Here is a 201942-nt window from a genome sequence, read left to right on the forward strand (position 1 = left end):
CGCACTTCTGCAAAGTGAAAATACACTCCCAGTGGGCGGCGACAATGCCTTTGCACGGCTGCTAAAACCTGCTAGCGAGCGAACAACTCGGAATGACCACCTATGTCTCATCAATGACCGTACCACAGATATGGTGGTCTAGGCTCGCAGGTCTCCGTGGCTGTGTCAATGGTCAGCAGATGCCGATTCCAAGAAAGGTGTGGAGACTCTTCCTTTTACAGGGGATACCTTGTTTGGGGAAGAACTGATCAAGTGGACAACTGGTTCACCGGTGGGGCTCTCCGCAGATAGACTTGATAGCTTCTCGTCTCAACAAGAAGCTCCGTCGCTAATCTTCCACAACGAGGGATCCGCAGGCTGCAGCAGTGGACGCGCTGACGCGACGTGGAATTACCAGTTTGTATACCCGTTTCCTCCAATCCCTCTCATTCCCAGAGTTCTAAAAAATTCTCATTTCCCTTGATTGGCCTCGACGGGCCTGGTATGCAGACTTCCTGACCATGTCTCTGGGGGAACCATGGCTTCTGCCGCTTCTCAAGGACCTTCTTCAACAAGTACCGTGCGTTTATCCAGACTTACTGCAGCTACGTTTGGCGGCTTGGAAGTTGAGAGGGAGAGTCTAGCCAGAAAAAGTCTCCCATCCAAGGTTATTTCCACTATGGTCCAGGCCAGAAAAGTGGTCAAGTCAAAACATTACCACCGTATCTGGAAGAAATGGGTTTCTTGGTGTGAGGGTAGAAAATATTCGTCTGCGGAGTTTCGATTTGCCCGTTTTCTGCTCTTCCTGCAAGCAGGCGTGGATATGGGACTAAGGTTGGGCTCCATCAAGGTCCAGGTTTCGGCTCTCTTGATCTTCTTCCAGAAACAACTAGCGGTACTGCCGGAAGTACAAACATTCCTGATGGGTGTTTTTCACATTCAGCCACCTTTTGTCCCTCCCACGGCTCCGTGGGATCTCAATGTGGTCTTGACCTTTCTCCAGTCGGACTGGTTTGAACCCTTGCAAAGGGTGGAATTGAAATATCTAACTTGGAAGACTGCCATGTTGCTGAAATTAGCCTCTGCAAGACGTGTATCAGAATTGGGGGCCTTATCCTGCAAGAGCCTGTATTTGATATTTCACTAGAATAGGGCGGAACTCATGACTCGCCCACAGTTTTTGACGAAAGTGGTGTCGGCTTTTCACGTAAAATTTTCACGTAAATCAGCCAATAGTGGTTCCGGTAATGTCTGACACATTAGTTGCTCTAAAGTCCTTGGATGTTGTTCGGGCTTTGAGGATTTACGTCAAGCGGACTGCTCGTCACAGGAAGTCTGACTCACTTTTTGTCCTTTATGACTCTACAAAAATTGATTATCCTCCTTCTAAGCAGTCAACTGCTCGTTGGCTCAGGTTGACTATTCAACAAGCCTATTCTCCGGCAGCACTGCCGCTGCCGAGTTCTATCCAGGCCCACTCCACAAGGTCGGTGGGTTCTTCCTGGGCGGCTTCCTGGGCGTCTCGGCCTTACAATTGTGCTGTTCAGCTATTTGGTCTGGCTCGAAAACGTTCGTAAAGTTCTATAGGTTCGACACCTTGGCCAGAGATGACTTTCAGGCAGTTTTGCAGGGGTCTCAGCACTCTCCCCCATCCGTTCTGGGGGCTTAGGGACTTCCCCATGGTACTAATGTCATCCCAGGATCCACTAGGACAGCAGTGGCCAACCCGCGGCTCTCAAGCCGCATGCGGCTCTTTCATCCTCCGCATGCGGCTCGAGCTGCTCGCGGCCACCGCTGCCCGACACACAGCAACTTCTAAGGCTTAGAAGTTGCTGTGTGTTATCTAAGGTCTCTCCGGCATGTGAGGACAGGGGAGGAGAGCGCAGCGCGCTCCTCTCCTGCCCCTCTGACTCCTGCGGTGGTGTCTATCTTCAATTTGGTGCCGGCCCATGAGCCAATCAGAGCTCGCGGCCCGGCAGCTAAGCTTCTGATTGGCTGCCAGACCGCGAGCTCCGATTGTCTCACGGGCCGGTGCTAAATTGAAGATAGACACCTCCGCCAGAGTCAGAGGAACACGAGAGGTGTGCGCTGTGCTCTCCTCCCCTCCCAGCAGCAGCACGGTGAGCAGTACTTGGGGGGAGCCACTGTGGGGGCATGTGTATCTGACACTGTGGAGGGGGGTATATGTATCTGGCACTGTGGAGGAACCCATTATTTGGTATTTTTATATATACTGTATGTGGCATTATATGTATGTGGCACTGTACTGGGCCATTATATGTATGTGGCACTGTACTGGGGAATTATATATATGTGGCACTGTACTGGGGAATTATATATATGTGGCACTGTACTGGGGCATTATATGTATGTGGCATGTACAACATGACTAAAAACGGGGTTATGACACAAGGTCATACTCCTACAAATGTCATAAAAGGTGTGTGCACAAAAATGGGGTGTGGCTTTGTGAAAAATAGGCCACGCAACCATTTTTGTGCGCGCGCATGATAGTGGCTTTTGCCCTTTACTACGGATTCTTTCTGGCTCTTTGACTGACTAGTTGTCCACCCCTGCACTAGGACGTTACAAAAACAGGAATTTAATACCTACCGGTAATTCCTTTTCTCGTAGTCCGTAGTGGATACTGGGCGCCCGCCCGGTGCTTCGTGTTCCTGCTGGTTGTTCTTGGTTAGGCCTGCTGTTGCTGTCCCATGTTTGGGTAGCGTTGCTATCTATTACGGTTGTGTGTTGGTTCGTTGCCTCACCGCTTTTGTTGTATTTCCTTCTCTCATGGTATGTCCGTCTCCTCTGGCACAGTTTTCCTAGACCGAGTCTGGTGGAGGGGAATAGAGGGGAGCAGCCAGCACACACAAATAATTTCTTAAAGTGCCAGGCTCCAATGGACACGATCTATACCCCATGGTACTAATATCATCCCATCTATCCACTACTGACTACGAGAAAAGGAATCACCGGTAGGTATTATATTTCTATTATCTGTACCAGTAACCAATTCTGCCAATAACCACCTGTTACATTACCACTACTAGAGAGGACGTCCCGGGACAGAGAAAGTGTGCTGCAATAATCTATATATGTATGACCCCAATACAGGTGAGAAACAGACAGGTAGAGGGTGTGCTGGAATAATCTATATATGTATGACCCCAATACAGGTGAGATATAGACAGGTAGAGGGTGTGCTGGCATAATCTATATATGTATGACCCCAATACAGGTGAGATACAGACAGGTAGAGGGTGTGCTGGAATAATTTATATATGTATGACCCCAATACAGGTGAGATACAGACAGGTAGAGGGTGTGCTGCAATAATCTATATATGTATGACCCCAATATAGGTGAGATATAGACAGGTAGAGGGTGTGCTGGAATAATCTATTTATGTATGACCCCAATACAGGTGAGATATAGACAGGTAGAGGGTGTGCTGGCATAATCTATATATGTATGACCCCAATACAGGTGAGATATAGACAGGTAGAGGGTGTGCTGGAATAATCTATTTATGTATGACCCCAATACAGGTGAGATACACACAGGTAGAGGGTGTGCTGCAATAATCTATATATGTATGACCCCAATACAGGTGAGATACAGACAGGTAGAGGGTGTGCTGGCATAATCTATATATGTATGACCCCAAAACAGGTGAGATACAGACAGGTAGAGGGTGTGCTGCAATAATCTATATATGTATGACCCCAATACAGGTGAGATATAGACAGGTAGAGGGTGTGCTGGCATAATCTATATATGTATGACCCCAATACAGGTGAGATACAGACAGGTAGAGGGTGTGCTGGCATAATCTATATATGTATGACCCCAATACAGGTGAGCTACAGACAGGTAGAGGGTGTGCTGGAATAATCTATATATGTATGACCCCAATACAGGTGAGAAACAGACAGGTAGAGGGTGTGCTGGCATAATCTATATATGTATGACCCCAATACAGGTGAGATACAGACAGGTAGAGGGTGTGCTGGCATAATCTATATATGTATGACCCCAATACAGGTGAGATATAGACAGGTAGAGGGTGTGCTGGAATAATCTATATATGTATGACCCCAATACAGGTGAGATACAGACAGGTAGAGGGTGTGCTGGAATAATCTATATATGTATGACCCCAATACAGGTGAGAAATAGACAGGTAGAGGGTGTGCTGGAATAATCTATTTATGTATGACCCCAATACAGGTGAGATACAGACAGGTAGAGGGTGTGCTGGAATAATCTATATATGTATGACCCCAATACAGGTGAGATATAGACAGGTAGAGGGTGTGCTGGAATAATCTATTTATGTATGACCCCAATACAGGTGAGATACAGACAGGTAGAGGGTGTGCTGCAATAATCTATATATGTATGACCCCAATACAGGTGAGAAACAGACAGGTAGAGGGTGCGCTGGAATAATCTATATATGTATGACCCCAATACAGGTGAGAAACAGACAGGTAGAGGGTGTGCTGCAATAATCTATATATGTATGACCACAATACTGGTGAGATATAGACAGGTAGAGGGTGTGCTGGCATAATCTATATATGTATGACCCCAATACAGGTGAGATACAGACAGGTAGAGGGTGTGCTGGCATAATCTATATATGTATGACCCCAATACAGGTGAGCTACAGACAGGTAGAGGGTGTGCTGGAATAATCTATATATGTATGACCCCAATACAGGTGAGATACAGACAGGTAGAGGGTGTGCTGCAATAATCTATATATGTATGACCCCAATACAGGTGAGAAACAGACAGGTAGAGGGTGTGCTGGCATAATCTATATATGTATGACCCCAATACAGGTGAGAAACAGACAGGTAGAGGGTGTGCTGCAATAATCTATATATGTATGACCACAATACAGGTGAGATATAGACAGGTAGAGGGTGTGCTGGCATAATCTATATATGTATGACCCCAATACAGGTGAGATACAGACAGGTAGAGGGTGTGCTGGCATAATCTATATATGTATGACCCCAATACAGGTGAGATATAGACAGGTAGAGGGTGTGCTGGCATAATCTATATATGTATGACCCCAATACAGGTGAGATACAGACAGGTAGAGGGTGTGCTGGCATAATCTATATATGTATGACCCCAATACAGGTAAAATATAGACAGGTAGAGGGTGTGCTGGAATAATCTATATATGTATGACCCCAATACAGGTGAGATACAGACAGGTAGAGGGTGTGCTGCAATAATCTATATATGTATGACCCCAATACAGGTGAGATATAGACAGGTAGAGGGTGTGCTGGAATAATCTATTTATGTATGACCCCAATACAGGTGAGATACAGACAGGTAGAGGGTGTGCTGGAATAATCTATGTATGTATGACCCCAATACAAGTGAGATATAGACAGGTAGAGGGTGTGCTGGAATAATCTATTTATGTATGACCCCAATACAGGTGAGATACACACAGGTAGAGGGTGTGCTGCAATAATCTATATATGTATGACCCCAATACAGGTGAGAAACAGACAGGTAGAGGGTGTGCTGGAATAATCTATATATGTATGACCCCAATACAGGTGAGATATAGACAGGTAGAGGGTGTGCTGGCATAATCTATATATGTATGACCCCAATACAGGTGAGATACACACAGGTAGAGGGTGTGCTGCAATAATCTATATATGTATGACCCCAATACAGGTGAGATATAGACAGGTAGAGGGTGTGCTGGAATAATCTATTTATGTATGACCCCAATACAGGTGAGATATAGACAGCTAGAGGGTGTGCTGGCATAATCTATATATGTATGACCCCAATACAGGTGAGATATAGACAGGTAGAGGGTGTGCTGGAATAATCTATTTATGTATGACCCCAATACAGGTGAGATACAGACAGGTAGAGGGTGTGCTGCAATAATCTATATATGTATGACCCCAATACAGGTGAGATACACACAGGTAGAGGGTGCGCTGGAATAATCTATATATGTATGACCCCGATACAGGTGATATACAGACAGGTAGAGGGTGTGCTGCAATAATCTATATATGTATGACCCCAATACAGGTGAGATAGAGACAGGTAGAGGGTGTGCTGGCATAATCTATATATGTATGACCCCGATACAGGTGAGATAGAGGACGGATACACACAGGTAGAGGGTGTGCTGCAATAATCTATATATGTATGACCCCAATACAGGTGAGATAGAGACAGGTAGAGGGTGTGCTGGAATAATCTATATATGTATAACCCCAATACAGGTGAGCTACAGACAGGTAGAGGGTGTGCTGGCATAATCTATATATGTATGACCCCAATACAGGTGAGCTACAGACAGGTAGAGGGTGTGCTGGCATAATCTATATATGTATGACCCCAATACAGGTGAGCTACAGACAGGTAGAGGGTGTGCTGGAATAATCTATATATGTATGACCACAATACAGGTGAGATACACACAGGTAGAGGGTGTGCTGGCATAATCTATATATGTATGACCCCAATACAGGTGAGATACACACAGGTAGAGGGTGTGCTGGAATAATCTATATATGTATGACCCCAATACAGGTGAGATACAGACAGGTAGAGGGTGTGCTGGAATAATCTATATATGTATGACCCCAACACAGGTGAGATATAGACAGGTAGAGGGTGTGCTGGAATAATCTATTTATGTATGACCCCAATACAGGTGAGATACAGACAGGTAGAAGGTGTGCTGGAATAATCTATATATGTATGACCCCAATACAGGTGAGATACAGACAGGTAGAGGGTGTGCTGGAATGATCTATATATGTATGACCCCAATACAGGTGAGATACACACAGGTAGAGGGTGTGCTGGAATAATCTATATATGTAAGACCACAATACAGGTGAGATACACACAGGTAGAGGGTGTGCTGGCATAATCTATATATGTATGACCCCAATACAGGTGAGATACACACAGGTAGAGGGTGTGCTGGAATAATCTATATATGTATGACCCCAATACAGGTGAGAATCAGACAGCTAGAGGGTGTGCTGGAATAATCTATATATGTATGACCCCAATACAGGTGAGATACAGACAGGTAGAGGGTGTGCTGGAATAATCAATATATGTATGACCCCAATACAGGTGAGCTACAGACAGGTAGAGGGTGTGCTGGCATAATCTATATATGTATGACCCCAATACAGGTGAGCTACAGACAGGTAGAGGGTGTGCTGGCATAATCTATATATGTATGACCCCAATACAGGTGAGCTACAGACAGGTAGAGGGTGTGCTGGAATAATCTATATATGTATGACCACAATACAGGTGAGATACACACAGGTAGAGGGTGTGCTGGCATAATCTATATATGTATGACCCCAATACAGGTGAGATACACACAGGTAGAGGGTGTGCTGGAATAATCTATATATGTATGACCCCAATACAGGTGAGATATAGACAGGTAGAGGGTGTGCTGGCATAATCTATATATGTATGACCCCAATACAGGTGAGATACACACAGGTAGAGGGTGTGCTGCAATAATCTATATATGTATGACCCCAATACAGGTGAGATATAGACAGGTAGAGGGTGTGCTGGAATAATCTATTTATGTATGACCCCAATACAGGTGAGATATAGACAGCTAGAGGGTGTGCTGGCATAATCTATATATGTATGACCCCAATACAGGTGAGATATAGACAGGTAGAGGGTGTGCTGGAATAATCTATTTATGTATGACCCCAATACAGGTGAGATACAGACAGGTAGAGGGTGTGCTGCAATAATCTATATATGTATGACCCCAATACAGGTGAGATACACACAGGTAGAGGGTGCGCTGGAATAATCTATATATGTATGACCCCGATACAGGTGATATACAGACAGGTAGAGGGTGTGCTGCAATAATCTATATATGTATGACCCCAATACAGGTGAGATAGAGACAGGTAGAGGGTGTGCTGGCATAATCTATATATGTATGACCCCGATACAGGTGAGATAGAGGACGGATACACACAGGTAGAGGGTGTGCTGCAATAATCTATATATGTATGACCCCAATACAGGTGAGATAGAGACAGGTAGAGGGTGTGCTGGAATAATCTATATATGTATAACCCCAATACAGGTGAGATACAGACAGGTAGAGGGTGTGCTGGAATAATCTATATATGTATGACCCCAATACAGGTGAGATATAGACAGGTAGAGGGTGTGCTGGAATAATCTATTTATGTATGACCCCAATACAGGTGAGATACAGACAGGTAGAAGGTGTGCTGGAATAATCTATATATGTATGACCCCAATACAGGTGAGATACAGACAGGTAGAGGGTGTGCTGGAATGATCTATATATGTATGACCCCAATACAGGTGAGATACACACAGGTAGAGGGTGTGCTGGAATAATCTATATATGTATGACCACAATACAGGTGAGATACACACAGGTAGAGGGTGTGCTGGCATAATCTATATATGTATGACCCCAATACAGGTGAGATACACACAGGTAGAGGGTGTGCTGGAATAATCTATATATGTATGACCCCAATACAGGTGAGATACAGACAGGTAGAGGGTGTGCTGGAATAATCAATATATGTATGACCCCAATACAGGTGAGATACAGACAGGTAGAGGGTGTGCTGGAATAATCAATATATGTATGACCCCAATACAGGTGAGCTACAGACAGGTAGAGGGTGTGCTGGCATAATCTATATATGTATGACCCCAATACAGGTGAGCTACAGACAGGTAGAGGGTGTGCTGGCATAATCTATATATGTATGACCCCAATACAGGTGAGCTACAGACAGGTAGAGGGTGTGCTGGAATAATCTATATATGTATGACCACAATACAGGTGAGATACACACAGGTAGAGGGTGTGCTGGCATAATCTATATATGTATGACCCCAATACAGGTGAGATACACACAGGTAGAGGGTGTGCTGGAATAATCTATATATGTATGACCCCAATACAGGTGAGATACAGACAGCTAGAGGGTGTGCTGGAATAATCTATATATGTATGACCCCAATACAGGTGAGATACAGACAGGTAGAGGGTGTGCTGGAATAATCTATATATGTATGACCCCAATACAGGTGAGCTACAGACAGGTAGAGGGTGTGCTGGCATAATCTATATATGTATGACCCCAATACAGGTGAGATACACACAGGTAGAGGGTGTGCTGGAATAATCTATATATGTATGACCCCAATACAGGTGAGCTACAGACAGGTAGAGGGTGTGCTGGCATAATCTATATATGTATGACCCCGATACAGGTGATATACAGACAGGCAGAGGGTGTGCTGGAATAATCTATATATGTATGACCCCAATACAGGTGAGCTACAGACAGGTAGAGGGTGTGCTGCAATAATCTATTTATGTATGACCCCAATACAGGTGAGATATAGACAGGTAGAGGGTGTGCTGCAATAATCTATATATGTATGACCCCAATACAGGTGAGATAGAGGACGGATACACACAGGTAGAGGGTGTGCTGCAATAATCTATATATGTATGACCCCAATACAGGTGAGATACACACAGGTAGAGGGTGTGCTGGAATAATCTATTTATGTATGACCCCAATACAGGTGAGATACAGACAGGTAGAAGGTGTGCTGGAATAATCTATATATGTATGACCCCAATACAGGTGAGATACAGACAGGTAGAGGGTGTGCTGGAATAATCTATATATGTATGACCCCAATACAGGTGAGATATAGACAGGTAGAGGGTGTGCTGGAATAATCTATTTATGTATGACCCCAATACAGGTGAGATATAGACAGGTAGAGGGTGTGCTGGAATAATCTATTTATGTATGACCCCAATACAGGTGAGATAGAGGACGGATACACACAGGTAGAGGGTGTGCTGCTATAATCTATATATGTATGACCCCAATACAGGTGAGATATAGACAGGTAGAGGGTGTGCTGGAATAATCTATTTATGTATGACCCCAATACAGGTGAGATATAGACAGGTAGAGGGTGTGCTGGAATAATCTATATATGTATGACCCCAATACAGGTGAGATACAGACAGGTAGAGGGTGTGCTGGAATAATCTATATATGTATGACCCCAATACAGGTGAGATACACACAGGTAGAGGGTGTGCTGGAATAATCTATATATGTATGACCACAATACAGGTGAGATACAGACAGGTAGAGGGTGTGCTGCAATAAGCTATATATGTATGACCCCAATACAGGTGAGCTACAGACAGGTAGAGGGTGTGCTGGAATAATCTATATATGTATGACCCCAATACAGGTGAGATACAGACAGGTAGAAGGTGTGCTGGAATAATCTATATATGTATGACCCCAATACAGGTGAGATACAGACAGGTAGAGGGTGTGCTGGAATGATCTATATATGTATGACCCCAATACAGGTGAGATACACACAGGTAGAGGGTGTGCTGGAATAATCTATATATGTAAGACCACAATACAGGTGAGATACACACAGGTAGAGGGTGTGCTGGCATAATCTATATATGTATGACCCCAATACAGGTGAGATACACACAGGTAGAGGGTGTGCTGGAATAATCTATATATGTATGACCCCAATACAGGTGAGAATCAGACAGCTAGAGGGTGTGCTGGAATAATCTATATATGTATGACCCCAATACAGGTGAGATACAGACAGGTAGAGGGTGTGCTGGAATAATCAATATATGTATGACCCCAATACAGGTGAGCTACAGACAGGTAGAGGGTGTGCTGGCATAATCTATATATGTATGACCCCAATACAGGTGAGCTACAGACAGGTAGAGGGTGTGCTGGCATAATCTATATATGTATGACCCCAATACAGGTGAGCTACAGACAGGTAGAGGGTGTGCTGGAATAATCTATATATGTATGACCACAATACAGGTGAGATACACACAGGTAGAGGGTGTGCTGGCATAATCTATATATGTATGACCCCAATACAGGTGAGATACACACAGGTAGAGGGTGTGCTGGAATAATCTATATATGTATGACCCCAATACAGGTGAGATATAGACAGGTAGAGGGTGTGCTGGCATAATCTATATATGTATGACCCCAATACAGGTGAGATACACACAGGTAGAGGGTGTGCTGCAATAATCTATATATGTATGACCCCAATACAGGTGAGATATAGACAGGTAGAGGGTGTGCTGGAATAATCTATTTATGTATGACCCCAATACAGGTGAGATATAGACAGCTAGAGGGTGTGCTGGCATAATCTATATATGTATGACCCCAATACAGGTGAGATATAGACAGGTAGAGGGTGTGCTGGAATAATCTATTTATGTATGACCCCAATACAGGTGAGATACAGACAGGTAGAGGGTGTGCTGCAATAATCTATATATGTATGACCCCAATACAGGTGAGATACACACAGGTAGAGGGTGCGCTGGAATAATCTATATATGTATGACCCCGATACAGGTGATATACAGACAGGTAGAGGGTGTGCTGCAATAATCTATATATGTATGACCCCAATACAGGTGAGATAGAGACAGGTAGAGGGTGTGCTGGCATAATCTATATATGTATGACCCCGATACAGGTGAGATAGAGGACGGATACACACAGGTAGAGGGTGTGCTGCAATAATCTATATATGTATGACCCCAATACAGGTGAGATAGAGACAGGTAGAGGGTGTGCTGGAATAATCTATATATGTATAACCCCAATACAGGTGAGATACAGACAGGTAGAGGGTGTGCTGGAATAATCTATATATGTATGACCCCAATACAGGTGAGATATAGACAGGTAGAGGGTGTGCTGGAATAATCTATTTATGTATGACCCCAATACAGGTGAGATACAGACAGGTAGAAGGTGTGCTGGAATAATCTATATATGTATGACCCCAATACAGGTGAGATACAGACAGGTAGAGGGTGTGCTGGAATGATCTATATATGTATGACCCCAATACAGGTGAGATACACACAGGTAGAGGGTGTGCTGGAATAATCTATATATGTATGACCACAATACAGGTGAGATACACACAGGTAGAGGGTGTGCTGGCATAATCTATATATGTATGACCCCAATACAGGTGAGATACACACAGGTAGAGGGTGTGCTGGAATAATCTATATATGTATGACCCCAATACAGGTGAGATACAGACAGGTAGAGGGTGTGCTGGAATAATCAATATATGTATGACCCCAATACAGGTGAGATACAGACAGGTAGAGGGTGTGCTGGAATAATCAATATATGTATGACCCCAATACAGGTGAGCTACAGACAGGTAGAGGGTGTGCTGGCATAATCTATATATGTATGACCCCAATACAGGTGAGCTACAGACAGGTAGAGGGTGTGCTGGCATAATCTATATATGTATGACCCCAATACAGGTGAGCTACAGACAGGTAGAGGGTGTGCTGGAATAATCTATATATGTATGACCACAATACAGGTGAGATACACACAGGTAGAGGGTGTGCTGGCATAATCTATATATGTATGACCCCAATACAGGTGAGATACACACAGGTAGAGGGTGTGCTGGAATAATCTATATATGTATGACCCCAATACAGGTGAGATACAGACAGCTAGAGGGTGTGCTGGAATAATCTATATATGTATGACCCCAATACAGGTGAGATACAGACAGGTAGAGGGTGTGCTGGAATAATCTATATATGTATGACCCCAATACAGGTGAGCTACAGACAGGTAGAGGGTGTGCTGGCATAATCTATATATGTATGACCCCAATACAGGTGAGATACACACAGGTAGAGGGTGTGCTGGAATAATCTATATATGTATGACCCCAATACAGGTGAGCTACAGACAGGTAGAGGGTGTGCTGGCATAATCTATATATGTATGACCCCGATACAGGTGATATACAGACAGGCAGAGGGTGTGCTGGAATAATCTATATATGTATGACCCCAATACAGGTGAGCTACAGACAGGTAGAGGGTGTGCTGCAATAATCTATTTATGTATGACCCCAATACAGGTGAGATATAGACAGGTAGAGGGTGTGCTGCAATAATCTATATATGTATGACCCCAATACAGGTGAGATAGAGGACGGATACACACAGGTAGAGGGTGTGCTGCAATAATCTATATATGTATGACCCCAATACAGGTGAGATACACACAGGTAGAGGGTGTGCTGGAATAATCTATTTATGTATGACCCCAATACAGGTGAGATACAGACAGGTAGAAGGTGTGCTGGAATAATCTATATATGTATGACCCCAATACAGGTGAGATACAGACAGGTAGAGGGTGTGCTGGAATAATCTATATATGTATGACCCCAATACAGGTGAGATATAGACAGGTAGAGGGTGTGCTGGAATAATCTATTTATGTATGACCCCAATACAGGTGAGATATAGACAGGTAGAGGGTGTGCTGGAATAATCTATTTATGTATGACCCCAATACAGGTGAGATAGAGGACGGATACACACAGGTAGAGGGTGTGCTGCTATAATCTATATATGTATGACCCCAATACAGGTGAGATATAGACAGGTAGAGGGTGTGCTGGAATAATCTATTTATGTATGACCCCAATACAGGTGAGCTACAGACAGGTAGAGGGTGTGCTGGCATAATCTATATATGTATGACCCCAATACAGGTGAGATACACACAGGTAGAGGGTGTGCTGGAATAATCTATATATGTATGACCCCAATACAGGTGAGCTACAGACAGGTAGAGGGTGTGCTGGCATAATCTATATATGTATGACCCCGATACAGGTGATATACAGACAGGCAGAGGGTGTGCTGGAATAATCTATATATGTATGACCCCAATACAGGTGAGCTACAGACAGGTAGAGGGTGTGCTGCAATAATCTATTTATGTATGACCCCAATACAGGTGAGATAGAGACAGGTAGAGGGTGTGCTGGAATAATCTATTTATGTATGACCCCAATACAGGTGAGATAGAGGACGGATACACACAGGTAGAGGGTGTGCTGCAATAATCTATATATGTATGACCCCAATACAGGTGAGATATAGACAGGTAGAGGGTGTGCTGGAATAATCTATTTATGTATGACCCCAATACAGGTGAGATACAGACAGGTAGAGGGTGTGCTGGAATAATCTATATATGTATGACCCCAATACAGGTGAGATACAGACTGGTAGAGGGTGTGCTGGAATAAGCTATATATGTATGACCCCAATACAGGTGAGCTACAGACAGGTAGAGGGTGTGCTGGAATAATCTATATATGTATGACCCCAATACAGGTGAGCTACAGACAGGTAGAGGGTGTGCTGGAATAATCTATATATGTATGACCCCAATACAGGTGAGATACACACAGGTAGAGGGTGTGCTGGCATAATCTATATATGTATGACCCCAATACAGGTGAGATACACACAGGTAGAGGGTGTGCTGGAATAATCTATATATGTATGACCCCAATACAGGTGAGATACAGACAGCTAGAGGGTGTGCTGGAATAATCTATATATGTATGACCCCAATACAGGTGAGATACAGACAGGTAGAGGGTGTGCTGGAATAATCTATATATGTATGACCCCAATACAGGTGAGCTACAGACAGGTAGAGGGTGTGCTGGCATAATCTATATATGTATGACCCCAATACAGGTGAGCTACAAACAGGTAGAGGGTGTGCTGGAATAATCTACATATGTATGACCACAATACAGGTGAGATACACACAGGTAGAGGGTGTGCTGGCATAATCTATATATGTATGACCCCAATACAGGTGAGATACACACAGGTAGAGGGTGTGCTGGAATAAATAAGATTTTACTTACCGATAAATCTATTTCTCGGAGTCCGTAGTGGATGCTGGGGTTCCTGAAAGGACCATGGGGAATAGCGGCTCCGCGGGAGACAGGGCACAAAAAGTAAAGCTTTTCCAGATCAGGTGGTGTGCACTGGCTCCTCCCCCTATGACCCTCCTCCAGACTCCAGTTAGGTACTGTGCCCGGACGAGCGTACACAATAAGGGAGGATTTTGAATCCCGGGTAAGACTCATACCAGCCACACCAATCACACCGTACAACTTGTGATCTAAACCCAGTTAACAGTATGATAACAGCGGAGCCTCTGAAAGATGGCTTCCTTCAACAATAACCCGAATTTGTTAACAATAACTATGTACAATTATTGCAGATACTCCGCACTTGGGATGGGCGCCCAGCATCCACTACGGACTCCGAGAAATAGATTTATCGGTAAGTAAAATCTTATTTTCTCTATCGTCCTAGTGGATGCTGGGGTTCCTGAAAGGACCATGGGGATTATACCAAAGCTCCCAAACGGGCGGGAGAGTGCGGATGACTCTGCAGCACCGAATGAGAGAACTCCAGGTCCTCCTTAGCCAGAGTATCAAATTTGTAAAATTTTACAAACGTGTTCTCCCCTGACCACGTAGCTGCTCGGCAAAGTTGTAATGCCGAGACCCCTCGGGCAGCCGCCCAAGATGAGCCCACCTTCCTTGTGGAGTGGGCCTTTACAGATTTAAGCTGTGGCAGGCCTGCCACAGAATGTGCAAGTTGGATTGTGCTACAGATCCAACGAGCAATCGTCTGCTTAGACGCAGGAGCACCCATCTTGTTGGGTGCATACAATATAAACAACGAGTCAGATTTTCTGACTCCAGCTGTCCTTGCAATATATATTTTTAATGCTCTGACAACGTCCAGTAACTTGGAGTCCTCCAAGTCACTTGTAGCCGCAGGCACTACAATAGGCTGGTTCAGATGAAATGCTGACACCACCTTAGGGAGAAAATGCGGACGAGTCCGCAGTTCTGCCCTGTCCGAATGGAAAATCAGATATGGGCTTTTGTAAGATAAAGCTGCCAGTTCTGACACTCTCCTGGCCGAAGCCAGGGCTAGAAGCATGGTCACTTTCCATGTGAGATATTTCAAATCCACCTTTTTTAGTGGTTCAAACCAATGAGATTTTAGAAAGTCCAAAACCACATTGAGATCCCACGGTGCCACTGGAGGCACCACAGGAGGCTGTATATGCAGCACTCCCTTAACAAAGGTCTGGACTTCAGGGACTGAAGCCAATTCTTTTTGAAAGAAAATCGACAGGGCCGAAATTTGAACCTTAATAGATCCCAATTTGAGACCCATAGACAATCCTGATTGCAGGAAATGTAGGAATCGACCCAGTTGAAATTCCTCCGTCGGAGCACTCCGATCTTCGCACCACGCCACATATTTTCGCCAAATTCGGTGATAATGTTGCACGGTTACTTCCTTCCTTGCTTTAATCAAAGTAGGAATGACTTCTTCCGGCATGCCTTTTTCCTTTAGGATCCGGCGTTCAACCGCCATGCCGTCAAACGCAGCCGCGGTAAGTCTTGAAACAGACAGGGACCCTGCTGAAGCAAGTCCCTCCTTAGAGGTAGAGGCCACGGATCTTCCGTGATCATCTCTTGAAGTTCCGGGTACCAAGTCCTTCTTGGCCAATCCGGAACCACTAGTATCGTTCTTACGCCTCTTTGCCGTATAATTCTCAATACTTTTGGTATGAGAGGCAGAGGAGGAAACACATACACCGACTGGTACACCCAAGGCGTTACCAGCGCGTCCACAGCTATTGCCTGCGGATCTCTTGACCTGGCGCAATACCTGTCCAGTTTTTTGTTGAGGCGAGACGCCATCATGTCCACCATTGGTCTTTCCCAACGGGTTACCAGCATGTGGAAGACTTCTGGATGAAGTCCCCACTCTCCCGGGTGAAGATCGTGTCTGCTGAGGAAGTCTGCTTCCCAGTTGTCCACTCCCGGGATGAACACTGCTGACAGTGCTATCACATGATTCTCTGCCCAGCGAAGAATCCTTGCAGCTTCTGCCATTGCACTCCTGCTTCTTGTGCCGCCCTGTCTGTTCACATGGGCGACTGCCGTGATGTTGTCCGACTGGATCAACACCGGTTTTCCCTGAAGCAGAGGTTCTGCCTGGCTTAGAGCATTGTAGATTGCTCTTAGTTCCAGAATGTTTATGTGAAGAGACGTTTCCAGGCTCGTCCATACTCCCTGGAAGTTTCTTCCTTGTGTGACTGCTCCCCAGCCTCTCAGGCTGGCGTCCGTGGTCACCAGGATCCAATCCTGTATGCCGAATCTGTGGCCCTCCAATAGATGAGCACTCTGCAACCACCACAGAAGAGACACCCTTGTCCTTGGAGACAGGGTTATCCGCAGGTGCATCTGAAGATGCGACCCTGACCATTTGTCCAACAGATCCCTTTGGAAAATTCTTGCGTGGAATCTGCCGAATGGAATTGCTTCGTAAGAAGCCACCATTTTTCCCAGGACTCTTGTGCATTGATGTACAGACACCTTTCCTGGTTTTAGGAGGTTCCTGACAAGCTCGGATAACTCCTTGGCTTTTTCCTCCGGGAGAAAAACCTTTTTCTGAACCGTGTCCAGAATCATCCCTAGGAACAGCAGACGAGTTGTCGGCATTAACTGGGATTTTGGAATATTCAGAATCCACCCGTGCTGTTTTAGCACTTCTTGAGACAGTGCTAATCCCATCTCTAGCTGTTCTCTGGACCTTGCTCTTATTAGGAGATCGTCCAAGTATGGGATAATTAATATGCCTTTTCTTCGAAGAAGAATCATCATCTCGGCCATTACCTTTGTAAAGACCCGAGGTGCCGTGGACAATCCGAACGGCAGCGTCTGAAACTGATAGTGACAGTTTTGTACAACGAACCTGAGGTACCCCTGGTGTGAGGGGTAAATTGGAACGTGGAGATACGCATCCTTGATGTCCAAGGATACCATAAAATCCCCCTCTTCCAGGTTCGCTATCACTGCTCTGAGTGACTCCATTTTGAACTTGAACTTCTTTATGTACAGGTTCAAGGACTTCAGATTTAGAATAGGCCTTACCGAGCCATCCGGCTTCGGCACCACAAAAAGAGTGGAATAATACCCCTTCCCTTGTTGTAGAAGAGGTACCTTGACTATCACCTGCTGAGAGTACAGCTTGTGAATGGCTTCCAAAACCGTCTCCCTTTCGGAGGGGGACGTTGGTAAAGCAGACTTCAGGAAACGGCGAGGTGGATCTGTCTCTAATTCCAACCTGTACCCCTGAGATATTATCTGCAGGATCCAGGGATCTACTTGCGAGTGAGCCCACTGCGCGCTGTAATTTTTGAGACGACCGCCCACCGTCCCCGAGTCCGCTTGAGAAGCCCCAGCGTCATGCTGAGGCTTTTGTAGAAGCCGGGGAGGGCTTCTGTTCCTGGGAAGGAGCTGCCTGTTGCTGTCTCTTCCCTCGACCTCTGCCTCGTGGCAGATATGAATAGCCCTTTGCTCTCTTATTTTTAAAGGAACGAAAGGGCTGCGGTTGAAAAGTCGGTGCCTTTTTCTGTTGGGGAGTGACTTGAGGTAGAAAGGTGGATTTCCCGGCTGTAGCCGTGGCCACCAAATCTGATAGACCGACTCCAAATAACTCCTCCCCTTTATACGGCAAAACTTCCATATGCCGTTTTGAATCCGCATCGCCTGTCCACTGTCGCGTCCATAAAGCTCTTCTGGCCGAAATGGACATAGCACTTACCCGTGATGCCAGTGTGCAGATATCCCTCTGTGCATCACGCATATAAAGAAATGCATCCTTTATTTGTTCTAACGACAGTAAAATATTGTCCCTGTCCAGGGTATCAATATTTTCAATCAGGGACTCTGACCAAACTACCCCAGCACTGCACATCCAGGCAGTCGCTATAGCTGGTCGTAGTATAACACCTGCATGTGTGTATATACTTTTTTGGATATTTTCCATCCTCCTATCTGATGGATCTTTAAGTGCGGCCGTCTCAGGAGAGGGTAACGCCACTTGTTTAGATAAGCGTGTTAGCGCCTTGTCCACCCTAGGAGATGTTTCCCAGCGCTCCCTAACCTCTGGCGGGAAAGGGTATAATGCCAATAATTTCTTTGAAATTATCAGCTTTTTATCAGGAGCAACCCACGCTTCATCACACACCTCATTTAGTTCTTCTGATTCAGGAAAAACTATAGGTAGTTTTTTCACACCCCACATAATACCCTGTTTAGTGGTACCTGTAGTATCAGCTAAATGTAACGCCTCCTTCATTGCCAAAATCATATAACGTGTGGCCCTACTGGAAAATACGGTTGATTCGTCACCGTCACCACTGGAGTCAGTGCCTGTGTCTGGGTCTGTGTCGACCGACTGAGGCAAAGGGCGTTTTACAGCCCCTGACGGTGTTTGAGTCGCCTGGACAGGCACTAATTGATTGTCCGGCCGTCTCATGTCGTCAAACGACTGCTTTAGCGTGTTGACACTATCCCGTAGTTCCATAAATAAAGGCATCCATTCTGGTGTCGACTCCCTAGGGGGTGACATCCTCATATTTGGCAATTGCTCCGCCTCCACACCAATATCGTCCTCATACATGTCGACACACACGTACCGACACACAGCAGACACACAGGGAATGCTCCTAACGAAGACAGGACCCACTAGCCCTTTGGGGAGACAGAGGGAGAGTTTGCCAGCACACACCAAAAGCGCTATATATAACAGGGATAGCCTTATAATAAGTGCTCCCTTATAGCTGCTTTATATATATAAAAATATCGCCATAAATTTGCCCCCCCTCTCTGTTTTACCCTGTTTCTGTAGTGCAGTGCAGGGGAGAGACCTGGGAGCCGTCCTGACCAGCGGAGCTGTGAGAGGAAATGGCGCCGTGTGCTGAGGAGATAGGCCCCGCCCCTTTTTTGGCGGGCTCGTCTCCCGCTATTTAGTGAATCCAGGCAGGGGTTAAATATCTCCATATAGCCTCTGGGGGCTATATGTGAGGTATTTTTAGCCTTTATATAGGTTACATTTGCCTCCCAGGGCGCCCCCCCCCAGCGCCCTGCACCCTCAGTGACTGCGTGTGAAGTGTGCTGAGAGGAAAATGGCGCACAGCTGCAGTGCTGTGCGCAACCTTTAGAAGACTGCAGGAGTCTTCAGCCGCCGATTTTGGACCTCTTCTGACTTCAGCATCTGCAAGGGGGCCGGCGGCGCGGCTCCGGTGACCATCCAGGCTGTACCTGTGATCGTCCCTCTGGAGCTGATGTCCAGTAGCCAAGAAGCCAATCCATCCTGCACGCAGGTGAGTTCACTTCTTCTCCCCTCAGTCCCTCGTTGCAGTGATCCTGTTGCCAGCAGGACTCACTGTAAAATAAAAAACCTAAGCTAAACTTTTTCTAAGCAGCTCTTTAGGAGAGCCACCTAGATTGCACCCTTCTCGGCCGGGCACAAAAATCTAACTGGAGTCTGGAGGAGGGTCATAGGGGGAGGAGCCAGTGCACACCACCTGATCTGGAAAAGCTTTACTTTTTGTGCCCTGTCTCCTGCGGAGCCGCTATTCCCCATGGTCCTTTCAGGAACCCCAGCATCCACTAGGACGATAGAGAAATATATATATGTATGACCCCAATACAGGTGAGATACAGACAGCTAGAGGGTGTGCTGGAATAATCTATATATGTATGACCCCAATACAGGTGAGATACAGACAGGTAGAAGGTGTGCTGGAATAATCTATATATGTATGACCCCAATACAGGTGAGATACAGACAGGTAGAGGGTGTGCTGGAATAATCTATATATGTATGACCCCAATACAGGTGAGATACACACAGGTAGAGGGTGTGCTGGAATAATCTATATATGTATGACCACAATACAGGTGAGATACAGACAGGTAGAGGGTGTGCTGCAATAATCTATATATGTATGACTACAATACAGGTGAGATTCAGACTGGTAGAGGGTGTGCTGGAATAATCTATATATGTATGACCCCAATACAGGTGAGCTACAAACAGGTAGAGGGTGTGCTGGAATAATCTACATATGTATGACCACAATACAGGTGAGATACACACAGGTAGAGGGTGTGCTGGAATAATCTATATATGTATGACCCCAATACAGATGAGCTACAGACAGGTAGAGGGTGTGCTGGCATAATCTATATATGTATGACCCCAATACAGGTGAGCTACAAACAGGTAGAGGGTGTGCTGGAATAATCTACATATGTATGACCACAATACAGGTGAGATACACACAGGTAGAGGGTGTGCTGGCATAATCTATATATGTATGACCCCAATACAGGTGAGATACACACAGGTAGAGGGTGTGCTGGAATAATATATATATGTATGACCCCAATACAGGTGAGATACAGACAGCTAGAGGGTGTGCTGGAATAATCTATATATGTATGACCCCAATACAGGTGAGATACAGACAGGTAGAGGGTGTGCTGGAATAATCTATATATGTATGACCCCAATACAGGTGAGATACACACAGGTAGAGGGTGTGCTGGCATAATCTATATATGTATGACCCCAATACAGGTGAGCTACAGACAGGTAGAGGGTGTGCTGGCATAATCTATATATGTATGACCCCAATACAGGTGAGATACACACAGGTAGAGGGTGTGCTGGAATAATCTATATATGTATGACCCCAATACAGGTGAGCTACAGACAGGTAGAGGGTGTGCTGGCATAATCTATATATGTATGACCCCAATACAGGTGAGATAGAGGACGGATACAGACAGGTAGAGGGTGTGCTGGAATAATCTATATATGTATGACCCCAATACAGGTGAGATACAGACAGGTAGAGGGTGTGCTGCAATAATCTATATATTACTTACCCCAACAGAGGTGAGATAGAGGATTGACGCAGACAGGTAGAGCGTTTGCTGGAGGAGAGACCTTTCAGCCTACAAGAAGAGACAACTGGTCACTGTGGTTCAATCACTGCCACCACCCGGTACACCCTGGAGCGGACACCTACCTGCACTGACTGGTTCCTGTGAGCTAGTGTAAACTCCGCCATGTACAAATGGAATGGAACCTGCAAAACAACATGTCAATTACATGTATGTACATGTGAGAGACTGAAATTATGAATTCAGAATTACATTACCTGACAAAGAAACGCGGACATCACTGTCCTGTGCGGCAACAGCGTAGCCACAACCTGCGAGACACAAAACATACACGTCACTGGCTAATTACACCCCCCCGCAGAGACACCCATTCCCACGCCCCATCAGTGTCATATAGGACTCATGTGTTACTGAGGATTATTATACACTAATAGCGCAGCCACAACCTGCGAGACACACAGCGTATACGTCACTGACTACTTACACCCCCCCGCAGAGACACCCATTCCCACGCCCCATCAGTGTCATATAGGACTCATGTGTTACTGAGGATTATTATACACTAATAGCGCAGCCACAACCTGCGAGACACACAGCGTATACGTCACTACTTACACCCCCCCGCAGAGACACCCATTCCCACGCCCCATCAGTGTCATATAGGACTCATGTGTTACTGAGGATTATTATACACTAATAGCGCAGCCACAACCTGCGAGACACACAGCGTATACGTCACTGGCTACTTACACCCCCCCGCAGAGACACCCATTCCCACGCCCCATCAGTGTCATATAGGACTCATGTGTTACTGAGGATTATTATACACTAATAGCGCAGCCACAACCTGCGAGACACACAGCGTATACGTCACTGGCTACTTACACCCCCCCGCAGAGACACCCATTCCCACGCCCCATCAGTGTCATATAGGGCTCATGTGTTACTGAGGATTATTATACACTAATAGCGCAGCCACAACCTGCGACACACAGCGTATACGTCACTACTTACACCCCCCCGCAGAGACACCCATTCCCACGCCCCATCAGTGTCATATAGGACTCATGTGTTACTGAGGATTATTATACACTAATAGCGCAGCCACAACCTGCGACACACAGCGTATACGTCACTGACTACTTACACCCCCCCGCAGAGACACCCATTCCCACGCCCCATCAGTGTCATATAGGGCTCATGTGTTACTGAGGATTATTATACACTAATAGCGCAGCCACAACCTGCGACACACAGCGTATACGTCACTGACTACTTACACCCCCCCGCAGAGACACCCATTCCCACGCCCCATCAGTGTCATATAGGACTCATGTGTTACTGAGGATTATTATACACTAATAGCGCAGCCACAACCTGCGAGACACACAGCGTATACGTCACTGACTACTTACACCCCCCCGCAGAGACACCCATTCCCACGCCCCATCAGTGTCATATAGGACTCATGTGTTACTGAGGATTATTATACACTAATAGCGCAGCCACAACCTGCGAGACACACAGCGTATACGTCACTGGCTACTTACACCCCCCCCGCAGAGACACCCATTCCCACGCCCCATCAGTGTCATATAGGGCTCATGTGTTACTGAGGATTATTATACACTAATAGCGCAGCCACAACCTGCGAGACACACAGCATATACGTCACTGACTACTTACACCCCCCCGCAGAGACACCCATTCCCACGCCCCATCAGTGTCATATAGGGCTCATGTGTTACTGAGGATTATTATACACTAATAGCGCAGCCACAACCTGCGAGACACACAGCGTATACGTCACTGACTACTTACACCCCCCCGCAGAGACACCCATTCCCACGCCCCATCAGTGTCATATAGGGCTCATGTGTTACTGAGGATTATTATACACTAATAGCGCAGCCACAACCTGCGAGACACACAGCGTATACGTCACTGACTACTTACACCCCCCCGCAGAGACACCCATTCCCACGCCCCATCAGTGTCATATAGGACTCATGTGTTACTGAGGATTATTATACACTAATAGCGCAGCCACAACCTGCGAGACACACAGCGTATACGTCACTGACTACTTACACCCCCCCGCAGAGACACCCATTCCCACGCCCCATCAGTGTCATATAGGGCTCATGTGTTACTGAGGATTATTATACACTAATAGCGCAGCCACAACCTGCGAGACACACAGCGTATACGTCACTGACTACTTACACCCCCCCGCAGAGACACCCATTCCCACGCCCCATCAGTGTCATATAGGACTCATGTGTTACTGAGGATTATTATACACTAATAGCGCAGCCACAACCTGCGAGACACACAGCGTATACGTCACTACTTACACCCCCCCGCAGAGACACCCATTCCCACACCCCATCAGTGTCATATAGGGCTCATGTGTTACTGAGGATTATTATACACTAATAGCGCAGCCACAACCTGCGAGACACAGCGTATACGTCACTACTTACACCCCCCCGCAGAGACACCCATTCCCACGCCCCATCAGTGTCATATAGGGCTCATGTGTTACTGAGGATTATTATACACTAATAGCGCAGCCACAACCTGCGAGACACAGCGTATACGTCACTACTTACACCCCCCCGCAGAGACACCCATTCCCACGCCCCATCAGTGTCATATAGGGCTCATGTGTTACTGAGGATTATTATACACTAATAGCGCAGCCACAACCTGCGAGACACACAGCGTATACGTCACTGACTACTTACACCCCCCCGCAGAGACACCCATTCCCACGCCCCATCAGTGTCATATAGGGCTCATGTGTTACTGAGGATTATTACACACTAATAGCGCAGCCACAACCTGCGAGACACACAGCGTATACGTCACTGACTACTTACACCCCCCCGCAGAGACACCCATTCCCACGCCCCATCAGTGTCATATAGGACTCATGTGTTACTGAGGATTATTATACACTAATAGCGCAGCCACAACCTGCGAGACACACAGCGTATACGTCACTGGCTACTTACACCCCCCCGCAGAGACACCCATTCCCACGCCCCATCAGTGTCATATAGGACTCATGTGTTACTGAGGATTATTATACACTAATAGCGCAGCCACAACCTGCGAGACACACAGCGTATACGTCACTGGCTCCTTACACCCCCCCGCAGAGACACCCATTCCCACGCCCCATCAGTGTCATATAGGACTCATGTGTTACTGAGGATTATTATACACTAATAGCGCAGCCACAACCTGCGAGACACACAGCGTATACGTCACTGACTACTTACACCCCCCCGCAGAGACACCCATTCCCACGCCCCATCAGTGTCATATAGGACTCATGTGTTACTGAGGATTATTACACACTAATAGCGCAGCCACAACCTGCGAGACACACAGCGTATACGTCACTGACTACTTACACCCCCCCGCAGAGACACCCATTCCCACGCCCCATCAGTGTCATATAGGACTCATGTGTTACTGAGGATTATTATACACTAATAGCGCAGCCACAACCTGCGAGACACACAGCGTATACGTCACTGACTACTTACACCCCCCCCGCAGAGACACCCATTCCCACGCCCCATCAGTGTCATATAGGACTCATGTGTTACTGAGGATTATTATACACTAATAGCGCAGCCACAACCTGCGAGACACAGCGTATACGTCACTGACTACTTACACCCCCCCGCAGAGACACCCATTCCCACGCCCCATCAGTGTCATATAGGGCTCATGTGTTACTGAGGATTATTATACACTAATAGCGCAGCCACAACCTGCGAGACACACAGCGTATACGTCACTGACTACTTACACCCCCCCGCAGAGACACCCATTCCCACGCCCCATCAGTGTCATATAGGGCTCATGTGTTACTGAGGATTATTATACACTAATAGCGCAGCCACAACCTGCGAGACACACAGCGTATACGTCACTGACTACTTACACCCCCCCGCAGAGACACCCATTCCCACGCCCCATCAGTGTCATATAGGACTCATGTGTTACTGAGGATTATTATACACTAATAGCGCAGCCACAACCTGCGAGACACACAGCGTATACGTCACTGACTACTTACACCCCCCCGCAGAGACACCCATTCCCACGCCCCATCAGTGTCATATAGGACTCATGTGTTACTGAGGATTATTATACACTAATAGCGCAGCCACAACCTGCGAGACACACAGCGTATACGTCACTGGCTACTTACACCCCCCCGCAGAGACACCCATTCCCACGCCCCATCAGTGTCATATAGGGCTCATGTGTTACTGAGGATTATTACACACTAATAGCGCAGCCACAACCTGCGAGACACACAGCGTATACGTCACTGACTACTTACACCCCCCCGCAGAGACACCCATTCCCACGCCCCATCAGTGTCATATAGGGCTCATGTGTTACTGAGGATTATTATACACTAATAGCGCAGCCACAACCTGCGACACACAGCGTATACGTCACTACTTACACCCCCCCGCAGAGACACCCATTCCCACGCCCCATCAGTGTCATATAGGACTCATGTGTTACTGAGGATTATTATACACTAATAGCGCAGCCACAACCTGCGACACACAGCGTATACGTCACTGACTACTTACACCCCCCCGCAGAGACACCCATTCCCACGCCCCATCAGTGTCATATAGGGCTCATGTGTTACTGAGGATTATTATACACTAATAGCGCAGCCACAACCTGCGACACACAGCGTATACGTCACTGACTACTTACACCCCCCCGCAGAGACACCCATTCCCACGCCCCATCAGTGTCATATAGGACTCATGTGTTACTGAGGATTATTATACACTAATAGCGCAGCCACAACCTGCGAGACACACAGCGTATACGTCACTGACTACTTACACCCCCCCGCAGAGACACCCATTCCCACGCCCCATCAGTGTCATATAGGGCTCATGTGTTACTGAGGATTATTACACACTAATAGCGCAGCCACAACCGGCGAGACACACAGCGTATACGTCACTGGCTACTTACACCCCCCCGCAGAGACACCCATTCCCACGCCCCATCAGTGTCATATAGGGCTCATGTGTTACTGAGGATTATTACACACTAATAGCGCAGCCACAACCTGCGAGACACACAGCGTATACGTCACTGGCTACTTACACCCCCCCGCAGAGACACCCATTCCCACGCCCCATCAGTGTCATATAGGACTCATGTGTTACTGAGGATTATTATACACTAATAGCGCAGCCACAACCTGCGAGACACACAGCGTATACGTCACTGACTACTTACACCCCCCCGCAGAGACACCCATTCCCACGCCCCATCAGTGTCATATAGGACTCATGTGTTACTGAGGATTATTATACACTAATAGCGCAGCCACAACCTGCGAGACACACAGCGTATACGTCACTGACTACTTACACCCCCCCGCAGAGACACCCATTCCCACGCCCCATCAGTGTCATATAGGACTCATGTGTTACTGAGGATTATACACTAATAGCGCAGCCACAACCTGCGAGACACACAGCGTATACGTCACTGACTACTTACACCCCCCCGCAGAGACACCCATTCCCACGCCCCATCAGTGTCATATAGGACTCATGTGTTACTGAGGATTATTATACACTAATAGCGCAGCCACAACCTGCGAGACACACAGCGTATACGTCACTACTTACACCCCCCCCGCAGAGACACCCATTCCCACGCCCCATCAGTGTCATATAGGACTCATGTGTTACTGAGGATTATTACACACTAATAGCGCAGCCACAACCTGCGAGACACACAGCGTATACGTCACTGACTACTTACACCCCCCCGCAGAGACACCCATTCCCACGCCCCATCAGTGTCATATAGGGCTCATGTGTTACTGAGGATTATTATACACTAATAGCGCAGCCACAACCTGCGAGACACACAGCGTATACGTCACTGACTACTTACACCCCCCCGCAGAGACACCCATTCCCACGCCCCATCAGTGTCATATACGACTCATGTGTTACTGAGGATTATTATACACTAATAGCGCAGCCACAACCTGCGAGACACACAGCATATACGTCACTACTTACACCCCCCCGCAGAGACACCCATTCCCACGCCCCATCAGTGTCATATAGGACTCATGTGCTACTGAGGATTATTATACACTAATAGCGCAGCCACAACCTGCGAGACACACAGCGTATACGTCACTGACTACTTACACCCCCCCGCAGAGACACCCATTCCCACGCCCCATCAGTGTCATATAGGACTCATGTGTTACTGAGGATTATTATACACTAATAGCGCAGCCACAACCTGCGAGACACACAGCGTATACGTCACTGACTACTTACACCCCCCCGCAGAGACACCCATTCCCACGCCCCATCAGTGTCATATAGGACTCATGTGTTACTGAGGATTATTATACACTAATAGCGCAGCCACAACCTGCGACACACAGCGTATACGTCACTGGCTACTTACACCCCCCCGCAGAGACACCCATTCCCACGCCCCATCAGTGTCATATAGGGCTCATGTGTTACTGAGGATTATTATACACTAATAGCGCAGCCACAACCTGCGAGACACACAGCGTATACGTCACTGACTACTTACACCCCCCCGCAGAGACACCCATTCCCACGCCCCATCAGTGTCATATAGGACTCATGTGTTACTGAGGATTATTATACACTAATAGCGCAGCCACAACCTGCGAGACACACAGCGTATACGTAACTGGCTACTTATACCCCCCCGCAGAGACACCCATTCCCACGCCCCATCAGTGTCATATAGGACTCATGTGTTACTGAGGATTATTACACACTAATAGCGCAGCCACAACCTGCGAGACACACAGCGTATACGTCACTACTTACACCCCCCCGCAGAGACACCCATTCCCACGCCCCATCAGTGTCATATAGGACTCATGTGTTACTGAGGATTATTATACACTAATAGCGCAGCCACAACCTGCGAGACACACAGCGTATACGTCACTGACTACTTACACCCCCCCCGCAGAGACACCCATTCCCACGCCCCATCAGTGTCATATAGGACTCATGTGTTACTGAGGATTATTATACACTAATAGCGCAGCCACAACCTGCGAGACACACAGCGTATACGTCACTGGCTACTTACACCCCCCCGCAGAGACACCCATTCCCACGCCCCATCAGTGTCATATAGGACTCATGTGTTACTGAGGATTATTATACACTAATAGCGCAGCCACAACCTGCGAGACACACAGCGTATACGTCACTGACTACTTACACCCCCCCGCAGAGACACCCATTCCCACGCCCCATCAGTGTCATATAGGACTCATGTGTTACTGAGGATTATTATACACTAATAGCGCAGCCACAACCTGCGAGACACACAGCGTATACGTCACTGACTACTTACACCCCCCCGCAGAGACACCCATTCCCACGCCCCATCAGTGTCATATAGGACTCATGTGTTACTGAGGATTATTATACACTAATAGCGCAGCCACAACCTGCGAGACACACAGCGTATACGTCACTGACTACTTACACCCCCCCGCAGAGACACCCATTCCCACGCCCCATCAGTGTCATATAGGGCTCATGTGTTACTGAGGATTATTATACACTAATAGCGCAGCCACAACCTGCGAGACACACAGCGTATACGTCACTGACTACTTACACCCCCCCGCAGAGACACCCATTCCCACGCCCCATCAGTGTCATATAGGGCTCATGTGTTACTGAGGATTATTATACACTAATAGCGCAGCCACAACCTGCGAGACACACAGCGTATACGTCACTACTTACACCCCCCCGCAGAGACACCCATTCCCACGCCCCATCAGTGTCATATAGGGCTCATGTGTTACTGAGGATTATTACACACTAATAGCGCAGCCACAACCTGCGAGACACACAGCGTATACGTCACTGACTACTTACACCCCCCCGCAGAGACACCCATTCCCACGCCCCATCAGTGTCATATAGGGCTCATGTGTTACTGAGGATTATTACACACTAATAGCGCAGCCACAACCTGCGAGACACAGCGTATACGTCACTGACTACTTACACCCCCCCGCAGAGACACCCATTCCCACGGCCCATCAGTGTCATATAGGACTCATGTGTTACTGAGGATTATTACACACTAATAGCGCAGCCACAACCTGCGAGACACAGCGTATACGTCACTGACTACTTACACCCCCCCGCAGAGACACCCATTCCCACGCCCCATCAGTGTCATATAGGACTCATGTGTTACTGAGGATTATTATACACTAATAGCGCAGCCACAACCTGCGAGACACACAGCGTATACGTCACTGGCTACTTACACCCCCCCGCAGAGACACCCATTCCCACGCCCCATCAGTGTCATATAGGGCTCATGTGTTACTGAGGATTATTATACACTAATAGCGCAGCCACAACCTGCGAGACACACAGCGTATACGTCACTACTTACACCCCCCCGCAGAGACACCCATTCCCACGCCCCATCAGTGTCATATAGGACTCATGTGTTACTGAGGATTATTACACACTAATAGCGCAGCCACAACCTGCGAGACACAGCGTATACGTCACTGACTACTTACACCCCCCCGCAGAGACACCCATTCCCACGCCCCATCAGTGTCATATAGGACTCATGTGTTACTGAGGATTATTACACACTAATAGCGCAGCCACAACCTGCGAGACACAGCGTATACGTCACTGACTACTTACACCCCCCCGCAGAGACACCCATTCCCACGCCCCATCAGTGTCATATAGGGCTCATGTGTTACTGAGGATTATTATACACTAATAGCGCAGCCACAACCTGCGAGACACACAGCGTATACGTCACTGGCTACTTACACCCCCCCGCAGAGACACCCATTCCCACGCCCCATCAGTGTCATATAGGACTCATGTGTTACTGAGGATTATTATACACTAATAGCGCAGCCACAACCTGCGAGACACAGCGTATACGTCACTGACTACTTACACCCCCCCGCAGAGACACCCATTCCCACGCCCCATCAGTGTCATATAGGGCTCATGTGTTACTGAGGATTATTATACACTAATAGCGCAGCCACAACCTGCGAGACACACAGCGTATACGTCACTGGCTACTTACACCCCCCCGCAGAGACACCCATTCCCACGCCCCATCAGTGTCATATAGGGCTCATGTGTTACTGAGGATTATTATACACTAATAGCGCAGCCACAACCTGCGAGACACACAGCGTATACGTCACTGGCTACTTACACCCCCCCGCAGAGACACCCATTCCCACGCCCCATCAGTGTCATATAGGACTCATGTGTTACTGAGGATTATTATACACTAATAGCGCAGCCACAACCTGCGAGACACACAGCGTATACGTCACTGACTACTTACACCCCCCCGCAGAGACACCCATTCCCACGCCCCATCAGTGTCATATAGGACTCATGTGTTACTGAGGATTATTATACACTAATAGCGCAGCCACAACCTGCGAGACACACAGCGTATACGTCACTGGCTACTTACACCCCCCCGCAGAGACACCCATTCCCACGCCCCATCAGTGTCATATAGGGCTCATGTGTTACTGAGGATTATTATACACTAATAGCGCAGCCACAACCTGCGAGACACAGCGTATACGTCACTGACTACTTACACCCCCCCGCAGAGACACCCATTCCCACGCCCCATCAGTGTCATATAGGGCTCATGTGTTACTGAGGATTATTATACACTAATAGCGCAGCCACAACCTGCGAGACACACAGCGTATACGTCACTGACTACTTACACCCCCCCGCAGAGACACCCATTCCCACGCCCCATCAGTGTCATGTAGGACTCATGTGTTACTGAGGATTATTATACACTAATAGCGCAGCCACAACCTGCGAGACACACAGCGTATACGTCACTGGCTACTTACACCCCCCCGCAGAGACACCCATTCCCACGCCCCATCAGTGTCATATAGGGCTCATGTGTTACTGAGGATTATTATACACTAATAGCGCAGCCACAACCTGCGAGACACACAGCGTATACGTCACTGGCTACTTACACCCCCCCGCAGAGACACCCATTCCCACGCCCCATCAGTGTCATATAGGGCTCATGTGTTACTGAGGATTATTATACACTAATAGCGCAGCCACAACCTGCGAGACACACAGCGTATACGTCACTGGCTACTTACACCCCCCCGCAGAGACACCCATTCCCACGCCCCATCAGTGTCATATAGGACTCATGTGTTACTGAGGATTATTATACACTAATAGCGCAGCCACAACCTGCGAGACACACAGCGTATACGTCACTGACTACTTACACCCCCCCGCAGAGACACCCATTCCCACGCCCCATCAGTGTCATATAGGACTCATGTGTTACTGAGGATTATTATACACTAATAGCGCAGCCACAACCTGCGAGACACACAGCGTATACGTCACTGGCTACTTACACCCCCCCGCAGAGACACCCATTCCCACGCCCCATCAGTGTCATATAGGGCTCATGTGTTACTGAGGATTATTATACACTAATAGCGCAGCCACAACCTGCGAGACACAGCGTATACGTCACTGACTACTTACACCCCCCCGCAGAGACACCCATTCCCACGCCCCATCAGTGTCATATAGGGCTCATGTGTTACTGAGGATTATTATACACTAATAGCGCAGCCACAACCTGCGAGACACACAGCGTATACGTCACTGACTACTTACACCCCCCCGCAGAGACACCCATTCCCACGCCCCATCAGTGTCATATAGGACTCATGTGTTACTGAGGATTATTATACACTAATAGCGCAGCCACAACCTGCGAGACACACAGCGTATACGTCACTGGCTACTTACACCCCCCCGCAGAGACACCCATTCCCACGCCCCATCAGTGTCATATAGGGCTCATGTGTTACTGAGGATTATTATACACTAATAGCGCAGCCACAACCTGCGAGACACAGCGTATACGTCACTGACTACTTACACCCCCCCGCAGAGACACCCATTCCCACGCCCCATCAGTGTCATATAGGACTCATGTGTTACTGAGGATTATTATACACTAATAGCGCAGCCACAACCTGCGAGACACACAGCGTATACGTCACTGACTACTTACACCCCCCCGCAGAGACACCCATTCCCACGCCCCATCAGTGTCATATAGGACTCATGTGTTACTGAGGATTATACACTAATAGCGCAGCCACAACCTGCGAGACACACAGCGTATACGTCACTGACTACTTACACCCCCCCGCAGAGACACCCATTCCCACGCCCCATCAGTGTCATATAGGACTCATGTGTTACTGAGGATTATTATACACTAATAGCGCAGCCACAACCTGCGAGACACACAGCGTATACGTCACTACTTACACCCCCCCGCAGAGACACCCATTCCCACGCCCCATCAGTGTCATATAGGGCTCATGTGTTACTGAGGATTATTATACACTAATAGCGCAGCCACAACCTGCGAGACACACAGCGTATACGTCACTGACTACTTACACCCCCCCGCAGAGACACCCATTCCCACGCCCCATCAGTGTCATATACGACTCATGTGTTACTGAGGATTATTATACACTAATAGCGCAGCCACAACCTGCGAGACACACAGCATATACGTCACTACTTACACCCCCCCGCAGAGACACCCATTCCCACGCCCCATCAGTGTCATATAGGACTCATGTGTTACTGAGGATTATTATACACTAATAGCGCAGCCACAACCTGCGAGACACACAGCGTATACGTCACTGACTACTTACACCCCCCCGCAGAGACACCCATTCCCACGCCCCATCAGTGTCATATAGGACTCATGTGTTACTGAGGATTATTATACACTAATAGCGCAGCCACAACCTGCGAGACACACAGCGTATACGTCACTGACTACTTACACCCCCCCGCAGAGACACCCATTCCCACGCCCCATCAGTGTCATATAGGACTCATGTGTTACTGAGGATTATTATACACTAATAGCGCAGCCACAACCTGCGACACACAGCGTATACGTCACTGGCTACTTACACCCCCCCGCAGAGACACCCATTCCCACGCCCCATCAGTGTCATATAGGGCTCATGTGTTACTGAGGATTATTATACACTAATAGCGCAGCCACAACCTGCGAGACACACAGCGTATACGTCACTGACTACTTACACCCCCCCGCAGAGACACCCATTCCCACGCCCCATCAGTGTCATATAGGACTCATGTGTTACTGAGGATTATTATACACTAATAGCGCAGCCACAACCTGCGAGACACACAGCGTATACGTAACTGGCTACTTATACCCCCCCGCAGAGACACCCATTCCCACGCCCCATCAGTGTCATATAGGACTCATGTGTTACTGAGGATTATTACACACTAATAGCGCAGCCACAACCTGCGAGACACACAGCGTATACGTCACTACTTACACCCCCCCGCAGAGACACCCATTCCCACGCCCCATCAGTGTCATATAGGACTCATGTGTTACTGAGGATTATTATACACTAATAGCGCAGCCACAACCTGCGAGACACACAGCGTATACGTCACTGACTACTTACACCCCCCCGCAGAGACACCCATTCCCACGCCCCATCAGTGTCATATAGGACTCATGTGTTACTGAGGATTATTATACACTAATAGCGCAGCCACAACCTGCGAGACACACAGCGTATACGTCACTGGCTACTTACACCCCCCCGCAGAGACACCCATTCCCACGCCCCATCAGTGTCATATAGGACTCATGTGTTACTGAGGATTATTATACACTAATAGCGCAGCCACAACCTGCGAGACACACAGCGTATACGTCACTGACTACTTACACCCCCCCGCAGAGACACCCATTCCCACGCCCCATCAGTGTCATATAGGACTCATGTGTTACTGAGGATTATTATACACTAATAGCGCAGCCACAACCTGCGAGACACACAGCGTATACGTCACTGACTACTTACACCCCCCCGCAGAGACACCCATTCCCACGCCCCATCAGTGTCATATAGGACTCATGTGTTACTGAGGATTATTATACACTAATAGCGCAGCCACAACCTGCGAGACACACAGCGTATACGTCACTGACTACTTACACCCCCCCGCAGAGACACCCATTCCCACGCCCCATCAGTGTCATATAGGGCTCATGTGTTACTGAGGATTATTATACACTAATAGCGCAGCCACAACCTGCGAGACACACAGCGTATACGTCACTGACTACTTACACCCCCCCGCAGAGACACCCATTCCCACGCCCCATCAGTGTCATATAGGGCTCATGTGTTACTGAGGATTATTACACACTAATAGCGCAGCCACAACCTGCGAGACACACAGCGTATACGTCACTGACTACTTACACCCCCCCGCAGAGACACCCATTCCCACGCCCCATCAGTGTCATATAGGGCTCATGTGTTACTGAGGATTATTACACACTAATAGCGCAGCCACAACCTGCGAGACACAGCGTATACGTCACTGACTACTTACACCCCCCCGCAGAGACACCCATTCCCACGGCCCATCAGTGTCATATAGGACTCATGTGTTACTGAGGATTATTACACACTAATAGCGCAGCCACAACCTGCGAGACACAGCGTATACGTCACTGACTACTTACACCCCCCCGCAGAGACACCCATTCCCACGCCCCATCAGTGTCATATAGGACTCATGTGTTACTGAGGATTATTATACACTAATAGCGCAGCCACAACCTGCGAGACACACAGCGTATACGTCACTGGCTACTTACACCCCCCCGCAGAGACACCCATTCCCACGCCCCATCAGTGTCATATAGGGCTCATGTGTTACTGAGGATTATTATACACTAATAGCGCAGCCACAACCTGCGAGACACACAGCGTATACGTCACTACTTACACCCCCCCGCAGAGACACCCATTCCCACGCCCCATCAGTGTCATATAGGACTCATGTGTTACTGAGGATTATTACACACTAATAGCGCAGCCACAACCTGCGAGACACAGCGTATACGTCACTGACTACTTACACCCCCCCGCAGAGACACCCATTCCCACGCCCCATCAGTGTCATATAGGACTCATGTGTTACTGAGGATTATTACACACTAATAGCGCAGCCACAACCTGCGAGACACAGCGTATACGTCACTGACTACTTACACCCCCCCGCAGAGACACCCATTCCCACGCCCCATCAGTGTCATATAGGGCTCATGTGTTACTGAGGATTATTATACACTAATAGCGCAGCCACAACCTGCGAGACACACAGCGTATACGTCACTGGCTACTTACACCCCCCCGCAGAGACACCCATTCCCACGCCCCATCAGTGTCATATAGGACTCATGTGTTACTGAGGATTATTATACACTAATAGCGCAGCCACAACCTGCGAGACACACAGCGTATACGTCACTGGCTACTTACACCCCCCCGCAGAGACACCCATTCCCACGCCCCATCAGTGTCATATAGGGCTCATGTGTTACTGAGGATTATTATACACTAATAGCGCAGCCACAACCTGCGAGACACAGCGTATACGTCACTGACTACTTACACCCCCCCGCAGAGACACCCATTCCCACGCCCCATCAGTGTCATATAGGGCTCATGTGTTACTGAGGATTATTATACACTAATAGCGCAGCCGCAACCTGCGAGACACACAGCGTATACGTCACTGGCTACTTACACCCCCCCGCAGAGACACCCATTCCCACGCCCCATCAGTGTCATATAGGGCTCATGTGTTACTGAGGATTATTATACACTAATAGCGCAGCCACAACCTGCGAGACACACAGTGTATACGTCACTGGCTACTTACACCCCCCCGCAGAGACACCCATTCCCACGCCCCATCAGTGTCATATAGGACTCATGTGTTACTGAGGATTATTATACACTAATAGCGCAGCCACAACCTGCGAGACACACAGCGTATACGTCACTGACTACTTACACCCCCCCGCAGAGACACCCATTCCCACGCCCCATCAGTGTCATATAGGACTCATGTGTTACTGAGGATTATTATACACTAATAGCGCAGCCACAACCTGCGAGACACACAGCGTATACGTCACTGGCTACTTACACCCCCCCGCAGAGACACCCATTCCCACGCCCCATCAGTGTCATATAGGGCTCATGTGTTACTGAGGATTATTATACACTAATAGCGCAGCCACAACCTGCGAGACACAGCGTATACGTCACTGACTACTTACACCCCCCCGCAGAGACACCCATTCCCACGCCCCATCAGTGTCATATAGGGCTCATGTGTTACTGAGGATTATTATACACTAATAGCGCAGCCACAACCTGAGACACACAGCGTATACGTCACTGGCTACTTACACCCCCCCGCAGAGACACCCATTCCCACACCCCATCAGTGTCATATAGGACTCATGTGTTACTGAGGATTATTATACACTAATAGCGCAGCCACAACCTGCGAGACACACAGCGTATACGTCACTACTTACACCCCCCCGCAGAGACACCCATTCCCACGCCCCATCAGTGTCATATAGGACTCATGTGTTACTGAGGATTATTATACACTAATAGCGCAGCCACGACCTGCGAGACACACAGCGTATACGTCACTGGCTACTTACACCCCCCCGCAGAGACACCCATTCCCACGCCCCATCAGTGTCATATAGGACTCATGTGTTACTGAGGATTATTATACACTAATAGCGCAGCCACAACCTGCGAGACACACAGCATATACGTCACTGACTACTTACACCCCCCCGCAGAGACACCCATTCCCACGCCCCATCAGTGTCATATAGGGCTCATGTGTTACTGAGGATTATTATACACTAATAGCGCAGCCACAACCTGCGAGACACACAGCGTATACGTCACTGGCTACTTACACCCCCCCGCAGAGACACCCATTCCCACGCCCCATCAGTGTCATATAGGGCTCATGTGTTACTGAGGATTATTATACACTAATAGCGCAGCCACAACCTGCGAGACACACAGCGTATACGTCACTGGCTACTTACACCCCCCCGCAGAGACACCCATTCCCACGCCCCATCAGTGTCATATAGGACTCATGTGTTACTGAGGATTATACACTAATAGCGCAGCCACAACCTGCGAGACACACAGCGTATACGTCACTGACTACTTACACCCCCTTGCAGAGACACCCATTCCCACGCCCCATCAGTGTCATATAGGACTCATGTGTTACTGTGGATTATTATACACTAATAGCGCAGCCACAACCTGCGAGACACACAGCGTATACGTCACTACTTACACCCCCCCGCAGAGACACCCATTCCCACGCCCCATCAGTGTCATATAGGACTCATGTGTTACTGAGGATTATACACTAATAGCGCAGCCACAACCTGCGAGACACACAGCGTATACGTCACTGGCTACTTACACCCCCCCGCAGAGACACCCATTCCCACGCCCCATCAGTGTCATATAGGGCTCATGTGTTACTGAGGATTATTATACACTAATAGCGCAGCCACAACCTGCGAGACACAGCGTATACGTCACTGACTACTTACACCCCCCCGCAGAGACACCCATTCCCACGCCCCATCAGTGTCATATAGGGCTCATGTGTTACTGAGGATTATTATACACTAATAGCGCAGCCACAACCTGCGAGACACACAGCGTATACGTCACTGACTACTTACACCCCCCCGCAGAGACACCCATTCCCACGCCCCATCAGTGTCATATAGGACTCATGTGTTACGGAGGATTATTATACACTAATAGCGCAGCCACAACCTGCGAGACACACAGCGTATACGTCACTGACTACTTACACCCCCCCGCAGAGACACCCATTCCCACGCCCCATCAGTGTCATATAGGACTCATGTGTTACTGAGTATTATTATACACTAATAGCGCAGCCACAACCTGCGAGACACACAGCGTATACGTCACTGGCTACTTACACCCCCCCGCAGAGACACCCATTCCCACGCCCCATCAGTGTCATATAGGGCTCATGTGTTACTGAGGATTATTATACACTAATAGCGCAGCCACAACCTGCGAGACACACAGCGTATACGTCACTACTTACACCCCCCCGCAGAGACACCCATTCCCACGCCCCATCAGTGTCATATAGGGCTCATGTGTTACTGAGGATTATTATACACTAATAGCGCAGCCACAACCTGCGAGACACACAGCGTATACGTCACTGACTACTTACACCCCCCCGCAGAGACACCCATTCCCACGCCCCATCAGTGTCATATAGGGCTCATGTGTTACTGAGGATTATTATACACTAATAGCGCAGCCACAACCTGCGAGACACAGCGTATACGTCACTGACTACTTACACCCCCCCGCAGAGACACCCATTCCCACGCCCCATCAGTGTCATATAGGACTCATGTGTTACTGAGGATTATTATACACTAATAGCGCAGCCACGACCTGCGAGACACACAGCGTATACGTCACTGGCTACTTACACCCCCCCGCAGAGACACCCATTCCCACGCCCCATCAGTGTCATATAGGGCTCATGTGTTACTGAGGATTATTATACACTAATAGCGCAGCCACAACCTGCGAGACACACAGCGTATACGTCACTACTTACACCCCCCCGCAGAGACACCCATTCCCACGCCCCATCAGTGTCATATAGGGCTCATGTGTTACTGAGGATTATTATATACTAATAGCGCAGCCACAACCTGCGAGACACACAGCGTATACGTCACTGGCTACTTACACCCCCCCGCAGAGACACCCATTCCCACGCCCCATCAGTGTCATATAGGGCTCATGTGTTACTGAGGATTATTATACACTAATAGCGCAGCCACAACCTGCGAGACACACAGCGTATACGTCACTGGCTACTTACACCCCCCCGCAGAGACACCCATTCCCACGCCCCATCAGTGTCATATAGGGCTCATGTGTTACTGAGGATTATTATACACTAATAGCGCAGCCACAACCTGCGAGACACACAGCGTATCCGTCACTGGCTACTTACACCCCCCCGCAGAGACACCCATTCCCACGCCCCATCAGTGTCATATAGGGCTCATGTGTTACTGAGGATTATTATACACTAATAGCGCAGCCACAACCTGCGAGACACACAGCGTATACGTCACTGACTACTTACACCCCCCCGCAGAGACACCCATTCCCACGCCCCATCAGTGTCATATAGGGCTCATGTGTTACTGAGGATTATTATACACTAATAGCGCAGCCACAACCTGCGAGACACACAGCGTATACGTCACTGACTACTTACACCCCCCCGCAGAGACACCCATTCCCACGCCCCATCAGTGTCATATAGGACTCATGTGTTACTGAGGATTATTATACACTAATAGCGCAGCCACAACCTGCGAGACACACAGCGTATACGTCACTGGCTACTTACACCCCCCCGCAGAGACACCCATTCCCACGCCCCATCAGTGTCATATAGGACTCATGTGTTACTGAGGATTATTATACACTAATAGCGCAGCCACAACCTGCGAGACACACAGCGTATACGTCACTGACTACTTACACCCCCCCGCAGAGACACCCATTCCCACGCCCCATCAGTGTCATATAGGGCTCATGTGTTACTGAGGATTATTATACACTAATAGCGCAGCCACAACCTGCGAGACACACAGCGTATACGTCACTGACTACTTACACCCCCCCGCAGAGACACCCATTCCCACGCCCCATCAGTGTCATATAGGGCTTATGTGTTACTGAGGATTATTATACACTAATAGCGCAACCACAACCTGCGAGACACACAGCGTATACGTCACTGGCTACTTACACCCCCCCGCAGAGACACCCATTCCCACGCCCCATCAGTGTCATATAGGCCTCATGTGTTACTGAGGATTATTATACACTAATAGCGCAGCCACAACCTGCGAGACACACAGCGTATACGTCACTGGCTACTTACACCCCCCCGCAGAGACACCCATTCCCACGCCCCATCAGTGTCATATAGGACTCATGTGTTACTGAGGATTATTACACACTAATAGCGCAGCCACAACCTGCGAGACACACAGCGTATACGTCACTGACTACTTACACCCCCCCGCAGAGACACCCATTCCCACGCCCCATCAGTGTCATATAGGACTCATGTGTTACTGAGGATTATTATACACTAATAGCGCAGCCACAACCTGCGAGACACACAGCGTATACGTCACTGACTACTTACACCCCCCCGCAGAGACACCCATTCCCACGCCCCATCAGTGTCATATAGGACTCATGTGTTACTGAGGATTATTATACACTAATAGCGCAGCCACGACCTGCGAGACACACAGCGTATACGTCACTGGCTACTTACACCCCCCCGCAGAGACACCAATTCCCACGCCCCATCAGTGTCATATAGGACTCATGTGTTACTGAGGATTATTATACACTAATAGCGCAGCCACAACCTGCGAGACACACAGCGTATACGTCACTACTTACACCCCCCCGCAGAGACACCCATTCCCACGCCCCATCAGTGTCATATAGGGCTCATGTGTTACTGAGGATTATTACACACTAATAGCGCAGCCACAACCTGCGAGACACACAGCGTATACGTCACTACTTACACCCCCCCCCGCAGAGACACCCATTCCCACGCCCCATCAGTGTCATATAGGACTCATGTGTTACTGAGGATTATTATACACTAATAGCGCAGCCACAACCTGCGAGACACACAGCGTATACGTCACTACTTACACCCCCCCGCAGAGACACCCATTCCCACGCCCCATCAGTGTCATATAGGACTCATGTGTTACTGAGGATTATTATACACTAATAGCGCAGCCACAACCTGCGAGACACACAGCGTATACGTCACTGGCTACTTACACCCCCCCGCAGAGACACCCATTCCCACGCCCCATCAGTGTCATATAGGACTCATGTGTTACTGAGGATTATTATACACTAATAGCGCAGCCACAACCTGCGAGACACACAGCGTATACGTCACTGGCTACTTACACCCCCCCGCAGAGACACCCATTCCCACGCCCCATCAGTGTCATATAGGGCTCATGTGTTACTGAGGATTATTATACACTAATAGCGCAGCCACAACCTGCGAGACACACAGCGTATACGTCACTACTTACACCCCCCCGCAGAGACACCCATTCCCACGCCCCATCAGTGTCATATAGGGCTCATGTGTTACTGAGGATTATTATACACTAATAGCGCAGCCACAACCTGCGAGACACACAGCGTATACGTCACTGACTACTTACACCCCCCCGCAGAGACACCCATTCCCACGCCCCATCAGTGTCATATAGGGCTCATGTGTTACTGAGGATTATTATACACTAATAGCGCAGCCACAACCTGCGAGACACACAGCGTATACGTCACTGACTACTTACACCCCCCCGTAGAGACACCCATTCCCACGCCCCATCAGTGTCATATAGGACTCATGTGTTACTGAGGATTATTATACACTAATAGCGCAGCCACAACCTGCGAGACACACAGCGTATACGTCACTGACTACTTACACCCCCCCGCAGAGACACCCATTCCCACGCCCCATCAGTGTCATATAGGACTCATGTGTTACTGAGGATTATTATACACTAATAGCGCAGCCACAACCTGCGAGACACACAGCGTATACGTCACTGACTACTTACACCCCCCCGCAGAGACACCCATTCCCACGCCCCATCAGTGTCATATAGGGCTCATGTGTTACTGAGGATTATTATACACTAATAGCGCAGCCATAACCTGCGAGACACACAGCGTATACGTCACTGACTACTTACACCCCCCCGCAGAGACACCCATTCCCACGCCCCATCAGTGTCATATAGGACTCATGTGTTACTGAGGATTATTATACACTAATAGCGCAGCCACGACCTGCGAGACACACAGCGTATACGTCACTGGCTACTTACACCCCCCCGCAGAGACACCAATTCCCACGCCCCATCAGTGTCATATAGGACTCATGTGTTACTGAGGATTATTATACACTAATAGCGCAGCCACAACCTGCGAGACACACAGCGTATACGTCACTACTTACACCCCCCCGCAGAGACACCCATTCCCACGCCCCATCAGTGTCATATAGGGCTCGTGTGTTACTGAGGATTATTATACACTAATAGCGCAGCCACAACCTGCGAGACACACAGCGTATACGTCACTGACTACTTACACCCCCCCGCAGAGACACCCATTCCCTCGCCCCATCAGTGTCATATAGGGCTCATGTGTTACTGAGGATTATTATACACTAATAGCGCAACCACAACCTGCGAGACACACAGCGTATACGTCACTGACTACTTACACCCCCCCGCAGAGACACCCATTCCCACGCCCCATCAGTGTCATATAGGGCTCATGTGTTACTGAGGATTATTATACACTAATAGCGCAGCCACAACCTGCGAGACACACAGCGTATACGTCACTGACTACTTACACCCCCCCGCAGAGACACCCATTCCCACGCCCCATCAGTGTCATATAGGACTCATGTGTTACTGAGGATTATTATACACTAATAGCGCAGCCACAACCTGCGAGACACACAGCGTATACGTCACTGGCTACTTACACCCCCCCGCAGAGACACCCATTCCCACGCCCCATCAGTGTCATATAGGGCTCATGTGTTACTGAGGATTATTATACACTAATAGCGCAGCCACAACCTGCGAGACACACAGCGTATACGTCACTACTTACACCCCCCCGCAGAGACACCCATTCCCACGCCCCATCAGTGTCATATAGGGCTCATGTGTTACTGAGGATTATTATACACTAATAGCGCAGCCACAACCTGCGAGACACACAGCGTATACGTCACTGGCTACTTACACCCCCCCCGCAGAGACACCCATTCCCACGCCCCATCAGTGTCATATAGGACTCATGTGTTACTGAGGATTATTATACACTAATAGCGCAGCCACAACCTGCGAGACACACAGCGTATACGTCACTGACTACTTACACCCCCCCGCAGAGACACCCATTCCCACGCCCCATCAGTGTCATATAGGGCTCATGTGTTACTGAGGATTATTATACACTAATAGCGCAGCCACAACCTGCGAGACACACAGCGTATACGTCACTGACTACTTACACCCCCCCGCAGAGACACCCATTCCCACGCCCCATCAGTGTCATATAGGGCTCATGTGTTACTGAGGATTATTATACACTAATAGCGCAGCCACAACCTGCGAGACACACAGCGTATACGTCACTGGCTACTTACACCCCCCCGCAGAGACACCCATTCCCACGCCCCATCAGTGTCATATAGGGCTCATGTGTTACTGAGGATTATTATACACTAATAGCGCAGCCACAACCTGCGAGACACACAGCGTATACGTCACTGGCTACTTACACCCCCCCGCAGAGACACCCATTCCCACGCCCCATCAGTGTCATATAGGACTCATGTGTTACTGAGGATTATTACACACTAATAGCGCAGCCACAACCTGCGAGACACACAGCGTATACGTCACTGGCTACTTACACCCCCCCCGCAGAGACACCCATTCCCACGCCCCATCAGTGTCATATAGGGCTCATGTGTTACTGAGGATTATACACTAATAGCGCAGCCACGACCTGCGAGACACACAGCGTATACGTCACTGACTACTTACACCCCCCCGCAGAGACACCCATTCCCACGCCCCATCAGTGTCATATAGGACTCATGTGTTACTGAGGATTATTATACACTAATAGCGCAGCCACAACCTGCGAGACACACAGCGTATACGTCACTGACTACTTACACCCCCCCGCAGAGACACCCATTCCCACGCCCCATCAGTGTCATATAGAACTCATGTGTTACTGAGGATTATTATACACTAATAGCGCAGCCACGACCTGCGAGACACACAGCGTATACGTCACTGGCTACTTACACCCCCCCGCAGAGACACCAATTCCCACGCCCCATCAGTGTCATATAGGACTCATGTGTTACTGAGGATTATTATACACTAATAGCGCAGCCACAACCTGCGAGACACACAGCGTATACGTCACTACTTACACCCCCCCGCAGAGACACCCATTCCCACGCCCCATCAGTGTCATATAGGGCTCATGTGTTACTGAGGATTATTACACACTAATAGCGCAGCCACAACCTGCGAGACACACAGCGTATACGTCACTACTTACACCCCCCCGCAGAGACACCCATTCCCACGCCCCATCAGTGTCATATAGGACTCATGTGTTACTGAGGATTATTATACACTAATAGCGCAGCCACAACCTGCGAGACACACAGCGTATACGTCACTGACTACTTACACCCCCCCGCAGAGACACCCATTCCCACGCCCCATCAGTGTCATATAGGACTCATGTGTTACTGAGGATTATTATACACTAATAGCGCAGCCACAACCTGCGAGACACACAGCGTATACGTCACTGGCTACTTACACCCCCCCGCAGAGACACCCATTCCCACGCCCCATCAGTGTCATATAGGGCTCATGTGTTACTGAGGATTATTATACACTAATAGCGCAGCCACAACCTGCGAGACACACAGCGTATACGTCACTACTTACACCCCCCCGCAGAGACACCCATTCCCACGCCCCATCAGTGTCATATAGGGCTCATGTGTTACTGAGGATTATTATACACTAATAGCGCAGCCACAACCTGCGAGACACACAGCGTATACGTCACTGACTACTTACACCCCCCCGCAGAGACACCCATTCCCACGCCCCATCAGTGTCATATAGGGCTCATGTGTTACTGAGGATTATTATACACTAATAGCGCAGCCACAACCTGCGAGACACACAGCGTAAACGTCACTGACTACTTACACCCCCCCGTAGAGACACCCATTCCCACGCCCCATCAGTGTCATATAGGACTCATGTGTTACTGAGGATTATTATACACTAATAGCGCAGCCACAACCTGCGAGACACACAGCGTATACGTCACTGACTACTTACACCCCCCCGCAGAGACACCCATTCCCACGCCCCATCAGTGTCATATAGGACTCATGTGTTACTGAGGATTATTATACACTAATAGCGCAGCCACAACCTGCGAGACACACAGCGTATACGTCACTGACTACTTACACCCCCCCGCAGAGACACCCATTCCCACGCCCCATCAGTGTCATATAGGGCTCATGTGTTACTGAGGATTATTATACACTAATAGCGCAGCCATAACCTGCGAGACACACAGCGTATACGTCACTGACTACTTACACCCCCCCGCAGAGACACCCATTCCCACGCCCCATCAGTGTCATATAGGACTCATGTGTTACTGAGGATTATTATACACTAATAGCGCAGCCACGACCTGCGAGACACACAGCGTATACGTCACTGGCTACTTACACCCCCCCGCAGAGACACCAATTCCCACGCCCCATCAGTGTCATATAGGACTCATGTGTTACTGAGGATTATTATACACTAATAGCGCAGCCACAACCTGCGAGACACACAGCGTATACGTCACTACTTACACCCCCCCGCAGAGACACCCATTCCCACGCCCCATCAGTGTCATATAGGGCTCATGTGTTACTGAGGATTATTATACACTAATAGCGCAGCCACAACCTGCGAGACACACAGCGTATACGTCACTGACTACTTACAACCCCCCGCAGAGACACCCATTCCCTCGCCCCATCAGTGTCATATAGGGCTCATGTGTTACTGAGGATTATTATACACTAATAGCGCAACCACAACCTGCGAGACACACAGCGTATACGTCACTGACTACTTACACCCCCCCGCAGAGACACCCATTCCCACGCCCCATCAGTGTCATATAGGACTCATGTGTTACTGAGGATTATTATACACTAATAGCGCAGCCACAACCTGCGAGACACACAGCGTATAACGTCACTGACTACTTACACCCCCCCGCAGAGACACCCATTCCCACGCCCCATCAGTGTCATATAGGACTCATGTGTTACTGAGGATTATTATACACTAATAGCGCAGCCACAACCTGCGAGACACACAGCGTATACGTCACTGACTACTTACACCCCCCCGCAGAGACACCCATTCCCACGCCCCATCAGTGTCATATAGGACTCATGTGTTACTGAGGATTATTATACACTAATAGCGCAGCCACAACCTGCGAGACACACTGCGTATACGTCACTGGCTACTTACACCCCCCCGCAGAGACACCCATTCCCACGCCCCATCAGTGTCATATAGGACTCATGTGTTACTGAGGATTATTATACACTAATAGCGCAGCCACAACCTGCGAGACACACAGCGTATACGTCACTGGCTACTTACACCCCCCCCGCAGAGACACCCATTCCCTCGCCCCATCAGTGTCATATAGGACTCATGTGTTACTGAGGATTATTATACACTAATAGCGCAGCCACAACCTGCGAGACACACAGCGTATACGTCACTGGCTACTTACACCCCCCCGCAGAGACACCCATTCCCTCGCCCCATCAGTGTCATATAGGACTCATGTGTTACTGAGGATTATTATACACTAATAGCGCAGCCACAACCTGCGAGACACACAGCGTATACGTCACTACTTACACCCCCCCGCAGAGACACCCATTCCCACGCCCCATCAGTGTCATATAGGGCTCATGTGTTACTGAGGATTATTATACACTAATAGCGCAGCCACAACCTGCGAGACACACAGCGTATACGTCACTACTTACACCCCCCCGCAGAGACACCCATTCCCACGCCCCATCAGTGTCATATAGGGTTCATGTGTTACTGAGGATTATTATACACTAATAGCGCAGCCACAACCTGCGAGACACACAGCGTATACGTCACTGGCTACTTACACCCCCCCGCAGAGACACCCATTCCCACGCCCCATCAGTGTCATATAGGGCTCATGTGTTACTGAGGATTATTATACACTAATAGCGCAGCCACAACCTGCGAGACACACAGCGTATACGTCACTGACTACTTACACCCCCCCGCAGAGACACCCATTCCCACGCCCCATCAGTGTCATATAGGACTCATGTGTTACTGAGGATTATTATACACTAATAGCGCAGCCACAACCTGCGAGACACACAGCGTATACGTCACTGACTACTTACACCCCCCCGCAGAGACACCCATTCCCACGCCCCATCAGTGTCATATAGGGCTCATGTGTTACTGAGGATTATTATACACTAATAGCGCAGCCACAACCTGCGAGACACACAGCGTATACGTCACTACTTACACCCCCCCGCAGAGACACCCATTCCCACGCCCCATCAGTGTCATATAGGGCTCATGTGTTACTGAGGATTATTATACACTAATAGCGCAGCCACAACCTGCGAGACACACAGCGTATACGTCACTGACTACTTACACCCCCCCGCAGAGACACCCATTCCCACGCCCCATCAGTGTCATATAGGACTCATGTGTTACTGAGGATTATTATACACTAATAGCGCAGCCACAACCTGCGAGACACACAGCGTATACGTCACTGACTACTTACACCCCCCCGCAGAGACACCCATTCCCACGCCCCATCAGTGTCATATAGGACTCATGTGTTACTGAGGATTATTATACACTAATAGCGCAGCCACAACCTGCGAGACACACAGCGTATACGTCACTACTTACACCCCCCCGCAGAGACACCCATTCCCACGCCCCATCAGTGTCATATAGGACTCATGTGTTACTGAGGATTATTATACACTAATAGCGCAGCCACAACCTGCGAGACACACAGCGTATACGTCACTGGCTACTTACACCCCCCCGCAGAGACACCCATTCCCACGCCCCATCAGTGTCATATAGGACTCATGTGTTACTGAGGATTATTATACACTAATAGCGCAGCCACAACCTGCGAGACACACAGCGTATACGTCACTGACTACTTATACCCCCCCGCAGAGACACCCATTCCCACGCCCCATCAGTGTCATATAGGACTCATGTGTTACTGAGGATTATTATACACTAATAGCGCAGCCACAACCTGCGAGACACACAGCGTATACGTCACTGACTACTTACACCCCCCCGCAGAGACACCCATTCCCACGCCCCATCAGTGTCATATAGGACTCATGTGTTACTGAGGATTATTATACACTAATAGCGCAGCCACAACCTGCGAGACACACAGCGTATACGTCACTACTTACACCCCCCCGCAGAGACACCCATTCCCACGCCCCATCAGTGTCATATAGGGCTCATGTGTTACTGAGGATTATTATACACTAATAGCGCAGCCACAACCTGCGAGACACACAGCGTATACGTCACTGACTACTTACACCCCCCCGCAGAGACACCCATTCCCACGCCCCATCAGTGTCATATACGACTCATGTGTTACTGAGGATTATTATACACTAATAGCGCAGCCACAACCTGCGAGACACACAGCGTATACGTCACTGACTACTTACACCCCCCCGCAGAGACACCCATTCCCACGCCCCATCAGTGTCATATAGGGCTCATGTGTTACTGAGGATTATTATACACTAATAGCGCAGCCACAACCTGCGAGACACACAGCGTATACGTCACTGACTACTTACACCCCCCCGCAGAGACACCCATTCCCACGCCCCATCAGTGTCATATAGGGCTCATGTGTTACTGAGGATTATTATACACTAATAGCGCAGCCACAACCTGCGAGACACACAGCGTATACGTCACTACTTACACCCCCCCGCAGAGACACCCATTCCCACGCCCCATCAGTGTCATATAGGGCTCATGTGTTACTGAGGATTATTATACACTAATAGCGCAGCCACAACCTGCGAGACACACAGCGTATACGTCACTGGCTACTTACACCCTCCCGCAGAGACACCCATTCCCACGCCCCATCAGTGTCATATAGGGCTCATGTGTTACTGAGGATTATTATACACTAATAGCGCAGCCACAACCTGCGAGACACACAGCGTATACGTCACTGGCTACTTACACCCCCCCGCAGAGACACCCATTCCCACGCCCCATCAGTGTCATATAGGACTCATGTGTTACTGAGGATTATTATACACTAATAGCGCAGCCACAACCTGCGAGACACACAGCGTATACGTCACTGACTACTTACACCCCCCCGCAGAGACACCCATTCCCACGCCCCATCAGTGTCATATAGGGCTCATGTGTTACTGAGGATTATTATACACTAATAGCGCAGCCACAACCTGCGAGACACACAGCGTATACGTCACTGACTACTTACACCCCCCCGCAGAGACACCCATTCCCACGCCCCATCAGTGTCATATAGGACTCATGTGTTACTGAGGATTATTATACACTAATAGCGCAGCCACAACCTGCGAGACACACAGCGTATACGTCACTGACTACTTACACCCCCCCGCAGAGACACCCATTCCCACGCCCCATCAGTGTCATATAGGGCTCATGTGTTACTGAGGATTATTATACACTAATAGCGCAGCCACAACCTGCGAGACACACAGCGTATACGTCACTACTTACACCCCCCCGCAGAGACACCCATTCCCACGCCCCATCAGTGTCATATAGGACTCATGTGTTACTGAGGATTATTATACACTAATAGCGCAGCCACAACCTGCGAGACACACAGCGTATACGTCACTGGCTACTTACACCCCCCCGCAGAGACACCCATTCCCACGCCCCATCAGTGTCATATAGGGCTCATGTGTTACTGAGGATTATTATACACTAATAGCGCAGCCACAACCTGCGAGACACACAGCGTATACGTCACTACTTACACCCCCCCGCAGAGACACCCATTCCCACGCCCCATCAGTGTCATATAGGACTCATGTGTTACTGAGGATTATTATACACTAATAGCGCAGCCACAACCTGCGAGACACACAGCGTATACGTCACTACTTACACCCCCCCGCAGAGACACCCATTCCCACGCCCCATCAGTGTCATATAGGACTCATGTGTTACTGAGGATTATTATACACTAATAGCGCAGCCACAACCTGCGAGACACACAGCGTATACGTCACTGGCTACTTACACCCCCCCGCAGAGACACCCATTCCCACGCCCCATCAGTGTCATATAGGGCTCATGTGTTACTGAGGATTATTATACACTAATAGCGCAGCCACAACCTGCGAGACACACAGCGTATACGTCACTACTTACACCCCCCCGCAGAGACACCCATTCCCACGCCCCATCAGTGTCATATAGGACTCATGTGTTACTGAGGATTATTATACACTAATAGCGCAGCCACAACCTGCGAGACACACAGCGTATACGTCACTACTTACACCCCCCCGCAGAGACACCCATTCCCACGCCCCATCAGTGTCATATAGGACTCATGTGTTACTGAGGATTATTATACACTAATAGCGCAGCCACAACCTGCGAGACACACAGCGTATACGTCACTGGCTACTTACACCCCCCCGCAGAGACACCCATTCCCACGCCCCATCAGTGTCATATAGGGCTCATGTGTTACTGAGGATTATTATACACTAATAGCGCAGCCACAACCTGCGAGACACACAGCGTATACGTCACTGGCTACTTACACCCCCCCGCAGAGACACCCATTCCCACGCCCCATCAGTGTCATATAGGACTCATGTGTTACTGAGGATTATTATACACTAATAGCGCAGCCACAACCTGCGAGACACACAGCGTATACGTCACTGGCTACTTACACCCCCCCGCAGAGACACCCATTCCCACGCCCCATCAGTGTCATATACGACTCATGTGTTACTGAGGATTATTATACACTAATAGCGCAGCCACAACCTGCGAGACACACAGCGTATACGTCACTGACTACTTACACCCCCCCGCAGAGACACCCATTCCCACGCCCCATCAGTGTCATATAGGGCTCATGTGTTACTGAGGATTATTATACACTAATAGCGCAGCCACAACCTGCGAGACACACAGCGTATACGTCACTACTTACACCCCCCCGCAGAGACACCCATTCCCACGCCCCATCAGTGTCATATAGGACTCATGTGTTACTGAGGATTATTATACACTAATAGCGCAGCCACAACCTGCGAGACACACAGCGTATACGTCACTGGCTACTTACACCCCCCCGCAGAGACACCCATTCCCACGCCCCATCAGTGTCATATAGGGCTCATGTGTTACTGAGGATTATTATACACTAATAGCGCAGCCACAACCTGCGAGACACACAGCGTATACGTCACTACTTACACCCCCCCGCAGAGACACCCATTCCCACGCCCCATCAGTGTCATATAGGACTCATGTGTTACTGAGGATTATTACACACTAATAGCGCAGCCACAACCTGCGAGACACACAGCGTATACGTCACTGACTACTTACACCCCCCCGCAGAGACACCCATTCCCACGCCCCATCAGTGTCATATAGGACTCATGTGTTACTGAGGATTATACACTAATAGCGCAGCCACAACCTGCGAGACACACAGCGTATACGTCACTGACTACTTACACCCCCCCGCAGAGACACCCATTCCCACGCCCCATCAGTGTCATATAGGACTCATGTGTTACTGAGGATTATTATACACTAATAGCGCAGCCACAACCTGCGAGACACACAGCGTATACGTCACTACTTACACCCCCCCGCAGAGACACCCATTCCCACGCCCCATCAGTGTCATATAGGGCTCATGTGTTACTGAGGATTATTATACACTAATAGCGCAGCCACAACCTGCGAGACACAGCGTATACGTCACTACTTACACCCCCCCGCAGAGACACCCATTCCCACGCCCCATCAGTGTCATATAGGACTCATGTGTTACTGAGGATTATTATACACTAATAGCGCAGCCACAACCTGCGAGACACACAGCGTATACGTCACTGGCTACTTACACCCCCCCGCAGAGACACCCATTCCCACGCCCCATCAGTGTCATATAGAGCTCATGTGTTACTGAGGATTATTATACACTAATAGCGCAGCCACAACCTGCGAGACACACAGCGTATACGTCACTGACTACTTACACCCCCCCGCAGAGACACCCATTCCCACGCCCCATCAGTGTCATATAGGGCTCATGTGTTACTGAGGATTATTACACACTAATAGCGCAGCCACAACCTGCGAGACACACAGCGTATACGTCACTGACTACTTACACCCCCCCGCAGAGACACCCATTCCCACGCCCCATCAGTGTCATATAGGGCTCATGTGTTACTGAGGATTATTATACACTAATAGCGCAGCCACAACCTGCGAGACACACAGCGTATACGTCACTGACTACTTACACCCCCCCGCAGAGACACCCATTCCCACGCCCCATCAGTGTCATATAGGGCTCATGTGTTACTGAGGATTATACACTAATAGCGCAGCCACAACCGGCGAGACACACAGCGTATACGTCACTGACTACTTACACCCCCCCGCAGAGACACCCATTCCCACGCCCCATCAGTGTCATATAGGGCTCATGTGTTACTGAGGATTATTATACACTAATAGCGCAGCCACAACCTGCGACACACAGCGTATACGTCACTGACTACTTACACCCCCCCGCAGAGACACCCATTCCCACGCCCCATCAGTGTCATATAGGACTCATGTGTTACTGAGGATTATTATACACTAATAGCGCAGCCACAACCTGCGAGACACACAGCGTATACGTCACTGACTACTTACACCCCCCCGCAGAGACACCCATTCCCACGCCCCATCAGTGTCATATAGGACTCATGTGTTACTGAGGATTATTATACACTAATAGCGCAGCCACAACCTGCGAGACACACAGCGTATACGTCACTGGCTACTTACACCCCCCCGCAGAGACACCCATTCCCACGCCCCATCAGTGTCATATAGGGCTCATGTGTTACTGAGTATTATTATACACTAATAGCGCAGCCACAACCTGCGAGACACACAGCGTATACGTCACTACTTACACCCCCCCGCAGAGACACCCATTCCCACGCCCCATCAGTGTCATATAGGACTCATGTGTTACTGAGGATTATTATACACTAATAGCGCAGCCACAACCTGCGAGACACAGCGTATACGTCACTGGCTACTTACACCCCCCCGCAGAGACACCCATTCCCACGCCCCATCAGTGTCATATAGGACTCATGTGTTACTGAGGATTATACACTAATAGCGCAGCCACAACCTGCGAGACACACAGCGTATACGTCACTACTTACACCCCCCCGCAGAGACACCCATTCCCACGCCCCATCAGTGTCATATAGGACTCATGTGTTACTGAGGATTATTATACACTAATAGCGCAGCCACAACCTGCGAGACACACAGCGTATACGTCACTGGCTACTTACACCCCCCCGCAGAGACACCCATTCCCACGCCCCATCAGTGTCATATAGGGCTCATGTGTTACTGAGGATTATTACACACTAATAGCGCAGCCACAACCTGCGAGACACACAGCGTATACGTCACTACTTACACCCCCCCGCAGAGACACCCATTCCCACGCCCCATCAGTGTCATATAGGACTCATGTGTTACTGAGGATTATTATACACTAATAGCGCAGCCACAACCTGCGAGACACACAGCGTATACGTCACTACTTACACCCCCCCGCAGAGACACCCATTCCCACGCCCCATCAGTGTCATATAGGACTCATGTGTTACTGAGGATTATTATACACTAATAGCGCAGCCACAACCTGCGAGACACACAGCGTATACGTCACTGACTACTTACACCCCCCCGCAGAGACACCCATTCCCACACCCCATCAGTGTCATATAGGACTCATGTGTTACTGAGGATTATTATACACTAATAGCGCAGCCACAACCTGCGAGACACACAGCGTATACGTCACTGGCTACTTACACCCCCCCGCAGAGACACCCATTCCCACGCCCCATCAGTGTCATATAGGGCTCATGTGTTACTGAGGATTATTATACACTAATAGCGCAGCCACAACCTGCGAGACACACAGCGTATACGTCACTGACTACTTACACCCCCCCGCAGAGACACCCATTCCCACGCCCCATCAGTGTCATATAGGACTCATGTGTTACTGAGGATTATTATACACTAATAGCGCAGCCACAACCTGCGAGACACACAGCGTATACGTCACTGACTACTTACACCCCCCCGCAGAGACACCCATTCCCACGCCCCATCAGTGTCATATAGGACTCATGTGTTACTGAGGATTATTATACACTAATAGCGCAGCCACAACCTGCGAGACACACAGCGTATACGTCACTGACTACTTACACCCCCCCGCAGAGACACCCATTCCCACGCCCCATCAGTGTCATATAGGGCTCATGTGTTACTGAGGATTATTATACACTAATAGCGCAGCCACAACCTGCGAGACACACAGCGTATACGTCACTACTTACACCCCCCCGCAGAGACACCCATTCCCACGCCCCATCAGTGTCATATAGGACTCATGTGTTACTGAGGATTATTATACACTAATAGCGCAGCCACAACCTGCGAGACACACAGCGTATACGTCACTGGCTACTTACACCCCCCCGCAGAGACACCCATTCCCACGCCCCATCAGTGTCATATAGGGCTCATGTGTTACTGAGGATTATTATACACTAATAGCGCAGCCACAACCTGCGAGACACAGCGTATACGTCACTACTTACACCCCCCCGCAGAGACACCCATTCCCCCCCCCCCCCCATCAGTGTCATATAGGACTCATGTGTTACTGAGGATTATTATACACTAATAGCGCAGCCACAACCTGCGAGACACACAGCGTATACGTCACTGGCTACTTACACCCCCCCGCAGAGATACCCATTCCCACGCCCCATCAGTGTCATATAGGGCTCATGTGTTACTGAGGATTATTATACACTAATAGCGCAGCCACAACCTGCGAGACACACAGCGTATACGTCACTGACTACTTACACCCCCCCGCAGAGACACCCATTCCCACGCCCCATCAGTGTCATATAGGGCTCATGTGTTACTGAGGATTATTATACACTAATAGCGCAGCCACAACCTGCGAGACACACAGCGTATACGTCACTACTTACACCCCCCCGCAGAGACACCCATTCCCACGCCCCATCAGTGTCATATAGGACTCATGTGTTACTGAGGATTATTATACACTAATAGCGCAGCCACAACCTGCGAGACACACAGCGTATACGTCACTACTTACACCCCCCCGCAGAGACACCCATTCCCACGCCCCATCAGTGTCATATAGGGCTCATGTGTTACTGAGGATTATTATACACTAATAGCGCAGCCACAACCTGCGAGACACACAGCGTATACGTCACTGGCTACTTACACCCCCCCGCAGAGACACCCATTCCCACGCCCCATCAGTGTCATATAGGACTCATGTGTTACTGAGGATTATTATACACTAATAGCGCAGCCACAACCTGCGAGACACACAGCGTATACGTCACTGGCTACTTACACCCCCCCGCAGAGACACCCATTCCCACGCCCCATCAGTGTCATATAGGACTCATGTGTTACTGAGGATTATTATACACTAATAGCGCAGCCACAACCTGCGAGACACACAGCGTATACGTCACTGACTACTTACACCCCCCCGCAGAGACACCCATTCCCACGCCCCATCAGTGTCATATAGGGCTCATGTGTTACTGAGGATTATTATACACTAATAGCGCAGCCACAACCTGCGAGACACACAGCGTATACGTCACTGACTACTTACACCCCCCCGCAGAGACACCCATTCCCACGCCCCATCAGTGTCATATAGGACTCATGTGTTACTGAGGATTATTATACACTAATAGCGCAGCCACAACCTGCGAGACACACAGCGTATACGTCACTACTTACACCCCCCCGCAGAGACACCCATTCCCTCGCCCCATCAGTGTCATATAGGGCTCATGTGTTACTGAGGATTATTATACACTAATAGCGCAGCCACAACCTGCGAGACACACAGCGTATACGTCACTGGCTACTTACACCCCCCCGCAGAGACACCCATTCCCACGCCCCATCAGTGTCATATAGGGCTCATGTGTTACTGAGGATTATTACATAGTGCGAGAACACGGCGTAGCCGCGATTACGGATGAGGGTTACGCTGTGTGTCAGGGACGCTGATGAGAGAGTAGACGGCTCAGCCGCCCCGGGAGGAGGTTGGTGGCCGTCACTTGTCTGTGTGTTATTATTACTGTACAGATAAAAGAACCCGCACTCACCGTTGGCGCCCACATCATTAGTAATGCTGAAATGACAAAACAGTTTATGTTAGAGCAACATGAGTGGCAGAAAACATCAAAGTTACACCTTCTAGCGATACGTCACAGTGGCGGGGATGGGACTGCGTGCGGAACACTGGCGGGATCCTGTCAGGGGCGAGGTAAGTAAAAAAAAAAAAACACAACCTCTCTAACCCTAACCCCCCCCTCCCAGCATCCTAACCCTCTCCTCGCCCTAACCCCCCCCCTCCCAGCAGCCTAACCCTCCCCTCGCCCTAACCCCCCCCCCCCCCCCCCACCCTCCCAGCAGCCTAACCCTCCCCCTTAGTGCAGTAATTAGAGGGATGACGTTTTATAGGTAGCGGATGCTTTGTAGCTTCTTCTCCAATAATTGGACCAACGCTTCCCGTTAGATTTTCGCGTGACTTGCGGCACTGCGCAGTGGGTGGACAGAGCCGTGATATTTGGACATAGATAATGGGTAAAGGGTATACATATTTCTGCAATCACTTTATACAGATGTGGACAAACGTGTTGTATCCTTACAGGTCACTGAAACAATGCTTCATGAAAGGAAAAGCTACTGTCTCATGTATACCTGCATGCCTTTATCATGTCACAGAATACAGCACAGAAATGGAAATCACAAATTATTGCTTATTCTCCAAATATATTCTAAAATGGCCTTTACAGCTTGAAAGGTCTCCCTTACAATAGATAATAAATAAATGGAATATAGTGATACCACAAACTAATTGCTTTCTTGAATTAGCAGCTCACAGCAAAAAAACAAGTCACTCCCTTGTTTGGTATCATCTTGTGCATCGCACTGAGCATAGACCACAGAGAGCAAAGGAGAGTTATCTGAGGAGATCAGAAAGAAAACTATAGGCAAGCACTTTAAAGGAAAAGGCAGTCTTTCCAAGCAGCGTGATGTTCCTGTGACTACGGTTGCAAATATTATAAAGAAGAAGTTTAAAGTCCAAGAGACAGAAGCCAAACCTCACTGAATGCGGCTGCAGGTGGAAAATCAACCCCGGGATGGTTTCAAAAAATAAAACCATGGACAAGGAAAACTTCCAAAGAGACCGTTGCTGAACTCCAAGGTGAGGGCACGTCAGTCCCAGATGGCACTATCCGACACTGTGGGTGACAATGGACTCCATGGAGAAGACCCAGGAGGACTGGAATTTGCAAAAATGCATATTGGGAATGCCGACATTTACTTAATTGAGTGATTATCGGCTGATTGTACGCCTCACGGTCACACTGCGCCAAGGCATTTTTGTGATGCCGCTCGCAGTGAGGTTTAATGAGCAAATAACGGTCAGTTTGGGGCGGTTATGGGGAGAGGCGTATGTATCCGCTAACATCTGCGATCTCGTACACAGAAGACATGGCGCCAGCGTCTCAGTTCCCAAGCATTCTGCATGATGCTGACATTTGCGAGGCGTCACATCTCCAGGCGGCAGCATCATTCGCATACTTCACACGTCAACAGCTGCAAATGCATTTACATACATCTCTGAATCAGACCCTTTGCTCACAGATGAAACAATGTGGCTGTATAGGAAAAGACACCCCATGGAGGGGGCCTGGTCATGTTTGGGGCTGCTTTGCTGCGTCTGGCACAGGGGGGCCTAGAATCCAGGCAGGGCACAATGAACTCTCAGGAGTGATACATACTGCTCAGTGTCAGACAGCGACGGCGCAGTCACAACAGGAGAATGACCCAACATAGAACTAAAGGCAGCCAAGAACGGGGAAGAGCAGAACACTAGGCTGTTCTCATGTGGCCTCTATGAGCCCTGATCTGAATCCTATGGAGCATCTACGGACAGAGCTGAACCTGCAGGATGGAGAAAAGCAGAACACTGGGCTGTTCTTATGTGGCCTCTATGAGCTCTGATCTGGATCCTGTGGAGCATCTACGGACAGAGCTGAACCTGGAGGATGGAGAAAAGCAGAACACTGGGCTGTTCTCATGTGGCCTCTATGAGCCCTGATCTGTATCCTGTGGAGCATCTACGGACAGAGCTGAACCTGGAGGATGGAGAAGAGCAGAACACTGGGCTGTTCTCATGTGGCCTCTATGAGCCCTGATCTGAATCCTGTGGAGCATCTATGGTCAGAGATGAACCTGCAGGATGGAGAAAAGCAGAACACTGGGCTGTTCTCATGTGGCCTCTATGAGCCCTGATCTGAATCCTGTGGAGCATCTACGGACAGAGCTGAACCTGGAGGATGGAGAAGAGCAGAACACTGGGCTGTTCTCATGTGGCCTCTATGAGCCCTGATCTGTATCCTGTGGAGCATCTACGGACACAGCTGAACCTGCAGGATGGAGAAAAGCAGAACACTGGGCTGTTCTCATGTGGCCTCTATGAGCCCTGATCTGGATCCTGTGGAGCATCTATGGTCAGAGATGAACCTGCAGGATGGAGAAGAGCAGAACACTGGGCTGTTCTCATGTGGCCTCTATGAGCCCTGATCTGAATCCTGTGGAGCATCTATGGACAGAGCTGAACCTGCAGGATGGAGAAGGCGCCATAACGCCGGAGACTGCTAAGGAAGAGTGGGACAGGTACAGACGTCTCATTGACAGCTACAGGAATCGCGTCACTGCAGTGATAGCCTCTTAGGGGTTTATTTACTAAAGGTTTATTTTTATTGATTTAAAACCAATGGTACTTGATCAAAATCGAGGTTGGGTTTCAGGGGCTAAAACACATTTACTAATGGACGATTGTTTTATATTCATTTTTAACCGCCACCTGTAATATTATAGCCATGTGCCCCCCACCTGTAATATTATAGCCATGTGACCCCGCCACCTGTAATATTATAGCCATGTGCCCCTCACCTGTAATATTATAGCCATGTGACTCCCCACCTGTAATATTATAGCCATGTGACCCCGCCACCTGTAATATTATAGCCATGTGACCCCCCCACCTGTAATAATAGGATTTTGGTACTTACCAGGTAAATCCTTTTCTTTGAATCCATAGGGGGCACTGGAGTACTCTTGGGATATGGACGGGCGTGGCCGAACAAAGGCACTGAATATTTAAATTTAGGACTCTCCCCCTCCTCCATATCCCCGAGTACCTCAGTGTACTCTCTCAGTGTTTTTTACTGAGCGAACAGGAACGATATAGAGAGGTTGACAATGGAGAATACCTATAACATAACGGACAACCACAATGTTGACCCATAACCTTACTGTCAACTAAACAGTTGACACCATAACCGATAGAACTTTATAATTTGAACCAATCGGTGAAAATGTGTTAACATAAGCTCCTCTGAGCTTAATATCAATCAAGTAAAACTTGTTACCCTAAGCTCCCTTGAGCTTAAAACAACCCAGGTAAAACTGCTCTGGGTGGGCGTCCAGTGCCCCCTATGGATTCAAAGAAAAGGATTTACCTGGTAAGTACCAAAATCCTATTTTCTTTATCATCCACTAGGGGTCACTGGAGTACTCTTGGGACGTACCAAAGCTTCCCTCGTGGGCGGGAGAGCTGTTTGATACTTGTAACAGTAGGCAGCCCAAAGCTAGATGCTGATGGCGCCACCATTCATAACGTGTAAACGTGCACAAACGTGGTGCACTAAAGGCTATGTAGCCGCGTCGTAGACGCTCCACGACCCGCTGGGTCTGACATTCCCACAGAACCTGTGGGATGAGCTATTACTGACGTAGGCGATTGTAACTTAGCCTTAAAGTAAGCCTGACTTGTAGTCATTATTATTATCCAACTGGATAATGTCTGCTGAGAAACTGGCTAACCCCAGTTGGTAGTATCATAGAGAACAAACAACGTATTCATATCACGTACTGTAGACGTTCGGGACATATATAAACGCGTAATGCGTGTACCACATTCAGAATTCTAGAATGTGCTGTCCACACAGGAACCACTATTGGTATATTGATGTGAAGGATACGAAAGCGGAATTCGTCCGAAACTCTGCTTTGTCATGAGAAAACTCAAATACGGTGGCTTGGAATACAAGGCACCCCAATTATGAAACCAAAACCCTTGCCGAAGCCAAGGCTAGAAGAAAAATGTTTTCCAAAGTGAGAAACTTAATTCCCATATGTTGTAAGGGTTCAAAATATGAAAACTGTAAGACATCTGAACCCAACTTCAAGTCGTCTGGCGCTGTAGGTGGGATAAATAGAGTCTGAACTTTGATGACACCTTGTAGAAAGATGTGTACAGACGCAAATAGAGGCAAACGTCTTTGAAAATAAGTTTACCACACAGATACCTGCACTCTTAGTGCAGATCAACACAGTTTTCCATCCCACCCCGTTTAACAGAATACGGGTAACCTGAAGGATGATGTTGGAAACCTCCGAGGTTTACAAGCTATGTAAGCACACGAAATTTTGTAATAATGAGCTGCCTTAAGCGGCTTACTAACTTGTAACAGGGTTGGTATAACCGATACTGTAATGCTCTATTTCTTAAGAGGGTGGTCTGAACCCTCACCCCGTCAACCGCAGCTGCGGTACATAGGTAATAGGTACATAGGTAACTATGGGTAAAAGAACGTTCCCTGATGTAACAGGTTGGACGTATTATGAGCGGGCCAAGATCGTGTGCAAGTATTCCTTGGAAATTCGAGAAGCAAACTTCTCCGAAACCCATGAGATACCACCAGTATGACTGTGACGAACTGTTTTCTGATCCGTTTTGGCAACGGAGAGAGCAGCGTGGCGGAGCCAGATACACGATGCTGAATGACCACATGAATGTGAGAGACTCCACCGCCACAGCCCTTGTGATCTGTTTTGTACACATACTGAGCTTTTGTAATTGTGGCGAGATGCCATCATGTATACTTGAGGGTAACCCCCTTCTGTGGACTCACATATGAAACACCTCTGGATTTAATGTCCAGTTTTCAGGATCCAAATTCTGACGGTTGTGATCATCTGTCTAACAGATGTCCACTCACTGAATGATCTCTTGACATTTTCACATAATGGTGTTCTGAGCCATTGAGGATTTGAGTTACCTGCCGCATTGCCATGCGGATTCTTGGTTCTCCCTGGTTGTTGTGTATGCAACTGCCGTTGCCTTGTCTGACTGCCCCTGGTTAGACTGAAAACGAATCATGTATTGCATTGTAAAATGCACGGAGTTCTAGGACATTTATCGACAGCAATCTGTCGTGATCCGTTTTAGAACCTTTGTCGCTGATTTTAACTACAAATCCTGACCCTCTGCGACTCTCGTCCAGAGTATATGCACCCTTGTACCTCTGTGGGAAACGCGAGTGAAGGGTGGCGAACTAAATTGAACACACATCTTTATTCTTAATAGGTGAATACACCAATGTACCGCTAGTGTGCGTGTTTTGCACTAATTACTAGATGTACATTTGTTCTTGCTGGTGTAGTAGGTAAAATTATAATCTTACCTAGGAATTGACATCATTTAGTGTCGAACTTGATCTGCTACCGCAGTATACCTTAGTAGCACAAGTTAGAGGAACTTTGTTGAGACAAAATTCTTATGAGCAAATCATCTAAGATAGAGAAACTCTGTTGAGACAGAATTTTTATGTGAGATGAGCTATCATCCCAACATCACTTTGGTAAATACCCGAGTCGATAAGCAACGGTAGACCTGAAATGGTTAATGGTTGTGGCGATTTGCAAACGCTAGAACCTGTGATGAACAAACCGGAATGGGTAAGTACGCATTGTGAAGATTAAATGCAATTATGCAATTTTGTGGCTCCAATAAGCAAATACTAACCGCAAAAATTCCATTTCCTAACTGTAGTAAGTGACTTGCTGATTGATATTGCGACGGAGCTGTTTGGTTTTGCTCAAACAGAGGGGAATAAGTAACTCTGACTCTGTTGGAGTACTACTGCCTGGTTTATAAACCAGCAAAGACTAAATGGCAACCTGCCAAACCGTTCGACAGAGGCAGTTTTGTCCTTTAAGCTGTAAATAGCTGAGACATTCATGAGTTGAAGTCATGAAACCTCGCAAATGTAACATGTAAAGACGCGCTTCCCCAATTGTAAAAGAGGTCATCAAACCACTGGCTTGCTGACTGTAACGTCCTGTCGTTACAAGGCGTGACTGTTTCTTATAAAGGGATAAAACGCCGTTACAAGTATACTGTATGCGGTAATGGCTGAATATCATAAAGGGATAAATATATCAAATTTAGGAGCAAACAAGCTCTGGCCTTGTCGCGCTTAACTAGCGACAATGAAAGTAACCGGCGTTAGCAGAAGCTTTACAGATATACTCTGCAGCTTCTTTTAACCGTGATCGTCATTGTTCCATACATAAATTCTAGTGACCCAAATGTATCCTGGGTTTTTATAATGTTTGACAGAAACGCATCTAGCAATGGCGGATCGCGTCCTTTTGGAAACGATTATGTATGGTTGTCAAAAACCCCGCACTATCTGAGTGCTGGACTAATGTACCCTTCTCACTCGTAGTTATCGGTGTGAGATTTGACATAGAATCGTGCATTAATATTATAAGACCAGTGAAATAAACACTCTGGTACCCAAAGGGAAATTGGCCCTTTGGAAAGACTGTCTTTTGTTAGACCTGGCGGAGTCATTCCGAGACTCCGATGTTACCGCTCTTTTAATTTGAATTGCCAATGTTAACATAGGATTCTGTAAAATTAATTTTAGTCTGCACTAGAGCCTTACTCGCTATGTAGACAGACACCATAATATGCAACAGACAGACACTTGCACGACTTTGTGTCATATATATATATATATATATATATATATATATATATATATATATATGTTATTGCTGAACAGCATATTCATATGAAACTCATGCTTGTTTCTCTCTACGGAAATCTTTAGTAAAAAAAACGAAAGATTTATTCGATATGAAGAGAAACCAAAGTATTCTTTATGTGAAAAGCAGTTCACATGGGCATATGAAACCCGAACCAAATTCCTACTAACTCCCCTGCGCCTCTGGTGGCTTAGAGATGTAGGGCAGGAATGTTCTAGAATTATGTAGAAATACAGATTACATGGCGGGCAGGAATTACATGGCTAACTCATGTGAAACCTGAACCAAAAAATTCCCACTAACACCCCTGCGCCTCCTTGTGGAGTAGAGGTGTATGGCCGGAATGTTCTGGAATTATAAGCTGGAAAAACAGCAATGATTAAAATGGCCCTAATGCCATGCTTTCACAGAAAATCACAGTACAGATTACCTGCTGCAGTGTTAATATAGGCTTAATAGCCTATTATACAGTGATAACACAGGTCTAGGTAAAATACCTGCATTTAGTTAGCCTTCCATTAATATGAACACTGCCTGCAGCCTTATATTGCAGCCTTAACAGAAAATACCAGGAAACATGGTTAAAAAATGCAATATGTTATGACATTGATAGCCTATTCCTTACTGTTTAAAAAGCTGACCAGCCTATTATTAACCCATGCAGCCTTGCTAGATGGTGCTGCTGCTATGGGCATACTCCCCCTCACCCCCCCTGCAGCTGCGCTGCTTGTGAGGTAGTCTCTCCATGTTACCTGCAGCGGACGGGAGAGCAGGGGAGCGCTGTGTCTAGCGCTGGGGAGCCGTCCGGAAGAGCGGCCGGCGCCTTCATACATCATATCAGCGGCGTGCGGTGTTAGCGCAGGAAGAGCGGCCGGCGTCTGTGAGTGACGTGCGGCCGCTCTGTCTTAGAAAGCGGGTAGAGTGGCTGGCTCGGGCGGCGCCTGTGCCGGGTAATCAGCGCTGGGAGAGCGGCCGGCGTCTCTGAGTGACGTGCGGCCGCTCTGATCTCTAGCGTAGTTCAGCGGGGCATATCAATGGCGGCTTCAGCGGTGCAAACACCCACACAGCAGGGCGGCAGCGTGAGCTGACCGCCCTGACACCCCACCATACCTTGCCGCACTTACTGTAAGCTACGTCCTGTGACGGGCTTTCATCCTGGCTGTGACGGGGCTTTCTGTAAGCTCCGTCCAGTGTCAGACTCTGTGATGTTCATAGCGGCTGGGCATAGCGCGTATGAGCTCCCCCTGCTGTGCAGCCGGACGGAGCTCAGTATGAGCGCGAGGCATTAACCCCTACATAGCGGGGCGGCAGCCTGCGCTGACCGCCCCGTTTCCCCAGCCTACCTTTATGATCATGTCTGGCTGTGACGAGGCTTCTTCTGTGTAAGCTCCGTCCAGCTTCAGTGATGTGACTCATGGCTGTGACGGGGCTTCTTCTGTGTAAGCTCCGTTCAGCTCTGTAGTCCTGGCTGCGACGGGGCTTCTATGTGTAAGCTCCGTCCTCCAGTCAGCTTCCCAGTGATCTATGGCTGCGACGGGCTTCTTCTGTGCAAGCTCCGTCCAGCTCTCTAGTCCTGGCTGCTTGTAGGAGCAGTGGGCTGTCTGTGGCTGTGAGGGTGCTCTTTGTGAGGACCGACACGCCATGCTGTCTGTGGCTGTGAGGGTGCTCTTTGTGAGGACCGACACGCCATTCGCTGCCCGTGCAGCGGCACTATCCCGGACCCATGTTTTTCCAGAAACTGGGAAGGGACGTGCTAAGTGTAAAAATAAAAATTAAAAATAAAAATTAAAAATAAAAATCCAAGTGTGGTTATACCACAAGCCGATGTTCGTGCTGTGAGCACCGAAAAAACACTGAGAGAGTACACTGAGGTACTCGGGGATATGGAGGAGGGGGAGAGTCCTAAATTTAAATATTCAGTGCCTTTGTTCGGCCACGCCCGTCCATATCCCAAGAGTACTCCAGTGACCCCTAGTGGATGATAAAGAAATTATAGCCATGTGACCCCCCCACCTGTAATATTATAGCCATGTGCCCCCCCACCTGTAATATTATAGCCATTTGCCTCCCCGCCTGTAAAATTATAGCCATGTGACCAACCATCTTTAATATTATAGTCATGTGACCCGGCCATCTATAATATTTTAGCCATATCACCCCCACCTGTAATACTACACCCATGGGACCCCCCACCTGTAATATTATAGCCATGTGACTTCCCATATGTAATATTACAGCCATGTGACCCCCCATCTATATTATTAATTCCATAAAATAGGATTTTAATACCTACCGGTAAATCCTTTTCTCTTAGTCCGTAGAGGATGCGGTCAAACGCAGCCGCGGTACGTCTTGATACACGCACGGTCCTTGTTTTAATAGGTCCTCCCGTAGAGGAAGAGGCCAGGGATCTTCTATGAGCAATTCCTGAAGATCTGGATACCAGGCCCTCTTTGGCCAATCTGGAACAATGAGTATCGCCTGGACCATTGTTCTTCTTATCATCTTTATCACCTTTGGAATGAGTGGAAGTGGAGGGAACACATAGACCGACGGAAACACCCACGGTGTCACTAGGGCGTCCACCGCTATCGCTTGAGGGTCCGTCGACCTGGAACAATATCTCTGAAGTTTCTTGTTGAGGCGGGACGCCATCATGTCTATTTGAGGAATTCCCCAACGACTTGTCACTTCTGCAAAGACCTCTTGATGAAGACCCCACTCTCCTGGATGGAGATCGTGTCTGCTGAGGAAATCTGCTTCCCAGTTGTCCACTCCTGGAATGAAGACCGCTGACAGAGCGCTTGCATGTCTTTCCACCCAGCGAAGAACTTTCGTGGCCTCGGCCATTGCCGCTCTGCTCTTTGTTCCGCCCTGGCGGTTTATGTACGCCACTGCTGTTATGTTGTCTGACTGAATCAAGACAGGCAGACCGCAAAGAAGATGTTCCGCTTGCAGAATGCCATTGTAAATGGCCCTTAATTCCAGAATGTTTATGTGCAGACAAGCTTCCTGGCTTGACCATTTTCCCTGAAAATTTCTCCACTGTGTAACTGCTCCCCAGCCTCGGAGACTTGCATCTGTGGTCACCAGGATCCAATCCTGAATCCCGAACCTGCGTCCCTCCAGAAGGTGAGAACTGTGCAGCCACCACAGAAGGGAGATCCTGGTCCTGGAAGATAGGAGTATTTTCCGGTGCATGTCCAGGATAGACCCGGACCACTTGTCCAACAGGTCCCACTGAAACACCCTGGCATGGAACCTCGTAGGCCGCCACCATCTTCCCCAGCAACCGAGTGCATTGAAGAATCAACACTCTTGCCGGTTTCAGAATCTGTTTTACCATGTTCTGTATTTCCAGAGCCTTTTCTACTGGAAGAAAAACTCTCTGTAATTCTGTATACAGAATCATACCCAGGAACGACAGCCGTGTCATCGGAACCAACTGTGATTTTGGCAAGTTTAGGAGCCAACCATGTTGTTGCAGAATTGTCAGCGATAGCGCAATGTTTTTCATCAATTGCTCCTTGGATCTCGCCTTTATGAGGAGATCGTCCAAGTACGGGATAATTGTGATTCCCTGCTTGGTTAAAATCCTCGGAGCCGTGGACAGACCAAACGGCAACGTCTGAAATTGGTAATGACAATCCTGAACAGCAAACCTCAGGTATGCCTGATGTGGAGGATATATGGGAACGTGTAAGTAGGCATCCTTTATGTCGACCGACACCATAAAATCCCCCCCCCTCCAGACTGGAGATCACTGCTCGGAGAGATTCCATCTTGAATTTGAATTTCTTTAGAAAGGAATTGAGGGATTTTAGTTTCGAAATCGGTCTGACCGAGCCATCCGGCTTCGGGACCACGAAGTGACGGGGGTACTGTGACAATGACTTGATTTTGACACGAAGTGACGGGGGTACTGTGACAATGACTTGATTTTGACACAGCTTTAGTATTGCAGCGCATACTACCTCCCTTTCTGGAAGAGAAGCTGGCAAGGACAATTTGAAAAATCGGTGAGGGGGCACGTCTTGAAACTTTAATTTGTACCCTTGGGATACTATTTCTAATATCCAAGGATCCACGGCCGAGCGAACCCAGGCCTGACTGAAGAGTTTGAGACGTGCCCCCACCGGTGCGGACTCCCGCAGAGGAGCCCCAGCGTCATGCGGTGGATTTAGTAGAAGCCGGAGAGGACTTCTGCTCTTGGGAACTTGCCACAGCCTGTGACCGTTTTCCCTTTCCTCTTCCTCTCGCAGCAAGGAAGGAGGACCCTCGTCCTTTTTTGTATTTATTGGGCCGAAAGGACTGCATCTGATAGTGGGGCGTTTTCTTTTGTTGTGCAGGAACATAAGGTAAAAATGACGACTTACCCGCGGTAGCCGTAGATACCAGGTCAGTGAGGCCGTCACCAAACAAGACACTACCGTTAAACGGTAGAGACTCCATAGTCTTCTTCGAGTCAGCATCAGCATTCCATTGATGAATCCACAATGCCCTCCTAGCTGAGACTGCCATGGCATTGGTCCTTGATCCAAAAAGGACAATATCCCTTACAGCTTCTTTTAAATATGCTGCAGCATCCCTGATATGACCCAGAGTCAAAAGCACGCTATCCCTGTCCAGGGAATCTACCTCAGATGACAAGTTATCTGCCCACTTTTCTATAGCGCTACTCACCCATGCCGACGCAACGGCAGGCCTGAGTAGCGACCCTGTAGTGACATAAATGGATTTTAGTGTATTTTGCTGCTCACGATCCGCAGGATCCTTTAGGGCTGCCGTGTCAGGAGACGGAAGCGCCACCTTTTTGGACAGACGCGATAGAGCTTTGTCCACCGTGGGGATCGACTCCCACTTTTCCCTGTCCCCAGAGGGAAACGGATATGCCACTGTAAAATTCTTTTGGGAACCTGTACCTTCTTGTCAGGATTTTCCCAAACCTTTTCAAAAAGAGCGTTTAGTTCATGAGAGGGAGGAAACGTTACCTCAGGTTTCTTTCCTTTAAACATACAGACCCTTGTATCAGGAACAGCAGGGTCCCCCGTGATATGTAATACTTCTTTTATTGCCACAATCATGTACTGAATGCTCTTAGCCAGTTTTGGATTTAATCTGGCATCACAATAGTCGACACTGGAGTCAGAGTCTGTGTCGGTATCTGTATCAGCTATCTGGGTAAATGCACGTTTCTGTGACCCCGAAGGGGTCTGAGCTTGTGACAATGCATCTTCCATGGATTTCCTCCATGTCTGGTTCTTAGATTCAGATTTATCTAATCTCTTAGTCAACCGAGCCACATTTGCATTCAAAACACTCCACATATTTACCCACTCAGCAGTCGGCGGTGCTGCCAGGGTCAGTCCCACCGCCTTTTCTGTCCCCACTCCAGCTTCCTCCTGGGAAGAGCACTCAGCCTCAGACATGTCGACACACATGTACCGACACCTACAATCACACTGGCTATAGGGGACAGACCCACAGCAAAGCCTGTTAGAGAGACACAGAGGGAGTTTGCCAGCTCACAACCCAGCGCCTATCCCGGTACTGAAACTTTATATACAATAGCCTCTGGGGCTATATGTGAGGTATTTTTAGCCTTTTTAAAGGTTTTCATTTGCCTCCCAGGGCGCCCCCCCCCAGCGCCCTGCACCCTCGGTGACTGCCGTGTGAAGTGTGCTGAGAGGAAAATGGCGCACAGCTGCAGTGCTGTGCGCTACCTTAAGAAGACTGCAGGAGTCTTCAGCCGCCGATTCTGGACCTCTTCTTGCTTCAGCATCTGTGAGGGGGCCGGCGGCGTGGCTCCGGTGACCATCCAGGCTGTACCTGTGATCGTCCCTCTGGAGCTGATGTCCAGTAGCCAAGAAGCCAATCCATCCTGCACGCAGGTGAGTTCACTTCTTCTCCCCTCTGTCCCTCGTTGCAGTGATCCTGTTGCCAGCAGGACTCACTGTAAAATAAAAAACCTAAGCTAAACTCTCTAAGCAGCTCTTTAGGAGAGCCACCTAGATTGCACCCTTCTCGGCCGGGCACAAAAATCTAACTAAGGCTTGGAGGAGGGTCATAGGGGGAGGAGCCAGTGCACACCACCTGATCCTAAAGCTTTACTTTTTGTGCCCTGTCTCCTGCGGAGCCGCTATTCCCCATGGTCCTTTCAGGAACCCCAGCATCCACTAGGACGATAGAGAAAATAAAGATAATAGCACCAATTTTACTGTGCCCCCCCCCCCCCCTCCCCCTGTTACTTGTACAGCAGTGTGGAGGTCAGGGCCAGCGTCTCTGCAGCTTCTGTGAAGAGAAAATGGCGCTGGTCAGAGCTGTGAGGGCTAAGCCACGCCCCCTCACCAGCGCGCTTCAGTCCCGCTCATTTTAGCATATTTATACTGGCGGGGGTCTATATTAAGTGCCCAGGAACTTTTCATATAACTTTTACCAGTTTTTTACTTCAGGTCTACATGCTGCCCAGGGCGGCCCCCCGCTGCGTGTGTGGGAGCATGGCGCGTAGCGCGACCGATGCGCGGTACCTCAAGACCTGAAGTCTTCTGCCATCACTAAAGCCTTCGGTTCTTCTTTTACTCACCCGGCTTCATTTTTCTGGCTCTGTGAGGGGGGTGACGGCGTGGCTCCGGGAACAAGCAGCTAGGCGTACCAAGTGATCGGACCCTCTGGAGCTAATGGTGTCCAGTAGCCTAAGAAGCAGAGCCCTTGAACTCACAGAAGTAGGTCTGCTTCTCTCCCCTCAGTGCCACGATGCAGAGAGCCTGTTGCCAGTAGATCTCCCTGAAAATAATAAACCTAACAAAAGTCTTTTTTCAGAGAAACTCAGTAGAGCTCCCCTGTGTGTGACCAGTCTCCCTGGGCACAGAATCTAACTGGATTCTGGAGGAGGGGCATAGAGGGAGGAGCCAGTTCACACCCCTTGAGAAATATAAGTGACAATCCTACCCATTTAGCACATTAGAGGTAAGTGGGTGTCATGAGTCTCTCAGGGGCAAACTCCTTTAAATTCCTGCAGGGAGTGACGCACGTGCACCTTCCCACTCCCAGCTGCGGCACTCTGACCCTCTGTATAAATGTCTATCATACTCACCAGGCGGTCGCAATATGAAGGGGATGGTGTCGCCTGTATCGGGGTGCACAGAGACCTTCATACGAGAAGAGAAAACACATTATAATTCCCCTATGACTGTGTGATGTCACACCGTCACTATACAGCTCCCGTCTCTGCTTCCCTCAGCGCTGTATATAGTGATATAGCAGCAGAACATATACACAGTATATAGTATAACTGTGATGTCACACCGTCACTATACAGCTCCTGTCTCTGCTTCCCTCAGCGCTGTATACAGTGATATAGCAGCAGAACATATATACAGTATATAGTATAACTGTGATGTCACACTGTCACTATACAGCCCGTCTCTGCTTCCCTCAGCGCTGTATACAGTGATATAGCAGCAGAACATATATACAGTATATAGTATAACTGTGATGTCACAGCGTCACTATACAGCTCCCGTCTCTGCTTCCCTCAGCGCTGTATATAGTGATATAGCAGTAGAACATATATACAGTATATAGTATAACTGTGATGTCACACCGTCACTATACAGCTTCTGTCTCTGCTTCCCTCAGCGCTGTATATAGTGATATAGCAGCAGAACATATATACAGTATATAGTATAACTGTGATGTCACACTATCACTATACAGCTCCCGTCTCTGCTTCCCTCAGCGCTGTATATAGTGATATAGCAGCAGAACATATACACAGTATATAGTATAACTGTGATGTCACACCGTCACTATACAGCCCGTCCCTGCTTCCCTCAGCGCTGTATATAGTGATATAGCAGCAGAACATATATACAGTATATACTATAACTGTGATGTCACACCGTCACTATACAGCTCCTGTCTCTGCTTCCCTCAGCGCTGTATATAGTGATATAGCAGCAGAACATATATACGGTATATAGTATAACTGTGATGTCACACCGTCACTATACAGCTCCCGTCTCTGCTTCCCTCAGCGCTGTATATAGTGATATAGCAGCAGAACATATATACAGTATATAGTATAACTGTGATGTCACAGCGTCACTATACAGCTCCTGTCTCTGCTTCCCTCAGCGCTGTATATAGTGATATAGCAGCAAAACATATACACAGTATATAGTATAACTGTGATGTCACACCGTCACTATACAGCTCCCGTCTCTGCTTCCCTCAGCGCTGTATATAGTGATATAGCAGCAGAACATATATACAGTATATAGTATAACTGTGATGTCACACCGTCACTATACAGCTCCCGTCTCTGCTTCCCTCAGCGCTGTATATAGTGATATAGCAGCAGAACATATATACAGTATATAGTATAACTGTGATGTCACACTGTCACTATACAGCTCCCGTCTCTGCTTCCCTCAGCGCTGTATATAGTGATATAGCAGCAGAACATATATACAGTATATAGTATAACTGTGATGTCACACCGTCACTATACAGCTCCCGTCTCTGCTTCCCTCAGCGCTGTATATAGTGATATAGCAGCAGAACATATATACAGTATATAGTATAACTGTGATGTCACACCGTCACTATACAGCTCCCGTCTCTGCTTCCCTCAGCGCTGTATATAGTGATATAGCAGCAGAACATATATACAGTATATAGTATAACTGTGATGTCACACCGTCACTATACAGCTCCCGTCTCTGCTTCCCTCAGCGCTGTATATAGTGATATAGCAGCAGAACATATATACAGTATATAGTATAACTGTGATGTCACACTGTCACTATACAGCTCCCGTCTCTGCTTCCCTCAGCGCTGTATATAGTGATATAGCAGCAGAACATATATACAGTATATAGTATAACTGTGATGTCACACCGTCACTATACAGCTCCCGTCTCTGCTTCCCTCAGCGCTGTATATAGTGATATAGCAGCAGAACATATATACAGTATATAGTATAACTGTGATGTCACACCGTCACTATACAGCTCCTGTCTCTGCTTCCCTCAGCGCTGTATATAGTGATATAGCAGCAGAACATATATACAGTATATACTATAACTGTGATGTCACACCGTCACTATACAGCTCCTGTCTCTGCTTCCCTCAGCGCTGTATATAGTGATATAGCAGCAGAACATATATACAGTATATAGTATAACTGTGATGTCACACCGTCACTATACAGCTCCTGTCTCTGCTTCCCTCAGCGCTGTATATAGTGATATAGCAGCAGAACATATATACAGTATATAGTATAACTGTGATGTCACACCGTCACTATACAGCTCCCGTCTCTGCTTCCCTCAGCGCTGTATATAGTGATATAGCAGCAGAACATATATACAGTATATAGTATAACTGTGATGTCACACCGTCACTATACAGCTCCCGTCTCTGCTTCCCTCAGCGCTGTATATAGTGATATAGCAGCAGAACATATATACAGTATATACTATAACTGTGATGTCACACTGTCACTATACAGCTCCTGTCTCTGCTTCCCTCAGCGCTGTATATAGTGATATAGCAGCAGAACATATATACAGTATATAGTATAACTGTGATGTCACACCGTCACTATACAGCTCCTGTCTCTGCTTCCCTCAGCGCTGTATATAGTGATATAGAGGCAGAACATATATACAGTATATAGTATAACTGTGATGTCACACCGTCACTATACAGCTCCCGTCTCTGCTTCCCTCAGCGCTGTATATAGTGATATAGCAGCAGAACATATATACAGTATATAGTATAACTGTGATGTCACACCGTCACTATACAGCTCCTGTCTCTGCTTCCCTCAGCGCTGTATATAGTGATATAGAGGCAGAACATATATACAGTATATAGTATAACTGTGATGTCACACCGTCACTATACAGCTCCCGTCTCTGCTTCCCTCAGCGCTGTATATAGTGATATAGCAGCAGAACATATATACAGTATATAGTATAACTGTGATGTCACACTGTCACTATACAGCTCCTGTCTCTGCTTCCCTCAGCGCTGTATATACTGATATAGCAGCAGAACATATATACAGTATATAGTATAACTGTGATGTCACACCGTCACTATACAGCTCCCGTCTCTGCTTCCCTCAGCGCTGTATATAGTGATATAGAGGCAGAACATATATACAGTATATAGTATAACTGTGATGTCACACCGTCACTATACAGCTCCTGTCTCTGCTTCCCTCAGCGCTGTATATAGTGATATAGCAGCAGAACATATATACAGTATATAGTATAACTGTGATGTCACACTATCACTATACAGCTCCTGTCTCTGCTTCCCTCAGCGCTGTATATAGTGATATAGCAGCAGAACATATATACAGTATATAGTATAACTGTGATGTCACAGCGTCACTATACAGCTCCCGTCTCTGCTTCCCTCAGCGCTGTATATAGTGATATAGCAGCAGAACATATATACAGTATATAGTATAACTGTGATGTCACACCGTCACTATACAGCTCCTGTCTCTGCTTCCCTCAGCGCTGTATATAGTGATATAGCAGCAGAACATATATACAGTATATACTATAACTGTGATGTCACACCGTCACTATACAGCCCGTCTCTGCTTCCCTCAGCGCTGTATATAGTGATATAGCAGCAGAACATATATACAGTATATAGTATAACTGTGATGTCACACTGTCACTATACAGCTCCTGTCTCTGCTTCCCTCAGCGCTGTATATAGTGATATAGCAGCAGAACATATATACAGTATATAGTATAACTGTGATGTCACACCGTCACTATACAGCCCCTGTCTCTGCTTCCCTCAGCGCTGTATATAGTGATATAGCAGCAGAACATATATACAGTATATAGTATAACTGTGATGTCACAGCGTCACTATACAGCTCCTGTCTCTGCTTCCCTCAGCGCTGTATATAGTGATATAGCAGCAGAACATATATACAGTATATAGTATAACTGTGATGTCACAGCGTCACTATACAGCTCCTGTCTCTGCTTCCCTCAGCGCTGTATATAGTGATATAGCAGCAGAACATATATACAGTATATAGTATAACTGTGATGTCACACCGTCACTATACAGCTCCTGTCTCTGCTTCCCTCAGCGCTGTATATAGTGATATAGCAGCAGAACATATATACAGTATATAGTATAACTGTGATGTCACACCGTCACTATACAGCTCCTGTCTCTGCTTCCCTCAGAGCTGTATATAGTGATATAGCAGCAGAACATATATACAGTATATAGTATAACTGTGATGTCACACCGTCACTATACAGCCCGTCTCTGCTTCCCTCAGCGCTGTATATAGTGATATAGCAGCAGTACATATATACAGTATATAGTATAACTGTGATGTCACACTGTCACTATACAGCTCCCGTCTCTGCTTCCCTCAGCGCTGTATATAGTGATATAGCAGCAGTACATATATACAGTATATAGTATAACTGTGATGTCACACCGTCACTATACAGCCCGTCTCTGCTTCCCTCAGCGCTGTATATAGTGATATAGCAGCAGTACATATATACAGTATATAGTATAACTGTGATGTCACACCGTCACTATACAGCTCCCATCTCTGCTTCCCTCAGCGCTGTATATAGTGATATAGAGGCAGAACATATATACAGTATATAGTATAACTGTGATGTCACACTGTCACTATACAGCTCCCGTCTCTGCTTCCCTCAGCGCTGTATATAGTGATATAGCAGCAGAACATATATACAGTATATAGTATAACTGTGATGTCACACCGTCACTATACAGCCCGTCTCTGCTTCCCTCAGCACTGTATATAGTGATATAGCAGCAGAACATATATACAGTATATAGTATAACTGTGATGTCACACTGTCACTATACAGCTCCCGTCTCTGCTTCCCTCAGCGCTGTATATAGTGATATAGTAGCAGAACATATATACAGTATATAGTATAACTGTGATGTCACACCGTCACTATACAGCTCCCGTCTCCGCTTCCCTCAGCGCTGTATATAGTGATATAGCAGCAGAACATATATACAGTATATACTATAACTGTGATGTCACACCGTCACTATACAGCTCCCGTCTCTGCTTCCCTCAGTGCTGTATATAGTGATATAGCAGCAGAACATATATACAGTATATAGTATAACTGTGATGTCACACCGTCACTATACAGCTCCCGTCTCTGCTTCCCTCAGCGCTGTATATAGTGATATAGCAGCAGAACATATATACGGTATATAGTATAACTGTGATGTCACACCGTCACTATACAGCTCCCGTCTCTGCTTCCCTCAGCGCTGTATATAGTGATATAGCAGCAGAACATATATACAGTATATAGTATAACTGTGATGTCACACCGTCACTATACAGCTCCCGTCTCTGCTTCCCTCAGCGCTGTATATAGTGATATAGCAGCAGAACATATATACAGTATATAGTATAACTGTGATGTCACACCGTCACTATACAGCTCCCGTCTCTGCTTCCCTCAGCGCTGTATATAGTGATATAGAGGCAGTACATATATACAGTATATAGTATAACTGTGATGTCACACTGTCACTATACAGCTCCCGTCTCTGCTTCCCTCAGCGCTGTATATAGTGATATAGCAGCAGAACATATATACAGTATATAGTATAACTGTGATGTCACACCGTCACTATACAGCTCCCGTCTCTGCTTCCCTCAGCGCTGTATATAGTGATATAGCAGCAGAACATATATACAGTATATAGTATAACTGTGATGTCACACCGTCACTATACAGCTCCCGTCTCTGCTTCCCTCAGCGCTGTATATAGTGATATAGCAGCAGAACATATATACAGTATAGTATAACTGTGATGTCACAGCGTCACTATACAGCTCCTGTCTCTGCTTCCCTCAGCGCTGTATATAGTGATATAGCAGCAGAACATATATACAGTATATAGTATAACTGTGATGTCACACCGTCACTATACAGCTCCCGTCTCTGCTTCCCTCAGCGCTGTATATAGTGATATAGCAGCAGAACATATATACAGTATATAGTATAACTGTGATGTCACACCGTCACTATACAGCTCCCGTCTCTGCTTCCCTCAGCGCTGTATATAGTGATATAGCAGCAGAACATATATACAGTATATAGTATAACTGTGATGTCACACCGTCATTATACAGCTCCTGTCTCTGCTTCCCTCAGCGCTGTATATAGTGATATAGCAGCAGAACATATATACAGTATATAGTATAACTGTGATGTCACACCGTCACTATACAGCTCCCGTCTCTGCTTCCCTCAGCGCTGTATATAGTGATATAGCAGCAGAACATATATACAGTATATAGTATAACTGTGATGTCACACCGTCACTATACAGCTCCCGTCTCTGCTTCCCTCAGCGCTGTATATAGTGATATAGCAGCAGAACATATATACAGTATATAGTATAACTGTGATGTCACACCGTCACTATACAGCTCCCGTCTCTGCTTCCCTCAGCGCTGTATATAGTGATATAGCAGCAGTACATATATACAGTATATAGTATAACTGTGATGTCACACTGTCACTATACAGCTCCCGTCTCTGCTTCCCTCAGCGCTGTATATAGTGATATAGCAGCAGTACATATATACAGTATATAGTATAACTGTGATGTCACACCGTCACTATACAGCTCCCGTCTCTGCTTCCCTCAGCGCTGTATATAGTGATATAGCAGCAGAACATATATACAGTATATAGTATAACTGTGATGTCACACCGTCACTATACAGCTCCTGTCTCTGCTTCCCTCAGCGCTGTATATACTGATATAGCAGCAGAACATATATACAGTATATAGTATAACTGTGATGTCACACCGTCACTATACAGCTCCCGTCTCTGCTTCCCTCAGCGCTGTATATAGTGATATAGCAGCAGAACATATATACAGTATATAGTATAACTGTGATGTCACAGCGTCACTATACAGCTCCTGTCTCTGCTTCCCTCAGCGCTGTATACAGTGATATAGCAGCAGAACATATATACAGTATATAGTATAACTGTGATGTCACACCGTCACTATACAGCTCCTGTATCTGCTTCCCTCAGCGCTGTATATAGTGATATAGAGGCAGAACATATATACAGTATATAGTATAACTGTGATGTCACACCGTCACTATACAGCTCCCCGTCTCTGCTTCCCTCAGCGCTGTATATAGTGATATAGCAGCAGAACATATATACAGTATATAGTATAACTGTGATGTCACACCATCACTATACAGCTCCCGTCTCTGCTTCCCTCAGCACTGTATATACTGATATAGCAGCAGAACATATATACAGTATATAGTATAACTGTGATGTCACACTATCACTATACAGCTCCTGTCTCTGCTTCCCTCAGCGCTGTATATAGTGATATAGAGGCAGAACATATATACAGTATATAGTATAACTGTGATGTCACACCGTCACTATACAGCTCCCGTCTCTGCTTCCCTCAGCGCTGTATATAGTGATATAGCAGCAGAACATATATACAGTATATAGTATAACTGTGATGTCACACCGTCACTATACAGCCCGTCTCTGCTTCCCTCAGCGCTGTATATAGTGATATAGCAGCAGAACATATATACAGTATATAGTATAACTGTGATGTCACACCGTCACTATACAGCCCGTCTCTGCTTCCCTCAGCGCTGTATATAGTGATATAGCAGCAGAACATATATACAGTATATAGTATAACTGTGATGTCACACCGTCACTATACAGCTCCTGTCTCTGCTTCCCTCAGCGCTGTATATAGTGATATAGCAGCAGAACATATATACAGTATATAGTATAACTGTGATGTCACACCGTCACTATACAGCTCCCGTCTCTGCTTCCCTCAGCGCTGTATATACTGATATAGCAGCAGAACATATATACAGTATATAGTATAACTGTGATGTCACACTATCACTATACAGCTCCTGTCTCTGCTTCCCTCAGCGCTGTATATAGTGATATAGCAGCAGAACATATATACAGTATATAGTATAACTGTGATGTCACACTGTCACTATACAGCTCCTGTCTCTGCTTCCCTCAGCGCTGTATATAGTGATATAGAGGCAGTACATATATACAGTATATACTATAACTGAGATGTCACACCGTCACTATACAGCTCCCGTCTCTGCTTCCCTCAGCGCTGTATATAGTGATATAGCAGCAGAACATATATACAGTATATAGTATAACTGTGATGTCACACCGTCACTATACAGCTCCCGTCTCTGCTTCCCTCAGCGCTGTATATAGTGATATAGCAGCAGAACATATATACAGTATATAGTATAACTGTGATGTCACACCGTCATTATACAGCTCCTGTCTCTGCTTCCCTCAGCGCTGTATATAGTGATATAGCAGCAGAACATATATACAGTATATAGTATAACTGTGATGTCACACTGTCACTATACAGCTCCCGTCTCTGCTTCCCTCAGCGCTGTATATAGTGATATAGCAGCAGAACATATATACAGTATATAGTATAACTGTGATGTCACACCGTCACTATACAGCTCCTGTCTCTGCTTCCCTCAGCGCTGTATATAGTGATATAGCAGCAGAACATATATACAGTATATAGTATAACTGTGATGTCACACCGTCACTATACAGCTCCCGTCTCTGCTTCCCTCAGCGCTGTATATAGTGATATAGCAGCAGAACATATATACAGTATATAGTATAACTGTGATGTCACACCGTCACTATACAGCTCCCGTCTCTGCTTCCCTCAGCGCTGTATATAGTGATATAGCAGCAGAACATATATACAGTATATAGTATAACTGTGATGTCACACCGTCACTATACAGCTCCCGTCTCTGCTTCCCTCAGCGCTGTATATAGTGATATAGCAGCAGAACATATATACAGTATATAGTATAACTGTGATGTCACACCGTCACTATACAGCTCCTGTCTCTGCTTCCCTCAGCGCTGTATATAGTGATATAGCAGCAGAACATATATACAGTATATAGTATAACTGTGATGTCACACCGTCACTATACAGCTCCCGTCTCTGCTTCCCTCAGCGCTGTATATAGTGATATAGCAGCAGAACATATATACAGTATATAGTATAACTGTGATGTCACACCGTCACTATACAGCTCCTGTCTCTGCTTCCCTCAGCGCTGTATATAGTGATATAGCAGCAGAACATATATACAGTATATAGTATAACTGTGATGTCCCACCGTCACTATACAGCTCCCGTCTCTGCTTCCCTCAGCGCTGTATATAGTGATATAGCAGCAGAACATATATACAGTATATAGTATAACTGTGATGTCACACCGTCACTATACAGCTCCCGTCTCTGCTTCCCTCAGCGCTGTATATAGTGATATAGCAGCAGAACATATATACAGTATATAGTATAACTGTGATGTCACACCGTCACTATACAGCTCCCGTCTCTGCTTCCCTCAGCGCTGTATATAGTGATATAGCAGCAGAACATATATACAGTATATAGTATAACTGTGATGTCACACCGTCACTATACAGCTCCCGTCTCTGCTTCCCTCAGCGCTGTATATAGTGATATAGCAGCAGAACATATATACAGTATATAGTATAACTGTGATGTCACAGCGTCACTATACAGCCCCTGTCTCTGCTTCCCTCAGCGCTGTATACAGTGATATAGAGGCAGAACATATATACAGTATATAGTATAACTGTGATGTCACACCGTCACTATACAGCTTCTGTCTCTGCTTCCCTCAGCGCTGTATATAGTGATATAGCAGCAGAACATATATACAGTATATAGTATAACTGTGATGTCACACTGTCACTATACAGCTCCTGTCTCTGCTTCCCTCAGCGCTGTATATAGTGATATAGCAGCAGTACATATATACAGTATATAGTATAACTGTGATGTCACACCGTCACTATACAGCTCCCGTCTCTGCTTCCCTCAGCGCTGTATATAGTGATATAGCAGCAGAACATATATACGGTATATAGTATAACTGTGATGTCACACCGTCACTATACAGCTCCTGTCTCTGCTTCCCTCAGCGCTGTATATAGTGATATAGCAGCAGAACATATATACAGTATATAGTATAACTGTGATGTCACACCGTCACTATACAGCTCCCGTCTCTGCTTCCCTCAGCGCTGTATATAGTGATATAGCAGCAGAACATATATACAGTATATAGTATAACTGTGATGTCACACCGTCACTATACAGCTCCCGTCTCTGCTTCCCTCAGCGCTGTATATAGTGATATAGAGGCAGAACATATATACAGTATATAGTATAACTGTGATGTCACACTGTCACTATACAGCTCCCGTCTCTGCTTCCCTCAGCGCTGTATATAGTGATATAGCAGCAGAACATATATACAGTATATAGTATAACTGTGATGTCACACCATCACTATACAGCTCCCGTCTCTGCTTCCCTCAGCGCTGTATATAGTGATATAGCAGCAGAACATATATACAGTATATAGTATAACTGTGATGTCACACCGTCACTATACAGCCCGTCTCTGCTTCCCTCAGCACTGTATATAGTGATATAGCAGCAGAACATATATACGGTATATAGTATAACTGTGATGTCACACTGTCACTATACAGCTCCCGTCTCTGCTTCCCTCAGCGCTGTATATAGTGATATAGCAGCAGAACATATATACAGTATATAGTATAACTGTGATGTCACACCGTCACTATACAGCTCCCGTCTCTTCTTCCCTCAGCACTGTATATAGTGATATAGCAGCAGTACATATATACAGTATATAGTATAACTGTGATGTCACACCGTCACTATACAGCTCCTGTCTCTGCTTCCCTCAGCGCTGTATATAGTGATATAGCAGCAGAACATATATACAGTATATAGTATAACTGTGATGTCACACCATCACTATACAGCTCCTGTCTCTGCTTCCCTCAGCGCTGTATACAGTGATATAGCAGCAGAACATATATACAGTATATAGTATAACTGTGATGTCACACCGTCACTATACAGCCCGTCTCTGCTTCCCTCAGCGCTGTATATAGTGATATAGAGGCAGAACATATATACGGTATATAGTATAACTGTGATGTCACACCGTCACTATACAGCTCCTGTCTCTGCTTCCCTCAGCGCTGTATATACTGATATAGCAGCAGAACATATATACAGTATATAGTATAACTGTGATGTCACACCATCACTATACAGCTCCTGTCTCTGCTTCCCTCAGCGCTGTATATAGTGATATAGCAGCAGAACATATATACGGTATATAGTATAACTGTGATGTCACACCGTCACTATACAGCTCCCGTCTCTGCTTCCCTCAGCGCTGTATATAGTGATATAGCAGCAGAACATATATACAGTATATAGTATAACTGTGATGTCACACCATCACTATACAGCTCCTGTCTCTGCTTCCCTCAGCGCTGTATACAGTGATATAGCAGCAGAACATATATACAGTATATAGTATAACTGTGATGTCACACCGTCACTATACAGCCCGTCTCTGCTTCCCTCAGCGCTGTATATAGTGATATAGAGGCAGAACATATATACGGTATATAGTATAACTGTGATGTCACACCGTCACTATACAGCTCCCGTCTCTGCTTCCCTCAGCGCTGTATATAGTGATATAGCAGCAGAACATATATACAGTATATACTATAACTGTGATGTCACACCATCACTATACAGCTCCTGTCTCTGCTTCCCTCAGCGCTGTATATAGTGATATAGCAGCAGAACATATATACGGTATATAGTATAACTGTGATGTCACACCGTCACTATACAGCTCCTGTCTCTGCTTCCCTCAGCGCTGTATATACTGATATAGCAGCAGAACATATATACAGTATATACTATAACTGTGATGTCACACCGTCACTATACAGCTCCCGTCTCTGCTTCCCTCAGCGCTGTATATAGTGATATAGCAGCAGAACATATATACAGTATATAGTATAACTGTGATGTCACACCATCACTATACAGCTCCTGTCTCTGCTTCCCTCAGCGCTGTATATAGTGATATAGCAGCAGAACATATATACAGTATATAGTATAACTGTGATGTCACACCGTCACTATACAGCTCCTGTCTCTGCTTCCCTCAGCGCTGTATATAGTGATATAGCAGCAGAACATATATACAGTATATAGTATAACTGTGATGTCACACCATCGCTATACAGCTCCTGTCTCTGCTTCCCTCAGCGCTGTATATAGTGATATAGCAGCAGAACATATATACAGTATATAGTATAACTGTGATGTCACACCATCACTATACAGCTCCCGTCTCTGCTTCCCTCAGCGCTGTATATAGTGATATAGCAGCAGTACATATATACAGTATATAGTATAACTGTGATGTCACACCGTCACTATACAGCCCGTCTCTGCTTCCCTCAGCACTGTATATAGTGATATAGCAGCAGAACATATATACAGTATATAGTATAACTGTGATGTCACACTGTCACTATACAGCTCCCGTCTCTGCTTCCCTCAGCGCTGTATATAGTGATATAGCAGCAGTACATATATACAGTATATAGTATAACTGTGATGTCACACCGTCACTATACAGCTCCCGTCTCTGCTTCCCTCAGCGCTGTATATAGTGATATAGCAGCAGAACATATATACAGTATATAGTATAACTGTGATGTCACACCGTCACTATACAGCTCCCGTCTCTGCTTCCCTCAGCGCTGTATATAGTGATATAGCAGCAGAACATATATACAGTATATAGTATAACTGTGATGTCACACCGTCACTATACAGCTCCTGTCTCTGCTTCCCTCAGCGCTGTATATAGTGATATAGCAGCAGAACATATATACAGTATATAGTATAACTGTGATGTCACACCGTCACTATACAGCTCCCGTCTCTGCTTCCCTCAGCGCTGTATATAGTGATATAGCAGCAGAACATATATACAGTATATAGTATAACTGTGATGTCACACCGTCACTATACAGCTCCCGTCTCTGCTTCCCTCAGCGCTGTATATAGTGATATAGAGGCAGAACATATATACAGTATATAGTATAACTGTGATGTCACACTGTCACTATACAGCTCCCGTCTCTGCTTCCCTCAGCGCTGTATATAGTGATATAGCAGCAGAACATATATACAGTATATAGTATAACTGTGATGTCACACCGTCACTATACAGCTCCTGTCTCTGCTTCCCTCAGCGCTGTATATAGTGATATAGCAGCAGAACATATATACAGTATATAGTATAACTGTGATGTCACACCGTCACTATACAGCTCCCGTCTCTGCTTCCCTCAGCGCTGTATATAGTGATATAGCAGCAGAACATATATACAGTATATAGTATAACTGTGATGTCACACCGTCACTATACAGCTCCCGTCTCTGCTTCCCTCAGCGCTGTATATAGTGATATAGCAGCAGAACATATATACAGTATATACTATAACTGTGATGTCACACTGTCACTATACAGCTCCTGTCTCTGCTTCCCTCAGCGCTGTATATAGTGATATAGCAGCAGTACATATATACAGTATATAGTATAACTGTGATGTCACACCGTCACTATACAGCTCCTGTCTCTGCTTCCCTCAGCGCTGTATATAGTGATATAGCAGCAGAACATATATACAGTATATACTATAACTGTGATGTCACACTGTCACTATACAGCTCCTGTCTCTGCTTCCCTCAGCGCTGTATATAGGGATATAGCAGCAGAACATATATACAGTATATAGTATAACTGTGATGTCACACCGTCACTATACAGCTCCTGTCTCTGCTTCCCTCAGTGCTGTATATAGTGATATAGCAGCAGTACATATATACAGTATATAGTATAACTGTGATGTCACAGCGTCACTATACAGCTCCCGTCTCTGCTTCCCTCAGCGCTGTATATAGTGATATAGCAGCAGTACATATATACAGTATATAGTATAACTGTGATGTCACACCGTCACTATACAGCTCCTGTCTCTGCTTCCCTCAGCGCTGTATATAGTGATATAGCAGCAGAACATATATACAGTATATACTATAACTGTGATGTCACACTGTCACTATACAGCTCCTGTCTCTGCTTCCCTCAGCGCTGTATATAGGGATATAGCAGCAGAACATATATACAGTATATAGTATAACTGTGATGTCACACCGTCACTATACAGCTCCTGTCTCTGCTTCCCTCAGCGCTGTATATACTGATATAGCAGCAGAACATATACACAGTATATAGTATAACTGTGATGTCACACTGTCACTATACAGCCCGTCTCTGCTTCCCTCAGCGCTGTATACAGTGATATAGCAGCAGAACATATATACAGTATATAGTATAACTGTGATGTCACACCGTCACTATACAGCTCCTGTCTCTGCTTCCCTCAGCGCTGTATATAGTGATATAGCAGCAGAACATATATACAGTATATAGTATAACTGTGATGTCACACCGTCACTATACAGCTCCCGTCTCTGCTTCCCTCAGCGCTGTATATACTGATATAGCAGCAGTACATATATACAGTATATAGTATAACTGTGATGTCACACTGTCACTATACAGCTCCTGTCTCTGCTTCCCTCAGCGCTGTATATAGTGATATAGCAGCAGTACATATATACAGTATATAGTATAACTGTGATGTCACACCGTCACTATACAGCTCCTGTCTCTGCTTCCCTCAGCGCTGTATATAGTGATATAGCAGCAGAACATATATACAGTATATACTATAACTGTGATGTCACACTGTCACTATACAGCTCCTGTCTCTGCTTCCCTCAGCGCTGTATATAGGGATATAGCAGCAGAACATATATACAGTATATAGTATAACTGTGATGTCACACCGTCACTATACAGCTCCTGTCTCTGCTTCCCTCAGCGCTGTATATACTGATATAGCAGCAGAACATATACACAGTATATAGTATAACTGTGATGTCACACTGTCACTATACAGCCCGTCTCTGCTTCCCTCAGCGCTGTATACAGTGATATAGCAGCAGAACATATATACAGTATATAGTATAACTGTGATGTCACACCGTCACTATACAGCTCCTGTCTCTGCTTCCCTCAGCGCTGTATATAGTGATATAGCAGCAGAACATATATACAGTATATAGTATAACTGTGATGTCACACCGTCACTATACAGCTCCCGTCTCTGCTTCCCTCAGCGCTGTATATACTGATATAGCAGCAGTACATATATACAGTATATAGTATAACTGTGATGTCACACTGTCACTATACAGCTCCCGTCTCTGCTTCCCTCAGCACTGTATATAGTGATATAGCAGCAGAACATATATACAGTATATAGTATAACTGTGATGTCACACCATCACTATACAGCTCCCGTCTCTGCTTCCCTCAGCGCTGTATATAGTGATATAGCAGCAGTACATATATACAGTATATAGTATAACTGTGATGTCACACTGTCACTATACAGCTCCCGTCTCTGCTTCCCTCAGCACTGTATATAGTGATATAGCAGCAGAACATATATACAGTATATAGTATAACTGTGATGTCACACCGTCACTATACAGCTCCCGTCTCTGCTTCCCTCAGCGCTGTATATACTGATATAGCAGCAGTACATATATACAGTATATAGTATAACTGTGATGTCACACTGTCACTATACAGCTCCCGTCTCTGCTTCCCTCAGCGCTGTATATAGTGATATAGCAGCAGAACATATATACAGTATATAGTATAACTGTGATGTCACACCGTCACTATACAGCTCCTGTCTCTGCTTCCCTCAGCGCTGTATATAGTGATATAGCAGCAGAACATATATACAGTATATAGTATAACTGTGATGTCACAGCGTCACTATACAGCTCCCGTCTCTGCTTCCCTCAGCACTGTATATAGTGATATAGCAGCAGAACATATATACAGTATATAGTATAACTGTGATGTCACACTGTCACTATACAGCTCCTGTCTCTGCTTCCCTCAGCGCTGTATATAGTGATATAGCAGCAGAACATATATACAGTATATAGTATAACTGTGATGTCACACTGTCACTATACAGCTCCCGTCTCTGCTTCCCTCAGCGCTGTATATAGTGATATAGCAGCAGAACATATATACAGTATATAGTATAACTGTGATGTCACACTGTCACTATACAGCTCCCGTCTCTGCTTCCCTCAGCGCTGTATATAGTGATATAGCAGCAGTACATATATACAGTATATAGTATAACTGTGATGTCACACCGTCACTATACAGCTCCTGTATCTGCTTCCCTCAGCGCTGTATATAGTGATATAGCAGCAGAACATATATACAGTATATACTATAACTGTGATGTCACACCGTCACTATACAGCCCGTCTCTGCTTCCCTCAGCGCTGTATATAGTGATATAGCAGCAGAACATATATACAGTATATAGTATAACTGTGATGTCACACCGTCACTATACAGCTCCCGTCTCTGCTTCCCTCAGCGCTGTATATAGTGATATAGAGGCAGAACATATATACAGTATATAGTATAACTGTGATGTCACACCGTCACTATACAGCTCCTGTCTCTGCTTCCCTCAGCGCTGTATATAGTGATATAGCAGCAGAACATATATACAGTATATAGTATAACTGTGATGTCACACTGTCACTATACAGCTCCCGTCTCTGCTTCCCTCAGCGCTGTATATAGTGATATAGCAGCAGAACATATATACAGTATATAGTATAACTGTGATGTCACACTGTCACTATACAGCTCCCGTCTCTGCTTCCCTCAGCGCTGTATATAGTGATATAGCAGCAGAACATATATACAGTATATAGTATAACTGTGATGTCACACCATCACTATACAGCTCCTGTCTCTGCTTCCCTCAGCGCTGTATATAGTGATATAGCAGCAGAACATATATACAGTATATAGTATAACTGTGATGTCACACCGTCACTATACAGCTCCTGTCTCTGCTTCCCTCAGCGCTGTATATAGTGATATAGCAGCAGAACATATATACAGTATATAGTATAACTGTGATGTCACACCGTCACTATACAGCTCCTGTCTCTGCTTCCCTCAGCGCTGTATATAGTGATATAGCAGCAGAACATATATACAGTATATAGTATAACTGTGATGTCACACCGTCACTATACAGCTCCCGTCTCTGCTTCCCTCAGCGCTGTATATAGTGATATAGCAGCAGTACATATATACAGTATATAGTATAACTGTGATGTCACAGCGTCACTATACAGCTCCTGTCTCTGCTTCCCTCAGCGCTGTATATAGTGATATAGCAGCAGAACATATATACAGTATATAGTATAACTGTGATGTCACACCGTCACTATACAGCTCCTGTCTCTGCTTCCCTCAGCGCTGTATATACTGATATAGCAGCAGAACATATATACAGTATATAGTATAACTGTGATGTCACACCGTCACTATACAGCCCGTCTCTGCTTCCCTCAGCGCTGTATATAGTGATATAGCAGCAGAACATATACACAGTATATAGTATAACTGTGATGTCACACCGTCACTATACAGCTCCTGTCTCTGCTTCCCTCAGCACTGTATATAGTGATATAGCAGCAGAACATATATACAGTATATAGTATAACTGTGATGTCACACCGTCACTATACAGCTCCCGTCTCTGCTTCCCTCAGCGCTGTATATAGTGATATAGCAGCAGAACATATATACAGTATATAGTATAACTGTGATGTCACACTGTCACTATACAGCTCCCGTCTCCGCTTCCCTCAGCGCTGTATATAGTGATATAGCAGCAGAACATATATACAGTATATAGTATAACTGTGATGTCACACCGTCACTATACAGCCCGTCTCTGCTTCCCTCAGCGCTGTATATAGTGATATAGCAGCAGTACATATATACAGTATATAGTATAACTGTGATGTCACACCGTCACTATACAGCTCCCGTCTCTGCTTCCCTCAGCGCTGTATATAGTGATATAGCAGCAGAACATATATACAGTATATACTATAACTGTGATGTCACACCGTCACTATACAGCTCCTGTCTCTGCTTCCCTCAGCGCTGTATATAGTGATATAGCAGCAGAACATATATACAGTATATAGTATAACTGTGATGTCACACCGTCACTATACAGCTCCTGTCTCTGCTTCCCTCAGCGCTGTATATAGTGATATAGCAGCAGAACATATATACAGTATATAGTATAACTGTGATGTCACACCGTCACTATACAGCTCCCGTCTCTGCTTCCCTCAGCGCTGTATATAGTGATATAGCAGCAGTACATATATACAGTATATAGTATAACTGTGATGTCACACCGTGTCACTATACAGCTCCTGTCTCTGCTTCCCTCAGCGCTGTATATAGTGATATAGCAGCAGAACATATATACAGTATATAGTATAACTGTGATGTCACAGCGTCACTATACAGCCCCTGTCTCTGCTTCCCTCAGCGCTGTATATAGTGATATAGCAGCAGAACATATATACAGTATATAGTATAACTGTGATGTCACACCGTCACTATACAGCTCCCGTCTCTGCTTCCCTCAGCGCTGTATATAGTGATATAGCAGCAGTACATATATACAGTATATAGTATAACTGTGATGTCACACCGTCACTATACAGCTCCCGTCTCTGCTTCCCTCAGCGCTGTATATACTGATATAGCAGCAGAACATATATACAGTATATAGTATAACTGTGATGTCACACTGTCACTATACAGCTCCCGTCTCTGCTTCCCTCAGCGCTGTATATAGTGATATAGCAGCAGAACATATATACAGTATATAGTATAACTGTGATGTCACACCGTCACTATACAGCTCCCGTCTCTGCTTCCCTCAGCGCTGTATATAGTGATATAGCAGCAGAACATATATACGGTATATAGTATAACTGTGATGTCACACCGTCACTATACAGCTCCCGTCTCTGCTTCCCTCAGCGCTGTATATAGTGATATAGCAGCAGAACATATATACAGTATATAGTATAACTGTGATGTCACACCGTCACTATACAGCTCCTGTCTCTGCTTCCCTCAGCGCTGTATATAGTGATATAGCAGCAGAACATATATACAGTATATAGTATAACTGTGATGTCACACTGTCACTATACAGCTCCCGTCTCTGCTTCCCTCAGCGCTGTATATAGTGATATAGCAGCAGAACATATATACAGTATATAGTATAACTGTGATGTCACACCGTCACTATACAGCTCCCGTCTCTGCTTCCCTCAGCGCTGTATATAGTGATATAGCAGCAGAACATATATACAGTATATAGTATAACTGTGATGTCACAGCGTCACTATACAGCTCCCGTCTCTGCTTCCCTCAGCGCTGTATATACTGATATAGCAGCAGAACATATATACAGTATATAGTATAACTGTGATGTCACACCGTCACTATACAGCTCCTGTCTCTGCTTCCCTCAGCGCTGTATATAGTGATATAGCAGCAGAACATATATACAGTATAACTGTGATGTCACACCGTCACTATACAGCTCCTGTCTCTGCTTCCCTCAGCGCTGTATATAGTGATATAGCAGCAGAACATATATACAGTATATAGTATAACTGTGATGTCACACCGTCACTATACAGCTCCTGTCTCTGCTTCCCTCAGCGCTGTATATAGTGATATAGCAGCAGAACATATATACGGTATATAGTATAACTGTGATGTCACACCGTCACTATACAGCTCCCGTCTCTGCTTCCCTCAGCGCTGTATATAGTGATATAGCAGCAGAACATATACACAGTATATAGTATAACTGTGATGTCACACCGTCACTATACAGCTCCTGTATCTGCTTCCCTCAGAGCTGTATATAGTGATATAGCAGCAGAACATATATACGGTATATAGTATAACTGTGATGTCACACCGTCACTATACAGCCCGTCTCTGCTTCCCTCAGCGCTGTATATAGTGATATAGCAGCAGAACATATATACGGTATATAGTATAACACCCTCTCTGCCCTGTGATGCACCAGTCGCCGCATACTCCCCAGCGGGTGTCGGGAGAGAACTCCACATAACACTAGACTGTACATATTGGGAGGCGTTCACACATGATCATGTGACACAAGTGGGCGGGGCTATCAGTGACATAAGTGACATCAGGGTACACTTCCGGCTGTGTATTAATGTCACAGAGTATTCCCATGTACACAGCCCGTCACTCACCTCACACAGCTTCAGGGCCTCTTCCACCTGTGGGGTAAATACAGAACACAGGTTACTGCTACACCTCCCTAACAGCAACCGTGCCGCACATTCCAGGAACTGATCACTCTCCAGCTACTGTAATGTGGCCTTTTATTATCCAAATACAGATCACTCTCAGAGGATTTCATATCAGCACAGCGCCACTTCTATCGTTCTGTATATTGGGTGTAATTCTCAGTATCTGTTCCTGTATTGTGTATGTATGGAGAGCTGCACAGCGCCACTTCTCCTGATCTGTATATTGGGTGTAATTCTCAGTATCTGTTCCTGTATATATGGAGAGCTGCATAGCGCCACTTCTATTGTTCTGTATATTGGGTGTAATTCTCAGTATCTGTTCCTGTATATATGGAGAGCTGCACAGCGCCACTTCTCCTGATCTGTATATTGGGTGTAATTCTCAGTATCTTTTCCTGTATTGTGTATGTATGGAGAGCTGCACAGTGCCACTTCTATTGTTCTGTATATTGGGTGTAATTCTCAGTATCTGTTCCTGTATTGTGTATGTATGGAGAGCTGCACAGCGCCACTTCTCCTGTCCTGTATATTGGGTGCAATTCTCAGTATCTGTTCCTGTATATATGGAGAGCTGCACAGCGCCACTTCTCCTGTCCTGTATATTGGGTGTAATTCTCAGTATCTGTTCCTGTATTGTGTATGTATGGAGAGCTGCACAGTGCCACTTCTATTGTTCTGTATATTGGGTGTAATTCTCAGTATCTGTTCCTGTATTGTGTATGTATGGAGAGCTGCACAGCGCCACTTCTCCTGTCCTGTATATTGGGTGCAATTCTCAGTATCTGTTCCTGTATTGTGTATGTATGGAGAGCTGCACAGCGCCACTTCTCCTGTCCTGTATATTGGGTGTAATTCTCAGTATCTGTTCCTGTATTGTGTATGTATGGAGAGCTGCACAGCGCCACTTCTCCTGTTCTGTATATTGGGTGTAATTCTCAGTATCTGTTCCTGTATTGTGTATGTATGGAGAGCTGCACAGCGCCACTTCTCCTGTTCTGTATATTGGGTGTAATTCTCAGTATCTGTTCCTGTATTCATGGAGAGCTGCACAGCGCCACTTCTCCTGATCTGTATATTGGGTGTAATTCTCAGTATCTGTTCCTGTATTGTGTATGTATGGAGAGCTGCACAGCGCCACTTCTCCTGTCCTGTATATTGGGTGTAATTCTCAGTATCTGTTCCTGTATTGTGTATGTATGGAGAGCTGCACAGCGCCACTTCTCCCGATCTGTATATTGGGTGTAATTCTCAGTATCTGTTCCTGTATTGTGTATGTATGGAGAGCTGCACAGCGCCACTTCTCCTGTCCTCTATATTGGGTGTAATTCTCAGTATCTGTTCCTGTATTGTGTATGTATGGAGAGCTGCACAGCGCCACTTCTCCTGTCCTGTATATTGGGTGTAATTCTCAGTATCTGTTCCTGTATTGTGTATGTATGGAGAGCTGCACAGCGCCACTTCTCCTGATCTGTATATTGGGTGTAATTCTCAGTATCTGTTCCTGTATTCTGTATGTATGGAGAGCTGCACAGCGCCACTTCTCCTGATCTGTATATTGGGTGTAATTCTCAGTATCTGTTCCTGTATTGTGTATGTATGGAGAGCTGCACAGTGCCACTTCTCCTGATCTGTATATTGGGTGTAATTCTCAGTATCTGTTCCTGTATTGTGTATGTATGGAGAGCTGCACAGTGCCACTTCTCCTGTCCTGTATGCTGGGTGTAATTCTCAGTATCTGTTCCTGTATTGTGTATGTATGGAGAGCTGCACAGCGCCACTTCTATTGTTCTGTATATTGGGTGTAATTCTCAGTATCTGTTCCTGTATTGTGTATGTATGGAGAGCTGCACAGTGCCACTTCTCCTGATCTGTATATTGGGTGTAATTCTCAGTATCTGTTCCTGTATTGTGTATGTATGGAGAGCTGCACAGCGCCACTTCTCCTGATCTGTATATTGGGTGTAATTCTCAGTATCTGTTCCTGTATGTATGGAGAGCTGCACAGCGCCACTTCTCCTGATCTGTATATTGGGTGTAATTCTCAGTATCTGTTCCTGTATTGTGTATGTATGGAGAGCTGCACAGCGCCACTTCTCCTGTCCTCTATATTGGGTGTAATTCTCAGTATCTGTTCCTGTATTGTGTATGTATGGAGAGCTGCACAGCGCCACTTCTCCTGTCCTCTATATTGGGTGTAATTCTCAGTATCTGTTCCTGTATTGTGTATGTATGGAGAGCTGCACAGCGCCACTTCTCCTGTCCTGTATATTGGGTGTAATTCTCAGTATCTGTTCCTGTATTGTGTATGTATGGAGAGCTGCACAGCGCCACTTCTCCTGTCCTGTATATTGGGTGTAATTCTCAGTATCTGTTCCTGTATTGTGTATGTATGGAGAGCTGCACAGCGCCACTTCTCCTGTCCTGTATATTGGGTGTAATTCTCAGTATATGTTCCTGTATTGTGTGTGTATGGAGAGCAGCACAGTGCCACTTCTCCTGATCTGTATATTGGGTGTAATTCTCAGTATCTGTTCCTGTATTCTGTATGTATGGAGAGCTGCACAGCGCCACTTCTCCTGTCCTGTATGCTGGGTGTAATTCTCAGTATCTGTTCCCGTATTCTGTATGTATGGAGAGCTGCACAGCGCCACTTCTCCTGTCCTGTATATTGGGTGTAATTCTCAGTATCTGTTCCTGTATTGTGTATGTATGGAGAGCTGCACAGTGCCACTTCTCCTGTCCTGTATATTGGGTGTAATTCTCAGTATCTGTTCCCTTATTCTGTATGTATGGAGAGCTGCACAGCGCCACTTCTCCTGATCTGTATATTGGGTGTAATTCTCAGTATCTGTTCCTGTATTGTGTATGTATGGAGAGCTGCACAGTGCCACTTCTCCTGTCCTGCATATTGGGTGTAATTCTCAGTATCTGTTCCCGTATTCTGTATGTATGGAGAGCTGCACAGCGCCACTTCTCCTGATCTGTATATTGGGTGTAATTCTCAGTATCTGTTCCCGTATTGTGTATGTATGGAGAGCTGCACAGCGCCACTTCTCCTGATCTGTATGCTGGGTGTAATTCTCAGTATCTGTTCCTGTATTGTGTATGTATGGAGAGCTGCACAGTGCCACTTCTCCTGATCTGTATATTGGGTGTAATTCTCAGTATCTGTTCCTGTATATATGGAGAGCTGCACAGCGCCACTTCTATTGTTCTGTATATTGGGTGTAATTCTCAGTATCTGTTCCTGTATATATGGAGAGCTGCACAGCGCCACTTCTCCTGTCCTGTATATTGGGTGTAATTCTCAGTATCTGTTCCTGTATTGTGTATGTATGGAGAGCTGCACAGCGCCACTTCTCCTGTCCTGTATATTGGGTGCAATTCTCAGTATCTGTTCCTGTATATATGGAGAGCTGCACAGCGCCACTTCTCCTGTCCTGTATATTGGGTGTAATTCTCAGTATCTGTTCCTGTATTGTGTATGTATGGAGAGCTGCACAGTGCCACTTCTATTGTTCTGTATATTGGGTGTAATTCTCAGTATCTGTTCCTGTATTGTGTATGTATGGAGAGCTGCACAGCGCCACTTCTCCTGTCCTGTATATTGGGTGCAATTCTCAGTATCTGTTCCTGTATTGTGTATGTATGGAGAGCTGCACAGCGCCACTTCTCCTGTCCTGTATATTGGGTGTAATTCTCAGTATCTGTTCCTGTATTGTGTATGTATGGAGAGCTGCACAGCGCCACTTCTCCTGTTCTGTATATTGGGTGTAATTCTCAGTATCTGTTCCTGTATTGTGTATGTATGGAGAGCTGCACAGCGCCACTTCTCCTGTTCTGTATATTGGGTGTAATTCTCAGTATCTGTTCCTGTATTCTGTATGTATGGAGAGCTGCACAGCGCCACTTCTCCTGATCTGTATATTGGGTGTAATTCTCAGTATCTGTTCCTGTATTGTGTATGTATGGAGAGCTGCACAGCGCCACTTCTCCTGTCCTGTATATTGGGTGTAATTCTCAGTATCTGTTCCTGTATTGTGTATGTATGGAGAGCTGCACAGCGCCACTTCTCCTGTCCTGTATATTGGGTGTAATTCTCAGTATCTGTTCCTGTATTCTGTATGTATGGAGAGCTGCACAGCGCCACTTCTCCTGTCCTGTATATTGGGTGTAATTCTCAGTATCTGTTCCTGTATTGTGTATGTATGGAGAGCTGCACAGCGCCACTTCTCCTGTCCTGTATATTGGGTGTAATTCTCAGTATCTGTTCCTGTATTGTGTATGTATGGAGAGCTGCACAGCGCCACTTCTCCTGATCTGTATATTGGGTGTAATTCTCAGTATCTGTTCCTGTATTGTGTATGTATGGAGAGCTGCACAGCGCCACTTCTCCTGATCTGTATATTGGGTGTAATTCTCAGTATCTGTTCCTGTATTCTGTATGTATGGAGAGCTGCACAGCGCCACTTCTCCTGATCTGTATATTGGGTGTAATTCTCAGTATCTGTTCCTGTATTGTGTATGTATGGAGAGCTGCACAGTGCCACTTCTCCTGTCCTGTATGCTGGGTGTAATTCTCAGTATCTGTTCCTGTATTGTGTATGTATGGAGAGCTGCACAGCGCCACTTCTATTGTTCTGTATATTGGGTGTAATTCTCAGTATCTGTTCCTGTATTGTGTATGTATGGAGAGCTGCACAGTGCCACTTCTCCTGATCTGTATATTGGGTGTAATTCTCAGTATCTGTTCCTGTATTGTGTATGTATGGAGAGCTGCACAGCGCCACTTCTCCTGATCTGTATATTGGGTGTAATTCTCAGTATCTGTTCCTGTATGTATGGAGACCTGCACAGCGCCACTTCTCCTGATCTGTATATTGGGTGTAATTCTCAGTATCTGTTCCCGTATTCTGTATGTATGGAGAGCTGCACAGTGCCACTTCTCCTGTCCTGCATATTGGGTGTAATTCTCAGTATCTGTTCCCGTATTCTGTATGTATGGAGAGCTGCACAGCGCCACTTCTCCTGATCTGTATATTGGGTGTAATTCTCAGTATCTGTTCCCGTATTGTGTATGTATGGAGAGCTGCACAGTGCCACTTCTCCTGATCTGTATATTGGGTGTAATTCTCAGTATCTGTTCCTGTATATATGGAGAGCTGCACAGCGCCACTTCTATTGTTCTGTATATTGGGTGTAATTCTCAGTATCTGTTCCTGTATATATGGAGAGCTGCACAGCGCCACTTCTCCTGATCTGTATATTGGGTGTAATTCTCAGTATCTTTTCCTGTATTGTGTATGTATGGAGAGCTGCACAGTGCCACTTCTATTGTTCTGTATATTGGGTGTAATTCTCAGTATCTGTTCCTGTATTGTGTATGTATGGAGAGCTGCACAGCGCCACTTCTCCTGTCCTGTATATTGGGTGCAATTCTCAGTATCTGTTCCTGTATATATGGAGAGCTGCACAGCGCCACTTCTCCTGTCCTGTATATTGGGTGTAATTCTCAGTATCTGTTCCTGTATTGTGTATGTATGGAGAGCTGCACAGTGCCACTTCTATTGTTCTGTATATTGGGTGTAATTCTCAGTATCTGTTCCTGTATTGTGTATGTATGGAGAGCTGCACAGCGCCACTTCTCCTGTCCTGTATATTGGGTGCAATTCTCAGTATCTGTTCCTGTATTGTGTATGTATGGAGAGCTGCACAGCGCCACTTCTCCTGTCCTGTATATTGGGTGTAATTCTCAGTATCTGTTCCTGTATTGTGTATGTATGGAGAGCTGCACAGCGCCACTTCTCCTGTTCTGTATATTGGGTGTAATTCTCAGTATCTGTTCCTGTATTGTGTATGTATGGAGAGCTGCACAGCGCCACTTCTCCTGTTCTGTATATTGGGTGTAATTCTCAGTATCTGTTCCTGTATTCTGTATGTATGGAGAGCTGCACAGCGCCACTTCTCCTGATCTGTATATTGGGTGTAATTCTCAGTATCTGTTCCTGTATTGTGTATGTATGGAGAGCTGCACAGCGCCACTTCTCCTGTCCTGTATATTGGGTGTAATTCTCAGTATCTGTTCCTGTATTGTGTATGTATGGAGAGCTGCACAGCGCCACTTCTCCCGATCTGTATATTGGGTGTAATTCTCAGTATCTGTTCCTGTATTGTGTATGTATGGAGAGCTGCACAGCGCCACTTCTCCTGTCCTGTATATTGGGTGTAATTCTCAGTATCTGTTCCTGTATTGTGTATGTATGGAGAGCTGCACAGCGCCACTTCTCCTGTCCTGTATATTGGGTGTAATTCTCAGTATCTGTTCCTGTATTGTGTATGTATGGAGAGCTGCACAGTGAAAGGATTTGACCTTATTTTCTTTAACCCTCGATGTGATGGCCTTACAGACGTCTGGAGTGTAAACTTTTAACCACAAGGTACATGCACAGACAAGCAGTTAAAATTCACACTGTTTATTATAAAGTTAACAAGAGTATATAAGACAATGCATATGGGTGGAACTGACAAGTGTAAAAGGGCTCATTGGCTTAGGGGTAGGTTCCTGGGTGGGGTACGTAGGGGTGGTTAATACTTGACATAACATAATTGGATATAGCAGTTGCCAGGCAGATGTTATATATGTTGCATCAGACGAAACTTAACAAAGGATCTTTTAGTAACACACAGAAGTAGAAAAAGCAGGTTTCATCTAGTAGAGAGCTGACCTTGGATGCCAGACCCACACAAGCCTGGTATCTGTATGAGAGACAAAGGCATCTAACACAGGGCAGCAGCATCCATTGCAAACACATAAGAGTTCATAAAGCATGTTTTAACCCTTCACTAGGGAAATAGAAATATTCACTTTTACACTGTAATTATTATAAGGAAACTGATCATATAAAAAGTAATATGTACAAAGACAGAAGAGGTAACCCTTCAATCCCCTCTTAGAATCATGATTATTATATGACATGATTCTTGAGTGAGGCTCCTTTCTTGTTTCTCCAGTTCTTGAGATATTGGACATAATCGTCGGGTCCCTTACTATCAGAGGAGGTGACAGGACTGGTGGTTATGTCATAATACATCAGGGCCTTATCAATGCCTTTGGAGGTAAGTTTCTTTCCACAGGGAATTACACAATAAACTATAATGCCTACAAGAATTAAAGTTACAAGTATGAATATGCTTATTTGCACAAGAGCCAGTTTCCAATTTTCAAACCATCCAAAATATTGGCTCCATGGGTTATCAATACCTGAATTTTTCTTAAGTTCTATGGATAAGGTTTCTAACTTGTTTATGGCTAAAGTAACCTTACCATTGGGACCAGTGTTGTCAGGAATATATGTACAACAGCCTTCCACCTTACTAATGTAAACACATGTACCGCCTTTTTCTGCTAGGATCATGTCAAGGGCCATTCTATTTTGGAATGTCATTTGGGAAGTGGCTTCTAGCTGTTCAGCTATACCTTTAAGAGCATCTTTGGTATCATTAACAAATCTTTGTTGATTATAATATATATAATTAATCCAGGCTACGTTTTTATTTACAGTTTCCCACATATGTAATAAATGTCGCCTAATGATCTAGTTTGGTTGACTAAAACAGTTGTTCTTTTATTTGCACAATACCCTGGTGGGAAGGTTTTTAAATTTCTCCCTGTTGTGGTGTTAGATGTATAACAAGTGTAGTTTCCAGGATATATGGTTATGGTGCTTCCTGGGTTGGGATTTTTTGACAATATGGGATATTCCCTTTTCCACATTTCGCACTGACTGTCATTTGTTTTGGTGTCATTAAAAAGGCTGAAAAAAAACAATTTTCTTGTTCTAGGGGTATATTAAGGGGCACTGTACCTAGGTGGGGCCTAGATTTGCCACAGACATAACAGTTGCTTTTATTGTGTTTGTTAGCACTATACTTCATCCATTCCAACCAAAAATTAATGTCAGAGAAACCAGTTTCAATAGCTAGGGTGTCTTCAAAGGTAGGGTTAGTAATAGCCACCATATCTTTAAAAGTGGCAATATGGGGCTTTAAAGGTTTGTTTTGGGGAGCAATTTTAGGCTGGTATTTTGGGTTTTTATACATATCCCATAAATAAAACATTTGCCTTGCACTATAATACCCTGCTTGCCACCATATACCAAGTACATAAGTCTCATTGTCGCTTCTGCTAGGGTTCATTATGTTTAGTCTAAACCTGTATGAATTTGGGCCTTCATCCATCTTATGAATGGATAGTCTAGAAAGTAGGGGTACTCCATATTTGCTCCATCTATTCTTTGCAAACGATGGGCCATATTTCCAATCTACTCCTGTATTCCACCCCACAGCTTCCCAGGAATTACAATTAGATCCATAATATCTATTGTCATAGTACCATTCGTCAGTAACACAAATATATACTGTCTCAGACATTCCTGATTTCCTCCTTTGTTGTATATAATATTTGTCATCAGCAATTTTGGGGAACATAAAATAGTCAAGGATATATGTGGCTACGTGTGTATTGGAGGAATTGTACCACAAGGTGGGGATCCCATTAGTCTGTGTAATATCAACCTCACATATTGTGTGGTGAGTGAGGGCCAGTAGGGCTATCAAGGTAGTCCCCAGGATAAAGATAGGGGACAGGTTCCTCATCTTCTTCTGTTCTTCTTTCTTCGCTAGGTGGGAGGTCAGGGCTGTCTGCCCCGGTTCGTACCTCACTGGAATCACTTGCTTCCCTCTCTAGGTCTGGTCTAGGAACCTTTTTTACTCGGGATGCATGGATCCAGGTAGGACTTTCCTCTGTCAGGACTGCTGTTCGGGTAACTGCTACGACCTCTGTCTCTGGACCATAGGTGAAGTCTCCTGGGCTCTTGTTCCTGGGGAGCACCTTCACCACGACTCTGTCTCCGACTTTAAAGGGGTGTGTAGGTTCCTGTGGATTCAAAAGGGTTTTTACAAACAACCTCATGTTCAATTTCATTCAGTTTTGTTATCAGGGACCTGACATACTCTTCTCTGATAAGTTCTAGATCTCCCTCCTGTATTACTAATGGTTTCTTAGCCCAAGGTGTGGGAAAAGGCCTGCCCATTAGTATTTTAAATGGGGAGTAACCTAGAGTTTTCTGTGGGGTATTCAAGATGCTGGTGTTTAGCTTTATTAGGGTTGTTCCTGAGGCAAGTGATGCATCTGCTAACATACTGGTCCACAAGTGATTTGGCATTAGTAACATAAAAATCACTGGTTAGTAGGAGGAGTGTTGTGGCTTCACCACGGTGACCAACACCACGGCACTGGGCAACGAGCAAAGGGGCACTGGACTGGGGTATACAGGGTTTCCCCTCTTTGCAGATTAATCCTGATTTAGGATTTTTTCTGCAGAATTGGGTAAGTCCAGTCGGAGAGATCAGTATTAGTCGCAGCAGCTTGAAGTTGAGTGAGCAGATGGACGTTGTCAAGGGAGGGACATGCTCTAGTGAGTGCAATGAGTTCTGCAGCTTGCGCGGACTGATAAGGTATTGGTAGGGTTTCCAACACAGTATCAGGGAGGGTGACAATGGCATAGCTAGCCTGGTATGTATTGTCATTGGGCCTACTACAGGAGTCGTCAACAAAAACAATGTCTGCGCCTGGTATGGGAACGGGAGACATGTCAAGTCTGGGAGAAGTTTCAGCTTCAATGGAAGCAGCACAGTCATGTAGGTCGGGTGGTTCATCCTCGGGACCTTTCAAGCCTAAAAGGGCATTGAGAATGGGTGCAGGGCCAGAAGAACCAGCAGTGCACTTGATGGTAAGGGTAGGGTTACTCAAAAGGAGTACTTCATATCCACTAAGGCGTTGTGCTGACATGTGCTGTGTGTAAGCCTTTAAGTATTGCCAGGACATCATGTGTGGTGTGGAGTACTGTGATGTGGCCTAAAGTGAGGGTAGTGGCCATTTCTGCAACCATTGCACAGGCTGCCAAAGCCCTGAGGCAGGCAGGCATACCTTGTACAGACACTGGCATGACTTTGGAAAAAAAATGCCACGGGGCGCAACTTCCCTCCATGAAACTGTGTGAGCACCCCCGCCATGGTTTTACAATTGTCCCTTGCATATAGATGGAAAGGTAGTACATAACTGGGGAGGCCAAGTGCCGGACTTTTCATCAACATACATTTTAAACTTTCATATGCAGTTAACATTTCTTGTGACCATTGTACAGTTTTAGGTTTGTCCTTCAGTGTGGCTTGTCTCAAAATGTTATCACAATAAGAGCAATCAGATATCCACTGTCTGCAGTAATTTACCATACCCAGGAAGGACAGTAGTTCCTTCTGGGTAGTTGGGGTGACCAGGCCCAATACAGACTGTATGCATTGTGGACTGACTTTTCTCTCTCCCTGAGTGAGCACAAAACCTAAGTAATCAACATGCTTTTTACACCATTGCATTTTTATTTTGGACACCTTGTGTCCACATTCACAAAGCCAGTTTAGTAATGAAACACCATCCTCTCGGCAGGCCTCCTCAGTTTTACTACAGAGCAGCAGATCATCTGCATACTGTAGCAGGACTGAACCATGGTGAGGTTGCCAGGGCCTCAATGTGGCCTGGAGACAACAGGTGCGTCAATAATCTGCACCAGGTAAGTTGTTTACCCTCAAAAGAAAAGGCAAAAGTAATTGTGTCTGTGAATCTACAGGTATGCTGAAAAAAAAGGCATTCTTCAAATCAATTTCAGAGAAGAACACAGCATCTGCAGGGATTGCAGAAATGAGTGAGTTTACATCTGGAACAATTGGTGCAATTGGGACAATTAACTGATTGATCGCTCTGAGATCCTGTACAAATCCCAAACTACCATCAGCTTTGGCAACAGGGTTCACAGGAGTACAGTATGGTGATACACCATGTCTGAGAATACCCTGTTGTAAGAATTGCTGTATCATGGGGCGGAGACCTTCTATCTTTTCTGGTGAGAGGGGGTATTGCATAAGTCAGAACACAAAACACTGGCTGCTGCACCGCTGTCCACTAAAAAGGAAATTTTACTTCCATTTATAATAAGTGGCAGCAGAGGTGAATCTCACTATGACGGGAGAGTTGAATAAAGGCTGGGATACCCTCCTCCGGGCCCCGTCAGTGCGCGGGGTCTTTGGAATGTTCCCTGACTGCGGGGTTGGTTCTGTCTGTCAAAGCGTCTGGAGCTCTGATAGTTATGAGTGGGCGCAGGTTTCTTTTTACAAGCTACAGCGACAGGCAAAAAAACACAGGCAAAAAAAAAACTTCCTTCATATGTGTATAGCTGCGTCCTTTGCAAGTTTTGCGTAAATAAGATATACAGCCATCGAGGGTAATGGTGGGCTTGGGACAGTGTTTTACTATTATCTAAACTCTGGGTTATTGGTGCGTTAGGGATAGAGCTAGTGGACGCACCCTCCAGCAGTGAAGTTGGAAGCGATCCCATTTAGTGTGAAAGGGTTACTGCTGCCAAGAGATTTGTGTCTCTGAGCGCAGGATACATTGGAATGCAAAAGGGGGGGGGGCGAGAGGGATTTCAAAGACTTACAATTCCTCTGCAGCTTCGCTTCTGTGCTATTGGAAACTGACATTTTTTCTTAAATCTCCATATAGAAAAGGTAATTACTGCCTTCCCGTAGGAATGGGTCCCGTCCTGCTTTCTCTGTCCATCCCGCTAAATTATCCACCCATGGGTTAACTAAATAATACTCTGAGGTAGAGTTACGGGCAACATACATCCTGCATGTCTCACCAGGGAGGGGCGGGGGATATGCAGTTTTTTTACTCTGACTAGAGCCCATTGTCAGACAGTAATATAAATCAACAGTACAACTTTTAAAAGAAAATTATCTAAAATATACGACACTCTACTTATACATAGGTCCCTCCCATAGTAAAAATGCAATCTACACCAGCTTTCTACGCAATTTCCACAACAACCCACAACAACTGTCTATGCAATATCACAACAAAAATGCAGTTTACAAAAAAAACCTTCTATGCAATTTCACAACAAAAAGACTTTCTATGAAATTTCACAACAAAAAAAATGCAATTTACAAAAACTTTCTATGCATGCATTAGCTAACACCAGTTAATTAGTCATTGACAATATCACAATATTATCTGTATAATGAGAACATGAAATCTTTTGACGGGTACGCTTACCTTCGTACAAGATGTCAGAAAAAATACAGCGTTTTAGACAGGAAGCAAGAAAAGTGTTTGAGTAAAGATATCTGGCAGACGAAAACTTACCAGCCGTCTGGACCAAATATAAGAACTTATCTCACTACAAACATACAAAAATATATAGGCGATCAAATCGGGGTATTCTCTACGTTACGTATAGACTCCCAGGTCTATTTTAAGTATCCCAGATACTAACGTCTTTGGAGAAGTGCGCTCGGACCCCTGGTCCCTTCTCAGACGTATCTTTAAGTCCCAGACATTAAAGATTCTATGGTATCCCTGATACCTGTTTTATGTTTTACATAAAACTTCGTAATATTAAGTCCCGGACTTAAATATTACCTTGTCACGTGTTCCCGGAACACTGACACGGATTCAGCTTCAGTGTATGACCGCAATCCTGTATGGCAAAGACAGACAATAAATCCTCTATCTTTATCATTCAGGGACGATCACTGAATCCCGGACATAACCCCCAGCTGAAAGGATTTGACCTTATTTTCTTTAACCCTCGATGTGATGGCCTTACAGACGTCTGGAGTGTAAACTTTTAACCACAAGGTACATGCACAGACAAGCAGTTAAAATTCACACTGTTTATTATAAAGTTAACAAGAGTATATAAGACAATGCATATGGGTGGAACTGACAAGTGTAAAAGGGCTCATTGGCTTAGGGGTAGGTTCCTGGGTGGGGTACGTAGGGGTGGTTAATACTTGACATAACATAATTGGATATAGCAGTTGCCAGGCAGATGTTATATATGTTGCATCAGACGAAACTTAACAAAGGATCTTTTAGTAACACACAGAAGTAGAAAAAGCAGGTTTCATCTAGTAGAGAGCTGACCTTGGATGCCAGACCCACACAAGCCTGGTATCTGTATGAGAGACAAAGGCATCTAACACAGGGCAGCAGCATCCATTGCAAACACATAAGAGTTCATAAAGCATGTTTTAACCCTTCACTAGGGAAATAGAAATATTCACTTTTACACTGTAATTATTATAACAGCGACTCCCCAAATAACAGCGACTCCCCCACTCTCCAAATAACAGCGACTCCCCCACTCTCCAAATAACAGCGACTCCCCAAATAACAGCGACTCCCCCACTTCCCAAATAACAGCGACTCCCCCACTCCCCAAATAACAGCGCTCAGCAAACACTTACCTTAGACGCCAGTAACCTGCCCGGGTCCAATAAGTCACGCCAGAGATTACATCGCTCTGAAAAAGACTGAACGGCAGAGCAATCCATCAGTGGATAATGTGTAACAGGGCCCCCGGGATAATGCGTTACATGAATCACACACCGGGGCAGCCGGGATAATGCGTTACATGAATCACACACCAGGACAGCCGTGATAATGCGTTACATGAATGACACACCAGGGCCCCCGGGATAATGCGTTACATGACTCACACACCAGTGCAGCCAGGAAAATGCGTTACATGACTCACACACCAGTGCAGCCAGGATAATGCGTTACATGACTCGCACACCAGTGCAGCTGGGATAATGCATTACATGACTCGCACACCAGTGCAGCCGGGATAATGCATTACATGACTCACACACCAGTGCAGCCGGGATAATGCATTACATGACTCACACACCAGTGCAGCCGGGATAATGCGTTACATGAATCACACACCAGGGCAGCCGGGATAATGCGTTACATGACTCACACACCAGGGCACCCGATATAATGCGTTACATGACTCACACACCAGGGCCTCCGATATAATGCGTTACATGACTCACACACCAGGGCAGCCGGGATAATGCGTTACATGAATCACACACCAGTGCAGCCGGGATAATGCATTACATGACTCACACACTAGTGAAGCCGGGATAATGCGTTACATGAATCACACACCAGTGCAGCCGGGATAATGCGTTACATGAATCACACACCAGTGCAGCCGGGATAATGTGTTACATAGGCCACACACCAGTGAAGCCGGGATAATGCGTTACATGACTCACACACCAGGGCACCCGATATAATGCGTTACATGACTCACACACCAGGGCACCCGATATAATGCGTTACATGACTCACACACCAGGGCAGCCGGGATAATGCGTTACATGAATCACACACCAGGGCCCCCGATATAATGCGTTACATGACTCACACACCAGGGCCCCCGATATAATGCGTTACATGACTCACACACCAGGGCAGCCGGGATAATGTGTTACATGACTCACACACCAGGGCAGCCGGGATAATGTGTTACATAGGCCACACACTGACTAGGAGTAGCAGAAAGGGCAGCAATCAGTTAGAGACTCTGTAACATGGATACACACAGCTTTGTTGTTCCATCTCTACAGAAAGTATCATGGTGGCTCCCCCTATGGGTAAGCAGGGCTCATGACGATGCAATGCTCACTGAGTCGCTCACCCCTCCAATTTCACAGGAATAGTGATCGAGAACCGAGAAAAGTCCCCCCAAATCGTTAGCCCTTGGAAGGCCAGGAGAGTGGGCTGGTGTTACATGACTAGTGCTTATTACTATTCACTTATATAACAGGGCGCTGATTACACTATAACAGAATGAGATCAGGTATAACAGACAAAGCGGCATGAGGGCGCTGATTACACTATAACAGAATGAGACCAGGTATAACAGACAAAGCGGCATGAGGGCGCTGATTACACTATAACAGAATGAGACCAGGTGTAACAGAAAAAAGCGGTATGAGGGCGCTGATTACACTATAACAGAATGAGACCAGGTGTAACAGACAACGCGGTATGAGGACGCTGATTACACTATAACAGAATGAGACCAGGTATAACAGACAAAGGGGTATGAGGGCGCTGATTACACTATAACAGAATGAGACCAGGTATAACAGACAAAGCGGCATGAGGGCGCTGATTACACTATAACAGAATGAGACCAGGTATAACAGACAAAGCGGCATGAGGGCGCTGATTACACTATAACAGAATGAGACCAGGTATAACAGACAAAGCGGCATGAGGGCGCTGATTGCACTATAACAGAATGAGACTAGGTATAACTTACAAAGCGGTATGAGGGCGCTGATTGCACTATAACAGAATGAGACCAGGTTTAACAGACAAAGCGGTATGAGGGCGCTGATTGCACTATAACAAAATGAGACCAGGTATAACAGACAACGCGGTATGAGGGCGCAGATTACACTAACAGAATGAGACCAGGTATAACAGACAAAGCGACATGAGGGCGCTGATTACACTATAACAGAATGACACCAGGTATAACAGACAACGCGGTATGAGGACGTTGATTACACTATAACAGAATGAGACCAGGTATAACAGACAAAGCGGCATGAGGGCGCTGATTGCACTATAACAGAATGAGACCAGGTGTAACAGACAAAGCGGCATGAGGGCGCTGATTACACTATAACAGAATGAGACCAGGTATATCAGACAAAGCGGCATGAGGGCGCTGGTTATACTATAACAGAATGAGACCAGGTATAACAGACAGAGTGGCATGAGGGCGCTGATTACACTATAACAGAATGAGACCAGGTATAACAGACAAAGCGGTATGAGGGCGCAGATTACACTATAACAAAATGAGACCAGGTATAACAGACAACGCGGTATGAGGGCGCAGATTACACTATAACAGAATGAGACCAGGTATAACAGACAAAGCGGCATGAGGACGTTGATTACACTATAACAGAATGAGACCAGGTATAAGACAAAGCGGTATGAGGACGCTGATTACACTATAACAGAATGAGACCAGGTGTAACAGACAAAGCGGCATGAGGGCGCTGATTACACTATAACAGAATGAGACCAGGTATAACAGACAAAGCGGCATGAGGGCGCTGATTACACTATAACAGAATGAGACCAGGTATAACAGACAAAGCGGCATGAGGACGCAGATTACACTATAACAGAATGAGACCAGGTATACCAAACAAAGCGGCATGAGGGCGCTGATTACACTATAACAGAATGAGACCAGGTATAACAGACAAAGCGGCATGAGGACGCAGATTACACTATAACAGAATGAGACCAGGTATAACAGGCAAAGCGGCATGAGGACGCTAATTACACTATAACAGAATGAGACCAGGTATAACAGACAAAGCGGCATGAGGACGCTGATTACACTATAACAGAATGAGACCAGGTATATCAGACAAAGCGGCATGAGGGCGCTGATTACACTATAACAGAATGAGACCAGGTATATCAGACAAAGCGGCATGAGGGCGCTGATTACACTATAACAGAATGAGACCAGGTATAAGACAAAGCGGTATGAGGACGCTGATTACACTATAACAGAATGAGACCAGGTATATCAGACAAAGCGGCATGAGGGCGCTGATTACACTATAACAGAATGAGACCAGGTATAACAGACAAAGCGGCATGAGGACGCTGATTACACTATAACAGAATGAAACCAGGTATAACAGACAAAGCGGCATGAGGGCGCTGATTACACTATAACAGAATGAGACCAGGTATATCAGACAAAGCGGCATGAGGGTGCTGATTACACTATAACAGAATGAGACCAGGTATAACAGACAAAGCGGCATGAGGACGCTGATTACACTATAACAGAATGAGACCAGGTATAACAGACAAAGCGGCATGAGGACGCTGATTACACTATAACAGAATGAGACCAGGTGTAACAGGCAGAGTGGCATGAGGGCGCTGATTACACTATAACAGAATGAGACCAGGTATAACAGACAAAGCGGCATGAGGACGCTGATTACACTATAACAGAATGAGACCAGGTATAACAGACAACGCGGCATGAGGACGTTGATTACACTATAACAGAATGAGACCAGGTATAACAGACAACGCGGCATGAGGACGTTGATTACACTATAACAGAATGAGACCAGGTATAACAGACAAAGCGGTATGAGGGCGCCGATTACACTATAACAGAATGAGACCAGGTATAACAGACAAAGCGGTATGAGGGCGCCGATTACACTATAACAGAATGAGACCAGGTATAACAGACAAAGCGGTATGAGGACGCTGATTACACTATAACAGAATGAGACCAGGTATAACAGACAAAGCGGTATGAGGACGCTGATTACACTATAACAGAATGAGACCAGGTATAACAGACAAAGCGGTATGAGGACGCTGATTACACTATAACAGAATGAGACCAGGTATAACAGACAAAGCGGCATGAGGACGCTGATTACACTATAACAGAATGAGACCAGGTGTAACAGGCAGAGTGGCATGAGGGCGCTGATTACACTATAACAGAATGAGACCAGGTATAACAGACAAAGCGGCATGAGGGCGCTGATTACACTATAACAGAATGAGACCAGGTATAACAGACAAAGCGGCATGAGGGCGCTGATTACACTATAACAGAATGAGATCAGGTATAACAGACACAGCGGTATGAGGGCGCTGATTGCACTATAACAGAATGAGACCAGGTGTAACAGACAAAGCGGCATGAGGGCGCTGATTACACTATAACAGAATGAGACCAGGTATAACAGACAACGCGGTATGAGGACGCTGATTACACTATAACAGAATGAGACCAGGTATAACAGAAAAAAGCGGTATGAGGGCGCCGATTACACTATAACAGAATGAGACCAGGTGTAACAGACAAAGCGGTATGAGGACGCAGATTACACTATAACAGAATGAGACCAGGTATACCAAACAAAGCGGCATGAGGGCGCTGATTACACTATAACAGAATGAGACCAGGTATAACAGACAAAGCGGCATGAGGACGCAGATTACACTATAACAGAATGAGACCAGGTATAACAGGCAAAGCGGCATGAGGACGCTAATTACACTATAACAGAATGAGACCAGGTATAACAGACAAAGCGGCATGAGGACGCTGATTACACTATAACAGAATGAGACCAGGTATATCAGACAAAGCGGCATGAGGGCGCTGATTACACTATAACAGAATGAGACCAGGTATAACAGACAAAGCGGCATGAGGGCGCTGATTACACTATAACAGAATGAGACCAGGTATAAGACAAAGCGGTATGAGGACGCTGATTACACTATAACAGAATGAGACCAGGTATATCAGACAAAGCGGCATGAGGGCGCTGATTACACTATAACAGAATGAGACCAGGTATAACAGACAAAGCGGCATGAGGACGCTGATTACACTATAACAGAATGAAACCAGGTATAACAGACAAAGCGGCATGAGGGCGCTGATTACACTATAACAGAATGAGACCAGGTATATCAGACAAAGCGGCATGAGGGCGCTGATTACACTATAACAGAATGAGACCAGGTATAACAGACAAAGCGGCATGAGGACGCTGATTACACTATAACAGAATGAGACCAGGTATAACAGACAAAGCGGCATGAGGACGCTGATTACACTATAACAGAATGAGACCAGGTGTAACAGGCAGAGTGGCATGAGGGCGCTGATTACACTATAACAGAATGAGACCAGGTATAACAGACAACGCGGCATGAGGACGCTGATTACACTATAACAGAATGAGACCAGGTATAACAGACAACGCGGCATGAGGACGTTGATTACACTATAACAGAATGAGACCAGGTATAACAGACAAAGCGGTATGAGGGCGACGATTACACTATAACAGAATGAGACCAGGTATAACAGACAAAGCGGTATGAGGGCGCCGATTACACTATAACAGAATGAGACCAGGTATAACAGACAAAGCGGTATGAGGACGCTGATTACACTATAACAGAATGAGACCAGGTATAACAGACAAAGCGGTATGAGGACGCTGATTACACTATAACAGAATGAGACCAGGTATAACAGACAAAGCGGCATGAGGACGCTGATTACACTATAACAGAATGAGACCAGGTGTAACAGGCAGAGTGGCATGAGGGCGCTGATTACACTATAACAGAATGAGACCAGGTATAACAGACAAAGCGGCATGAGGGCGCTGATTACACTATAACAGAATGAGACCAGGTATAACAGACAAAGCGGCATGAGGGCGCTGATTACACTATAACAGAATGAGATCAGGTATAACAGACACAGCGTTATGAGGGCGCTGATTGCACTATAACAGAATGAGACCAGGTGTAACAGACAAAGCGGCATGAGGGCGCTGATTACACTATAACAGAATGAGACCAGGTATAACAGACAACGCGGTATGAGGACGTTGATTACACTATAACAGAATGAGACCAGGTATAACAGACAAAGCGGTATGAGGACGCTGATTACACTATAACAGAATGAGACCAGGTATAACAGACAAAGCGGCATGAGGACGCTGATTACACTATAACAGAATGAGACCAGGTATAACAGACAAAGCGGTATGAGGACGCTGATTACACTATAACAGAATGAGACCAGGTATAACAGAAAAAAGCGGTATGAGGGCGCCGATTACACTATAACAGAATGAGACCAGGTGTAACAGACAAAGCGGTATGAGGGCGCCGATTACACTATAACAGAATGAGACCAGGTGTAACAGGCAGAGTGGCATGAGGGCGCTGATTACACTATAACAGAATGAGACCAGGTATAACAGACAAAGCGGTATGAGGGCGCTGATTACACTATAACAGAGTGAGACCAGGTATAGCAGACAAAGCGGTATGAGGGCGCTGATTAATCTATAACAGAATGAGACCAGGTATATCAGAGAAAGCGGCATGAGGGCGCTGATTACACTATAACAGAATGAGACCAGGTATAACAGAAAAAAGCGGTATGAGGGCGCTGATTACACTATAACAGAATGAGACCAGGTATATCACACAAAGCGGCATGAGGGCGCTGATTACACTATAACAGAATGAGACCAGGTATATCAGACAAAGCGGCATGAGGGCGCTGATTACACTATAACACAATGAGACCAGGTATATCAGACAAAGCGGTATGAGGGCGCTGATTACACTATAACAGAATGAGACCAGGTATAACAAAGCGGCATGAGGGCGCTGATTACACTATAACAGAATGAGACCAGGTATAACAGACAAAGCGGTATGAGGACGCTGATTACACTATAACAGAATGAGACCAGGTATATCAGACAAAGCGGCATGAGGGCGCTGATTACACTATAACACAATGAGACCAGGTATAACAGACAAAGCGGTATGAGGACGCTGATTACACTATAACAGAATGAGACCAGGTATATCAGACACAGCGGCATGAGGGCGCTGATTACACTATAACAGAATGAGACCAGGTGTAACAGAAAAAAGCGGTATGAGGGCGCCGATTACACTATAACAGAATGAGACCAGGTATAACAGACAAAGCGGTATGAGGGCGCTGATTACACTATAACAGAATGAGACCAGGTGTAACAGACAAAGGGGTATGAGGGCGCTGATTACACTATAACAGAATGAGACCAGGTATAACAGACAAAGCGGCATGAGGGCGCTGATTACACTATAACAATGAGACCAGGTATAAGACAAAGCGGTATGAGGACGCTGATTACACTATAACAGAATGAGACCAGGTGTAACAGACAAAGCGGCATGAGGGCGCTGATTACACTATAACAGAATGAGACCAGGTGTAACAGACAAAGCGGCATGAGGGCGCTGATTACACTATAACAGAATGAGACCAGGTATATCAGACAAAGCGGCATGAGGGCGCTGATTACACTATAACAGAATGAGACCAGGTATAACAGACAAAGCGGCATGAGGACGCTGATTACACTATAACAGAATGAGATCAGGTATAACAGACAAATCGGCATGAGGACGTTGATTACACTATAACAGAATGAGACCAGGTGTAACAGGCAGAGTGGCATGAGGGCGCTGATTACACTATAACAGAATGAGACCAGGTATATCAGACAAAGCGGCATGAGGGCGCTGATTACACTATAACAGAATGAGACCAGGTATATCAGACAAAGCGGCATGAGGGCGCTGATTACACTATAACAGAATGAGACCAGGTATAACAGACAAAGCGGCATGAGGACGCTGATTACACTATAACAGAATGAGACCAGGTGTAACAGGCAGAGTGGCATGAGGGCGCTGATTACACTATAACAGAATGAGATCAGGTATAACAGACAAAGCGGTATGAGGACGCTGATTACACTATAACAGAATGAGACCAGGTATAACAGACAAAGCGGTATGAGGGTGCTGATTACACTATAACAGAATGAGACCAGGTGTAACAGGCAGAGTGGCATGAGGGCGCTGATTACACTATAACAGAATGAGACCAGGTATAACAGACAAAGCGGCATGAGGACGCTGATTACACTATAACAGAATGAGACCAGGTATAACAGACAAAGCGGTATGAGGGCGCCGATTACACTATAACAGAATGAGACCACCAGGTATAACAGACAAAGCGGTATGAGGGCGCCGATTACACTATAACAGAATGAGACCAGGTATAACAGACAAAGCGGTATGAGGGCGCCGATTACACTATAACAGAATGAGACCAGGTATAACAGACAAAGCGGTATGAGGACGCTGATTACACTATAACAGAATGAGACCAGGTATAACAGACAAAGCGGCACAAGGGCGCTGATTACACTATAACAGAATGAGATCAGGTATAACAGACACAGCGGTATGAAGGCGCTGATTGCACTATAACAGAATGAGACCAGGTGTAACAGACAAAGCGGCATGAGGGCGCTGATTACACTATAACAGAATGAGACCAGGTATAACAGACAAAGCGGCATGAGGACGCTGATTACACTATAACAGAATGAGACCAGGTATAACAGACAAAGCGGTATGAGGACGCTGATTACACTATAACAGAATGAGACCAGGTATAACAGAAAAAAGCGGTATGAGGGCGCTGATTACACTATAACAGAATGAAACCAGGTGTAACAGACAAAGCGGTATGAGGGCGCCGATTACACTATAACAGAATGAGACCAGGTTTAACAGACAAAGCGGTATGAGGACGCTGATTACACTATAACAGAATGAGACCAGGTATATCAGACAAAGCGGCATGAGGGCGCTGATTACACTATAACAGAATGAGACCAGGTATATCAGACAAAGCGGCATGAGGGCGCTGATTACACTATAACAGAATGAGACCAGGTATAACAGACAAAGCGGTATGAGGACGCTGATTACACTATAACAGAATGAGACCAGGTATATCAGACACAGCGGCATGAGGGCGCTGATTACACTATAACAGAATGAGACCAGGTGTAACAGACAAAGGGGTATGAGGGCGCTGATTACACTATAACAGAATGAGACCAGGTGTAACAGAAAAAAGCGGTATGAGGGCGCTGATTACACTATAACAGAATGAGACCAGGTATAACAGACAAAGCGGTATGAGGGCGCTGATTACACTATAACAGAATGAGACCAGGTGTAACAGACAAAGGGGTATGAGGGCGCTGATTACACTATAACAGAATGAGATCAGGTATAACAGACAAAGCGGTATGAGGACGCTGATTACACTATAACAGAATGAGACCAGGTATAAGACAAAGCGGTATGAGGGCGCTGATTACACTATAACAGAATGAGACCAGGTATAACAGACAAAGCGGCATGAGGGCGCTGATTACACTATAACAGAATGAGACCAGGTATAAGACAAAGCGGTATGAGGGCGCTGATTACACTATAACAGAATGAGACCAGGTGTAACAGGCAGAGTGGCATGAGGGCGCTGATTACACTATAACAGAATGAGACCAGGTGTAACAGACAAAGCGGCATGAGGGCGCTGATTACACTATAACAGAATGAGACCAGGTGTAACAGACAAAGCGGTATGAGGGCGCTGATTACACTATAACAGAATGAGACCAGGTATAACAGATAAAGCGGCATGAGGGCGCTGATTACACTATAACAGAGTGAGACCAGGTATAACAGACAAAGCGGCATGAGGACGCTGATTACACTATAACAGAATGAGACCAGGTATAACAGACAAAGCGGCATGAGGGCGCTGATTACACTATAACAGAATGAGACCAGGTGTAACAGACAAAGGGGTATGAGGACGCTGATTACACTATAACAGAATGAGACCAGGTATAACAGACAAAGCGACATGAGGGCGCTGATTACACTATAACAGAATGAGACCAGGTGTAACAGACAAAGGGGTATGAGGGCGCTGATTACACTATAACAGAATGAGACCAGGTATAACAGACAAAGCGGTATGAGGGCGCTGATTACACTATAACAGAATGAGACCAGGTGTAACAGGCAGAGTGGCATGAGGACGCTGATTACACTATAACAGAGTGAGACCAGGTATAACAGACAAAGCGGCATGAGGGCGCTGATTACACTATAACACAATGAGACCAGGTATAACAGACAAAGCTGCATGAGGGCGCTGATTACACTATAACAGAATGAGACCAGGTATAACAGACAAAGCGGCATGAGGGCGCTGATTGCACTATAACAGAATGAGACCAGGTATAAGACAAAGCGGTATGAGGACGCTGATTACACTATAACAGAATGAGACCAGGTATAAGACAAAGCGGTATGAGGGCGCTGATTACACTATAACACAATGAGACCAGGTATAACAGACAAAGCGGCATGAGGGCGCTGATTACACTATAACAGAATGAGACCAGGTATAACAGACAGAGTGGCATGAGGGCGCTGATTACACTATAGGTAAATAGGAGATAGACGCAGGAAGGGGAGAGCCACAGATTATACATGAGGGAGACGATTACATGGGAGGAAATATAAGTGGTGAGAGACTTCACTGGGAGCAGCTGTTATAATAAAAATAATTAGAAGGGAGGATCCAAATCATATCATTGGATAGTAATATAATGAGGGCTCCGGGGTATGTCATTTGGCAGGGAGTGATATGATGAGGGGCCCGGGTTATATCATGGAGTGGCGGGAGGGATATGATGAGGAGCCCGGGTTATATCATGGTGTGGCGGGAGTGATATGATGAGGAGCCCGGGTTATATCATGGTGTGGCGGGAGTGATATGACGAGGGGACCGAGTTATATCATATCATGGCGTGGCGGGAGTGATATGATGAGGGGCCCGGGTTATATCATGGTGTGGCGGGAGGGATATGATGAGGGGCCCAGGTTATAGCATGGAGTGGCGGGAGTGATATGATGAGGGGCCCGGGTTATATCATGGTGTGGCAGGAGTGATATGACGAGGGGCCCGGGTTATATCATATCATGGTGTGGCGGGAGTGATATGATGAGGGGCCCGGGTTTATATCATGGCGGGAGTGATATAAGGAGGGGCCAGGGTTATATCATGGTGTGGCGGGAGTGATATGATGAGGGGCCCGGGTTATATCATGGTGTGGCGGGAGTGATATGATGAGGGGCCCGGGTTATATCATGGCAGGAGTGATATGATGAGGGGACCGGCCTATATCATGGCGGGAGTGATATGATGAGGGGACCGGCTTATGTCATGGGGGGGTGATATTATGAGGGGACCGGGTTATATCATGACGGGAGTGATATTATGAGGGGCCCGGGTTATATCATGGAGTGGCGGGAGTGATATGATGAGAGGCCCGGGTTATATCATGGAGTGGCGGGAGTGATATGATGAGGGGCCCGGGTTATATCGTGGTGTGGCGGGAGTGATATGATGAGGGGACCGGGTTATATTATGGCGGGAGTGATATGATGAGGGGCTCGGGTTATATCATGGTGTGGCAGGAGTAATATGATGAGGGACCCGGTTTATATCATATCATGGTGTGGCGGGAGTGATATGACAAGGGGACCGAGTTATATCATATCATGGCGTGGCGGGAGTGATATGATGAGGGGCCCGGGTTATATCATGGTGTGGCGGGAGTGTTATGATGAGGGGCCCGGGTTATATCATGGTATGGCGTGAGTGTTATGAGGGGCCGGGTTATATCATGGTGTGGCGGGAGTGTTATGATGAGGGGCCCGGGTTATATCATGGTGTGGCGGGAGTGTTATGATGAGGGGCCCGGGTTATATCATGGTGTGGCGGGAGTGTTATGATGAGGGGCCCAGGTTATAGCATGGAGTGGCGGGAGTGATATGATGAGGGGCCCAGGTTATAGCATGGAGTGGTGGGAGTGTTATGATGAGGGACCCGGGTTATATCGTGGTGTGGCGGGAGTGATATGACGAGGGGACCGGGTTATATCATGGCGGGAGTGATATGATGAGGGGACCGGGTTATATCATGGCGCGAGTGATATGATGAGGGGCACGGGTTATATCATGGTGTGGCAGGAGTGATATGACGAGGGGCCCGAGTTATATCATATCATGGTGTGGCGGGAGTGATATGATGAGGGGCCCGGGTTTATATCATGGCGGGAGTGATATAAGGAGGGGCCAGGGTTATATCATGGTGTGGCGGGAGTGATATGATGAGGGGCCCGGGTTATATCATGGTGTGGCGGGAGTGATATGATGAGGGGCCCGGGTTATATCATGGCAGGAGTGATATGATGAGGGGACCGGCCTATATCATGGCGGGAGTGATATGATGAGGGGACCGGCTTATGTCATGGGGGGGTGATATTATGAGGGGACCGGGTTATATCATGACGGGAGTGATATTATGAGGGGCCCGGGTTATATCATGGAGTGGCGGGAGTGATATGATGAGAGGCCCGGGTTATATCATGGAGTGGCGGGAGTGATATGATGAGGGGCCCGGGTTATATCGTGGTGTGGCGGGAGTGATATGATGAGGGGACCGAGTTATATCATATCATGGCGTGGCGGGAGTGATATGATGAGGGGCCCGGGTTATATCATGGTGTGGCGGGAGGGATATGATGAGGGGCCCAGGTTATAGCATGGAGTGGCGGGAGTGATATGATGAGGGGCCCGGGTTATATCATGGTGTGGCGGGAGTGATATGACGAGGGGACCGAGTTATATCATATCATGGCGTGGCGGGAGTGATATGATGAGGGGCCCGGGTTATATCATGGTGTGGCGGGAGGGATATGATGAGGGGCCCAGGTTATAGCATGGAGTGGCGGGAGTGATATGATGAGGGGCCCGGGTTATATCATGGTGTGGCAGGAGTGATATGACGAGGGGCCCGGGTTATATCATATCATGGTGTGGCGGGAGTGATATGATGAGGGGCCCGGGTTTATATCATGGCGGGAGTGATATAAGGAGGGGCCAGGGTTATATCATGGTGTGGCGGGAGTGATATGATGAGGGGCCCGGGTTATATCATGGTGTGGCGGGAGTGATATGATGAGGGGCCCGGGTTATATCATGGCAGGAGTGATATGATGAGGGGACCGGCCTATATCATGGCGGGAGTGATATGATGAGGGGACCGGCTTATGTCATGGGGGGGTGATATTATGAGGGGACCGGGTTATATCATGACGGGAGTGATATTATGAGGGGCCCGGGTTATATCATGGAGTGGCGGGAGTGATATGATGAGAGGCCCGGGTTATATCATGGAGTGGCGGGAGTGATATGATGAGGGGCCCGGGTTATATCGTGGTGTGGCGGGAGTGATATGATGAGGGGACCGGGTTATATTATGGCGGGAGTGATATGATGAGGGGCTCGGGTTATATCATGGTGTGGCAGGAGTAATATGATGAGGGACCCGGTTTATATCATATCATGGTGTGGCGGGAGTGATATGACAAGGGGACCGAGTTATATCATATCATGGCGTGGCGGGAGTGATATGATGAGGGGCCCGGGTTATATCATGGTGTGGCGGGAGTGTTATGATGAGGGGCCCGGGTTATATCATGGTATGGCGTGAGTGTTATGAGGGGCCGGGTTATATCATGGTGTGGCGGGAGTGTTATGATGAGGGGCCCGGGTTATATCATGGTGTGGCGGGAGTGTTATGATGAGGGGCCCGGGTTATATCATGGTGTGGCGGGAGTGTTATGATGAGGGGCCCAGGTTATAGCATGGAGTGGCGGGAGTGATATGATGAGGGGCCCAGGTTATAGCATGGAGTGGTGGGAGTGTTATGATGAGGGACCCGGGTTATATCGTGGTGTGGCGGGAGTGATATGACGAGGGGACCGGGTTATATCATGGCGGGAGTGATATGATGAGGGGACCGGGTTATATCATGGCGCGAGTGATATGATGAGGGGCACGGGTTATATCATGGTGTGGCAGGAGTGATATGACGAGGGGCCCGAGTTATATCATATCATGGTGTGGCGGGAGTGATATGATGAGGGGCCCGGGTTTATATCATGGCGGGAGTGATATAAGGAGGGGCCAGGGTTATATCATGGTGTGGCGGGAGTGATATGATGAGGGGCCCGGGTTATATCATGGTGTGGCGGGAGTGATATGATGAGGGGCCCGGGTTATATCATGGCAGGAGTGATATGATGAGGGGACCGGCCTATATCATGGCGGGAGTGATATGATGAGGGGACCGGCTTATGTCATGGGGGGGTGATATTATGAGGGGACCGGGTTATATCATGACGGGAGTGATATTATGAGGGGCCCGGGTTATATCATGGAGTGGCGGGAGTGATATGATGAGAGGCCCGGGTTATATCATGGAGTGGCGGGAGTGATATGATGAGGGGCCCGGGTTATATCGTGGTGTGGCGGGAGTGATATGATGAGGGGACCGGGTTATATTATGGCGGGAGTGATATGATGAGGGGCTCGGGTTATATCATGGTGTGGCAGGAGTAATATGATGAGGGACCCGGTTTATATCATATCATGGTGTGGCGGGAGTGATATGACAAGGGGACCGAGTTATATCATATCATGGCGTGGCGGGAGTGATATGATGAGGGGCCCGGGTTATATCATGGTGTGGCGGGAGTGTTATGATGAGGGGCCCGGGTTATATCATGGTATGGCGTGAGTGTTATGAGGGGCCGGGTTATATCATGGTGTGGCGGGAGTGTTATGATGAGGGGCCCGGGTTATATCATGGTGTGGCGGGAGTGTTATGATGAGGGGCCCGGGTTATATCATGGTGTGGCGGGAGTGTTATGATGAGGGGCCCAGGTTATAGCATGGAGTGGCGGGAGTGATATGATGAGGGGCCCAGGTTATAGCATGGAGTGGTGGGAGTGTTATGATGAGGGGCCCGGGTTATATCGTGGTGTGGCGGGAGTGATATGACGAGGGGACCGGGTTATATCATGGCGGGAGTGATATGATGAGGGGACCGGGTTATATCATGGCGCGAGTGATATGATGAGGGGCACGGGTTATATCATGGTGTGGCAGGAGTGATATGACGAGGGGCCCGAGTTATATCATATCATGGCGTGGCGGGAGTGATATGATGAGGGGCCAGGGTTATATCGCGGTGTGGCGGGAGTGATATGACGAGGGGACCGGGTTATATCATGGCGGGAGTTATATGATGAGGGGACTGGGTTATATCATGGCGGGAGTGATATGATGAGGGGACCTGGTTATATCATGGTGTGGGGGGAGTGATATGATGAGGGGCCCGGGTTATATCATATCATGGCGGGAGTGATATGACGAGGGGCCCGGGTTATATCATATCATGGCGTGGCAGGAGTGATATGATGAGGGGACCGGGTTATATCATGGTGTGGGGGGAGTGATATGATGAGGGGCCCGGGTTATATCATGGCGGGAGTGATAAGATGAGGGGACCGGCTTATATCATGGCGGGAGTCATATGATGAGGGGACCAGCTTATATCATGGTGTGGCGAGAGTGATATGACGAGGGGACCGAGTTATATCATGGCGGGAGTGATATGATGAGGGGCCCGGGTTACAGTATATCATGGTGTGGCGGGAGTGATATGACGAGGGGACCAGATTATATCATATCATGGAGTGGCGGAAGTGATATGATGAGGGGCCCGGGATATATCATGGTGTGGCGGGAGTGTTATGATGAGGGGCCCGGGTTATATCATGGTGTGGCGGGAGTGTTATGATGAGGGGCCCGGGTTAAATCATGGTGTGGCGGGAGTGTTATGATGAGGGGCCCGGGTTATATCATGGTATGGCGGGAGTGTTATGATGAGGGGCCCGGGTTATATCATGGTATGGCGGGAGTGTTATGATGAGGGCCCGGGTTATATCATGGTGTGGCGGGAGTGATATGATGAGGGGCCCGGGTTATATCATGGTGTGGCGGGAGTGATATGATGAGGGGCCCGGGTTATATCATGGTGTGGCGGGAGTGACATGATGAGGGGCCCGGGTTATATCATGGTGTGGCGGGAGTGACATGATGAGGGGCCCGAGTTATATCATGGTGTGGCGGGAGTGATATGATGAGGGGCCCGGGTTACAGTATATCATGGTGTGGCGGGAGTGATATGACGAGGGGACCAGGTTATATCATATCATGGAGTGGCGGAAGTGATATGATGAGGGGCCCGGGATATATCATGGTGTGGCGGGAGTGTTATGATGAGGGGCCCGGGTTAAATCATGGTGTGGCGGGAGTGTTATGATGAGGGGCCCGGGTTATATCATGGTATGGCGGGAGTGTTATGATGAGGGGCCCGGGTTATATCATGGTATGGCGGGAGTGTTATGATGAGGGGCCGGGTTATATCATGGTGTGGCGGGAGTGATATGATGAGGGGCCCGGGTTATATCATGGTGTGGCGGGAGTGATATGATGAGGGGCCCGGGTTATATCATGGTGTGGCGGGAGTGATATGATGAGGGGCCCGGGTTATATCATGGTGTGGCGGGAGTGATATGATGAGGGGCCCGGGTTATATCATGGTGTGGCGGGAGTGATATGATGAGGGGCCCGGGTTATATCATGGTGTGGCGGGAGTGATATGATGAGGGGCCCGGGTTATATCATGGTGTGGCGGGAGTGATATGATGAGGGGCCCGGGTTATATCATGGTGTGGCGGGAGTGATATGATGAGGGGCCCGGGTTATATCATGGTGTGGCGGGAGTGCTATGATGAGGGGCCCGGGTTATATCATGGTGTGGCGGGAGTGCTATGATGAGGGGCCCGGGTTATATCATGGTGTGGCGGGAGTGCTATGATGAGGGGCCCGGGTTATATCATGGTGTGGCGGGAGTGATATGATGAGGGGCCCGGGTTATATCATGGTGTGGCGGGAGTGATATGATGAGGGGCCCGGGTTATATCATGGTGTGGCGGGAGTGATATGATGAGGGGCCCGGGTTATATCATGGTGTGGCGGGAGTGATATGATGAGGGGCCCGGGTTATATCATGGTGTGGCGGGAGTGACATGATGAGGGGCCCGGGTTATATCATGGTGTGGCGGGAGTGACATGATGAGGGGCCCGAGTTATATCATGGTGTGGCGGGAGTGATATGATGAGGGGCCCGGGTTATATCATGGTGTGGCGGGAGTGATATGATGAGGGGCCCGGGTTATATCATGGTGTGGCGGGAGTGCTATGATGAGTGGCCCGGGTTATATCATGGTGTGGCGGGAGTGATATGATGAGGGGCCCGGGTTATATCATGGTGTGGCGGGAGTGCTATGATGAGGGGCCCGGGTTATATCATGGTGTGGCGGGAGTGATATGATGAGGGGCCCGGGTTATATCATGGTGTGGCGGGGGTGCTATGATGAGGGGCCCGGGTTATATCATGGTGTGGCGGGAGTGATATGATGAGGGGCCCGGGTTATATCATGGAGTGGCGGGAGTGATATGATGAGGGGCCCAGGTTATAGCATGGAGTGGCGGGAGTGATATGATGAGGGGCCCAGGTTATAGCAGGGAGTGGCGGGAGTGATATGATGAGGGGCCCGGGTTATATCATGGTGTGGCGGGGGTGCTATGATGAGGGGCCCGGGTTATATCATGGTGTGGCGGGAGTGATATGATGAGGGGGCCGGGTTATATCATGGTGTGGCGGGAGTGATATGATGAGGGGACCGGGTTATATCATGGTGTGGCGGGAGTGATATGATGAGGGGCCCGGGTTATATCACTGAGGTATTATACATAGGTGTCCCTGACTAAATGGCAATTACAGAAACACTATATGGGGGAGCGATGGTACATACACATGGGGGAGCGATGATGCGACTGGGGTTTGGCGGGAGTAATAATTAATTAATACACTATAAGGAGCATATGTACTAAGCCTTGGAGAGATATAAAGCACCAACCAATCCGCTTACATTTGTCATGTTGCAGGCTGCGTTTGATAAATGACAACTAGGAGCTGATTGGCTGGTACTTTATCTCTCTCCCAGTTTATTACATTGACTAGCACGAAGTCCAGGGCAGCGGGCGCCCCCTGTGGCAGGATGAAGAAGTGTTACGTCACTTCCGGCGCCCTCTGAGCGCCGCATTGCCCTCACAGCCCCCGGTAACAGCGAGTCCCTTACTCCCCCTTCCCCTCCGCCACATCCCCCGTCACGAGTGGCCTCCCACCCCCGACACTCACCAAGGGGCTCAGACTGTGCAGCCCGTGCAGGAGCATGGCGACGTGCGGTGTGTGCAGCAGTCACAGGCGTCCCCCGGAAACAGGCACAACGCTCAGGGTTCCGCGCGGTTATATCCCAGGACCTGGGCTGTGACTGGGAGGTGATGGGCGCACAGGGATCCATTAGGTGTGGTGGAGGAATCCCATCTGTTCTCTTTCCCCAGGGGAGGGAGACTGAGCCCTGTGTCCCCTGCACCATCACCGCTGTTACCATGGCTTCAGTCACCCCGCACTTATATCCTCTATACGTGCCTACACTATATATTATCCCTTATATCCTCTATACGTGCATACACTATATTTCTCTGACGTCCTAGTGGATGCTGGGACTCCGTCAGGACCATGGGGAATAGCGGCTCCGCAGGAGACAGGGCACAAAATTTAAAAGTTTGACCACTAGGTGGTGTGTACTGGCTCCTCCCCCTATGACCCTCCTCCAAGCCTCAGTTAGGTTTTTGTGCCCGTCCGAGCAGGGTGCAATCTAGGTGGCTCTCCTAAAGAGCTGCTTAGAGTAAAAATTTTGATAGTTTTATTATTTTCAGTGAGTCCTGCTGGCAACAGGCTCACTGCAACGAGGGACCTAGGGGAGAAGAAGTGAACTCACCTGCGTGCAGGATGGATTGGCTTCTTAGGCTACTGGACACTAGCTCCAGAGGGACGATCACAGGCCCAGCCTGGATGGGTCACCGGAGCCGCGCCGCCGACCCCCTTGCAGATGCCGAAGTAAGAAGAGGTCCAGAAACCGGCGGCTGAAGGCTTTCAGTCTTCATGAGGTAGCGCACAGCACTGCAGCTGTGCGCCATTGCGCTCAGGCACACTTCACACCAGCGGTCACTGAGGGTGCAGGGCGCTGGGGGGGGCGCCCTGGGCAGCAATGAGATTACCTTTCTGGCTAAAAAGAATACATCACATATAGTCCCTGAGGCTATATGGATGTATTTCACCCCTGCCAGGTCTCAGAAAAACCGGGAGAAGAGCCCGCCGAAATAGGGGGCGGGGCATATCTCCTCAGCACACAGCGCCATTTTCCTACACAGCTCCGCTGCTAGGAAGGCTCCCAGGCTCTCCCCTGCACTGCACTACAGAAACAGGGTAAAAAACAGAGAGGGGGGGCATTTTTTGGCGATATTATATATATTTAAGCAGCTATAAGGAAACAACACTTATATAAGGTTGTCCCTATATAATTATAGCGCTTTGGTGTGTGCTGGCAAACTCTCCCTCTGTCTCCCCAAAGGGCTAGTGGGGTCCTGTCTTCTATCAGAGCATTCCCTGTGTGTCTGCTGTGTGTCGGTACGTGTGTGTCGACATGTATGAGGACGATGTTGGTGTGGAGGCGGAGCAATTGCCGGTAATGGTGATGTCACCCCCTAGGGAGTCGACACCAGAATGGATGGCTTTGTTTATGGAATTACGTGATAATGTCAGCACGCTGCAAAAGTCGGTTGACGACATGAGACGGCCGACAAACCAATTAGTACCTGTACAGGCGTCTCAAACACCGTCAGGGGCTGTAAAACGCCCTTTGCCTCAGTCGGTCGACACAGACCCAGACACGGACACCGAATCTAGTGTCGACGGTGAAGAAACGAACGTATTTTCCAGTAGGGCCACACGTTATATGATCACGGCAATGAAGGAGGCTTTGCATATCTCTGATACTGCAAGTACCACAAAAAGGGGTATTATGTGGGGTCTGAAAAAACTACCTGTAGTTTTTCCTGAATCAGAGGAATTGAATGACGTGTGTGATGAAGCGTGGGTTACCCCTGATAAAAAACTGCTAATTTCAAAGAAGTTATTGGCATTATACCCTTTCCCGCCAGAGGTTAGGGCGCGCTGGGAAACACCCCCTAGGGTGGACAAGGCGCTCACACGTTTATCAAAACAAGTGGCGTTACCGTCTCCTGATACGGCCGCCCTCAAGGATCCAGCTGATAGGAGGCTGGAAAATACTCTAAAAAGTATGGCCCTCATTCCGAGTTGATCGGTCGCAAGGCGATTTTAGCAGAGTTACACACGCTAAGCCGCCGCCTACTGGGAGTGAATCTTAGCTTCTTAAAATTGCGAACGATGTATTTGCAATATTGCGATTACAAACTTCTTAGCAGTTTCAGAGTAGCTCCACACTTACTCGGCATCTGCGATCAGTTCAGTGCATGTCGTTCCTGGTTTGACGTCACAAACACACCCAGCGTTCGCCCAGACACTCCCCCGTTTCTCCAGCCACTCCTGCGTTTTTTCCGGAAACGGTAGCGTTTTCATCCACACGCCCCTAAAACGCCGTGTTTACGCCCAGTAACACCCATTTCCTGTCAATCACACTACGATCGCTGGAGCGATGAAAAAGCCGTGAGTAAAAATACTATCTTCATTGTAAAATTACTTGGCGCAGTCGCAGTGCGAATATTGCGCATGCGTACTAAGCGGATTTTCACTGCGATGCGATGAAAAATACCGAGCGAACGACTCGGAATGAGGGCCTATATACACACATACTGGTGTTATACTGCGACCAGCAATCGCCTCAGCCTGGATGTGCAGTGCTGGGGTGGCTTGGTCGGATTCCCTGACTGAAAATATTGATACCCTGGATAGGGACAGTATTTTATTGACTATAGAGCAATTAAAGGATGCGTTCCTTTATATGCGAGATGCACAGAGAGATATCTGCACTCTGGCATCAAGAGTAAGTGCGATGTCCATATCTGCCAGAAGAAGTCTATGGACACGACAGTGGTCAGGCGATGCGGATTCCAAACGGCATATGGAAGTATTGCCGTATAAAGGAGAGGAATTATTTGGGGTCGGTCTATCGGATTTGGTAGCCACGGCAACAGCCGGGAAGTCCACCTTTTTACCTCAAGTCCCCTCCCAGCAGAAAAAGCCGCAGTCTTTTCAGCCGCAGTCCTTTCGTTCCTATAAGAACAAGCGAGCAAAAGGACATTCATATTTGCCCCGAGGCAAAGGAAAGGGTAAGAGACTGCACCAAGCAGCCCCTTCCCAGGAGCAGAAGTCCTCTCCGGCTTCTGCAAAGGCCTCAGCATGACGCTGGGACCTTACAAGCGGACTCAGGGGCGGTGGGGAGTCGCCTCAAGAATTTCAGCGCACAGTGGGCTCACTCGCAGGTGGACCCCTGGATCCTGCAGGTAGTATCTCAGGGTTACAGGTTGGAATTCGGGAAGTCTCCCCCTCGCCGGTTCCTAAAGTCTGCTTTGCCAACGTCTCCCTCCGACAGGGCGACGGTATTGGAAGCCATTCACAAGCTGTATTCTCAGCAGGTGATAGTCAAGGTACCCCTTCTACAACAGGGAAAGGGGTATTACTCCACGCTATTTGTGGTACCGAAGCCGGACGGCTCGGTAAGACCTATTCTAAATCTGAAATCTCTGAACCTGTACATACAAAAATTCAAGTTCAAGATGGAGTCACTCAGAGCAGTGATAGCGAATCTGGAAGAGGGGGATTTTATGGTGTCCTTGGACATCAAGGATGCTTACCTTCATGTCCCAATTTGCCCTTCACACCAAGGGTACCTCAGGTTCGTGGTACAAAACTGTCATCAGTTTCAGACGCTGCCGTTTGGATTGTCCACGGCACCCAGGGTCTTTACCAAGGTAATGGCCGAAATGATGATTCTTCTTCGAAGAGAAGTCGTATTAATTATCCCTTACTTGGACGATCTCCTGATAAGGGCAAGATCCAGAGAACAGCTGGAGGTCGAAGTAGCACTAACTCAAGTAGTGCTCCAACAGCACGGGTGGATTCTGAATTTTCCAAAATCCCAACTGATCCCGACGACACGTCTGCTGTTCCTAGGGATGATTCTGGACACTGTTCAGAAAAAGGTATTTCTTCCGGAGGAGAAAGCCAGGGAGTTATCCGAACTAGTCAGGAACCTCCTAAAACCAGGGACAGTGTCTGTGCATCAATGCACAAGAGTCCTGGGAAAAATGGTGGCTTCTTACGAAGCGATTCCATTCGGCAGATTCCATGCACGAATTTTTCAGTGGGATCTGCTAGACAAATGGTCCGGATCGCATCTGCAGATGCATCAGCGGATAAAATTGTCGACAAGGACAAGGGTCTCTCTGCTATGGTGGTTGCAGAGTGCTCATCTGTTAGAGGGCCGCAGATTCGGCATACAGAACTGGGTCCTAGTGACCACGAATGCCAGCCTGAGAGGCTGGGTGTGGTTCGTTTTATCGACAGTGCCTAGGTCGACAATGTTTAGGTCGACCACTATTGGTCGACAGTCACTAGGTCGACATGGATGGAAGGTCGACAGGGTTTCTAGGTCGACAGGTCTAAAGGTCGACATGAGTTTTTTTTTTTTTTGGTGTCGTTTTCTTCGTAAAGTGACCGGGATCCCAAATTAGCGCACCGCGTCCCCTCGCATGGCTCGCTTCGCTCGCCATGCTTCGGGCATGGTGCCTTCGCTTCGCTCGGCACACTTTACCGTTCCAATAGTAGTCGACATGGATCGTTAAGTATGAAAAAATAAAAAAAATGAAAAAAAATAAAAAAACTCATGTCGACCTTTAGACCTGTCGACCTAGCACATGTCGACCTAGAAACCCTGTCGACCTTCCATCCATGTCGACCTAGTGACTGTCGACCTAAACATTGTCGACCTAGGCACTGTCGATCTTCAGACCGGATCCCGAGAGGCTGGGGAGCGGTCACACAAGGAAGAAACTTCCAGGGCGTGTGGTCAAGCCTGGAAACTTCTCTTCACATAAATATACTGGAGCTAAGAGCAATCTACAATGCTCTAAGCCTGGCAAAACCTCTGCTTCAGGGTCAGCTGGTGTTGATCCAGTCGGACAACATCACGGCAGTCGCCCACGTAAACAGACAGGGCGGCACAAGAAGCAGGAGGGCAATGGCAGAAGCTGCAAGGATTCTTCGCTGGGCGGAAAATCATGTGATAGCACTGTCAGCAGTGTTCATTCCGGGAGTGGACAACTGGGAAGCAGACTTCCTCAGCAGACACGATCTTCACCCGGGAGAGTGGGGACTTCATCCAGAAGTCTTCCACATGATTGTGGTCCATTGGGAAAGACCAATGGTGGACATGATGGCGTCCCGCCTCAACAAAAAACTGGACAGGTATTGCGCCAGGTCAAAAGACCCTCAGGCAATAGCTGTGGACGCTCTGGTAACACCATGGGTGTACCAGTCAGTGTATGTGTTCCCTCCTCTGCCTCTCATACCCAAGGTACTGAGAATTATACGGCAAAGGGGAGTAAGAACGATACTAGTGGCTCCGGACTGGCCAAGAAGGACTTGGTACCCGGAACTTCAGGAGATGCTCACGGAAGATCCGTGGCCTCTACCTCTAAGAAGGGATCTGCTTCAGCAGGGACCGTGTCTATTCCAAGACTTACCGCGGCTGCGTTTGACGGCATGGCGGTTGAACGCCGGATCCTAAGGGAAAAAGGCATTCCGGAAGAGGTCATCCCTACCCTGGTCAAAGCCAGGAAGGAGGTGACTGCACAACATTATCACCGCATTTGGAGAAAATATGTTGCATGGTGTGAGGCCAGGAAGGCCCCGACAGAGGAATTTCAACTGGGTCGATTCCTACATTTCCTGCAAACAGGATTATCTATGGGCCTCAAATTAGGGTCCATTAAGGTTCAAATTTCGGCCCTGTCGATTTTCTTCCAGAAAGAATTGGCTTCAGTTCCTGAAGTTCAGACTTTTGTAAAAGGAGTACTACATATACAGCCCCCGGTTGTGCCCCCAGTGGCACCGTGGGATCTCAATGTAGTTTTGGATTTTCTCAAATCCCATTGGTTTGAGCCACTCAAATCGGTAGATTTGAAATATCTTACATGGAAAGTAACCATGCTACTGGCTCTGGCTTCAGCCAGGAGAGTGTCAGAATTGGCAGCTTTATCGTATAAAAGCCCATATCTGATTTTCCATTCGGACAGGGCAGAATTGAGGACGCGTCCTCATTTTCTGCCTAAGGTGGTATCAGCGTTTCACCTGAACCAGCCTATTGTGGTGCCTGCGGCTACTAGCGATTTGGAGGATTCCAAGTTGCTGGACGTTGTTAGAGCATTGAAAATATATATTTCAAGGACGGCTGGAGTCAGAAAATCTGACTCGCTGTTTATACTATTGATAAAGCTGAATATTTATCGTATATAATACCCTTTATGAGGTCTAAGAACACTGTACGCTATCTACGTATGAAGTACCGTAAGGGTACGCACGTGGCGTAACGATCGCTTAGCCGTAGTCGAGACGCTCAAGCGTCACGTTCGCTCACGGCCAAGAGATCACAGACAGGCACGCTATTGGCTGCCGACTAACGTAATGATTCGCTATAGCGTAGCGGACGCTCGGGACCACGAGGAGATCACCAGCGGCGCTGACGCTCACAATATTAAACCTTTGTATCTAAACCATAAACAGTGTGTTGTGCAGTAAAACCTTAGTGTAATGATAGAGTGTAAATGCAACACAGTATAACCTTATTACCTTTAAAGCTGCTTGAGCGTCACCGACGCTCTGAGAATACTTAACACTATAAGAAATACACAGATACCGTGCTCAGGGTCCAACGCCTAATATATATATTATGAATGATATACTTGCAAAAGAATTAAACACAATACAAGTCATACACTACAATATAACATAGACTACCTAACCAGATAACTACACAGGAAATACAATACAATACAATTACTATTTAAGGGAAAATAAGAGAGAAAGAGAAGGAGAGAGAGAGAGAGATTGGCTCACAATAACAAGAAGATCAATATGATTGCGGAGAAACACTTACGCACAAGGGGAAACGATTGCATGCGCCTCGATATCCAGCTCCCGATTATCAGCAATGAGAACCGTTGAAGAGAGAGGACTGGATATGGTCGGCCTGCCTATTTATGCCCCACACACAATACAATTCAATGGTCCCTACAATCTCATTGTTCATTGGACACAGGAATTCGGCTTCGCATTATAACAAAAGGTCATAGGTTGATTCATACAGGTGGGCTGTGACTGCTTCCAACTGTTCAGGTGGGTGGGATACTGGGTTTCCCGCCACATGACTAAATAAGAACAAATAATAGTAAATGGACATAAACTTCTTATGTCCATAACTATTCGCACGAGCGATTAATCCGCTCCAAACCAACACCGGAATATTGCTATTTAAATACTCTTCCGATGGGTACCAAACACCACTGTATGACCCCTGTTAGACCCTTCGTACAATACAAAGAGGGATCTCTCTGTTCAGGAACATGCTATATTAACTAAACCTTCAGAATCTATCAAAGGGACCATGATCTACAAAATGCATTATATAGTGAAAATATGTAACGATTGAGTCGCATGCTACGATCACATAAACTCTACCGTAAATACGCATACCGTGCGCCTGCGGGTGCCCGCGACTGTGAGTATGCGCACGTACGGGAGAGCGTACGCATGCGCAGCACGGACCTGTATGAGGTGCAAATATGGCAGTGTGTATAGAGATATTTTTCTGACTTTGACAGTCCACCCTTTGGCAGTCAATAATAACTGCCACCTTCTAAAACATTTCAAAAAGAGAAAAATATATGTCAGGGGTTAATACATTTCCATGGTTGGGTAAGGGAGGAGAGAGGAGAAGGTGTGAAGAGGGTATGACCTAGTGAGATAGCAGAAGCATGTGTGTATGAGTCCATGTTTGGGGGGTCATGTATCATCGTGCCGTACGTGTGGTACATCAAGCTTCGAGGTATTGCGAAGTATACATTTGAATTCCTTCTTATCCCGTATTAAGGGTCTGTGGATGGGCTGTCAAACTCTACCGAGCTCTTTTCGGCTGTGGTTGTAACAAAATGGGGGAGCACATTTTAGTTGATGATACATGAATGGGGGAGGTATGTGATTGCTGATATCTGTGCCTGTATTCCCTATCGACTATGTGTGTCATTACCTGAGGGTTGTAGAAATGAAGATAAAGAACACTTATGGTAAATGCAGTGGTATTCTATGTCAGGTTAATGTACATTTGTCGGTTGAAGTCTTGTTCGGTGTCTGTTGAATGCAGTCTTCTTTGTGCTTTTGCCCATAAGGTGCGAGCAAAAGCTGTCAATGTCCATAGATTTACAAAAGTGTTGGGCTAGCGTAATTTTAAAATTTCTAGGGAAACTGGGGATCCATGGCATAGTTCATCAAAAATCTGTGTATAAGGTTGTCAGTACTTCTTCTTTAATCCATCTGTTGTCTGTATATTGGCTCATCAAATTCCTCGTCCAAGTGGGTCTTTTTACCTTGGAAGAAAACGGAAAAACAAGTGAAAGAAACGGACCGTATAATCGCATTTTCATTACATCATTGTTTCTACCGTTGGGTCATAAATCAAGTCCATTGGAATTACAGTTTCCTCACTCCTCAAACTCATTACCCTTGTACGATGTTTGCACTTCATTAAAGCCTGACCGCATCTAAATATCAATCCAATCGATATGACAACACCTAAGATACATAGGAGAAACTTCCCAACATCCATTATGACTCCTTGAGCCCATTCTCCTAAACCAGAAAACCAATTTCGCGGGTTCAACCATGACACCCAACCAGTCAGCTCATTACCTACAGCAGCAAGAGTGAGATTGTGTCTCCTGCGAAATTCCCACTTCAATTGGAGAATATCGTCCATCTTTTGGTCTATGACCTCGACCGGATCCTCGGTGCTATTTGTAATATATGTGCAACATTTCACGCCGTATTGCGTTGCCAGTGTGACACAATATCCGCCTGTCACTGCTGTGAGGTAATTAAGAACCATTCTATGCTGTACCAGTTCTGTTTTGTAAGCTTGAAGTTCCCTTCCAGTATACCTAAACGTGTCATCATACATTTCAGTGATATTATCTAACAAATTTGCAAGCGCAGAGATGTATCTATAGTTCATCACTCCTCGAGCGGTGCGAGTGAAGTCTAACGCGAGTAGAACCTGAATCCCGGTGGATTCATGGATCAGGTCAGAGGCCGGATGCTCTAACCTTTCTGTCAGTTGCCTTTTAACAATGTGCTCGTAATGGGTGTGAGTATAAGGAGCTTGGGCACCACGGTGTATGTCTTTCATTTTGTCATGTGTTACAGTCATTACTTCAGGCAATACTTTTCCAATATAACACAATCCTTCAGAGTTTGGGGCAAGCCACTTATACGCCTTTCTCCCGCATATGAAATATGCATCATCGGGGAGAACATATGGGACGGAGTAGGACATAACCATATTACACACCTTCCATGTGAAATCTCCTAACCCTAATTCTTCCATCTGCTTAGTACACGTATCAGGTTGTACGATATGTGCACAGTATCCTGGTGATACCTCTCCAACTCTCGTAATCCTATTTCCTAAGGTGTACCTATACCGGAAAGATTTTCCTCTACTGGCTATGTGGCGTACAAGCTCTGTATCTGTAGGCATTCTATCTGCTCTATGCGAAAAGGTCATGGTTTGGTTACTCCATGACACTTCCCAATTTCCCGGCTTTCGGGGATTGGAGATGTTAAAACATAATAGGGACCTATCCACGTGGTATTGGTGGAGCTTCAAACTAGGAGGACTGGAGATATTAAACCTCCTGTCCACCGGTCTCCCACCACTTAACTCAAGTACCTCCCCTATCGTTAAAGGAAATGGTACTAGCCCTGATTTGCTATGACCTTGAGGTACTTGAGAGCATACCCAACAATCTGTTTTGTTTAACACACTACCCACTAAGGAGTGATAGTCACTCAATGGATGCCGGTCCATATGGATATTAAAACTGGATTGGCATTTCTTAATGCACCCATCCTCAATGACATTGTTACAGAGCCTACAGATACAGTTTTCTTCAGCTAACAATCCTTCACAATTCCTTCTATGGTCAATGCTATCGGATCGTTTTCTGATACTCGCCTTTACTTGTTGGTTAAGTTGTTCTTGGAAAACTACGCCTCCATCTTTATCATCAGAACCCATTCCAGAACCTCTCTCGACCTCCATGGTACTCTCGCCGGAACAGACTGCTCTGGTCAACATCATGGTCAACAGGAAAATCCGGATCACAGTCTCTTGGGGCAAGTCCATCTTGTAGGAGGAAATGGAGAAGAATGAGAAGGGGGAAAAAAATAATTGAGGGAGATGGGATGGGAAGTTGGAGAAAAACAATAAAAGGGAACAGGGGATCGACAACTGCTTTTGGTCTTGTGATTTTCAATGCTCAGGTGCCGCCTCAATCCTCCTGGAACAGACACTCCAGTGATACAACCTCTACCGTCTGTTCCTTATCACGGGACCTCTCTGGATCAGCAACCTTCTTACAGTGGGACGAATGAACCCAAGTCTCTCTCTCAGCAACCTTCAATGCTGTAGTGCTAGTCAATAAGACCTGGTATGGTCCTTCCCATCTGTCAATAAGGCAACCTGAGCGTAGAAAATTCCGTATCATTACATAATCCCCAGGTTCAATGTCATGACAATTACTATCTGGTAAATCAGGAATCACCAACTTCAGATTATCATTTTGATTCCTTAACTGTTTACTCATGTTAATCAAGTATTTTACAGTCACTTCATTGTTACATTTCAAATCATCCTGAGGGTTAATCATAACATGCGGTTGTCGACCAAACAAGATTTCAAAGGGAGACAGATTAAGGGGGGACCTGGGAGTGGTTCTGATACTGTACAATACAATGGGTAAAGCTTCTGGCCATGTCAATCCTGTCTCTGCCATAACTTTACTCAGTTTATTTTTAATAGTGCTGTTCACTCTTTCCACCTTCGCACTCGCCTGTGGACGGTACGGAGTGTGCAGCTTGCTATCAATTCCCATCAACTTACACATTCCTTGAAAGACATCACCTGTAAAATGGGTACCCCTATCACTTTTGATTATTCTAGGGATACCATATCTACAAATTCCTGCACAATTTTCTTAGCAGTAAACATAGCGGTATTTGTAGCCGCAGGAAATGCTTCGACCCAATTTGAGAAAACATCTATACAAACAAGTACATATTTCAAATTCCGACAAGGGGGTAATTGAATGAAGTCAATCTGTATTACCTGGAAAGGGCCGCCTGCAGGTGGGATATGAGATGGTTCTGTAGGTATTGTCTTTCCGATGTTCTTTCTCAAACAAGTAAGGCATGACATTGCTCTCTTACTCGCATGAGATGACAATCCTGGGGCGCACCAATATGCTCTTACCAACTTGCACATCCCTTCCTTGCCCAGATGAGTCAGCCCGTGGGCTGCTTCAGCTAAACATTGAAGATATGCTCTGGGGGCCACTGGTTTACCATGTCCATCCGTCCAGAGTCCTGAGGACTCCTGGCCATATCCCTTTGCCTTCCAGACTGCCTTTTCCTGTGTGGAACACAAATTTTGCATTTCACACAACTTCTGTGTGTTGATGGTATTAAATACCATCAGTTGTGTGGTGTCTGTCTGTCTGGGGGTAGCAGCTGCTAACTTAGCAGCTTCGTCTGCTCGGCTGTTACCAAGTGATACTGGGTCCTGGCTATATGTGTGTGCTTTACACTTGATAACAGCCACTCTGTCGGGTTCCTGTATCGCTGTTAGAAGCCTTTTTATATGAGCTGCATGCGCTACCGGTGTACCAGCTGCCGCCATGAAATTTCTGAGGCGCCATAGGGCTCCGAAATCATGGACTACCCCGAATGCGTATCTAGAATCGGTGTAGATATTGGCTGATTTTCCCTTAGCCAATTCACATGCTCTGGTTAGGGCGACCAGTTCAGCAACCTGGGCTGAGTGAGGTGGGCCTAGCGGTTCCGCTTCTATGGTGCTTTGGTCATCTACGACTGCGTATCCAGTACACAAGTCTCCCGAGTCTGACTGTCTATGACAACTACCGTCCGTGTAGAACGTAAGTTCTACATCTTCCAGCGGGTTGTCACTGATGTCAGGCCTTGCGGTAAAATTTTGGGTCAAATATTCCATACAATCATGAGTGTCTTCCTTTGTATTAAATCCTCCTTCCCCACCACTCTCATCCTCCACCCTTTGTGTCTGTCCAGGCACACCCGGGAGATATGTTGCAGGATTTAATGCACTGCATCTCCTTATGGTGATGTTTACGGGGGCCATTAGTGCCAATTCCCATCTTGTAAACCACGCTGATGAGACGTGCCTGGTTTGGGCAGAATTTAACAAGGCTGACACTGCATGTGGTGTATGAATTGTGAGGTTGTGACCTAGCACAACGTCTTCGCTTTTTGTTACTAGCAATGCTATCGCAGCAACGCTTCGCAAGCATGTGGGGAGGGATCGCGCTACCGTGTCTAGCTGAGCGCTGTAATATGCTACTGGCCTGCTGGCATCACCGTGCTTTTGGGTTAGTACGCCTGCCGCGCATCCAGCACTTTCTGTTCCGTATAGTTCAAAGGGTTTCCCATAGTCTGGCATACCTAATGCTGGTGCCTGCGTTAGGCACTGTTTAAGTCTCTCAAATGCTGCCTCAGACTCGTCTGTATGCGAAATCCGATCAGGTTTGTTTGAGGAGACCATCTCCTGCAAAGGTAACGCTAAAATGGAAAATCCTGGGATCCAATTACGGCAATACCCACACATTCCTAAGAATGTTCTGATCTGCTGCTGGGTTTGTGGCAGAGTCATGTCTCTAATTGCTTGAATTCTATCAGCGGTCAGGTGTCTCAGTCCTTGTGTTAGACAGTGTCCCAAATATTTTACCTTAGTCTGGCATAATTGCAACTTGTCTTTGGAAACCTTGTGTCCTGTGTCTGAAAGATGAAACAGGAGCTGTTTCGTATCCTTCAGGGACGCTTCCAGTGAATCTGAACACAGCAGTAAATCATCCACATACTGTATCAATACTGATCCACTCACTGGTTGGAAAGACTGTAAACAATCATGCAAAGCCTGAGAAAATATACTTGGACTATCTATGAATCCTTGGGGTAATCGAGTCCATGTGTATTGGACTCCTCTGTATGTAAATGCGAACAAATATTGGCTGTCAGGGTGCAGAGGTACCGAAAAGAAAGCGGAGCAGAGGTCAATAACAGTGAAAAATTTCGCAGTGGGAGGGATTTGCATTAGGATGACAGCTGGATTTGGCACTACGGGGAACTGACTCTCAACTATTTTGTTAATCCCCCTTAGATCCTGCACTAACCTGTAACCCCTCCCCCCACTCTTTTTCACAGGGAAGATGGGACTATTAGCAGTGCTGGACGTTCTTACCAGAATGCCTTGTTGTAGCAAGCGCTCTATTACTGGGTAAACTCCTAACTCCACCTCTGGCTTCAGAGGGTACTGTGGGATTTTTGGAGCTATCCTACCATCTTTTACTTGTACAACTACCGGAGCTACGTTTGCCATTAGTCCAGTGTCCTGTCCATCTTTAGTCCAAAGTGACTCTGGTATCTGAGATGTAATTTCTTCTACTTGGGATGGAGTCCTATTTGTCATAATGGTATGTGACATTAATTTTGATGGGGAGTCTAACATGTCTCGCACTTCCTGAGCGTGATTCTCAGGTATGTCCAAGAATACACCTTCAGGAGTACAATAAATGACGCACCCCATTTTACACAGTAAGTCTCTACCCAGGAGATTGGTCGGTGCCGATGCAGCCAGCAAAAAGGAATGCTTGGTATGTAAAGGCCCTATTGTAATCTCTGCTGGTTTGCTAACAGGGTAATGCTGGACTACTCCTGTTACTCCCACGGCTGGAATTGTCCTACCAGTGGTCCTCATGCCCACTGTCGAATTGATCACTGATTTGGCCGCCCCCGTATCTACAAGAAAGTTTAATGATTTACCAGCTACATTGATTGCAATTTCGGGTTCACTTCCAAGGCTTGCAATCAATTTTACTGGCTGCAGATTACAGGTATGGCCACACCCCTATTGGGTATGGTGACCTCCCTGAATCCCGCTGGCAGCAACTATTTGTGATGGAGTTAATTGGGAACTACCAGAGGCGTGCCAGTCTCTGTTCGGGGGGTATCTTTTTGTTTCCCCTGTATGTGGCTCATAACTCCGTTTCTGCGGACCCTGATCCCAATGTCGTGTGTCGTGTCGTTGTCTAGGGGGTTGGTATGAGTTTCGTGAATTCTTTACTCTACAATCTCGTGCCATGTGTCCCTGTTTATGACAAGAATAACAAGTAACCACACTTGACTTACCCACAGGGTTTGGTGATACAAACAAAGGCTGCCTTGTGGTCAGGGCCTGTATACTTACTGACATTAATTTATCACCTTGTTGTTCCCTATGCCTGGTGATGTTTCTATCGTGATCAATAGCAGCCTCTCTCAAAGTAGCCACAGACAGACCTCGCCAACATGGTTGTGTGGTCTGTACCCTAGTCTTCAATGACTCTTTTAAACCATCCATCAGTACCGATACTGCTACTTCTCGATGGTTTGTGTCTGTTTTAATGTCCTCTATGCCTGTGTATTTTGCCATTTCTGATAATGCTCTGTGAAAATACTCTGCAGCTGTCTCTGACTCCTTCTGTTTAATGGAAAATATCTTGTTCCATTTAACTACCGCTGGGAAATACTCTTTTAACTGTAAGCTTATTCTTTTTACATTATCTTTGTTGTACACATCTGTAAGAGGTACATCCTGATCTAATCCGCAGTCAGCTAAAAATTGAGTTGCGTCAACATTGGAGGGTAAACATGCTCTCAGCAATATCTGCCAGTCTTTATTGTTGGGCTCTACAGTGTTACCTAAGTCTCTGATGTATTTTTGGCTGGCAACTAAGTCTTTTCTAGGGTCAGGGAATTCAGACACTATGGTCCTTAATTCCATTCGGGAAAATGGGCTGTACATGGCAATGTTCCTAATGGGAGTGGCTCCTGATGTGTCTGTTTTCCCATTTGGCACTGCTATTACTCTAACGGGATTAACTCTAACAACCTCATTCTGTGTAGATTCTACAGGCTGTGGTGAAATAGTTTCAGCATAGTGTATGGTGCCGTACTTACCTGTTGATACGACCTCACCTATCCCTCCGCTAGGGGCCTTTGCTACTAATCTCGGGGGTGGAGCTGTGCCTACTGTGGTCTCTGCTATGGTGGCTGCTAGAGAGAGCGCTGAAATTGTTGTCGATTCGTCCTCTTGGTCACACTCCTGAGGATAGTTCAAAACAGGGTACAACTTGCACGGGTTAATACTTGCATTGGTTAATTGGTTAACATTATCTTTAACATTTACACAGTTGCTAAGTGTTTGTTTGTTACACCTTAATGCGTCATTCTCCGCAACCAATTTTTCTCCTGATATATATGGTGGCGGTGGGGCCGTGGCGATCAGTTTTCTGATAGGGCCAGATCCCGCCGCCTGAGCCAATCCTCTCTGTATGTCACCTTCCTGTTGCCACAACTGCAAATAATCGTAATGTTTGATTCGTCTCTTTGCTGATTTAATGAGACATATCCTCCTCCTTAAATTTTGTAACACTTCTGAGCTGAAGCTACCTACTCTTGGGAATTTCTCCCCGTCATGTACTGTCATTCTCTCCCATTCATCACATAAAGCTTCTGTGTGACTTCCATATTTCTCACACATTACGTAACTTGCCGACCCAATTGGTCGGTTCACTGAATCAACCCGAATCGAGGTTGATCGCCCCCTACCTGAACAAGTGGCCCCCATAGTTCGAAAGTGTTGCTTTATCCAGCCAACCCTTACGCAAACCAAATGTTCAAAATAGGCTGACGGTGGCGGTTTACCGAGTACCCCACTCACTCGCCCACGCCGACCAATACGACCTGATCACACCGATATGGTGCTGGCGTACTCGACCCAGGGCCCCTGCGACCTGAACCTCTATTTACTGGAACCTGCGAGGGTGATCCGAAGAACACTTACTCTTTCCAGTAACTATTGGTTGTTGGATAGTTCCTGAGTGAGCAGCGAACCTCCCTTAAAATAAAAAAATTACACAAATCACATTAGAATGTACAAATAGCGTTTGTGACCCCTTTACTCTAATGGTACTAGGTCAGATTACTAACTAGTGTACACAATTACGTGCGGTACAATCGTTCAGTACACAAGCAACTAATCTTATGTACTGAGCGACCAACGGAATCGAAAATTACGGCTGCGAATTCCTTCAGCCAGAGCTTATATGGCCTATATGGGTGTTGCACCAACCCTTTCTTGGTGTTGTGCCTCTTGACTCTATAGCGGACTTCTTTGTCTGCTGTACCTGAACCTGCTGGTCTGCTATGACCTCCTGGTCTGTTACAGTATGACCTCCTGGTCTGCTACACTCTAATGCTCAAATTGTATGTTTTAACCAGGGATGCCTCCCTAGCCACCATGTACGTCACTTACACGCATGTACCTCACGAGTACTCGACTTTTCTTGTGGTTCAACCTTAAAAATTGTAAAAACAATCACTCACCGCATATACACTTTTATTTCTATTTCTGCGCAGAAATTTTTCTTTAGACCAGATGTGTTACCAATTAGGAGAAGGATCTGTTAATTTAAATTTCGAATGCTAAAATAGATTTGCGCGATTTATCGCCTTGCGTTATTTACCGCGTGGCGCTACTTATCGCGTTGAGAGGAGAGAAAAAAAAACTTGTGATTTGAGTTACGTGGGCGTACCCGGACGCTCCGCTGCGTGATATACGCTGCGTGCGTCGGCCTTTGGTTTGCGTACGCAAATCTCAGTCCTTGTTAGAGACACGCGTACGCAAAATAAAGATCCACCGTAACACAATTTATATGTTTATCAATGTAGATGATCCTTGATCATCTACCGCACACCACACTGACTTCGCCTTATCTCCCAGGCAAAACTGTGTGTTTGTCTATACTTTAACTATGTTACCTTTACTCTTAAACTATAAAATAGTGACAAATCTCTCTAAGCACGTTTATCAATTATAAAACTGGCAAACAGGAGAGTGACATACGAAAATACACAAATGAAAAGGAAATGCAGATATATATGTGTGCGTGCGTGTATACGCAAGACAGAAAAATAAACAGTTTTAAAAAGACACTATTGTTTTGTTCTTACCTCCGGTTCCCGGGTTCCTTCAGCACCCTTTACTAAGAGAAGCAGACGCTTATCCCGACAGCACTACGAGGAATATAACCTCCCGCCCTTTGCTGATGGATAATGTCTGCTGTATCTACCTAGTGCAGATATGTGAAGGACGGGCGAGCCGCCAATTGATAAAGCTGAATATTTATCGTATATAATACCCTTTATGAGGTCTAAGAACACTGTACGCTATCTATGTATGAAGTACCGTAAGGGTACGCACGTTGCGTAACGATCGCTTAGCCGTAGTCGAGACGCTCAAGCGTCACGTTCGCTCACGGCCAAGAGATCACAGACAGGCACGCTATTGGCTGCCGACTAACGTAATGATTCGCTATAGCGTAGCGGACGCTCGGGACCACGAGGAGATCACCAGCGGCGCTGACGCTCACAATATTAAACCTTTGTATCTAAACCATAAACAGTGTGTTGTGCAGTAAAACCTTAGTGTAATGATAGAGTGTAAATGCAACACAGTATAACCTTATTACCTTTAAAGCTGCTTGAGCGTCACCGACGCTCTGAGAATACTTAACACTATAAGAAATACACAGATACCGTGCTCAGGGTCCAACGCCTAATATATATATTATGAATGATATACTTGCAAAAGAATTAAACACAATACAAGTCATACACTACAATATAACATAGACTACCTAACCAGATAACTACACAGGAAATACAATACAATACAATTACTATTTAAGGGAAAATAAGAGAGAAAGAGAAGGAGAGAGAGAGAGAGAGGGAGATTGGCTCACAATAACAAGAAGATCAATATGATTGCGGAGAAACACTTACGCACAAGGGGAAACGATCGCATGCGCCTCGATATCCAGCTCCCGATTATCAGCAATGAGAACCGTTGAAGAGAGAGAACTGGATATGGTCGGCCTGCCTATTTATGCCCCACACACAATACAATTCAATGGTCCCTACAATCTCATTGTTCATTGGACACAGGAATTCGGCTTCGCATTATAACAAAAGGTCATAGGTTGATTCATACAGGTGGGCTGTGACTGCTTCCAACTGTTCAGGTGGGTGGGATACTGGGTTTCCCGCCGCATGACTAAATAAGAACAAATAATAGTAAATGGACATAAACTTCTTATGTCCATAACTATTCGCACGAGCGATTAATCCGCTCCAAACCAACACCGGAATATTGCTATTTAAATACTCTTCCGATGGGTACCAAACACCACTGTATGACCCCTGTTAGACCCTTCGTACAATACAAAAAGGGATCTCTCTGTTCAGGAACATGCTATATTAACTAAACCTTCAGAATCTATCAAAGGGACCATGATCTACAAAATGCATTATATAGTGAAAATATGTAACGATTGAGTCGCACGCTACGATCACATAAACTCTACCGTAAATACGCATACCGTGCGCCTGCGGGTGCCCGCGACTGTGAGTATGCGCACGTACGGGAGAGCATACGCATGCGCAGCACGGACCTGTATGAGGTGCAAATATGGCAGTGTGTATAGAGATATTTTTCTGACTTTGACACTATATGCACCCAACAAGCTGGGTGCTCCTGCTTCTAAGCAGACGATTGCTCGTTGGATTTGTAGCACAATTCAACTGGCACATTCTGTGGCAGGCCTGCCACAGCCTAAATCTGTCAAGGCCCACTCCACAAGGAAGGTGGGCTCATCTTGGGCGGCTGCCCGAGGGGTCTCGGCATTACAACTCTGCCGAGCAGCTACGTGGTCAGGGGAGAACACGTTTGTAAAATTCTACAAATTTGATACCCTGGCTAAGGAGGACCTGGAGTTCTCTCATTCGGTGCTGCAGAGTCATCCGCACTCTCCCGCCCGTTTGGGAGCTTTGGTATAATCCCCATGGTCCTGACAGAGTCCCAGCATCCACTAGGACGTCAGAGAAAATAAGATTTTACTTACCGATAAATCTATTTCTCGTAGTCCGTAGTGGATGCTGGGCGCCCATCCCAAGTGCGGATTGTCTGCAATACTTGTACATAGTTATTGTTACAAAAAAAAATCGGGTTGTTTATTGTTGTGAGCCATCTTTTCAGAGGCTCCTACGTTATCATACTGTTAACTGGGTTCAGATCACAAGTTGTACGGTGTGATTGGTGTGGCTGGTTTGAGTCTTACCCGGGATTCAAAATCCTTCCTTATTGTGTACGCTCGTCCGGGCACAGTATCCTAACTGAGGCTTGGAGGAGGGTCAGAGGGGGAGGAGCCAGTACACACCACCTAGTGGTCAAACTTTTAAATTTTGTGCCCTGTCTCCTGCGGAGCCGCTATTCCCCATGGTCCTGACGGAGTCCCAGCATCCACTACGGACTACGAGAAATAGATTTATCGGTAAGTAAAATCTTATTATTTTCCCTTATATCCTCTATACGTGCCTACACTATATATTATCCCTTATATCCTCTATACGTGCCTACACTATATATTATCCCTTATATCCTCTATACGTGCCTACACCATATATTATCACTTATATCCTCCATACGTGCCTACACTATATAGTATCACTTATATCCTCTATATGTGCCTGCACTATATATTATCACTTATATCCTCAATACGTGCCTGCACGATATATTATCACTTATATCCTCTATACGTGCCTGCACTATATATTATCACTTATATCCTCTATACGTGCCTACACTATATAGTATCACTTATATCCTCTATATGTGCCTGCACTATATATTATCACTTATATCCTCAATACGTGCCTGCACTATATATTATCACTTATATCATCTATACGTGCCTGCACTATATATTATCACTTATATCCTCTATACGTGCCTACACTATATATTATCACTTATATCCTCTATACGTGCCTACACTATATATTATCACTTATATCCTCTATACGTGTCTACACTATATATTATCGCTTATATCCTCTATACGTGCCTACACTATATATTATCACTTATATCCTCTACACGTGCCTACACTATATTATTACTTATATCCTCTATATATGCCTACACTATATATTATCACTTATATCCTCTATACGTGCCTACACCATATATTATCACTTATATCCTCTATACGTGCCTACACCATATATTATCACTTATATCCTTTATACGTGCCTACACCATATATTATCACTTATATCCTCTATACGTGCCTACACTATATTTCTCTGACGTCCTAGTGGATGCTGGGAACTCCGTAAGGACCATGGGGAATAGCGGCTCCGCAGGAGACTGGGCACAAAAGTAAAGCTTTAGGACTACCTGGTGTGCACTGGCTCCTCCCCCTATGACCCTCCTCCAAGCCTCAGTTAGATTTTTGTGCCCGGCCGAGAAAAGGGGAGAAGAAGCGAACCTGCCTGCTTGCAGCCAGCTTGGGCTTCTTAGGCTACTGGACACCATTAGCTCCAGAGGGACACAGGCCCAGCCTCGGAGTCCGGTCCCAGAGCCGCGCCGCCGGCCCCCTTACAGAGCCAGAAGCAAGAAGAGGTCCGGAAAAATCGGCGGCAGAAGACATCAGTCTTCAACAAGGTAGCGCACAGCACTGCAGCTGTGCGCCATTGCTCCTCAGGCACACTTCACACTCCGGTCACTGAGGGTGCAGGGCGCTAATGGGGGGCGCCCTGAGCAGCAATGTAAACACCTTGGCTGGCGAAAATACACCACATATAACCCACAGGGCTATATGGATGTATTTTAACCCCTGCCAGAATTCACCAAAAAGCGGGAGAAAAGGCTGCTGAGAAGGGGGCGGAACCTATCTCCTCAGCACACGGGCGCCATTTTCCATCACAGCTCCGCTGGAAGGACGTCTCCCTGACTCTCCCCTGCAGTCCTGCACTACAGAAAAGGGTAAAAAAGAGAGGGGGGGCACTAATTTGGCGCAGTTTTGATAATAACAGCAGCTATAAAGGGAAAAGCACGTTATATAGTGGTATTCCTGTCTATATATAGCGCTCCGGTGTGTGCTGGCATACTCTCCCTCTGTCTCCCCAAAGGGCTAGTGGGGTCCTGTCCTCTATCAGAGCATTCCCTGTGTGTGTGCGGTGTGTCGGTACGATTGTGTCGACATGTTTGAGGAGGAAAATGAGATGGAGGCGGAACAATTGCCTATAATAGAGTTGTCACCCCCTAGGGAGTCGACACCTGAGTGGATGAACTTATGGAAGGAATTGCGTGACAATGTCAGCTCTTTACGAAAGACAGTTGACGATATGAGACAGCCGGCTACTCAGCTTGTGCCTGTCCAGAGGTCTCAAACGCCATCAGGGGCTCTAAAACGCCCGTTACCTCAGATGGCAGACACGGATACTGACTCCAGTGTCGACGATGATGAGACAAATGTGACTTCCAGTAGGGCCACACGTTACATGATTGAGGCAATGAAAAATGTTTTGCATATTTCTGATAATACAAGTACCACTAAAAAGGGTATTATGTTTGGTGAGAAAAAACTACCTGTAGTTTTTCCTGTATCCGAGGAATTAAATGAAGTGTGTGATGAGGCGTGGGTTTCCCCCGATAAAAAACTGATAATTCCTAAAAGGTTATTGGCATCATACCCTTTCCCGCCAGAGGATAGGGCACGTTGGGAAACACCCCCTAGGGTGGATAAAGTGCTCACACGCTTGTCTAAACAGGTGGCACTACCGTCCCCGGATACGGCCGCCCTAAAGGAACCTGCCGACAGAAAGCAGGAGAATATCCTAAAATGGATATACACTCACACGGGTGTTATACTGCGACCAGCAATCGCCTCAGCCTGGATGTGCAGTGCTGGGGTGGCGTGGTCGGATTCCCTGACTGAAAATATTGATACCCTAGATAGGGACAGTATATTACTGACTATAGAGCATTTAAAAGATGCATTTTTATATATGCGTGATGCGCAGAGGGATATTTGCCGACTGGCATCAAGAGTTAGCGCGCTGTCCATTTCTGCCAGAAGAGGGTTATGGACGCAGCAGTGGTCAGGTGATGCGGATTCCAAAAGGCACATGGAAGTATTGCCTTATAAGGGGGAGGAGTTATTTGGGGTAGGTCTATCAGACCTGGTAGCCACGGCAACTGCTGGAAAATCCACATTTTTACCCCAGGTAGCCTCTCAACATAAGAAGACGCCGTATTATCAGGCGCAGTCCTTTCGGCCCCATAAGGGCAAGCGGGCAAAAGGCTCCTCATTTCTGCCCCGTGGCAGAGGGAGAGGAAAAAGGCTGCAGCACACAGCCAGTTCCCAGGAACAGAAGCCCTCTCCCACCTCCGCAAAGTCCTCAGCATGACGCTGGGGCTTTACAAGCGGACTCAGGCACGGTGGGGGCCCGTCTCAAGAAGTTCAGCGCGCAGTGGGCCCACTCGCAAGTGGACCCCTGGATCCTTCAGGTGGTATCTCAGGGGTACAAATTGGAATTCGAGACGTCTCCCCCTCGCCGTTTCCTAAAGTCTGCTTTACCGACGTCTCCCTCAGACAGGGAGGCAGTATTGGAAGCCATTCACAAGCTGTATTCCCAGCAGGTGATAATCAAGGTACCCCTCCTGCAACAGGGAAAGGGGTATTATTCCACACTGTTTGTGGTACCGAAGCCGGACGGCTCGGTGAGACCAAGTTTAAATCTAAAATCCTTGAACACTTACATACAGAGGTTCAAATTCAAGATGGAGTCACTCAGAGCAGTGATTGCAAACCTGGAAGAAGGGGATTATATGGTGTCTCTGGACATCAAAGATGCTTACCTACATGTCCCAATTTACCCTTCTCACCAAGGGTACCTCAGGTTTGTGGTACAGAATTGTCACTATCAGTTTCAGACGCTGCCGTTTGGCTTGTCCACGGCACCCCGGGTCTTTACCAAGGTAATGGCCGAAATGATGATACTCCTTCGAAGGAAGGGAGTTTTAGTTATCCCTTACTTGGACGATCTCCTGATAAGGGCAAGATCCAGGCAACAGTTGAAAGTCGGGGTAGCACTATCTCAGATAGTGTTGCGGCAGCACGGTTGGATTCTCAATATTCCAAAATCGCAGCTGATCCCGACGACACGCCTTCTATTCCTAGGGATGATCCTGGACACAGTCCAGAAAAAGGTGTTTCTCCCAGAGGAGAAAGCCAGGGAGTTATCCGAGCTAGTCAGAAATCTCCTAAAACAAGGCCAAGTCTCAGTGCATCAATGCACAAGGGTCCTGGGAAAAATGGTGGCTTCCTACGAAGCAATCCCATTCGGCAGATTCCACGCAAGAACCTTCCAGTGGGATCTGCTAGACAAATGGTCCGGGTCGCATCTTCAGATGCATCAGCGGATAATCTTGTCACCAAAGACAAGGGTGTCTCTCCTGTGGTGGTTGCAGAGTGCTCATCTTCTAGAGGGCCGCAGATTCGGCATTCAGGACTGGGTCCTGGTGACCACGGATGCCAGCCTGAGAGGCTGGGGAGCAGTCACACAGGGAAGAAATTTCCAGGGCTTGTGGTCAAGCTTGGAGACATCACTTCACATAAATATCCTGGAGCTAAGGGCCATCTACAATGCTCTACGCCTAGCAAGACCTCTGCTTCAAGGTCAGCCGGTGCTGATCCAGTCAGACAACATCACGGCAGTCGCCCACGTAAACAGACAGGGCGGCACAAGAAGCAGGAGGGCAATGGCAGAAGCTGCAAGGATTCTTCGCTGGGCGGAAAATCATGTGATAGCACTGTCAGCAGTGTTCATTCCGGGAGTGGACAACTGGGAAGCAGACTTCCTCAGCAGGCACGACCTCCACCCGGGAGAGTGGGGACTTCATCCAGAAGTCTTCCACATGATTGTGAACCGTTGGGAAAAACCAAAGGTGGACATGATGGCGTCCCGCCTCAACAAAAAACTAGACAGGTATTGCGCCAGGTCAAGGGACCCTCAGGCAATAGCTGTGGACGCTCTGGTAACACCGTGGGTGTACCAGTCAGTGTATGTGTTCCCTCCTCTGCCTCTCATACCCAAGGTACTGAGAATTATAAGACGGAGAGGAGTAAGAACTATACTCGTGGCTCCGGATTGGCCAAGAAGGACTTGGTACCCGGAACTTCAAGAGATGCTCACAGAGGACCCGTGGCCTCTACCTCTAAGAAGGGACCTGCTCCAGCAAGGACCCTGTCTGTTCCAAGACTTACCGCGGCTGCGTTTGACGGCATGGCGGTTGAACGCCGGATCCTGAAGGAAAAAGGCATTCCGGATGAAGTCATCCCTACCCTGATCAAAGCCAGGAAGGATGTAACCGCACAACATTATCACCGTATTTGGCGTAAATATGTTGCGTGGTGCGAGGCCAGGAAGGAATTTCAACTGGGTCGTTTCCTGCATTTCCTGCAAACAGGACTGTCTATGGGCCTAAAATTAGGGTCCATTAAGGTTCAAATTTCGGCCCTGTCGATTTTCTTCCAGAAAGAACTGGCTTCAGTTCCTGAAGTTCAGACGTTTGTCAAGGGGGTACTGCATATACAGCCTCCTTTTGTGCCTCCAGTGGCACCTTGGGATCTCAATGTAGTTTTGGGGTTCCTAAAATCACATTGGTTTGAACCACTCACCACTGTGGATTTAAAATATCTCACATGGAAAGTGGTAATGCTGTTGGCCCTGGCTTCGGCCAGGCGTGTGTCAGAATTGGCGGCTTTATCCTATAAAAGCCCTTACCTAATTTTTCATACGGACAGGGCAGAATTGAGGACTCGTCCTCAATTTCTCCCTAAGGTTGTTTCAGCGTTTCACCTGAACCAGCCTATTGTGGTACCTGCGGCTACTAGGGACTTGGAGGACAGGCCCTGAAAATATATGTTTCCAGGACGGCTGGAGTCACAAAATCTGACTTGCTGTTTATCCTGTATGCACCCAACAAGCTGGGTGCTCCTGCTTCTAAGCAGACGATTGCTCGTTGGATTTGTAGCACAATTCAACTGGCACATTCTGTGGCAGGCCTGCCACAGCCTAAATCTGTAAAAGCCCATTCCACAAGGAAGGTGGGCTCATCTTGGGCGGCTGCCCGAGGGGTCTCGGCTTTACAACTTTGCCGAGCAGCTACTTGGTCAGGGGCAAACACGTTTGCTAAATTCTACAAATTTGATACCCTGGCTGAGGAGGACCTGGAGTTCTCTCATTCGGTGCTGCAGAGTCATCCGCACTCTCCCGCCCGTTTGGGAGCTTTGGTATAATCCCCATGGTCCTTACGGAGTTCCCAGCATCCACTAGGACGTCAGAGAAAATAAGAATTTACTTACCCATAATTCTATTTCTCGTAGTCCGTAGTGGATGCTGGGCGCCCATCCCAAGTGCGGATTGTCTGCAATACTTGTACATAGTTGCTGTTACAAAAATCGGGTTATTGTTGTTGTGAGCCATCTTTTCAGAGGCTCCGCTGTTATCATGCTGTTAACTGGGTTCAGATCACAGGTTGTACGGTGTGATTGGTGTGACTGGTATGAGTCTTACCCGGGATTCAAAATCCTTCCTTATTGTGTACGCTCGTCCGGGCACAGTATCCTAACTGAGGCTTGGAGGAGGGTCATAGGGGGAGGAGCCAGTGCACACCAGGTAGTCCTAAAGTTTTACTTTTGTGCCCAATCTCCTGCGGAGCCGCTATTCCCCATGGTCCTTACGGAGTTCCCAGCATCCACTACGGACTACGAGAAATAGAATTATCGGTAAATTCTTATTATTATCACTTATATCCTCTATACGTGCCTACACTATATACTATCACTTATATCCTCTATACGTGCCTACACTATATTATCACTTATATCCTCTATACGTGCCTACACTATATATTATCACTTATACCCTCTATACGTGCCTACACTATATACTATCACTTATATCCTCTATACGTGCCTACACTATATATTATCACTTATATCCTCTATACGTGCCTACACTATATACTATCACTTATATCCTCTATACGTGCCCACACTATATATTATCACTTATATCCTCTATACGTGCCTACACTATATACTATCACTTATTTCTCTGACGTCCTAGTGGATGCTGGGAACTCTGAAAGGACCATGGGGAATAGCGGCTCCGCAGTAGACTGGGCACAACTAAAGAAAGCTTTAGGTCACCTGGTGTGCACTGGCTCCTCCCACTATGACCCTCCTCCAAGCCTCAGTTAGATTTTGTGCCCGGCCGAGGTTGGATGCACACTAGGGGCTCTCCTGAGCTTCTAAAAAAGAAAGTATAGAATTAGGTTTTTTATTTTCAGTGAGACCTGCTGGCAACAGGCTCACTGCAGCGAGGGACTAAGGGGAGAAGAAGCGAACCTACCTGCTTGCAGCTAGCTTGGGCTTCTTAGGCTACTGGACACCATTAGCTCCAGAGGGATCGACCGCATGGAACTGGCCTTGGTGTTCGGTCCCGGAGCCGCGCCGCCGTCCCCCTTACAGAGCCAGAAGCAAGAAGAGGTCCGGAAAATTGGCGGCAGAAGACATCAGTCTTCACCAAGGTAGCGCACAGCACTGCAGCTGTGCGCCATTGCTCCTCATACACACTTCACACTCCGGTCACTGAGGGTGCAGGGCGCTGGGGGGGGGGCGCCCTGAGAAGTAATAAAAACACCTTGGCTGGCAAAACAATCACAATATATAGCCCCAGAGGCTATATATGTGATAAATACCCCTGCCAGAATCCATAAAAAAGCAGGAGAAAAGTCCGCAAAAAAGGGGCGGAGCTATCTCCCTCAGCACACTGGCGCCATTTTCTCTTCACAGTGCAGCTGGAAGAAAGCTCCCCAGGCTCTCCCCTGTAGTTTTCAGGCTCAAAGGGTTAAAAAGAGAGGGGGGGCACTAAATTTAGGCGCAATATTGTATATACAAGCAGCTATTGGGGGAAAATTCACTCAGTTATAGTGTTAATCCCTACATTATATAGCGCTCTGGTGTGTGCTGGCATACTCTCTCTCTGTCTCCCCAAAGGACTTTGTGGGGTCCTGTCCTCAGTCAGAGCATTCCCTGTGTGTGTGCGGTGTGTCGGTACGGCTGTGTCGACATGTTTGATGAGGAGGCTTATGCATACCTCCCAACTGTCCCGATTTTCGCGGGACAGTCCCGTTTTTTGGGGACTGTCCCGCTGTCCCACCCGCGGGCCGCAGTGTCCCGCGGTGGGGGGGGGCAGTTGGGAGGCTCTGTCTGTCGCTGCCCTGCTTAGCAGAGCAGCGGTGAATAGACGCTGTGCGCATGCGCACAGCGTCTATTCACTGGAGACAGAGGGAGAGGGGGCATGCCAGCGGCTCACAGAGCGCTAGGCATGCCCCCTCAGTGACGAAAACGGGGGCGTGACTCACGATCGCGGGTCCTCCCGCGAAGCCATGCCCCTTTTCCGTAAGTCACGCCCCCTTTTCGGGAGCGCGCGCGGCTTTGCCGCGCGTGTGTCCCTCCATGGGGAACTTCAAAGTTGGGAGGTATGGCTTATGTGGTGACGGAGCAGATGCCGATAAATGTGATGTCGCCCCCTGTGGGGCCGACACCAGAGTGGATGGATAGGTGGATGGTATGAACCGACAGTGTCAGGTGGATGGTATGAACCGACAGTGTCAACTCCGTACATAAAAGGCTGGTTGACGTAACAGCTGTGGGACAGCCGGCTTCTCAGCCCGCGCCTGCCCAGGCGTCTCAAAGGCCATCAGGGGCTCAAAAACGCCCGCTCCCTCAGATGACAGACACAGATGTCGACACGGAGTCTGACTCCAGTGTCGACAAGGTTGAGACATATACACAATCCACTAGGAACATCCGTGACTTGATCCCGGCAATAAAAAATGTGTTACACATTTCTGACATTAACCCAAGTACCTCTAAAAATGGGTTTTATGTTTGGGGAGAAAAAGCAGGCAGTGTTTTGTACCCCCATCAGATGAATGAATGAAGTGTGTGAAAAGCGTGGGTTCCCCCGATAAGAAACTGGTCATTTCTAAAAAGTTACTGATGGCGTACCCTTTACCGCCAGAGGATAAGTTACGCTGGGAGATATCCCCTAGGGTGGATAAGGCGCTCACACGGTTGTCAAAAAAGGTGGCACTGCCGTCTTAGGAACGGCCACTTTGAAGGTACCTGTTGATAAAAAGCAGGAGGCTATCCTGAAGTCTGTATTTACACACTCAGGTACTAGACTGAGACCTGCAGATCATGCTGCTGCAGCGTGGTCGGTGACCCTGTCAAACATACTAGTTTGCTAACATGAGAACATATTTAAGACGTTGTCTTATATATGAGGGATGCACAGAGGGATATTTTGCCGGCTGGCATCCAAAATGAATGTAATGTCCATTCTGTCAGGAGGGTATTAGAGACCTGTCACTGGACAGGTGATGCTGACTTTAAAAGGTGCATAGAGATTCTGCCTTATAAGGGTGAGGAATTATTTGGGGATGGTCTCTGGGACCTCGTATCCACAGCAACAGCTGGGAAGAAATATTTTTACCTCAGGTTTCCTCACAGACTAAGAAAGCACTGTATTATCAGGTACAGTCCTTTCGGCTTCAGAAAAGCAAGCGGGTCAAAGGCGCTTCCTTTCTGCACAGAGACAAGGGAAGAGGGAAAAATTCTTCTCCCGCTTCCTCTGAGTCCACAGCATGACGCGGGGGCTCCACAGGTGTAGCCAGGTACGGTGGGGGGCCGCCTCAAAAATTTCAGCGATCAGTGGGCTCGCTCACAGGTGGATCCCTGTTTCATTCAAGTAGTATTTCAGGGGTACAAGCTGAAATGCGAGATGTCTCCCCCCCGCCGTTTCCTCAAATCTGCCTTGCCGACAACTCCCTCAGGCAGGGAGGCTGTGCTAGAGGCAATTCACAAGCTGTATTCCCAGCAGGTGATAGTCAAGGTGCCCCTACTTCAACAAGGACGGGGCTACTATTCCACACTGTTTGGGGTACCGAAACCGGACGGTTCGGTGAGACCCATTTGAAATTTGAAATCCTTGAACACATATATATAAAAAAATTCAAGTTCAAGATGGAATCGCTCAGGGCGGTTTATGGCAAGCCTGGACGAGGGGGATTACATGGTATCCCTGGACATCAAGGATGCTTACCTGCATGTCCCCATTTACTATCCTCACCAGGAGTACCTCAGATTTGTGGTACAGGATTGCCATTACCAATTCCAGACGCTGCCGTTTGGACTGTCCACGGCACCGAGGGTGTTTACCAAGGTAATGGCCGAAATGATGATACTCCTTCGAAAAAAGGGAGTTTTAATTATCCCGTACTTGGACGATCTCCTGATAAAGGCGAGGTCCAAGGAGCAGTTGTTGGTGGAGTAGCACTATCTCAGGAGGTGCTACACCAGCACGGTTGGATTCCAAAATCACAGCTGGTTCCGACGACACGTCTACTGTTCCTGGGTATGATTCTGGATACAGTCCAGAAAAAAGTGTTTCTCCCGGAGGAGAAAGCCAAGGAGCTGTCATCTCTAGTCAGAGACCTCCTGAAACCAAAACAGGTATCAGTGCACCACTGCACGCGGGTCCTGGGAAAGATGGTGGCTTCTTACGAAGCAATTCCCTTCGGCAGGTTCCATGCCAGAATCTTTCAGTGGGACCTGTTGGACCAATGGTCCGGATCGCATCTTCAGATGCATCGCCTAATAACCCTGTCTCCAAGAACCAGGGTGTCTCTGTTGTTGTGGCTGCAGACTGCTCATCTTCTAGAGGGCCGCAGATTTGGCATACAGGACTGGGTCCTGGTGACCACGGATGCCATCCTTCGAAGCTGGGGGGTAGTCACACAGGGAAGAAACTTCCAAGGACTATGGTCGAGTCAGGAGACTTCCCTACACATAAATATTCTGGAACTAAGGGCCATTTACAATGCCCTAAGTCAGGCAAAATCCCTGCTTCTACACCAGCCGGTACTGATCCAGTCAGACAACATCACGGCAGTCGCCCATGTAAATCGACAGGGCGGCACAAGAAGCAGGATGGCAATGGCAGAAGCCACAAGGATTCTCCGATGGGCGGAAAATCACCTACTAGCACTGTCAGCAGTGTTCATTCCGGGAGTGGACAACTGGGAAGCAGACTTTCTCATCAGGCACGACCTCCACCCGGGAGAGTGGGGACTTCATCCAGAAGTCTTCACACTGATTGTAAATCGATGGGAACGGCCACAGTTGGATATGATGGCGTCCCGCCTAAACAAAAAACTAGAAAAATATTGCGCCAGGTCAAGGGACCCTCAGGCGATAGCGGTGGACGCTCTAGTGTCACCGTGGGTGTACCAGTCAGTTTATGTGTTCCCTCCTCTGCCTCTCATACCAAGGGTACTGAGAATAATAAGAAAACGAGGAGTAAGAACAATACTCGTGGTTCCGGATTGGCCAAGACGAGCGTGGTACCCGTAACTTCAAGAAATGATCTCAGAGGACCCATGGCCTCTGCCGCTCAGACAGGACCTGCTGCAGCAGGGGCCCTGTCTGTTCCAAGACTTACCGCGGCTGCGTTTGACGGCATGGCGGTTGAACGCCGGATCCTGAAGGAAAAGGGCATTCCGGAGGAAGTCATTCCTACGCTGATTAAAGCCAGGAAAGATGTAACTGCAAAGCATTATCACCGCATATGGCGGAAATATGTTGCTTGGTGTGAGGCCAAAAAGGCTCCAACAGAGGAATTTCAACTAGGTCGATTTCTGCACTTCCTACAAGCAGGAGTGACTATGGGTCTGAAATTAGGCTCCATTAAGGTACAGATCTCGGCTCTGTCGATTTTCTTCCAGAAAGAACTAGCTTCACTACCTGAAGTTCAGACGTTTGTGAAAGGAGTGCTGCATATTCAGCCCCCGTTTGTGCCTCCAGTGGCACCTTGGGATCTCAACGTGGTGTTGAGGTTCTTAAAATCACATTGGTTTGAACCGCTTAAAACCGTGGATCTAAAATATCTCACGTGGAAAGTGGTCATGTTATTGGCCTTGGCTTCGGCCAGGCGTGTGTCAGAATTGGCGGCTTTGTCGTGTAAAAGCCCTTATCTGATTTTCCATATGGATAGGGCGGAATTGAGGACTCGTCCCCAGTTTCTCCCTAAGGTGGTATCAGCTTTTCACTTGAACCAACCTATTGTGGTGCCTGCGGCTACTAGGGACTTGGAGGATTCAGGGCCTTGAAAATGTATGTTTCCAGGATGGCTAGAGTCAGGAAAACTGACTCGTTATTTATCTTGTATGCACCCAACAAACTGGGTGCTCCTGCTTCTAAGCAGACTATTGCTCGCTGGATTTGTAGCACAATTCAGCTGGCGCATTCTGCGGCTGGACTGCCGCATCCTAAATCAGTAAAAGCCCATTCCACAAGGAAGGTGGGCTCATCTTGGGCGGCTGCCCAAGGGGTCTCGGCTTTACAACTTTGCCGAGCTGCTACTTGGTCAGGGGCAAACACGTTTGCAAAATTCTACAAATTTGATACCCTGGCTGAGGAGGACCTTGAGTTCTCTCATTCGGTGCTGCAGAGTCATCCGCACTCTCCCGCCCGTTTGGGAGCTTTGGTATAATCCCCATGGTCCTTTCGGAGTTCCCAGCATCCACTAGGACGTCAGAGAAAATAAGATTTTACTCACCGGTAAATCTATTTCTCGTAGTCCGTAGTGGATGCTGGGCGCCCATCCCAAGTGCGGATTGTCTGCAATACTTGTACATAGTTATTGTTAACTAAAGGGTTATTGTTGAGCCATCTGTTCAGAGGCTCAGTTGTTTTCATACTGTTAAACTGGGTATAGTATCACGAGTTATACGGTGTGATTGGTGTGGCTGGTATGAGTCTTACCCGGGATTCAAAATCCTTCCTTATTATGTCAGCTCGTCCGGGCACAGTGTCCTAACTGAGGCTTGGAGGAGGGTCATAGTGGGAGGAGCCAGTGCACACCAGGTGACCTAAAGCTTTCTTTAGTTGTGCCCAGTCTCCTGCGGAGCCGCTATTCCCCATGGTCCTTTCGGAGTTCCCAGCATCCACTACGGACTACGAGAAATAGATTTACAGGTGAGTAAAATCTTATTATCCTCTTTACGTGCCTACACTATATATTATCACTTATATCCTCTATACGTGCCTACACTATATATTATCACTTATATCCTCTATGCGTGCCTACACTATATATTATCACTTATATCCTATATACGTGCCTACACTATATATTATCACTTATATCCTCTATACGTGCCTACACTATATATTATCACTTATATCCTCTATACGTGCCTACACTATATTATCACTTATATCCTCTATACGTGCCTACACTATATACTATCACTTATATCCTCTATACGTGCCTACACTATATTATCACTTATATCCTCTATACGTGCCTACACTATATATTATCACTTATATCATCTATACGTGCCTACACTATATATTATCACTTATATCCTCTATACGTGCCTACACTATATATTATCACTTTTATCCTCTATGCGTGCCTACACTAGATATTATCACTTATATCCTCTATACGTGCCTACACTATATATTATCACTTATATCCTCTATACATGCCTGCACTATATATTATCACGTATATCCTCTATACGTGTCTGCACTGTATATTATCACTTATATCCTCTATACGTGCCTACACTATATATTATCACTTATATCCTCTATACATGCCTGCACTGTATATTATCACTTATATCCTCTATACGTGCCTACACTATATTTCTCTAACGTCCTAGTGGATGCTGGGGACTCCGTAAGGACCATGGGGAATAGACGGCTCCGCAGGAGACTGGGCACATCTAATGAAAGCTTTAGGACTATCTGGTGTGCACTGGCTCCTCCCCCTATGACCCTCCTCCAAGCCTCAGTTAGATTTCTGTGCCCGGCTCGAGCTGGATGCACACTAGGGGCTCTCCTGAGCTCCTAGAAAGAAAGTAAAATTTAGGTTTTTTATTTTACAGTGAGACCTGCTGGCAACAGGCTCACTGCAGCGAGGGACTATGGGGAGAAGAAGCGAACCTACCTAAGTGGTGGTAGCTTGGGCTTCTTAGGCTACTGGACACCATTAGCTCCAGAGGGATCGAACACAGGACCCGACCTCGTCGTCCGTTCCCGGAGCCGCGCCGCCGTCCCCCTTACAGAGCCAGAAGCAAGAAGGTCCGGAAAATCGGCGGCTGAAGACTTCTGTCTTCTCCAAGGTAGCGCACAGCACTGCAGCTGTGCGCCATTGCTCCTCATGCACACCTCACACTGCGGTCACTGATGGGTGCAGGGCGCTGGGGGGGGGCGCCCTGAGCAGCAATATTTACACCTTGGCTGGCAAAACTAACACCATATATAACCCCAGGGGCTATATAGGTGTAAAAATACCCCTGCCAGAACTACAAAAACAGCGGGAGAAAGCCCGCAGAGAAAGGGGCGGAGCCTTCTCCCTCAGCACACTGGCGCCATTTTCCCTCACAGCTTCGCTGGAGGGATCGCTCCCTGGCTCTCCCCTGCAGTCCTGCACTACAGAAAGGGTTAAAAATAGAGGGGGGGGCACAAATTTAGGCGCAGTATAGAATTTATATGCAGCTATAAGGGAAAACACTCTCTATAGGTGATATCCCTGTGATATATAGCGCTCTGGTGTGTGCTGGCATACTCTCCCTCTGTCTCCCCAAAGGGCTTTGTGGGGTCCTGTCCTCTGTCAGAGCATTCCCTGTGTGTGTGCTGTGTGTCGGTACTGCTGTCGACATGTATGATGAGGATAATGATGTGGAGGCGGAGCAAATGCCTGTGAATGGGATGTCACCCCCTGCGGGGTCGACACCGGTGTGGATGGACTTATGGAAGGAATTACGTGACAGTGTCAACTCCTTACATAAAAGGTTTGACGACATAGGACAGCCGGCTACTCAGCTTGTGCCTGTTCCAGCGTCTCAAATGTCATCAGGGGCTCTAAAACGCCCGCTACCTCAGATGGCAGACACAGATGTTGACACGGATACCGACTCCAGTGTCGACGACGATGAGACTAGTGTACCTTCCAATAGGGCCACCCGTTACATGATTGAGGCAATAAAAAATGTATTACACATTTCTGATAATACCCCAGGTACCACAAAAATAGGGTATTATGTTTGGTGAGAGAAAACTACCAGTAGTTTTTCCTGCATCTGAGGAATTGATATGAGGTGTGTGAGGAAGCGTGGACTTCCCCCGATAAGAAATTGATAATTTCTAAGCAGCGTACCCTTTTCCGCCAGAGGATAGGTCACGTTGGGAAATACCCCCTAGGGTAGATAAAGCGGTTACACGCTTATTAAAACAGGTGGCACTACCGTCTCCGGATACGGCCGCTCTGAAGGACCTGCTGATAGAAAGCAGAAAACTACCCTTAAAGCTATATACACACACACGGGCATTATATAGAGACCTGCTATTGCCTCAGCATGGATGTGCAGTGCGGCAGCTGCGTGGTCAGATTCCCTGTCGGATAATATTTATACTATAGATAGGGAGAATATTTTGCTGAAAATAGAGCATATAAAAGACGCTGTCTTATACATGCGTGATGCACAGAGGGATATTTGCCGACTGGCATCACAAATAAGCGCTATGTAAAACCATTGCCGCCAGGCGGGGGTTATGGACTCGTCAATGGTTAGGCGATGCCGATTCAAAACGGCACATGGAAGTTTTGCCCTATAAAGGGGTGGAACTATTTGGAGATGGTCTTTCAGACCTCGTTTCCACAGCTACTGCTGGGAAATCAAACTTTTTGCCACAAGCTACCCCACAGCAAAAGAAAGCACTGTATTATCAGGTACAGTCCTTTCGGCCCCAGAAAAGCAAGAGGGCTAGAGGCTCCTCCTTTCTGCCGAGAGGCAAAGGTAGAGGGAAAAAGCTGCAGCACACAGCTAGTTCCCAAGAGCAGAAGTCCTCCCCTGCGTCCGGTAAGTCCACAGCATGACGCTGGGACTGCTCAGGCGGACCCGGGTACGGTGGGGGCCCGTCTCAAAAATTTCAGCGCACAGTGGGCTCTCTCACAGGTGGATCCCTGGGTTCTTCAAACAGTATCTCAGGGGTACAGGCTGGAATTCGAGATGTCTCCCCCCCCCCGCCGTTTCCTAAAATCTGCCTTACCGGCAACTCCCTCTGCTAGGGAGGCAGTGTTGGTGGCTATTCAAAAACTGTATTCACAGCAAGTGATTATCAAGGTACCCCTCCTTCAACAAGGACAGGGTTACTATTCCACAATGTTTGTGGTACCGAAACCGGAAGGTTCGGTGAGACCCATATTAAATTTAAAATCCTTGAACACCTATATCAACAGATTCAAGTTCAAGATGGAATCGCTCAGGGCGGTTATTGCGAGCCTGGACGAGGGGGATTACATGGTCTCTCTGAACATCAAGGATGCGTACCTGCATGTCCCCATTTACCCTCAGCACCAGGAGTACCTCAGATTTGTGGTACAGGACTGTCACTATCAGTTCCAGACGCTGCCGTTTGGGTTATCCACGGCACCGAGGGTCTTTACCAAGGTAATGGCCGAAATGATGATACTCCTTCGCAAGAAGGGAGTTTTAATTATCCCGTACTTGGACGATCTCCTGATAAAGGCGAGGTCCAAGGAACAGTTGGTAGGGGGGTAGCACTTTCTCGGGAAGTGCTGCAACAGCACGGCTGGATTCTCAATATTCCAAAGTCACAGCTGGTCCCGACGACACGTCTTCTGTTCCTGGGAATGATTCTGGAAACAGACCAGAAAAAAGTGTTTCTTCCAGTGGAAAAAGCCGAGGAGTTGTCATCTCTAGTCAGAGACCTCCTAAGACCGGGACAGGTGTCGGTACATCAATGCACACGAGTCCTGGGAAAAATGGTAGCTTCGTACGAAGCAATTCCATTCGGAAAGTTCCACGCAAGGATTTTCCAGTGGGACCTGTTGGACAAATGGTCCGGGTCCCATCTCCAGATACAGCAGCGGATAACCCGGTCGGCAAGAACCAGGGTGTCGCTGCTGTGGTGGCTGCAAAGGGCTCATCTACTAGAGAGCCGCAGATTCGGAATACAGGACTGAGTCTTGGTGACCACGGATGCCAGCCTTCGGGGCTGGGGTTCAGTCACACAGGGAGTAAAATTCCAAGGACTGTGGTCCAAACAGGAGATTTCACTTCACATAAATTTTCTGTAGCTAAGAGCCATTTACAAGGCCCTAAGCCAAACAAGGCCCCTGCTTAAAAACCATCCGTACTGATCCAATCAGACAACATCACGGCGCTCGCCCATGTAAACAGGCAGGGAGGCACAAGAAGCAGGAGGGCGATGGCAGAAGCCACAAGGATTCCCCGTTGGGCGGAAAATCACGTGGTAGCACTGGCAGCAGTGTTCATTCCGGGAGTGGACAACTGGGAAGCAGACTTCCGCAGCAGACTCCACCCGGGAGAATAGGGACTTCATCCAGAAGTCTTCCAAATGCTGGTAAACCGTTGGGAAAGACCACAGGTGGACATGATGGCGTCCCGCCTCAATAAAAAAGGATATTGCGCCAGGTCAAGGGAACCTCAGGTGAACGCTGTGGACGCTCTAGTGACACCGCGGGTGTATCAGTCGGTTTATGTGTTCCCTCCTCTCCCTCTCATACCCAAGGTACTGAGGATAATAAGAAAAAGAGGAGTAAGAACTATACTCATTGTTCCGGATTGGCCAAGAAGCGGCTTGGTACCCGGAACTTCAAGAAATGATCTCAGAGGACCCATGGCCTCTGCCACTCAGACAGGATCTGCTGCAGCAGGGGCCCTGTCTGTTCCAAGACTTACCCCGGCTGCGTTGACGGCATGGCGGTTGAACACCGGAACCTGAGTGAAAAAGGCATTCCGGAGGAAGTCATTCCTACCCTGATCAAAGCCAGGAAGGATGTCAGCCTGAAGTTCAGACGTTGTAAGGGAGTGCTGCATATTCAGCCCCTTTTTGTGCCCCCAGTGGCACTTTGGGATCTCAATGTGGTTTTGGAGTTCCTGGAATCACATTGGTTTGAGCCACTTAAAACCGTGGATTTGAAATATCTCACATGGAAAGTGGTCATGTGTTGGCTCTGGCTTCGGCCAGGCATGTGTCAGAATTGGCGGCTTTGTCATGAAAAAGCCCTTACCTGATTTTCCATATGGATGGGGCAGAGTTTAGGACTCATCCTCACTTTCTCCCGAAGATGGTATCAGGTTTTCACTTGAACCAACCTATTGTGGTGCCTGCGGCTACTAGGGACTTGGAGGATTCCAAGTTACTGGACGTAGTCAGGGCCCTGAAAATGTATATTTCCAGGACGGCTGGAGTCAGGAAAACTGACTCGCTGTTTATCCTGGATGCACCCAACAAGCTGGGTGCTCCTGCTTCTAAGCAGACTATAGCGCGCTGGATCTGTAGCACTATTCAGCTTGCGCATTCTGCTCTGTGGTGGGACTACCGCAGCCTAAATCAGTAAAAGCCCATTCCACAAGGAAGGTGGGCTCATCTTGGACGGCTGCCCGAGGGGTCCCGGCATTACAACTTGGCCGAGCTGCTACTTGGTCAGGGGCAAACACGTTTGCAAAATTCTACAAATTTGATACCCTATCTGAGGAGGACCTTGAGTTCTCTCATTCGGTGCTGCAGAGTCATCCGCACTCTCCCGCCCGTTTGGGAGCTTTGGTATAATCCCCATGGTCCTTACGGAGTCCCCAGCATCCACTAGGACGTTAGAGAAAATAAGAATTTACTCACCGGTAATTCTATTTCTCGTAGTCCGTAGTGGATGCTGGGCGCCCATCCCAAGTGCGGATTGTCTGCAATACTTGTAAATAGTTATTGTTACACAAATCGGGTTGTTATTGCGAACCATCTATTCAGAGGTTCCATTGTTATCATACTGTTAACCGGGGTTCCTATCACGAGTTATATGGTGTGATTGGTGTGGCTGGTATGAGTCTTACCCTCTTACCCGGGATTCAAAATCCTTCTTTATTGTGTCAGCTCTTCCGGGCACAGTGTCCTAACTGAGGCTTGGAGGAGGGTCATAGGGGGAGGAGCCAGTGCACACCAGATAGTCCTAAAGCTTTCTTTAGATGTGCCCAGTCTCCTGCGGAGCCGTCTATTCCCCATGGTCCTTACGGAGTCCCCAGCATCCACTACGGACTACGAGAAATAGAATTACCGGTGAGTAAATTCTTATTATTATCACTTATATCCTCTATACGTGCCTGCACTGTATATTATCACTTATATCCTCTATACGTACCTACACTATATATTATCACTTATATCCTCTATACGTGCCTACACTATATAGTATCACTTATATCATCTATACGTGCCTACACTATATAGTATCACTTATATACTATATACGTGCCTACACTATATATTATCACTTATATCCTCTATACATGCCTACACTATGTATTTTCACTTATATCCTCTATACGTGCCTACACTATATATGTTACCACTTATATCCTCTATACGTGCCTACACTATGTATTATCACTTATATCCTATATACATGCCTGCACTATATATTATCACTTATATCCTCTATATGTGCCTGCACTATATATTATCACTCATATCCTCTATACATGCATACACTATATATTATCACTTATATCCTCCATACGTGCCTGCACTATATATTATCACATATATCCTCTATACATGCCTACACTATATATTATAACTTATATCCTCTATATGTGCCTACACTATATATGTTACCACTTATATCCTCTATACGTGCCTACACTATGTATTATCACTTATATCCTCTATACATGCCTGCACTATATATTATCACATATATCCTCTATACATGCCTACACTATATATTATCACTTATATCCTCTATACGTGCGTACACTATATATGTTACCACTTATATCCTCTATACGTGCCTACACTATGTATTATCCCTTATATCCTCTATACATGCCTGCACTATATATTATCACTTATATCCTCTATACGTGCCTGCACTATATATTATCACTTATATCCTCTATATGTACCTACACTATATATTATCACTTATATCCTCTATATGTACCTACACTATATATTATCACTTATATCCTCTATACGTGCCTGCACTATATATTATCACTTATATCCTCTATATGTACCTACACTATATATTATCACTTATATCCTCTATACGTGCCTGCACTATATATTATCACTTATATCCTCTATACGTGCCTGCACTATATATTATCACCTATATCCTCTATACGTGCCTGCACTATATATTATCACTTATATCCTCTATATGTACCTGCACTATATATTATCACTTATATCCTCTATATGTACCTGCACTATATATTATCACTTATATCCTCTATACGTGCCTGCACTATATATTATCACTTATATCCTCTATACATGCACGATGCTGAAGTTAGCTTCTTATTCGGCCAGCTTCTTATTCACTTCTTACTCAAGCTCTAGCTTCTTATTCACTTCTTATTCGAACGCCAGCTTCTTATTCAGATCATTCAGTTTTGCAAGGGTTAACTAGTCTTGGGCCACAAAATTGACCCCTGAAATCTACTGAGGGTGGTCACTTGCATGTGACCCACCTGTATTTTGTGTGGCCCAATGCTGTTTTGGGCATGAAATACACTGGCAAAGTGGGCACATACACCATATTTTGCCATTTTGAATAAGTAGATGTAGTTTTGCAAGGGTAAACTAGTTTTTGTCCACAAATTTGAGACCTGAAATCAGGAGCCTGCAATACAGGCTCTGCGCACAAAGCTTTTAATAAATTCTGCAGAGTAGTCTCTGCAGCCTAGGGGGTAATTCAGACTGCATCACTGCAGCGGCAACGATCACAGTCTGAATTACGTTGTGGAGTGCGCCCTGCGCGTGCGCACTCCGGGAGCCCACTGAGATTCTATGATTGACAGGCAGAGGCGGTCACGTGGTGGGAAGGGGCATGCCACCGGCTTTAGAACCACGGTCCGGACAACGGAGTCCTATCTGGACCGGATGGGGGGGGGGGCAGCCCGAGGCAGCTGAGTGGTGTTACACACAGCCTCTGCGACCCGGGATGTGGCGAGTAGCGGACTGCCAGCGTGCAGGAGCTTTGTTTGCAGGGAGCTACTCATCAGGTACAAAATCATCGCCACCGTGCAATGGTTTTGTACCTGTGCGAAGGGGTGGGGGTTGAGGCTAGGGCCAGTCATGCGGGGCGGACTAGCCCTGTGCTGGGCATCCACCCGCAGGTCAGTACATGATTGTAGATGTGCTACATCTAGATCTTGTCTGGGGACTGTTTCCTCAGACATTCAGTGAATTATGCTGCCCTGTGGCATATTCGCGCATGAACCTACGCAGTGGCGGAACAAGACCATGGTGGGCCCAGGTGCAACAAAATGCGTATCCCCAGCCCCTCCAAGATCCAAAACATGTGTGTCAAAAAATAGGGCATGGTCTCATTGAAAAGGGGTGTGGGCACACAATAGTACCACCAATTCAAATGATGCCACACAGTAGTGCAACCTTTTTACATTACACTGATTTACATTACATTACACTGAACAGTAGTACGCCTTATATACGTTACGCTACACAGTAGTGCTTCTGAAACACGTTATTCCGCACAGTACTGCTTCTTATACGCATTACGCCACATAGTAGAGCTCCTTATACACATTACAACACACAGTAGTGCCTCTTATACATGTTACGCCACACAGTAGTGCTCCTTATACACATTACAACACACAGTAGTGCCTCTTATACATGTTACGCCACACAGTAGTATTCTTAATATACGTTATACCACACAGTAGTGCTCCTGATACACGTTACTCCACCCAGTACTGCTCCTTATACATGTTACGCAACACAGTAGAGCTCCTTATACACGTTACAACACACAGTAATGGTCCTTATACACTTTACGCCACACAATAGTGCTCCTTATACACGTTACGCCACACAATAGTGCTCCTTATACACTTTATGCCACACAATAGTGCTCCTTATACACGTTACGCCACACAGTGGTGCTTCTTATAGACGTTACACCACACAGTAATACCCCTTATACAGGTTATGCCACACAGTAGAGCTCCTTATACACATTACGCCACACAGTAGAGCTCCTTTTATACGTAACGCCAATATAGTAGGCACTACGGTAAAGTTTTAGGGTTAGGCTGCTGGGGGTGGGGTGAGGCACTGGGGTGGTGGCTAGGGTTGGGCTGTGGGGAGGGGAAAAGGTTAAGGTTAGCTACTAGGGAAAGGTTTAGGGATTAGGGATAGTGGGGAAAATACTCACCAGAACACTGCTGAGACATCGCCAATGCAATGTGATCCAGAAAAAAGCACTGCTGTCACCGGTATAAAGTACAAAACTGCTATATCTCAAGGGACTGTTTGTTGACAGTTCTTCATGTCGACATAATGAAAATCAATATGATAACTGTCGGCCAATTGTATCCAACTCCCACAAAAACTCAGGAGACTTCTCACTGTATAAAGATGGGACACTTCCTTTGTACAAGGATACACAAGACCCGTGGAGACAGATGCCCACACTATGCATCATGCAGCCAGCAGCAGCACATGCACGATGCACCCTGGGTGACATCACATGACCCTGTGTCTGGCTGCCTTGGTGGGGTCACTCTATGCTGTGCTGTATGTTATATGTCACTGCACAGTCACCATTACTATATGCAGAGAGACCAGCTTACTGTAACAACCCCGCCCACCACCTCCCAATCTCCGCCCCCTCAATGTAGGCTCTGCCTCTTCGAGGTCCACGATTCTGAGTTTGCAGGATGAAATGTACAATTAGAAAAATGTATAATAAAATAAAAATAAATAAACACACAGCTGCCTGACCACCTTACAAGGAATGCTGCTGCACTACCTCAGATACTCAGTTTAGCCGCATGGTCACGTGATGCTCCGGCTCCGGTAGCAAAAAGAAACAGCTGGGCTGCCTGTGAATGAGAGGGGAAGATGGCCCCTTCTCCTGCTCCAGACTTCTCCACTGCATCCACCTCCCCCTCTGGCCAGACTGCAGCTCTGCACACCAGCTCAGCCTCATTCTGTTAAGGGGAAGCGGCGGCTTGCAGCGCGCCGGCAGGTGGCATGTAATGAGTCAGTCTGACTCATTGTAGTGCCTCCGGCTGTGGGCCCCTTCATCGTGGAGGGGCCCTGGTGCATTGCACCGGTTGCACCGCTGCAGGTTCCACCCCTGAACCTACAATAATAGCCCACCAGACCAAAGAATATCCTGAGTTGTGACATACATTTTACTTAGGCCATGTGAGGACAGCTTCCACCTTGCTGGGTTGAGGTTTAACTTACCCTTGGCATACAATGTACCCCAGATACTTTGCCTCCACAGTTGTTATGGCACACTTCTCCAGGTTAGCTGTGAACCCTTGTGCCTGTAGAGACTGTAACACTGCATCCACCTTTGGAAGGTTCGACTGGAACAAACCCACTGTGGTAGAGAAGGCTGTTGTTGCTTTGGCGGCATCCATCAGAGGAATTTGCCAGTACCCCTTCAGTAAATCTAGCGTAGTTAGATACTGGCTTATTGCTAAGTTTCTGCCAGTTCATCAACCCAGGGCATAGGATAGGAATCAAACCGAGGAACTTTATTTAACTATCTGCAGTCATTACAGAATCTCAAAGCTCCAAAAGGCTTGGGCTCTAAAAAAAAATGGGATTATTCCATTCACTGTTTGACTGTTCTATGACCCCCAAGCGCCGCATCACTTCCAGTTCCCGTTTTCCTGCTGCCTGTTGGGCCTCAGATATACAATATGGCCTTTGCTTTATCACCCCCCCCCCCCCCCCCCCCCCCCCCCGGGTGGAGTAACATTGTCATGCTCTACGATTTTAGTTCTCCCCAGGAGGGCAGAGAACACAACCTGGTACTGTGCTACTAAGTTTACCACTTCTTGTTTCTGGCTAGGACTCAAAGTTACTTCAGTAGGCACCTGACATTCTGGGGTTTTCATGGCCACTAAAGAGGGATGACTGGCACTTTCCAAGGCTTCAACAAATTCACATGGTAGACTTTTACCTCTTTCCTTCTACCTTCCTGCCGTACCTAGACACAAGTATCAGTACCTTGTTGCCCCTATTGAGAGTCCGGTTGACAGCAGTAACGCCATGACTGCGTTTTTGATCCTGTTGAGCTCTTACCATATGCTTGGTCAGAAGTGGAGCAATTTGCCTTAGACAGCCATACAATTGGAACACAAACTGAACGATGTTAGGCTCTTGGGACAGGATCAGTACTAAATCCCGCTGGATGGGATCCCGGCGGTCGAAATACCGACGCCGGAATTTCGACCACACAATCCCGACAGGGGTGGCGAGCAGAACACAGAGGCAGAATATGTTGGGATTGTGCCGGTCGGGGTTCCGGCGTCAGTATTTCGACCGCCGGGATTCTGTCCGGCGGGATCTTGACCGCATCCCCTTGGGACAATTGCTGCTCCCACCCATCTTTTAATAGATCTAGTATCCCTCTGCGTTGTCTACCATAGAGGAGTTTGAAGGGTCTAAACCCCATACAGTCTCTATATAAAGTCTCTGTATAAATAAAGGATAATAATAATAATAAAAGAGGCTTGGGGTACCTCTCAAACTGCCAACATTAGCTAAGGTAAGAGTAGGTCCTAATCTCGCTTCTCCTGTGACACTGCCCTTTTCATCATCTGCATAAGGGTTCTGTTAAAGCATTCAACCAAGCCGTCTGTCTGCGGGTGGTAAACCGAAATGGTAATTCTATCCACCTTTAACAGGCGACACAGGTATTTCATTAATTTAGACACAAAAGGGGTACCTTAGTCGGTCAGGACCTCTATTGGTATTCCTAGACGGGTATACAGCATCAAGAACTCCCGGACAATAGTGCTAGATTTCATGTTACATAGTGGTATGGCCTCCGGGTACCCGGAGTAGTCCACCGTCACCAATATATACTGATGCCCATGATCCGATTTTTCTACTGGCCCTATCAGATCTATAAAAATTGGCTGAATAGGCATGGAAATTATAGTCAGGAAAACCAAGGTCGCCCTAAATTCTGTCTGGGGTGCAGTCTTTTGGCACACTGGGCATTCCTGACAATATTTTTTTACTGCAGCATGAATGCCTGACCAGGAGAACCATAGCTGGATACGCTGGAGAGTTTTCTCCTCCCCTAAATGGCCACCCCATAAATGCATGTGAGCCGCCCTCAATATCAGCTGCTCGTGTTTTCAGGGAACCAGCAACTGGTCTACCCTTTTACCTTGCAAATAAGTTACAAGGTAAAACAAATTGTTTTTCACATAAAGGAAGGTGGTAAAGCAGAGTTTACCTTACCATTTACCACTACCACATTTTAAAAAGTATTGGACAAGTTGCCATCATTATGTTGATCTCACCTAAAGTCCTGCAAAGATACTCTTTCGCAAATGGGGGACTAATGTGTCTCAATCTCACTGGCAAGAGAGGGCTTTACAGTCATACAACCTTGGCTTCCAGTAGATCTTAGCCCCTGCGACAGCTTAACCTCTGTCTGTCTGCCAATGTCATGCCAGGTAACAAACTCCTGCAACAGTGGGAAGTCCTGGCCCAGGATTAGTGGATAAGGAGGTTTGGAAGCTACTGTGACTATCATTTTTACTGGTCTTACTTTAATCACCACCGGCAGGTGCACTCATCGGCATTCTTCTATGTCACCAAGTATACATAGCATCTTTACCAGAAGTACAACCTGGCCAGACCCGGGAAGAACCAGGTTAGCAGAGATGATAGACAATTCATTGCCAGTATCAACCAAGGCCCAGATATCCCAGCCTTCAATCTGTACCATCAGATAAAACTGTCGTTTCAGCTGGGGAAATAATTCCAGACGCCATACTGAATACAGGTTGTGCTGTTTTCCCTGAGCTGCAATCCACTAGCTCACCCTGCTTTAGGAAGTACCGCTGTGCGTGACTGGGCTCTCTGCACTCAAAACATATGACTGGAGATGGGCTGTTTGGTTTAACAATGGGGATCTGGGTATTGGGCTTAGGTACTGGCTGTAACCCTTGCTTGGCTTTATTAAAAGTTCCCAGGGTCAGGTACCTCTCAATCACCGCTGCTAGCTCCTCAATTGTCTGGGGGTCAGCCTGCAAAGGCCCAATGTTTTACACCACAATCTAATAGCCTGGTATCCGGACTCCAAGTCGACAACAAAAAAAGTCGACACACCTTAGGTCGCTGCCAATTAGTCGACACACCTTAGGTCGACGTGGACAAAAGGTCGACATGGAAAAAGGTCGACATGAGTTTTTCACAATTTCTTTTTTGGAACCTTTTCATCCACGTGGACTACGATTGGAACGGTAATCTGTGCCAAGCGGAGCGGAGTGAAGGCACCATCGCTCGCCATGCAAGGTGATGCGGTGCACTAATTGGGGTTCCTGGTCACTCTACGAAGAAAACGACACCAAAAAAACATAAAAAACTCGACCTTGTTCTTGTCAACCTTTGTCCATGTCGACCTAAGGTGTGTCGACCAATTGGTGTTGACCTAAGGTGTGTTGACCTTTTTCTGGTCGACCTAGAGTCCCAGGCCCGTCTAGAGCCATCACTTCCACTACCCACTGAGAAGAGTTTTTATCTGTCTGTAACCAGGTTTTACTCAGTTTGGCCAATTATGCCAGTTTGACCACTGGAGGCTCAGATGGGATCAGCTGCAACTAATAATATTCTTGGGCTTTGCTGGGACCCGTCACCCCAATCCTGCGGAGTATAGCTACCTTCAAGCAAGGAGCTGACTTCAGACAACTTTAGCTCAACATAGGCTCTCTATGACTCCCCTGTGCGATAAGGAGCTAATATAACCCTTGATTTCTGGTATCAAATATGTCGCCCAAGACTAGTTAACCCTTGCAAAACTACAGCTACATATTCAAAATGGTAAATTATAATATGGTGGTTGTGCCGACTTTCCCAGTGTATTTCATTCACAAATCACTGTTTGGACAGGCAGAATACAAGTGGGTGATATGTAAGAGACCACATTCTGTTGATTGCAGGTCTCACAATTGTGTCCCAAGACTAGTTAACCCTTGCAAAACTACAGCTACTTATTCAAAATTGTAAAATATGGTGTGTGCCCACTTTGCCAGTGTATTTCATGTCCAAAACAGCGTTGGGCCAGGCAAAATACAAGTGGGTCATATGTAAGTGACCACACTCTGTTGTTTTTGGTGGTCAAATTTGTGGCCCAAGACTAGTTAACCCTTGCAAAACTGAATGAGCTGAATAAAAAGCTGGCGTTCGAATAAGAAGTGAATAAGAAGCTAGAGCTTGAATAAGAAGTGAATAAGTAGCTGGCCGAATAAGAAGCTAACTTCAGCCTCGTTATACATGCCTACAGCATATATTATCACTTATATCCTCTATACGTGCCTACACTATATATTATCACTTATATCATCTATATGTGCATGCACTGTATATTATCACTTATATCCTCTATACGTGCCTACACTATAATATCACTTATATCCTCTATACGTTCCTACACGATATATTATCACTTATATCCTCTATACGTGCCTACACTATGTTACCACTTATATCCTCTATACGTGCCTACACTATGTATTATCACATATATCCTCTATACGTGCCTACACTGTATTATCACATATACTCTATATGTGCCTACGCTATATATGTTACCACTTATATCCTCTATACGTGCCTACACTAGGTATTATCACTTATATACTCTATATGTGCCTACGCTATATATTACCACTTATATCATCTATATGTACTGTGACAAGAACACTGGGATAGTGTTTGAGGGCAGGTATGTTTGTCCCAGGTTCTTGTCTTACATGTTTTAGAAAGTGTTAACTTCTAGGAAAAATGCTTTTGGTTTTGTCAGAACCTTTTCAGTTTGCTGTAAAAGCTGGGTATAGGCTCTAAGAGAGAGATAAGGAGAGTTCTAGACATTGGGCCCAGTTCGGGTCTTTGGCCTCACAGAGGGCTAATCAGGGTTTCAGCTGTGTAAGAGTGTTATAGGGCTGCTAGTCTGATTAGTATGGGCAGACTGCCTGGGAAGGCTGCAGAAGCTGTGTGGAAGAAACACGCTTTTTGATACAAGTAAGCTACACAGTATTTACTGGAGAACTCTGGGTTTTTGTTTAGTGACAGTTAGGAATATCCTGTGTTTAGTTAGTGCCGGAGAGGCAAGGTATTTTCTTTTGGTGTTTTGTTTTATTTTTCTGTTTCAATAAAACTGGCCGGGGTCAGTTGTACCAGAAACTGGACTTGTGTTGTTCCTCAGCTGCTGCGTGCTGCCATATTCCCCAGGAAGAGGCGCCTTGCACCCCTACAGTGTTACAACTTGGTGGAGAATGCGAGCAACTCCGTTCTGCGCATAAGTGAAAGCAGCAGCTTTGTGAGGCCTGCAGAAAACGGTGGTTTATGCAGGTACAGCCCAGTGTGAAGTTACTGAGACTCACCCCTGAGGGTTTGATATATGTCCTGGGTGAAAGCAGCTACAAGGCCGCCTGAAAAATCTGTCGACATGGAGGATCTGCTTAAAGCCTTGCTGCAAGCTACAGCGGCTCAGCAGGAAGCCAACAGACAGCAGCAGGTGGCTATGGAGGAAAATAGGTGACAACAGCAGGTGGCTATTGACGAACTTTACAGGCAACAGCATCAGGACAGGGAGGCTTTAACAGAAGTGGTGCAGAGCCTTGCAGCCCGGATTGGAGATGTGGCCGTCAGTGCTCCGACCAGCTCTAGTTCTATACGGGCCAGTCACTTCCTGCAGAAAATGACAGAGGCTGATGATGTGGAGGCCTACCTGACCACGTTTGAAAGGACTGCCGAGCGTGAGAACTGGACGAAAGCGCAGTGGGCCAGTCTGCTGGCACCTTTTTTGTCAGGTGAGCCCCAGAAAGCGTACTTTGATTTAAGCCCTGCTGAGGCTCGGGACTATGATAAACTAAAGACTGAGATCCTGACCCGCCTGGGAGTCACGCTGTCAGTACGAGCACAACGGGTGCACCGTTGGGTGTACGCCATGGAGAAGCCTCCGCGCTCCCAGATGCACGACCTTATTCAGCTTACAAAAAAATGGCTACAGCCAGAGATATTAACTGGTCCCCAGATGGTTGAAAGAGTCGTCATGGACCGCTACTTGAGATCTTTGCCCATGGTCCTGCGCAAGTGGGTGAGCCATGGAAACCCGGGTACTGCTGACCAATTAGTGGACATGGTAGAGCGGTATTTGGCAGCAGAGGAACTACTGATGACCACCCAGCAACCCATAGATCCTCGACAGCGCCCTTCAGTAAAGACTGGTAAGACTGTTCCGTGGGAAAACGTTGCTGGGCGGTTAAGAGAACGCAAGGCTGGAGAGACTGTAAACACTGGCCCTGGAGACAGGCCAATGGGGCTAGAACGGTCTAGGTTGCCCAAACGGGTTGATAATCTTGTGGTTAAATGTTTTAGATGTGGTATGCCAGGTCATGTTATTGCCAATTGCCCAGTCATGCAAGAACCCATGCAATGTGATGCTGCCTTTGAATGTCGCAGAATGTCTTTCTTTGCTAGGTTAGCCTGTACAGTGGTACCTTCACCTGAGCTGGAAAAACAAATGTGTGATGTGTTCTTAGAGGGTAACCGGGTAGAGGCCTTGCTAGATTCAGGAAGTTTAGTTACCCTCGTGAAAACTGGGTTAGTGAACCCCTTAAAGGTCCAGCAAATACCTATTGGGGTAACTTGCTTACATGGGGATACCCAGTATTATGTCACTGCTGAAGTGAATATAGAAACTTGTTGTGGGTCAGCAATGGTTAAAGTAGGACTGGTCCCCACCTTGGTGCATAAGGCCATAATAGGGAGGGATTTTCCTCATTTCTGGAAACTGTGGGAATCACGTTTATCAGCAGATGTGAGAAGTGAAGAGCCAGTTGGTAATACCGGTGATTGTATGGATGTAGGTGTGTCTTCGGAACTTTCTGACCCTTTGCCTTTTGCCAGTTTGGCTGGGGAAGTGACAGATGGGGAGTCCAGTGAGGACCCTCTTGCTGGGAACAGAGACATAGTGGTTGGAAACGAAAGCGTGCCTGACCTGGAGGTAAAAAAGGATCTGTTTGCATCTGAACAGTTAAAGGATCCTACCTTGATAAAGGCTAGAGAGAATGTTAAGATTGTTAATGGGGAGCCTGTGGTACCAGGTGACAGGGTTACGTATCCCCACATGGCCATCTGTAATGAGCTCTTGTACCACATTGTCAAAAAGGGTGAGGATGTGGTAGAACAGCTGGTAGTACCCCAGCCTTATCGGAGAACGGTACTAGATTTAGCTCATAGTCACGTTACAGCAGGACATTTAGGGGCAGAAAAAACCATTGAAAGAGTTTTACAAAGGTTCTTTTGGCCAGGGGTTTATGAAGAAGTGTCTGAATATTGTTCTTCCTGTCCTGAATGCCAGTATCATGCCCCTAGACCCCATTTCAGGAGCCCACTAGTTCCCATGCCTATTATAGAGGTCCCGTTTGACAGAATAGCCATGGATCTCGTGGGGCCCTTGTTAAAGTCCGCTCGGGGCCATCAGTATATCCTGGTAATAATGGACTATGCCACTCGATATCCTGAGGCTGTCCCTTTACGCAATATCACAACCAAGGCGATAGCTAGGGAGCTGGTGCAGGTTTTTAGTAGAGTGGGAATACCAAAAGAAATTTTGACTGACCAAGGTACTCCATTTATGTCAAAGGTCATGAAAGAATTGTGCAAATTATTTAAGGTCACTCACCTCAGGACTTCCATTTACCATCCCCAAACTGATGGGTTGGTGGAAAGGTTTAATAAAACATTAAAAAGTATGTTAAAAAAGGTGGTTGATAAAGATGGGAAAAATTGGGATTGTTTGTTGCCCTACTTGTTAATGGCCATCAGAGAAGTTCCTCAGTCCTCTACGGGGTTTTCTCCATTTGATTTGTTGTATGGTAGACACCCCAGAGGGCTGTTGGACGTTGCCAAAGAGACGTGGGAAGGACAGCCCACTCCTTATAGAAGCGTTATTGAACATATATCACAAATGCAGGATAGGATTGCAGCCGTGGTACCTATTGTCAGAGAGCACATGGAACAGGCCCAAAGTGCTCAACAGAGGGTATACAACCGGAGTGCCAAGATATGGGAATTTGCTCCTGGAGATAGAGTTCTTGTTTTGGTACCCACTGTGGAAAGCAAGTTCCTAGCTAAATGGCAGGGTCCATTTGAGATTAGGGAAAAAGTGAATGAGGTTAATTACAAACTATACCAGCCGGGAAAGAGAAAACCTGAACAAATTTATCATGTTAACTTAATTAAACCCTGGGAAGATAGGTTGTCTCTGTCAGCGGAGCCTTGCCCTTCGGTGTCTTCACCTCGGTTGCTCCCCGCAGTGAAGGTGTCAGAGACATTATCAGCTGGTCAGAAAAATCAGGTTAAAGAATTTCTCATCCAAAATAGGGAAATATTTTCAGAGCTGCCTGGCCGAACGACCATAATAAAACATGACATTGTCACAGAACCAGGGGTCAGGGTCCATTTAAAGCCATATAGGATTCCTGAAGCTCAGCGAGAAGCTGTTTCTAAAGAAGTTAAAACCATGTTAGAACTTGGAGTCATAGAGGAATCTAATAGTGAGTGGTCCAGTCCCATAGTTCTCATCCCGAAGCCCGACGGTAGCATACGCTTCTGTAATGACTTTCGTAAGTTAAATGAGGTGTCCAAGTTTGACGCATACCCCATGCCCCGTGTGGACGAGCTTATAGAAAGGCTGGGAACAGCTAAGTTTCTCAGCACGTTGGACCTGACCAAAGGTTACTGGCAAATACCTTTATCTGATGGCGCAAAAGAGAAAACAGCCTTTTCGGTTCCGGAGGGGCTGTACCAGTACAAGATGTTACCCTTTGGGTTGCATGGGGCTCCAGCAACCTTTCAACGGGCAATGGATAAAATTTTGAGGCCCCATAGAAAATATGCAGCTGCCTATTTGGATGATGTAGTAATTCACAGTACAGACTGGGGGTCCCATTTGGTTAAAGTACAAGCAGTACTGGACTCGATCAGAGAGGCAGGGTTAACTGCTAACCCAAAGAAGTGCTGCCTCGCAATGGAGGAGGTCAAATACTTGGGCTTCACCATAGGCAGAGGTCTGATTAGGCCCCAATTGAATAAAATTAATGCTATTCAAAACTGGCCTCGTCCAGTGAATAAAAAACAGGTAAGGGCTTTTTTGGGAACAACTGGGTACTATAGACGGTTTATTCCCAATTTTGCGACCACGGCGGTGCCGTTGTCAGACCTTACCAAAGAGAAGCAGTCAAATATGGTGAAATGGAACCCTGATGCAGAAAAAGCGTTCCAGGCGTTGAAAGTGGCTTTGTGTTCACAACCGGTATTGATAACACCAGATTTTTCAAAAGAATTTGTGGTACAGACAGATGCCTCAGAGGTAGGGATAGGGGCTGTGCTGTCCCAAACCAGAGATGGGGACGAACACCCTGTCATTTATTTGAGTAGGAAACTCAATGAGCATGAAAAAAGGTATGCCATTGTGGAAAAGGAGGCTTTGGCCATTAAGTGGGCACTAGATACCTTGAGATATTACCTCTTGGGTAGACAATTCAGACTAGTGACAGACCATGCCCCTTTAAAATGGATGTATGTAAATAGAGGCAACAATGCTCGTGTAACTAGATGGTTTCTAGCGTTGCAGGACTTTAAGTTTACTGTCGAACATAGACCGGGAACACAATTGGCCAACGCAGATGCATTGTCTCGCATCTTCTGTTTGGGGGCTACAAGTGTTCCGGCCCCTAGGTCGAAACAGGGGAGGGGGATATGTGACAAGAACACTGGGATAGTGTTTGAGGGCAGGTATGTTTGTCCCAGGTTCTTGTCTTACATGTTTTAGAAAGTGTTAACTTCTAGGAAAAATGCTTTTGGTTTTGTCAGAACCTTTTCAGTTTACTGTAAAAGCTGGGTATAGGCTCTAAGAGAGAGATAAGGAGAGTTCTAGACATTGGGCCCAGTTCGGGTCTTTGGCCTCACAGAGGGCTAATCAGGGTTTCAGCTGTGTAAGTGTGTTATAGGGCTTCTAACCTGATTAGTATGTGCAGACTGCCTGGGAAGGCTGCAGAATCTGTGTGGAAGAAACACGCTTTTTGATACAAGTAAGCTACACAGTATTTACTGGAGAACTCTGGGTTTTTGTTTAGTGACAGTTAGGAATATCTTGTGTTTAGTTAGTGCTGGACAGGCAAGGTATTTTCTTTTGGTGTTTTGTTTTATTTTTCTGTTTCAATAAAACTGGCCGGGGTCAGTTGTACCAGAAACTGGACTTGTGTTGTTCCTCAGCTGCTGCGTCCTGCCATATTCCCCAGGAAGAGGCGCCTTGCACCCCTACAGTGTTACAGTACCTACGCTATATATTACCACTTATATCATATATACGTGCCTACGCTATATATATAACCACTTATATCCTATATATGTGCCAACGCTGTATATTATCACATATCATCTATACGTGCCTACGCTATATATAACCACTTATATCCTCTATACGTGCCAACGCTATATATTATCACTCATATCCTCTATACGTAAATATGGTGTGTGCCCACTTTGCCAGTGTATTTCATGCCCAAAACAGTGTTGGGCCAGGCAAAATACAAGTGGGTCATATGTAAGTGACCACCCTCTGTTGATTATAGGTGTCAAATTTGTGGCCCAAGACTAGTTAACCCTTGCAAAACTGAATGATCTGAATAAAAAGCTGGCGTTCGAATAAGAAGTGAATAAGAAGCTAGAGCTTGAATAAGAAGTGAATAAGAAGCTGGCCGAATAAGAAGCTAACTTCAGCCTCGTTATACATGCCTACAGTATATATTATCACTTATATCCTCTATACGTGCTGTGGCCGGAGAGCCCCAGCCACGAGGGAAATGGCCGCCGCGGCACTGAAGGGGTTAACCCCTAGTGCCCGGCGCCATTTTAAGAGACAATGGGCGCTTGGCGCCAGGTTTAAATAGTGTGGGCGCTAGGCGCCGTGTGTATAAAGTGTAAAAATGTACCTTTAAAATGTGCCGTGGTCCCGGACCTCTCCGGAGACCACGGCAGTGAGGACAGCCCCCGGCGCGCTCAGCAGTGTGTGCGCGCCGGGGGAGAGGGATCCGCTGACCGCCGGAGTCCGGGAGCTCCGCTCCCGGCAGCGGTCGGTGCAGCCCCGGGCGCACTGGAGTGTGCGCGCCGGGGATAAGGGAGAGCCGCCGCTGGGGGCCGGGAGCTCTGCTCCCGGAGCCTCAGCCCGTCGGAGGTGGCCAGCCGCGGCAGCCGGGACGGACGTCCCGGGCTGCTGGGCGGCAAGGGGGGTGCGCCGCAGCCCGACTCCCCGCCGGACGCTGCGGCGAGACACTGATCTGAGCGCCGCATACAGGGGACTGGGCTAGCCGGCTCCCTAGCGGCGGGGGTGAGTAGGATGGTGAGCGCTGGGGTCCGGGAGCTACGCTCCCGGCACCTCAGCGCTACAAGACACAGAGCCACAGCGGCCGGGACAAGTGTCCCGGGCTGCTGGGCTTCGGAAAAAGGGGGGTGCGCCGCACTGTGCGGTGAGGCCACTGAGTAGTGCCATACTGGGGGGACAGGGAGAGCCAGCTCCCTGGACCCCAGTGGCAGGAAGGCAGGCTGGAGGATGGGGGAAGCCAGCCCCATACCTCCAGCACTGAGAGAGAGCCTTAGCAGCTAGGCTGCAGGGCTAGGGAAGCCCAGCGCTGAGCGCTGGGCACAGTAGTTAAACAACAAGACATTGTATAAAAAATTTTTATGACATACAGTGTGTTGTAAGGCACTGCAGTGCCTGAGTATGTAGAGTGTGCAGGGCACAGGCTCAGTGTATATTTAAAGGGAAATGTACAGTGTGATTTAAATGTGATGTATTTAAAGGTAAATTGCACTTACTTGGTTGTGTGTCCCAGGAGGGGGGAATCCATGGCTGTGCAGGCTGATGGATTGTCCCAGACCTTTTCCCCAAAAACGGAATGCTTTCCCATCCAGCCTCACACTTCCAAGGGGCACAGGGAGAGAGAGAAGCAGCTCAGCTATGAAACAAGCTGAGTGGTTTCTTGGAGCTCCATGGAGATCACCCGTAGTGGCCTAGAAACCTGGACCGGGGAGCCAGGCTGCCCAGCTCTGGAGCCCAAATCCAGGCTGCAGGCAGTGAGCTGGGTCCCGGGCAGGTTTCTGGAAGTCAGATTTAGGAGGGAAAACTTCCCCCCAGCCAGACAGAACGGCATCGGGGCGTATCTTGATCCTCCAAGATGGGATAGTCAAAGGAGACCGACCACTCCCCACTGTCCATAGGGGACAATGTAATCTGTGCATGAGACCAAGGCATGCACAGCTCATGGGTAAACATTGATTGGTTGTGCACCACAGGGCGGGCTTACCCCCTGTGGTAAGGGGTCTTGGAGAGGGATAAAAGGAGGGCAGTTGTCCCATAGGAGTGTGTATTATTCCATCTGATTCTGCTGAAAACATCTGATTGTATGCTGTTGCCCCTAGCAATAGGGAGGAGCCTTTTTAAAGGTTATTGAGCAATAAACATCTTTGCCTCAAGAAGACTGCTTCATCTTGTGACCAACAGGGTTAGGCCAAACCTAGCCCCGTCCTCCGGCTGTCCAGGGAAGCACCTAGCGTCTCCAAGCTCCGCCTTCCGCCAGCTACCAGTAGAGGCTTAGCAAGTGGCTAGTGGGGATTCGTCAACACCACACAGGTGGGGTAAGGCAGTGCGTCGGCACATACAGAGCAGAACCGTGGTTCCAAACGCCACGGCAGGTTAGGAGTTTGGTGGTGGCAGCAAGAACCCGCCCACAACGCAGTGGGTGGAGTCAGTAACAGGCGGTTACTGACGGTAAGCGGGAATCCCCTATGTGGTCAGGCCTCGTGTGGCTTGACCTTCCAATCTGTGCGCAGACAACTGGACGCGAAAGCGGCAAGTGCTTTTGGACGGTACCGTCCTGTCACACGTGCCTACACTATATATTATCACTTATATCATCTATATGTGCCTGCACTGTATATTATCACTTATATCCTCTATACGTGCCTACACTATATTATCACTTATATCCTCTATACGTGCCTACACTATATATTATCACCTATATCCTCTATACGTGCCTACACTATGTTACCACTTATATCCTCTATACGTGCCTACACTATGTGTTATCACATATATCCTCTATACGTGCCTACAGTGTATTATCACATATACTCTATATGTGCCTACGCTATATATGTTACCACTTATATCCTCTATACATGCCTACACTATGTATTATCACTTATATACTCTATATGTGCCTACGCTATATATTACCACTTATATCATCTATATGTGCCTACGCTATATATTACCACTTATATCATCTATACGTGCCTACACCATATATATATATATACATATATATAACACTTATATCCTATATATGTGCCAACGCGGTATATTATCACATATCATCTATACGTGCCTACGCTATATATAACCACTTATATCCTCTATATGTGCCAACGCTATATATTATCACTCATATACTCTATACGTGCCTACGCTATATATAAAACCACTTATATCCTCTACGTGCCAACGCTATATATTATAACTTATATCCTCTTACGTGCTAACGCTATTATCACTTATATCATCTATACGTGCTAACGCTATATATTATCACTTAAATCCTCTATACGTGCTGTCGAAGTCAAAAAACTATTACATAAAGAGAACATACAAACGACACACTTTATAAGTCGCTATACTTGCAAATACGCGCAGCGAGCACAGCAATGTATGGTAACACACGCATTTACACGGACATGCCACAGAGATGGATTCGACACTTATTTCATGCAGTACATAATTGTGGTGGTATCAAGCGCCAGACATGATGATTTAGAATTGTATATGATGGAGTGGTGTCATGTATGTGTATTATTTGAACGAAACCAGATAGGCTGGTCATGTTTACTATTGAAGCAACCAGATTGATGTGTAGATTCATTTGATGCTTGCTGTGAAGTTGTGGGACATTGCAGCGGATAATTATGATTACATGTATAAAATCACTTTTATTAGAACAATACATAGACCAAACAGGTAGTGGACAGGAAACTCAGGCCCACCCTTTGGACGTCCCCAAGGCTGAACCTGTTCAGCATATACAAAGAAACTAGTGACTGATCATGAATGAGAGAGAATCCCTCCCCCAGAAACTAGATAACACATTGATCACAAAGGAGTTCACTTGCTTTTTGGTCTCAGAGGAGGATGGACTTGCTGCCAGTTCAGTTCCTGTATTTATTTACTGAGAGAGGGAGACATAAGATGCATTGGAGGGAACGGTAATTGCCTGTAACAGTATGTAACTATATGTATTAACTGCTTACTGTGTGAGTGTAACCATGTAACTATAGGTATACTGTACTTTGTAATATATATTGAATCCATATCCTTTTAATAACAAATATATACATCAATGAGCTTTGGAACTCAGATAATGTGTGGGTGTATTGTTTTCTCTTGTGGAATGCAGTGTTTTGCGATGTATAGCGCACATTCATGGGATATGGTAGTAAGAGGTGCAGGCATTTACAATATATATCAGAGCGAGCATTTTAAATATTTGTGAGAAATCAATTTGGCATTCTTAGATGGGTGCTCGTCCGGGATATCACGTTCTTAATGATGCACTGTACATTATAAAAGCGACGCTGTGGTCGATCAGTTTGTGATGGGCGCATCCTAAAAGCTGAGAAAATCATATCCGTGTGTATTGTTGTGTTATTAGTAAGACGCTGATATGAAATTCAAGGGACAATGCGTTTCTCATAATATTTAAGATGCTAAAATTTATTTTTATTGTTGCAAAACAAGGTTCAGATAAGTCATATTGTGTTTGATTCAGATTGGATTGTTTATCTGTTTAAGTAGTGTGACAAGAACACTGGGATAGTGTTTGAGGGCAGGTATATTTGTCCCAGGTTCTTGTCTTACATGTTTTAGAAAATGTTAACTTCTAGGAAAAATGCTTTTTGTTTTGTCTGAACGTTTTCAGTTTGCTGTAAAAGCTGGGTAAAGGCTCTGAGAGAGAGATAAGGCGAGTTCTAGACATTGGGCCCAGTTCGGGTCTTTGGCCTCACAGAGGGCTAATCAGGGTTTCAGCTGTGTAAGAGTGTTATAGTGCTTCTAACCTGATTAGTATGGGCAGACTGCCTGGGAAGGCTGCAGGATCTGTGTGTGAGAGACACGCTTTCTGATGCAAGTAAGCTATACAGTATGTACTGACGAACTCTGTGTTTTGTTTAGTGACAGTTAGGAATATCTTATGTTTAGTTAGTGCCGGACAGGCAAGGTATTTTTATTTTGGGGTTTGTTTTATTTTCTGTTTCAATAAAACTGGCCGGGGTCAGTTGTACCAGAAACTGGACTTGTGTTGTTCCTCAGCTGCTGCGTGCGGCCATATTCCCCAGGAAAAGGCGCCTTGCACCCCTACAGTGTTACAACTTGGTGGAGAATGCGAGCACACCGTTCTGCGCATAAGTGAAAGCAGCAGCTTTGTGAGGCCTGCAGAAAACGGTGGTTTATGCAGATACAGCCCAGTGTGAAGTTACTGAGACTCACCCCTGAGGGTTTGATATATGTCTTGGGTGAAAGCAGCTACAAAGCCGCCTGAAAAATCTGTCGACATGGAGGATCTGCTTAAAGCCTTGCTGCAAGCTACAGCGGCTCAGCAGGAGGCCAACCGACGGCAGCAGGTGGCAATGGAGGAAAATAGGAGACAACAGCAGGTGGCAATGGAGGAAAATAGGAGACAACAGCAGGTGGCAATGGAGGAAAATTGGAGACTACAGCAGGAGGCCAACAGAGAGCAGCAGGTGGCAATGGAGGAAAATATAAGACAGCAGCAGGTGGCAATGGAGGAAAATAAGAGACAACAGCAGGCAGTTGTTGATGAACTTTACAGGCAACAGCGTCAGGATAGAGAGGCCTTAGCAGAAGTGGTGCAGAGACTTGCAGCTCGGGTTGGAGATGTGGCCGTCAGTGCTCCAACCAGCTCTAGTTCTATACGGGCCAGTCACTTCTTGCAGAAAATGACAGAGGCTGATGATGTGGAGGCCTATCTGACCACGTTTGAAAGGACTGCCGAGCGTGAGAACTGGCCGAAAGCACAGTGGGCCAGTCTGCTGGCACCTTTCCTGTCAGGTGAGCCCCAAAAAGCTTACTTTGATTTAAGCCCTGCTGAGGCTCGGGACTATGATAAACTAAAGACTGAGATCCTGACCCGCCTGGGAGTCACGCTGTCAGTACGAGCACAACGGGTGCACCGTTGGCTGTACGCCATGGAGAAGCCTCCGCGCTCCCAGATGCACGACCTTATTCAGCTAACAAAAAAATGGCTACAGCCAGAGACATTAACTGGTCCCCAGATGGTGGAAAGAGTCGTCATGGACCGCTACTTGAGATCTTTGCCCATGGTCCTGCGCAAGTGGGTGAGCCATGGAAACCCGGGTACTGCTGACCAATTAGTGGACATGGTAGAGAGGTATTTGGCAGCAGAGGAACTACTGATGACCACCCAGCAACCCATAGATCCTCGACAGCGCCCTTCAGTAAAGACTGGTAAGACTGTTCCGTGGGAAAACGTTGCTGGGCGGTTAAGAGAACGCAAGGCTGGAGAGACTGTAAACACTGGCCCTGGAGACAGGCCAATGGGGCTAGAACGGTCTATGCTGCCCAAACGGGTTGATAATCGTGTGGTTAAATGTTTTAGGTGTGGTATGCCAGGTCATGTTATTGCCAATTGCCCAGTCACGCAAGAACCCATGCAATGTGATGCTGCCTTTGAATGTCGCAGAATGTCTTTCTTTGCTAGGTTAGCCTGTACTGTGGTACCTTCACCTGAGCTGGAAAAACAAATGTGTGATGTGTTCTTAGAGGGTAACCGGGTAGAGGCCTTGCTAGACTCAGGAAGTTTAGTTACCCTCGTGAAAGCTGGGTTAGTGAACCCCTTAAAGGTCCAGCAAATACCTATTGGGGTAACTTGCATACATGGGGATACCCAACATTATGCCACTGCTGAGGTGAATATAGAAACTTGTTGTGGGTCAGCAATAGTTAAAGTGGGACTGGTCCCTACCTTGGTGCATGAGGCCATAATAGGGAGGGATTTTCCTCATTTTTGGAAACTGTGGGAATCACGGTTATCAACAGATGTGAGAAGTAAAAAGCCAGTTGATAATACCGGTGATTTTATGGATGTACGTGGGTCTTCGGAACTTTCTGGCCCTTTGCCTTTTGCTAGTTTGGCTGGGGAAGTGACAGATGGGGAGTCCAGTGAGGACCCTCTTGCCGGGAACAGAGACATAGTAGTTAGAACTGAAAGCGTGCCTGACCTGGAGGTAAAGAAGGATCTGTTTGCGTCTGAACAGTTAAAGGATCCTACCTTAATAAAGGCTAGAGAGAATGTTAAGATTGTTAATGGGGAACCTGTGGTACCAGGTGACAGGGTTACGTATCCCCACATGGCCATCTGTAATGAGCTCTTGTACCACATTGTCAAAAGGGGTGAGGATGTGGTGGAACAGCTGGTAGTTCCCCAGCCTTATCGGAGAACGGTACTAGATTTAGCTCATAGTCACGTTACCGCAGGACATTTAGGGGCAGAAAAAACCACTGAAAGAGTTTTACAAAGGTTCTTTTGGCCAGGGGTTTATAAAGAAGTGTCTGAATATTGTTATTCCTGTCCTGAATGCCAGTATCATGCCCCTAGACCCCATTTCAGGAGCCCACTAGTTCCCATGCCTATTATAGAGGTCCCGTTTGACAGAATAGCCATGGATCTCGTGGGGCCCTTGTTAAAGTCTGCTCGGGGCCATCAGTATATCCTGGTAATTATGGACTATGCCACTCGATATCCTGAGGCTGTCCCTTTACGCACTATCACAACCAAGGCGATAGCTAGGGAGCTGGTGCAGGTATTTAGTAGAGTGGGAATACCAAAAGAAATTTTGACTGACCAAGGTACTCCATTTATGTCAAGGATCATGAAAGAGTTGTGCAAGTTATTTAAGGTCACTCACCTCAGGACGTCCATCTACCATCCCCAAACTGACGGGTTGGTGGAAAGGTTTAATAAAACATTAAAAAGTATGTTAAAAAAGGTTGTTGAGAGAGATGGGAAAAACTGGGATTGTTTGTTGCCCTACTTGTTAATGGCCATCAGAGAAGTTCCTCAGTCCTCTACGGGGTTTTCTCCATTTGATTTGTTGTATGGTAGACACCCCAGAGGGCTGTTGGATATTGCCAAAGAGACGTGGGAAGGACAGCCCACTCCTTATAGAAGCGTTATTGAGCATGTAACACAAATGCAGGATAGGATTGCAGCCGTGGTACCTGTTGTCAGAGAGCACATGGAACAGGCCCAAAGTGCTCAACAGAGGGTCTATAACCGGAGTGCCAAGTTACGGGAATTTGCTCCTGGCGATAGAGTTCTTGTTTTGGTACCCACTGTGGAAAGCAAATTCCTAGCTAAATGGCAGGGTCCATTTGAGATTAGGGAAAAAGTGAATGAGGTTAATTACAAAGTATACCAGCCGGGAAAGAGAAAACCCGAACAGATCTACCATGTTAACTTAATCAAACCCTGGAAAGATAGGTTGTCTCTGTCAGCGGAGCCTTGCCCTTCGGTGTCTTCACCCCGGTTGCTTCCCGCAGTGAAGGTGTCAGAGACATTATCAGCTGATCAGAACAATCAGGTTAAAGAATTTCTCATCCAAAATAGGGAGGTATTTTCAGAGCTGCCTGGCCGAACGACCATAATAAAACATGACATTGTCACAGAACCAGGGGTCAGGGTTCATTTAAAGCCATATAGGATTCCTGAAGCTCAGCGAGAAGCTATTTCTAAGGAAGTTAAAACCATGTTAGAACTGGGAGTCATAGAGGAGTCTAACAGTGAGTGGTCCAGTCCCATAGTGCTCATCCCGAAGCCCGACGGTAGCATACGCTTCTGTAATGACTTTCGTAAGTTAAATGAGGTGTCCAAGTTTGACGCATACCCCATGCCCCGTGTGGATGAGCTTGTAGAAAGGCTGGGAACAGCCAGGTTTCTCACCACATTGGACCTGACCAAAGGTTACTGGCAAATACCTTTATCTGATAGCGCCAAAGAAAAAACAGCCTTTTCGGTTCCGGAGGGGCTGTACCAGTATAAGATGTTACCCTTTGGGTTGCATGGGGCTCCAGCAACCTTTCAACGGGCGATGGATAAAATTTTGAGGCCCCATAGAAAATATGCAGCTGCCTATTTGGATGATGTGGTAATTCACAGTACAGACTGGGGGTCCCATTTGGTTAAAGTACAAGCAGTACTGGACTCAATCAGAGAGGCAGGGTTAACTGCTAACCCAAAGAAGTGCTGCCTCGCAATGGAGGAGGTCAAATACTTGGGCTTCACCATAGGCAGAGGTCTGATTAGGCCCCAATTGAATAAAGTTGATGCTATTCAAAACTGGCCTCGTCCAGTGAATAAAAAACAGGTAAGGGCTTTTTTGGGAATTACTGGGTACTATAGACGGTTTATTCCTAATTTTGCGACCACAGCGGTGCCGTTGTCAGACCTTACCAAAGGGAAGCAGTCAAATGTGGTGAAATGGAACCCTGATGCAGAAAAGGCGTTCCAAGCGTTAAAAGTGGCTTTGTGTTCACAACCGGTGTTGATAACACCAGATTTTTCAAAAGAATTTGTGGTACAGACAGATGCCTCAGAGGTAGGGATAGGTGCTGTGCTGTCCCAAACCAGAGATGGGGACGAACACCCTATCATTTATTTGAGTAGGAAACTCAATGAGCATGAAAAAAGGTATGCCATTGTGGAAAAGGAGGCTTTGGCCATTAAGTGGGCACTAGATACCTTGAGATATTACCTCTTGGGTAGACAATTCAGACTAGTGACAGACCATGCCCCTTTAAAATGGATGTATGTAAATAGAGGCAAGAATGCTCGTGTAACTAGATGGTTTCTAGCGTTGCAGGACTTTAAGTTTACTGTCGAACATAGACCGGGAACACAATTGACCAACGCAGATGCATTGTCTCGCATCTTCTGTTTGGGGGCTACAAGTGTTCCGGCCCCTAGGTCGAAACAGGGGAGGGGGATATGTGACAAGAACACTGGGATAGTGTTTGAGGGCAGGTATATTTGTCCCAGGTTCTTGTCTTACATGTTTTAGAAAATGTTAACTTCTAGGAAAAATGCTTTTTGTTTTGTCTGAACCTTTTCAGTTTGCTGTAAAAGCTGGGTAAAGGCTCTGAGAGAGAGATAAGGCGAGTTCTAGACATTGGGCCCAGTTCGGGTCTTTGGCCTCACAGAGGGCTAATCAGGGTTTCAGCTGTGTAAGAGTGTTATAGTGCTTCTAACCTGATTAGTATGGGCAGACTGCCTGGGAAGGCTGCAGGATCTGTGTGTGAGAGACACGCTTTCTGATGCAAGTAAGCTATACAGTATGTACTGACGAACTCTGTGTTTTGTTTAGTGACAGTTAGGAATATCTTATGTTTAGTTAGTGCCGGACAGGCAAGGTATTTTTATTTTGGGGTTTGTTTTATTTTCTGTTTCAATAAAACTGGCCGGGGTCAGTTGTACCAGAAACTGGACTTGTGTTGTTCCTCAGCTGCTGCGTGCGGCCATATTCCCCAGGAAAAGGCGCCTTGCACCCCTACAGTGTTACAGTAGGTTTAAAAGTATATTTAAAAGTTGCTGCATAGCCTTGATATAGTTTTTATTTTAAACTCAGGCTTAAAATAACTTCTGGTGCTTGTATGATGTGTGATTTCTTTGTGACAAAGGAAGCTGCATGGTCTGTCTTCCATTTTGGACTAACCACATGGCCTGTCCACCATTTTGTGTAACCCTCATGGATGTGGAAGGGGGAGCAGCAGCGGCCATTTTGGGAAGGTCATTTTCTAAATGGCTGATTTTCACTGCTCAGAATAATCAGCTTTCCTTGGTCATATCAAACACCATTTATGAGTTACCAATGCATTTATTTAACCCATGCCATAGTCAATTACAAATAGTTTCAGCTGGGCCTAGTGAGAGTTAATAGATGAATACTTGATGTAAGAATTACACGCAGATATAAACAAAGTTTTCTTTTCTTTTACCTCTAGGATTTAGTTAACTCTGCTTGCTAGTTTAGGATAGCCATTGAAATGTTAATTAACATGTGTAACTGCTTTTTCTTAACAGTGAAAACCACTTTTACAGGCAGGCAAAAGCACATAGCTTTGATATGCAAATTAGAAGCACTGGATGGGTAAGGTGTCTCATAGGAGACCAGTGAATGGTATATTATATATAATATTATTATAATTATTTGTATATTTATATCAGTGTATGTTCTGCAAGATAGCTATCCAATCTGAATCATATCATTTAAATTATTGATAATTGCTAGATTCATTATAGATCTGTGTGAAACCAAATACATTTGTTGCTATATAGTTAAAACTAAAATAAATATTTAAGTAAGTAAGTGTAAAGCACAAACGCAGTCTGGCCTGGTTGTAAAGGTTTATACAGAAAGAAACTGTGTTGTGTTAAGTGAGCGATTATAGTTAGTATTGCTCACATTTATAGAAGTTGTGTGATTTGTTTTATTGCGTACGCACATTGGTACACGTGGTACGGAACGTGAGGACAGCATACAAAAACGTGCACGTGACATAGAGGTACGCACGGTTGCGTAATTACGCAAGCTTGCGTATGGTTGTGTGCGCATAGTAAAACCAAACAATAGTCTCGTTTAGTTCAAAGGTGGGATAGTAGACATTTAATACAATAGCACATAACTATCAGATTTCAAAAGCAGGTTACTCTAAATTTAGTTTAAAAACTGTACTGCCTCTGGGGTAAAGCTGCTTATCTGAATGAATCCAAATTTTCTGTACAGAAAAACAAAGTGTATTTGAGTGAGCGAACGTAGAAGTGAGTGGATATTTGAACCCCGGGAAATCGGGATCCCGTCGTGTGGTACATCAAGTAAGAGGAGGCTTGGTGGCGTGAAGTGGCTGACTCACGTTAGTATAAGGTTTAATACGCAAATCGTGAGATGATTTGCAAAGGAGTGTGATAGTGCATAAGTACTGCGAAGTATTGAAGTAAAAAGGTTTTAGTATTACGCTCCGAGCTGAGGGTCACAGTACTGGTTTGGGGAATGACCTGACGTACAGACGGATTCAGATCAATACACCATCTGACTTTCCCTTCCCTAAGTGAACAATCAAGCACTGCAGCCATCTGCTTATATTTATTAAACAGCCACTTTCTCAAACAGAGGGAATAAGCCGCAAATCCACGCATCCACAATCTATACTAGCACCTTACTATTTGTGCAATAATTTTTTTATTTTTTTTTACCAGGAACGTTTTTTTAGTTCCAACACTGGTTTGGGACACTGTATTTTTATGTCTGTATGTTTTATGTAGTTTATCTCCTCTGTTTACCGGTAATAGGCCAGAAATTATTTTTACATATCTCCAATTGAGAATATATTTGGACAATATTCAGGTACCAGTTTTAGGGATATATAGCTTTTAGTATATCAGTTTTGCACTATACTCCTTTCTTTTAAATAAACAATTTATTCACCATATACATAGTGTTTATCAATCATTTATTCGACCTAATTTGCGCTGGGGACATCCATCTGTATATCCTTGTCTACAAGAGCTTGTTTCTGTACCTGATACTGTGTACAATCCGGTGTACTCCAGCCTGTATTTACTCTACTAGAGCTTCTGTTTATATACCTGATACTGTGCACAATCCGGTGTACTCCAGCCTGTATATACTCTACTAGAGCTTCTGTTTATGTACCTGATACTGTGCACAATCCGGTGTACTCCAGCCTGTATTTACTCTACTAGAGCTTCTGTTTATGTACCTGATACTGTGCACAATCCAGTGTACTCCAGCCTGTATTTACTCTACTAGAGCTTCTGTGTATGTACCTGATACTGTGCACAATCCAGTGTACTCCAGCCTGTATTTACTCTACTAGAGCTTCTGTTTATGTACCTGATACTGTGCACAATCCGGTGTACTCCAGCCTGTATTTACTCTACTAGAGCTTCTGTTTATGTACCTGATACTGTGCACAATCCGGTGTACTCCAGCCTGTATTTACTCTACTAGAGCTTCTGTTTATGTACCTGATACTGTGCACAATCCGGTGTACTCCAGCCTGTATTTACTCTACTAGAGCTTCTGTTTATGTACCTGATACTGTGCACAATCCGGTGTACTCCAGCCTGTATTTACTCTACTAGAGCTTCTGTTTATGTACCTGATACTGTGCACAATCCGGTGTACTCCAGCCTGTATTTACTCTACTAGAGCTTCTGTTTATGTACCTGATACTGTGCACAATCCGGTGTACTCCAGCCTGTATATACTCTACTAGAGCTTCTGTTTATGTACCTGATACTGTGCACAATCCGGTGTACTCCAGCCTGTATTTACTCTACTAGAGCTTCTGTTTATGTACCTGATACTGTGCACAATCCGGAGTACTCCAGCCTGTATTTACTCTACTAGAGCTTCTGTTTATGTACCTGATACCGTGCACAATCCGGTGTACTCCAGCCTGTATTTACTCTACTAGAGCTTCTGTTTATGTACCTGATACTGTGCACAATCCGGTGTACTCCAGCCTGTATTTACTCTACTAGAGCTTCTGTTTATGTACCTGATACTGTGCACAATCCGGTGTACTCCAGCCTGTATTTACTCTACTAGAGCTTCTGTTTCTGTACCTGATACTGTGCACAATCCGGTGTACTCCAGCCTGTATTTACTCTACTAGAGCTTCTGTTTATGTACCTGATACTGTGCACAATCCGGTGTACTCCAGCCTGTATTTACTCTACTAGAGCTTCTGTTTATGTACCTGATACTGTGCACAATCCGGTGTACTCCAGCCTGTATATACTCTACTAGAGCTTCTGTTTATGTACCTGATACTGTGCACAATCCGGTGTACTCCAGCCTGTATATACTCTACTGGTGCTTCTGTTTATGTACCTGATACTGTGCACAATCCGGAGTACTCCAGCCTGTATTTACTCTACTAGAGCTTCTGTTTATGTACCTGATACCGTGCACAATCCGGTGTACTCCAGCCTGTATTTACTCTACTAGAGCTTCTGTTTATGTACCTGATACTGTGCACAATCCGGTGTACTCCAGCCTGTATTTACTCTACTAGAGCTTCTGTTTATGTACCTGATACTGTGCACAATCCGGTGTACTCCAGCCTGTATTTACTCTACTAGAGCTTCTGTTTCTGTACCTGATACTGTGCACAATCCGGTGTACTCCAGCCTGTATTTACTCTACTAGAGCTTCTGTTTATGTACCTGATACTGTGCACAATCCGGTGTACTCCAGCCTGTATTTACTCTACTAGAGCTTCTGTTTATGTACCTGATACTGTGCACAATCCGGTGTACTCCAGCCTGTATTTACTCTACTAGAGCTTCTGTTTATGTACCTGATACTGTGCACAATCCGGTGTACTCCAGCCTGTATATACTCTACTAGAGCTTCTGTTTATGTACCTGATACTGTGCACAATCCGGTGTACTCCAGCCTGTATTTACTCTACTAGAGCTTCTGTTTATGTACCTGATACTGTGCACAATCCGGAGTACTCCAGCCTGTATTTACTCTACTAGAGCTTCTGTTTATGTACCTGATACCGTGCACAATCCGGTGTACTCCAGCCTGTATTTACTCTACTAGAGCTTCTGTTTATGTACCTGATACTGTGCACAATCCGGTGTACTCCAGCCTGTATTTACTCTACTAGAGCTTCTGTTTATGTACCTGATACTGTGCACAATCCGGTGTACTCCAGCCTGTATTTACTCTACTAGAGCTTCTGTTTATGTACCTGATACTGTGCACAATCCGGTGTACTCCAGCCTGTATTTACTCTACTAGAGCTTCTGTTTATGTACCTGATACTGTGCACAATCCAGTGTACTCCAGCCTGTATTTACTCTACTAGAGCTTCTGTTTCTGTACCTGATACTGTGCACAATCCAGTGTACTCCAGCCTGTATTTACTCTACTAGAGCTTCTGTTTCTGTACCTGATACTGTGCACAATCCGGTGTACTCCAGCCTGTATTTACTCTACTAGAGCTTCTGTTTATGTCCCTGATACTGTGCACAATCCAGTGTACTCCAGCCTGTATTTACTCTACTAGAGCTTCTGTTTATGTACCTGATACTGTGCACAATCCGGTGTACTCCAGCCTGTATTTACTCTACTAGAGCTTCTGTTTATGTACCTGATACTGTGCACAATCCGGTGTACTCCAGCCTGTATTTACTCTACTAGAGCTTCTGTTTATGTACCTGATACTGTGCACAATCCGGTGTACTCCAGCCTGTATTTACTCTACTAGAGCTTCTGTTTATGTACCTGATACTGTGCACAATCCGGTGTACTCCAGCCTGTATTTACTCTACTAGAGCTTCTGTTTATGTACCTGATACTGTGCACAATCCGGTGTACTCCAGCCTGTATTTACTCTACTAGAGCTTCTGTTTATGTACCTGATACTGTGCACAATCCGGTGTACTCCAGCCTGTATTTACTCTACTAGAGCTTCTGTTTATGTACCTGATACTGTGCACAATCCGGAGTACTCCAGCCTGTATTTACTCTACTAGAGCTTCTGTTTATATACCTGATACTGTGCACAATCCGGTGTACTCCAGCCTGTATTTACTCTACTAGAGCTTCTGTTTATGTACCTGATACTGTGCACAATCCGGTGTACTCCAGCCTGTATTTACTCTACTAGAGCTTCTGTTTATATACCTGATACTGTGCACAATCCGGTGTACTCCAGCCTGTATTTACTCTACTAGAGCTTCTGTTTTATGTACCTGATACTGTGCACAATCCGGTGTACTCCAGCCTGTATTTACTCTACTAGAGCTTCTGTTTATGTACCTGATACTGTGCACAATCCGGTGTACTCCAGCCTGTATTTACTCTACTAGAGCTTCTGTTTATATACCTGATACTGTGCACAATCCGGTGTACTCCAGCCTGTATTTACTCTACTAGAGCTTCTGTTTATGTACCTGATACTGTGCACAATCCGGTGTAATCCAGCCTGTATTTACTCTACTAGAACTTCTGTTTATATACCTGATACTGTGCACAATCCGGTGTACTCCAGCCTGTATTTACTCTACTAGAACTTCTGTTTATATACCTGATACTGTGCACAATCCGGTGTACTCCAGCCTGTATTTACTCTACTAGAGCTTCTGTTTATGTCCCTGATACTGTGCACAATCCAGTGTACTCCAGCCTGTATTTACTCTACTAGAGCTTCTGTTTATGTACCTGATACTGTGCACAATCCGGTGTACTCCAGCCTGTATTTACTCTACTAGAGCTTCTGTTTATATACCTGATACTGTGCACAATCCAGTGTACTCCAGCCTGTATTTACTCTACTAGAGCTTCTGTTTATGTCCCTGATACTGTGCACAATCCAGTGTACTCCAGCCTGTATTTACTCTACTAGAGCTTCTGTTTATATACCTGATACTGTGCACAATCCGGAGTACTCCAGCCTGTATTTACTCTACTAGAGCTTCTGTTTATGTACCTGATACTGTGCACAATCCGGTGTACTCCAGCCTGTATTTACTCTACTAGAGCTTCTGTTTATGTACCTGATACTGTGCACAATCCGGTGTACTCCAGCCTGTATTTACTCTACTAGAGCTTCTGTTTATGTACCTGATACTGTGCACAATCCAGTGTACTCCAGCCTGTATTTACTCTACTAGAGCTTCTGTTTATGTACCTGATACTGTGCACAATCCGGTGTACTCCAGCCTGTATTTACTCTACTAGAGCTTCTGTTTATGTACCCGATACTGTGCACAATCCAGTGTACTCCAGACTGTATTTACTCTACTAGAGCTTCTGTTTATATACCTGATACTGTGCACAATCCGGTGTACTCCAGCCTGTATATACTCTACTAGAGCTTCTGTTTATGTACCTGATACTGTGCACAATCCGGTGTACTCCAGCCTGTATATACTCTACTAGAGCTTCTGTTTATGTACCTGATACTGTGCACAATCCAGTGTACTCCAGCCTGTATTTACTCTACTAGAGCTTCTGTTTATGTACCTGATACTGTGCACAATCCAGTGTACTCCAGCCTGTATTTACTCTACTAGAGCTTCTGTTTATGTACCTGATACTGTGCACAATCCGGTGTACTCCAGCCTGTATTTACTCTACTAGAGCTTCTGTTTATGTACCTGATACTGTGCACAATCCGGTGTACTCCAGCCTGTATATACTCTACTAGAGCTTCTGTTTATATACCTGATACTGTGCACAATCCGGTGTACTCCAGCCTGTATTTACTCTACTAGAGCTTCTGTTTATGTACCTGATACTGTGCACAATCCGGTGTACTCCAGCCTGTATTTACTCTACTGGAGCTTCTGTTTATGTACCTGATACTGTGCACAATCCGGTGTACTCCAGCCTGTATTTACTCTACTAGAGCTTCTGTTTATGTACCTGATACTGTGCACAATCCGGTGTACTCCAGCCTGTATTTACTCTACTAGAGCTTCTGTTTATGTACCTGATACTGTGCACAATCCGGTGTACTCCAGCCTGTATTTACTCTACTAGAGCTTCTGTTTATGTACCTGATACTGTGCACAATCCAGTGTACTCCAGCCTGTATTTACTCTACTAGAGCTTCTGTTTATGTACCTGATACTGTGCACAATCCGGTGTACTCCAGCCTGTATTTACTCTACTAGAGCTTCTGTTTATGTACCTGATACTGTGCACAATCCAGTGTACTCCAGCCTGTATTTACTCTACTAGAGATTCTGTTTATATATCTGATACTGTGCACAATCCAGTGTACTCCAGCCTGTATTTACTCTACTAGAGCTTCTGTTTATGTACCTGATACTGTGCACAATCCGGTGTACTCCAGCCTGTATTTACTCTACTAGAGCTTCTGTTTATGTACCTGATACTGTGCACAATCCAGTGTACTCCAGCCTGTATTTACTCTACTAGAGCTTCTGTTTATATACCTGATACTGTGCACAATCCAGTGTACTCCAGCCTGTATTTACTCTACTAGAGCTTCTGTTTATGTACCTGATACTGTGCATAATCCGGTGTACTCCAGCCTGTATTTACTCTACTAGAGCTTCTGTTTATGTACCTGATACTGTGCACAATCCGGTGTACTCCAGCCTGTATTTACTCTACTAGAGCTTCTGTTTATGTACCTGATACTGTGCACAATCCAGTGTACTCCAGCCTGTATTTACTCTACTAGAGCTTCTGTTTATGTACCTGATACTGTGCACAATCCAGTGTACTCCAGCCTGTATTTACTCTACTAGAGCTTCTGTTTATGTACCTGATACTGTGCACAATCCGGTGTACTCCAGCCTGTATTTACTTTACTAGAGCTTCTGTTTATGTACCTGATACTGTGCACAATCCGGTGTACTCCAGCCTGTATTTACTCTACTAGAGCTTCTGTTTATATACCTGATACTGTGTACAATCCGGTGTACTCCAGCCTGTATTTACTCTACTGGAGCTTCTGTTTATGTACCTGATACTGTGCACAATCCAGTGTACTCCAGCCTGTATTTACTCTACTAGAGCTTCTGTTTATGTACCGGATACTGTGCACAATCCAGTGTACTCCAGCCTGTATTTACTCTACTAGAGATTCTGTTTATGTACCTGATACTGTGCACAATCCGGTGTACTCCAGCCTGTATTTACTCTACTAGAGCTTCTGTTTATGTACCTGATACTGTGCACAATCCAGTGTACTCCAGCCTGTATTTACTCTACTAGAGCTTCTGTTTATGTACCGGATACTGTGCACAATCCAGTGTACTCCAGCCTGTATTTACTCTACTAGAGCTTCTGTTTATGTACCTGATACTGTGCACAATCCGGTGTACTCCAGCCTGTATTTACTCTACTAGAGCTTCTGTTTATGCACCTGATACCGTGCACAATCCGGTGTACTCCAGCCTGTATTTACTCTACTAGAGCTTCTGTTTATGCACCTGATACTGTGCACAATCCGGTGTACTCCAGCCTGTATTTACTCTACTAGAGCTTCTGTTTATGTACCTGGTACTGTGCACAATCCGGTGTACTCCAGCCTGTATTTACTCTACTAGAGCTTCTGTTTATGTACCTGATACTGTGCACAATCCGGTGTACTCCAGCCTGTATTTACTCTACTAGAGCTTCTGTTTATGTACCTGGTACTGTGCACAATCCAGAGTACTCCAGCCTGTATATACTCTACTAGAGCTTCTGTTTATGTACCTGATACTGTGCACAATCCGGTGTACTCCAGCCTGTATTTACTCTACTAGAGCTTCTGTTTATATACCTGATACTGTGCACAATCCGGTGTACTCCAGCCTGTATATACTCTACTAGAGCTTCTGTTTATGTACCTGATACCGTGCACAATCCGGTGTACTCCAGCCTGTATTTACTCTACTAGAGCTTCTGTTTATGTACCTGATACTGTGCACAATCCGGTGTACTCCAGCCTGTATTTACTCTACTAGAGCTTCTGTTTATGTACCTGATACTGTGCACAATCCGGTGTAATCCAGCCTGTATTTACTCTACTAGAACTTCTGTTTATATACCTGATACTGTGCACAATCCGGTGTACTCCAGCCTGTATTTACTCTACTAGAACTTCTGTTTATATACCTGATACTGTGCACAATCCGGTGTACTCCAGCCTGTATTTACTCTACTAGAGCTTCTGTTTATGTACCTGATACTGTGCACAATCCGGTGTACTCCAGCCTGTATTTACTCTACTAGAACTTCTGTTTATGTACCTGATACTGTGCACAATCCGGTGTACTCCAGCCTGTATTTACTCTACTAGAGCTTCTGTTTATGTACCTGATACTGTGCACAATCCGGTGTACTCCAGCCTGTATATACTCTACTAGAGCTTCTGTTTATATACCTGATACTGTGCACAATCCGGTGTACTCCAGCCTGTATTTACTCTACTAGAGCTTCTGTTTATGTACCTGATACTGTGCACAATCCGGTGTACTCCAGCCTGTATTTACTCTACTGGAGCTTCTGTTTATGTACCTGATACTGTGCACAATCCGGTGTACTCCAGCCTGTATTTACTCTACTAGAGCTTCTGTTTATGTACCTGATACTGTGCACAATCCGGTGTACTCCAGCCTGTATTTACTCTACTAGAGCTTCTGTTTATGTACCTGATACTGTGCACAATCCAGTGTACTCCAGCCTGTATTTACTCTACTAGAGCTTCTGTTTATGTACCGGATACTGTGCACAATCCAGTGTACTCCAGCCTGTATTTACTCTACTAGAGATTCTGTTTATGTACCTGATACTGTGCACAATCCGGTGTACTCCAGCCTGTATTTACTCTACTAGAGCTTCTGTTTATGCACCTGATACCGTGCACAATCCGGTGTACTCCAGCCTGTATTTACTCTACTAGAGCTTCTGTTTATGCACCTGATACTGTGCACAATCCGGTGTACTCCAGCCTGTATTTACTCTACTAGAGCTTCTGTTTATGCACCTGATACTGTGCACAATCCGGTGTACTCCAGCCTGTATTTACTCTACTAGAGCTTCTGTTTATGTATCTGATACTGTGCACAATCCGGTGTACTCCAGCCTGTATTTACTCTACTAGAGCTTCTGTTTATGTACCTGGTACTGTGCACAATCCGGTGTACTCCAGCCTGTATTTACTCTACTAGAGCTTCTGTTTATGTACCTGATACTGTGCACAATCCGGTGTACTCCAGCCTGTATTTACTCTACTAGAGCTTCTGTTTATGTACCTGGTACTGTGCACAATCCAGAGTACTCCAGCCTGTATATACTCTACTAGAGCTTCTGTTTATGTACCTGATACTGTGCACAATCCGGTGTACTCCAGCCTGTATTTACTCTACTAGAGCTTCTGTTTATGTACCTGATACTGTGTACAATCCGGTGTACTCCAGCCTGTATTTACTTTACTAGAGCTTCTGTTTATGTACCTGATACTGTGCACAATCCGGTGTACTCCAGCCTGTATTTACTCTACTAGAGCTTCTGTTTATGTACCTGATACTGTGCACAATCCGGTGTACTCCAGCCTGTATTTACTCTACTAGAGCTTCTGTTTATGTACCTGATACTGTGCACAATCCGGAGTACTCCAGCCTGTATTTACTCTACTAGAGCTTCTGTTTATGTACCTGATACTGTGCACAATCCGGTGTACTCCAGCCTGTATTTACTCTACTGGAGCTTCTGTTTATGTACCTGATACTGTGCACAATCCGGTGTACTCCAGCCTGTATTTACTCTACTGGAGCTTCTGTTTATGTACCTGATACTGTGCACAATCCAGTGTACTCCAGCCTGTATATACTCTACTAGAGCTTCTGTGTATGTACCTGATACTGTGCACAATCCGGTGTACTCCAGCCTGTATTTACTCTACTAGAGCTTATGTGTATGTACCTGATACTGTGCACAATCCAGTGTACTCCAGCCTGTATTTACTCTACTAGAGCTTCTGTTTATGTACCTGATACTGTGCACTATCCGGTGTACTCCAGCCTGTATTTACTCTACTAGAGCTTCTGTTTATGTACCTGATACTGTGCACAATCCGGTGTACTCCAGCCTGTATTTACTCTACTAGAGCTTCTGTTTATGTACCTGATACTGTGCACAATCCGGAGTACTCCAGCCTGTATATACTCTACTGGAGCTTCTGTTTATGCACCTGATACTGTGCACAATCCGGTGTACTCCAGCCTGTATTTACTCTACTAGAGCTTCTGTTTATGTACCTGATACTGTGCACAATCCAGAGTACTCCAGCCTGTATATACTCTACTAGAGCTTCTGTTTATGTACCTGATACTGTGCACAATCCGGTGTACTCCAGCCTGTATTTACTCTACTAGAGCTTCTGTGTATGTACCTGATACTGTGCACAATCCGGTGTACTCCAGCCTGTATTTACTCTACTAGAGCTTCTGTGTATGTACCTGATACTGTGCACAATCCGGTGTACTCCAGCCTGTATTTACTCTACTAGAGCTTCTGTTTATATACCTGATACTGTGCACAATCCGGTGTACTCCAGCCTGTATTTACTCTACTAGAGCTTCTGTTTATATACCTGATACTGTGCACAATCCGGTGTACTCCAGCCTGTATTTACTCTACTAGAGCTTCTGTGTATGTACCTGATACTGTGCACAATCCGGTGTACTCCAGCCTGTATTTACTCTACTAGAGCTTCTGTTTATATACCTGATACTGTGCACAATCCGGTGTACTCCAGCCTGTATTTACTCTACTAGAGCTTCTGTTTATGTACCTGATACTGTGCACAATCCGGTGTACTCCAGCCTGTATTTACTCTACTAGAGCTTCTGTTTATATATCTGATACTGTGCACAATCCAGTGTACTCCAGCCTGTATTTACTCTACTAGAGCTTCTGTTTATGTACCTGATACTGTGCACAATCCGGTGTACTCCAGCCTGTATTTACTCTACTAGAGCTTCTGTTTATGTACCTGATACTGTGCACAATCCGGTGTACTCCAGCCTGTATTTACTCTACTAGAGCTTCTGTTTATGTACCTGATACTGTGCACAATCCGGTGTACTCCAGCCTGTATTTACTCTACTAGAGCTTCTGTTTATATACCTGATACTGTGCACAATCCGGTGTACTCCAGCCTGTATTTACTCTACTAGAGCTTCTGTTTATGTACCTGATACTGTGCACAATCCGGTGTACTCCAGCCTGTATTTACTCTACTAGAGCTTCTGTTTATGTACCTGATACTGTGCACAATCCGGTGTACTCCAGCCTGTATTTACTCTACTAGAGCTTCTGTTTATGTACCTGATACTGTGCACAATCCGGTGTACTCCACCCTGTATTTACTCTACTAGAGCTTCTGTTTATGTACCGGATACTGTGCACAATCCGGTGTACTCCAGCCTGTATTTACTCTACTAGAGCTTCTGTGTATGTACCTGATACTGTGCACAATCCGGTGTACTCCAGCCTGTATTTACTCTACTAGAGCTTCTGTGTATGTACCTGATACTGTGCACAATCCGGTGTACTCCAGCCTGTATTTACTCTACTAGAGCTTCTGTTTATGTACCTGATACTGTGCACAATCCGGTGTACTCCAGCCTGTATTTACTCTACTAGAGCTTCTGTTTATGTACCTGATACTGTGCACAATCCGGTGTACTCCAGCCTGTATTTACTCTACTAGAGATTCTGTTTATGTACCTGATACTGTGCACAATCCGGTGTACTCCAGCCTGTATTTACTCTACTAGAGCTTCTGTTTATGCACCTGATACCGTGCACAATCCGGTGTACTCCAGCCTGTATATACTCTACTAGAGCTTCTGTTTATGCACCTGATACTGTGCACAATCCGGTGTACTCCAGCCTGTATTTACTCTACTAGAGATTCTGTTTATGTACCTGATACTGTGCACAATCCGGTGTACTCCAGCCTGTATTTACTCTACTAGAGCTTCTGTTTATGTACCTGATACCGTGCACAATCCGGTGTACTCCAGCCTGTATATACTCTACTAGAGCTTCTGTTTATGTACCTGATACTGTGCACAATCCGGTGTACTCCAGCCTGTATTTACTCTACTAGAGATTCTGTTTATGTACCTGATACTGTGCACAATCCGGTGTACTCCAGCCTGTATTTACTCTACTAGAGCTTCTGTTTATGCACCTGATACTGTGCACAATCCGGTGTACTCCAGCCTGTATTTACTCTACTAGAGCTTCTGTTTATGTACCTGATACTGTGCACAATCCGGTGTACTCCAGCCTGTATTTACTCTACTAGAGCTTCTGTTTATGCACCTGATACTGTGCACAATCCGGTGTACTCCAGCCTGTATTTACTCTACTAGAGCTTCTGTTTATATACCTGATACTGTGCACAATCCGGTGTACTCCAGCCTGTATTTACTCTACTAGAGCTTCTGTTTATGTACCTGATACTGTGCACAATCCGGTGTACTCCAGCCTGTATTTACTCTACTAGAGCTTCTGTTTATGTACCTGATACTGTGCACAATCCGGTGTACTCCAGCCTGTATTTACTCTACTAGAGCTTCTGTTTATGTACCTGATACTGTGCACAATCCGGTGTACTCCAGCCTGTATTTACTCTACTAGAGCTTCTGTTTATATACCTGATACTGTGCACAATCCGGTGTACTCCAGCCTGTATTTACTCTACTAGAGCTTCTGTTTATGTACCTGATACTGTGCACAATCCGGTGTACTCCAGCCTGTATTTACTCTACTAGAGCTTCTGTTTATGCACCTGATACCGTGCACAATCCGGTGTACTCCAGCCTGTATTTACTCTACTAGAGCTTCTGTTTATGCACCTGATACTGTGCACAATCCGGTGTACTCCAGCCTGTATTTACTCTACTAGAGCTTCTGTTTATATACCTGATACTGTGCACAATCCGGTGTACTCCAGCCTGTATTTACTCTACTAGAGCTTCTGTTTATGTACCTGATACTGTGCACAATCCGGTGTACTCCAGCCTGTATTTACTCTACTAGAGCTTCTGTTTATGTACCTGATACTGTGCACAATCCGGAGTACTCCAGCCTGTATTTACTCTACTAGAGCTTCTGTTTATATACCTGATACTGTGCACAATCCGGTGTACTCCAGCCTGTATTTACTCTACTAGAGCTTCTGTGTATATACCTGATACTGTGCACAATCCGGTGTACTCCAGCCTGTATTTACTCTACTAGAGCTTCTGTTTATGTACCTGATACTGTGCACAATCCGGTGTACTCCAGCCTGTATTTACTCTACTAGAGCTTCTGTTTATGTACCTGATACTGTGCACAATCCGGTGTACTCCAGCCCTGTATTTACTCTACTAGAGCTTCTGTTTATGTACCGGATACTGTGCACAATCCGGTGTACTCCAGCCTGTATTTACTCTACTAGAGCTTCTGTGTATGTACCTGATACTGTGCACAATCCGGTGTACTCCAGCCTGTATTTACTCTACTAGAGCTTCTGTGTATGTACCTGATACTGTGCACAATCCGGTGTACTCCAGCCTGTATTTACTCTACTAGAGCTTCTGTTTATGTACCTGATACTGTGCACAATCCGGTGTACTCCAGCCTGTATTTACTCTACTAGAGCTTCTGTTTATGTACCTGATACTGTGCACAATCCGGTGTACTCCAGCCTGTATTTACTCTACTAGAGCTTCTGTTTATGTACCTGATACTGTGCACAATCCGGTGTACTCCAGCCTGTATTTCCTCTACTAGAGCTTCTGTTTATGTACCGGATACTGTGCACAATCCGGTGTACTCCAGCCTGTATTTACTCTACTAGAGCTTCTGTTTATGTACCGGATACTGTGCACAATCCGGTGTACTCCAGCCTGTATTTACTCTACTAGAGCTTCTGTTTATGTACCTGATACTGTGCACAATCCGGTGTACTCCAGCCTGTATTTACTCTACTAGAGCTTCTGTTTATGTACCTGATACTGTGCACAATCCGGTGTACTCCAGCCTGTATTTACTCTACTAGAGCTTCTGTTTATGTACCTGATACTGTGCACAATCCGGTGTACTCCAGCCTGTATTTACTCTACTAGAGCTTCTGTTTATGTACCGGATACTGTGCACAATCCAGTGTACTCCAGCCTGTATTTACTCTACTAGAGATTCTGTTTATGTACCTGATACTGTGCACAATCCGGTGTACTCCAGCCTGTATTTACTCTACTAGAGCTTCTGTTTATGTACCTGATACTGTGCACAATCCGGTGTACTCCAGCCTGTATTTACTCTACTAGAGCTTCTGTTTATGTACCTGATACTGTGCACAATCCGGTGTACTCCAGCCTGTATTTACTTTACTAGAGCTTCTGTGTATGTACCTGATACTGTGCACAATCCGGTGTACTCCAGCCTGTATTTACTCTACTAGAGCTTCTGTTTATGTACCTGATACTGTGCACAATCCGGTGTACTCCAGCCTGTATTTACTCTACTAGAGCTTCTGTGTATGTACCTGATACTGTGCACAATCCGGTGTACTCCAGCCTGTATTTACTTTACTAGAGCTTCTGTTTATGTACCTGATACTGTGCACAATCCGGTGTACTCCAGCCTGTATTTACTCTACTAGAGCTTCTGTTTATGTACCTGATACTGTGCACAATCCGGTGTACTCCAGCCTGTATTTACTCTACTAGAGCTTCTGTTTATATACC

The 201942-nt window shown here is 46.5% G+C and overlaps 1 protein-coding gene and 1 pseudogene across 1 annotated transcript; both read right to left on the reverse strand.

The window, feature by feature from the left end:
- Positions 1–2596: 2596 nt before the first annotated feature.
- LOC134988467 (sideroflexin-4-like) lies at positions 2597–123302 on the reverse strand. The gene is made up of 8 exons (XM_063950551.1): positions 123267–123302; positions 91543–91569; positions 71267–71321; positions 57363–57388; positions 22083–22136; positions 21951–22010; positions 21808–21876; positions 2597–2815 (listed from the first exon to the last, which is right to left on the reverse strand). Exons 1-8 carry the CDS (start codon positions 123300–123302, stop codon positions 2771–2773), a joined length of 372 nt encoding a protein of 123 aa, XP_063806621.1. The 3' UTR covers positions 2597–2770.
- On the reverse strand, positions 64175–64284 carry LOC134988468 (U5 spliceosomal RNA; annotated as a pseudogene).
- Positions 123303–201942: the final 78640 nt, after the last annotated feature.

Source organism: Pseudophryne corroboree, unplaced genomic scaffold (assembly GCF_028390025.1).
Source record: "Pseudophryne corroboree isolate aPseCor3 unplaced genomic scaffold, aPseCor3.hap2 scaffold_1066, whole genome shotgun sequence".
NCBI classification, from domain to species: Eukaryota; Metazoa; Chordata; class Amphibia; order Anura; family Myobatrachidae; genus Pseudophryne; species Pseudophryne corroboree.

Coding starts and splice junctions, on each gene's coding strand:
- LOC134988467 (XM_063950551.1), bottom strand. CDS start 123,302: ATGCTCCTGCACGGGCTGCACAGTCTGAGCCCCTTG. Junction 57,389..71,266: donor CTTCATATTGCGACCGCCTG/GTGAGTATGATA, acceptor TTGTCATTTCAG/CATTACTAATGATGTGGGCG. Junction 22,137..57,362: donor TAATGATGTGGGCGCCAACG/GTGAGTGCGGGT, acceptor TGTGTCTCGCAG/GTTGTGGCTACGCTGTTGCC.